We start from the raw sequence: 288,358 nt of genomic DNA on the forward strand, positions 1-288,358 counted from the left end.
TGGCTTTGAGGTTTCAAAAGTCTGTATGCTTGAAGCTTAGAGCTCTGCTTTAGCTATAAACTCGATTGGATTCCACGAAATTTAAAGCATCAATAAAGAGCATGCGTGTATGATCCACATGCCTGCTTGGTTTTCTTTTGCTGCAAACAGTAGGGCACAATTCTGCATGCAGGAATTACTGCAGGTAACCTATATAGGAATGTGCATATCCTAACTTAAAGGCAAACTGAGCCACACTGTAAATCCTAGGTCTCTATAATTCTGGTAGGTGTTTTTGTTGCTTCAAGAAGATTTTCTTTCACGTTTGTTATCACTTATTCATGGATATCTTAGCAAAAGTTGCTCTTTGCTTGGATGCCTCTCATTATGAGGAGGTGGCTTGGTTCTGATCTGGTCACTTGCTATGCAATGAAAACAGATTTCTAATGTGTTTTCTGACTTGCAGGTGGTACAAGATGGGGTCATACAGCAAGCTGGAACTTACATAGATCTTTTAAGAGCAGGTGCTGAGTTTGGAGCGCTAGTGGCAGCTCATAAAAAAGCCATAAGTTCTGTGGGATATGAAGCCAATGCAGAAACTTTGGAGGTGGATGAGTTTGCTGTGGGCACACCTCCCACTCAGTTTAGTGAAACTTATGATGAAAGTGCAAAACTTTTAAGACGTGCAAGCTCAGAATCATTAATAAGCCCAAAAGAAAAGCGCAGGCTTTCTAGTTCTCTCTCAGCGAAAATGGAAGCTTCTGGAAGATTGGTCGAAGAGGAGAAGAGGGAGACTGGTCGGGTTGGATGGAATGTTTATTGGCTGTACTTAACAAAGGCTTTTGGGCCCTTGTTTATGTTGCTAGTGCTGGTGGTGCAAATAATAGCTCAGACCTTCTCCATAAGCAGTGACTTCTGGCTATCTCATGAAACATCTGGAACTTCCTTTGATGCAAGGGTATTCATACGTGTATATGCACTTCTATCTGCTGGGGGTTGGGTCTTTATAATAGCTCGTGCCATTTTAATGGCCTTCTTCAGTTTGAAAACCACTCAGACATTCTACTCAGACATGTTAAAGAGCATCTTTCGAGCCCCTATGAGTTTTTTTGACACTACACCAACTGGCCGCATATTGACACGGGTAAGCTTTACTGAATCACTCTGTGCTTTGGACTGCTGACAATTTAATGAGTTCTCAATCACAAGCTGTTGGGTGTTGTGGTTCTTGTACTGCGATGTTCTGAAACTTAAATGGCTTTAATTTGGGTCGTTACAGTGCATGAATAAGTCAACTTTTACATTTTCCTATCTTTTTGCAGGCATCTACTGATCAGGCTACAGTGGATATCCTGCTGCCATTGTCTTTTGTACTGGCATTAATGCTGTATGCTGCTACAGTTGGGGTTGTGGTTGTCACATGTGTAGTCACATGGCCTGTGATTTTTGTGGTAATACCTCTTGGATGGGTGTATCTTCAGTATCAGGTTAATATTCTTCATCTTCTCACTTTTAAGATAGCTTTTTTGAGTTCTGTTTTGGCTGAGGAATGTGGGAGAGCTGACTATAGATTACAAATGGACTTTGGCAGACTTTTTACATTAACTCATCAAGGGAGATCACTCGTCTAGATTCAGTCACCAAGGCACCAGTGATCCATCATTTTACTGAGACTATTGCTGGATTCATGGTTATTAGAGGATTTGGAAAGGACGATGAATTTATAATCACAAATCTGAATCGTGTCAACACAAACCTGAAAATGGATTTTCATTTCAATGCCTCTAATGAATGGCTCGGGTTTCGGTTGGAGCTGATAGGAGCTGTAGTGCTTTGTGTGGCCGCCTTTCTACTCGTGGTTCTACCGGAGGATACCATTCAACCAGGTAAGATCAAATCTTCTCTCTTTTTACCATACAGGAATCAAACCTTGAGACTTTGAGTTTGCATATCATTGCATATCATTCTGATGTGCCTCAACTAGTTTGGTTAGCGCTTTACTTCCGTGTTTTTGGTATAGGAGTCTATCTTACTTGAGCAAATAACCAATCTGTTCATATTCTGTATTGTGCAAAAAGAACAAGCATTTAGTAGGGGCTTGAAACATCCAACTCAACATTTATAAAAGTAGAAATGAGAATGCAAATGTACACCAAATGTATTTGATGTCTTACCCAAGGTGTGTTTGTTTTTGGGAACATGCTTGTACTCTCGCTAGAAATGTTACAAGAGGTTGTACAAGAGGTTGAGCGTGTGGGATGAAATGAGTTGGTAGTGGCTTCATTGTGATCCACATTGGGTGATGAGACATGGCTTTTGCTGCTTGATGATAGGGTGGATTTCCAATGAGCAAGTAAACCATGGTCCCATATGGTTGCTTTAAGAACCATCTCTATGGATAGAGCATTGAGCATAATGTAAAGCCCTTGCCAAGGAAGTTGAAGCATTGAATTGCCTTTTTGTTGCTTCCTTGCCCCAAGCTTTGTAACACACATAACAAGTAGTTGAGTTTTGTTCAAATTTTCTAGTAATAGCTCTTTTAAGAAGTTTGAATTTGGTATTGCCAATGATGAGGGTTGTCTAGTAGATATAACACAAAGCCAGCTAAGAACTTCAAGTTTTAGAGAGGAAGAAGGAAAGCCAAGCTTGTTTGACTTTGTAACTTTTCAACATTTGGTGTGCACAAAAAAGTTAATAATTTGAGAGGTGAATCTTCCATCCTTTATTGTGGAAGACTAGCTTTGTGTGAGGATCTCTGCTTGAATTAGAGCTTTGCCGTCATGTGAGGAAAAGAACAAACTCCTCCAGTAATGAATGAATGCCCAGATTCTATGTGATAAAGAGAAATGTGAAATGAATATAGAAGTGAATGAATAGGCACCACGAATAGTTGAACCTCTGTAGTGAGGTGTAGAAGATATAATGGAGCACAAGGACCAGTAGTGTAGGTGTCAACTATATGAGCTAGGACATGGGTGAATGCTCAAATCATGAGACAATATGTGGGCCAATAGTGGTCAAAGATGCTTTAAGAGATGGTTTGGATGATGAGCTGTTGAAGATAGAGTTGAATGATGCCATGGACAATGAGGGTTGAGTGTATTGTCCCTCGTATGGATCTTGAATGCAGATAGCTGGTTAGCACTTGATGAAGGGATACTAAATTGTGGGGTAGAATTGCGTTTTAGGGTGTTGCCTTAGGTTGGTAGCAAGAGTTTGGCAACAAATGTGAACATATGCTAGGGTTGGTATATAGAAAACATAGAATGTATGAACATGACTAAAACACATTAACTTGGACAACAACACAGGAGCGCAAAAATGGGAGAAGAGTAGAACTGATGAATGGACAAATGCTGAATATGAATGAGTGAAGAAGATGATATGGATGAATGCTCGAGTGGGGATGTCCAACTGTTAGAGCTGGACATTCCCTAGATAGGTAGGTGCAGCAGGTATAGTAGGTACAACGGGCGGCGACTGATATAGCAGGTGTGCCACATGGCAGCCGCCACGCGTCGGGTAGGCAGATTGCACGGACATCTGGTCGGGCAAATTTGCTGTCCAGTCGGTTGCTTGTTCTTTCTGGCATTTTCTTGCTGGCCTATTTATTGGCCATGGTCTTCATAGTCTTGGTTAGTTGTGCTCCCAGTTTTCAGGCCGCAAACCATGGAGACTGCCCTGGGGGAGACAGATGCAAACATTCTCTTTGCATCCATGTGTATTTCTACATTGCAGGTTTTCTATATTTTACTCTCTCTCTCTCTCTCTCTCTCTCTCCCTTCTCTGTGTTCACTCTTTGTCTTGGTCGTTTGCTTCCGCACTTTCATTTTGACATGGTATTAGAGCATTGAAGGACTGACCTAGGGTGGACCCACCTGAAGAGGAGATTCTAGTGCAACACAAGGCTGTGCGAGCAGGAGGGCTATGTGTCTGATGTGAGCATGGGCATGCGAGAAAGGAGAAGATTTGCTAAAGTTGCTACTGGTTTTTGTCGTTAGAGAAGGAAGGCGGCTGGGTTTTGGGCCTTCAAGTGCAGATTTTACCTTTTCATCGCCTTCGACGGGTGAAGGAGCAAGACAAGCGATGAAGAGCCCTAGCGGGCTGCGTATTGTGTTTTGTGCAAGCATTGTAGTTGAAGATGTCATCTGAGGTCAATATAGAGTTTCAGGCGATCATGGACCGGAAGGTGCCCGTGTTACCCGCTCTTCCATTAGCCAACGTTGTGATGTAAAGCCTCCTTCATGGAGGTGGGCTCCCTATCCTGTATGGTGCAAGACATCAAACAATAGTTAGTACATACAAGCTCAGTGGAGTGTGCTTGGTTTCTTTGAGATCGTTGTGGGCCGTCTCGTGGTTGCCATTTGCAAGAGCTCCCTCAACCTTGCATCGTGGGGAGTGTATCACATGTCCAACAAGGAGAAGGCCGATACTCCCCTTGTTGCTTTGTCTTTGATGAAGTTTTTGGAACATCCATCGGTGCCGTTCAATTAAGGATGTGGATAATTGTGGCGACTATCTCAGTCCACAGACATTGAGGTGTCTACCAATACTTCATCGTAGTGCATGCCATCTCGATCACATTGCAATTCTTCCGCTCCAATATGCCATTCTCCTAAGGTGTGTTCATGTTGGCAAACTCTTTATGAATGCTACGATCTGCACAAAATCTAGCTAGCTTGTTGGAGACAAACTTCCCTCCTTTGTTGAAACGCGAAGTCTTGAGTTTCCTACAAGACCGCTCTCCTCAAAGATCAATGGATCCTTAGAGTATGGGAATGCTTTAGACTTCAACTCCAAGAAGTACGCCCATGTCATCTTGCTAAAGTCATCAACAATTAGCATAAACTCTCGTTAAGAGACTTGCCCTTTGCGAAGCCGTATTGGAAATCGCATCTCTATGCTGCTTGCCACTAATGCAAGACACACATGGCATGGCTCACTCCAATCTCTGGCAATCCACACACAAGCTAACCACAAGTTGGCTTTCTAAGGTATGTGTAGTTGAGGTAGCCTAATTGAGCATGCCATAGCTCAGTTTGAGTTTGTGAAGAAAGAAGTAAAGAAGTAAAGTCTCATGAGGTTCACACCTTGTAGATTCCACTCTCCTCGTGATCAACACAAAGAACTTGTTGAGAATCTCCATCAAGAATTTAGGAGTCCTTATCAAACTCGACTATAAGGCCAAGAGCACAAATCTTGCTTACTAAAAGAAGAAGATACCCTAAATTGGCACATAGAGATTGGGGTGGCTCACCCCAATTTGTAGCAATCACGCCCAAGCTGACCACAACCTACCTTCCTAAGGTACTTGTAGTTGAGGTGGTAGAATCGAGCATGCCGTAGCTCAGTTTGAGTCTGTGAAGAAAGACGTAAAGAGTTAAAGGCCCATGAAGTCCCCATTTTGTAGACTCTATTCTCCTTGTGACATGCACAAAGAACTTGTCAAGAATCTCCATCAAGAACTCAAAAGTTCTTATTAAACTTGACTGTAAGGCCAATAACACAAATCTTGCTCATTGAAAGAAGATGATATCCTAAACTTGGCACATAGAGGACTTCTGATGTCTAAGCACTAGCTAGCCCATCCAGAATCGGTTGCACATCACCTTTGCCTTTGATAGGGATGGGAGAGCTAATCACCAATGAGAATTTGCCCATGCATAGAAAGCATATGGGCAATGCCATGAGTAGAAGTCATGTGGTGGGAAGTGCCATTGTGGTTGTGGGGCTATCATCGCTACATCAGTAGCATTCATGTTGAATCCTCAATCACTTCCAAATGGAGAAAGTAGCTGATGGAGTAGCCATTGTTGGTGAGTCCTCCGTACCTTCTTGGTGTCCCTCTTGTCCTTGTCGGGTAAATTCTTCTTCCAATGATGTGTCTTGCCACAAACGTGACAAGTAGACTCCCTAGCTTTGTTTGGCTTGGTCTTCTCGTGCTTCTTCTTCTTCTTCTTTTTCTTCTTCTTCTTCTTCTCATTCTTTCCCTTTTGTTGAGGAGATTATCCTATCAATGCCTTTGTCTTGGGAGTGTTCTATCCTTTGAGTCATTCTCTTGATACAAGACCATTGGAACCAACTCCTCCCACTTAAGGGTGTTATTCCATCTTAAAGCAATCAAGGGAGAGTAAAATGCAGGAAATCTAGGTGGTAATTGTGAGGGAAGAGTTATTGCCATGTCCTTTGAGGTAATTGCCATCCTTGCATTGTGGACTTATATCTACAATTGCCAAAGCTTATTGACATGTTCTCACACGGAAGCGGATTGGGATGGGTTCGATGTCCACATTTGTACCTCCAGAGACACTTGCTTCATCATGTTCATTGGATTTTACAATTGATCCAATGATAGCCATATCTTCTAGCAATGGTCAAATGCTCAATATGGGCTATCACGGTTAGAGTGCAAGAGAGAAATAAGAACAATTGGATGTGGGCATTCAACTTGTCCCAATGTGCTTGTACCTTTTGTAACCCAGCTTTCTTATCAAGAGAAAGCTTGGATATATCACAGGCTATAGGACAGTCTATGGCCTTAGTCACGAGCTCCATCAAATCATAGGACTCCAAGATGGCAAGCATCATTACCTGCCTGATGCACTAATTCTCCCCATCAGGCTGATGATCTTGAGGAAGTGTCGGTAACATGGGGACCTTATGGTCTATAATAGCTTGAAACTCCATGTCGACCTCAGAAGACATTGTCACTTGGATAACTTGCACAAAAAACTGGGCAGGCCCCTTTGACTCCGAAAATGCTGTCTCCTAAGGCTTTTTTCTCCAGTCGTTCCAAACTTGTTTCAACTATCAAAGGCAATGAAAACACAAAATTTGTTTCAAAACGCTGAAAACACAGCCTTTCCTCTTTCATGAACAGCCAAATCTTGCAAAAAATCAGCAACTTCTCTCCTTTCCTGTGCTTCACAGCTCGTCTCAGCCTTGTGTCAATACGCAGCCCTCCCACTTGCCCTTGAATGCTGAGAACACAAACTTGTCATGCTAAAATCTTCTCTTCAGGTCTGCCCGCTATCAATCAGACCTTCAATGCTGCTCTGATATCGTGTCCAAGTGTAGCAAATGTAGAATTGTATGACCAGAATGAAAGAAATGGAAGACGGAGAGAGAGAGAGAGAGAGAGAGAGAGAGAGAGAGAGAGACATTACAACACAGAAATCTGCAGTGAATGAATGCCGAAACAAAGGAAGCTGATATGTACATGGGTGTTGTATCCATATGTCAGCTGTCTCTCTCTATTTGCACCTGAAAAGTGTGAATAAAGGCGATTGTGAGGGGCTGGGCATAAATAGCCCAAAATAAATACATAAAAATTAACAGGTCGGCCAGTTTTTAGTAAAAACTGGCCGACCAGATTGTATACTGGGCAGCTGTGTCATAAATGCGTCGAAAAAGCTGCACTCTGCCATGTGTCACCTGCCCACTGGCCCGCCCTGTCCTGTGTGATCTGCTCTGCCCAGCAGACTGCTGCGTAAACATCAGGTGACTGCTGCAAACTGTCCGACCTGCACGGGAAATGCATAATCTACCCTATAACTGCTGTAGAACGCCTGTGCTCATCCAGGGGAGGATCAAATCTCTAATAGAGGGTTGGTTGAGCCTGCTGACATGGCAGCAGCAGGAGCTGCATTTGACAGCAGACAGCAGCTGCCAGCATTGACAGGTAGCAGCAGTAGTAGATGATGTGTAGCAGTCCTAGAGGGCAGCACACCTGTGCTATGATTCTAGAGTGGTCACGGTGGCAGGTAATGATGTTGCTTGTATCAGATGAGGTGGTGCTAGCAGCTGGAGCAGTCACTGAGGCTGGTGGAGCAATCATAGCTGCAGTAGGAGCAGGCATGATGCATGATGAGGTAGAGCCGTGATAAGCTCCTTGATTTGTCCAAATTGGCCCAAAAGGCTTGAGAAGCTCTGTAATTTCCTCCAAACTCTCTTGTAACACATGCTCAACCATATTGAATAGGAGCAGCAACAAAGGAAATTGCGTTCTATATTATCCACCACATCTTCTATATAAACGATTCCCTTCTTTGTGATGAAATAATCACTTTGTGGCTCTTGAATAGCCAAGGGGGTTTCAAACAATGCATTCTAGTGCATACTCAACTTTCAAGGTGCATAAGATTTTCTTGTTGAGTCTACTCACTTGTCTAGACTCTCTTTGATCCCCCAAACCTTTTTCCAGTTATAATCAGCTTAAGGGGGAAGGGACATTTATGTATTTTGCCTTCAAAGTGAGACACATGTCACACAGATCCTCTTAATGCTTATTTGTTGAAACCCCAAACCCCTCTCTCCTTTCCCCCTTCTTTGGGGGGACTTCAAACCTCAGTGAAAAAGTAACACTGAAGGTTGAGGTTATAGATGGTACCCCAAATGAGATGTCCTGAAAAGCCTTTCCCTCTCTAGAATTGCAGGTCATGTAAAATTATACAGTAAAATGTCTGATTTAGTGTTGTTTTGGCTAGAAATACTCTTATATTATGCAAGATCATTGAGAATACTTTAGGATGCTTTGATGGCTAGTATTGATCAAAACTGTCTGATTTTACAGCACTGGCAGCCCTTTCACTTTCATATGGCTTATCTCTAAATACAACATTAGCAGCTTCAGTCTTTTTTAGCTGCATGATTGAGAACAAGATGGTGGCAGTTGAACGGATTGGGCAATACACACGGCTTCCGACTGAAGCTCCTTTAGTAATAGAGGGTAGTGTGCCATATCCAGAATGGCCTGAAAGAGGACATATTAGCATAAAAGATTTGAAGGTAAGGGCAAGTTTTTCATTCTCCAATTACTGGTAAATGTGAAGCTAATGCCTGGAGTTTATGGTTATTTTTGTTCATGTGACTTTGGTGCAGGTCCGTTATCAGCCAACCATGCCATTGGTTATCAAAGGGATCAGTCTGGAAATAGCCAGTGGGCATAAGATAGGTGTTGTAGGAAGAACCGGGAGTGGAAAATCAACATTGATCCAAGTTCTCTTTAGAATTGTCGAACCTGCTGGTGGGACAATCACTTTTGATGAAATCAACATTACTTCTGTGGGACTCCATGATTTAAGATCAAGGTTAGGGATAATTCCTCAAGATCCTGTGCTGTTTGAAGGTACTATAAGAACAAATATGGATCCCTTAGGTGTCCATACAGAAGAGGAAATTTGGGAGGTAAGCTCACAGGATATCCTGAAAACACATGCAGAGACACTTTCTTGCTCAGCATTGGTCCAAACCTTCACTTAGTTCACTATTTCTCATAATTGACATTGTGGGCTTTGATTCTCAGGGCTTAAGAAAATGTCAACTGGCTGATATTGTTGAGTTGAGAAATGACAAGTTAGATGCAGTAGGTAAGCATTCATAGTATTGGTTCTTTGATCATCGGTATGCATTTCACTTTGTCATTTTGGGGTGAATGTGCACATCCAATGACTGCCAGGAGTACTCTGATTTTGTGCTGCAGTGGTCGACAATGGAGAGAATTGGAGTGTGGGGCAGAGGCAGCTCTTGTGTCTTGGACGGGCTTTGTTAAAAAAGAGTCGCATTTTGTTTCTAGATGAGGCCACTGCATCCGTGGATGCGCAAACAGATGAAGTGCTGCAGAGAATAATAAGGGAGGAGTTTCAGAATAGTACAGTAATAAGCATTGCACACAGGATCCCAACTGTGATGGACAGTGACAAGGTTATGGTTCTGGAGGCAGGTAAAATAGCTTCTCAGTCTCATCTCAGTGTGCAAAAGGATGCATGAAATTGGATGTATGATGTCATAGATGTGTTTGTGATGATATTAAACTGATAAATGCTGTTCTGGACTGCTATATGTATCTCGACTGCACATGCAGGTTTGCTAAAGGAATACGACAGCCCAGAAAAGCTGCTAGAGCAGCCCTCAACACTTTTTGCAGCTTTAGTTCGGGAATATACTACAAGATCCGAAGATTGACTACTAGACTGTTTGATTCTTCTTTCATGCGGTGGTGATGACTAACAAACAATCTGTGAGTGACAAAGTGAAAGCTTGAGGGTCCCCTTTCTTGCGGCGGATAATCATTGAGTGGTAAAAAGAAAACATCGGAACTGATATGCTAGTCGGTCTATAGTAACTTTGACACAAAGGGGCAGTTTGTATTAACCCGTAAAGGCAAATCAGGATACACAAGTATCATGATGGGGATCAGTTTTATTTAGAGAATTGATGAGGGTTCAAATCTTGTACATGGACCACAGGTAGCACCTAACAGTTTCTCTGGACCTGCCTTTGAGTCTTTCTGTGTGTACTTCTGTGAACACGCAATATATTATTGGCACCATTTTTCCTGTGTCTCTCCGTCTCTTTGTCTGTGAAGTAGATAGGTATTATCCTATCATGGTTTGTCTTTTGACTTATCGGATGACAACATTACAGATCCATGACATTGTCTGAGCACATAAAACAACCATGAGGCTTCCACGCAGTAACCTCGATGCAATACCTGCCCTCAACATGCCCTATTCAACAGTAATCTGTTGCTTTTTGGTTTTAAAGGGGGGTTCCAATGCATGCATGCTCCTAGTACGATACATTCGTTGAGGAAAGAAATGGAGTAATGAAGGATCACGCCCAAGTGTTGGATGTTTTGTATGGACGTGCGCTGTGTGAGAAGTACGGCTAAGCGTCTTGATTAATTACAGCCAGGCGTTCCATGCCTAGGCTGCACAAAGTGCCGCACCAAGTTGGTGCTTCACACCCATGTTATTAACATATATTTTAATTGTTATAATAAATCACCAATTTTGTTCGTCTCTATGTGTGTGTATGTGTGTAAAATAAACTAATTTTTTTATATGTAATTACCCATTTCAATTTTCTTAAAATAAATATCTTATTACATTGAGAAATATGCATTTTATGAACAATATATTCATACAATTCAACATGTAATGTAGTAACCTTTTACTTATATTAATAACATCTTGTTAGTAGTACATATTTGTCAATACAAATAATGTTTATACTTTTATGTGTTGTAAATATTATAAATAATATTTTATTAGTTAATGTTATAATCTTTTAAAATTTGGAACCAATGTTGAAGTTTCCAAGTCTATGTGGCATAAGGTGGAGAGGTTTGATATTTAAAAAATAATGGGGTTTTTTTGAAGGGTGATATAATAATGAGAGGAGGAAATGCTGGTCTTTGAAAAGTTGGAAATGACTGTGCACGCACGTGCACGTGCAATAAATAAAGAGGGGTTTCTTTGAAAAGTTGGAAATGACTCTGTGTGTGTGTGTGTGTGTGTGTGTGTGTGTGTGAAATAAAGAGGGGTTTCTTTCGAATGATGATATGATGAAGAAAAGGGAAAAGAAAGTCTTTGAAAAGTTTGTGGCTCTCTCTCTCTCTCTCTCACACACACACAGATTTTTCTTTCCTAATTGGATACATGAGATGAGGTGTTATTTCATCTCTTTTCTAATTGAACCTATGAGATGTAATGATATTTTAATAGTTGAACATGTACCCACAAATGCGCTTACACTATAGAAAGAGATGATTTTTTTCAAAGATTGAATATATGAGATGAGATGATATTTTAATGATTGAACATATGTATATATTTAAAAAATACTCACAAATGTACATATAAAAACACACAACATACATGTACACCAATACACATGTACGAATGCACACGTGCAAATGCATACATCTATATAAGTGAAATATGGAAAGGGAGGGAGGGAGAAAAATTGATGAGAAAGAACTATAAAAGAAAGAGGCGAGCAAACAAAGGAGAGAAAAGAGAATGGATACAAGCGCATAAAACATGCACATACATGTATACACACACACATGTAGACACATACATCCACACAAACACATACTTGCACATATAAAGGCACACATACACATGCACATATATACATGCACAACATGCATACATATGAGGTGAAAAATGATGCGAGAGAAGGGAATCAAGAGGAAAAAGAAAGGAGATAAGAAAAAATAATGATAGGGAGTGAAGAAACTCAAGACCAGATAAATGAAAACATGGCCAAAGTATTGCAAAATCAAGTGTTGGGCATATTTCCCTAGGTCTATGTACTTAGTTGTCCCATTCACATAATACCCTAGTACCAAAATGGTACATTCGATTTGTCATGTGGTGAGTTAGATAAGCCAAAGAGGTTCGTTTGGTTTTTCTATTGGTCACTTAGATGAGGCAAGAAAGTGGTTAAAAGAAAAGTAAGGGATGGCTATGGTTTAAGAGTTTATGGAAGAGAAAGAAAGAAAGATAGAAAGAAAGAAAGAAAGAAAAAAAGAGTATACTAACATCTCTGAGAGGCCAATGAGGTCTATAAGACCAGACAATACATTCAATGAAGTGTCATCTCTCATCTAAAAAGGTTAAAGATAGGTCTACAAAACTAGATGTTAGTAGGCAATATTCTATGTAAGGATATACATGTGATTTAAAAGGTAAATTATATTACTAAAAAGGAAAAGGAAAAGAAAAGATAGAAATGCTCTTTTCCTAAGTGAAGTATCTCCCTTAGGTAAAAATAATGCTTTGTTTGGCTAAGGTGCCTTGGTATTTGTCTCTTATGGTGTTCACTGTTAATCTATGATAAGGGTATTTGGGTCTCCTCTTGAGTGGATGTGGGAATCTTGCTCAATCGAGTACTACTTCTCTATCCAAGCAGATATCCCTTGATGATGAAGTTCCTCTACAATGTATCCTTGTTAGTTGATCAATAGTGGTGGTTGATCATATACTCAGTTTTGTCTGTTTTGAGAAGATTTTGGCCTTTTTCGACTTGCGATATACCTTGAGGACCAAAGGTGTTTGGAATTCTTGCTTCAAAGGCTTCAAAGGCATAGAGTAACTATTTTGTGAGATAGGGATGTCCACAACTAGATCCACCTAAGTACTTAGTGAGGCGATGAAATCATCCTCAGAGAGTTGAAGAAAATGACTCAGGTGGTATGTCATCCTTGTGCCATGTGGGAAAAGGGGTCTAATCCAAGTTCCCTATGTATCTTGATTCAATATGTCTGCTCCGATCACATACTTTAGCTTCAACTAACTAAGCTTGAGTGTAGGACAATCCAAATTGTAATCATAGGGGGCTAATTTGTCAATTTGCAAACCATGCAAACTCATCCATGTACCCATTTGAGCTAGATGAAGCCAATGTTAGCCATGTTTATCTATCCTAAGGGAGTTCCCATAATCTATGTGTATGAAAGTCATTGCTTGGAGGCAAGGTTCATTTTTTGAAGGGCTGGTTCGTACTTTCTCTAGAAGGTTTGTCCACAATCTTGCCCTTCGACTTGAAGGTCACTTTTTAAAATATGGCATTCGAATGATGTGTACATTAAATATTACCTTTCAAGATCTAAACTTCAAGCAAGCAAGCATTTTAACCAAAATCACTTAACAACTATAGAATTCTAATTTATTTGTAAAGCAACTTTTCCTTTCAATTTTTACTATACATATTGGATTTAATGAACTCTATTGTAATATTTTTCGCATAGATTTATACTTAATGTCTTGGTGATTATTGATGTGAAAGAGAGAGGCTAATACCTTTTTATTTGAATTGAATGCTAAAATCACAACTTTTAAGTCTCAAGTCAACAAAGAAAAGAAATTACAATAGTCCATACAAGTGATAGCATAGCGAGAACACAATTGTCTAACTTGTTTTATGGATCTCAACATCTCGATGAGGCTTCAGGTTATCCCAAGTAGAGTAGATCACATCCCAATCTACCTCTCTTGGATCTCGTATGCCATTGTAAGAAAGAAACACGAGCTTGTTAACATTCTCTAAGCTCAATCGATTACGGTCTTGATTCTTGATACGATTCATCTTGGAGAATCCCCTTTCACAATTGATAGTGCTTGCAACAATTACCAAGCAAGCATGTCAAAGTTTCTTCATCTCACCAAAGGACTGATCCCATTCAACATCATGTGCACAAAAGTGCCATGCCATATGCATACTCTTTCCAGGACATGCTCTCTTCAATTTTGCCATGAACTCTTCATATTGCAATTTACACGTGTTCAGATTTACTACATCAGCAAATTTTCTAATAATGGCCTAATCCATATAGCACCCATGTTGAAAATACCACGTACATCCTTTGGATAGTCTCTAGGATTGAATATTTTGGTAGCCTAAAAAAGATCCAAGTCATGAAATTGAGCATGCAATGAAGTTATAACTCTACGAACAAATTTCCTTCCAACATCAAAACAAGCATCCCATGTGATAAGATCCTTGGTTGTATCTTTATTTCCCAACACATCAATATGCAAAGTATGCTTATCCAAACCACCTGTACCATTTTGAAACACCATGTAACCATCTTTCACTCCAAAAAATTGAGTGACATGCTCAGCATCTCTACCAAACTCACCTCCAAGAAAACGAGCTTGAAGGAGATCCATAGTGGTCACAAGCTCCGTGCCTATTGTGGTGATATCCACATGATGATCTTGGAATTTTTTATTCAATACATTTAGATGATGAAGCACATCTGCCAACAAATGAAGAAAAAACTGAACTTTGAAAGAGGTAAATGAAACATATAAGTCACATTTCTCTTGCATCCAAATGCGCAAGAGAATCGACATCAAAGTTACCATCCTCTTTGTCACTTGCCCACGTGACAACCAACGAATATCATGAATTCTTAAAATCTCATGTGCTGGAAGATGAAACTTTGAAGCAAGACCCTTTACATCCTCATGTCTCTTATAGGAGTTATTTACCCATTTGTAAGCCTTATTGAGTGGCTTTTCCACAACATCAAAAATAGAAAATGCACACAATGCATCTTTTAATGCCAAAGCATCTCTATGTGCAATGCAATGCACCCCAACCAAATGAGGCACATCTCTAGCAAAGCGTGCAACCAATCCATTCTCACTGCCTCTCATAACACTACATCCATCAGTAGAAAAACCCACTAACTTTGATTTTGATAAACCATAAGTGCATAGGAACTCTGAAAGTGCATCATATAAAGCAGTTGCAGTTCCATTGCTTGTATGAAGCAATCTTATAAAATGATTGCATACATCACCATTCTTTGTCAAATATGTTAAACACACAATCATATGATGGTCATTAGAGATATCTGTACTTTCATCTACCATCAAGGAGAAGTCCTTAGGACTCTCAATAATTTCACATCTAACCATCTCATAAAAGTGTGTATAACATGCCTCCAAAATACCAATGCCTCTATATCCTTTTGAAAGTCACTCAAAGGCTTATCCCTAATGGTAATGAAATACAAAACTTTCAAAATAACTTTCATATGAGAAACTTTTTATCTATTGCAGTAGAGTCCATCTTCTCAAGATGCAAGTTCATTGGCATCATAGACTTTCTTTCTTTTGCAACCCATAAAAATGCAGCCTTCTTGTGCTCTTTAGATTTTTCATGAGTTTGTAATGATGGCCTTTGAAGTACTGTACTCCCAACTGCGGCAAAAGCATTGCTCATCTGAAATTGTATGCAATAACTACAAAATATCCTTTCCTTACCATCATCATCATGCAATGCATAACTCCATGGGTGATATGTTTTCCAATGCTCTTTGTAAGAGCGTTGCCCTTTAATCTTTTGAGGTACACTACCCTCATAATCTAGAGTAGCATCTGCATGAGCAACATATTGCTCTTGAACCTCATCCAGGCTTCTTATAACATCATCAAAAGAATCCACAGTTTGACATGCATCTTCTATAGGAATGTTAAGATCGAAACTCACATTTGCATGAAGAGATACATTGGGTGTATCAAATGTGGATAGAGGTGCAATCGAGGAGGCATCTGCAATGGTGGAATCCCCTTGAGTCACACGCTTCTTTCTTGCAAGTGCTAGAGATAGAGTCAATTGACTCAAATCTCTCTTAGGACGGCCCATACCTATAATAAATTACAAAAAGTCAAAGTGTGTTACACTGGGATACTCTAAATGGTAGGGATAAATACTCAAAATGTTCAAAACTTGAGCATTTAAAATAGTAGGCTGTTGAGGTCATACCTACTCAAATTTTATGCCAATGAATTGATTTGAATTTGGATGGTAGAATCTATGAGAGATCTACTCCTCCTGCAATACAAAAAAATTCATGCTCTACAACCAAATATCCTCTTTTAATAACTAATAATAACATTACTTTTGATTGCTTTTGAGTGAATGGGAGGTAAATATCCATGATAATGTGGCACTCAAAGCATCAATGCTCTCTTCTCTAAAAAAGCCTCCACTCGGCTACCCTAGTTGACATCATTGCATTACAACTAATGCTATGTAAATTCATACATTTTTCTGTGAAGGAATAGTAAAGTGATGTAGCAAACGAATGGGTTATTATCTTATGCTTTCCAAAAGCTCATAACTACATCATATCAACTTTCAACTATAGAAATTGACATTTTGCTTATAAAAAAATCAAGTATATTTTTGTTAACATTATATTGGTCAACATGTACTCTAAGTTTGACATGCTCAGCAAAGTACAATAAGTGTTTGATGGGTCTCCAATATACATCATACTCTTATAGAGTGCGATAATACGATATATCCAACATTTTAGCACACATTTAACTTATGTGGTTTAATAAATTAAAAGTAACTACCTAAGGTCTAGCCTCTAACATGTACAAGAATGTGGTGTGATCGAACTTGAGCCTTGCAATTTCAGCCTTGATGTTGGACGTGTTTGGTCACGATCATCGATGGCAGTGCTGAGTGGCTGTTGGAGCCTGAGAAAATTTTATTAACATAGGCGGCCACTACAGTTTCAGCCTTCAGGAGATGAACATCGCTTTCGAAAGGATGAGGGTCTAGGGAAAGGCTTGCCGCTTAGGGTTTCCAACTTCTCAGTTGAAAATTAGATGAATAAATTATATATAATAAAATATGTTAATTTTTTTCCTGAAAAAGCTGCCCTTCGAATGCAATTTTAGAAAAATTTTGCCTTTCTACGTGTGTCACTGTGTGATAGCTTGATCAATGATAGGTTACCTATTACCTGATACCAACTTACCAGTGTGACGCGTGTGGCATGGGCCGTGACTTGTGACTCGTAAGTCAGGACTCAAGAGGCATCTAGATTCTAATCTTTAGAACTTAGAGTGGTTAGTAACTTAGTTCGTCACTATTCACGACTCAACTCTCAAGGCATCGATCAGGATTCAACGCCACTACAGTTTCAACCTTCGGGAGACGAACATTGCTTTCGAAAGAATAAGGGTCCAGGGAAAGGCTTGCTACTTAGGGTTTCCAACTTCTCAGTTGAAAATTAGATGAATAAATTATATATAATAAAATATGTTAATTTTTTTCCTGAAAAGGTGCCCTTCAACTGCAATTTTAGAAAAATTTTGCCTTTCTACAAGAAGGGTAAGATTTTTCCTTTGTATTTCAATAGAAAGGCTCATAATATTTTGGGGGTTCTATAGCAAGTCAATAATGGACTTAAAGGGCTCTGCAACCTTCAAAAACGAACCTTGCTTGGAGGAAGGCCTCAACCACCGTAGGTGCCATCCCCATTAATGCTATGATAATCTCATGTGGGGTTGAGCTCTTTGCTTGTATCATATGTGATATTATGATGATATATGGTCACTCCATATGCTACCATCCATAATAAAACTCTCTCTTTGGTCAAGCTTTGGTACCAATGCTCTATCTATGGTTGTCTCCTTGTTTGATAGAGGTTTTGGCAGAATGTGGGTGTAATTGGTGTATTATAGAGCCACAATTTGATGCATGACTCATTTTCTATCCAATGTACCTAATGGTGCATAGACTCATGCTAGTTGAGCCTTTGATGTATCTCTCTAAGAAAATTGTGGCCCTTTGAAAGTGACTCCCAAGTATACATACTGTTTGATAGTCTCCTCTCACTCTCTATTAAAAGTGAACTAATATTAGGATCTTGTCAGCCAAGCGATTAAGGTGTTGAATACTATAACCTTGGTTTTCTCAAGGTTCACTATAAGGTCTATATCTTAGTAGAAAGTGGATAGTGAATCCAAATGTCTCTATAGTTCCTTACGTGAGTCAAATATAATCACAATCTTATTGGCATAAAGCAATATCAATATCAACACCCTAGCTAAATTAGTTCCAACCCCTCCTTCTCTACCAACACCCTTTCTAAACTAGCTCCAACCCCTCCCTCTCTATCAATTAATTTGAAATCTAATCTATATAGATCCCAAACAAAGTGCATGAGAGTAGGCATCCTTGTTTCACTCCATTAGTTTTATTTACTAAATTTGAGATATCCTTAGGGGCACCATACTCTACTTGTTATTGTCTTGTATAGAGCCTATATACTCCATGGTGTCCCCTTAGGACACTGATATCCTATAGCCTTTTAATGGTTTAGCATGTGGCACCATATCAAATGCCTTATGAAAATCCACCAAATAATAGTATATATTTTTCTTGCATGTTCGATCTTCCTCAATTTTCACCCTCAGTGTGAAAGTATGGTCCACTATGGTGTATCCTTGTGTTAAACCAACTTGATGTATCCTTGTGTCAAACCAACTTGACTTGTTGATCTCATGCCACATATCTTAGCCTAGTCTCTCAAGGATTGCTCCACAATAGATCCATATATCTTAGCCATCATTTGGCCAATCATGATGTCCTATAATCACACCTTAGGATCTTTGTTGTCAAAGAGTGGTGTGACTAGCTAATTGGATATCCCTCACAAATTACTCTAATTAATATATGAGCCAACAATCGTCTAGAGTATCATAAGCATGTGCAAAGTGCTCTATCACTAAGCCATCATGATCATGAGCTATCCCATTCTTTAACCTCCATATGGCATGTTTCACTCTCTTTTTTATGGAAAAAATGTAGTGTGTTAAGTCTCAAGATTGAGAGGAGAGGCATAAGTTCCTGATGTATGTGTGCATACATCAACTACTACCCCTCATTGGATGCATGCTTGTGTCTTTATTTAGTCAAAATCATACCAACCATTCTATGGGGCTAAAGCATCATGGTGGTGTAGCACATGGCATGATGTGTTGGGAGGCATGGACTGTTGAAATATGTAATACTCCAAGTAGATGTCTATTAAACTCATCCAATTGAATATGTGAATCTATTCTATCAATGAGTTTTAGAACTATAGTATTATATACATGTGAGGTTGCCTCCACAAATTAGTAACATGGGAACCTAGGTACATACGATCAGAGACATCCAAATGATGAGCGCAAATCGGCGAGCAAAGGAGCAACTAACAAGCTAAGATTGTAATTGTAGACATTTTCCACATTTATGAATTTTGAAGTCCATGCAAGTACATGACATGAACCTTGATATAACAACTTTTATGTCTCTCCCCTTCTTTGGCTACCTTTAGAAGATATAATGTACTCCACATGCTCATGTTTGGTAATGACTTTTTTACTATGCACAACACCTTCCATTTGAGCAACAAAGTTCATTCTTGTAGTCATTTTGTTTGTCACAAGCTTTGTCAAAACAATATGTTTATTGCCATGATGTGAGGGTTTTACATCCAAACATGTAGTGTAAGCATCCAAACTCTCAATACTAGCAAGCCATGCTCTTTTGGTATCCCCTTGTTTAAAATTAAATCCCCCTTGCTCAAAATATTGTATTTATTATGCTGTCAAATTAGTGCCCCTTGCAACAAACCACTCTTTAGGAGACCTCCTAGGATGCTTTTCAACAATATTGGATGAAGTCCATATATGATCTATATTATCACCACAAAACCATGCCATTTTCCTCCTCTAACCATGCATATTAACTTTTTCCTAGAAGCCAAGAGTTGGGACACCAATCAAACCAACCTTGACTTTTTTATCACTTAGCTTATTACATATTTTTCCTTTTTCCTCAAGGTACCCTTGACATCTCACGTCATTGCCAACTTTGGATCTACAAATTGCCCACATTGTTTTGTGAACATCTTTCTCAATGATAAGGGAGGGACTTGCCCTATGGATGCTTCTTTTACAAGCTTTGAATGGTTGAGTTACTCATACTTTGATAGATGGGTGTTATTTGTCTCCTATTGCACATTGCATATTTTCTTTGCACTTTTTTCACACAGCTCTTGTATCCCCACCAATTGAAAAACTCCTTTTTGGAACATGCAGCTCCTCCACAATTTCCAATATGTTTAGCCTTTATGAAGGCAACATTTCTTGCACTTTGAAGGAAGCCCATTGTCAAATTAGATGTGCATGCATTGTAAAGAGTAAATATTTAACACCATCATGGGAGGCCAACCAACTTCCATGCCCTAACCGTGAAAGATCTATACTAGGAACAAGATATTTGTCATTACTGTGGAGTGACTACATTAGGACAGTTAAAAGTGTTTAAAAGATATAAATATAAGAGTGATACTAATGAAATTGGTTTATAGTTCTATATTACCTCAATCATATATTCACACCATTGCCCGACTCTCGCATGCCACCATACAAGCCAAGTTTCTAGCATTGGCAATTGTGAACTATTTGCATGGCCATCTTTCAACCAACTTCTCAAAGCATATAGCTCAAACTCACACTAGCTTGCTTTGAGTGAGCATTTTTTCGAAGTCTAGAATTTAATTTTATCTCGTCTTGATTGTGAGGGGGAATGCACTTTTTGGCATGATGCTAGAGACTCTGCTTCCAATGGAAGGAACATGACCATTCTCTCTCAAGAATAATCTTGCTGGGATCAACATTGAAAACGACCCTCACTGCATGCCATTTAGCTCAAGTCTCATTAGCCATAAATCCTCTAAAGTTTGCTTTCTCATAGCCTTCCTTCTCCATGACCCTATTGAGCAATTCGCAAAACAAAGTATGGGCATCTATGTCCTCAACCTTAAAATCCCTAATGGCTATTGTTTGGAACTCCTATATATGTGCATTGTAAACATGGCAAGCCATAATGTTCCAATTGTTCATTCTTTTCACGAAATCAAAACACACCCAACACTGGGAAAGCTCTCCCCCTCGATGCATTTTGTTTATTAGATCAACATCTCTTCCAAGGCCTCGGGTTGACATCTTGAAGGTATGGAATCTCTCAAAAAATGAGAACTCAAGCTGCCCAATAAATTCCATAATCTAGAAATAGTCATACAAACATATATTCTTTTGTACTATCCACTCTTGAAATACAAATTTTTAGGTTGCTTAAATCCCCTACTCTTTGGTGCTGAATTATCAAGGCTTTTACTTTGTTTTGTCTAGACCTAAAACCAAAATTAATCAATGATGATCTTAATTTACATATTTGTTTCTTTTGCAATTTATTATTCTCTTTCAACTTCTCCAATTCCATCTTCACAGATTTCAATTCTACATTTACCTTAGCCAATGTACTTGCTTGTTGACCATATTTTGTCTCCCATGAATCATGGTTGTGATAAATCATTTTGTGAGATGGAGAAATGATCGAAGCTCAGCACAGAAATAGTAGACAGTGTGAGCGAAGCACGACACCCAATGCAATAGATTGAAAGAGTGTATAGTGAAAGTACAAGGTACAACCCTTAAACCTTAGGGTGGTAGGGGGTGTTCACACCCGAACACGATAAGTGCCTGTAAGTGTGTGACATAAGCACATACGAAATAAGACCATAAGTCTGGGGGAAAAAACCTCTCTTACCAAGACTAAAAAGTGTCCTAGTGTCCTCTTGATCACCAACGCTCCTATGTGAGTGCAGGCGTAAGTGAGACGTAAGTGAAATACCCAACAAACCCCCTTGGAGTGAAGAGTGATCAAGAGTACAAGGATCATCCGCCACCAAAGGAGATCAAATTTAAAGCATTGTGAAATGCTTCAAATTTGTCACGAGGAAGAGCTTTGGTGAAGATGTCTGCCACATTACTGGTGGTAGGACAATAGACAAGGTTGATATCACCTGCATGTAGCCTCTTTTTGACAAAGTGATAATGTATCTCAATGCGTTTCGTGCGTATATGAAACACTGGGTTCTGTGCCATTGCAATGGCACTCTGACTATTAGTGAACAAAGAAGTAGGATTCGTAACAGATACATCTAGATCAACTAGCAAGCGTCTAATCCATACGCATTCAACTGTGGTAGTGAAAGCTGCCTTGTATTCAGCTTCACATGACAATGTGGCAACAATGGACTGTTTCTTGCTAATCCAAGATATGCAAGACGAGCCAAGAAAGAAACAATTGCCACTAGTGGAGTGATGTGAATCATAATCACCAGCCCAATTAGAATCACTATAAGCATGTAACTGCAGTGGTCCCCCCTTGGCATAAAGCAATCCAAGAGATCTAGTACCTTGCAAGTAACGAAAGACATGCTTAATAGCTTGCCAATGTGACATGCGTGGCTGATGCATATATCTGCTTAGGGCTAAAACTGCAAATTGTACATCTGGCCTAGTGCTGCATAAGTAAATAAGACATCCAACTGCTGGAGCATATGTGTGTATATTAAACAAATCACTATCATCATGTAATGATAGCTTTAGTCCAGGTTCCATTGGTGTACATACTGGCTTGCAATCCTGTAAGCCAAACTTCTCAAGAAGTTTACCAATGTATCTTGACTGTGATAAACCAATACCTTTGGCATCATGTATGAACTAAAAGCCCAAGTAATAATGCAAAGACTGTAAGCAAGAGATCATCAACATATAGACAAATGATCAACATGGATCCCCCTTGTTTACATACGTAAAGGGTAGACAGATGAGTTGTTTAGGAACCCTTGCCTAAGAAAGAAAACATCTATCTTTGCATACCAAGCTCTAGGAGCTTGTTTCAAACCATATAAAGCTTTTTTCACCTTGTAAACCAAGTGTTTCGATCCCTCAACTGCAAAACCAATGGGATGTTGTATATATACTTCTTCATGAAGTTCCCTATGTAAAAATGCAATTTTAATATCCAACTGATGCACAGTCCATCCATAATGGGAAGCCAAAGAAACCATAGACCTGATGGTTGTCATGCGGGAAGTAGGAGCAAATGTCTGCTCATAGTCAATGCCTTTCTTTTGTGCATAGCCTTTAGCTAAAAGCCTTGCCTTATATTTGTCAATGGATCCATTTGCATTTTGTTTCAGCTTGTAGACCCATTTTGTTCCAATGGCTTTCTTCCCAAATGGCAAAGACACTAAATCCCATGTTTGATTCTTAGTTATAGAATCCAATTCAGCTTGCATTGCTGCCATCCAATGCACACTTTGTTGTGTATCCTCAAAACATTCAAACTCCTCATCATCAAGTGTGCTTGTTGCCATATTAAACTCCATGGTATGTGCAGTATCATGTATATGAGCTTGCCTTCTAGTATGACCAGCCATGGGTGCATCCAGATGACTATCTTTCATAGTCTGTAAATACCATCTAGGCATTTGTCTTGCCTCCTGACTATGCATAAGCTCTTGCTAAATTTCAGTTTCAACACTTTGCTGAATATTCAGATCAGCCAATGGCTTATTTTTTGCATTTTTCAATGGAGCAGCTGGCTGAACATTGAGTTCACTTGCTAAAACTCCAGTTGAATCACCAAATGTAATGGGTAGCAACCCTTCAAATACATCACGGGTAACCTGATATGTATCTAAACCAGCAAGGGACAATTTCGATTTTTCATCAAATAATACATCCCTACTGACAAACACCTTTTTAAAAATAGTATCATAGGGTCTGTAGCCTTTGCTCTCATTGCTATATCCCACAAAAATGCATTTGACAGCCTTATTATCCAACCTTTTCTGAGTACATGTGGAATGCGTGCATATGCAAGGCACCCAAAGGTATGAAAGTGTACAACAGAAGGTTTCCAGCTATTCCAAGCCTCAAAAGGTGTAATTTTCTTCAATGCTTTGATGGGACATCTGTTCAAAACATGGCAAGCACACATGATGACTTCCATCCAAAAACTGTGTGGCAAGCTCTTTGCTTTCAACATACATCTGGCCATCTCCATGAGTGACTGATTTTTCCTCTCTGCAACCCCATTTTGCTATGGAGTATAATTAGTAGTGTATTGATGGACAATGCCCTTCTGCTTTAAAAAAGAATTCAGCATAGAGGACATGTATTCCCCCCCGGTCTGAACGGAGAGTCTTAATTTTACAACCAAAAGCTAAGAATGCATCATATACCTCTGAATTTTTTACCAAAGAATAAATCCAACAGAATCGTGTAAAGTCATCAATAAAAGTCACAAAATAGTAACATCCTCCCAATGACTTTGTTTGCATAGGCCCACATACATGTGAATGCACTAACTACAACCTGGCTATTGCTCTAAAAGCAACATCACAAGGAAATGAAAACTGATGCATTTTTCCTAAGATACATCCTTTGCATAAGTGCTCAGAGGTCTCTCCAGAAGAGGTAATCCATCTAGCATTTGTGTACGCTATAAGAGCATCAAGTTGCCAAAGTTCACATGCCCATCCTAGCATGCCATGACTGTGCCTGTATCAAAGTAGGAGTAAGAGTGGATGCCAAGTACGGTGACTGATCAACTGAAAGAGCATCCAACTCGTATAACCCATGACATAAAGTGCATGTCAAGACCAAAGTCATGTGTTCTTTGTCTCTCACCATGCATATACCATCATCAAATGTGACATGCAATCCAGAACGTGCCAAAGAAGAAATAGAGAGCAGATTCTTCTTTATACATGGCACAAACAAAGCATCCTGTAGACAGAGAATAGAGCCATCAATGGTGGCTGTGAGCACAATCTCCCCAATACCTCTAACAGGGTATGATGCATTGTTGGCACACTATACAGACTTGCTAATTGGAGTTGCACCAACAAAAACAAATGGATCTCTGAGAGATGTGTTGAAAAACACGGACCTAGAACTAGATCGGCTATGGTGGACACAAGTCAAACACATGATACATTATCGGATGAGGAATTGTAACTCAAGTGAATTAGGTTCCAAGATAGATTAGCTTGGACTCATAAACACAATCTTGGGTGACTCAAACTAAAAAAGTACCATTACCTTGTTATGAGTGTCAACCAAGTACATGCCTTTATAGCTTTTTGGATAGTACAATTCTCATTGTGCATATGAGATTCTGAACGTCTCTTCCTAGAGCAAACATTTTTTGTCTATCTTCTAGCCTCTTTAGGGCATACATCTAGCCTCTATAGGTAAGCATCATTTGCTATTCTCAACAAGATGTAATATGCTTAGAAGCACCACTGTAAAAAAACCAAGTGCCTGCATCCTCAGTAGAGCTAAATGCTCGATCAACCCAAGGAGTGTCATAACTGCATGTGTAAAAGCAATAGTCCCTATCTCTACAACAAAGGACGCGAACTCAATAGTAGTGGAAGGAGTATCAAAAACATACATTCATGACTCCTTCTTCTTCTCCTTGGCGATTCGGTTTTTGCACTCAGTAATGTAGTGGCCTGGCTTCTTGCAATAATGGCATTTTCCCTTTTTGGCTTGCATGTCTCCTTGTTTTTTACTTGCCTGTGATGTGCCAAAAGTCCCAGAGGTCTATGGAGCATTCTTTACTTGGCTGCCTTTGCCCTTCTGTCTAGCCATAAAAGCTTGCTCAGAGGCTATAGCATCCACACCACTATTTCTTCTTGTTTGCTCCTCCTCTAGAAGCAAACTGACTAACTGAAGAAAAGTGATTGGTTGTGCAACAATCGTCATGGTGAGATTTAAGGCCGTATGAAAAGCCAAGTATGAAGGAGGTAATGAGTTCAAAGTAGTAGATATCATATGTGCATTCGAATAGTACTCATCAACATTCATGAGTTGCTCATGCAAGTGCTGAATTTTGTTCAAGTGATCCTGAATAGAATCTCCCTCATCCATTTTCAATGTCTCTAGCTCTTTCTTTAAGAAAGAGATGTGTGTCTCATTCTTTCCTACAAACATCTGCTCCAAAGTTAGCCAGACTTCTCGTGAAGAAGTTGCTAAACACATATGGGTCATGATGGACCGCTGAACTGCCAATGCAGTCAGTGACAAAGCCTGTGCATCCCATGTATCCCATGCTTCTTGAGCTGTTGATCTTTGGGGAAGTTGCTGAAGTGGAGCAGGCCAAGGTGCCCATTGTGCACATCCTCCTGGAGGAGGAGTAGATGGAGCCACAACTCCAGGTCTAGCTTCTTCTCCACTGACATAACCCCAAAGATTTTTCACCACAAGCACATTCTTCATCATGAAGGACCAAAGTGAGTAGTTGTTCCCATCCAATCTGTCCTCCTTGGATACATAGGTAAAGACATCTCCTCCCTCATTTGCCATGATAATCAATTACCAAAAGAAGCAAAAGGGTAATGCCCAGGTGGGACCAAACTGGAAATCTCAAAATTTTCAGAAATTGTAGGAAATAACTTTTTGCAATTAGTACACTAAGGTGCACTTTGTCAAAATTGTCTTTAATGCACACAGTTCAAGGTGCATTTAGTGTTCATCAACATTGTATCAACAAAATCCCCAAAATTTCTTACCCCAAATTTATCCAAAATAGTCTATCAATGACTGAGACTATAATACATGTGCTAATGTCCTAAAAAAACACAAAATCCCTAAAATGTTTGATAAATTTGCCCAAAAATTTGCATCCACTGTGTTCGGGACACATATCCACAATTCTATGTCTGCTTGGGTAGAAACCCCTTCTTCTAGAAATTAATTTTGGAATAAAAAGGTAATAGAAAAAAAAAACCTCATAAATGATAAGTTGGTGGGTGGGATGCAGAGGCATCACTGGCCACATGCGGATGGAGGTTTAGGCATAGGCGGGCGAGTACGCAGCAGTAGGCGGCATTGAAGTTAGGTTGCAAGGCAGCAACGTGGCAGGGTGTGGGCACTAGCACAAACGATAGGTCAGAGGGGTGGCAGGCAGCGTGGTCGCTGGTGGCAGGCAACGTCCCCAGGAAAACAAGCGGGCTCCAAGGTAGACAGGCGGCGGTGCAGAGGCGACGTTCCCAGATGACGGGCGGCACTCTGACAATGGGTGATGCAGAGGGGGTGCTTCTCAGGCAAGTTTGCTGCTGGGGGGGCGAGCATGGCCAGAGACAGTGTGACTTATGGGAGCACAGAGTAGAACACTGGCGCTAGGTGGTGCGATAGGGAACCAAGTGGAGCTGATGGCAGGAGTTGCGGGTTGTCAAGGAGCTGATGTAGTGGACCTGGCGATGTAGGTAGCGGACCTGCTGGCAAGGGCGACAAGGGGCAAGCTGGATTGAGGGAGAAGGTCCCAAAGGCTGAGCGGAGCTGAGCTGAATGGAGCCTTAGCTGAATAGAGCCAATGCTCTAATACCAAATGGGAGACGGAGATAGGATCAAAGCTTAGCACAGAAATTAGTAGATAGTGTGAGAGTGAAGCACGACACCCAATGCAATAGACCGAAATAGTATAGTGAAAGTACAAGGTACAACCCTTAAACCTTAGGGTTGTAGGAGGTGTCCACACCCGAACGTGATAAGTGCCCGTAAGTGTGTGACATAAGCACATACGAAATAAGACCATAAGTATGGGGGAAAAAACCTCTCCTACCAAGAGTAAAAAGTGCCCCAATGTCCTATTGATCATCGACACTCCTATGTGAGCGTAGGCATAAGTGAGGCGTAAGTGAAATACCCAACACATTTGACTCATATTATGAACTCAATTTTGATAGTAAAAATGCAAATGATTGCAATACAATAACCTATTTTTTCAACTCCAACAAACCTAACTGTATCATGGAGTGTTTGAAATTTAGGTGGTTGACTTGTTAATGGGTTCATTGGATATAATCTTCTATTTACCCACAAATCAATGGGATTTTTGCCTTTATCTCTTAACCTTTTTCTTTAGTTAGATCTAAAAAATTTGTGGTGCTTTTCTCTCCATGTGGAATAGGGTTCTTCCATCACTATATAGATACAATTGTGTTCTTTGTTGGAGGTTCATCCATATTTATTGAAATGAAAAGAGAGACACAAAGTAACTTGCAATATTCAAATATATGTTTACAAGTGACTTCTCAAACTAATGTAAGTGTAAACACAATGGAAAATATAGACCTTAGTGTATCAATCAACGTAACAAGTTTCTTGCCTTTAGGAATCCAATTGATGGGCCAAGCTTCTTTCACTTGCAAAGACTGTTACACAAAAGGAGACACTTGATAGTTAGAAAAAAGAAGGAGATAAAGCATTCCAAAGCATGTTCCTAATAAACTAATGCATCTAGGTGCAAACACAATGAAAAGATTTTGTATTAGCATTTTAGTTACCTTGACAAGATTCGTGCTTCCAATTTGATTGAAATCCAAGCTCTTTCCATGTAATAGGATATAAAATACATAAAAACAAGAACAATGGGTGAGAAATGTAAAAGACAAACATAAAGGCCTATATCAAGGAAATAACTTTACATACCATTCAAATATAAAAAATAATGTGTGATCTTGGTATCTCTTACCTTTTACAATAAGAATGGTGCCTCAAGCTTCTTCCAATGGTGCAATTGTAAAACAAAGAATACTTCTTCCAATGCTAATGCATAAATGGAAGACAAAGAAAGAGAAATTTCTAGAAGAAGAGTGAAGGAAGAAGAGAAACAAGTGAACCAAATAATCAAATAATATATGAAAGATAAAAAGAGAGATTTGAGAAAGTTAAGCAAAAACAATAAAAAGTGATAAGAATTTAAGTCGATATCTAGAGGTCATAATCAAAATTTTTGGGAAATGAGATAATTTTTTAGAGGTCCTTAACAAAATCATTGGGAATGGGCTCATTAAACATGAAAATAAAGGGAAGACAAAGAAAAGAGAGAGGTGCCACCATTATTTAATACAAATTTAATCCAAAAGTAGAGGAAAGAGAGTAATTAGTGAGGTGTCCTTCCTCCCATCTTTAGTAATGTGCCATGCATCCATAATGAGCACTTCTATTGTCCCCATTTTGTTGCTACTGACTTTGTATCCTCACATGGGTTGCCTTTTTAGCCTACCTAAAACATACTCGGAGTGCACATATCTTCCTTCATGCCTCTTCTTGAAGTGTATCATTTATCACTTTGACTTTGTTTTTTATGCTACTTTGTGCTTCTTGACCACTTTCATCCATTGGGCATTTTTCATCATCATGTTTTCTACATTTTCCATATTTTTCTTTGCTCCTACTACCACATTTGCCCATGTATGCATGTCCTTTTTATTTTTCACTTGCACATGGTTGGTAACTTCCTTTATACTTATTGTTTCTTATGTGGATTTAGCTCTTCTTTAATTTCAAGATTTTTATCTTGCAAGTGTCTATGGTCTTTTGCATTTCAACCTTCATATTATCCAATTTTGGTGATGCTTGCTTTTGTATTCTCTTTTTGATAGTTGCAACCATTTCTTCGTGCATTTTTTTCATTCCTTCTAGATTTTTAGATTGGATATTTTCTTGTATACCTTTCTCTATTTCTTGTCTCATGATTTGCAATTCTTTGCGAATTATGATTTGCATCTGTATTTACATGGGTCTCATTTATGGTATAAGAGGCTCCCTTGATCGATTCCAAGGAGACTAGGCTTTGTAATCATAAGTTTAATATCTTGTGCTTCCGGTTGGAGTATAGTATAATACTTCCATTGTTGGATACATTATCTCATCATCAAATGTATGTCCCATGTATGCATTTTCCATAATAGGTTTTTTTGCATTGTTTGGGTTGTTTGGCATATTTGAAATGAGGTGGAAAACCTATATGCCTATTATGGGAAACCCATTTGAAATAATTGAGCATTCAACATTGAAAGGTTACATTGACATTTCCCCCCTTTTGTAGTGTCATTTTGTCTAGCTCACATGGATAGAGAGGAACATGATCATTAGGCAGGACCTATGTAGGACTTGGGTGGCACCCCCTTGACCCCTCTTCCAATGAAGATGGAGTACTATAGAGATCTTTTCATGAGCCTCCTTGAGGATGGATTCATCGTCGAACTTGTGTACATGGATTGTTACATGCCACATGCCATGCAAGTTGCGATAGGCCATCTCAAAGTCTCATCACACCATTTGGAGATAGAAACATGTAGAGCCTCATGAGTCCTTAGGAAGGAGAAGATATGCAAAATATTCCACGAGGAGGTAGAGATGGAGGAGCATTTCTTATGCACATATAGTGCATATGCCTAGAACATGTAGAGCCTCATGAGTCCTTCAGAAGGAGAAGATATGCAAACTATGCCACGAGGAGATAGAGATGGAGGAGTATTTCTTATGCAGGTGTAGTGCATATACCTAGACGTGAGAGAGATATTCCAAGGGCAATAGACCATATAGTCTAATGATGAACACACCACATCGAAGATATTTGGGTTGGTATATATTGAAGATCCGAAACTAGAGCATCCCTACTAGTGGTAAGTACATGTGACAAAATACGATAGACAACCCTGATGATAGAGTTTTATCGCGGGGGCAGCATTGGTTCAAGGACATATAGACAAAGGGACTATAAGATCAAGATGGGTATCCCCATAGAGGGCAATTAGAGATTAGAGTTGCATGATGACCTAGTGCCTTCGGTCAGAGGCAATCCTACTCACATTGAAGAGAGGTCATTCAGATTCGATATTAGCATGAGATGTACTTGGCCTACCATGCCAGTTCTTGTACTTGGGAAAGATACTCAGGAGCTTGTTCTAGGAGCCTTTTTTCTAGCGAGAGAGAGAGAGAGAGAGAGAGAGAGAGAGAGAGAGAGAGAGAGAGAGAGAGAGAGAGTGTGTGTGTGTGTCTTTGGTCTAGCATTCTCAAAAAAACCCTAGGTATAGTGTAAGGCTAGTTTCACATCCATCTGACATGCAAGTGGAAATTGTCCACTCGTAAGGATCAATTGCAAGTGCTTTTTAGACACAAATGATGTTGATTGGTGGGTGACACCAAAATTCAAATTGCATTTTGGGAAAGGGTCAAAGGGAGTCGAGTTTCTAGTGGGGCTAGATGCTTTTCCACAGTCCACATTAGCTTTTTTGTGATGAATGTGAAAACCGATAAGGCCGTTTCTTAAATGCAATTGGCTACTTTTTACTTGACAAAAATTTGGCCAGATAGGTGTGTAAACAAGCCTAATCCCACCTTCAAATTTTGAAATTTAAGCCTAATCCCACCTTCAAATTTTGAAATTTACTTTTAAAAATAAAACTTAAAGGTATAAAAATCTCCAAATCTTAGAGAATTTTAGTGTAATTTTGCCTCAATAACTCTAAATTTGGGCATAAAAAAAAAAACTTCCCCACCTTTTTGGAAAAGGATTTATTTTGAGCACTACAATTTTGGGCCAATCGAGAGAGAGTGGCCATAACAAAGCATGCCATTTCTTTGATTTTCAGTATATATTCTACAAACAAAGATATGAAAAGAAAAAAATTTATAATTCATATTGTGCAAATAAGAAAAAATTTAAAATTTTTTGCATTCCTTATATATTAATATTTCATTTTAAAGATGTCCAAATGATGTGTTGTCATTTCATTTAATTGATATATTCCCCTTTGAAATTTCACTCTCATTTAATGAAGAAAGAACTTTTCCTCCAAAGAAGAGCTGTTCTGCTATAGGGCCGAATACCCAATGCATGGGATGACACCCATCCATTTTGAAAGCCCACAACGTATTCTAAATAAGTTGTCACATCGCTATGTATCTAGCCCTAGTCACATCCTTGATGAATAAGTTGCAATATTCCAATAAGGGACTGGTATGATTTAGCCTAGTAGGATTTTAGACCCAAAGACTATACATCTCCATAATTGCATCGCCATTGGGCATATAGTATGAGGAAAAGGCTATGCAGAAGAGGATACTTATATTGGATGGATGAAGCCTCCCTTATCCCTAGTTTTTCTTGAGATGAGGACATCTCAATTTCATTAAGAGGAGGACATAATGCCCTTGTCTAGCTCATAGTAACTACTTACAATGTATACTAAAAGTAGATGAATCAATGCCATTTATCCCAATCTTGAAAAGAAAATAAAATTGATATTCTTTGAAGAGTCACTTATTTACTTACAAAGTATAGAGGCCTTTCTACCCTCTTGCAAAAGTAATATGAGGGATAGATTTTTGCAAGGATATCTAAGATGCAAGTGTTGTTGGATGAGACTCTAGTTGCAAACAAGATGTTCCTATCTTGCGTATTAGAGAATAGCATGGGCATACCTTAATGAATGCCATGAATAGAAATGGGTGTACCTATTTGAAAAATTTGCTCATGGCTTGTTTAGCACACGTCATACAAGAAGGAAATTAAAAATTCAACAATGAATCTTGACTCACTATTCATTTACTTTGAGATTAGATTCAGAAGGCATTCATGGCTACAGATGCATGGCATGTTGTAGCTATCCATAATTCATAATAAAAACATCTATAACATTCATTAAAGCTATTTTAATATTTGATCTAGGTGGGGGTTAGTGACATAGGAACATCTATCAATATAAACTTTTAGGATGTAGGATCCCAAATCATATGAAGAAGAGTGAAGGGACAACTTAGAAGAAGAGTCAAGACCCAAAAGACACCACGTGAAAAATGGTAGGAACAATCACTTGGATTGCCATTCATGGTTAACCAATCTAGCATTTAGACTTTCATATAAGATATCAAGTTCCTCAAATCTTTGCCAATTCCATACCCAAAAAATCAAGCAAGGGTGATAGACTTATAAGTAGCATTGCTATTGTGTCCTTTTTAGGGATTGTGACTTAAATTCCTTCAAGTTGGTTGATTAAGCTTCTTAATTTTGATATATGTTCTGTAAAATACAGGATATAAGAGAGACTACTATTGAGAACAAAGGTGCTACCATGAGCTTCAGATACTCTCTCACCACTAGAGCATCTTTGATTGATGCACCTAAACTTAATATAGAAACTTAGGCCAATAATAAATATGCTTATTACCTTCCTATTTAGTAGCATGGCCCATATAATTTACCCCTTTACTCCAAGAACCTCAAGATCAAGAAAATACGTCCCTCTTCATTTTCATTAATTCTTATCCCATTAGCTCCTTTGTCCTCAAGAAGATTGTTTTTGTTGTTGGTCCTTAGCTCTCTCTTTGAATCGTGGCATGGGAGCCATAAGGCATTGATAATACTAGATATGTTACATAGGTTGATATGTTTAGCTTCTTTATAAGAGTATTATGAATCCCATCCTAGAAGAATACATGTATTTCAAGGATCGATATGCCACTTACTATCCATTGAGATAGAAACCTTAGCTTGTCTACCTATGCATATTTTTGGAAAGTATATAACTCACGGCTAGGTTTTGACTTCATATGAGTCGTTAAATTGCAATTTCTCAACATCAAACAAAATCTTTCATGAAGTACATACAATCATGTAACCATATGTACATGCAAATAAACTCTTGTATTTCATGTTACTAGGATTATGCATTAATAGCTAGTGAGAAGCTATATTCTTATGCCACTAAGAGTTAGAAAGAAATCTCCTTCTTGCCCTTAGTGGATGCCAAGGAAATGGCACCTTGTTAGTGGCATAACTAAGTGTTTGAATGGGCATGACTTATTCCTGCCCTTCAAGTTTTAAACTTAGCATCTAGCATGCCATGCCAAAATGAGAGAAGGTCCAACATGTAGGAATGTGAAGAAAACATAAGTAGAAGCTCAAATACGAGGCCAAAATTTTTCCTTGATCATGTGGGGGAAACTTGCACAAACTAAATCTTTTCCCCCAAGTACACAGTGAAAGCTTGCATTAATGCAAGCTTCCCCCATGCACAATTGGGAAAGATTAAAAGCCAAATATGTGTTGTTAAAGCTTAATAGTCAATGTTTGAGAAAGAGTCAAGTGGTATCACTTGTTTTGAGCATATCTTGTATGGCAAGCCTGGACCCAATTAAACTTAACTCCAATATGAGTCCCTAGTTGTCCCAACTTCCTTCAATCTCAATGTGAAGTTGCCCACCTACTCCTGCTACTCCTAGCTCAACATTAGCAGGTTATCCAAATCCTATATCATGTGCAATACTCCATACATTCTATTCATGTGATGGTTATCCATCCTCATGAAACACGATCATATATATCTCAATTATCTTAATGGACTCATAATGCATTTTTTCCTCATTAAAAATGACATGATTGCTATGTATTACCTTCTTAGATTCAGGATTCCAAAGATGATAACCCATCTTACCTGAATCATCATACTAAGAACGGTGCACTTCTTGGATTTAGGATCAATCTTGTTTGCTTGTCCCTTGAAATATGAATGTATCCCTCACATCCAAACATCCACAAGTGGTCATAGGAAGGTCTCTTGCTAGGCTACATCTCGTCTAGAAGCTTTCCATTCAACAACTTGCTAGATAACCTGTTTATTAAGTGAACCATTGTCTTGATAGCTTTAGCCCAAAAAGCACGTGTGAGACATGCATTAAGTAGCATATTACAAACCCTCTCTTAAACAGTCCAATTCTTTTTCTCAAGCACCCCATTTTGAGTTGGGTTTTTTGGAGCCATTAACTCCCTCTTAATTCCACGCGTATTATAAAAGTTATAAAAAGCTTGAGAGGTATACTCTTTACCATGATCAATCCATAACAATTTCAGGTTCTTTCTCAACTAATTCTCAACATAAGCCAATAACTTTCGGAGGATATCAAATACATTACACACCCGTACCTTTCTAGTGGCATTGTTAAGGAAAGTGACAAATAAGAAGCTCCACCTAAAGATACAATGGGTATAGGGCCACATATATTACAATGTACCAAATCCAAACATTTCAATCTCATAGCACCAACATCTTTATGCAAAATTTTACTTTGTTTACCAAACATGCAATGCTCACAAACTCCAATATCATATAAGTTAAAGGACAATAACTATTATAAAGGAGAAAGATGTTTCATTTTAGTAAAGTGCCATGTGGCCTAAACGACGATGCCAAAGTGATATAATGGTTGTTCTATGATAGCTACAACATTGTATTTTACATTACAAACATGCAAGAGTATAATGTGCCACATTTTGGCCCTTTAGCAACTATAAGAGACACTTTTCTTATCTTCCATATGTTGTCACAAAAAATGACATAGCAGCCATAATCATCTAGTTGTCAAGTGCTAATCAAAATTTTCTTAAGGTCTAGTACATGCAACACATTCTTGAGTATAAACGAAGAACCATTGGCCAAAGATAGGAGTACATTTCCAACACTAGTAATGTTGCAATCAAAGTTATTGCCTGAACAAACATATCCATTTCTACCACCATCATATATGGCGACCACTCTCTATGGGAGTAACATGAAATGATGCACCCATGTCAAGAATCTAATCCTAACACATTCCATCATCTCTAGCAACCAAGATTGCATACCCAAATCAAGAGACATATAGCACATCACCATTATCATTGGTAATTGTATTGACCTCTTGAATCTTGGTCTTCTATTTCTCCTCTTTCTTGCCATCATCATCACTTTTGTGCTTCCCCTTATTCTTGCTTTTTCACTTGAAACAATTCTTCTTTATGTGACCCTTCTTGTTGTAGTAGTAAAAGTCCACATCTTTTTAGTACAAGACTTGCTCTTGGAGCTCCTCCTATCATAGGATATATCCCTTTTATTAGGCCTCCCTCTAACAATGACTATACTACTAGAACTCTTGATACTACATTGTTTTTCGTATTGATTTCTTTTGTGAGAAAACTACATTCAACATTTGCATTTGTCAAACCACTAGCGGGTGGAGAGTTACTTATGGAAATCCTGAAAGTATCCCAATTCTTTGGTAGATTGATAAGTAAAACAATGGATTTTAAACTAGCTAAAAATAGTAATAAATTCATTGAGGTGATTGGACATAGAAGTCCCATCCTCCGTGAGGAGGTCAATGAGTTTCTTCAACTAGTACACCTACAAACTAGCACTTTCTTTCTCATACAAGTCGCATAACTTCTTCCATATCCCAAATACACCACTTTGCATATCCTTAATAATAAAATACATTTTTTAAGAGAGAGTAAGCACGATGATAGAGCATGCAAGCTCATCCACCTCATCCCATATATTTATATCCATATCTTCAAGCTTTATGCCACTCACTTTAATTGGCTTGATTTGCCTATTGTGTACAGATATACATTATAGATTTTCTCTTTTCAATATGACAATTCCATACCATCAAGATTTTCAATGTTAGACAATGCATTTTTAGAAGTTAAAGAAGAAGACATAGTCACTATAATGCATGGCAAGCAACAAGCAACCAAGTTACTGTTAATTGTGAGACCAAGAAGACTAATGAATTGTAAAATTGAGTACTCACTACAATGACCAACCAATAGCCAAAGCAATACCGAAATACCCAAGACTTTCCAATTCATAGCAATGTTACAAAATTTTCTTGTAGTTATGTGGTCTTTTATCTCAAGCAAAACAACCTCCATACATGTATCTTCTCTCTACATTATGAAAACAATCTAGAACCATTTTCATAATGTAGAGAGAAGATACATGTATTTTGGAGGTGGTTTTGCTTGAGATAAAAGACCACAAAACTATATGGTTCTTGAATATTTTGATATTGTCACCTTTGAGAATCATCTTTATGATTGATATATTTTTAATACTTACGTGGATACAATCTTCTTCATATTCAGAGTTTGTTATTAATATTTTTTCCATAATTATGTGGGTAGGGAGGGTGTAATGCACTAGGGAATGTGGATGACTCACGGATGATTATGATGATGTATGGATGAAGATGATGTTGTTGATACTTAGGAAGATGATTTGCATGATGTTGGGACCCTCGTGAGGATTTGGAAAAAACCCGCTACAACACTTCATTGCCATTTGACCCTGAGATGCAGCATAGCAAGGGCCCCCAACATTATTATACAAAGAATATTGATGGTTTGGTCTCTAATATGTCTAAACAATAATGGTTTTTCATTATGGCCCCGCAAAGCACTTGAGTTTTATGATTTGACCATATCTTCCTTGATGCTTTGATGGAACAAGGTGATGCAATCCTATTATAGTGGAGTGCATGTTATCTGGGGTTGAGGCACTTGATCTCTGCTCCTTATAATTGAAAGAATTCCTTGATCTAGGGTTTTTGCTTGCCTCTAGCATTAACATCTAGGGAGGGATAGACATCAATATTAATATCGAGGACAACTTTGTAGTCAACTATGCCATATATTACGAATGCTTCAAAATCACTTGGCCTAATTTCAAATATCATTTAGGTATTACATAATTTCATGAATTTAATCACCATTTAGTTGATAATGTCACGAATTTGAATGTTGCCTACATGATTTAAAGAGAAACAAGATTGAGATATCATCACAGTGCATACAAGTCATGTAGAAAGAAGAAAATACATTACCATTGCAAATGTTTTTATATAAAGTGGCATTGTAGCCAAGTACCACTATAACTTGTAGTGGTACTACAAAATCAATCAATTCCTTTTAAAAGAAAGAAACTTTCTAATGGATTTGACCACTTGTTTGCACAATCTCTTTGCTATAGCCAATTGCCCTTGCACCACATTGGCCACCACTTTGACTTTTGGAGCCTCAAAGGCACTCCTCAAAGTCATTGAGTTGACAATTCTCCCACATAAGCACATGCCAAAAATATATCTCACCTATTCCTTCTCAACAATGATGACCTTGTTGGCATTAGGGGTGATGGTTAAGACACATAGCACCTATGCTATGAGTAGCAAGGTTATACTCAGTGTGGACCACAACAATATACTAAGGGGGAACCCACAATATGTGTTGAGCCAAGGTGGCATCTCTCCCAAATGCCCTCAATCCCCCTATCTACTAGTAGCAAAGTTCGTCTATATTTAATATGGCTTCTAATTAGAAAAAACTATTAGCATTTTTTCATGAAATCAAATAAGAAACACATATAGGCTATTAAATTTACCTCTTGGGCTTCATTTGCTTCAACTTTCGGGCTTCTTCGGTTAGGTATACACTAGATTTAGGCTCATCTACTATGCAAGGATGAGGTACCTAAGGCATCTCATTGCATCCACCCTAGTGTGGAGGGCCTCATTTCAATATCAAAGCTTGGACCCCCATCTTCATTGGACTCTAAAGGGATATATTTGCTTTATTTCTTTATCCATCATTGATAATGGAAGCACATATATTCAAAGGACATGCAAACAAGTAACAAAATGTAATGTTGGTGCTTGATACCCTACATGAGTACACATCACTTCTATATGAAAACCATACATCTTATCCCAACCTTCTCTAAAATAGATGCAAACAACTCTTTGCCTATGCCGTTGCAAATAAACATACAAGGACAATGATGCAAAGTAGTGGCTTTAAAAATATGCATGGACATGAATTTATACAAACCAAGAAAGGCCCACACATCTTGAAGCTTTGGAGAACTTCATGGGGCTATGAATATCATTTGACGTCTTTGTTGACAGTAGCTGCATTGACCATTGATCAAGGATCAACCATTCAATTGAGACGAATGGCAGGCAAGGAAGAAGCTCAAGAGCACCATATGAGCTTAGAGATGTAGGCACAAGATATTTGTACTTGTTTAAGAAAAAAAAGAGAGTTGATAAGTCTAAATTATGAAGACTTCCTAGCAATCAGGGTTTTGCCTACATCAATATGCATTAGTATGCAAAGCTTCATACATTTTAGTCAAGCTTCTCAAGGGTTGTTTCTCTATTAACTTTGATGGAAAAATATTTCTAAAGAGAGAATATATAGGTAGATGAAATCCATGACTACAAATCCACAATAAGCTTATGAATGGTGGAGGTAAAGGCACATATGCCTAGTCCCCTGTGTATTAGTTACATTAATAGTACTTGTGTATTAGTTACATTGATAGTACCCGCACACCTATATAGTGGTGGGCACCCATCACTATCACTTCATTCTTTATTTTTTCAGTGATATTTGAATAAGGAAAGAATGGTCACAAATTGTAACTATTGGAGTTCCCACATCTTGTGTGTGTCTCTCTCTCTTGCTCTTGCTCCTTCCACCATAGCTCTTGCTTCTGCTTGTAGGCTTCTACTTTGGGCTCACTCCCTTCAATTGGTATTAGAGTTGAGATCGAGGAGCTCTTCCCTTTAGTTTGCTTCAGCTTGAGACAAAGCTTTAGCAGGGTCCATGGTAGGTCAACCCTCTTCTTCCTGAGGTATGAAAGCAAATCAACGTGATTTGCACTTGTTTTCAAGACCCTATTCTCAATCAGCCTGACCATCATCTCCACCAGCTCCCGAGCTCTTGGGCACTCTTGGACATTCACTTGGCATTGTACTTTGTTAGGCTACAGTTTTTAGGTATCATTTGAGGCTCCCAAGATCAACCATTGTCTTATAATTTATGATAGTTTGCTATAATACAAATAAGGACATCTATTACCTCATTATTTGAGTTTCATTGATGCTCATACACCTATGCATTTGATGATAGGATGCTTGGTACATGTCTTGAGATGCTTCTTGGATAGGCTTGATCTTTCTTTCTCAATTTGAAGTAGGGTTTTTTTGCTATATACATAGTGGAAAACAAGTATTTCACTTGAAAGCTTTATGCATTGAAGGATTACATGCTTCTTGGATATAACATATGCTAATTTGGCAATAATGTATGGGCTTGGACATGTCTAGGGTGACATTTGAGGCTCCGTTTTGAGCCACAATTGGACTCTTTGGCACCTTGGTTTTATGATTCAATTGCTTCCATCATTGCCATAATGGGCTTGAAAAATATATTGGGTTTTATGCTTTCGGCTTATGCTTCATGTACTTTGGATGCTCGGATGTCATGTACTTAGTGTATTGAACTTGCATTGCTCATTTGACATTCAACTTTTGTTCTAGTGGTGGGAGCTGCTACTTGATACTTGGACATTACATAGAGCACTTGATATTTGCAGTTGAGCTTGAGTGTATTATAGTGAGATAGTGGGACTCATTGTGACATGTACATGCTCTCTTGATATGCACTGGATGCAGTTACCCTATCGTGGGCTGATTTGATCTCTTTGATTGGATTTGGGACCTATATCTATTAGGGTGTTGTTAGTGGTATTTATATGCTTTTGGGTTATGTGTTAAGCTTTGCTCAGTGGATTATGCATTTGGTAGTTGTCTTCATTCTTGAGACCTACCTTATGCATGATGTCTATACCTATTGCAAGTATGGTTACTGACACACTTCAATTGTGATAATCTTTAGTGCGGGTTGTTCTTGGCTTCTTCTTCTTGATTTCTCATAGTGGGTTGTTGACCTATTATTGTAGTTTCTTAGAATAGCATGCCATTTTTGATCTATGCATTCTTTATGAACCCACTTGTACTTGATAGTTTCTTGATTGCAATTTGTGGATAGCTCATTATTTACCTTGGCAGTATTTCTTGTTTAAAGCTTGATTTGGTAGTGGTTTGGGACTGATTTGTAGGAAACCACAACCTGTTTTGCCATTTTGTGCTCTTAGTTGGTCTCATTATCACTGACGGTTAATTGATTGTGCTATCTTCAATATTGAAAAATTGGATGGGACCAACCATAGCTATTGAAAAATAAAAATATGGCAAATTTTATGCAAAAATTGAAGGTTAGACCACGAAAAAATGAGGATGCCAAACCCAAAAACATTGGGGTCAAGGATTGGACTGAAAATTGAATGAGCCCAATCCTCGACCCCAATGTTTTATCACTCTCTAAGTAGGTTCACTACAATGTCGAGAACTGATAATCAAACTACACATGAGCTTTGGATATGGATTAAGAATCTTTATGATAAGCAGAGTCCTACATCTCAAATGTATTTATTGAAACAGTTGATGGACCTTTGCATGAAGGAAGTGACTTCTATGTATACACATTTGAATAAGTTTCACTCTATCACTAGCCATCTAACTTTGCATTAGCTTGAGTTCAAGGATAATTTGCATCCTTTGTTAATGATTGGTGCTCTTCCTGAGTTGTGGGACACTTTTAGTATAGCTCTATGTGCTAATATCTCAAAGGATGGGCTAGAATTGCATGATATTGAGAGAGCCCTCTTGATAGAAGGGGTGAATAGAAAGAATGTAGATACTTTCCATACGTCACATGCATGCTGTGGTAGAGACTCTCAAAGGTCTCAGTCTAAGACATGTGAACAATCTCACAATAAGTTGAAAAGGGTAAAGTGTAGGAAAGGAATGATGATCATAGCATTGTACCTAGCAAGTCTAGCGTCAAGATTGAGGAGATTAATGTGGCATAGCTTGATGTGTCTAATGATCTCATCTTGGTAGACTCTTCCTTGGATGCTTCCTAACTAACTAATGCTTTGCTAGGATGTACTCAGTGTTGGTTGATTTAGGAGCTTCCTTTCATGTGACCCCTAATAGAGAGTGGTTTCACTCCTATTGTAGTATGATTGGATGTGTCCGTTTGGGTAATGACCTAGCATTGGAGATAGTTAACACCATATTAGAGAATTTGGGAATCTCCCAAGTCCCACTTTCGAGTAAGGGGTAAAGATTTGGCCATGTGGCTAAATCTTAACCCATGCTTAAAAGTGAGACTTGGAAAGACAACCTACATAGTAATTAGGGTAGACTCCACATTCAAGTAAGGGGACAAGATTTGATCATGTGGCTAAATTTAAACTATATTGGGAATTTCCAAGCTATATGAGAATTTTTAAATTTTCTAATATAATATTAGTTGATATTGATGATATTCAAAAGCGGTTTGGTTCAAGCAGCATGTTCACTCTTCATGATGTACGTCATGTACCAGTTCTCACAAAGAACCTTATCTTTGTTGGCGCCTTGGATAATGCAAGTTATTTTCTCTCTTTTGGTGATTCCTCATGGAAGATTACTCATGGGAATCTTGTTATTGCACATGGTGCTATCTAGTACCCTCTATCCCTTGCTTATATCTAGATCCATTGACCATGTTTTGGCTGTGGCTACAATTCCACATGTATCGCTTTGGCATCATCGCCTTGGGCAAATATCTTTGAAAGGAATGAAAACTCTTACGAGTTCACCCCTAGACTATAAGTGTTTCGAGTCTTGTGATCATTGTTTATATGACAAGTATATATGTCATACACATAAGAAGTCTGGCATGAAGTGTATGGGTGAGTCTTTGACTCTTATATATTCAAATATATGTAGTCCCATTCCCTATTAGTTACTAGGTGGTGCGAAGTACTTTGTCACCTTGATTGATGATTACTCACATAAGGTATGGGCTTACCCTATTAAGAAAAAATTAGATGTCTTGCCTACCTTTCAGTGTTAGCTTGCTCTTGTTGAGAACCAGTTTGGGTAGGCTGAAATGCCTAAGGTCAGATAATGGGAGTGAGTATGTCTCAAAAGCTTTTAAGAAATTTTGTGATGAGTGGGGTATTAATCGTCTATTGAGTGTCCCTTGTACCCCTCTCTAGAATGGTATTGTCGAATGCATGAATAGGAGAGCTAGGCAAGCTTATCGTAGCACTTTTGGGTTGATGCAGTTACTACTGCCATATACTTGATTATTAGGTCCCCTTGCACCATTATTGATTGCCAGGTTACAAAGGAGGTATGGACTGGGAAACCTTTGACATATGGTCATTTACACGTCTTTGGTTGTAAGGCATTCTACCATTTTTCTAAATAAAAGTTTAATAAGCTAGATCCTAAGTTTGTGAAATGCATTTTTCTTGGTTATGGTGATGCACGTGAGATGGGTTATTGACTATGGGATCTGCATACTTGCCACATTATCTACAACCATGATGTCGTTTTCCATGAAAAAAACGATGCATAAACAATCTAAGCAGGTAGTTAGGGTATGTAGGGTGATCTTTGAGGAGGAGCCTCATGCTCCCATACAACCAGCTAGATAGCTTGCACAGTTAATGCTCTCATGGCCCATGATCCACTTGTTGTGTAGGATCATGAGACACTCCACTAGAGCCAGATATCAGCTGAGTACTTTACACCCTCCATGGATTATGTTATGGTCATAGATGCAGATGAGTCTTTCTCCTATATTGAGGCCATGCACATAGATGATAGTCACTCATGGGATAGGGCTATGCAGTTAGAGTTTGACTCCTTATAGATAAACCATATATGGGATTTGGTTGCTTTGCCTAGTGGCAAGAAGGCATTGCTATGCAAGTGAGTATACAAATTAAAAAGTATCCTTGGACACTTATAAGGCCAGATTGGTAGCTAAGGGTTTCAAGCAGGAACATAGTATTGACTTCGATGAATTCTTTTCTCCTATGGTCAAGATGAGGATGCGTGGTACTAGCATTGGTTGCTCAACTAGATCAGGACCTTTATCAGATGGATGTAAAGAATACTTTTTTACATGGGAACTTGCATGACGAGATTTATATGTAGTAGCCTTAAGGCTTTGAGAAAAAAGGTAGGGAACACCTAGTATGCAAGTTGAGAAAGAGCCTTTTTGGCTTTAAGCAGGGACTTAGTGAATGGTACCAAAAGTTTGATGTTTTTATGGATTCACACGGATGTATCTGTAGTGCTATGGATCCGTATTTATACATGAAGAAGACTCATGATGGTAGCCTTATGGTTTTGGTACTCTATATGGATGATATGATTATTGCTGGGAGTGCTTATGATGAGCTAGATGGCTTGAAAACTCACCTCAAGGAAGAGCTTTGAGATGAATTTGCATACCCTTGGGATGCGCATCATGCGGGATTGCTCTTAGTGGCTCCTTTATCTATCACAGAAGGAGTATATCTAGAAAATCCTTGAGTAGTTCCATATGCAAGATGGTAAGCTTATTGGCTGTCCTCTATCTTCTCACGTGAAGGTTAGTCAAGCCGATTTTTCACAGTAAAATGAATAGAAGACTAAGATGGCCAAGTTCCCTTACGCATCCACAATAGCAAGTAGTTTGATATATGCCATGATAGCCACTCATCTTAACATTGGATTTGCAATGGGAGTTATGGAATGCTATATGGCTACATCTAGTAGATGGCATTGGGATGTGGTGAAGGGTATCATGAGGTACCTAAAGGGCACAATAGATATGTGCATATGTTATGGTGGCCAGTATATATAGGAGTTGTGGGGTACACTGACTCTGATTATGTAGGACATACAGACAATAGGAAGTCCATCTTTGACTATGTCTTCACCTTTGTTGGAGGTGTTATTTTTTAGATGTCCAGGGTGTAGAAGTGCACGACTCTCTTTACTACCAAGGTCAAGTATGTTGTTGCCACTTAGGCTTGCAAGGAGGCTCTTTGGTTAGTTCGTCTAGTGGGGTAGACCTTGCTATTACTGATGTGGTCCCTACACTACATTCGGATTCTATGAGTGCTATTCAACTAGCCAATGATTTGGTCTTCCAACATGTGAAGACAAAGCACATTGAGATGCTTTACCACTTTATCCCCTGTGAGGTCATTGAGGATAAATCCATTGAGCTTGTTAAGATCTCAACAGACCAAAATCATGCAAATTTGCTCAACAAAAGTCTCTCAACAACAAAGCTTTTTGCCTTCCTTAGGAAGTTGATTAGCATTGGATGAGATAACATATTTTCTCATCCTGGTTTACTTATATACATTTGTACATGCCATTTTTTTCTCCTTCTCTTCTCACTAGGGACACATTCGCCTTTAAGTGGGAGGTTATTGGGGGTAAAGGCACGTGTGCCTAGTTGCCCATCTATTAGTTACATTAATAGTACCTGTACACCTGTGCATTGTAGGTGGTAGGCGCCCATCACTGTCACTTCATTCTTTATTCTTTCAGTGACATTTGAATAAGGGAAGGCTAGTCACACATTGTGACTGTTGGAGTTTCCACATCTTGTGTCTCTCTTCTCTCTCTTGCTCTTCCCACCATAGCTCTTGCTTTCGCTTGCAGGCTTCCACTCTAGGCTCACTCCCTTCAATGAGCTTAAGCCAAAGGAAAATGAGGCCATTAGTGATTATGTGACTAGCTTCCAAAGTATTTATAAGAAAATACCCCTTAGTAGAATGCCAAAGCCCAAATCTATTACCATTGTGTGATCAAGGAAGAGCTTTACAAAGCTCTAGCTCATAAGTCAAATCTAGACAATCAAAGTAGATGACCTATTAAGAGAGGAAAATAAGGAAAAAATGCAAATGACAAGCGTCATAATTTTGAGAAATGTTAAGAGAGAGGAGATGAAGTTGAGTTAATGCAAGATTTTGAGCTAATGAGGGTGGCTTATATAGGAACTTAATGCAAGATAAGTAGAATTGAAATAAGAGTTAATGAGGATAGTTGAAAGCCTCAAATCTAGGACTAATAGAAATAAAATATATTATATCCATTATGGCTATAACCATTTGCCATTCAGATGCTAGGAGCCTAGATGAAGAGTTTACTCCAATTGTGGGAGATGTAATCACAATGGAACATTGTATCACACTCCTAGAAGACTTCCATAATCAAAATTGTGTTTAAAAAAACCTTGTCAAGCTAATAGAAGTTACCATATGCCAAAGGTGCACCACAAGCTCTACCTATAACAAATTAGTAGGCATGTGGTACCAATAGAAGATATCACTTCCATAGGGAATCTAAGACCACCTTAGTCCCATAGCCACTCACCCATCAAATGATGTTCCCACCCACTATGAAGACGAACCACTAGAAGATGACTTGGCAAGGGCCCTTACATCTCTTGAAACAAAGAGGGTACTATCTTGTGATCATCCTTGGGTGCAAAAGAGGTTGTGGAATGATGTAACCAAGGGGAAAAATATTTCATTAGAGTTATGGTCAACCCAAACATGTATCATCTTGATACATTGATCAATGCCTTAAGTGTGGCATTACTCACCTTTCTTGGATTTCCCAAAGCATTAATCCTCAACTAGTAAGGCAATTGTGCCCTCTATGACGATAAGCCTTATATGACATTTAGTGATTGGATGTGGATTATGGGTCCATACCATTGAATATCATGACCAAGCTTGGAACCTCAATGCTAGATAGTTCATCCATTGGGAGGAATAAACATAAGAAAATGTAAAAAATGCAGGCTTACAAGGTGGTTCCTAAAGGCAAAGAGATGACAATCATAGCTCCTAGCAAGCTAAATTCCAAAGTAGGTATTGCTCACAAAAACCCTAAGATAGAAAAGATTGAAAGTGCGAAGATGAGAGAGTATTTGGATTGAACAAACCAAAAATTCATTTAAAAAAGTGAAAGACTTGGGTCATGGAGGCTCAAAAGAATTTTTAAGACAATGAAGCAGAGTTGCATATCAGTGCTCAAGGAATGGCAAGCACCATGCGTAGATCATGGTGCCTTTGGGAGATTTGAGTCCAACCCAAAAATGATATCCTTGTAAGGACAAAGTTGCATAAATCAAAAGGCAAGTACAAATAGATTTGAAGATGTGTATCTTGGAATGATTGCAACACTAGCCTCCACCCATGTCATTGCATATGGGATTTTTGGTGAAGCAAAATCCACTAATTTGTAGAGCCTTTAAATCTTGGCTTAAAGGGTCGAGTGAACCTATTCCTATTGATATAGCTTTTTAAGAGCTCAACCCAATAATGTATATTCTGAGCATTATGCCTAGTAAATTCTTAGGTGCTCTAGCAATGACCATCTTCTATGAAGGAGTTGAAAGGTACATTGTACTTCCAATAATTGCCCTAAGTGACATAATCAGGAAAGGGTTAATTAATACTAGTTCGATATGAGTATCTTCCAACTCTTGAGTGCTCCAATAATAGGGTATCACATCAATTGAGAATGTGCACTTCAATTTGATAGTGGGTTGATAGTTCAAAAGTCAAACATATTGGAGTCTCGAGGGGAGTGGGCAGTTAGAATTAGAGGAGTGCAATTCTTGGTCAAAGGAGTGGACTATGATCTCTTGCTAAGAAGACCTTGAATTAGGACAATCATTGAGGATTGGGAAATTGACATGTATTCTTTAAGAGTTGCACACATGTAGCTCATGTAGAAATATAGACTTGGAATATCTCCAAACTCAATGTTGAGGCCATTTGAGTCACGTTCAAGGTTGACACACAATGTTTCATAAGCCATAGACCACTAAAAAAAACACATCTCACACCTTGAGTATGAGAGGAATTCGATGCATGTACTTGTAGCCTTGATTTTCCTTTCTCGGAGATAGAAAAATACAAGATTGCTAACAATAGACCAAGTCTGCAAAATAAACTTGCAATAGCTAATCACATTGAGCTTGATGACCTACCCTTTATGCTAGTCTACATGATGCTCAGTTCACTATAGAATGATAGACTATTAGGAATGACATATGAGACTCCACTAAAACAAGTTTAAGATAATTAGAGCATTAGAGTTCCTAAGGGAAGGGCTTAATCACAACCTTTTATGTAACCTCAAGCCTTTGGAAGAGTTCGTAGAAGCTTTGACATTCAATTGTACTAAAGCACATGAATTGAAATTCATGTACTATTGTGCACTCTTAGACTAGAAATATTAGAAAGGCTATCATGTAAATATGGTCTTTTAGAACATGAATTTCAATTCATGTACTAAAGCACATGAATTGAAATTCATGTACTATTGTGTACTCTTAGACTATAAATATTAGAAAGGCTATCATGTAAATATGGTACTTGAGAACATGCATTGGAAGGAGAGGAATTACATAACGGATTCAAGGATGAGGCATGAGACAATAATAAATAAACGATCAATCAAGATAATATTGGACAAATCATATAATAGATCCTTGCCAAAACTTATCATAAAAGTACAATTGATTGGGAGTGGCTCAAACTCTTAGGGGTTTTAGAATGAGAGAGTTGGACTCAAACTACTTAATCTAACCACCCTATATTAAGTGTTGGGGTAAAGGCCAATGGCCAAAGGTTGGGCAGGCACCCCTTGTATATCTACACACTATACACTCATATATAAGTCAAGATAATGAAGAACCCATAAAAACTTTTTGTGCACACACACACACACACACACACACACACACACACACACACACACACACACACACACACACACACACACACACACACACACACACACACACACACACACACACACACACACACACACACACACACACACACACACACACACACACACACACACACACACACACACACACACACACACACACACACACACACACACACACACACACACACAAGCTTGTGATTCCACATCCTATGACTTTCTCTCAATTGCTATCATAGCATCATCATTGGGACTTTGTGGTTGGAGTAAGGAATGCAAGGAGCCAATGCCTTTTGCAAGATAGAGGAGGCAATGCTTATGCTATCATAGCATCATCATTGGGACTTTGTGATTGGAGTAAGGAATGCAAGGAGTCAATGCCTCTTGCAAGATAGAGGAGGCAATGCTTATGCTACCCAAATCTAAAAGAGGTACAAATTCTATCAGCGAGCTCTTTGATTTAAACAAGTGCTTTGATTAAGGATAAATCAAGGCTTAGTTTTAGGGATTTCATAGGCCAAGTTTAACGTATTTGGAAAGAAACTTAAAGATTGTTATCAAGGTCAATCAGTTGGTTTTTCAAATTGCTAAAGAAGGGATTGGATTCATGTATTGATGTATGTAAGTACGAGGGTTGCTTAAGCACATGGACAACTTGTTTTTTGAGAAGTAGGGGTCATTGAGCTATTTGAAGAAGCAAGGGCTCAACTTGTGGGATAAGAACAAGACTTGCTTTGGCCTATTCAGAGAGAGAACAAATAGGAAATTTGGTCTTTCATGGCTCATTGAGGTGAACTAGTTTGACAAAGCTCTTTTCATATTGGCACTTCTAGAGTTGGATATTTTGGAAGTTGTTAAGCTATGAACTAGATTATTGCTAGTTGGTTTCACATTGCAATCATTTGGAACTAGTTCAAATTATATCTCTTTGGCAAAATAGTTGTGTTCACATTACAAGCAATTGAACTTGTCATTTCTAATCCACATGTAGAGAACTATTTTCACACTAGAAAGCATTTGAACTAGTTGTTTTAGTGCATTGGTTTAGTTGGTTTATATTCACACTATAGAAAGAAAAACTAGTTGTTTTGAAAGTGTAAAAGGTGGTTTTTAATGAATGCTCAAACAAGTTTTTAGCATTTGATGAATGATACTCAATGACATGTGCAGTTTTCTAATGAATGGACAATATTTGATAAACAATTTTTAGTGAATTTTGGATTTTCTTGAAAGATCAATGTGAGCACAAGTATTATGTATGGATAGTCCTCAATACATTGCGAGATACATGATTACATGCAAAATCACAGAAGTGCTCTTTATTTCAAGAAAATGTGGATTTTTTGGGATATTCCATTTTCGTTTAAAAAAATCGCCATTGTGGTGAGCACTTTGCTGGTAGATATTTTGGTATTCTTGGTGGTGTGATTAAAATTATTTTGGTTGCTTATTAGTTTGCATCTATTGTAGTGGTTATGGCTTCATCATTTGCTTTGAAAAATGTATTATTTAACATTGAAAAGTTGAACGGCACTAACTTCTCCTCTTGGATGGAAAAATAAAGTTTTCATGCAAAAAAGAAATAGGTTAAGCCCATTAGATGAGAGGTGTAAAGCTCAAAGACATGGACAAATATGCTTGGGATGACTTCAATGAGTTTGCATGCTCTAATGTCATGTTGATGCTATCAAAATCAATGTACTTTAATGTGGGAAACAAGTTGTGCATATGGCATATGGAAAAAGCTTTGTAATATCTATGAAAGACAAAGTGATGCATCCCATGATTACTAGTTAAAAAGCTCATTGATCTTCATATGGAAGAGAGGACATCTATATCTAACCACGTGAATGAGTTCAACATTATTTTCAATTAGTTAGTAGCTCAAAAGATTGCTTTTGAGGATTTTGGCAAAGCCATGCTAAATTTACTTGTGACCTTTTTTGAAAGCTAGGATGCCTTTGGGACTTCTATTAGCAATTCAGTCCCTATTGGGAACTTAACTAGTGCAAATATTGAGAGCAACTTGCTTACTGAAGAGGTAACTAGAAAGAATAATATAAGCACTAAAAGATTCCAATGCATTTACAATGAGAGGGAGGTCTAATGGAAGGATGTAGAATGTTTCTACTACAACAAGAAGAGTCGTATAAAAAAGAATGCTTTAAATGGAAGAAGACATGGAAAGGCAAACAAAAGACCAATGACAAAGGAAAAAAGGAAGAGAAACCCAAGGCAAAGATTGAGGAAGTAAACACTATTTGCAACAATAGTGGTGATGGTCATGCCTTGTATGTATCTACTCTACATGATGCATTTCTTGTTGATATTGATGATAATATGTCAAATTATTGGATCATTGACTCAGAAGCATACTTTTATGTTACTCCACATTAGACATGGTTTGTTTCTTATGATGAGGTAGAAAAGGATGTGTCCATTTGTGTAATGACTATGTATGGAAATTGTTGGAGTGGGAGATGTACATCTATATCATACTAATGGTTTTTCCCTTTGTGCTCAAGGATGCATGACATGTACTAGTTATAGCTTATTAGATGACTATAAATACTTGTTATCTTTGGTAGTCATTAGTGGAAGGTTTGCAAAGGGTCTCTTGTTGTTTCACAAGGGACAAAGTTTGCTGGCACTTTCTACTCTTTGCATATGTCTATTATAAAGGATTGTATTGTAGTTGTGACTAAGTATCCATCTATATCTCTTAGGCATTACCATTTGGATCACATGTTTGTGAACAAGGATGAGATTCTTTTTGTTTGTAGTACCTTTTTCCTTTTAAGTTTTGAAACTTTGATATGTGTAAGTATTGTATGTATGGGAGCAAACTAAAAAGTTGCACAAGAAGAATCTTGGTACAAAGAAATCTAAACCATTGGAATTAGTTCATAGTAATGTGTATGGGCCTATGTCTGTAATGTTGTTGGAAGGAACACCATACTTTGTCAAAGTTATTGAAGATGCTATATAGGTAGCATAGGTATATCCTATTTGAAAAAAGAGAGATTCAAATGCTTGTGTAGTATTGATAATGGTGGGGAGTATACTTCTCATGTCTTTTTGTGAAATGTGAGGTATCATGAGAGAGTTGACTGCACCTAAAAACCCACCTCAAAACGGGGTTGCAGAAAAGATTAATAGGACCATACAAGAAATGATTCAAAGCATGATATCTAATGCAGGTCTTATATATAACTTTTGTGTTGAAGCTATTAACACATGTGAAAGTTAGACGCGACACACAGTATAAGATTTGATATAGAAGTAGAGAGTACACATAAAATAGAAATTTCTTTAATTCCAAACATAATTGATACAAAGATGGCTTGGAAAAACATAGATGGTGATCTAAATAGATGACATGTGAAGAGCTTAAGACTAGCTAGAAGAACTCTAGTTGGGCGAACGATAGATGATCGAGGCTCTAGGGGATGAGTTACCCTTTATAACTAGGTTAGGCTAGCTGAACTACCAACATAGCATAGTATGAAGGTGCTCAAACTTAGCTACTCTATCTAACCCAAATTGAATAGGTGCTCAATAAACCTTCATGCACATTTATGCCTTGCGAGATTTGGCATGCAAAAATCCTTCTATTCACATTGTGTGTTCTTGGATGCTTTACTTATGCTCATATAGCAAGAAAAACAACCCATGAAGTTGGATGATGATAAGACCATGAAATGCATTTTTTGGGGGGTACAAGAATGTAACTAAACACTTTATGAACCTATTAAAGAAGAAAGTCATTACTAGTAAGCATATGATATTTGTCAAAACGACATTTTGACCCTTTCTCACATGTAAATTGTAACAAAATGTAGCAATAGAATATATTTTCATACTTTCTCTTTTTGGTTTGGACAAATCAATGGAGATCATGGCTCTTTGCCATCTACATAATCTCATGTACATCTAAAGATATTGTCCATTAATAAACTATTTGGATGAGGTAGTGCTTAAGGAGATTAGCCATTGCTAAGTCCAAATAGTTTCTAAAACAGGTTTACAAACTATCAAACATGGTAAATTGGTCACTTCTTCACCCAGGAGAACAAATGTTGGTGGGACTCGTTTTCATGCTTCATGTATTGATGACCATGCTCTTGTTGCTCCTATTTATGCTACAGAGGAGGGAATCTCATTAGAAAAAGAGGTGTTCATTGGATGTAGGCCATGAATGATGCATTAATGAGTATGATTTGATCCTTAGAAATGATGCATGGGATTTGATTGACCTTCTTGAGGGAAAAAAGACCATTCATACTAGGTGGGTCTACGAGTTGAATAGGAAACTAGATGCTAGCATTGATCCCTACAAGTCTTAGCTTGTTGCAAAGGGTTTGCTCAATGGAAGGGGATTGATTATGATAAGACTTTTGCACTTTCTTCACATGTGACTACCACTCACTTATTGTAATGGCTTCTCACTATGGATGGAATGTACATAAGCTACAGAAGTAAATGCTAGCATTGATCACTATAAGGCTCAACTTCTAGTAAAGGATTATGTCAAAAGAAGGGAGTCAATTATGATGAGACTTTATCACCTACTTTACATATGACCACCATTTGATCTCTTCTTGCAAATGTTGCACATTATGGATGGAATGGACATGAGCTCGATATTAAGACTATTTTCTTTAATGGAAACTTCTATTAGGAGATATATGTTTTGTAGCCTCTTTGTTTAGCTGGTTAAGGACATGAGGCAAAAGTACGTAGGTTGAGAAAGGCCGTTATGGTCTTAAACAAGCACCTCAAGCTTGGTATGAGAAGGTAAATGGATCCTTGCTGGCTTGTGGATTTTGCAATAGTTTGGTTAAGAGTACACTCTATGTATGAAAAGATGAAGGATCTCTTTGGGTTATTAATTTCTTTGTGGATGATTTGCTCCTCAATCACTGATCTAAATGAGGTTGCAATTTTATCCATCAAGACTGATTTTACACCATATTTGAGATGCCATACTTGGGATTATGGCACTAGTACTTAGAGTATTCACCTGACACAACAACAAGATGGCATTGGTATGTAGTAGAATAAGTACATTCAAGTTCTAAGTGATCTAGTTGATCATCCTTATATCATCACAAATTTGGTTGCCTTCTTTATGTTTGCCACACTTTATTGAATGTGTTATTTACGATATTAAATGTGAGAAAGTTTTGCCACATTCAAAGCATTGGAAAGGTATGGAGAGGATATTTTTCTACTCTAAAAGTACAAATAATTATGCTTTATTCTACTCATATATAATGATCCACAATTTTATGCTTTTTGTGACTTTGAGTGGGAATCATATTATAACCTTAGAGTCTCCACGAGTGGATTTTGCCTTTATCTTGGTACTTATGACAAAGAAAAAAGAAATGTATAATGGCTACTTCCACCCATGAAGATCAGGATAGGACAACAGTCTCACAAAAAAAAACCTATGATGGGCACTTTTGCCTATAGACTTGAGTATATGTAGATTTTATAGCTATAGTGGGTAGTACAATTTGTTGCCAAATTGGACGTTTATGAGTCATCCCTTACCACTATCTACATTGATAGTCACATGGCTTTGATACTTGCAAATAATCTAGTCTTTAGTGCTAGCATATAGCATGTTGAAGTGCATTAGCATTGTGTGGAAGTGACACTTCGCAAATAGCAAGATGAGCTTGGTTTATGTGCCTCCTTCAGTTAGCTTGGCAAGTCTATTCACAAAGACTCTCATTGTGAGAAGTTTGAAGATTTTCAAAATGATTTAAAAATTGCTACTCTTGTTGTATGATCCTCCATATCCATGCAATTGTTGAAAAACACTTCACAAAATGAGAATGCAACAATAAGGATGCACCTGACAAATTTTTTGTTTGTTGCAATCAATACCTTGTATGTAGCTTGTACAGGATAGAAAGAGCATCATAGAACCATGCTAGGCTACTACAACTAACTTGTTTCACGATTTAAGACAAAAGGAGAAAATTCAAGCTATAGATATTTTGGTCACATGCAATACCAAATTGAAGAAAGAAGGAAATGAATTTTAGAGGAAGGGTTTAATGATTTCTAGTCACCACCTCCAATGCATTAGTGGACCATGTGGTAGGCACAACTAAAAGTGCAGTGATGAAAAGAACAAATCTAAAAAGTAAGGCAAATAAGCATGGTAAAGGCTACTAGGACCTTATTCACTTTTAGAGGGTTGCTACCACACTAAGTGAGTTCTAGCTTTACAACAACTATACCACATGTAATAACAAACATCTTTAGCTTGAGTCTTATCTTGGATCATTGTACTAGTTTTGCAAGATTAGAGATTCCTAGAGTTGGAAGTAGGCCTATCATCCAATACACTATGTTGTGCTTTCTGACATTCATATCATCAACTTGAATGGCCCTAGCTTGTGTATCTTCCGTTGATAGTATAATTTGAGACTAAGTTTGCCCTTTGTTATTGCAATTGTTCATTTCAATCGTTAAGTAATTTAGCTTTTAGAACCATTTTCTATTTCACTTTGAATTATTCACCTCACCCCCACATATCAAGAGACAACAATAGCCCTTCATCTAGCACCTTGGCTTAATGTGAATAAAATTAGTATCATGCGGCTAGAAATAGGTCAATAGGGGTGAAAGTCAATAGAGGTTGACAAAAGAAGTTAATCCTTATATGAGTGTGGAAGGGTGAGATAACTTAAGGATAGCATTTTCAATTTATATGGATATAATGCGTTGCTTCCTCTTTATCTCCCCGAGCTCCCTCTCTCTATTCTTTTGTATCTTTCATCTCTCACCTTTTCACTTACATTTTTGTCTTTTCTCTCCCATTCGTCTCACACAACTCTCACTCACTCACTCTCTCTCTATCTCTCTCCGCTTTCTCTCTCTTTTTTTTCTCTTTCCTCCTTTTTCGCCTTTTTTTTGTCTTCTATGTATGTGTGTGTTCGTTTTTCTCTATTCTCTCTCATCATCATCTCCTCTCTCTATCTCATGTCCATATACAATACCAAAGAAGAGAATCTTCAACAATGAGCTTGTAGAGGTTGATAGAATAAGAAAATCCTTAAAAAGTGTGGAAGGGTGAGATCATTTAAGGATAGCCTTTTAAATTTTTGTGGATATAATACCCATAAAAGAGATAATCTTAAACAATGATTGTCATTCTACTTTCAGCTCGATCATGTGGATGATAATTCTAGTTAACCATCACTCTCCATAATTTCTACATTTAATCTCATAATTACATTTACGATTACAATAGCTTAAATCCACTCATTCACTAACTCTAACAAGTGCACACTTGCACACACTCTAATCAATTTTAGCTTGAAATTATTTCATACTCTGACCATAATAAGGTTTGCTAATTGAAAGGATGTTCAAGATCTTTCAAATTAGGTGGACATAGAGAAGATAATTATTAGTACACCTTCAATGAAAATCATCTCCATCAATGTGCTTTGGATTGATCTTTGATGGCCTACCATAATTAACATCACATATTAGTAAACATTTGCTCCCTTTTGTCACATCTTTGTGGATCAAGATTTTGTTTGTCACATACATGAGTAATCATAAACTTGCCTACGTTGTATTGTAATCATACATTAACTCAAGTAGACGAACTCTCTCCTTACAGTACCAACAATGGATTAATCAAAAGCTCAATCAAGAGTAAAGACATGGCATAGCAAATGACTGAGGAAGGCACCCACTTTGTTGGAGTGTAATTTTCAGCTAGGAAGTTCCCCATGCCCCCAAAGACTATTGACCCCATGCTAAAGACGCCACTGAATCACTTGAATTCTTCGAGCTATGTATCGGTCGATGTAAAGAAATCCTCCTCCATGATGTCAAAAAGTTCTTCAGCCTGCAAGAGGCTTCAGCATCGGCAAATGTTGCTTTGACGGTTTTGGCTCAAGATTGGTAACTCAGATGCTTGAACGCCTTTTAAAACATCTAATTCTACAGCTATCTCAACTACTAACAGTTCTCCAAATATAAACCAAGGGCTCAATCTTTGCAAACATTGGGGATGAAGGATTGAAGGCTTCCTTAGTAATCATCCCCAACATCGAGTCCAACATTCCCCCTCGTTTCCTTCCACAAGACTTAGAAGAATATGGACGTTACATTCATGAGGAGAAAGTGGGCAATATATGCAGTGGTTTCGACACATTCAATAAAAAAGCCCCAAAATTTCCTAGGTGTAGTCATTACTAGCAAGAGACATAAATCTTTCCTCAACAGTGGCCTAGTTTTTTAAACAATACCGAATATGCTGTACTCTAAAGAGATTAGTTAGTCCAAGGAAATTAAGACAAACTATTAAGTCATATTAAGACCATTGCTCCTCCACTTTGTGGTGAAGGTGCACCATACCCACGATTTCAAAACCCAAGTATTCTCTCTTTTCATCGCTAGACATCCAAGCCAGTAACATCCTAGGAATCACATCGATTCCAGTCAACCACCAGATGAGGAACACCCGAGTCCTCTGTGCAACCTATAAGATTAAACTAGGATATTGCTTGAGCCAAGTTCTTGGTACAAGTTCTGAGAACGGTTTAGAATATTTGTAGACTTGAGACATCGTTAATTACGTGTCTAAAAGGCTGCTGCAAACATGCGAAATCCATATGCTCGACTAAAATGACACGACCAAAACAGCCACATAGCTACTAGCAGAAAGATGAAACCTATTGAAACCCTTGAACACACTGAGTCTTGCACTGGGATGCATAAATAGTAATCAACGTCATATGAAAACCTCCATTCATATGTTGGACAAATCACAAATAACCACTCTTGCTGATATCGTAGAAGCCACATACCTACCTCCAATGCAATCAAACACTGAGAATCCAAACAAGATTGGACAACATGAACTTTTCGAGGGAGGCAAAGACCTTGTTCTCAACCTATATAAAATGTTTCATACTGACAATGGATACTTATAGGTGGCATCAACCATCCGACTTTGACATTCCAAACTTCCCAAGTTATGCGACTCCAAAACACAAAGGGTATCTTCTTTACTTATTTTGACCCAATCCCACATATGGTTTCCTTCCAAAAAGCTGGCTACATCCGATCATATTCTGGACCACAGCATGTTAGTTTAGAATCTAGGAGATATACAACACCACTAATATTTTCCCATACTGGACATATGACAAGGACAACTCCTTGGGATAGGCAGCATTTGTACTTATGGTGAGTGATAGCCTTGGGACTTGCCTAGAGATTTCAAAGAGCACTTTGAAATGTGCCACATAAGGGCCAATGAATGATGACTTGGACCAGATTGTACGGGGCCAATCGATTGTGCTTGATCTTCACATTATGGGCTGGTGGCTTGTAAATCTCAAAAGAGTTAGACATTGGAGTACATGATATTGTTGGCCTCCTAAGCACAAGGTCATCCATATTGTTGGACTCCATAGTTTAATGTTATTTCATATAGTCAGGTATTTGGGATTCAGGTAAAGAGAAATAAGATCAAGAAATGGAAAAGTATGAACGCTTGTTGCATGACTGGTGTATGTACATATTGCAGTGCACATTGTTGGAGCTGGTGACTCCACATTTTGATGATCTCTCATAAGTAATATACCAAGCAGCAGGATTGGGAAGAAGTGCTTCTGAACTGAATAAAAGCACTAGAAAGGAACTGGATAAAAGAAGACCTGAAAATTTTTACGAACTGCAATAGCCATAAATTACAGGAGTAAAGGTGATCCTCCATATTGTCAAATTTATCTTCTTCATATACATGAACCAGAACATCCAGGGTAAATTGATACAGCTTGGTTGTATGTTGAGCGTGAAAAGGTAACCTCCATAACAATATTTCCACATGCCCTGTCATAAAACTGGATAACTCATGTGAAATTCTTACAAATGTGGGATTTTTATGGTTCCCAAATGCCGGTTTCTTGTGCATCATCAATGGCAGCAGAAGTTTCCAATACCTTCTTAGGGAAATGGAGAGCTCGTTTTCACTCCTAGGAAAGTATTTACCTGGGATAGGATTGGAGAAGGCCATCATATAATGGCAAAAGCTCTTGATAAAATTATTTTGTATATGTATGAAGCAAAACTTCTGCTATTGCATGATAATGTCTGGTTTTATGTATAGATGAAAAGGTCCCGTATACAATGACATTTCCACATGCCCTCTCAGGAAAATGGACATGCTAATTGCAAGATAGGACAAAACTGGCTGTATTTAGAACAATGCAGGCCTGTCGACGTCATGCAAAAACTGGACTTTGTAGTGGGTATAACTACACTAATCCTTTTAACTTTGTACATACTTGTCTGCCTACAAAACTTCCATTTGAAAGATTTGAGGATTTGAGGTTTGAAAGATCTGAGCTAAAAACTTTTTAGAAACATGAATCCACTTATTCAAGGACAGTGCAGATGAAAGAGCACTTGCTTGGAGCTTCTAATAGTTGACTGGATCCTTTCATCTGCATCTCACAACATGTTACATGGATGGATTGGTGTGCGTAGCTCGATGAAAGATCATCTTCAGATAAAGTTACTTCAGTAGAACTTCCTCCTAATCATGGGATGGTGGTCAGCCTGCTTCAGTTCAAACAGAAAATGTGCCAGAGACAAGATCTCGTGTTGAGGCCAAAAAGCAGATCACTTGAAAAACTAATGTTGTTACTTCCTAAAAGTTGTGCAGCTTACCTGAATACAGGTGCTACGACTGTCATACAGTCCACTGTAACTTGTACACAAGATGAGCATTCTTCATAATTAAGCAGTTGCAGAAATCACCCTTGTACTGGTTCCATTTGTAGAAGCTTGCACAATCTAATTTAATGGTGAATATTTAGTGAATTTCAGAGGAGAATCACCATAATAAGCCCAAGAAAACAAGAAATATACCAAGTCATCTTTAAGAGGAACAAGTGTAAAAGGTTCCTGCTCCAGTATGCCTCCATGCTCCTGGAACATTTTTGCTATGTCCTGGATATGTGCAAAAACTTGTCTTTAGCAAGAAAAAACATTGCGGTGAAAACTAGAGCTTTATATTCATACTTCAACTATCTTAAAATCAAACACACCATAACAGGTAAGGTGGCTTCAGAAATTCATGTTAGATCCAAACCTGGCCCGACATGGCATCAAATTGAAGAAGATGCTCTAGCATTGCCTCCAACACCTTCCGATTCTTTCTTAGCAGATCAGTCGCTTTCATTGATGCAGCATTATACAACTGCAGAAAAGACGAACATCATTCATAGCATAATGAGCAGTTTATACTTACATGAACTTGTAGGCACATGGATTCCTGTCCTCTGGGCATGCCCATTTTCACATCACAATTTATAGTAAGACAAGCAAACAAAGAAAATGGCATTGCTGATCCCTCTCACACATAAGAAGCTGCAATGATTAGCTCTAGTGGACACCTGGAAGTGACTCGTTTACCAGTTATTCTCCTAAGGATGAGCTTGATGACAAGGTGGTTAGCTAGGTTAGGTACCATTCAATTGATACATGTTCCAAAACGAGTACACAGTATACAGCAGGCTTGAATGAAAAGACCTTGCATAGCAAGCTTGCATAGCAAAATAAAAGACCTTGCATAGCAAGCTTGAATGAAAATCATAAGCATCTAAAGTGTTGGCTAATATATGAATCTGCAAGTACAAGACACTGATAAGATGCATAATGAAATCCTATCCCGTACAACTCATGAAGTAGAAGGCAGTGTAATTTTATGACAGGTGTTTACATAAAAAAGTCTAGGTCAACTTTTCTATTAAAAACACCTTGGAGAAAATCCCCTTGCAGTGGAATACAAAGTACAAAGAGCCCTTTAGAGAGTACCTAAGTACATTACAGATACAATGGTTGTGCGAACAATTAATCTAGTGGGCTATAATGCTAGATCATCTAAGAGGCAGTGTGAAAAAAGGTGCAGGAGTCTGAGCTCCACAAGAAGGCATTGTACTCCTCATCTAAGTGCCACCCTATAGACTCTCCCATTGGATCTCTGGGCAAATCCTTGAGAAAGTCTCTACAGTAGAGACATCCTGGAGGTATGTAGTATGGCTGCACCTTGCAGTCCAAATGTGCCAAGAAATAATGCTAGCAATCAGCTCCCATATGTGACAATGGCCTTGGGTCCATTGTGCTTGTGAATAATCAAGAGTGGTGATCCTACTCATATGCTTTTACCAATATGAGAAAGACATCGCTCCCCTGAAAAATCTCATATCCACATGTTGTTGGGCCTCTGTTTGTTACTCAAGAACGGTCCCCCCCAAGCCTCCAGGTCACAACCATGGCCTTTGTTGTGCCTGCCATGTCCAAGACATGTACCAATCAAAGTAACATGGGATGACCATTTTCTAGCTTCGTCTCCCCATCCCATCCCGTCCCCATATCATCCCAATCCCGTCCCCATGTTAGAGCCCTCTCTAGTGGTGACAGGGAATGGCATGTCCTATTTGACAAGGAATTATGTAAGATACCTTCTATGCCATTCAGTTTCACTTGCAGGTCATCTATAGACTTTCAGGAAATCTATATTCTTTTCAACCCATATAACATGGACGTTTTCTGTTGGGGAATCTACTTCTAACTGTGCTGCTGAAAAGTAGATCATGAGCCAAAAAAGGATATGCCATGGACCTCCTTTACATGAAACTTGGTCTGGACCGAGCTATGGAACATACCTGACGTGCTTTGTTTTCCAAGTCAGCTTCCAAATCATCACCCATGCTCAATGTTCTATCCTGCATCCAAAAACCCATTAACGGACTTCCTTTTGTGACATAGTAAAAGAATGAAAGCAGTATGCATAACCATAAATTACTGGGCATTCTAGGAAGACAGAGAAAAGAGAGGAGGTGATATCTCCCCTCCAAAGGACATCTGAATACAACACGTGCATATGTCTTCAAGCATGTGACATAATGCACCCAGCACATGTGCAAAGAGCGATTGTACTATGTACACTTAACTGTAAACTACTAAATATTCTTGAAACCAATCTTAAACAAGAAAAGAGCTTCAAAGACGATTTCCCCCCCTCATAGTGGGACACCTAAACGGGAAAACATAGTAGTGCAATGTAAAAAATAGACGAGCATTTAGTTTTGTGCAGTACACACAGAGCCAGAGATGTATCATGCATATCCATACACCATTGGATATTCTATGAACCAATCTTAAACAAGAAACGACCTTTTAAAGATAGAATCCCCTCCCACAAGAATGTCTAAACACAACAACATAAAATGAAGCTCAAGAGTAAGGAAAGGCCACTCCAACATCATATAAACTGATGCCCAGTGACTAGGAATCCAAGGGCATAACCACGTGCCTGCTTGTCCAGTTCCTAGCTACAAGGCTAAAGGGACATATGAAGAGGTAGTGTCACATATACAAACGTAGAAGCATATAACTGAAAAGATGGGTGCAAACCCATGCATATAAAGGTATGAACGCATATCTACATGTCCAAAGATTTCTTCACATAGCCTTAGGGCTTAAGTCATAAGCACATGAGCTGAGTCACAAAGATACAAGGACATGTCACACATGCGAAGAAAGGAGCTTCTAGCGATTAGCAAACAGGACCAAAAACAACCAAAATTTTAACACACACTGACAAGACAAATCACAACCACAATTTCCAAAGTAGAGTCACATAATCAAATGCATAGCCACATAGAGACAAGACTAACTCCATAACCATAATTCCATGATCCCAAGGTCTTAGCAAACATCCAAACCATAGCACATTTCCAATGCATATACACATAACCACACTTTTCAAAGCAAAGTCTTAGAAACAAATAAAGGGTCAGATTTTCAAAAGTGTACTTATATATGCATTGCACCAGGTGACCAAATACATAACCTTCTGAAACAAGCCTGCACAAACTGAGATCCCTTCTCAGGCATCCCAAACTTGTGACATTATCTGTAGCAGTACACATGAAACATGATATGCTTGGACCAGATGGTAGAGCTGATTGCAATGTGATCTTGATTGTATTGTTTCTACAGCAAGATGAGATACTGGCAAACCCTCCAGAATCTTTGGAATGGAAGTGCAATGATTTGAAATAGGTGGATTTGACTGCACAAGTACCATGATAGCATTACACAAAATAATGAACATATTACTGAATGTAAATGGGTTCCAAAGCAGTTCTTCTGAAGCATAAGAAGCTACATCACATAGATATAAGGCTCCTCAGGGCAGTCCAGGGGGATAGCGGAGAAGAAGCCAAAGAAGCAGAGAGTAGGTCCACCACAGAGTGCAAGCTATGGTTTCTCTAGGTGTGAAGGAGTAACTACCTGAGTTCGTACGTCTCCCTTGAGTTGCTCCCAACATCCAAGAATAACCAAACCAAGAGTTTGTCTGACAAGGATTATGTACATTGAGGGGCACTTACATTTATCAGCAGGCCTACGAGATATCCCATCCAACACTGCTCCCAACAGGCTCCAAAATCTTGGACCATGACACCAAAGGCTCCAAAACTTTCAGGTTGGGGAAGGCCTCCAAGCTGACAAGTTATAACTAATCAAGTGCTGGCCTTAATGATGAAGATTCTGTCATGCTCCACCTTTGGCTAAGTAACAGCCAACAAAATGCCTCCAAGTAGTGCACTACATGCTTGAATCTAGACAGCAAAGAATCTTGCAAGTTCTTCTCCAAGAAAATTGAACCACCTCACATGCCCAAAGTAGAGCTTCGGTGTATCCATGCAGTACCATGGACAACACTGTTCCTATCTTGCTGCATTTGTGCCAATAAATGCCCAACTGCAAGCCCACAATGGGAAACCGTCCACTGTCACAAGCTGTCATACACACTTTTTGCTGTGCTGTGACCAAACTCTAATGCCGGCAACAGGTGGGAGGCATTCATCACCATCTTGCATAAAATATGTATATCTACTTGTATTGCATAGGTGAATAAACTTGTCCAAACATCCTCAAGACAGACAAAGCTGGGCACCAACATTAGTCTCCTGGATCTCAATCCAGCTCACCTGATGTAATAATCGGATCACTCCTACACAGGCAGTCTACAAAGGCAGTTCCCTGCTACCTGTATCCAACAGCAATCTACCTACCACTTGGACTATTAAAAGGTATCAGTGGATCTCAAAAAACATACAAGCCACCCATACAACTCCAACACGGAGAGATGTGAGCCACTCAACTGATGCCAATCTCATTAGGAGGGGATGGTTTGGGGCAAGCACTTCCACTAGGGAAATCCCCTTCTCTAGTATCATGGTGTCCATTTACAGTAGATCGCAGATGTATTTCTTCACTCTCTTCCTCACACATCTTCTTGCTGAATGCATGAAGCAATGGATCTACTTGCATGTGATGTTACAACACTTCTGGGAGCAACTGCAACTACTAGTTACTGTTTTTCTGCTACAAAAGTAGAGTTTGGTCATGCATGCAAGGTTTTCAAGGCATACAATCACTTGAAGGGCTGCAAGCTAAGTCGTGATGCTTGTAGACACTTGTAGCTGTACATTTGTAACAGTTTTGTTACGAGAAGCGCCTTTGTTGGAAGAGCACCTATAAGCAAACACCTCTGGGGCAAAGCTGGACAGGTTTGGAGAGCATGCACTATGGAATCAGTGACTTATTTGGGACTGATTTGCCACATCAGGAATTAGGGTTTGCAAAAGGGATTTCGTTTTCCTTTTTCCCTTTTGCATCGGTTAACAAGATCGGAACTTCTATGGCATCTTGTTTTCCTGTTTCCCTTTTGTATTAGTAAACAAGATCAGATATTGAGAAGTACAATATTCCCTATAAGGTCTTACAACATTGTGAGAGTGCCAATGTTGCCTATTATCTGTCCCTCCATTTGTCCCTACTAGATGCATGACCATGCACTCACAGCTATAAACTATCAATACTTGGATGACCACATAGACTTGCTGTCCTTCATATAGCTTTTCTTCCTTCTTTCTAAGCCTTAACTCCTCCCAAATCCCCCGAGACCCCATAGAAAACCTTCCAACACAAATCATCACAGCAAAACTAACCATGCTTTGAGCCATGTTCAAGGACCCTTAGTCTGGCAAGTTAGTTCCATAGTTTTAGAAGGTGTGATCCTCAGAGAAGTGGTGGCCTATCATTCTAGCCCTATGTTTTTGAGGACCCCTATGTTTTCTGTGTATCTTTGAGGCTTGTTGGTTGGCTAGAAGGTCCTTTGTAAATATTTCATTCATTAATTCAGAAAACTCTCTCTCTCTCTCACACACACACACACACACACACACACACACACACACACACACACACACACAGAGACACAGACAGAGAGAGAGAGAGAGAGAGAGAGAGAGAGAGAGAGAGAGAGAGAGAGAGAGAGAGAGACCGCATTTGCAGAAGCATAAACCGCTTGGCTATCGTCGGGTCCCCAACCAAACTCCATGACCATTGAAGACACAATCTACAAAAGTTTTTATGCAGCTACACCTTCAATACATCATCTTGGAAAAATTCATGAAAGTAAAAATCACCAAAGAATGCGTGTTTGAATTGTCATAGTCATCTATATGCATGTTGTGATGTGTCTATGCCTACATGTATGTGTCTATATAACACACACACACACACAGTCTCTCTCTCTCTCTCTCTCTCTCTCTCTCTCTCTCATACATACATACATACATTTCCATGTACATATACATATATCAATGCTCAATGTACAAAGTGGCCAATACCATAAACATTGTAGCTGACAAGGATTAGAAACACTCATGCACTACTTTTTTGTGAAACCATTTTTTCACCAATGTTATATATCAACATTCAATGTACAAAGTGGCCAACACCATAAAAGGGTGCAGCCAACAAGATGAGAAACACTCTTAAAAACTATCTAATGGAGATGGCTCTAATCCTTTAGTAGTTAGATTGTTAGAGAGATTGCTGCAAAGATCTCTCAAAGTACACATATTCATGCACATGATATGCCCAAATTTCACTGAGTTGCAGAGTTTCCAAGTAGTCCAGGAAAGCAAAAAGCAAACCCAAAAGAGAACAGTGGCATAGGATTGTAACCTGGACAGAAAGGCATCAAAAGCGAAAAAGCTGCCAAAATCGAAAGGTGAGAAGCAAAGCTTGAGTAATTTGAACACTGTCTTAATAAGATCGTGAAAGTGAGGACACAACTCGAAACCATGCTCAAAGGGCTCATGAGAAGCTCAACATCTATGACAAATAGGTAGAGCAGTCTTACAAGCTGCAAGCAATGAGCTCAAATGAATAACTCCAAGTATACATCTCCACAGAAAAATCAAGATCTACATACCCTTGGTGCATATCTTCCTTTGCTTCCACACAAGTGTCCTGACAACAGTGGGCAGTGTTTGCCTTGGCAAACCTAGCTTAGTCTATAGTGAATATCTTATTAAGCTTGCTGCATTTGAACCTATAATACCTAACTTTGCTATAGTTCGAAACTTATGTAGTTTTTTGTATTTGAACCTAAGGTTTGAGCAATGAGGCCGTGCAAGCATGTGCTTCCTAAGTGCTACGATTTAGAGCTATGGGTAGATCTGGAGACTTGCAAGTTTGAAGGAAAATTACAGATTGATGTGGATATCATGGAAAGCACTTCCATAATAGTTCTCAATTCGGCTGATCTTACTATTGGCAAAGAATCAGTTTTCTTGAAGCGGGACTCAGGAGAGGTATAATTTTAACTGCTTAGACTTTCCAAAAATCATATTTTCTACTTCCTTACAGATTTAGAAGGTAATAGAGATACCAAAACCTGCACTGTAGCAACCTTATCATTTATCAGACATAAATCAATATAATGGTAGTTATTTGCACACTTATTGTAACTTAGGACTACATTTTGTATACTTTTAACTTAGGACTACATTTTGTTTAAAATGGTTTCTTCTACAGCACTTACGAAATTGAAGGTGTAAAAAAACAAATGGCAGTGACTGTTTTTGAGCCAGCTGATGCTCGTGGGTGTTTCCCTTGTTGGGATGAGCCTGACTTTAAGGTATTTAATCTAAATAGGAGATAATTTTTTGCCTTCTTATAGCCCATAAACAGTATCAATACATTATCAACATACTTGGATACAAACCACAATAAAGGCTAGTTTTTGATGGAGCCTCATTATGCTGTTGATTCTTTTGGAGGTCAAATAGTTGCACAAATTTTCTCAAACCATTTTGCTGTTTAAGTGTATCAAAAGATAGTAAAATTCTTGTATTTCTGCCCAATCTGACGCTTTTGAAGGGCAAGGTAGCATGTGGAATGTTAGCCCCTGATCTAACCATTTGTAGATAGTAGGCTTCCTTCAAGTTCAAGGCACATGCGCCATCAGATCGCATGGTGTTGTCGAATATGCCTGCTGTCCAGGAGTTTACTACGGGAAACACAAAGATTGTGGAATTCCAAAAGTCTCCTCTGATGTCAACTATGTAGTTGCCATTGTGATTGGAGAATTTGAATACATGGAGGCTTTATCAGAAGATTGTCAGTGTCTTCTACAGGGTCTCACAATAATAACACTTATAATTTTTCTATAATGATATCATAAATTAATTTTTGCAGGTGTTATTTTGCGGGTTTACACACAACCTCGTGAGCTACACAGGCAAATTCGGATTTGATGTGATGTTGAAATCGCTTCCTTTCTATGCTGAGTGAGTAGCACCGGTTTGTTTATGTTGTAAGTCATAGAACAAGAGAACTGTGTACACTAATTGTACTGAATCACCATATTCTCTTTTGTTGTATCTACAAAATAGTGTAATGAAATGCTAAGTATCTAATCAGTTGAAAATATACATTTTATCTTAGGTACTTTCAATCTCACTATCCTCTTCCAAAGCTGGATATTGTGTCAGTCCCGATGTTTAAAGCTGGCGCACTAGAGGAATTTGGTCTGATAGTCTTCAGAGATGTAGCATTGTTTGTAGATGATAGTTCTTCAGCTTCGCAAAAGCAAGAGGTAATTTTTTTTCCCCAGAAATATTATGATATTCATATCAGAAGATTTACTATTTTGCAGGTAGCAATAAATGTGGCACATGTGGTTTGGTAACATTGTCACACTAGAATGGTGGACACATATCTGGCTTAATGAGGGCATGGATTATACAGACAGAATTAGCATAAACATACTGCCTGACCATCTCCATTGGCTCTCCATCAAAAGTAAACTCTTGTCACCCAAGCAGCTGAAGTGTTAAATACCATAACTGTAGTTTTCCCAAGGTTCACCTTAAGGTCTCTTTCTCTCTGTGAAAAGCTGATAATGCATCCAAGTGTCTATTTAGTCCCTTAGGTGAGTTAGATATAAGTACAATATCATCTGCATAAAAAAGCAGTAATGGTACAGCACTCCAGCTACGCTGGCTCCGGCCCCACCAGTTGTGTCCACATATTCTGAAATTTCATCTATGAACAGTCCAAATAGTGTTGGTGAAAGTGGGCAGCCTTATTTCACCCCAATGGTGCAATGCCAATGTAATATTCTATCATCTTTATTCTTAAGTACCCAAAATGAAATTTTTTTGGTACTACTATCGTACTGTATCTTAAAAAATCTTAAGGTACCATTTGGTACTGTATTTTATTGTACCATATGGTATCTTACCTTTCGTACCTAACAACTATGGCCTAGAGTTAGTTTATTTAACTCTAGTTAGTTTGGTGGAGGGCTGGTTATGTCAACCCTTAGAGCCATAACTTAGGTTGTACCTTCACTCTATCTTTTTAGTTTGGCAAGTACACTCAATTCTCTTGCTTCAGCTCACTCACTGCCAATGTCTTGTTTCTCTCTCTTCCATAGCTGGCACATTTTCTCATATTTGATAGCAAAGCAGCTCCCGTGCTGGTTCCATTCAGACACCAACAACTGGTGCTCCTCTGCCTAAGGTCCTACTGCCATTAGCCTTTTTTGGTGAGAGGAAGAGTTAAGTGACCCAAAGACGAGCTCCTGCCCAGTAGTGCTCAATCTGCCATCATCCAGCCCACTGCCCGCCAAAATCCACTAGCATCGCCACCAAACCACCAGCTTCTCCTCCTACCTGGTGCACTGCCCGAGCACCAATGCCCTCTCCAGCCTGCGCTGCCTGGTTTCCCTGCCTGCGCCGCCACTTGGATCTACAACGACGGCCTGCCACCTCCTCAAGCCAGCATTGTATCTGTCTGCAACACCTACGCTGTCTGCGCTGTGGTTGCCACCCAATGCCACCAGCTAACAATAGCAGCTCCTCCCAGCTGTAATGCTGCACCACCTTGTGGCTGTTTGTGCCTGTTGCACCCGCTGTATCACCTCTTGTGCAGCTGTCTGCACTAGGCAGCAAGTGTTGCCACCACCTGCGCTGGACACCAGGGCTGCCTCTAGCTCTTGTTGTCCATGATCTGTCTGCCATTGCTACAGTCTCCAACATTGCGCCTACTCAGCATACCTTTGCTACATCAGCTCGTCATGCACCTATCATACGCAAAGAAGCAGCCACCAAGACATCCTGAGTGTCCCAGGCATTGTGCACAATTCCCAAGGTGCTCAAAATTTGGGGCTTTTGTTAGATTCCGCTTCCACGTACGAATCAACAACTAGCAACCCGACATTGCACAAATTTTTCCTGATTTGCACAAGAAATTTAGGGCTTTTCGGTCTAGAGGCTTTGGCACACATCATGAGGCAAATTCCAGCTGCTGTTCACTGCTGGCATGCATCCTAAGGCAACATTTCTGCAGAAATTCGGACTGTAAGGTATAAATTTCTTCAATTTCCTTGAAATTTTGTGGAGACATTTGGGGCTTTTTCCCAACATGCATTCCAAGGCAGAGAACAAGTGGTAAAGCAGTACTAATTGCTGTAATAGTCAGATTGGATAGTAAATTTTGGGGAAATTCAGTAATTTTTGGTGAGACTCAACATGAAATTGTTGTACACTATACTTTTGTGGGCATGCATTTTGAGGCAAGTGAGGTACAGCAGTGCATTGCTGTCATTTGCAGGCTGACTGCTGATTTGTGTGTCATTGGGCACTTTTGCAAAGATTTATGGAAGTTTGGTACTTGCATTCTAATCCTGTGGGGATTTTTGGTACTCGGAAGAGTAAACTCTATACTTCAACATTGAAGTATTTGATTGTTGATTTTTGTGCATCATTAACAGCGTGGCATGTCAAGGCCACGATGACCAGAGCAACATCCTTGGTATCCTCACTTAGGAGGACAAACTTGATGGCACAAGCTACCCATTGTGGAGTTTTATGGTTCGCAACCTTCTTGTGGTGAAGGACTTGTGGGACTATGTCACAGGTGATGTGCAACAAACAGCTAGGAGGTCTTGCATCTGAAACACCTCAGCGTAATGCTTAAGGATAGGTTGCTAGTGCTGCTGCCCCTCCTCCCCCTCCTACTGAGAGGATCATAGGAAGTGGGACTCAAAGGATACACAAGCACTTCTTTGATTGCCTTATCAATGGAAAGGACAATTATTCTGCACATTCAATCTTGTAGGATCTTAAAATCTGCTTGAGATGTACTCCAGCACATGTTTGTAACATGCAATGATGCCAGGATATCCTATCTCCGTAGAGAGATGGCCAATGTGAACATGGATGAGAGTGATAGCATGACACATACATGTATTAATGAGGTCATTTAGGATGCTAAATTGGTAGAGATCACATTGAACTCTCTTCCCGAGTCATATCTTGGTTTCCATACCTCTTTGATGTTGTCTTTGAGAGGTTTTTTTGGGGGGGGGGGGGAGGCGGGGGGTTTGGGGTAACAATCCCTTAGATTTGTGGAGTTGAAAGATTGCTTGCTGCAAGAGGAATAGACTCGAAAGAATGCTACGTTGCATTTGGGTGATGTGGCTAAGCTTTCCAAGTACAAAGGCAAAAAAAAAAAAGGCAAAATGTAAAAAATCAGCAAAAGGCTGATGTTGGACAACCATCAAATAAGGCTACCCAAGACAAAGAAAAGTCAAAGAAGAAGGAGAAATGTCACTGTCCCAAGAAGCTTGGTCACTATATTGATGAATGCAAAAAGAGACTGGACAAAGAAGACTCCGGTTTGGCTGTTTCGGAGACATTAGCCAACAAATCTATTGATGGTGATGCTTTAGCCAACTTTGTGGAGGACTATGCATTTCTCACATGTAATTTTGATTCTTTGCCAGCATTTAATGCTGTTGAAACACAACACACATGGTATATTGACAGTGGTTGTCAAAGCATATCACTTCCAGGAAGTGTTTGTTTACCTCTTTGCATTCAACCCCTGCAGAGAAGTGTGTTACATGTGTGAGCAAGAGCAGTTGTGATATATGTGGCATTGGTTCAGTCATAATTACTATTGCAGATGGTTCTGATTTTATGATTCTGGATGTCTTGTTTGTGCTTGGCACTACAAAGAACTTGTTGTCTATCTTTGCTTTTAATAAGCATGGCTTTCAAGTCATGCTTGAGGATGGCAAATGCATTGTCACAAAGAGAGAGAGATGCACTATACACTCAAGCTATCCGACACCCTATATGAGGGTCTTTTTTTGTTGGATACCTACGATAAACAGTCTCACGTTGCTCTAGCAATTACTACTCTTTCACCCACAATGCAGAATGTGAAGCTGTGGCATGCCTGGTATTGACACATTAGTGTTGGGAGTCTAATGACCCTTCAATAGTGTCAAACGGTAGATGAATACCTCTAGTGGAGACCCTAGGGCCCACCTCCTTATGTATGAGAGGGATGTATTTTAGGCAAAATGCATAGATTTGCCTTCAAGAAGGATGGTGCAATGCATGCTCTCCAAAAAATATCGGGCCATCTTTATTTTGTCACATTAATTGATGACTACTCAGTATACATGGTGCATGGGTTGAAAGTAAAATTTGATGTATTTATGCATTTTAAACATCTTGTTGCAGAGCTTGAAGCTGAAACTGGCTTGAAAGCGCAAACTCTTCGCATAGATAGAGGGGGGGAGTACATGTCTCGTGCTTTTGAGACATATTTGCTTGACCATGGCATTACGCATCAAGCTAGTGTCGAGTCGTATGCTAAAAAGCAAGGGATTGCTTCTTAAGTTTTGACTAGAAGGCCTTCAATATGCAAATCATGTGTTGAATCTCGCACCCACTAAGGCATTGAAGATAATCACACCATTTGAAGCTTCGCATGGCAAGAAACCCAAAGTTGACTATTTTCAAGTGCTTGGATGCATAGCCTATGTTCCAAAAGAGCTTTGTGGGAAGCTCAATGACAAGGCTATTTTTTGCCATGTTGAGGGTCATTTCTCACTTTCCTAGACGTCTTTGAGGGTTTTTTGTCACTTTCCTTGGAATCTGTGCCTACTGTAAATGGCTGGACAAGCATAGTACAACAAGCTATTGCTATGCCATATGCTCCTAAATAACAAGGTTTTGATGATGGTTTGCCACATGTAGTGGAAAATGCAATACAACATGAAAGGGCTGCTATAAATGTAGCCAAAACAATCCAAGATGGCTGTTATGCACTCTTTGGGAGACTAAAATGGATGCTTTCTTATCTCAACACACTAGAAGGGTTGCTAGATATGCAACACATGATCCAAGGGGGCAGATTTGGCTGATTTTTTGGAAGTGGATGATTGTGATGAGCATGTGATTATGAGCTCACTATTGGATGACGATGAGCCTACTTCCTTGAACGAGGCTCAGCAAGATGTCCATTGGATGCAAGCCATGTAAGAAGAGTCTGACTCTATTGCCACTAACTCTGTGGAAAATGGAGGATCGAAGCTCAATTAAGAGTACATAGTTGACAGTGGAGAGTGGGAGAAAGAAGACACAACACGACTCCCAATGCAATTATCAAGAGTGTACTGCAAGTAAAAAGTACAACCCTTAAACCTTAGGGTTGTTAATATGCGTTCACACCCAAAAGGTGTAAAATACGATAAGTGATTGAACCCAATAAACCCCCTTGGAGTGAAAAGTGATCAGCATACAAGGATCATCTGCCAAAGGAGATCAAATTTAAAGCATTGTGAAATGCTTCAAATTTGTCGTGAGAAAGAGCTTTGGTGAAGATGTCTGTCACATTACCGGTGGTAGGATAGTAGACAAGGCTGATATCTCTTGCATATAGCCTCTCTTTGACAAAGTGATAGTGAATCTTTGTGTTTCGTGTGTGCATGAAATACTAAGTTCCGTGCCACTACAATGGCACTCTTGATTATCAGTAAACAAAGGAGTGGGCTTCGTGACAAATACATCAAGATCAGCCAACAAACGACTTAGCCATACACATTCAACTATGGCAGTGAAAGCTGCCTTATATTCAGCTTCACAAGACGATGTGGCAACAATGGATTGTTTCTTGCTAAGCCAAGAGATGCAAGATTAGCCAAGAAAGAAACAATTTCCACTCGTAGAGTGACGTGGATCAAAATCACCAGCCCAATTCGAATCATTGTAAGTGTGTAGTTGTAGTGATTCCCCCTTGGCATATAGCAGTCAAAGAGTCCTAGTACCCTGTAAGTAACGAAAAACACACTTCACAGCTTGCCAATGTGACATACGTTGGTTGTACATATATTTGCTTAGGGTTGATACTGCAAACCGAATATCTGGCCTTGTGTTGCATAAAGAAATGAGACATCCAACTACTGGAGCATATGTATGAATATTAAACAGATCACTGTCATCATACAAAGATAGTTTGAGTCCAATCTCCATCAGTGAACTAACTGGTTTGCAATGTTGGGAGCCAAATCTCTCAAGGAGTCTACCAATATATCTAGATTGTGACAATCCAATGCCTCTAGCATCATTAATGAATTGAATGCCCAAATAGTAATGCAAAGGCCCCAAATCTGACATTTCAAAAGTTTGTTGCAAAATTTTCTTGAATGCTGAAATTTGATCAGCATGTGTACCTATGAGCAAAAGATTATCTACATAAAGACATATGACTAAGAAGGATCCCCCCTCTTTGCACATAAAGAGTAGACTGATGGGTTGTTAATGAACCCTTGGCTAAGTAAAAATGCATCAATTTTCACATACCAAGCTCATGGAGCATGCTTCAAACCATACAAAGCCTTTTTCAGCTTTGCATACCGAGTGTTCAGATCTCTCAATTGCAAAACCAATGGGCTGCTGTACATACATTTCTTCTTGAAGTTCCCCATGCAAAAGTATAGTCTTAATATCAAGTTGCTGCACAATCTAACCATGATAAGCAGCCAAAGCAACCATAGACCGAATGGTAATCATACAAGATGTAGGAGCAAATGTCTCCTCATAGTCAATGCCCTTCTTTTGCGTGTAGCCTTTGGCCACAAGCTTGGCTTTATACTTATCAATGGATCCATCCGTTTTTCTTTTCAGCTTATAGACCCACTTTGTGCCAATGGCTTTCTTTCCAACAAGCAATGTAATTAAATCCCATGTTCGATTCTTTATGATAGAATCAAATTCAGCTTGCATTGTTGCCATCCAATGCATACTTTGTTGTGCATCCTCAAAACATTAAGGCTCCTCATTATCAAGTGTGTCTGTTGTCATAACAAACTCCATTGTATTAGTATGATCATGCAGACGAGCTTGTCTTCTAGTACGACTGGCAATAGGCACATCCAAATGACTATCTTTCATAGTCTTCAATTACCATCTAGGTATCTGTCTAACTTCCTGATTATGTACAAGTTCCTATTGACCCTCAAATTCAGCATCTTGCTGAATATTCAAATCAGCCATAGGCTGAATTTCTACATTGCTCAATGGAGCAGTTGGCTGAACATTGTGTTCATGTGTTTATTTACTGAAACTCCAGCTGTATTACCAAAAGAAATGGGCAGGAACTCTTTAAACGCATCATTTGCAGCCTGATATGTATCAAAACCAGCAAAGGATAATTCTGATTTTTCATAAAAAATCACATTCCTACTAACAAAGACTTTCTTTGAAACAACAACACATAGTCTATATCCTTAGCTCTCACTGCTATACCCTACAAAAATGCATTTGACAACCTTGTTGTCCAACTTCTTTCTTAGTACTTTGGGAATATGAGCATACGTAGGATACCCAAAAGTATGAAAATGGCCAACTAAAGGTTTTCGGTTGTTCCAAGCCTCAAAAGACGTAATATTTTTTAATGCCTTGGTAGGACACTTGTTCAAAACATGACAGGCACACGTAACTGCTTTCATCCAAAAGCCATGTGGCAAGCTCTTAGCTTTCAACATACATTTGGCCATCTCCATGAGTGACCAATTCTTCCTTTTTGCAACCTCATTTTGCTGTGGAGTATATGCAATAGTATACCCATGGACAATGCCTTTTTGCTTTAACAAATTATTCAACAAGAAAGACAAGTATTTCCTCTCTTGGTCCGAATGGAGAGTCTTAATCTTGTAGCCAGATTGATTTTCAGCAAGTGCAACAAAAGCCAACAACGCATCATACACCTCTGACTTTTTCACTAATGAGTAGATCCAATAAAAATGAGTAAAGTCATCAATGAAGGTGAGGAAATAATAACGTCCACCCAATGACTTTGTCTGCATAGGTCTACATACATCTGAATGTACGATTTGTAATCTGGTTGTTGCCTTAAAAGCAATATCACGAGGAAATGAGAATTAATGCATTTTTCCCAAAATGCATCCCTCACAAATATGCTTAGGAGGTCTCTCCAAGAGAGGGAAGCCATCTAGTATCTAAGGACGATGCATAAGCATCAAACTGCCATAGTTGGCATGCCCTATGCAAGCATGCCATAACTCTATCTGTGACATAGCAAGCATAAGAGTAGATGCTAAATAGATTGATCGATCAATCAAATAGGCATCTAACTCAGAGTCCATGACATAATGTGCCAGTCAAAACCAAAGTCAAGAATTCTTTATCCCTGACCATACATTTGTCATCATTAAATGTGACTTGCATACCACACTTTGCACAAGAAGAAATGGATAGCAAATTCTTCTTTATTCTTGACACATACAATGCATCCTGTAAATGGAGAGTAGAGCCATCAATGGCTTTCAAGACAATCTCCCAACACCTCTAATAGGGTATGATGAATCGTTGACACATTGCATAGACTTGCCAATAGGAGCTACAATAATAGAGGAAACAAATCCCTACACAATGTAATGTGCTTAGAAGCACCACTATCAAAGAAAAAAGTGCTAGGATCCTCAACAGAGCTAAATGCTCTATCAACCCAAGAAGAGTTATAACTGGAAGTATAAAAACACTAGTCATGGTCTATAACAAAAGATGCGGACTATGTAGCAGTAGAAGCCTGAAGGTGCATAAAAAATAGTTGACTCCTTTTTCTTCTCCTTGGCAATGCACTTTTTATATTCAATGATGTAGTGACCTGGCTTCTTACAATAGTGGCACTTAATTTTCTTGTATTGTGTGCCCCCTGTTTCTTGTTGCTTTGTGAAGTATTAGAACTTCCAAAACTTTGTGGAGCATTTTTAGATTGGCTGTCCTTGCCCTTTTGCCTCGCCATAAAAGCATGCTTAGGGACTATAACATCCATCTCACTGTTCTTTCTTGTTTGCTCTTTTTCTAGGAGTAACTAACCAAGTGTGAGCCATGCTTCTCATGAAGAAGCTATAGACTATATATGTAGGATTATAGACCACTAAACTGCCAATGCTTAAGCATCCTATGTGTCCCAAGCCTTTTGTATTGCTGGTTTTTGGGGAAGTAGCTGAGCTGGAGTTGGCCTTTGACCACGTACTCTTGGAGGAGGTGTTGTAGTAGCCAGAACTCTAAGACGGACTTCTTCACCACTAACATAATCCCAAAGATTTTTTGCAATTAGCACATTCTTTATCATGAAAGACCATAGAGAATAATTATTGCCGTCCAATCTATTCTCCTTGGATACATATCTGAATACATCACTCTGTTCACTAATTGGCCATGATAAATATCACTACTTCAAAGAACACAAAAGCAAGAACTAAAGCTGAAACAACCTGGAAAATCTGGAAAATTCCACAAATTACAGCATGCGCCATGCTATAATTGACAAATCTGTGTCACACTTTGTCAAAACTGTCCAATGCACAAATTCAGTCTATTTCAAACTGAACCTGTAGTACATATGCCAATGTCTACTCAAAACCAAAAAAGCCCCAAAATTTCGAGCCTGCTTTCCAAGAAATCTCTTGGAAAGTGGGCAAAAAGTCCCCCTGCTAAAATTTTGATTTTTTCCTTTTTAAAATTTTAAAAAATGTGTCTTTGTTACCTCTAATGCTAAGTTGGCACAAGGAGCGGCAAGTGGCGTAGACTGAACCAAGGCAGAGCTGAAAAGTGGTAGATTGCAGGAGAAGCAGCTACATGGGTGGCGAGGAGGACTGACACAAGCGATGTGGGGCATGATGTTGGCCAGAAGATGGGCGGTCATGGAGGATCAAGCTGTGTTGCACAAATAAGGGCGGTGTGGGATAACAGGCGCTGGGGCAAGTGGCACCCAAGCTATGTAGGGCGCAGGACACAAAGTGTTGGCGCAGGCCTAGCGTTGGAAGATGTTGGTGCTGCTACCAGATCGCTCATGCCACAAGAGGAGCTGGGGGCGTTGTGAGCTGATGCTGGTAGCATGAGCTACGTCAGCTGGTGGTAAGATTGTAGTTGGAGCAAGAATTGCAAGTGGGCGAGAGCTCAAAACAAAGGTCAACGAGCTTGAAGAGCTAGGCCGAATTGAGCTCTGATACGAAATGTGAAAAATGCAGGATCGAAGCTCAACTAAGAGTATACAGTTCACAGTGGAGAGTGAAGACACAACATGACTCTCAATGCAATTACAAAGAGTGTAACGTAAGTACAAAGTGTAACCCTTAAACCTTAGGGATATTAATGTGCATTCACACTTGAAAGGTGTAAAACACAATAAGTGACTGAACTGCGTAACATAAGCACATAAAATAGAATATAGTATAATTGGGAAAAAAAACCTCTCAAGGAGAGTAAAAAGTATCCTAGTGTCCTACTGCAAATCATTGTTACCTTTGTGAGTATAGATGTGAGTCAAACCCAATAAACTCTACATGGGATCTTATGGATTTACCACTTGGTAAGAAGGCCATTGATACAAAATGGATTTTTAAACTCAAATGCAAGGCTTTGTGAGTATAGATGTGAGTCAAACCCAATAAACTCTACATGGGATCTTATGGATTTACCACTTGGTAAGAAGGCCATTGATACAAAATGGATTTTTAAACTCAAATGCAAGGCTGATAGTACTATTGACAGGTACAAAGCATAGTTGAGAGCAAAAGGCTATGTGTAGAAGAAAGGCATACACTATGAGAAAACTTTTGCTCCTACATCCCATATGAGTATATTGAGATGCATGATTACTATGGCTGCAAATTATGGATGGAAAGTACATCCGTTGGACATTGAGGCAACATTTTTAAATGCGGATTTGCATGAGTATTTTTATGTGTCACAACGTCTAGGGATTGTGGTGGTTAAGGGAAAAGAGCACATGGCATGCGAGTTGCATTAAAGCTCCGTGGTCTCAAACACATTCCTCGTGCATGGCACTCTAAAATTGATGCTTATTTAGCAAGCAAAGGGTTAGATATGGACTATCTACACTATTATATGGGGATTCAGTTTGCCCAAAAATATCATGGTATCAACATGATAATCATAATATGTGGATAATCTGTTACATAGGTTTAACATACAAGATTGCAAATCTATGTGCACTCCTATGGAGCTAAGCTTAAAGCTCTCTATGCATGATGGTGAAGAGATGTCTAATGTTGCAATTTACAACCGGCTGCTAGCTGTCTTAATTACCTTTGCAACACACGCCCTAACATTCAATATCCAGTATCTCAAGTGAGCAGGTATATGCACAATTCATGGACCATACATTGGCAAGTTGTTAAGCGGATCTTTACATATTTCCTAAGTACTCAATCACATACACTATTATTTCTTAGGGTGGAGACTTACACTTACAAGCTTACAGTGATTCTGATTGGATTGGTGATGTAAACACTAGGCAATCTACTGGTGGACATTGTTTCTTTCTAGGCCACTCATGCATTTTATGGCTAAGCAAGAAGCAGTCTATAGTGGCTACCTCGTCTTGTGAGGCTAAATACAAGGCAATCTTCACGACAACAATGGAATGTGCATGGTTGAGAAGATTGTTGGCTGATCTGCATTTATCATTGAGGGGTCTTAAACCCATTCTTTTTTACAATCAAAGTGCCATTGCAGTAGCACAAAATCTTGTATTTCATGCTCACACAAAATACATTGAGATTCATTACCATTATGTTAGAGAGAGATGCTTTGTAGGACAGATCAACTTGATGTACGTACCCACATATAAAAATGTTGTAGACATTTTTACCAAGGCACTATCATGCGAGAAGTTTAAGGCTTTTCGAAAGTGCTTAAACTTACTATCCTTTGGTGATTGATCATCCTTGTACTTAATTACATTGGCATTGTAGGGGGATGTTAGAATTTGTCAATTGTGGGCAATGCCTATATAATTCATGCGGTGTAGACACTTTAATGAGTATTACTTGAGTGTGCTTGTGTACCTAGTATCTTGACATTAAAATAGTAACACTAGGGACTAGAGTTAGTTAACTTAACTTTAGTTAGTTGATGGAGGGCTGATTTTGACCTAACTATGATTGTTCCTTCACTCGATCTCTTCAGTTCATCAAGTACAATCAACTCTCTTGCTTCAGCTCACTCATTGTGACTGTCTCGTTTCTCTCTCCTCCATAGCTGATACATTTTTTACAATAGAAGGTTTAGAAGTTTCTTTCTCTAGAAAAGTGGCATGTAGCATCTAGAATAGGATGTGCCATTTAAAGAGATAAGTGTCCCTATACTTGTCAAGTATCCCTACACTTATCATTTTCAACAAACACTTGTTATTTGTAACCTCTACTTTTCACTCTTGAGTACTGAAGCCCCATACCTATATATTGAAGGTCACTCTCTTAATTTTCAACAAGCTTTCATGGTAAAATTTCAGCCATATGCTTTGTACTCATAATTTCCAAGGGTTTCTAAAACTAGTTTTATAGATTTCATACGAGTTTCATAAAATGTTAGAAACAAGTTTCATTCTAGATATAAAAGAGTGAAAAAAAACTATATACATATACTATAAGACTCATGTGATATAGAAATACCGATTAACACTATTCATTATTTTGTACAATGCAAATGAACATTCAACATAGGATTAATATTTTCAAGCATCATGGTTTACTATCCATACCCAGCATCAACTTCAGCCATAAAAGAAGCCATCAACATATGCAATCATCATGGATAACAACTCAAAACAAAACTTTGGCAATCAATGTTAATATCCATGTCAACGTGTTAAGTAAATCCATGATAAATGATGATTACAAAAGTCCCACAACATTTAGGGTATGATATTTATAAAAGTTGAAAACACATGTTTCACATGTTTATGAAATACCTAGGTATGGAACGAGTTTTCTAAACTTATGAAATGGGTTTCTGGGCAACTATGTTTGCACTCTTCTATCTATCTCTCATTCAAGGAGCACTTTCTACTCAACTCAATCTAATCCAAGAACTAAAGAAAAAAATCAACTTGTTGCTTGGATTTTGCAAAAGTTAGGGTTTCAAAACCCTAACTTTCAGAATTGTAGCAAATCAACTCTTTTCTATATGATTTAGGCACTTAATACCCGTGGTTTATTTCAATGAATTTGTATGAAGGGAGGGACTAGTTTCCCTCTTAACGTGGTGTTGACTCTCTTCTTTTTTTCTCTCTCTCTTCCTCTAACTTCTAATTTTTCATGATGATGATTAATTGAGTTGGTTAAGTTCAAAGTAGTCATTCTCATATTCTTCCTTGTGTTTACATTTGGAGAAGGAGATCAATGTGATGGATGCTTAGAGCTTTGTCTTATTTTGTTGAATGCATAATCAAGAAAGTGACAGAAGATTAGGGATCAATTTTAGATAGAAATGACCTTTGTGGCTTTTATGGTCTCAAGGATACTCCAGGAGATTGATATAAAATTCAAGCAACTTTGTGGTGGGAGTACTATGCTTTTGATGGGCCTGAGTTGCAAAAGTTGGCCATTCATATCCTGAGCTAGATAGTCAACTCCTTATTTTGAGCAATTATGGAGTACTTATTCTTAAATTGCTTCAACAATGAGGATGAGAGTAGGATGAAAAGGGCACACAATCTCGTTTTTTGGTAGTGCAAATTTACATATCTTGTGCAATGGTATGACTTCAAAGGTTGATCCTTTCATATAGTGGAATGTAGCAAGAAGAGAAGAATTGGAATGATGCTCAAAGGAATGAAGCTACTTGTGATCATGAGGCTAGCACTTTAGGAGTGCAAGGGAGGCACTTTTTGACCACGATGATTTTTAGTGATTCAGCTTGTTATCATGGTATTATATTATAATAGTCAAGCCATTGAGCCTTGCTACCATTGATGATTATAGTTGCCGTTTGAGCCTTTACGCTTGTAGCTGTGTAGTCTTCTTAGCATGTTTTGTATTCATGCGTTCTTCTAGCTTGAATTTGGGCATATATCACTTTAATATTGACCTCTTTGAGTCTTTTGCTATAGTTGCCAATGCCATATTTAAACTAATGTCATGGAAACTCATTCAACTTCATGCATTCCATAATCTATTGGAGTTCATCGAATGTGTGATAGTTTGACTATGGCTGCATCTTTCAAGTTAAAGTGCTCTATCCTTGCATATTTTGTCTTGTCTCTAGTGATATACATGAATTGTGAAAAATATAATTTAAATTTAAATTTTATAGGGTTTTGAAAATGTTGTCTGCATCCCTCATCCCCATCCTTAGGTTTGGAATTTGCGCCACAATTTTCATCCTCGTTCCCCATTCTAATTCCTTGTTTATGTTTCTATTGTTTTCAAATCTCCCTTATTGCATACTGATTTGCAAATGCATTGGTTGCATTCTAGAAAGAAATTCTTTCTCACATTAAATGGATTGAAAGATTTGATGCAATGGGAAGTTCTCTTTCTCAATCCTCAATTTGCATAGCATTAAGAAGTTAAGGTGAAACTTGTGTCACAACATTGAAAAAGCACTCTCCATGATCTTTGAGAGAACTCATAGCAAAGGAATTGGTGAATCAAGACAAAGGACACCATTTGAGCTCCTTGCTCGATGATCACTGCAATCCATAACAAGCTCCCAAAATCCCTTAGCAAGTTATTCAAGCAATGGGCTATGCAAAATCAAAGTGTGATATGTCAATAATACCCCTAAACATTAGAACATGCTGACTTAATTGCAGCCTCACCATCTACAACAAAGTCCACAATAAGATTTGGGCTAATAAGCTCAATGTCAATGTTTCACTTTGATGTGAGTACATTTGTGCACCATCCCACATGCATCACATGAAGATATAAAATGCATCTCCCCACGGGAATACGAAACCATGAATGGATCACTCCTACGTGCCACTCCAACCATCAACACTCAAAGTGACCCAAGTTTTGGCTCATTTGCTCTTTCTAGTCAATGCTGATTGCTCAAAAAGGTGCATAACATCTGCAATGATGGAGGTACATACGAAGGATCATACTTACCAATCTTCTTCCACATCAGTTTAGAATACTCTGACCTAGCAGTCAAAAATAGATATTTTCATGAAAGTGTTAGCATTGTACATATCATGGGTTTGTATGGCATTTGAGGGGCATTTTTGGATGCATTTCTTCATTTATTGGCCATGCCAGCTCTTGATTGGCTGACCTATATATTAAGCCTTTATTGTGACTGGCCAACCTGCTTATAGCACAGCTCATTTTCAGTCCATTTATAGGCTCTATCTCCTCCATTTTATCATCTCAGCACACTACATCCTGCTAGAGAGAGGGAGACTAGGAGCACTTTACTGGTTGCCTAGAGCCTGTGTGGATTTTACAGTCATGCTTTGGTATATGGATTTCACTTCCCATGTTCATTGTCTCTGAGTTCATTCGTTCTTGTGCTTCCATTTAGTTCCGTGTGTACACAGCAGGTTCACTATTTAGCTTCCGTTGTTCTATATCTGTCTCATATGGTATCAATAGTCCATGTCTGTCAGTTCATGCGCTTCTACTATGACTAATTGCTTTTGCAGTCTTCTCCACCTTGTCCGACTGATTATGAAGCCATAACGGTGCATTTTAGTTTCCTACTTCATGCGCTGCTGGCAACTCATTTTCTGGCCCTTACAACACCCTGCAGCTGGTGGTCAACCTGCACGGACCCTGTTGTGTGCTGTTGTACCCTGCATTTTAACAGCCCTGCCTTTGACTTGACCAGCTTAGCCTTTGTCTTCAGCCATCTGCAGTCATTTTGATATTTTATAAAGTTGTTTTTCTTTCGCAAGCAGTCATCCACCTGCTTTGACCTTCAATTATCATATATTTCATGTTATGGTGGTTTTTGACCTGATCTACACTCAAAAGGGAAGGCTTATGTGTTGGTTGTGCCTAGCCTCAGTATATTTCCTTCAATAAAAACCTGTTAAGCTTGTGTCTTTGGGATTATTGACCATAAGTAACCTACGTATTCTCTCTAAAACCCTTACTTATCTTATCTTTATATCCTCTATCAATGGCTCCTGCATGCTGTAACACAAGCTTAAAGGCCTTGACTATCTCACTTGAAGATTTGTGATGAAATCTTGATTTGTGCAGAAGCCCCTCTAGTACATCGTCTTAGACTCTACTTCTCCTCCCTGATGACCATCTCCTCTTCCATTTGGTTTGGGACAAAGATGACTTTTGAGGAAGCAGTCCTAGACTTGACATAGATGTTGCTTTTGAGTTTTATGGAGTACTTGGAAAACCCGCAGCTTGGAAACATTTGAGCATGTCATTGTGAGCACTGCCCATACTTTCGAAAGGTTTAGCACCAAGTTCTCTCTAAAAGTATTGCGACTAAAGGATTCAATCAATCTCAACTATGAGAGTTTATGAAACTTGTTGGTCGCACTATTTCATTGTGTTCATCCCTTTGTATATTGTGCATTGATATATAAACTAGCTGTTTTACCAAAGAAGCGTGTGTGTGTGTGTGCGTGCGTGTGCGCACTTGAGTGGGCTTGTGTGCATTCATACATACATCATATCTGTCTGTGGGTGAGGGGGGAAGAGAGAGATTGTGTGTTTGTGTGCGCGCGCGTGCATGTGTCTGCATGCATGTTTTAAGAGAGGAGTAAATGCACATGCACTGATGCCACACACATGCCTACACAAAATTGTATACATAAACATGCATGACCCTATGTATATATGCATGCATGTGTGCACTTTAGGCCTCCATTTGTTGATCATTTACCTCTCGTGCTTCTTTGAGCTCAAACTTTGATAGATTGTTTTTATGTCCAAATGGGAGCAACAATTCTGCTGCTGCACTTGAGCCAAAGCACAAAACCAGTTTTTTTTCGTAGTATGACCTTGTGAGTGTTCCAGTCTCTTCATAGCCACCTTCCCTTCTTTTTCTGAACCGAGTGAAGCCAATGGCCTGCATAGTCCAAATGTTAGCACAGGAAACTCGTAGCCTTCAGCACCAATCAGCATGACAAGCTTTTACACTTTACATCCTTGAAAATTTGTTATATAAGCAAATCTTAGAAGAACAAATACAGCAAAACGAAAGCATTTACTGTACATGGCGAAGAATCTCACCTCCCATGACCCTGGGTCTAGCCAGATTTGTATTAGAGCATCAAAGTTTGGTAAGAGAAACCCCATTAATCCACGTCCAGCAGCCCAAACTGCATGGGGATACTTGAATTCTCGTGTCCACTGCTCCACATCATCAGATAAGTTCCAAACTTTAGAAGAAAGCACAAGAATTCACTTGAAAAGAAAGAATTCACTTGAAAAGAAAGACGTGATATCCCATGAATTATGTATTTGAGATTCAAACAAGTTCTCTACCTTTTTTTTTTTGTTTTTAAGAAAAATACATATCAGGTAGCTTTCAAGAGAGAAAATCATATTTTTGTCATATCAGACCTTACAAATCTCAAGGTACCATTAAGTAATGTTAAAATTTTGGAGAGAGAGAGAGAGTATATGTGGGTGTGTTCACACCCGTGCACATATAAAAGGCACGATGGCCCTTTATTCCCAACACTTTCCATGCCATATCCAACAAAATTACATTTTACCACTTGGTCATCAAGCTTTCCACAAAGCTCTTTGGGTACATTCGCATATGCGACACAACCAATTCACTGAAAACACGAAAGCACTACACACTAGGCTTCTTGCTATACCATGCCTCATATGGTGTAATTGTCTTGAATGTTTTTCTAGGAGCACAATTCAAAATATGAATTGCACACATAAGGCCTTTGAGCCAAAATCTATGAGGGAGCCCTTTGCTCTTCAACATTGCATCTAGTCATTTCCATAAGAATCCAGTTCTTGCATTCTGCTATCCATTCTGTTAAGGAGTCATCCTCACTATGGACTGATGTGCAATGCTCACAACTGCTCCTGATGCCCTCACAACAATGACATGATGTTGCTCATGATATCACCCAGGTAAAATGCAATAAGAAACAGCCACAACACAGGCTGGACTGGTGAAGCTGGACAGTAAGAATTTCAACGGGCACATGGGTCATCACTGAGGATGAGGGTTGGTGGAGTGAATTTAGACAAAAACACCAACATTGGAGGATGAACCACAGCAAAGTGCAGCAGCAAATGCAAAATTTCAGCAAACAGGACACGATTCTAGGAATCATACCACGTCAGAATGAATGCACTTGAAATCAAAGAAAGAGTAAAGCGATGCTGAAACACTACAGAGATGATATAAACGGTGAAATATCAGTGATAACCAATAAAGGTGTAAAATTCAAGTGGATGGTCCAAAAATAGGAACAATAATCAAAATTGCGATCAAAACTAGACCGAACCACCATACCTCTTGATGCCCCTCACAAACAGAAGATCACCATGACCACTAACACTAATTAAGGCAACTTGCTAATTAAGGCAACTTGCTAGCCACAATCAGCACATTCGAAAAACAAATCATATTTCTATAACAGAATCACCACATGCATTATCCTCATCTGCAAAAAACTTGTTGAAGCCTCCACAAATAAAAGAATTCCTGACCAGGGATGGTGACATAAGGGCTGCCATAAGGAAGATCTACAAGTCACAATTTTATTGGCGCATTTGAGTATCATCCATGAACATCAGTATCCATCCCCTTATCATCATGCAGTATGCAAATGAAAGGGTCCGAAATTTCTAACTCCATATAATGGTTGCATCCACTGGTTGCCAGATGGAGGCTACTATTTGACACTTCAAGATCAACTGAAGTTTTCATTTTAAGTTCTGCAAGCATTGATGTGACTTATAAGTTATTTCCTATTAGTCATTACTCTCCATTTTTTCTGAATTGCCTCTCCTTTATTCAGGTCCATTTTTGCATTAACAGAGGTCTTGTTCACATTATTCGTTGTCCGTGCCCTGGCCTGGGAACCATTAACAGTTTGCTGATTCTAAGTTTGCAACTGTTTCCTATTCATAGTCTTAACTAAATCCAGAGATACAGAGGCTAGAGAAGAGGAAGTATTCAATTGAGCATTGGGATATTTAGAAGACAAATTCCCAAACTTGCCACACCTTCAAGCATGCACCTGCAACTGATCTGTAAGATCTTGCTCACCATTTCTGGGCATTGAAAAATAATCATCAGCAAGGGCTTGTGCCATTACATGTGAATCATCAAGTGACACCAGCCCATGCAAATCATATCTGGTTGTCAAATGATCTCAGTATTTGAGGAACGGATGTGTGCCACTACATATAACAAGCCACTCTAAGGACAGCCCTCATGCACCAATTGTCCAATAGATCAAGGCTCAAAAAATCCTGTCCTAGAGCAGTAGAGGCTTTGTTGTCGTCAAGGCTCATACAGCCAAAAGTCAGCATATTGCAAAATTTCTATGGTTTGTACAATGTAATCCTGACTCACATAAAACAATGTTTTCTGAGCAGAACCTACATGATCAGGAGATCCTGGTTCACACATTTGCCACATTATGGTTTCCATCCTGGCACACATCTCCGTCCAAATGTGGATGCTTGAAAGTACGAGAGCTCAACAGCACAGAATGTCACTAGGAAAATTTGCATGCAACCCTGCCTTCTAAACAGTCATCAGTTACTTAAGTTGAACACCAATGTAACCTCAGCCCACTGATACTGTAGAAAATCAGATCTAAATCTAAATATACTGAATCTATACAGATATTGTACCCAGAAAGGGAAACACAATTTGTAACAAAAGAGGATGGTTCCCAGAAAACAAAAGATACGCACAGGGTAGCCAGGCCCACGTAACTCAAGACCTGGGCGAGTCTCATTGAAAACATCAATGGAATAAACAGCTGCTTCAATGTCTTCTTTTGTAACTCGCAAGCCTAGCCAATCTCTCAGTCCAGATTTCCACCTGTTCATCCACTTCGTCTTAGCAAGCCACTCAGGAGTGAGCTTGTTCAGGGTCTGCAATCAAACAAGAACCATGTGATTACAACTTCTTTCGCAGATTCATACTATCTTGCAGCCTCCAGGCAATTCTGGCTACAAACTGCAAGAAACTGAAGGACAGAAGCAAAGAAATTGGATGAAAGAAGCTACACATGATCAAAATAAAGAAAAAATATGTAAAGAAGCTGAAAGAATTACGAACTGCGAGCCACTTGAATATAGTGAATAACTCCTCGTCATCTGTATACTTCCATGAAACAAAACTTGATTCCAGCCCACGGGGTACCTCTTTCAGCTGCTGAGGTGTCATGCCATTAGTCTTTCTTGCCATCTGTAATCCCAGTATTCCAACACTCAGGTACACCCACATAGACACAGATGCGTATCTCCAACACAAACATGTTTTTTGATGTAGTATCTCTTCAAGATCACACTTTTGGAAAAATGCATTAACAACAAAGTAGCATTGTTCTTGAGAGAGTAATTTTAAAGAGGAAAGTCATTTAACATTGAAACTTATGCTGGATATAGTAGACTAAACAGTGAGATCGGTGCAATAAGAGAAAGCTTCAAGGACTGTTACCCTAGGCTCAAACATAGACAGTTTGCTTTATTGTGTGTGTGCACCACATGCAGCCTTGGCAGTCAAGGGCCGCAGCAAACACAGTCTTCAAAATAAGCTACTTTGCACTTTGAAGACCCCAAAATAAGTTTAGCATGAGTGCTTGTACAGAAGCCCACATCTTCAGACATTAATATCGTTCATTCCCAGCCATAGCACAAGAATTTTGTTGGAATAAATGTTAAGACCAAAAAGTTCCAAGCTGGTAGACAAGCCTAAGTCCCATGAAAGGGTCAAAAATATAGAAAATATAGAAAATAAGGGTCAAAGGTGATTCCCAATAGGTAAATAGTACTCAAGCTTGTCATGGTGTATGATTTTATCACCTTTTGGCACCAACCTTCAGCCTGTAATACAAACTGAAGATCGATTGTGCTCCACTTACTTGGAGTCTAGACATTACAATGCCGAGGCCGTTTGAGACCATGGCACTGGGGAGGCATCTGAAACAGATGCATTCTCCATATTGTAAGCCTTAGAGGCAGAGACACATTGTTGTGCCTATGACTAGAAGCATAAGTGTCATATCTGTATGCAGCATTTGCATGAATTGAAGTGTGCCTCACCTATGAACACCCTATACTCATCTACAAAAGTGGTAGCCAGGAAAACAGGCCAACTTTATTATAAGAGAGTTTCGATCAACCAATATTTTGTCACTATCATCAGCTACCATCTAATACTGCACCCTCTCAGCGTTGAGTTGCTAGTGGATATACTTCTAGCAGTTTCTTGCTTGTTGGATCATTGGTGAAAAGCAACCACTCAGTTCGTGAAGCTTCATCACAACCCAGATGAGTGTAAGGCTGCACAGTCAAGTTTGCAACAACTCAATACAAAACCATCTTATGTTGATCCTTAACAACAGTACCTCTTTCCAGTCAACCAGATCTATCAACTCATGATCCATTACAACTTTGGCTGCATTTTTTAGAATCAGCTCTCGTTCTGTCTTATTTGGTAAGGGCAGCACAATTGTTCGATCCATTCGTCCAGGCCTTCGCAAAGCTTCATCAATGTTCCATGGACGACTACTTGTCGCTAGAAGCACCACCCCTTCCTGTGTTTCAAACCTTGAAAAAGCAGAAAACAAGTATCATGATGCTTACAAAGCAAGTCTATATCACAAACAACATGAAAAATCCTGATATGAATATTCTAAAACAAACAGGACATTTGAATACAATAATGCTAAGCTCTATAAGATACAAACAAAATGACGATGTTGTTACCCATCAAGCTCCACAAGCAGTTGATTGATAAGGGATTCATGGTCTTGTTTCCTTGTGTCTCCTGAATCACCTCGGACACCGGCAAAATAGTCAAAGTCATCCATGAAAATAATTACAGGTGCCTGCTTACAAGTTAAATAAAAGCAATCAGAAAAAGGATTCCCATCTTAGCAGTAAAGTACAAGAAAACCAATCATGCATCATGATCTTGCATGTACTTGATACTGACTTAATGTGCACTGGATGCCTACATCAGCTAGACTGCTAGACAGTAGGCATTAAAGGTGGGCTCTAGAGGATACATCCACACAAAAACTTTTCATATTGTGAAATCACTGTTCATTAACTCATAGTCAAAAATATAGGTGAATAGGCTTCATTATCATAGTAACAGGGGACAGAGGGGATGGTAGTGTGGGAAGGGGGGACGCAGTCCCAGGGACGGGACCGGGCGGGGACGTTCCGGAACGGACGGACGTCCCGTCTCTGAGTGGGGACGCCGGTGAGCCAAGCCGGGATGCGTTCCCGGAACGCCTGCGTATCAAGGACACCAACTAGGGACGGCCCAGGGAGCCGTTGGGCAATTTTTGAAAAAAAATTAATTGACTGTTTGGCTGCCAACGGCCATTTCCGCCATGCTCTTGCCAATGTTTCCTATATAATGCTCCACTCTCAAGCTACACTCACACTCCAAGGCCAAGAGTCTCAACTTCTCAAGGCTCTTTTTCTCCCTCTCAAGTCTCAAGTCTCAAGGTTGAAGGCCGGCGTGCTCAAGGCTCTTTCTCTCCCTCTCAAGTCTCAAGTCTCCACTCTCTCCTCCCTTGGGCCTCCAGCCTCAAGGCTCAAGGCTACCCTCTACATTGTACAAGATTTCTCTCTCTCTCTCTCTCTCTCCCTCTCTCTCTCCCTCTCAAGTCTCTAGAGTCTAGACTCTACTCTCCCTCCCTTGGGCCTCATAATTCATTGCTCAAGCCTCAAGGGCAAACTTCAAAGGCTACTTCTCATCAAACTTTCAAAGTTTCTATCATCTATGGCATCTTCATCGGCTTCCCCATCTACAAACCAACCCACATCTACCGCGGCATCCACCTCTTCACAAAGTGATAATCATGAAGGAACCACCAGCCCCACTCGAAGGAGAAGACCCGCGATACATTGATAGTCATGTGGGATGAGGTCGATTGCCCTATGTATGGTTCGGGAGGCGGTGCTAGAGCATGGACATGCAACTTTGTGGATACAAATGCAGTGGTGGTGCCAACAAGGTGTGAGCTCATCTCTTGAGCGAACCCGAGAATGAGATGAGATATTGCACAAAGGTGACCCCGGAGAAAAGACAAGAGCTTCTTGATATTCTATGAGGTGGCCGAAGCGGAAAGGCGATCTCCACAAGTGGCCATTGATCCCAATCTCATGGTGGGGTCACAAGGACGTCCTGTGGAGGCTAGCAGTAACTTGGGTAGAGGTGTGCCATCACATACCTTCCCATCGACACCTTTTGCATGTGGCCCATCCGCATCGACCACCCCATCTTCTCATCCTCGCCAAAGTACCCTCCAGGAAAATTGGAATCCTCGCTTGAAAGAAGAGACGGACATGGCTGTGCCTCGTTTCTTCTATCATGATCACATTGCTTTCCGTGCGGCTCGGTGAGTTTCTAGTGTCAAGTGATAAATAATAAATTATTATGTTCATTTAACATTATTATTTATCATCATATTGATTCTTAACATGCTCTCTTTGATTTATGAACATTGAATAGGTCTGCATACTTTAGAGCCATGGTTACGAAGATTGGGGAATATGGTTCTTCCTATGTTCCCCCCTCTTCGGAAACCCTTCACACCACCCTTCTCGAAAAGGAGAATAGGAGTGTTGAGGCTGCTGCGGCAAATATGAAAAAGCTATGGGCCAATTATGGTGTCACACTTGTGATGGATGGATGGAGTGACACCCGCAAGTGGTCTATTCATGGAGTGGTGGCCTACTCTCGTGGAGAGATGTATTTTGTCAACTCACATGACGCCTCCGGCTCCGGGAAGTCTACTGATGTACTTGTTGCGAAGTGGGCAACAACTTTAGAAACCATGGGAGCAGAGAATGTGGTGACCATTTGTACAGATGGCGAACCGGCAAATCGAGCAACAAGAAACATACTTCAAGCCACATATCCTCACATCACCGTCTCTTTTTGCATGGCCCATTGTCTTAACAATCTCATCAAAGACATTGGGGCCCTACCATGGATAGCTCTTGTCATGGATGAAGCCAACAAAATTGTCACCTTTGTCCTCAATCATGGGAGGATTCACCATGAGTTCACCAAGAGGTCAAACCTCTCTCTGCTCAAATATTCAGAGACACGGTTTGCTTTCAACTTTCTCATGTTAGGCCGCTTGTCCACATGTAGCAGGGCATTACGAGGACTCTTCCTTAGTGATGAGTTTTCTAGCATGCCAGAGGCTTCCACAGCAAGGGGACAAGAGTGCAAAGCACGAGCAAATGACACGGCAGGGTGGGAAAGTATGAAGCGCACTGACACCATGATCAAACCAGTCATGGACCTCTTGAGGGTTGTGGATGGCATGTTGCCATGCATCGGCAAGGTATATAAGGCCATGGATCGGATGATAGAGCGCCTCAAGGTTTATGTTCCTGATAAGGACTACGATGAGATCAAATCCATGTGTGTGACAAGGTGGGATGCCTACTACTCCCCTCTCCATGCAACAGCCTACATGGTGGATCCCGAATTTCAAGGTTGCAAGCAGGAAAAGGACAGAGAGGTTAGCAATGGCTTCAGGATTATCTTGGATCATCTAGTGCCACACGCAGGTATCAGGCGCAAAATCAGAGATCAATTGCAATTATATCGTGAGAAGAGGGGTAGTTATGGATTGCCAGATGCACAGATGGATCGCTTCAAGATCGGCTCAACACTTTGGTGGGAGGATTATGGTGCAGATGGTCTAGAGTTAAAGCGATTTGCCATCCGCATTCTCTCACAGTGTTGTAGCTCCAGTTGCTTGGAGCAACTTTGGTCAGTATATAGCCACATCGCCTCTAAGAAGAGAAACCGCCTTGGAGTGCATCGTGCCAATGATTTGGTCTTTGTGAGTTCCAACTTGCGAATGCTTTGCAAAGGCATGGTGAAGAAAGTAGATTCATTCACCGAATGGAAGCAGGCACAACAGGATCTAGAGGTTGACCCACTTCACACAGCTCAGATTTTGGAGGACCTTGAGGGCATAGGTGAGGAGGAGCCATAGGTTGTCGAGGGCTTCACAGAGTCCGTGGAGATTCCGCTTCATCCCACTGTCCAACCCACTACTTAGTCTCGACTCTCGACTCTCTAGAGCACTCTAGACTCTTGAGTCTTACAATTTACCCTCATACTTAGCATTTGCCATTATGTCATGTGGCATTTTGACATTTTGTATTTATTTTTGGCTTTAGTATTTACACTCTCCTCCCATCTTCTATGTACATTTGTCATTGTAGTTTGAGCCTTGGCTCTTGACTCTTGAGTAACGAGTGGTTACAAGTCTTTTGGATTTCCTAATATAATGCTCTATTTTCTTCTATGTGGTGCAAATGTGTCCTTCAAATGTTCCTCTCTTAGAGTAGATTAAGTGTGATTTTAAAATACTAAAAAAAACTACTTTTTAATTGCCGTTTTTCCCCCGTCCCCGGGACGGTCCTTTACCCACCCTGTTCCTGTTCCCCGTCCCTGTTCCCGTTCCCGTTTCCCATCCCATGTTACTATGTTCATTATAAAGTCTATCAAAAAATTTAGAAACAGTGGTAAAACACATCCATACCTGATGCATCCAAATCACCAACACAGCAACAATCATACAATGAGTGCCACCATGAAAGTCTAAAGTAGACATAAGGCTGAAATGACCAACCACCCATACAAGCATGGTTCCCATGAATCCAAGGAATCCATGCAACGTTCGGTTCTAGGGTTTCCAAACTCAACCCGAGTTTTAACATTAGGTCGGTCGATCCTTAGGGTAGAAACCCTAGTTCGTTGTTTGCATGGGCGTTCAATTGACCCAAACATTCCGTGAATGTGGGTAGGACCTTTGGGTTTGAGGGTTTCGACTTGGCGTCCAAGTGCGATACTAGGCTGCATTTCTGACGTGCCAAGCCCTAGCTAGTACTTGAGGTTTTTATCGTATCGACTAGCTATGCCTATACGAATCCCTTGAGGTTTAGGTGATTTAGATAAATTGGGCTACTTGTCTTGTGACAAGGAACGATCCTTTCCCAGAGATGCTAAACTTGTTCTAAAGGTGTAAATAGTTGCAAGATGTCACAATACATGTAAACATCCCATTCATTGCTTCTACGTACCACAAGAATCGCAATAACCCTATCTTTTCTTGCTAAAGTCAAAACGCATGATAATTTGAAGAATAACTTACATAGGACCTACTAGCATTTACATCAAAGAATCATGCCTACAACCCTTTTGTCTAAGCTTTAGAATTTCATGCTTTGATAAGCCATGCAACCTTTCCTAAATGTAACTCTTGATGAATGAATTTTTCGCATGACGAATATGTAACATGCAACCCTTTTCTAACTACAACGTAGTTAATGAAGTTCATGCAAAGCGAATATTATAGGCCTTGTGTTGACTTATTCCATTTTACAAGCATATACAACATGCAAGTCCATAGATTCATTTTCGTGCTTTGCAATTTCTTTCCGCAGTGGCTGCCTTCCCTCTATGCCTTGCATAAGGGGGTTCATGACTTTCTTTAAGCACCTTTTGTCGAACAGGAAGAGTGACACAAAGGCGATTGTTCATGAGAAGGTAACCGTCTTTGATGGAATAATCTGGATGAGAACCTCCTTGCTGTAAATTTGACCAAATTGCTGCAAAATCAGTATCTTCATCATAAGTATTCTTCATCGTTTGAAAATCTTCATGATGAGCCACTGTAATAGTTGCAATGCGAGGCACTCTAGAAAGTGCATCAGTAACTACATTTTGTTTCCCTAGAGTGTACATAATTTGAAAATGAAACATAGACAAGAAATTTTCCCATCTTGCATGTTTCTCCTGCAAATGCTTTTGAGTCTTGAAATACTTCAAGCTCTCATGATCACTTTTAATAAGGAATTCATTGCCTAAAAGATAATGTTTCCATATCTTCAAAGCATGAACCACTGCTAAGAGCTCCTTTTCATAAATGTCATACCTTTTCTCCACATCATTTAGACGGCGGCTTTCAAAGGCTACGGCATGGCCTTCTTGATTTAGCACTGCACCAATATAATCACCGCAAGCATCTGCTTCCACCACAAATGGTTTTACCAAATCTGGAATGATAAAAACAGGTCCAGAAGTAAGAGCTGTTTTCAGCCTTGTGAAGGCTGCCTTCTCTTTTTCCTTCCATTGGAAAGAGGTCTTCTTCTTTGTAAGGTCATAAAGTGGAGAAGCCATATGTGCAAAATACTTGATGAAGCGGCGGTAATAAGAGCATAAGCCAAGAGATGATCGCACCTCATGTACATCATGAAGATGAGGCCATTCTTGGATTATCTTGATCTTTTCAGGATCCATCTGAATCTCTTCAGAAGAGACGACATGCCCAATGTAATTTATTTTATGCATGAAAAATTCACTCTTTTTACTATTTACCAAGAGTTGATTTTGTTGAAGTAATTGTAGAACAATCTCCAAGTGCTGATGATGCTCCTCTTCATTCTTGCTAAAGACAAGAATATCATCAAAGAAAGTACTGACATATTGTCGATGCTCTCTAAAGATGCACTCCATCATTCGATTAAAGGTGGCTGGTGCATTGGTTAATCCGAAAGGAACCATCAAGAATTCATAAAGACCGTATGAAGTTCGGAAAGCAGTTTTGTATACATCTTGTGGTATTACCCTAATTTGATGATAACCACTCTTTAGATCAATGCGGCTGAAAACCCTTGAGCCTCCTAGATGATCCAAAATGTCGTCAATTCTGGGAATAGGAAACCGATTCTTCACAGTGATTTTGTTGAGGGCTCGATAATCAATGCACATCCTGAATGTGCCATCTTTCTTTTGAACAAGAAGAACCGATGAACAAAATGGTGAGCTACTTGGCCTAATTAGCCCACAGTTGAGTATGATGGTGTTCTGGCCTTTTTGGGGGAAGTTGATAAGGAAGATCTTCCGAAAAACAATTTTTATACTTTTCCAAGAGCTGAAGTCGCTCTTAGGTATGATATCTCCAGAAACTCCAGCTTGGATCTCGTACTTCTTGCCTTTATTGGTGAGTTCTACCTTCGTTTTTTGAGAGAAGATGGTTGAATCTACTCTATGATTCCAGGGCATGCCAAGAATCATATCGCAACCATCAAGGTCTCCGATACAGAAGGTATCTTCGTCACTGTAGCCTTGAATTTGAAACTTGAGCTTGCCAATGTAGGGTGTCACAGTCATCACTGTGTCACCTTCATCGGCATTTAAAGCTTCGCGAACTTCTGACGGGGTGTCCATCTCTTCATTATTTAATCCAAGCTCTTTAGCTAATTGCAAGGAAATGACATTTTCATTCGTCCCAAGATCTATCAAGAATAGTGCTTGCTTACCTTGCAATTGTCCCCAAGCTTTTAATAATTTGCGGATCTCTGGAGTGTGTGTTGTGTTTGCAACTACATCACTAATAGCATTGATTTTCACTGGCGACTTAGGCTTGTTGTCAGAAACCTTGCTTTGTCCTTTGTTTGGACATTGCTTCGCTATGTGGCCTGTTTGTCCACATTTAAAGCACTGTCCTTCTTTCATGAAGCGCTCCTTTTCTTCTTCGGAAAGTTGCTTTGCTTGTGGATATAGATTGGAGTGAAATTGAGGAGCATTAGGAGGTGCATAGGGCTTCATCTCCTTTTGATTTGATGGTTGCTTTTGCTGCTGTTTTTGTCCTTCATTTGCTGCTTTTGATGGATAGGGCTTGCTTCTTGTTGCTAAAATGAAAGAAAGAGCTCGAGAAGGAGGTGCTTTAATGAATTTACAGGCTTACTGTCCTGTAAAACAGCAGTGATAGAAGAGGGAATATGGAGGAATTTGATAATGGAGAAGTGGGGGATGATGATGGGGCTGAACGGGGCCAGTTTCTAGCTATCTATGGGTGCTGTACATGAGTTTACAACAAAGAAAAATGATGCTGAATGAAGGAAAACGAGCTCTTATTTATAGGAGAGGGAAGAGCTAGTACAAAAGGGGAAAGTGGAGTAACACAAGACAAGTGTCCAGGCACATGTCATGAGATGTGACAAGTGGTGGGACACTTGGAAACTTGTGTGATAAGTGTCTTGACACTTGTCTCTTCTCTATGGCCTCCCTTTTTGGGCTGAATACTGTCAAGAATAGAAACAACCAAATTTAGTAAGCACAGTCAAAGTACAGAATTTACTATTTTTAGAATGATATCTCTATTTTTTAGGACTAGCATTTTTAGGCTAATTCGAGGCTCCTAAAATTTAGGGACCCCCCAATATGGGTGTCATATGAAAGCTTTTTCCATATACATCGCAAAAACAATATCACAATCTTCATGTGACTTTCCTATGCAAAGAAATGTGCATTTCAAGCTTTTAGCCCACACATACACATTGTACAAGCATTTCATGATCATGCCATCTTGTTGATTGTAACTGTCTGTTCTGGCGGATCTAGCCCACACTTCAAGGCATCAATCCTTTCTGTGTGCGAGTCCTGATATGCGTGAGTTCTGGTCACAGGCGCCTAATCGGGCCATATAGGTGAAAGTGTGAACTATCTTTTCTCTAACCCACCGTGTGGGTCCACCATAACCTGTGACCACTCATCAGTGGCCAGCTCCAATGCACTTTTCTTTATATCTAATTAGTGCAAAGGAAACAAATTTAATAAATCATTATATAGACAAATTAATGAAAAAGGATACAAATTTTGTTTCTATAGAGTTGTGACAGAGGAGGTGATTTTTGCAGAGCTCTATAGAGAGCTTATAGCAACAGATACTCGTGATACTTGCAGTCAGCATGCTCGTGGGTGAGGAGTTCGAGTAGGTGGTAGCAGGGGCATGGTCATTCGACGCCCTCCATCATCAAGGAGGGGTGGTTCGAGTGGCTTGTAGACATATATGCGGCAAGGCTCTAGTAGCTCATATCCTGTGCCTCATGATGACATCCCCCCCTTACCTACACAGCCACCACCTAGGAAGCCATCATTTAATAATGATGGTAACCTCATCAGTGAGGATGAGTATGAGTGTGTCTCATCATCGGATGCCGAGGAGTCATCTTCAAACACTCTTGATGAGCACTCAGATCGTTCTAATGATGATGATGATGGTTATGATGATGATAGTGATGCCTCATTATAGATTCATATAATATGTCACATAGGTCTCTCTTTTTTTTGTATCATATATACTAGACTGTAATTGTATCGCATGTTTTGCGTAGCCCATGCGACCGCGATGGTCACCCTCATGTATTCATCTTATTCTGTAATGAAATGGCTATTTCCACTTTAAACATGTATTCTATAATCTATCAATTTAATGATTTATGGTTTTTGTAATTTAAAAAATCATCTTAATTTTTTTCGTACTAATATCGTACCTCACCTTATAAAATCATAAGGTATCAATTAGTACTGTATTTTATCGTACCTACCTTTCGTACCTGACAACTATGACTGAATCACCACTTTCCATTTAACATCCGTAGCTTTAGCTAGCTGAAACCTGTCCATCTCACTACGAATAGCATCCACAAGATCCGCCCTCTGCAAACTAGCAATCAAAGCTCGAGAAGGGAAATGCTATTCATAGTTGTGAGGTACAAAAGGTACGATACGGTACAGTACAATAAAATACGGTACTAAATGGTACCTTAAGATTTTATAAGGTACGGTACGATATTAGTACGACAAAAAAAATAACTTGATTATTTTGGATAAAAGATAATAAAATAGATATTTTAAGTCTAAATAGCAATGCTATTAGAATATATAAGATGAGTCCTTGAGGGTAACATGCCAAAACCTAATGCGAAATGCGCAACATGTGCTATTGCTACCTACAACTTATAACTACATAGATGGGAGTGGATACATCATACATGCATGATCATACAAATAAGAGAAGTGTGGGCTTGAGAGAGAAAAGGTTGAGCGAAATTGTTTGAATCTCAACTAACCTAATCTCGTGAGACAATCATATTTGAATGGGAAAGATACATCCATTAAGTTGATACCTTATGGTACTAATACGTAAGGTACGGTACCTAAAGTATGGTATGGTATCAAACCTTTCGTATGTGATACTAGTGCAACTAGAGAGAGGAAGAGGCTAGAGAGAGAGAGAGAAGGTTGTGAGAGAGAGAGAGAGAGAGAGAGAGAGAGAGGCTTGAGAGAGAGGGTGTGAGAAGCTTGAGAGAGAGAGAGAGAGAGAGAAGGTTAAGAGAGAGAGAGAGAGGAGAGGCTTGAGAGAAAGAGGGTGTGAGAAGCTTGAGAGAGAGAGAGAGAGAGAGAAGGTTAAGAGAGAGAGAGAGAGAGGAGAGGCTTGAGAGAAAGAGGGTGTGAGAAGCTTGACAGAGAGAGAGAGAGAGGCTTGGAGAGAGAGAGAAGAGAGACATGCGTCGCCTGCGCCCCGTCGCCATCGCCTGTTGCCCTGTCGCCTGCGCCACGTCGTCGTCGTCCGCAACCACACTCTTGCTGTCACCCGCAGGCCTGTCGCCTGCATATGGAGGCCCATCGGCTGCATCCCCCGCCCTGCTGTCGCCCGCCTGAGCTGCGGGCTTTGCGCCTGATTGTCGCCCGTCCGCCCTATGCGTCAGGGTTCGTGCCGTCGCCTGATCCCTGCCCTGCGCTGTTGACTGTCTAGCCCTGCCGTCGGACCTAGGCCATGTCGACCATCGTCTCATCCCTGCCCGGCTCCATCGACTGTTCAGCCCTGCCGTCGTCTGCCAGCCCTGTGTTTCGCCCTCCTGCACCTGCGCTGTTAGGATTGTGCTCTGCCACACGCGTTATTGGGACAAGCCAGGACTGAGGCCGACAGATAACACACAGGTGCCATCGGCTGTGCTTGCATAATACGCCCCTGGACAACGCCTCTATACAGAAAAGAGAGAGAGAGAAAGAGCGAGCGCGTATGCGAGAGAGAGAGGGAGGGCGGCCTGTGTTCGTTTTCTACCACCCGTGAGATCCTGGCTCTGCATCTGACCTGCACAAGCGGTGATTCAACATGGCTGGTCTGGATATGGCTTTTATCAACCAAACGGTGGCAGCCCTTGGTCCGGATTTTGATACAAAGGAACCGGAGGATATGATTCCTTGCACAAAGGAGATGCCCCCTGGTCCTGATTTCCAGCCTGCGGGCAAACGCACCAAGCATACTTCGGAAGCGACAATGGATCATCAAGAACGTTCTTATGCTCAGGTTGCCTCGAATACTGTGGATTCTCAGGATGTTGACTGGGAGCATTTGCTGGAACTTACCAACACACTGCTTGGCGATTATGTCCAACATAATCATGAAGCTTTTTCTGACTCTGGCACTGAAGATGTGCTGGAAGCCATGGTGGACCCGAAAAATGTCTTGCGCTCATTTTCGGTGTTTTACAACCGTGCTGTTACACTCTTCTTCACTGGCAGAATCCCAATGCTTTCCCATATTCGCCAATGGCTGCACGGGGGTGTGTGTTGAGGAGATTTTTGTTGGGCCTCGAGGCTTCTATGAGGTGTTGTTGAAATTTAAAAAGCACCCTGCTGATCTCCTATCTAAACTGCCATTGTTCTTTGATCGCCGTTTGGTCCATGTTGTGCCATGGCGCCCAATGGCAGATTTTCAACGCCTGCTTCAACGGGAATGCCCTGTGTGGGTTGAAGTGGGCTGTCTATTGGCCGCTGTTAAAGGATGCTATGGCCGTTGTGGGCACTGTTCTGGTCCCCCCGAGCTTGCGGGCCATGAATCGTAACCGTTTGTGTATGTTATGGGACACTGCTAGGTAAAGGCCTACTTGCTTACGTCTTAATTGCTCTGGCATGCATCCTTTGCACTTTCGTTTGAAATGGGGCAACTTTGCAGGACATTGCTTTTCATGTGGGAAATTGGGGCATTTTATGGCCGAATGCCCAGAGAAGCAACAGACTTCAGATGTTGAGCATGTTGCGCTGCCCATGGAAGATATGGTGTGCGATACTCCATTGTAGGATGCCACCCAGCCACCTAAAGTTTTGGATAAAGGTAAACAACCTGTGTCGGGTTCGGGTTTGGATTCCCGCGGCAATGACTGGGTGGATGTACGTGCAAAGGAAGGTAAAAGGTTTGATGCTGGCCTGGCGGATTCTAGGCCTAATGCTTCACAAGATTCCATGCACACTTATATGCGGCGGAAAGAGATGTTATCTTCAGAGCATCCTGCTCATCCTATGGTTTCTTCTGCACCTCGTAATCAATCTACTAGGAAAGTATATTCGGACGGTCCAAAGGGCCCACCTGCTAAGTTGGCTTTTGATACTAGAGATAATGTGATTACCCCATGGGATCGTCGTTATCCCCGCTCCACCCCCAAGACAATGGAGATTCTGTCTACCTCTAAAGCCGGGCGTCAGAACTCTTTTGCCGTGTTAGCTGATTTTTTGGATGAGGGAGTCCTTGACATTCTAGCAGAAAAGGATAAATCGAGGCAAGCACTGCCACGGTCCTGATCTTTCTTTTGAATACACATGAAGATAGCCACGTGGAATGTGCGAGGCATTTGTTCTCGCCATAAGCAACATGCCATGTGAAGTGTATTGCACGAGAATTAGTGGAATGTCTTGTGTGCTGTTGAGCACAAGAGTCACGGTGAAGCAGGAAAAGTTGTGGATTGCCATGGGTTTCGCTTGTTTTATGCAGGGACACATGGCATGCATTATTCTGGCATGCTTATGATTGTACATGAGAAATTTCAGCCTGTTCTTATTAAAAATGATGTACATGGCCGTTTTGTGGTGATTGAAGTTTTATTTTAAGGAGAGATCTTATGGTTGCTGGGCCTCTATGCTCCGAATGACCCTTTATCCCGCCGGGATCTTTGGAATACTTTGTAGACCTCCTTATCACTTGACAGACGGGGTTTTTTGATGGGGGATTTTAATATGTATGTTGATTCTTCACAGTCCACATCAGAACATTCGGTGATGGACGCTTCGGAAAGTCCTGTGTGGAATACGTTTGCTCTTGCTGTGCTTAAGCAAGATCTCTCGTCTTGGCTACACCCTTCTACAGGGTTTACTTTCCATTCTACGCAGTATGCAACTACACGGTCGCGGTTGGACCGCATGTACATCATGCAGGATGACGATTTTCTTCTTGAGATGCTGGAAATGAAAGTGTTGCAACAATTCCTGGATAGACTCGCTTTGCTCTTTTACTCTTCTTTTTTGAAGCATTCAATCTTGCAGGGCTATATGCAGCAATTGATTGATAGATTTTTATTGGACTTCGCCGCAGAGGGCAATGCTTCTTTTGAACGATTGCTCTCTAATGTGCAGTGGGTTGCTCGGTAGTATGGGATCCATCATGCCTCTCTTTGTCGGCGGCGTCGGCATGCAGCGGAGGACTTACTGGCTTTGGTTCGTTCTCTGCTGGGAGACACTCCAGATGATGTATTCCTGCTGTCATTGGCAAGGTGTTTGGCTGATCTTATTCAAGAGTTTCAGTTGAAATCTTATCAGCAGGCCAAATTGCAAAATTTGACTGAGAATTTGCAGGACAGTGCTTGTCAGACTCATAAGTTCTTTCCCGATCTACATGCATCTCCTGCTCGAGAAAATATGACTAGACTACAGGATCCAGAAGGTCGAATGGTCATTGATCCTCATACTATTGTGAATATGTGCATGCAATATTTTATAGACCTTCTTGGTTCGTCTCCTTCACCTTCTGACCAAGTTACTAATGCACGTTCAGTTTTCTATGATTTGGTCCGCAATCAGGTTCCACTTGATATGCAAACCACTTTGGAGACAGATATATGTGAGGCGGAGGTTATGGATGTTCTGTTACACCTACCCAAGGATAAAAGTCCTGGTTGGGATGGTCTCACCAATGAATTCTTTGAGATTTGTGCTACCCAACTGGTGAAACCCTTAACGACTATGTTTCAGCAGGTTTGGGAAACTGGGTTCATGCCTTCCTCATGGAAAGAAGGTCTTATCAAACTGCTTCCAAAAGTCCCTTCGCCGTCAATGTTGAAACATTGGCGACCAACTTCTTTGATGGGTTCGATGTATAAAATCTTTTCCAAAGTGATGGCGAATCGGCTCCACAAGCATCTTCCGGCCATTGTGCATCCTCTTCAATATGGTTTTATTAAGGGCCGAAACATTCTGCACAATATCTTAAATGTGCAAATGGCCATTGACAATGCAAGGCACTCTAATCAGTAAGTGGTGTTGATTCAATTGGATCTGGAAAAGGCTTTTGATTATTTAGACTGGTCTTTCATTGCAGAACTTATGTCTACTATGGGCTTTGGTACTCGGATGTCCCGCTTGATCTACACCATTAGTACTGCGGCTTCTTCGCGATTTATACTAAATGGTGGTGTTACCGAGCCATTTGTCCTTGCACGCTCTGTGAGACAAGGTTGCCCTTTGAGTCCTCTCTTCTTTGCCCTTGAGACTCATCCGGTTCTTTCAATGTTATCTTCCATGGCAGCTTCTACTGAGTTGGTTGGATTGTCCCTTCCCTTTGGACAGCACTTCATTACTCAATCTTTGGCAGATGACAGCTTTATGATTTTGCGTGCAGACAAGGACAATCTTCACAAAGCATTAGATATTTGGACGCTCTTTGGTCATGCTTCTGGTCTTCATATCAATGCTTTCAAATCAGCCATTCTCAGTTGCACGGAGTCCGATTTACAATCCTTGGGCAGACAGGGACAGGTTGTTCCCCGTGGTTCCATTGTCAAGCATCTTGGGTACCCCTTGGGTGTTGATGTTCGGCCAAAGCAACTTCTTGAGTGGATTTCAAAGAAACTGGCAGCTAAGTTTCTGTATTGGAAGTCGCAGGCTTGGCCCTTCCATATTCGTCTCAAAGTGGCTTAGACAATTATGTTGCCAATGCTCACATATTTCTTGCCATTGCTGCCTTGGACTACTACTACTTTGAATGCTCTCACTCAGCATATTCGTTTCATGTTATGGAAGAAGGATTCCTTGCAGGCAAGCATTTCATGGATTTCTTGGTCACATACATGTACCCCCAAACGCATGGGTGGTGGGGCTATTTTGGATGGCGAAACTCATATGCTGGCACTTCGTTGGTCTCTTTTTCGTGCCATGTGTGTGGATCATCACCCGTGGGTCGTTATAGCCCGTTATTTTCTTGAGGATCACGGGCTTCTGCATGGTAATACACAAATTTGGGGCTCTTGGTGGCATGTTCTTAATGCAGACTCACCGTTTTCTAATCCTTTCTCATCCCTGCTTGTTCATTTGGTCTGCTCCTGGAAATTGGTTCTCCGGAAGGCGTGTTGGCATCCAGCGAAGGACAGCTTACATAGTAACTCTTTTCAAATGGAGTTGTTGGCAGCCTCGTGATTACTTTCTTGGGAAGGCAAAGATGAGCTCCGACCAAAATTTAACCGCATGGCACGTTTGGGCTTGACTTCAGTTGTAGATGCCACCCTTGCCAGTCGTAAGGTCTTGATATCCTTTCGTACAGCCAAGAGGCTTTTCAGAATCCCTCGTGGATACCATGATTTATGGGATCAGCTTTTGTCAGTGCTCCAGAGTAGGCAACCCTTTCCTGCCCTTGCTTTGGATTGTCCTTGGCAGGGCTGGGACCTTGCGGATCGGTTGAATTTGGAAAAGGCCTCAGTTAACCAGGTGTATCATCTTCTGATTAAAGATCATCAATGGCTGGTTACTAAAGCTAATACTGTATGGCGACTGCGGAAATCTTAGTCATGGTGGAAGACAACTGTGATGGAGGGCTAGTTGAACAAGACACCTTTCAAATGCAAGGTCTTTCTTTGGAGGGTGATGATTGGTGGTCTTCCGCTTGCTTCAGCCCTCTCCAAGCGTCGAATCTCTAACGGCCATTGTTTCTTTTGCACCCCTACTGTGGAATCGGCCCGTCATCGATTTATTTCGTGCCCTCTCGCGAAGAATATCTGGTCGCTCTTGTCAGCGGTCTAGCGCGCAGTGGTTGGCTTCTCGCTAAGCCCTTTTGATTGGGTTTTTGTTCGACCAAAATACCCCACACCGGCACAGCCACATATGAAGATCTTGTTTCATTTTCTTAGATACTGAGGATGCTGGCACAATTGGACCACTCGGAATGCCTTTCTTTTTTATTCGGCCTTTAATGTCCCGGCACATATTGTGAGGCTTAAAGGTCTCTTGCATTGGCAGATAGATCTCCTTCGGCACTCTGGCTTACTCCCTCGGGAGGACTTACTTCCCTGGCACATGGCAATTTCCTCTGCGTCTTTGCCATGAATTTTGTAACTCTTTTGTAGTTTAGTACTGGGGTCTTTTACACATGATGGCTTAGTATCATCCTATATCTTGTAATCGAGTAAACTTGTACCTTTTTTTTGTAATTAATACAATTACCTTTTATGAAAAAAAAAAACCGCTGCTCGCCAAAAAAAAAAACTGCTCGCCAAACCGCTGACAAGAGCGACCAGATATTCTTAGTGAGGGGGCACGAAATAAATCGACGACAGGCCGATTCCACAGTAGTGGTGCAAAAGAAACAATGGCCGTTAGAGATTCGAGGCTTGGAAAGGGCTGAAGCAAGCGGAAGACCACCAATCATCACCCTCCAAAGAAAGACCTTGCATTTGAAAGATATCTTGTTCAACCAGCCCTCTATCAGAGTTCTCTTCCACCATGATTGAGATCTCCGCAATCCCCATACAAAATTAGCTTTAGTAACCAGCCATTGATGATCTTTAATCAGAAGATGATACACTTGGTTAGCTGAGGCCTTTTCCAAATTCAACCCACCCGCAAGGTCCCAGTCCTACCAAGGACCATCCAAAGCAAGGGCAGAAAAGGGTTGCCTACTCTTCTGGAGCACTGACAAAATCTGTTCCCATAAATCACGGTATCCACGAGGGATTCTGAAAAGCCTCCTGACTGTACGAAACGATATCAAGACGTTACAACTGGCAAGGGTGGCATCTGCTAACTGAAGTCAAGCCCAAACGTGCCATGCGGATAAATTTTGGTCTGAGCTCATGTTTGCCTTCCCAAGAAAGTAATCACAAGGCTGCCAACAATTCCAGTTGAAAAAAGTTAGTATGTAAGCGGTCCTCCATTGGATGCCAACGCGCCTTCTGGAGAACGAATTTCCAGGAGCAGACCAAATGAACAAGCAGAAATGAGGAAGGACTAGAAAACCGAGAGTCTGCATTAAGAACATGCCACCAGGAGCTCCAAATTTGTGTATTACCATGTAGAAGCCCGTGATCCTAAACAAAATAACGGGCTATAACAACCCAAATAACCGGCTATAACAACCCACGGGAGATGATCCACACACATGGCACGAAAAAGAGACCAACGAAGTGCCAGCATATGAGTTTCGCCATCCAAAATAGCCCCACCACACATGCGTTTGGGGGTACATATATGCGACCGAGAAATCCATGAAATGCCTGCCTGCAAGGAATCCTTTTTCCGTAACATGAAACGAATGTGTTGAGTGAGAGCATTCAAAGCAGTAGTACTCCAAGGTAGCAATGGCAAGAAATATGTGAGCATTGGCAACATGAATATCTGAGCCACTTTGAGACAAACATGGAAGGGCCAAGCCTGCGACTTCCAATACAGAAACTTAGCTGCCAGTTTCTGTGAAATCCACTCGAGTAGTTGCTTTGGCCGAACATCAACACCCAAAGGGTACCCAAGATGCCTGACAATGGAACCACGGGGAACAACCTGTCCCTGCCAGCCCAATGACAGTACATCTGACTCCGTGCAACTGAGAATGGCTGATCTGAAAGCATTGATATGAAGACCAGAAGCATGACCAAAGAGTGTCCAAACATCTAATGCTTTGTGAAGATTATCCTTGTCTGCACGCAAAATCATAAAGCTGTCATCAGCCAAGGATTGACTAATGAAGTGCTGTCCAAAAGGAAGACACAATCCAGCTAACTGAGTAGAAGCTGCCATATGAGATAACATCGAAAGAACCGGATGAGTCGCAAGGGCAAAAAAGAGAGGACTCAAAGGGCAACCCTGCCTCACAGAGTGTGCAAGGACAAATGGCTCGGTAACACCACCAATCAGCATAACTCACAAAGAAGCCGCAGCACTAATGGTGTAGATCAAACGAGACATCCGAGGACCAAAGCCCATAATAGACATAAGTTCTGCAATGAAAGACCAGTCTAAATAATCAAAAGCCTTTTCCAAGTCCAATTGAATCAATACCACCTCCTGATTAGAGTGCCCTGCATAGTCAATAGCCATTTGCACATTTAAGATATTGTGCAAAATGTTTCGGCCCTTAATGAAATCATATTGAAGAGGATGCACAATGGCCAGAAGATGCTTGTGGAGCCGATTCGCCATCACTTTGGAAAAGATTTTATACATCGAACCCATCAAAGAAATTGGTCTCCAATGTTTCAACATTGACGGCGAAGGAACTTTTGTAAGTAGTTTGATAAGACCTTCTTTCCATGAGGAAGGCATGAACCCCATTTCCCAAACCTGCTAAAACATAGCCGTTAATGGTTTCACCAGTTGGGTAGCACAAATCTCAAAGAATTCATTAGTGAGACCATCCCAACCGGGACTTTTATCCTTGGGCAGGTGTAACAGAACATCCATAACCTCCACCTCACAAATATTTGTCTCCAAAGTGGTTTGCATATCAAGTGGAACCTGATTGCGGACCAAATCATAGAAAACTGAACGTGCATTAGTAACTTCGTCAGAAGGTGAAGGAGACAAACCAAGAAGGCCTATAAAATAATTCCTGCACATATTCACAATAGTCTGAGGATCAATGACCATTCGACTTTCTGGATCCTGTAGTCTGGTCATATTTTCTCGAGCAGGAGATGCATGTAGAGCGCGAGAGAACTTATGAGTCTGACAAGCACTGTCTTCCAAATTCTTAGTCAAATTTTGCAATTTGGCCTGCTGATAAGATTTCAATTGAAACTCTCTAATAAGATCAGCCAAACGCCTCGCCAATGACAGCAAGAATACATCATCTAGAGTGTCCCCCAGCAGAGAACGAACCAAAGCCACTAAGTCCTCCACTGCATGCCGACGCCGCCGACAAAGAGAGGCATGATGGATCCCATACTGCCCAGCAACCCGCTGCACATTAGAGAGCAATCGTTCAAAAGAAGCATTGCCCTCAGGGGCAAAGCCCAATAAAAATCTATCAATCAATTGCTGCATATAGCCGTGAAAGATTGAATGTTTTAAATAAGAGGAGTTGAAGCGCAAAGGGAGTCTATCCAAGAATTGCTTAAAAGGTGCAATGGGTTGTGCAAGTATCTCAAGCTCTAAGGGAAATGGTTGGACAAGGCATATTGCTGCAACACTTTCATTTCCAGCATCTCAAGAAGAAAATCATCGTCCTGCATGATGTACATGCGGTCCAACCGCGACCATGTAGTTGCATACTATGTAGAATGGAAAGTAAACCCTGTAGAAGAAGGGTGTAGCCAAGACGAGAGATCTTGCTTAAGTACAGCAAGAGCAAACGTATTCCACACACGACTTTCCGGAGCGTCCATCACCGAATGTTCTGATGTGGACCCTGAAGAATCAACACACATATTAAAATCCCCCATCAAAAAACCCCGTCTGCCAAGTGACAAGGAGATCTACAAAAGTATTCCAAAGATCCCTGCGGGATAAAGGGTCATTCGGAGCATAAAGGCCCAGCAACCATAAGATCTCTCCTTCAAATAAAACTTCAATCACCACAAAACGGCCATGTACATCATTTTTAATAAGAACAGGCTGAAATTTCTCATGTATAATCATAAGCACACTAGAATAATGCATGGCATGTGTCCCTGCATAAAACAAGCGAAACCGATGGCAATCCACAACTTTTCCTGCTTCATTGTGACTCTTCTGCTCAATAGCACACAAGACATCCCACTAATTCTCATGCAATACAGTCCAGATGGCATGTTGCTTATGGCGAGAACAAATGCCTCGCACATTCCATGTGACTATCTTCATGTGTATTCAAAAAAAAATTAGGAACGAGGCACAGCTTGCCTCGATTTAACCTTTTCTGCTAGAATGTCAAGAACTCCCTCATCCAAAAAATCAGCTAACACAGCAAAAGAGTTTTCACGGCCGGCTTTAGAGGTAGACGGAATATCCACTGTCTTCGGGATGGAGCAAGGATAACGACGATCCCATGGGGTAATCACATTACCTCTAGTATCAAAAGCCAACTTGGCAGATGGGCCCTTTGGACCGTCCGAATATACTTTCCTAGTAGACTGATTACGAGGTGCAGAAGAAACCATGAGATGAGCAGGATGGTCTGAAGACAACATCTCTTTCCGGCGCACATAAGTGCGCATGGAATCTTGTGAAGGATTAGGCCCAAGATCCACCAAGCCAGCATCAAACCTTCTTTTGCACGTACATCCACCCAGTCATTGCCACGGGAATCCAAACCCGAAACATGTTGTTTACCTTTATCCAAAACTTTAGGTGGTTGGGTCGCATCCTGTGACGGAGCACCACACACCATATCTTCCATGGGCAGCGCAACATGCTCAGCATCTGAAGTCTGTTGCTTCTCTGGGCATTCGGCCATAAAATACCCCAATTTTCCACACGAAAAGCAATGTCCTGCAAAGTTGCCCCATTTCAAACGAAAGTGTAAAGGATGCATGCCAGAGCAATTAAGACGTACCCAAGCAGGCCTTTTCCTATCAGTGTCCCATAACATACACAAACGATTACGATTCATGGCCCTTAGGCTTGGGGGGACCAAAACAGTGCCCACAACGGCCATGGCATCCTTTAACAGTGGCCAAAAGACTGCCGGATGATTTTCCACTTCAACCCACACAAGGCATTCATGTTGAAGCAGGCACGGAAAATCTGCCATTGGGCGCCATGGCACAACATGGACCAAACGGCGATCAAATAACAATGGCAGTTTAGACAGGAGATCAGCACGGTGCTTCTCAGATTTCAACAACACCTCATAGAAGCCTCGGGGCCCAACAAAAATCTCCTCAACACACTCCCCTTGTAGTGGATTGTGCATTCACTGGCGAATATGGGAAAGCACTGGGATCTTGCCAGTGAAGAAAAGTATAACAACACGGTCATAAAACACCGAAAATGAGCGCAAGACATTTTTCGGGTCCACCATGGCTTCTAGCACATCTTTAGTTCCAGAGTCAGAAAAAGCTTCATGACTATGTTGGACATAATCACAAAGCAAAGTGTTGGCAAACTCCAACAAATGCTCCCAATCAACATCCTGAGAATCCACAGAATCAGAGGCAATCTGAGCATAAGAACGTTCCTAATGATCCATTGTCGCTTCCGAAGTATGCTTGGTGCATTTGCTCGCTGGCTGGAAATCAGGACCAGGGGGTGTCTCCTCTGTGCAAGGAACCATATCCTCTTGTTCCTCTGTATCAGAATCCGGACCAAGGACTGCCACCGTTTGGTCGATAAAAGCCATATCCAGACCAGCCATGTTGAATCACCACTTGTGCAGGTCAGATGCAGAGCCAGAAGCTCACGGGTGGTAGAAACAAACGCAGGCCGCTCTCCCTCTCTCACATGCTCTCTCTCTCTCTCTCTCTCTCTCTCTCTCTCTCTCTCTTTTTCGTAAAAGGTAATTGTATTAATTACAAAAAAAATACAAGATTACTTGATTACAAGATACATGACGACAATCTAAGTCATCATGTGAAGAGGTTCTAAGTACTACAAGTTACAACGTCATGGCAAAGACACAGAGGAAATTGCCATATGCCAAGGATGTAAGTCCTCCCTAGAGAGCAAATCAGAATGCTAGAGAAGATCTAACTGCCAATACAAGAGACCCTTAAGCCTCGCAATATACCGCTGAACATTATAGGCGGAGTCAAAAAGAAAAGCATTCCGAATGGTCCAGTTATGCCAACAGCCCCAATATCGAAGAAAGTGATACATGAGCTTCATATGTGGCTGTGCCGGAGTGGGGTAATTGGGCTGCCCAAAAACCCAATCAAAGGGGCGCAGGGTGAAACCAACCACCCCTTGCCAAACAGCCGACAAAAATAACCAGACTTTCTTAGCGATGGGGCAAGAAATAAATCGGTGGCGGGCGGATTCCACAGTAGTGGTGCAAAAGAAACAGTTGCCATTGGAGATTCGTCGCTTGGAAAGAGCTGAAGCAAGCGGAAGACCACCAATCATCACTCTCCAAAGAAAGACTTTATATTTGAAGGGTGTCTTGTTCAACCAGCCCTCCATCACAGTTGCCCTCCACCATGACCGGGATTTACGCAATCCCCATAAAGCATTCGCTTTAGTAACTAGCCATTGATGATCTTTAATCAGAAGATGATACACTTGGTTAGCAGAAGCTTAAATTCAGCCGGCCTTGTAGGTCCAATCCTGCCAGGGATGATCCGAAGCAAGGACAGGAAAGGGTTGTCTGCACTGGAGCACCCTCAAAAGCTGTTCCCATAAAGGCCTATATCCACGAGGGACCCTGAAAAGCCTCCTAGCTGTACGAAACGATATAAGCACATTGCGACTGGCAAGGGTGGCATCCGCAACTGAAGACAAGCCCAAACGTGCCATCCGGTTGAATTGTGGTCTAAGCCCATGTTTACCTTCCCATGAAAGTAAACGCGAGACTGCCAGCAATTCCAATTGAAAAGAGTTAGTAGCTAAGCGATCCTCCGCTGGATGCCACTGCGCCTTCTAGAGGACCTGTTTCCAGGAACATACCAAATGAGTAAGCAGCGATGAAGAAGAACTGGAGAACCGCGAATCAGCATTAAGAACATGCCACCAAGAACTCCGGATTTGGGTATTGCCATGCAGAAGCCCATGACCCTCAAGGAAATAACGGGCTACATCGACCCATGGATGATGATCTGAGTACATGGCGCGGAAAAGAGACCAACGGAGTGCCTGCATGTGAGTTTGGGCATCTAAAATAGCTCCGCCACCCATGCGTTTGGGGGTGCACGCATGCGACCAAGAGATCCAGGAAATACCTGCATGCAATGAGTCCTTCCATAGCATGAAACGAATAGACTGAGTAAGAGCATTCAGAGTCGTAGTAGTCCAGGGCAACAATGGCAAGAAATATGTGAGCATTGGTAACATAATTGTTTGGGCTACTTTGAGACGCATGGAAGGGCCAGGCCTGAGACTTCCAATACATAAACTTAGCCACCATTTTCTGAGAGATCCACTGCACAAGCTGCTTTGGGGGAACATCAAACCCAAAGGGTACCCAAGATGCCTGACAATGGAGCCAGGAGGAACAACTAGACCCTGCCAGTCCAAGGACTGCAAATCCGACTCCGTGCAGCTGAGAATGGCTGATTTGAGCGCATTGATACGAAGGCCGGATGCCTGACCAAAGAGACCCCAAACATCCAATGCTTTTCGAAGGTTATCCTTGTCCGCACGCAAAATCATAAAGCTATCATCCGCCAAGGATTGGCTAATGAAGTGCTGTCCTGTAGGAAGCGACAGTCCGGCCAACTGAGAAGAGGCTGCATATGAGATAACATCAAAAGAACTGGATGTGTCGCAAGGGCAAAGAATAGAGGGCTCAAAGGGCACCCCTGTCTGACAAAGTGGGCAAGGACAAATGGCTCAGTAACACCTCCGTTCAGCATGACTCGCGAAGACGCCGCAGCGCTAATGGTGTAGATTAGACGAGACATCCGAGCACCAAAGCCCATAGCAGACATAAGTTCAGCAATGAAAGACCAGTCCAGATAGTCAAAAGCCTTTTCGAGGTCCAGTTGAATCAGTACTACCTCCTGATTAGAATGCCTTGCATAATCAATTGCCAGTTGAGCATTCAATACATTGTGCAAAATATTTCGGCCCTTAATGAAACCATACTGGAGAGGGTGCACAATGGCAGGGAGATGCTTATGGAGCCGATTCGCCATTACTTTGGGAAAGATTTTGTACATTGAACCCATCAAAGAAATTGGGCGCCACTGTGTCAACTTAGATGGAGAAGGAACTTTTGGAAGCAGTTTAATAAGTCCTTCTTTCCATGAGGAAGGCATGATCCCCGTTTCCCACACCTGCTGAAACAAAGCCTGCAATGGCTTCGCCAGTTGGGTAGCAAAAGCTTCAAAGAACTCATTGGTGAGAGACCATCCCAACCCGGACTTTTATCCATGGGCAAGTGTAACAAGACGTCCATAACCTCTGCCTCACAAATATCTGACTCCATAGTAGCTTGCATGTCCTGCGGAAGCTGATTGTGGACCAGGTCATAAAAAACCGAACGGGCCTAAGTAATTTGGGCTGAAGGTGGAGAAGTGGAACCGAGAAGGTCGCGGAAATAATTCCTGCACATATGCACAATAGTCTGCAGATCCAGGATAAGGTGGCCTTCTGCATCCTCGAGTCTGGTCATATTCTCTCGAGCAGGAGAGGCGTGGAGAGCTCGAAAGAACTTATGGGTCTGACATGCACTATCTTGCAAAGTCTCCGTCAGATGTTGCAATTTGGCTTGCTTATATGATTTCAACTGGAACTCTTTAATAAGATCAGCCACCCGCATGGCCAGTGCGAGCAGAAATGCATCATCCGGAGTGTCCACCAGCAGAGAACGAACCAAAACCAGCAGGTCCTCCGCTGCCTATCGACGCCGCCGACAAAGAGAGGCATGATAGATCCCATACTGCCGAGCAACCCGCTGCACATTAGAGAGCAATCTTTCAAATGACGCAGTGCCCTGAGAGGAGAAGTCCAAGAAGAATCTGTCAATCAATTGCTGCATATAGCCCTGAAAGATTGCTTGAAATTGCTTGAAAGGTGCAATGGGTTGCGCAAGCAGCTCGAGCTGCAGAGGGAAATGGTCCGACAAGGCATATTGCTGCAACACTTTTATTTCGAGCATCTCGGGAAGAAAATCATCATTCTGCATGATATATATACGGTCCAACCACGACCATGTTGTTGCATACTGGGCAGAATGGAAAGTAAACCCTGTAGAAGACGCGTGTAGCCAGGACCAGAGATCTTGTTTAAGAACAGCAAGAGCCAACTCATGCCACATACGACTTTCCGACGCATCCATTACCGAATGCTCCGATGTGGACTGGGAAGAATCAACACACATATTGAAATCCCCCATGAAGAAGCCCCGTCTGCCAAGTGACAAAGAGGTCTGCAAAGTCTGCCAAAGCTCCCGATGAGATAACAAATCATTCGGAGCATAGAGGCCAAGTAACCATAAGATTTCCCCTTCGAATAAAATTTCAATCACCAAAAAGCGGCCATGAACATCATTTTTAATAAGAACAGGCTGATATTTGTCATGTACAATCATGAGCACACCCAAATAATGCATGGCCTGTGTCCCTGCATAGAACAAACGAAAGCCATGGCAATCCATAACTTTTCCGGCTTCACCGTGACTCTTGTGCTCAATAGCGCACAGGACATCCCACTGATTCTCATACAATACAGTCCACATGGCATGTTGCTTATGTCGAGAACAAATTCCTCGCACATTCCACGTGGCTATTTTCATGTGTATTCAAAACAAAATCAGGTACGAGGCACAACTTGCCTCGATTTGACTTTGTCGGCGAGAATGTCCAGGACTCCCTCGACCAAGAAATCCGCCAACACCGCAAAAGAGTTCTGAGGACCAGATTTGGAGGTAGACGGCATATCTGCTGGCTTGGGGTTGGAACGGGGATAACGACGGTCCCACGGGGTAATGACGTTGCCTCTGGTATCAAAAGCCAGCTTAGCAGGTGGACCCTTTGGACGATCCGAATACATTCTCCTGGCGGGCTGAGGACGGGGGGCAGAGGAAACCATAGCAGGAGCAGAGCGCTCGGAAGACAACATTTCCTTCCTACGCATATATGTACGCATGGAATCTTGTGAGGTAGTAGGCACAGTATTCTCCATGCTAGCAACAACCTTGTTGCCTTTTTTTGCACGTACTTCAACCCAATCAGTGGCACGGGAATCCAGACCCAAAACCTGTTGTTTACCTTTGGCCAAAACTTGGGGTGGGTGGATAGTATCCAGCGACGGAGCATCACACACCATGTCTTCCATGGGCGGCGCAACATGGCCAACATCTAAGTGTGTTGCTATTCCGGGCATTCGGCATAAAATGCCCCAACTGTCCACAGGAAAAGCAATGTCCTGCAAAATTGCCCCATTTCAAACGAAAGTGTAACGGATGCATGCCAGAGCAATTGAGGCGTAACCAAGCAGGCCTTTTTCTTGCAGTGTCCCATAACATACACAAGCGGTTGCGATTCATAGCCCTGAGACTGGGAGGGACCAGAACAGTGCCCACAGCAGCCATAGCATCCTTCAATAGTGGCCAATAAACAGTCGGACAATTTTCCACTTCTACCCACACAGGGCATTCACGTTGCAGCAGACGCTGAAAATCTGCCATTGGGCGCCATGGAACCACATGAACCAACCGGTGATCAAAAAACAAAGGCAGTTTAGACAGGAGAGCAGCATGGTGCGTCTCAGATTTCAACAGGACCTCAAAAAAACCTCGGGACCCAACAAAAATCTCTTCAACACATTCCCCTTGTAGCAGACTGTGCAGCCACTGGCGAATACGGGAAAGCAGCGGATTCGACCAGTGAAGAAGAGTATCACAGCGCGATCATAAAACACCGAAAAGGAGCGTAGGACAGTTTTTGGGTCCACGGTGGCTTCCAAAACATCGTCAGGTGCAGAGTCAGAAAAGACTTCCTGATTATGTTGAACATAATCGCCAAGCAGAGTGTTGGCAAATTCCAGCAAATGCTCCCAGTCAACATCCTGAGAGTCCACAGAATCCGAAGCAACCTGAGCATAGGAACGACCCTGATGAACACCTATCTCTTCCGAAGTATGCTTGGTACGTTTACCCGCAAGCTGGATGTCAGGACCAGGGGGCATCTCTTCGGTGCACGGAACCATATCCTCAGGTTCCTCAGCATCAGAATCCGGGCCAAGTGCTGCCACCGTTTGGTCTATGAAATCCAGATCCAAACCAGCCATCGTGTATCACGATTTGATCTCGAAGGAGGACTGACCCTCTCTCTCTCCCTCTCTCTCTCTTTCCCTCTTTTCTGTACAGAGGCGCTGTCCAGGGGTGTACTCTGCAAGGGCAGCTGATGAAAGCGGAGCTTTACCTGTCAGCCTCAATCGCGGCCTGTCCCAAGAACCCTTATGGCAAGGCACAACCCTAACAGTGCAGGGGCCGAAGGGCAAAACAAAGGCCTGGCAATCTCAACGGCAGAGCGGGACAGTCTGGGACACAGGGCAGGGATCCGTCGTCAGCGAAACCCTAACTGACAGGGCGAAGGGGCGAGAAGCAGGCGCAGAGGTCGCACCTCAGGCGGGTGAGGGGCACAGGCGATGGGCCATCCGAACGCAGGGCGGGGGACTCAGCAGCCGTGGACAGGGCGTTAGGGGCAGGCGACGGGCCTACACAGCCCTGAGGGAAGACCTCAAGCTGCACACACGGCAGGGAAGCGTGCCCGCAAACGAGCGCGAACCAGGGCGGACGGGCGCAAAGCCCGCAGACGACAGCGGGACTGGCGTCAACCAAGGCAGACGGGCACGAACCAAGGCGCACGGGCGCAGAGCAGGGCGGACAGTCTCTCTCTCTCTCTCTCTCTCTCTCTCTCTCTCTCTCTCTCTCTCTCTCTCTCTCTCTCTCTCTCTCCCCCCTCTGTACAAAGGCGGGCGCTGTCCAGGGGCGTATTCTGCAAGCACAACTGATTGAACCTGTTTGTTACCTGTCAGCCTCACCCGTGGCCTGTCCCAAGGGAGTGTAGATAACGCATGGGGCAGAGCGCAACCCTAACGGTGCAGGTTCAAGAGGGCGAAATGCAGGGCCGACGAGCAGTTACAAGGGCCAGAACGCTGAGGAGGATGGCTGACAGGGGACGGCAGGGCTAAACAGTCAGCGGCAGAAACGCTGTGGAGCGAGAATCAGGTGACGGCCCACAAGGCGCAGGTTCGACGGCGACAGCAGGAGCCCTGACACACAGGGCGGACGGGCGATGACCAGGCGCAAAGCACGCAGGGTCAGACGAGCGACGGCAGGGCGGAGCACACATCCGGCGACAACCAGGTGCAGAGTCCGCAGGTCGGACGGGCGACGACCAGCAGGCGCAGAGCCCGCAAGTCAAACGGGCGACGACAGGGGGGGCACGCAGCCGGCGACGACATCTCTCTCTCTCTCTCTCTCTTTTCGTAAAAGGTAATTGTATTAATTACGAAAAAAATACAAGATTACTGAATTACAAGATACATGATGACACAAAGCCATCATGTGAAGAGGTTTTCTCTTTCTCTCTCTCTCTCTTTTTTATCTGATTACAAGATACACGAGGGCCCTAGGCCAACGTGTGGGGAAGCCCCGTAGTGATGCACTGAAAAGATTACACCAATCATGGCAACGACCCAGAGGCAATTGCCATATGCCACGGATGCAAATCCTCCCGAGGGAGCAAGTCGGAGTGTCGGATGATATCTAGCTGCCAATGCAAGAGGCCTTTAAGCCTAGCATCTCTCTCTCTCTCTCTCTCTCTCTCTCTCTCTCTCTCTCTCTCTCTCTCTCTCTCTTTCGTAAAAGGTAATTGTATTAATTACGAAAAAAAGGTACAAGTTTACATGATTACAAGATACACGAGGGCTCTAGGCCAACATGTGTGAAATCCCAGTACAAAGCCACGAAAGAGTTACACAAGTCATGGCAAAGATGCACAGGAAATTGCCATATGCCAGGGAAGTAAGTCCTCCCGAGGGAGCAAGTCCGAGTGCCGAATGAGATCTATCTGCCAATGCAAGAGACCTTTAAGCCTGGCAATGTGTCCCAGTACATTAGAGGCCGAATCAAAAAGAAAGGCATTCCAAGTGGTCCAATTGTGCCATCATCCCCAGTATCTAAAAAAGTGGAATAAGATCTTCATATGCAACTGTGGCGGGGTGGGGAATTTTGGGAGCACAAAAACCCAATCGAAAGGGGTTGCTGAGAACCCCACCACAGCGTGCCAAACCTGTGACAAGAGCGACCAGATATTCTTAGCGAGCAGGCAAGAAATAAATCAATGTCGGGCCGATTCCACAATAGTGGTGCAGAAGAAACAATTGCCGTTCGAGATTCGACGCTTGGAAAGGGCCGAGGCAAGCAGAAGACCACCAATCATCACCTGCCAAAGAAAGACCTTGCATTTGAAAGGTGTCTTATTCAACCAGCCCTCCATCACAGTTGCCTTCCACCATGACTGAGATTTTCGCAATCCCCATGCCGTATTAGCTTTAACAACCAGCCATTGATGATCTTTAATCAGAAGATGATACACCTGATTAGCAGCGGCCTTTTCCAAACTCAACCGACCTGCAATGTCCCAAACCTGCCAAGGATGATCCACAGCAAGGGCAGGAAAGGGTTGCCTACTCTGAAGCACTAACAAAAGCTATTTCCATAAATCACGGTATCCACGCTGGATTCTGAAAAGTCTCCTGGCAGTACGAAATGATTCTAAGACATTACGACTGGCAAGGGTGGCATCCGCAACTAAAGTCACACCCAAACGAGCCATGCGGTTGGATTTTGGTCTGAGCTCATGTTTGTCTTCCCATGAAAGTAATCTCGAGACTACTAACAATTCCAGTTGAAAAGAGTTAGTATGCAAGCGCTCCCCCGCTGGATGCCAACGCGCCTTTTGGAGCACCACTTTCCAGGAGCCGACCAAATGAAGTAACAGAGAGGAGGACGGACTGGAAAACCGAGCGTCTGCATTCAGGACATGCCACCAAGAGCTCCGAAGTTGTGTATTACTATGCCGAAGCCCGTTGTCCTCAAGAAAATGACGGGCTATAATGGCCCACGGGTGATGATCCACACACATGGTGCGAAAAAGAGACCAACGAAGTGCCAGCATATGAGTTTCGGCATCCAAAATAGCTCCACCACCCAGGCGTTAGGCGGTACACGTATGTGACCATGAAATCTACGAAATACCTGCATGCAATGAATCCTTCTTCCATAACATGAAACGAATGGGGCAAGTGAGAGCCTTCAAAGTAGTAGGAGTCCACGGCAGCAATGGCAAGAAATAAGTGAGCATTGGCAACATAGTTGTCTGAGCCACTTTGAGGCGAACATGGAAGGGCCACCCTTGCGACTTCCAATACATAAACTTAGCTGCCAGTTTCTGTGAAATCCACTCTAGTAGTTGCCTTGGCCGAACATCAACACCCAAAGGGTACCCAAGATGCCTGACAATGGAACCACGAGGAACAACCTGACCCTACCAGCCCAATGACTCTAAATCAGACTCCGTGCAACTGAGAATGGCTGATTTGAAGGCATTGATGCGAAGACCAGAAGCATGACCAAAGAGCGACCAAACATCTAATGCCTTGTGAATGTTGTCCTTGTCCGCACGCAAAATCATGAAGCTATCATCAGCCAAAGATTGGCTAATGAAGTGCTGTCCCGAAGGAAGAGACAATCCGGCTAGATGAGTAGAAGCTGCCATAGAAGATAACATCGAGAGAACCGGATGAGTCACCAGGGCAAAGTAGAGAGGGCTCAAAGGGCAACCCTGTCTCACCGAGCGTGCAAGGACAAATGGCTCTGTAACACCACCATTGAGCATAACTCGCGAAGAAGCCGCAGCACTAATGGTGTAGATCAATTGGGACATCCGAGTACCAAAACCCAGAGCAAACATAAGTTCTGCAATGAAAGACCAGTCTAAATGGTCAAAAGCCTTTTCCAGATCCAATTGAATCAATACCACTTCCTGACTAGAGTGCCTTGCATAGTTAATAGCCATTTGCACATTTAAGACATTATGCAGAATGTTGCGGCCCCTAATGAAACCATATTGAAGAGGATGCACAATAGCTGGAAGGTGCTTGTGGAGCCGATTCGCCAACACTTTGGAAAAGATTTTATACATCGAACCCATCAAAGAAGTTGGTCTCCAATGTTGCAACATTGACGGTGAAGGAACCTTTAGAAGCAGTTTGATAAGGCCTTCTTTCTATGAGGAAGGCATGACCCCTGTTTCCCAAACCTGCTGAAACATAGTCACCAATGGTTTCACCAGTTGGGTAGCCGAGCTCTCAAAGAATTCATTGGTAAGACCATCCCAACCCGGACTTTTATCCTTAGGCAAGTGTAACAAAACATCCATAACCTCCTCCTCACAAATATATGCCTCCAAAGTAGTTTGCATATGAAGTGGAACCTGATGGCGGACCAGATCATAGAAGGCTAAGCGTGCATGCGTAACCTGGTCAGAAGGCGACGGAGAAGAACCAAGAAGATCTAGAAAATAATTTCTGCACATATTGACAATGGTCTGCGGATCAATGAGACCATTCGACCTTCTGAATCCTGGAGTCTAGCCATATTTTCCGGAGTAGGAGAAACATGCAGCACGCGAAAGAACTTATGAGTCTGACAAGCACTATCTTGCAAATTGTCAGTCAAATTGTGCAGTTTGGCCTGCTTATAAGATTTCAAGTGAAATTCTTTAATAACATCAGCCAAACGCATCCCCAGTGACAGCAAAAATTCATCATCTCAGGTGTCCACCAGCAGCGAACGAACCAAAGCCAGTACGTCCTCCGCTGCGTGTCGACGCCGCCGACAAAGAGAGGCATTATGAATCCCATACTGCCGAGCAACCCGCTGCACATTAGAGAGCAATCGTTCATTGGAAGGCGTGCCCTCAGAGGCGAAGTCCAATAAAAATCTCTCAATCAATTGCTGCATATAGCCCTGAAAGATTGGATGCTTCAAATAAAACGAGTTGAAACGTAAAGGGAGTCTATCCAGCAATTGCATAAAAGGTGCAATGGGTTGTGCAAGTATCTCAACCTAGAGAGCGAAATGGTCCGACAAGGCATATTGCTGCAAGACTTTCATTTCCAAAATCTCAGGAAGAAAAACATCATCCTGCATGATGTACATTCGGTCCAACCGCGACCATGTAGTTCCATACTGTGCGGAATGAAAAGTAAACCCTGTAGAAGAAGGATGGAGCCAAGACCATAGATCTTGCTTAAGTACCGCGAGAGCAAAGGCATTCCACACCCGTCTTTCCGGAGCATCCATCACGAAATGCCCTGAAGTGGACTGTGAAGAGTCAACACACATATTGAAGTCCCCCATCAAAAAACCCCTTCTGCCAAGTGACATGGAGCTCTGCAAAGTCTTCCAAAGATCCCGTCTCGGGATGAAGGGTCATTCAGAGCATAGAGGCCCAACAACCATAAGATCTCTCCTTCAAATAAAACTTCAATTACCACAAAGCGGCCCTGTACATCATTTTTAATAAGAACATGCTGATATTTATCATCGACAATCATAAGCACACCAGAATAATGCATAGCATGTGTCCCTGCATAAAACAAGCGAAACCCATGGCAATCCACAACTTTTCCTACTTCACCGTGACTCTGATCAACTGCACACAAGACATCCCACTGCTTCTCATGCAAGACAGTCCACATGGCATGTTGCTTATGGCGAGAACAAATGCCTCGCACATTCCACGTGGCTACCTTCATATATCTTCAAAAAGAAAATCAGGAACGAGGCACCGCTTGCCTCGATTTAACCTTTTCCGCTAGAATGTCAAGGATACCTTCATCCACAAAATCAGCTAACACTGCAAAAGAATTCTGACGGCCAGCTTTAGAGGTAGATGGAATATCCACGGCCTTGGAGGTGGACGGGGATAACAACGATCCCAGGGTGTAATCACATTACCTCTAATATCAAACGCCAACTTAGCAGGTGGGCCCTTTGGACCGTCTGTATAGGCTTTCCTCGTAGACCGATTACAGGGAGCAGAAGGAACCATAGTACGCGCAGCTTGCTGTGAAGAGAACATTTCTTTCCTGTGCATATACGTGCGCACGGAATCCTGTGAAACATTAGGCCCAAAATCCGACAAGCCAGCATCCAACTTTTTACCTTTTTTTGGGATGTGCCTCTAGCCAGTCATTGCCACGGGAATCCAAACCCAAGACCTACTGTTTACCTTTATCCAAAACATTAGGTGGCTGGGTGTGGCCTCCTATAACGAAGCATCAAGCACCATGTCATCCATAGGCAGCACAATATGCGCATCATCTGAAGACGGTTGCCTCTCTGGGCATTCGGCCATAAAATGCCCCAATTTTCCACACGAAAAGCAGTGTCCTGCAAAGTTGCCCCATTTCAAGCGAAAGTGCAAAGGATGCATGCCAGAGCAATTAGGGCGAAGCCACGCAGGCCTTTTCCTGGCAGTGTCCCATAACATACACAAACGGTTTCGATTCATTGCCCTTAGGCTTGGGAGGACCAGCATCGTTCCCACAACGGCCATGGCATCCTTTAACAATGGCCAATAGACAGCCGGACAATTTTCCACTTCAACCCACACCGGGCATTCACGCTGAAGCAGGCGCTGAAAGTCTGCCATAGGGCACCATGGCACAACATGGACAAAACGGCGATCAAAGAACAATGGCAGTTTGGACAGGAGCTCAGCCCGATGCTTCTACGATTTCAACAGCACCTTATAGAAGCCTCGGGGCCCAACAAAGATCTCCTCAACACACTCCCCTCGTAGTAAATGGTGCAGCCACTGGCGAATATGAGAAAGCACTGGAATCCTACCAGTGAAGAAGAGTATAACCGCACAGTCATAAAACACCGAAAATGAGCACAAGACAGTTTTCGGGTCCACCGTGGCTTCCAGAACTTCTTCACTTCCCGAGTCAAAAAAAGCCTCATGATTATGCTAGACATAATTGCCCAGCAGAGTATTCGCAAACTCCAGCAAATGCTCCCAGTCAATCTCTTGTGAATCCACAGAATCAGAGGCAACCTTAGCATAAGAACATTCTTGATGACCCATTGTCTCTTCGGAAGTATGCTTGGAGTGTTTGCCCGCAGGCGGAAAGTCAGAACTAGGAGGCATCTCCTCTGTACAAGGAACCATATCCTCCAGTTCCTCTGTATCAGAATCCGGACCAAGGGCTACCACCGTTTGGTCGATAAAAGCCATATCTAGCCCATCCATGCTTCTGTCCTCTCTCTCTGTCTCTCACTCTCTTGCTCTCTCACTCTCGCTCACTCTCTCACTTGCTCGCTGTACAGGGACAGGTCAGTTCTGTACTCTGTGTCGAGACTCCGTCGCGTGCTCCCCGATTATGTGTCTCTCTCCCTCGCGCGTCACCACAAGATGGTCTTTGCAGGCACCCACCGGCAGCAGACCGAGAACTGAGGGCAGACGTGACAACAGCGAGAGTGTACCGGGTTTCAGGATAGGTGGCGCAGCCTGACGAGGCGACCTGGTGTGCAGCAGGCGACCAGAGGCGACACGACTGCCTGACGGGCTCAGTCATGGCCAGAGGGAGCCGCCGACAGCGCGCAACAAACGGACGATGAAGCGGGCGGGGTGCAACAAGCGACGGCGCAGGTCCAGGCGACCTGGTGTGCAGCAGTCGACGGCGCAGGTCCAAGCGTCAGCGGAGAGGGGGGTGCAGGCAAGGAGTCAACGGGGCGTTGGTTAGCGAACAGGCGACGGCAAGATTCAATGACAGGGGTCGACGGCAGGTCCGGCTAGGTCACGGGGGTGCCAGGTCCGCCATCGCGACTCTCTCTCTCTCTCTCTCGCCATCGCGTTCTCTCTCCACTCCACGCTGAAGATCTCTCTCTCTCTCTCTGTGTTGGTTACAAGATATGTTCTCAACCCTAACTGGCTGTCTCAAAGTCTGTACAGAACTTGTCTTTGTCTTCAAACCCTACATGTAGACTGCACCTATTATGTAGTCATGCTATGCCGATCTGCTATTGTGCAAAGAGACTTCACGATGTGCCTTCAAACCCTTTGTGCAGGTTGTCAGTCTGCAATTCATCTGTCAAGCAGGTTGTCACTGGTGATCTCGTCAGTCAAATAGTAACAAAACAGGAACAAGGGCGATATAAGAACTTTGGGTGTTAGGATCTCCCACCCAGTTAGAAATAGTGTACCTCTGCAAGCATTGGAACATACACTCGATGCATGTTCGTGACTCTCTGAATACAGAAGCCTGCTTAACCTTTTTGTTTGAACTTGACAAAACACTTGCATGAAACGCAAACACATAGATTGAGTTTTTATAGATCAACCAGTTCTCTTGCAGTCTTGAACAATTCTCTAACATTGGATGCGCCCTGACCAACCCAGGCACCACCTTCAAGTTCCAGCCCATCCACCTCCACCATAGGCACTTTAGCCTCAGCTGCAATAGCCATTGCAAGTGAAGTCTTCCCCGTTCCAGGTTGACCTACAATAAGAACACCCTTTGGAAAACATTGACAGTATTAGAATACGGCAAGTGCATAGAGAAGAAAGCACCAGACATTAGATAGTTGCAAGTACAAGAAACAAACGTGGAGAACTCAAGAGTCAAGACTGCTATTGATCACAACACACATGTTCAAATACATCATACAACTCCATAATATTGCTCAGGACCTAACATATTAGAAGTATTAAGCTGTAGCACCATACCCTGGGTGGCCTTGCTCCCATCTCCTTGAACAGAGAGGGGTTTTTAAGAAACGTCACTATCTCTCTAATTTCATCTTTAACCATGTCGAGACCAGCAAAGTCTTGCAATTTAATCCCTGGGTCTTTGATTCTCTGCTACGTCAAAAACACAAGCCACAAAATGAAAGTATTGACATGATAAATATCCAACAAGAAATGAGATTGCAATATACGCCAATAGGTCCCCTTGTCGGGTCCTTTGGTTGACACATCCCCACAGGTAATGGGCTTGCACATGCCAACAAATAAAAACTACCTAATAAGCAAAGCAGACTGCATATCCTATTTTTATGAAGTAGGCGAAGACAAAGTAAAAAACACTTGTCTAGTGGGAAAAAAGAAGAAGTAAAGAGGCAAACATTGATCCTTCAAAGTTACTGAAGCCAAAAAAAAAAGTCATTGAGAAGCATCATGTAAGAAGTAAGATTGGCCAATTGATTTGATTCATCAAACTGACTGCTGTCCTGAGTATGAGTTCTTTTGCAAGAATTTTGCACCTTACCAAACATGGTGCAACCTCAAAACAGAATTTCAAAATGGTCATGAAGGTGACTTCTGTCACCACCTTAACTCTTAGTATCTATGGTTCATTGAGAGGTCCGATACACAGGAGCGGTTCCAGCGAATGACTCACAGCTGATCAGATCATCCAGGCATTCCCTTCTTCCAGCACACCATGTCTGGATAGGCACATTCTATCCTCTATCCACTCTGCCTCCAGTAGCTTGTGTAACTAGCATCCTCACAACTCTTGATTTAACTTCTAGCAATTCTAACAGCAAATATTCCACAGCTTCCAACCATGCAAAGTATCCTTCTTCTTTTGCTTGTTATTGGGCTCATCACAACTTTCCAATTGGTACTTCACTAGTCCATACAGGCATTCTTCTGCTCTTCATTTGTATGGTGATCCCTCAAAGATTGTAATGTACCTTCTGAAGAACCTTCAATAGCACCATTTTGGTAGTCCATCAAGGGATGTATCAAAGTGACTCTATCCAAAACTCCCAAGGAATATCCAAACTTTGTGGCCTAGGATCTCTTGAGTCTACCCTTGCAAGGGAAGTTCTGCCTCATCCCTATAAGGATCAACCTGAAAAAGGGTCCTAAAAGACTTCTAAGGCCTCCTAACAAAAGTTCTAGCATCAATTTTGGGTGGTTGCCTATGCATGACATCCCGAACCAAAGCATAGTGTCACACTTGGTTCGAGGAGAGAGAAAAACAAGGGGGAGCTAGGCACATCAACCACTATACCTGTAGGGTGAAGTCTCACTCAAGTCCCCTAAAACAATACTAAGTCAAGTTTTAGGACGATGCTTTAAGACACTCAAACGCTCAATTTCACCCATCCACTTCTCTCAAAGGCGTAGCTTTTGTTTTCTAATTAATCCTACCACAATTTTGTTTGACACATACAAACAACTTCCTAAATTAGCCATTACCATGCATTCCTTCATGTAAATTAAGCACAAATTCAAAGATAACAATTCTAAAATTCAGTTGCAAACAATGTACTTATCCACACCTTCTCCAAGGTACAATGTCAAATCGACATTCCATCCCTTGCACCAAGAATCATATCCAAAGCACTTGGATACCCGTGTCTGGGTCTTCCAACATATACAAACATTAGGATACTGAGGTTTTTTATTTGCATCCTAGACCTAGCATGGGGTGTCCAAAGCCTCATTGACCCACATGTTGCCTAGGAGCAAACCTTGCCTTCAATGATGGCCTTCTCATCACTCAACCTTCGGCCACTGCCTCAAGAAGTTACCTTTCGGGTCTCTTGCCTTTACCGACATCTTTTCATGGTGCAATCATGGAGATGATCCACCCGTGCATCAAACCCTTATCCGACAATCCCTCAAAACAAGCATAGCTCTGTGAGAAAGCGCTGCGGAAGAGGGAATACGAACACAGAGGGAGAGAGAGAGAGAAAGCAGAAAATAGGGAAGAGAAATCTGCACTGACTGAAATGAATGCTGAATACAAATGGGAAGGTGGAAGGAGACTGATCAGTCCCTGCACGCAGCCTACAGCGTCAATGAGGGCACCAAATCAGGCTGATGATGATGGCAGCACCACTACAGGGGAGGAGTGTCGGAATCTGCAAGAAGACAAGTGACCAAGTGGGGAGGGGGGCTGCCTATAAATAGGCAAAAGGACAAACCCTAACCCTAACCCTAAAATGGGCGCAAACACTAAAAATGCCCTAAAATGGGCACCCCACAACAGTGACCAACAAGTGGCCGAGCAGCCAGTGGCTGTCCACTAAAAGAGGCCAAAAAGAAATACACATCCTAAGACAACCAGTCAAGAGTGACTAGCCTCCCCCATCATAACATATGACAGACATGTCAGAGCTCCTAATGTCCTCGTCTGACTCAAACTGAGGCTCACAGGCAGGAGATGGCAAGGCATGACAAACATGACTGCTAACACCCCCTCTCAGATCCTGGATGTGACTGAAGGCCAAAGAGGAAATAGATCCTGGGGTGGCAAGAGGAATGCCAATGTCGATGAAGTTCGTCGATGTAGACTGCTGCTGAAGGAGCTCCTCACAACCCTAGGAATCCCCCTCTAAAACACTAGGGGTGAGGGAATCCACAGCCGCATCACCGAGATCATCCCCCGCTGAAAGGGATGGGGGGTACGAGGGAACCACCGGAGGAGAAGGTGGGGGATGGGAAGGAACCTGTGGAATAGAAGGTGCACAAGCAAGAACGGGTGTAGCAATAGATTGCCACAGAGGACCCTGCATCAAAGAAGCGGAATGGAGCCTGTAAAGCCCACTCTCCTGCCAACCTGTAGATAAGACAGCTCCTGTAAAAGAATCCTCAATAACAACGGCATGCTCGGTGAAGATCACTCGTGTGCCAAGCCTCGTAAGGCCATAAACTGAGAGGAGGGGAAGGCCCAAATCCGGAACATGTAGGGCTTGTGAAAAGGAGCTCGAAGATCGGTCGGTAAACAAAGGCAATGTGCCAACACCACTAATAGGCATCGATAAAATGTCACCAACAGTGATTGAACCCTCTGATGGACGGAGATCCTGTAACAAATCACCTCGGGGAGTCATATGACTCGAAGCACCACTGTCCACTAACCAAGGCTGCGCAAAAGACACTGCAGCCACGGAAGAAGGATCCTCCTCCAAAGCATGGATATGAAGGAACACTGACTCACGGGTAACAGCTGGTGTAGAGGTAGAAGAAAGCTCCGATGTAGATTCACCCTTCGCTCGCGGACAAAGGTGAGGGTACTTCTTCGAGCATTTCTCCTCGGGATGTATCCCTTTCCCACAGTGTGGGCACTTCGGTCTCTCTGAATCTAAGTCAGAGCCTAAAGAACTGTCCTTCTTCTTAGCCTTTGACTTCTTCTTCTTCTTCTGTCCTCCCGAACCTGCAACAAAGGCTCTAGTGGAGTCGGATCCACTAGCACTAACCTCTCTAAGTCGCTCGTCATGCTCCAAGACAAGCGGGGCAAGCTCCTCCCATAGAAGCTTCTCACGGGTCCTCGATGCAAGAAGGCTGGTGTAGAAGACATCAAACCGAGGCAATGGCAGGTGAGTCAAGAGAATCATAGCCATATCTTCAGAAGATATTGTCCGACCGAGGGATGCAAGCTCATCCCTCATATCCTGTAATCTGTTGATGTGGTCCTTCAGAGAAGGAACTATCATGAATAGCGAGCATCCGCAACTTCTTTTCGAGAGATATCCGGTGGGCAAACGTCTTCTGTTGATAGAGAGACGCGAGCTTTCTCCACACGTCTGCTGCAGTCTTCAACCTGTGAACATGAACAAGGACAGAATCCTGCAAACTCAGAAAGAGGAAAGATCTGGCTCTAGAATTGAGCCGATCCCATAAGGCTGCACGATCCATAGATGTCCCATCTGCAGGATCCACCTTAGGCCGGGGAATAGGAACAAAAACAAGCTCCCAAAGATCGAAGGAGTCCAAGATACACTCCACCTTGCAGGACCATAGAGAAAAGTTGGAGCCATCCAACCGGTCCTCTTTGGGCAGCTGAGGAAGTACGGGTACCTGTACAGGGGGTACCAAAGACTGCATCTTCGGCTCACTGGAAGGGGCTCGCCGAGATACATGAATAGAAGGGGGACGGGAAAGAGGAATAGACTCCAGACGACGATCCTCGTGATAGAAATCACGCCTCCGTTCAGATGAGTGTCGAGACAAAAGCTCGTCATCTGAGTCATCAAAGTCCGTAAACTGATGAAAAGACATCTTCCAATCTGCAAAACACCAAACACCAAAGAAAACTTTGCCGATACCGAATAACGACCAGCAGTATGGTCACCAATCACCAAAACGCAGGCAAGGGAGGCCTACAGACACCTAGAGCTGCAAAACGCAAGGTTGTCTGATGAATAGCACCAAGATAGAAGCCGCCAACACCAAAACACAGCCTGGGAATAGGTCGCCAGTAGGAAAAGAGCCGCCTGGAGATGGAACAACAGCCTAAACAGCAAGACGCAGGCTGGAGGAGTATCGCCCAGCTATAGGAGTGGCCGCCCTGACCGAAAACGCAAGCAGGAAGTGGTGGTTGATGACGTGGCAGCCTGTGGAGGGGGCGCCTGCAGCAAACGCAAGGATTTGTGACCTCCTAGAAGGGCCGCCTTGGCTGTTGGGGATGAGGCCAGCAACAAACGCAAAGATTTGGGTGTTCTCCCGCGTAAATCTCAGCTCTATGCACTCTCCTTCAGCTCTGATACTATGTGAGAGTGCGCTGCGGAAGAGAGAATACGAACACGGAGAGAGAGAGAGAGAGAGAGAGAGAGAGAGAGAGAGAGAGCAGAAAATAGGGAAGAGAAATCTGCACTGACTGAAATGAATGTTGAATACAAACGGGAAGGCGGAAGGAGACTGATCAGTCCCTACACGCAGCCCACAGCGTCAGTGAGGGCACCAGATCAGGCTGATGATGATGGCAACACCACTACGGGGGAGAAGGAGTGTCGGAATCTGCAAGAAGACAAGTGACCAAGTGGGGAGGGGGGCTGCCTATAAATAGGCAAAAGGACAAACCCTAACCCTAACCCTAAAATGGGCGCCCCACAACAGTGACCAAAAAGTGGTCGGGCAGCCAGTGGCTGCCCACTAAAAGAGGCCAAAAAGAAATACACATCCTAAGACAGCCAGTCAAGAGTGACTAGCCTCCTCCATCATAACACATGGAGGACATGTCAGAGCTCCTAATATCCTCGTCTGACTCAGACTGAGGCTCACAGGCAGGAGATGACAAGGCATGACAAACATGACTGCTAACAAGCTCTCCCTTAGGGGATTCTCACAATTCAATCAAAAGCAACATAAACAACCTATCTCAACTAGAAAATCATTTATTTCCCAAGACAAGTTTAATATCCTGTAAAACATTTCAACAATCAAAATCATTTCTTTGAGTATTCCACAAGAAACAACCATTTTATCGCCATATTCCTTCGAAGACTGAAACTAAATAAAAGGCGACACATGACAATCCAATTAAAACTTTATGGGTCCTTATAGTGTTAGAATTTGCCAATTCTATGGGCAATGCCCAATGTTTTAGTTAGTTGGTTTGTAGTGTGAACACAACTACATTAATAAGTTGTGTCACCACTTCTAGAGTTAGTTCTAAAGTTAAATTAACTCTAGTTGACTTAGAGATAGGTCCAAATTACTTAAGATCTATTGTACTTTCATTCTATCATACTAGTACTTGCATCTTTTGAATATGGGACTACTTCCCACTCTTGCTCATTGTCTTATGTTCACTCTCTCCCTCCATTTTCCAACATTTGGTATTAGAACAGCTTCTATGTACAGATTTCAAACAGCCAGTGCCACTCCGCCAAGGTCTTGCTGCAGCGAGCCAGCTTTCAGCCCAAGGAAGAAAAGTTGTTTTGGAGTAGGTGTTGCTGCTTTCAGCCTACACACAGTCCCATATGCAGTCTTGCATGCAACTATGCACACATAGCCTCTCTTAGCCTTGAGCACCATTTTCTCGGCCTTGCTCGCCATTTTCTCAGCCTTGCGCGCCATTTTCTACATATCTGAGAAAAACACAAAAACCCTAATTTTCCAAAGTTGGGGGTTTTCAAAATTCTTTGCAATTTCTCATTTATCTTGCTTGTCTCATACCTAATTTTGAAGGAATATTCAATTTCTCACACTCCATGCTAAGAAATTTAGGGATTTTTGGCCAACTTTCCCGATTTCTAAAATTTCTTGAAATTTCTTCAAGGAAAGTTGGGTTTTGCCCGATTCGAGTTCTTGGGAGTGAATCTCCACCGAAATTGCCAACGTTACACAATTTCTTTGACATTGGTGCAGAAATTTTGGAACATTTCACTTTTCACTTTTTTTTCTCCACTAAGAGACAACGACTATTGCCCAGCTCTTGCTCATTCTGAGCCCCACCCTTCCCCACCCTCGACTACTCAACTTCGAGAGGCTACCTCCGGGAGATCTTCGGCACCTTCTTCGGCACGACCGGCGGCACTTTCTTCGTCATCAAACATTTCGAAGCCCGTGATCCATGAGTTTTTGGATTCCCTATCTTCTTCAAAGGGGCATGTTATTTCTTTGCCCTCGAAGGAGGCATCTACTTCTTTGACTTCAGCGGGGGGCCCTCCTGTTAGCGATCAGAACCTGGCTGTCGGCAGCCAGTCGGACTGTACACTCTGACTGTACAGTGACACTGCCACGTGGCAGTCTGACCTAATTCTGCACCAATTGGCAGCCGACCTGTCTATTTTTGGCGCCCAGTTTCTGGCTATTTATTGCCGAGATTTCAGCAGTCTTTAGTCACTTCTGTACGCAGGTTCCAAGCTCGAGATACGTGCAGATTCCGTCTCTGTTCACAGATTTCAGACAAGAGATCGTGCAGACTGCAGTGGACTACGAGGTGAACAGCAGGTTGCATCGTCGAGGTGGAAACACGCAGTCCAGCGCACTGCGCCCGTGTATATATCTGCATATCTTTGTATACAGCACACTTTATACAGCAGATCTTCAGCTTCCACTGTCTCTTTGTCTCTCCTCTCTCTGCATTCTCTCTCTTTCAGTCTTACGCTTCCGCACTGCTGCACTCTAACATGGTATCAAAGCAGTGTAGAATGGCTGGCTGAGTGAAGAACCAACCTGAAGAGGAGTTTCCATCGCGACACAAGGCTGCGTTTCCAGCGTTTGAGGGCGAGCGGGAGGGCTGCGCCTCGGAACAAGGCTGAAGCGAGCGTGGGCGCGCAGGAAAGGAGTCCAATTGGTGGATTTGCTGCTGTTTACTGCTGTCTGAAGAGGAGGAAGGCTGAGTTTTCAGTTTTCAAGTGCAGGTTTTGCTTTTTCATCGCCTCCGGCGGGTGAAGAAGGTTCGGGACGCGGAAGAAAGAGCCCTAGCAGGCTGTGTTTTCACAGTCAGAGGGGGCTGCTTTTGCATTTGTTAAGGCATTACAGGTGAAGATGTCTACAGAGATTGACTTGGAGTTCCAGACGATCATGGACCGGAAGGTGCCAATCTTACCGGCTCTTCCCGTAGATCAAAAGCTCGATGGCGACAACTACCGCATCTGGCGCGTGATAATGTTGGCCATCCTTGAGTCCTACGATTTGGCGGAGCTTGTACAGGAGGAGATCGACCGGCCCTCGATGAGAGATGAGTCCAAACTCTCTTCCGATGCTCGTGCGGAGTTGGCCAAGGCACAGTCTCACTGGGACAAACTGAATGCCCGGATTCGTTCTTTTATTTTTCTGTCTTGTACTACCGCCGTCACAGCCCACATTGAGCACATGACAGTGGCTTGGGAGATATGGCTAAAGCTTGATCAGATGTATAACCGGATGACCCTTATGAAGCGGGTTTCTTTGGAGGTGCAGATGCGGACCTTGTCCGTGAACAAGTCTTCTTCCTTGCGGGAGCACATCAACAAGCTTAGACAGCTTCAGATGCAGGTTCAGAATGCGGGGAAGCCGATTTCCTCCGAAGACATGGAGATCACACTTTTGTCCCAGTTGCCGCCACGATTCGGTGCTTTCTACTCCGCCCTTATTGCTTCAGGGCGTGAGTCTACTCTTCGGTGGCAAGAGCTCGTTCCTATGGTCTTGGACCAAGAGGAACAATTGAAGGGACAGCATCCTTCCAAGTCGGAAGCCTTGACAGGTCAAGCCTCTCAGAAGAAGGGAAAGGACCAAAAGAAGAAGAAGGAGCACAACAAGTCAAAGAAGAACAAGGACAAAGACTCCACATGCCATATTTGTGGAAAGACTGGCCATTGGAAGAAGGATTGCCCTGACAAAGACAAGAAGGACACCAACAAGAAGGATACGAAGGATTCTGGAGTGGTGGCTGCACCCTCATCAGCTGCGTTTCTTCATCTAGCTGTCATTGAGGACTCTACACCGAATGCTTCTGATGCTGCGATGACAGCTCCCCAAGCTCGAGAGTGGATCGTTGACAGTGGTGCCTCCTGGCACATGACTCCTTCATCAGATGGTGTTGCCCAGTTGCGACCTTCGTGTGGGCAGATTCTCATTGGAGATAGCTCTTCGGTGTCTATTGCAAGACGGAGTGAGATGCAGCTTATTCCAGATGGACGTGGTGATACCCATACCTCAGAGGTCTTGCATGTGCCAAGTTTGGGGTATCATCTACTTTCGGTTCATAAGACTTGTTCCCTTGGACTTTTGGTGGAGTTTGACAGTGATTCGGTGCGAGTCCTTGATCGTGGGTCAAGGAAGGTTCTCTCATCAGGATATGAGGAGAATGGCATCTATAAATTGATGTCTTCTACTGCCCTCCCTATTCTTCTTTCCTCTCAGACACAGTCAGAGCTATGGCATGCTCGGTTTGGTCACCTCAACTACGATTATCTTCGGAGGGCGTCACGTGGACAGCTTGTTTGAGGATTGCCGGACATAGTGGTGAGCCAGCAGCCATGCGTCTCCTGCATTCGTGGAAAACAGCATAGGGATGCTATTCCCAACAAAGCTTCGCGGCGGTCTACTTCACCGATGGAGCTTGTATCTACGGATCTTTGTGGCCCTGAGCAACGAGTCCTTGAGAGGAAGCTCGTACTTCATGTTGATCGTAGATGACTACAGCAGGATGACTTGGGCCTATTTCTTGGCATTGAAGTCGGAGGCTGCCTCCCACTTCAAGGATTGGCTTCTCTTTGAGGAGAACCGATCAAGCCAACGATTGAAGACCTTGTGATCCAACAAGGATGGTGAATTTGTTTCTAATGAGTTTACTCGTTTTTGTGCAGATAAAGCTATTCACCAAGAGTTTGCTAATACCAACACTCCTCAAGAAAATGGCATTCTTGAACAGAAGAACCGAAGTGTAATCGAGATGGCGCGCACCATGATGGAGCACCAACAGACACCTCAGTTTCTGTGGGCTGAGGCTGTGGCTACTGCAGTCCACATCCTTAACCGATCCCCCACTTAGGCCGTTGATGGGATTACACCTTTTGAGGCTTACTTTGGGACTAAGCCCGATGTTTCTTATTTTAGGGTTTTTGGGTGTGATGCCTATATTCACATTCCCAAGACTCATCGTGATAAATTTGAAGCAGCTTCCCGAAGACAGGTGTTTGTTGGCTACAGCTCTCAGTCTCAAGGCTATCGTTTGTATGATCCCGTCAAGCGGGATGTGTACACCAGTCGAGATGTGCGATTCGTGGAGATTCTGGGCATAGCAGCGGGTGAGGAGCATCCCGTTCTTGGAGATCCAGGGGAGAGTTGGGCTGCCGAGACAGTTCCTTTGGAGCCTGCGCTTTTTGATTCCGATCCTGTTTCCGATACAGAGTCTACTGTTCCACTCGTCACCCCCGAGGAGTTACCACCGGTGGATATTCCAGAGTCTTCAACTGATGGAGAGAGACGAGGAGAGGTCCGGCCTACTCCTCGTTGGGCCCGTGACACACTCCGTGATTCAGGGATCGAGGGGGTCCCTGAGGAGTGGGGACCGTAGGATGGTCCGCGGTGGTCACGGCGGCACCAGGCACATTCTACGGAGCTTGTTTGCTCTAACTATTGTTTGATGACCCGTGTTATGCAGGATCAAGAGCCCACCTCCGTGAAGAAAGCTTTACAGTCCGCACCATGGAAGAAAGCTATGGAAGCCGAGTTGGAGGCTATTGAGAGGAATGGCACTTGGTATCTCCTGCCTCGCCCCCCGAATAAGAAGGTGATTGGCGTCAAATGGGTCTTCAAGACCAAGTACCTTAGCGATGGTTCTTTGGACAAGCACAAGGCTCGCCTTGTTGCTAAAGGTTTTGCACAGAGCCCAGGGATTGATTGTCATGATACTTTTGCCCCCACTGCTCGTATGGCGACTATTCGAGTTGTTCTTGCCTTGACTGGCCATAGGAGATGGCCTGTCTACCAGTTGGATGTGAAGTCGGCCTTCCTCAATGGTGATTTGAAGGAAGAGATCTATCTCGAGCAGCCTCCTGGCTTTGGATCTTCAGATGGGCAAGTCTACAGGTTGAAGAAGGCCTTGTATGGCCTCAAGCAGGCTCCGCGTGCATGGAAGGAGAAGATTGATTCGTTCCTTCAGTCACAGTTGGAATATCGGCATTTCAAGGCCGATCCGCAGCTTTATGTACACACTTCCGAGGCTGGTTGTGTGCTTTTTGTGTTGTATGTTGATGATTTGATTGTCACAGATGATCATGCAAAGAAGGTCAAAGAGACGAAGGCAGCTTTACATCAGACATTCGAGATGACGGATTTGGGTCTACTCCATTTCTTCTTGGGCCATGAGATTTATCAGTCTCAGAGGGGGATTTTCATCTCTCAGCAGAGATATATACAGGAGCTCTTGGTTTCTTTTGCGATGGAGGATTGTCGGACCATTTCTACTCCTATGGATCTAAACTAGAAGGCCACTTCACATTCAGCTTCTCCGTTGGCGGATGCTTCCCACTATCGTCAGTTGATTGAATCATTGATTTGGCTTCTCAACACTCGTGTTGATCTTTGTTTTGTTGTTGGTCTCTTGGCGAGGTTCATGAGTGAACCTCAGACAGTGCATTGGTAGATTGCCCAGAGGATACTTCGGTATTTGAGGGGGACATCTGATTTAGGGATTCATTATCCAGCAGGCACAGGTGGTTCAGATCTTGTACTTGCAGGTTGGAGCGACTCGTATTGGGCTGGTGATGTGGACCACAAGCAGTCTACAACAGGTTACTGTTTTACCTTGGGTGTAGGTGTTCTCTCATGGAGTAGCAAGAAGCAGCCCACGGTAGCTCTTTCATCTACTGAGGCGGAGTATCGGGCCGCGACTTCCACCACATGTGAGGCTGTGTGGCTTCGGAGATTGTTGGAGGAGCTTGGCTGCCCCCAGACTCGTCCTACTTTGCTACAATGCGACAATGAGAGTTGCATTGCCTTGGCACGGAATCCTGTTTTCCATGCCCGGACAAAGCACATAGAGATCCAATACCACTTCATCAGAGAGAAGCTTTTGGATGAGACCATCGCTGTGGAGTACTGCAAGACGGAGGACAATCTTGCAGATTTGTTTACGAAGGCACTTCCCCAGGCTCTACTTCGGAGACATGCCACATCCCTCAGGCTTCTGCCCCGCCCAGACTCTAAGAGGGGGTGTTAGCGATCAGATCCTGGCTGTCGGCTGCAGTCGGACTGCCACGTGGCAGTCTGACCTGATTCTGCACCAGTCGGAGCACCTGTCTATTTCTGGCACCCAGTTTCTAGCTATTTATAGCCGAGATTTCAGCAGTCTTTAATCACTTCTGTACGCAGGTTCCAGGCTGGAGATACGTGCAGATTCCGTCTCTGTTCGCAGATTTCAGACAGGAGATCGTGCAGACTGCAGCAGACTTCGAGGTGAACAGCAGGTTGCATCGTCGAGGTGGAGACACGCAGTCCAGCGCACTGCGCCTGTGTATATATCTGCATATCTTTGTATACGGCACACTTTATACAGCAGATCTTCATCTTCCACTGTCTCTTTCTCTCTCCTCTCTCTACGTTCTCTCTCTTTCAGTCTTACGCTTCCGCACCGCTGCACTCTGACACCTCCACCTCCCACCTCAGAGGGGGAACCTACTGCACATGAAGTTCTTCACCCATTCTCTGCTTTCTTAGGGTGGCTGTCTTCGACTAGTCATCTGTTCTATTGATATCCAAGATCTTCAGGTACCACCTAGATCGGGACCTCGGCGGTTCAACCGCGACTTGGTAGCGAGGCCTTTGTATTCCTTCCAGCATGGATACACGGAGCTAGTGGCTTCTCTCCTGAGGTTGTGTTTTGGGTTCTCCAGTTCACTCTGTCTACTGGTCTTTCCTGCAGATTCCCTTTCCAGTGGAAATCTTGGATCTTAGGGATCCTCCATATCTTCTTCCTCCTCTTCTTCTTACCTTCGTCCCTTGGTCAACATGGAGCCACCTCTCGAGATCGAGTACGGGCATATCCTTATGGTTCTCGACACCACATAAAGTCCGACATTCCTCCTATGCATTGCATGATTTCATCATCTATGTACTAGGGCGTTTGGGCAAGTGAACAATTTCTCCACAAGGGACATTGTCCAAGTGGCACCTGCTGCATGAGCATTCTTCAGCATGTAGCATTGCATCTCCACCTCAATCTTTTCTTGTTCCCCTTTTTGGACCTGAGAGGGGGTGTTGAGAAACCCTTCACTCGTAGTTTGTGTTTTTGCGTTTAGGGTTTGCGCTTAGGGTTTGCAACTCCAAAAAGGGGCGCCATCCTACACTGACTATGCCTGTTTATAGGCCACTCTCTCATTCATTCCTTACGGCTGATTCATTCAGTCCATCACCTCTTCTCACCAGCCTCTCCACTACCCTCACACCCCTTCAGGAGGACATTGCGGTTCGTAGTTCGTAGCTATCTTCATCATCTTCCTTGTGCTACGGCACCCTTGTTCCCTCGTATCACATTCACTCCATGATTCAGAACTTCATCATTCCATTCATCAAAGTTTCTTCTCTCTTCTCTTCTCTTCTCCATGTTTACCGAGTTCACTCCGTGTTCCTCCCCGCCAACCCTACTATCTCACTGGTACATCATCTTTTGACAAGGAGCTCATTGGAATTTGTCATATAACATAGTCCATGGAGGGCTCAAACCGATCAAGCTAACATCTATCTTTAGTAGACTGTCTCAAAATAGACTATACCGCCTATACATCTTGTCCAACATCATGATCTTGGGTCACTTTAACATGAGTTGTTGCACACTACCTAGCTAGCTATATGGTAATATAAGGCTCCTCCTACAAGATCACCCTATGTATCACAACTACCTACTCAAACTACTTATGCATCTTCTTCTCATGGAAAACAACATCATGGTTGTGGATAACCTTCCAAGCTTGTAGATCTCATAGGCGATAGTCCATCTCACTTGCATTCCCATAACCAAGAGAGATATGTTTCACTCACTTAGGATCTAGCTTATTGTATTTGTCCATGGATATATAGCAAAAAGCCTCGCATCCAGACTCTTAAGATGTGTATATAAGGGAGGTTTTCCAAAACATATCTCCCCTGCAATCTAACAACCAATAGCAGTGCATAGGAATTTGTTTATCAAATGTATGGCAGTAGTAATTGCCTCAACCCAAAAATGTTGCAATAAGCCTGCTTGACTAAAAGTTAAAGTTTGCAGCAAAGATTTTCAAATATCTCTACCTTTGATGACTCAAATGGCAAGATTTTCTTGAGATAACTTCAGAGGCGGATGGGGGATGAGAGAGAATGCTGTAAAGAGAGAAATTTCAAGCTGTCCTCGCGAGAAATGCTGAAAAATTGTTGCTACCCTACCCAAACAACCATGTAAGTTGTCACCTACAGCTTAGGAACACTAGAATGATTGCTACCTCCTCCTATATGCTGTCATCTACAACAGATGCTGTCATCCAAAAAATTGCTGCTCAAATAGCCATGGAAGCTGACATCTATAGCTTAGGACCACTAAAAAGATTGTTATCCCCTCTAGTATGCTATCACCTACACCATAGGAACCTTAGGCTGTTGTCACCTACTCCTAGAGAACTCTAAAATACTGTCACCTGCCTTAAGAATAGTCCCAATCTCTTGCTCTCTAACAGCCTTCTCCTCTCTCACAATGGCTCGAATAGACTTCCACCAACCCCTCAAAAACGTTTTCTCCACTTATATTAATTCTAAAACTTAATTTAATAATTATTCTAGTGCTTAGAAAACTAATTTCACTAAGCAATAATTAAATTCACTAGGTGAGTTTGTCTTTCAAGTATCCATAAGCAGTTATTGACCCTTAGACTAGCATTAATCAACTAATGAATGCCTAGTCTCTAATGTCACCACTAACAATAGTGGCCAATATATTAGTCTAGGCCAAAATTTGACACCAAACATCACCTACTACCTGTCAAATATAACTTATCACAACTTTTACCTTTGGTACCAACTAATACTTCAAGGTCATGGATCCCACACTATGAAATAATTAGCTTACATCTCACATGTGTTAGTCACATTAACACAATTGATTAACTTTTAATTAAATGCTCAGCAAAGCAATAAAATTTCACGTCCTCATGACACAAAGATAAGATCCCACTGATAATCTTCCATACAAAACTACCAAAGGATACATAATAGCTTGCATCATCCAACTATCCACGAAATAGAAGGCTTTTGGTCAAAGTCAGTACATAACGTACATTATACAAAGAATTGTCTGAAGAAAACTGCAATCTTATATCCCCAATGCCAATAGTACCAAATGCCAAGTCATTTTTGAGTTGCACAAAACCTGTCATGATGTAATAGGACTAAACCAATCCCAATGTGGGGTAATATGAAAGGAAGCCTTGGAATCAAGCAACCAACACTGAGAATATATAGACAAAGTATCGATCAACTGAGAAGTATCGAGAGAGAAAGCTGCAAGATGTACTCATCATTTGACTTAGACTACAGTATATTTATCTCTTCAATCTTCACACTAGACTTACTAGGAACAATGTTGTGATCATCAAACTTTTCCTGCACTTTTTCGTTGCCTTTCTCTTTGCACTTATCATCGTGCATCTTATGGCACTGCCATCAAATATAACCCTACTTTCCACATTAATGATATGTAAGAAAGACCTTACATTCCTAGAACTTACCACGAGACTACCTGCGAGACTGAGATCTCAGTGAGTCTCTTCCACAGCTATCATTACCACTCTTACCATCATGTCTATCCCTAACAATCAATGCATAAGAAGTAGAGGTTGCATCCATATTCTTTTTGTTTATCTCCTTTGTAATTAAAGCAATATCCTGGAGTTTCAAACCATTCTTAGGCATACTAGTACACATGGTTGTATAGAAAGTATCCCATAACTCAAGGTGTGTCAAAAGCAAGAATAACGAAGATAGCTTATCCTTAAACTCAATGCCCTACAAAGTCAACTTTCTGAAAATCGAATAAAATTCAATCAAATGTAAGGACACACTAATCCCTTCCTTCATGTAAAGGCCCATAGCTTAATTCAACTAATACATCTGTGATCCAAGACTTTACTTGTCACAAAGATTGCATATCTTTCCCCATAACTCCTAGGCATTATCCCCATGTGCAACAACATTGAAGTGAACATGTTTAGACAAAGACAACATAAGTTTAGATTACATAGCTCATCCAACTCATCCAAATCATCTTAATCCATACCTTTGGGCTTTATACTCTTGATTTTCAATGGTCTAACTTCCTTCTTTTGAATCGGTACCTACCATATCTCCATCTTCCAATAGGTGAAATTTGTGTTGTAAAACTTTTCAATATTGAAAATAGCGCCATCATTGGAAAAACCAGCCATAATGGCAATATACAAATGCAAAATCCAAGAGAATGGGTTGCTGTAAATGATTGCAAATTAGCACTGGAAACTCAACCAAAACAAGGGAATAAACAGGAGGAAATACCAAAGTATAGAGTTATCCACCAACTATAAGCAATAGACTTTTAAAGTATAATGTCTATTCTCCAAGACAAAGCAAGTAGTATCCCAAAGTATAACCATACCATCCACGTACCAAAATAGCATCCCCGAATCATCAAACATGGATTATGAAATTTACTATTTGCTATCCAAACCAAAACTATTCTATTGCATGTAAAACAAAGAAGTGAAAACTGCACAAAATCAACTCTATGAATGCTCAAATTTGTACTTCTCATCGCGCTCTTCATTTCTAGCTATAAAACACTTGAATTCGATATCATAAGCAAAAGTTACAGCCAAAATACGAAAGCAGGATTGTCACGTCCGATTAGTACAGCTCCAAAGCAAGGTTGTCACCTCTGATGGCGTCTGATTAGTATAGTCCGATGCTAGTACGGTACTAATCGAACTAATAAATCTTGGATCTATGTCCGATGAAAGAAAAAATACATATAATTTTAAGTCTATGCTTAATGTTTGGACTTAAAAGTTAAAACATAAACTTAGAGATTCAAGTCAACAAAAAGCGCAAAAGAGAGTTGAAACAAGACTCAAGAGTATACATAGTTGCCTTCGTATATGGTACGGACTGGTTCATACTGTACGAACCGTACCGTACCATACCATACCATACGTATCCGTACGAATTCATACGTGTTTTTTCGCTTGTTTTGGCCACATCGCCTACGCCACCTGATCCCGCATTTTTTGCACCTCCTGGATCTGCTTTCTCTATGCGTGCATGCGTGGCACTTTTTGGGCGGTGGGAAGCCTTGGATACCTCACCCCACCTCTTTTCCAGCCATGCACTCCCCTCCCCAGCCCTCTTTGGATTTGGATTCCTTCTAGCTGGCAGCCCTCTTTTTGACCGTTGATCCCTCTTTGACTGTTTGAACTTTGACCCTTCTCTCATCTACAAAAGGTGCTCCTCTCCTCCATGCTTCCACACCAATTCAGCAAGCACTTGTGACTTACCATTCTCATCTTCCTCTCTTGGATCTTGTCGCTCGATTCTTGAATGGACGTGTAATTTGTCATTCTTGAATTTCACGAATCACCTCCCATGTCCTCTTTCCCGCACCCTATCGAAGCATTTGCCATTCTCAAATCTCATCTCCCATCCCCTCTATCCCGCACAGTGCACCAAATCAAAGCATTTGCCATTCTCATCTCCCATCCCCTCCCTCTCACTCTTGCTCTTTCAACTTTACCCCAACCCTCGGGCCTCTCAAGTCTCCCTCAACTTTCAAGAGTCGAGACTCAAGCATCTCTCTCTTTTTTTTTTCGTAAAAGGTAATTGTATTAATTACGAAAAAAAAGGTACAAGTTTACATGAATACAAGATACACAACGGCTCTAAGCCATCACGTGCAATCTCTCTGGCTCTCTAAAGCCCTAAAACTCCAAAAGAGTTACAAAAAGTCATGGCAACGACACAGAGGAAATTGTCATATGCCAGGGAAGCAAGTCCTCCTGAGGAAGTAAGTCAGAGTGCCGAATGAGATCTATCTGCCAATGCAAAAGGCCTTTAAGCCTAGCAATATGTCCCTGAACATTGTAGGCTGACGAAGCCGGTGTGGGGTATTTGGGCCGCGCAAAAGCCCAATCAAAAGGGCTTAGCGAGAAACCAACCACTGCTCTCCAGACTGCCGACAAGAGTGACCAGATTTTCTTAGTAAGAGGGCAAGAAATAAATCGATGACGGGCCGATTCCACACTGGTGGTGCAAAAGAAGCAATTGCCATTGGAGATTCGACGCTTGGAAAGGGCTAAAGCAAGAGGAAGACCACCAATCATCACCCTCCAAAGAAAGACCTTGCATTTGAAAGGTGTCTTGTTCAGCCAGCCCTCCATCACAGTTGCCTTCCACCAAGATCGAGATTTACGCAATCCCCATACAGTATTGTCTTTAGTAACCAGCCATTGATGATCTATAATCAGCAGATGATACACCTCGTTAGCTGAGGCCTTTTCCAAATTTAGGCGACCTGCAAGGTTCCAGTCCTGCCAAGGACGATCTGAAGCAAGGGCAGGAAAGGGTTGTCTGCTCTAAAGCACCATCAGAAGCTGTCCCCATAAATCACGGTATCCACGAGGGATCCTGAAACGCCTTCTGGCTGTACGAAATGATATCAAGACATTGCGACTAGCAAGGGTGGCATCTGAAACTGAAGTCAAGCCCAAACGTGCCATACGATTAAATTTTGGTCTAAGCTCATGTTTGCCTTCCCAAGAAAGTAATGGCGAGGCTGCCAACAGTTCCTGTTGAAAAGAGTTAGCAGCTAACCAATCCTCGGCTCGATGCCATTGAGCCTTCTGGAGAACCACTTTCCAGGAACATACCAAGTGAGCAAGCAGGGATGATGAAGGACTAGAAAACCGACAGTCTGCATTAAGCACATGCCACCAAGAGCTCCGAATTTGAGTATTACCATGCACAAGCCCGTGATTCTCAAGAAAATAACGGGCTATCAAGACCCACGGGTGATGATCCAGGCACATGGCACGAAAAAGAGACCAACGGAGTGCCAGCATATGAGTTTCGGCATCCAAAGCATCTCTCTCTCTCTCTCTCTCTCTCTCTCTCTCTCTCTCTCTCTCTCTCTCTCTCTCTCGGGCCTCTTTATCCATCATCGGCACCGTGACTCGTGAGAAGCACGAGGCCTTCAATTTACATGCAATCCATGTGGAGAGGAACACAAAGAAGTCCAACTCCCACCATTGGACATGTAAGTATTGCGGGAAGCGCTATACAAATGGTGCAACTCGACTTCTCCAACATCTTTCCAAGACGAGCGGGCAAGTTGCTCCATGCAAGGAGATCCCTCAAAACATTGCAGAGGAGATTCTCGCCAAGATGAGAGGGGGATCCACAAGAGGAGGAGGAAGTGCCTTATCGGCACCAACTCCTATGCCTACTAACGAGGAAGCATCCAATGTGGGCGTATCTTCAACGGATGCGGGAGAGGCCTCTACCATTGGTGGTGGGGGCTCCACATGTGCATTCGGCTCTCGTAAAAGACAAAGAGTGGAGACTCATGCGATGCCGGAGAGACAATCGTCTCTCTCTCAAGCTACCGGTCATGTGCGTGGATTCGTTGCCTTTCTTAGAGAAAGGCAACGACTTGCGGACATTGAAATTGCACGTACGGTGATTGAGTGCAATCTTGCATTCAATGTCCTAAAGCAAGAGCAATGAAAGAAGATGGTAAAAGCCATTGCCAATGTGGGTCCATGTGAAGGATGGACCGGTGTCACATACAACGACATGAGGACGAGAAAGATTGATGAAGAGAAGGAGAGGATTGATAGAGCCCTTAATCCTATTCAAATCTCATGGATAAAATATGGTTGCTCCATTCTCACCGATGGATGGAGTGATCGTAAGAAATGGGGCATTATCAACATACTCATCTCATGTCCACTTGGCACTTACTTTTTGCGGGTCGTAGATACCGGCAAGAGGGGGAGAAAAACTACGGGCGCATTCATCTACCACCACATTCGACAAGCTATCATTGAGGTATACATTACAATTTGCGTTTTAAATTTGTTTCACTTTCTTTCATTATGATAATATCATGATTCATGATTGAAATTTGATTTATACGTAACTTGTAATTTGTAAAGTGTGAACCGTGGTTGCAGATGGGCCCCTCAAATGTGGTGCTGGTTGTTACCGACAATGCATCGAATTGTCGGCGCATCGACCATTTGCTTTGAGGCCGAGTTCCCTACGATTGTGTAGACTCCATGTGCAAGTCATTGTTTGGACTTGCTCATGGAGGACATTGGGAAGCTCAAGTGGGTGAAGAGGGTGGTCCGCAAAGCTACATCAATTGTCACATTCTTCACAATTAAGGTAAAGGTGCTTGCGATGTATCCTGAGCATAGCACACTGGAGTTGAAGAAGCCTTCTTCAACTCGCTTTGCTTGCATGTGGTTGTTGCTGGAGCGTCTTTATGAGGTGCAGTCCGCCTTGCGCCTAACAGTGGTGTCCACTCTATGGAATGAGTGGGATAAGCATGAGACAGAGGAGGCCAAAGCCATGCAATGCTTGTGCCTTAATGAGCAGTTTTGGCAAAAAGTCCGTGCCGTTGTCATTGTTATGACTCCCTTTTATAGGGTGTTACGTATGAGTGATTGCAAGGGGTCCACCATGGGCCTTCTCGTTCACTTCTTTAGAACGGCATTGGCGCAGGCACGTGCTTGTACAGTGATCACAAAGGCACAGCGTGCACATGTTTTAGAGATAGCAGAGAGGAGATGGGCGTGGATGCATAAGCCCATCCATGGTTTTGCCGCATTGGTACATCCGGCCTACAAGTCACTGGCGGTCATGGATGATAGAGAGTTGCGTTCAGACCAGCTTGCTTATTTAACTCGTGTGGTCCCTGTGGATGACCACAATGCAGTACTTGAGGAGTTGGGATGCTATGCAGATCAAAGAGGGCATGTGGCTTTTACTTCTCCCACTTCTTGGAGGAGAGAGTCACTTGTGAAGCCTTTATTTTGGTGGCAAAACTTTGGATATGCACTAGAGACCCTTTAGCCCTTAGCCATGAGGGTCCTTGCCCAGGATTGCTCTTTGAGTGCATGTGAGAGAAACTGGAGTGCCTATTCTCTCATTCACACAAAGATTCGTAATCGGCTTAGCACACGGTAGTTAGAGCGGCTAGTCTATTGCTGCACTAACTTACGCATGATGAGGGCTATGATGAGCATGGGTAGTCCAAAGCAAGTAAAGTTTAAACACTTAACCATAACATTTAAAATTTGTTGTTTTAACCTTTAAACTTTGAACTTTGAAGTTTAAACTTTATTCTTTACAATTTCGACTACAGCATTTACAATGATCAATGATCAATCTTACATGCATCACCCCATTGTGTAGATGAATGTTGATACATTTAAGTTGACGGGCGACACTCTTCCGAGTATACATAAGGAGGTGGACGAGGAGGAGGAGATTTTTGCAGAGCTCTATAGAGAGCTTATAGCAGCAGATACTCGTGACACTCGTAGTCAACGTGCTCGTAGGCGAGGAGTTTGAGTACGTGGTAGCAGGGGCATGGTCATTCGACGCCCTCCATCATCGAGAAGGGGTGGATCGAGTGGCTTGCAAACATATGTAAGGCAGGGCTCTAGTAGCTCACATCCTGTGCCTCATGATGACATCCTCCCCTTGCCTACACAGCCGCCACCTAGGAAGCCATCATTTGATGATGATGGTAACCTCATCAATAAGGATGAGTATGAGTGTGTCTCATCATCGGATGCCGCGAAGCCATCTTCAAACTCTCTTGATGAGCACTCAGATGGTTCTGATGATGATAGTGATGCCTCATCATACATTCATATGACATAGGTCTCTCTTTTTTTTATATCAAATATACTAGACTGTAGACTGTTGTTGTATCACATGTTTTGCATAGCCCATGCAACCGCAATGGTCACCCTCATGTATTCATCTTATTTTGTAATGAAATGGCTAGTTTCACTTTAAACATGTATTCTATGATCTATCATTTAATGTTTTATGATTTTTGTTATTTGAAAAATCATCTTAAATTTTTTTTCGTACTAATATCGTACCATACCTTATAAAATCATAAGGTACCAATTAGTATCGTATTTTATCGTACCGTACTTTATCATACATTTCGTACCTGACAACTATAAGAGTATAGCATAAATAATGAAACCAAGAACTTTATTATGAGTCAAATGTGCACTCTCACACAAAAAGTATATAAAAATAGATTGAGATAAAAGCCATCATCCATGGCTCAATCCAAATCAAGATACATAATTACTCTAGGTGCTCATATCACTCTCAACATCAAAGGTGGAAGCATCTTTGTTTGCCACTTCAGGAGCCATCACCCTCCTCAACAAAATCACCCTCACTAATAACATTACCCTCGTCATCATACTCGGGCTTTCTAAGCTCTATGTGAGAGGTAATAATAGGTATGTTCTCCTGGGCCAAACTAGGAGTACTTGAGTCACTCCCATGCCCCCTGTAGCATCTAAGGGCCCCACAAGCATCACGGGAAGTCGATGTGGATGCCGAAGTGAAATCTCCATCGCTATCGGCACGACGGCAAATAACAACACAGGTATGGCATGCACGAGTGCGAGAGACCTGCTGGTCTATCTCCGCAAGCTCTAAGTAAAGCTCCCTACATATTTACTCATTCTCCAAGTCTCTCTAATGAGTCACACTTTTAAGTATACTAGCAAAGAGCTTGAGTGAATCCACATTTATCTATACATTTAAAAAATGAAAAACTTAGATTAAACAAATGAAACTTCTCTAAATATATTTCATAATCTATTAATAAAGTTATAAACTAAAAAATATAAAAAGTGGATATACGTTACCTATCTTGCCATAGACATCTTATGCATATTTCGTAACGTGTGTAAATTGGAGCGACAATAAATTAGACGCTCCAATTGCCATGTGCTAAGCTTATTACGAATTTTGGTGTACATGAGGGAATAGACGGAGCAATTCCTCTCATATACACCCGACGAACAATCCTAAACCATGTGAAGAGAAAGTAAGTTTAAACTTTAAACTTACAAGTTGTAACTAAAATTAAATGAAAAAATAGAAGAGATTTTCAAACCTTTGCAAAAATATATATGGAGCAATTGGTAGCTAAATGACTCCCACTAAAAAAGGGGCTTTACCAAACAACAATTCTCGCTTCCAATAAATGATAGATGCGAAAGTAATGTCCCTTTGATCACTATAATTGATAAGCTCTTGGAGAAAGGCACCATGGTACTCTTTCGCTAAAGCCTTTGAAAGAAAGGCATCGCAATCCGCAAGGACATTGGCATCCATGAAAAGAGAGGGTTTTTTTAAGGCGGAATACAAAAGTGCCACAAACCCATATATGGGTCGCTTCATCCACTCCCATCTCTTCTACATTAAAAAGATAATATCATCTCTTTTAAGGGTGGTATCCAAGATATCACTACAATAGGTGTAAGAGGATAGAGATTTAAAGAGAGATTTAGAGGCGAAATTTGAAAAAAAAAGGGAGTGAGACAATATGAATTATAAATTTTAAAACCAAAATTAAGTATGAATCTTTTTTTTTTTAAGAATACCATGAAAAAGAGACCTCCCCATCCAAGATGATCGATGATTGTATCTCCTCTGTCGCATCCGTCATAAGATGATAGAGAAGGCCAATAGAAACCCCCTCCATGTTTGTCATGAGACGCACCTTGTAGATGGAAGTGGCAACAATGACAATGCCTCTCACATCCATCCAAAATTCCTTCTTTGAGCAAAGCCTTTGAACGGTCTTTGCTTCTACTTGGCTTGATATGGACTCCCCTTTAAGCCACTCCTTGAACTCATCTGACACAACTGTTTTTTGTAGCTTATTATCAACATCATAGAGACGCTCGAGAAGAAGCCACATCACCACAAAGCGAGTCTTCGAGGGCTTCTTCAACTCCAAGTCCAAGTATGAGTGATAAGTCGCAAAAACTCAAACCTTAGTGTTGAAAGTGATAGGGATGCAGCTAGTGAATGAGTGAGTGTAACGGCTTAAGAGAGTATGAGCAAAGTGAAAGTACAAGATGATAAGAGTGTACCAACAATGTGTTGGTACACAAAGAATAAAATGTATTTATACTTAAGCCACGTAAATGTACAATGTGCGTGTACTATATACGGAGGTTACCGGGCCTTTATATCCCAACAACCTCCCACTTAAAGGTCCGATATGAACCTCTAGCTAACCAACTCCCACTAGTCGAATGCAATGCTCGTGCTAAGCTTTGCTTAGACTTTTAGTGAGAACATCTACAAGGTTCTCTTGTGTTTTAATTTTGGTCAATGTGATTTGACCATCTTCGAGAATCTGTCTGATGAAGTGATATCGCATAACTATATGCTTTGTGTGTAAATGATACATAGCATTCTTAGCCAGATACACAGCACTCTAGCTATCACATCCCAAAACTGCAGTACCCATAGACATACCGAGATCATCTACAAGTCTACTCAACCATATAGCTTCCTTAGAAGCTTCAGTAGTTGATATGTATTCAGCTTCAGTGGTACTCAATTCAACAATATTATGCAACTTCGAACACCAAGAAACAGCCCCACCAGCAATTGTAAAGACATACCCGCTGGTAGATCTACGTGTCCAAGCCACCTACCATATCTGCATCACAATAACCCTACAAACTAAGTGCACCCTGCCCATAGCAAATACTTTTTCTTTGTGTACCCTTAAGGTATCGAAGAATACACTTGACAGCCTTCCAATGTGCTTTGCCAGGATTTGACATAAACCTGCTAACAACTCCCACTACATGAGCAATGTCTAGACAAGTAGCAATCATAGCATACATAAGAGAGCCACAAGCTTATGCATAAGGAACTCTCTTCATAGCATTTGCTTCCACGTCATCTTTCAAGCTGTTGGCTTTGCTAAGCTTGAGATAAGGAGGTAAGGGTACCCCAAAAGGCTTAGCTTCAACCATGTTAAATCTGTCAAGTACCTTTCCAATGTACTTTTCTTGAGATAAAAATAGCAATTTCTGCATTCTCTCTCTACGAATCCTCATGCCCAAAATATACTCCACATTACCCAAATCTTTCATGGAGAAAGCTGATTGCGGATTTTTTAGAGCATCCAAGCTAGTCTTTCTTTTCCCAACTAGTAACATATCATCCACATACAAAACAAGTATAATGGGGTTGCCATCTGTATCCTTTTTCATGTACAAGCAATGATCTGCATGGCTGCATGTAAACTCATGAGATAGCATAAAAGTATCTAACTTTTTGTACCACTACCGTGGTGCTTACTTCAGCCCATACAGGCTGAGTTTTAGCTTACACACCATCTGCTCTTTTCCAAGAACTACAAAGCCCTCAGGTTGTTTCATGTAGATTTCCTCATCAATGTCACCATGCAAGAAAGCTGTTTTTACATCCATTTGATACAACTCTAAATCCAAAACAACAGTAAGAGCAAAAAGCACAAGTAAAGTGATCATCTTCACAACATGTGAGAAGACCTCTTCGAAGTCAATCCCTTCCTTTTGTGCATAACCTTTATCTCTTCCATAGTAGCAATTCACACACAACCAATCCCGAACCGGTTTTCGACCTTCCTGCAAGCCTCTGCTCACACCCGTACTGTGACAGAGATAATTTCCAGCGAGTAGATTGCTATAGCAATCTTCACAGACAAAGAATTCGTCAAAGAAGGATTTCAACAACTTCTACATCCGCAAAGAAGAAAGATTGCTAAAAAGCCTTTTTTTTTTTTTTTTTAACAAGCCTTGTAAACTTGACCTTGAGCTATGCTCATCCCACTAACAAGATTTCGAGTGTGTGAGGTTGTTTGAAATCTTGCAGGATGGCCGATCAAAATATGGATGATTTTATGGCCAAAGGTGATTTAACGGAACCAACGATGGAGCAAAAATCGGACCTAATTATGATGCAACTTCAAGAGGAACGAAAAGCACGTCAAACTTTGCAAGCTCAACTAGCCACTCTTCAATGATCTACTGTCGATAAAGATGGACCACAACCTGAAGATGTTATACGATGCTTCCCTTTGGCAAAGACACAAGACCCCAAGTATCATTTGCATATAGAGATTTAATCTGTTCCTGCATAGCTAGCTCCCACTTACTACTGAACTCACATGACTTGGCCTCTTTGTATGAGAGGCTCACCCTCATCTGTAAGCATCACATAATGCAAGGAGGGGTCAAACCTATGTGGTTGCCTTCTTACGCGTGTAGACATGCGTAGCCAATGATCAACATTTTCAGGAATTGGGTCTACATCTGGAGGTATATTATTTTCAGCATTTATTGGCTGTTGTAAACCATTTTCAGCATGTTGTTCATGCTGTACAGCACCTTCATTTTCATTTCCAGCACCTGCATTTTCATAATCAGCAAGCCTATCTTGCTGTCCATGACTCCTTGTGCTTCTATTTGCTGTCCATCATCATCTGGCTCCAAAATAACGGCTGATCATCAGTTTCAACCTATGGTACAGCACCTTGAGGCTCATTTTCTGAAGTAATGGGTGGCTGCAAACTCTGAAATTTCACCTTTTTCATATCTTCATTAGAGGCTAAAGAGCCTTTCAGAAATTTTGCCTCATTAAACACAACATTATGGCTGCGAATAATTTTCTTGGACTGACGTAACCACACTTTGTAGCCAAATTCACCCTCATCACCATAGCCCATGAAAATGCCTTTGGTGGATTTTGGGTCAAGTTTGTTCCTCAGCTCATCCCTAACATGCACAAAAGCATCACAGCCAAATATGCGTAAATGGTCATATGAGGCCGATTTGCCAGACCAAACCTCCTCAGGGATGCCATTATTTAAGGACTTGTTTGGAGAGCGGTTGCAAATGTAAACCGTGGTTTTAAGTGCCTCTCCCCAAAATGCATGAGGGGGATTAGCAATGGACAGTATGCACCGCACTCTTTCACATAAAGTCCTGTTATATCTTTCGGCCACCCCACTTGAAGAAGGGTTGTAAGGGGCTGTAAACTTCCTCTTAATACCATGTAAGTCACAAAATGACTTGAATTCAGTCGATGTGAACTCACCCCCATTATCAGTTCTCAAGCATTTCAGCTTTCTACCTATCTGAGTGGTCACAAATGCATGAAAAGTTTTAAAAACAGCAAACACTTCACTTTTCTTTTTCAGCAAGTATACCCAAATCTTCTTGGAACAATCATCAATAAAGGAGACAAAATATGCAGCACCACCCAATGATTTCACGGACATACTACATATTGAGCTAAAATATGCATTACTTGCTGATTAGCCTCTTAAACAACCCCAAAATACACTAAAAATACTCTTTTAGAGTAAAACCCTAAAACGGGGAGCGGTTCGAGAGAGTTCAGTGGAAACCCTAAAACGGGGAGTGGTTCAAGAGAGTTCAGTGGAAGCCCTAAAACGGGGAGCGGTTCGAGAGAGTTCAGTGGAAACCCTAAAACGAGCGGTTCAAGAGAGTTCAGTGGAAGCCCTAAAACGGGGAGCCCTAATTTTTGGGGCGCCCTTCCACTTCTATAAATAGAAACGCTGCCCCCATTCTGAGATCATCCTTGTTTTGCAGGTTACACCAGCCCAAACACCCTCTACTGCTGTTGGCGCCTAGTTTCCAGCCTGCAGCCCGCCTCCATCTGCTGTCTAGCCATCATCGACTGCAGCCACATCATCTTCAACCTGTCCATTGCTGTAGGCGATAGCTCTCAGCTGCTGGCGACTGCTCCAAACTGTCCCAGACTGCTGTTCAGCCTGCTGTCCACCATCTCCAGGGTCAACCAGCCTGCGTTTTCAGCATTGCAGGCCCTGAAACTCTCAGACACTATTTCAGCCTGCTGTTTACAGCAGACTGTGCACAATTTCCAGCCCCCAATAGATAGTACACTGCTGCATTTACCAGTTTCCAGCCTCCAAACTACTGCATTTTGGTGACCAGCCTGTTGCCATTCACTATTCAGCACTCCTACACTCCGACTGGTGGTCAAAGGCTTGGGATCCGTCTTCAGTGGACGTCACACTCCGACATTGCTCTGCCCTTGAGCACACTGTACACTCTTACATTCATTTACAGCATTCATTCACTTCAGAGTTGTGTTCTCTCTCTCCCTTCTTCTGTTTGTGTTTGAGTTTTTGTGTTTGAGTTTTGAGTTTTGCGTTTAGGGTTTGAGTTTTGCCCTATGTGTCTATGTCTGTGTCTTTGTGTTTCTGTCGTGGTCGTACACTCTGTGTGTCCTCAGTGCAAACCCTAGCAGTCTTCTTAACACTACATACATTAGAATGCACTAAGTCCAAGACATTGGACTTACGAGAGACACCAGCGTAAAATGAATTTTTCATTTGCTTTCCAAACTGACACTCATTACAAAAAATCAAGTTTAGAGCATTTTCCATCAACCATCTTCAGAGAGGTAAGGACATCAAGTCCTTTTTGGCTCATATGGCCTAATCTCTTATGCCATAACTCCAAGTGGCTGCAAATTTCAGCAACTGCAAGAAACTTGCCATTCAAGGCTTTACAGTGCAAACAATACAATGTGCCCTTCTTGGTTCCTTTTGCAATCAGCATGGAACCTTTTTTACTTTCCACAAACCACCACCAAACAGTGTGGTCTAGCCATGCAAGTCAAGCTGACCAACAGATAGTAAACTCTTTTTAATGCCAGGCACATATCTAACATCTTTAAACACAAGCTCTTGACCATTGTCTAAAGACAAGTGTACGGTGCCAATCCCATCAATGCTGCAAGCATGGTTATTTCCAAGGTACACCTTTCCATAACTGCCTGCATTGAACATAGCGAGTTACATGGAAAGAGGCACCAGAGTCTACAATCCAAGTTTGAGTGACACCATCATCAACTAACAAGAGTGCATCAATCACATCAGCCTTGCTAATCTACATATCCTACATGTGACATACAAGGGCATCATAATCAACTGCACATAATACATCAGCCTTTGTATCTGAAAGCTTTTCTATGACCACGCTAGAGGCCACATTGGCCTTCTCTTTGCCTTTGGTTGTCTCCGATGCATTTATCTTTTCTTCCTTCTTCTTCTTATCTCCTACATTCTTCTTTCTCTCTTGTTCCTTCTTATAATACCTGCAATCAGGTTTCTTGTGGCCCTTCCAACCACAGTGATAGCAAGTAATGTCACTCTTATCCTTTCCTTTGCTCTTGCTCCTGTATCTCTGCCCTACATTTGCATTTTTCTTTTCAGCCCTGCCTCTTATATTATAAGCTGAGTTGCTGCCTTCTCCACTAGACATACATCTAATTTCTTCATTCAAGAACCCTCACCCCATCATATGAGAGGTTGGGGTTATTGCTGAGTGAAACCACCAAGGTTTCCCAAGAGTCAGGCAATGTCATGATCAAAAAGATCTCCCTCAACTTATCATCAAAGTCCAAGTTTACATCTTTGAGCTGATTTAGAATCCCTGTAAATGCACTCAAGTGCTCAGCTGCAGGCTTTGACTCATCCAGTTGCATATTCACCAACTTGTGCATTAAATACACCTGATTAACAGGTGTGGTGATCTCATAAGTAGTTTTCAGCTTCTCCCATATTGAATAACCTGTGTCTAAACCCTTAATGTTTGTCAGAATCTCATCAGTGACACCTATCTTTATGTAAGTCACAGCCTTTTTATTCACTTTGGCCCAATTTGCATCAGACATTAGTGCGGGTTTATCTTCCTACAAAGCATCCTCACAATCCTTCAAGAACAAAATCCCCTACATATGGTCTTTCCAAAGGTCAAAGCCATGACCATCAAACCGTTTGATCTCCATCAAACTCTTGATGTCTGAACTGGAAGATGTTGCAGTCATCTTATCACAAACACAAGAGTAAATGTACTAATCTGCGGAAGCACAAGCTGAACTAGCAAAATACCCTGCTATTTTTCCTCAACCAGAAATAAATCTTTGTTGTTTGTACATTAACCAACCACTGCACGGGCAAAAGGTGCAGAAATTTACCAAATTCTACGCAAAACCCCAAAATTTCAAGTCCAAAATTGCATTAATGTCTGTCAATCTGACCCACCTGAGTAAAGCTTTGCCAATACATGAAAAGCCCCACATTTATGGAATCCAATGTCAGGAAATTTCACCCAAAAAATGCAAATTTTTGACAAAATGGCAAAATCCCCAATTTAATTGAGGTCACCGCTCGCGATGTCTGCAATTTCTGACCCAAAAGTCACTGATAGGCATGAATGATGCCAAATTTGGAAAAAGCCCCAAATTTTAAGCTCAATTTTGCACAGAATTGAGACCGCCTCCAGTGTGTGAACTGCCTCTAAGAAGTAAATGGTGATTGAAAAAAATTTTATTTTTAACCCAAAAAAAAAAAAAAAAAAATTTGACGTGGATCGACAAGGGGTTAGGCGGGTCGCGCGGCTGTCGCATGGCGTCGGTTCTTGCCTGGTCCACGCGTGCGTGTCGTGCCCGTTGCTGCCGGTGACTAGCATCAACTCTTGCCTACTCCTGCTGGTCGCCGCCGCTGGACACAGTGCCTATCGCCCAGTCACCTACCTGCTGAATCGCCGTGCCCGCAAGCTCTGCCTACTCCACGCTGCACCTACTGCCTGCTAGTTGCCACACGCTCAGCACCTCGCCTAATCCTCCTCCCGCCTGGTCCTTCACTTGGACCTGCAGTCGCCCAGCTGTCAAGTCTTCTGCCTACCGTTAGCTACTGCACGCCAGCTACTGCAAGCCTTGTAGTCATCACCTGAATCTTGGGAAGCGTGCAGAGTCTTGGCTCTGATACCAGTTGTTGGAGGCCATAGGGACGCAACTCGAGCAGGAGTGAACGAGTGAGTGTGACGGCTTGAGAGAGTGTGAGTAGAGTGAAAGTACGAGACAATAAGAGTGTACCAACAATGTGTTGGTACACAAAGAATAAAATGTATTTATATTTAGGGAATGTAAAGGATGCGTTCACATGTACAATGTGCATGTACTATACACGGAGGTTACCGTGCCTTTATATCCCAATACTTAGAGTTGACAAAGCCAACAATTGTGCAAGCATCGTTGACAATCCTTGCCACCCACTCCAAGTTACCTATATCTTCCAAAAGACGTGTAGCGCATGGTATCCATACTATGGACGGAAACTTGGCCTCAAGTTTTTGCCCCATAGATGCACGATTCAAGGCGTTGTCCGTGAAACCTTGCACCACATTTTGTGATCCAACCTACAAGATTATACATAATGAAGTTAGAATAAATTTGGGAGGTTAAAAGAAAAAAGAGATTGCAAAATCATGGATTTATAAGCATTACCTCAATGATGGCTTGCCGTATGTGCCAATATATGAACAAGCACGTGATTCTCCTTCCCCTTGTGCCCCATCTACCACTCATAGGAAGTATATGCCAAGTGGGTAAGAGACTGTCAGAGTGCAGCAGTGCGGAAGCGTAGGACTGAGAGAGAGAGAACGCAGAGAGAGAAGGGAGAGAAAGAGACAGTGGACGATGAAGATCTGCTGTACATAGAATGCAGAATACAAAGATATACACGGGCGCAGTGTGCTGGACTGTGTGTCTCCACCTCGACGATGCGACCTGCTGTCCACCTCGAAGTCTGCTGCAGTCTGCACTGTCTGCTGTCTGAAATCTGTGAACAGAGACAGAAATCTGCACGGCACCGGTTTGTGATCTGCGACAAAGAAGAGTCGGGAGATTTATGAGACTGCTGGAGACGTCAGGTATAAATAGCCGACATCTGCCCAAAAAAATAGGACAGGTCGGCTGCATTAAATGCAGCCGACTGGGCTGCAGGCAGTCGGACTGCCACATGGCAGTCCGACTGCCTGCAGCCCGACTATGCAGCCCAGATCCTGCCTGCCTGGCAATGATCTCTAACACCCCCTCTCAGAGCCTGGGCAGGGCAAAAGCCTGAGGGATCTGGAATGTCTCCGAAGTAGAGCCTGAGGAAGCGCCTTCGTAAACAAATCCGCAAGATTATCCTCCGTCTTGCAATACTCCACAGTGATGGTCTCATCCAAAAGCTTTTCTCGGATGAAGTGGTACTGGATCTCAATGTGCTTCGTCCGGGCATGAAAAACAGGATTCCTCGCCAAGGCAATGCAACTTTCATTGTCACATCGCAGCAACGTAGAATGAGTTTGGGGACACCCAAGCTCCTCCAACAATCTCCGAAGCCACACAACCTCGCATGTGGTGGAAGACGCGGCCCGATACTCCGCCTCAGTAGACGAAAGGGCTACCGTGGGCTGCTTCTTGCTACTCCATGAAATAACACCTGCACCCAAAGTAAAGCAGTAACCTGTTGTAGACCGCCTGTGGTCCACGTCACCGGCCCAATCCGAGTCGCTCCAACCTGCAAGTACAAGATCTGACCCATCTGTCCCTGCGGGGTAATGAATCCCCAAATCAGACGTCCCCCTCAGATACCGAAGTATCCTCTGAGCAGCCTGCCACCAATGCACCGTCTTAGGTTCGCTCATGAACCCTGCCAAGAGCCCAACAGCAAAACATAGATCAACCCTGGTGTTGAGAAGCCAAATCAAGGACCCGATCAACTGTCGATAGCGGGACGCATCCGCCAAAGGAGAAGCTGAATGGGAAGTGGCCTTCCAGTTCGGATCCATAGGAGTAGAGAGGGCCTGACAATCTTCCATCTCAAAAGACACCAAGAGCTCCTGTACATATCTCTGTTGGGAGAGAAAGATCCCCCTCTGAGACTGATAAATCTCATGGCCTAAAAAGAAATGGAGTAGCCCCAAATCCGTCATCTCGAACGTCCGATGTAAAGCTGACTTTGTCTCCTGGACCTGCTGTGCATCATCACCTGTGACAATCAAATCATCAACATATAATACAAACAGCACACAACCATCCTCGGAAGTGTGAACATACAGCTGCGGATCGGCCTTGGACCGCCGATATCCCAACTGAGACTGGAGGAACGAATCAATCTTCTCGTTCCAAGCTCGCGGGGCCTGCTTGAGGCCATACAGGGCCTTCTTCAACCTGTAGACTTTCCCATCTGAAGAACCAAAGCCAGGAGGCTGCTCAACGTAGATCTCCTCCTTCAAATCACCATTTAGGAAGGCCAACTTCACATCCAACTGATAAACAGGCCATCTCCTATGGCCAGCCAAAGCAAGAACAGCTCTAATGGTTGCCATACGAGCTGTGGGGGCAAAGGTGTCATGACAGTCAATCCCTGGGCGCTGGGCAAAACCCTTAGCAACAAGGCGAGCCTTGTGCTTATCCAAAGTACCATCACTGAGATATTTGGTCTTGAAGACCCACTTGACTCCAATCACCTTCTTCTTCGGGGGGCGTGGCACAAGTGACCAAGTGCCATTCCTCTGAATAGCCTCCAACTCAGCTTCCATAGCTTTCTTCCATGGGGCGGACTGTAAAGCCTCCTTTACGGAGGTGGGCTCTCGATCCTGCATAACACGGGACATCAAACAATAATTGGAGCAAACAAGCTCCGAAGAATGCGCCTGGTGCCTCCGTGACCGCCGCGGACCATCCTACGGTCCCCACTCCTCAGGAACCCCCTCGATCCCTGAATCACGGAGTGTGTCACAGGCCCAGCGAGGAGGAGGCCGAACCTCCCCTCGTCGTTCTCCATCAGCAGAAGACTCTGGAATATCCACCGGTGGTAACTCCGCAGAGGTGTCCGGTGGAACAGTAGACTCTGTGTCAGAAACAGAATCATAATCAAAAGGCACGGGCTCCAGTGGAACTGTAGAAGAAGCCCAACTCTCCCCTGGATCTCCAAGAACGGGGTGCTCCTCACCCATTGAAGAAGCCGGAACCTCCACAAACCGCACATCACGGCTAGTGTACACATCCCGCTTGACGGGATCATACAGTCGGTAGCCTTGGGACTGGGAGCTGTAGCCAACAAATACCTGTTTTCGGGAAGCCGCTTCAAATTTATCACGGTGAGCCTTGGGAATGTGAACATAGGCATCACACCCAAAGACTCGAAAGTAAGAAACATCTGGCTTCGTCCCAAAATAAGCCTCAAATGGAGTCATTCCTTCCACGACCGAAGTAGGGGATTGATTAAGAATGTGGACTGCAGTAGCCACAGCCTCGGCCCACAGAACCTGAGGGGTCTGTCGGTGCTCCATCATGGTGCACGCCATCTCGATCACACTGCGGTTCTTCCATTCTAGAATACCATTTTCTTGAGGAGTATTGGTATTGGCAAACTCTTGGTGAATTCCTCTATCTGCACAAAACCGAGCAAATTCATTAGACACAAATTCACCTCCCTTGTCGGATCGCAAGGTCTTCAACTTCCGGCCTGATCGGTTCTCCTCAAAGAGAAGCCAATCCTTGAAGTGCGAGAAAGCTTCTGACTTTAGTGCGAAAAAATAGGCCCATGTCATCCTGCTATAATCATCCACGATCAGCATGAAGTACGAGCTCCCACGCAGGGACTCATTCCTCATAGGGCCACATAGATCCGTAGATACTAACTCCATCGGTGAAGTAGACCGCCGCGAAGCGGTGTGGGGAATGGCATCTCTATGCTGCTTCCCCCGTATGCAGGAGACACATGGCTGCTGGCTCACCACTATATCCGGCAACCCTCGAACAAGCTGTCCACGTGACGCCCTCCGAAGATAGTCATAGTTCAGGTGACCAAACCGAGCATGCCATAACTCAGACTGTGACTGTGAGGTAAGAAGAAGAGTAGAGAGAGCAGTGAAAGACTTCAGTTTGTAAATGCCGTTCTCCTCATATCCAGATGATAGAACCTTCCTCGATTCACGATCAAGGACTCGCACTGTAGAACTATCAAACTCCACCAAAAGACCAAGGGAGCAAATCTTATGGACTGAAAGGAGATGGTACCCTAATCCTGGTACATGCAGAACCTCTGAGGTATGGGTGCCACCTCGTCCATCCGGAATAAGCTGCATCTTACCCCGACCTGCAACAGAAACTGAAGAGCTGTCTCTAATGAGAACCTGCCCACGCGAAGGTTGTAGCTGGGCAACACCATCTGATGAAGGAGTCATGTGCCGTGAGACACCACTATCAACAATCCACTCTCGAGCTTGGGGAGCCGTCATCGCAGCATCAGAAGCATTCGGTGAAGCGTCCTCAATGACAACTAGATGTAGAAATGCAGCTGATGAGGGTGCAGCCACTGCTCCAGAATCCTTGGTTTCCTTCTTCTTGGTGTTCTTCGAGTCTTTGTCAGGGCAATCCTTCTTCCAATGGCCAGTCTTTCCACAAATATGACATGTGGAGTCTTTGTCCTTGTCCTTCTCCTTGTCCTTCTTGGACTTGTTATCCCCCTTCTTCTTCTTTTGGTCCTTCCCCTTCTTCTGAGAGGCTTGACCTGTCAACGCCTCCGACTTGGAAGTATTCTGTCCCTTTAACTGTTCCTCTTGGTCCAAGACCATAGGAACCAACTCTTCCCAGCGAAGAGTAGACTCTCGCCCCGAAGCAATAAGGGCAGAGTAAAATGTACCGAATCGTGGCGGCAACTCGGACAATAGTGTGATCGCCATGTCTTCGGAGGAAATCGGCTTCCCCGCATTCTGAACCTGCATCTGTAGCTGCCTTAGCTTGTTAATGTGTTCCCTTAGCGAAGAAGACTTATTGACGGACAAGGTCCGCATCTGTACCTCCAAAGAAACCCTCTTCATCAAGGTCATCCGATTGTACATTTGATCAAGCTCCAGCCATATCTCACGAGCCACCGTCAAGTGCTCGATGTGAGCGATCACGGCTGTAGTGCATGATAGAAAGAGAAAGGATCGAATCCTGGCATTCAGTTTGTCCCAATGAGACTGGGCCCTGGCCAACTCCGCACGAGCATCGGAAGAGAGTTTGGACTCATCTCTTACCGAAGGCCGGTCAATATCCTCCTGTACCAACTCCGCCAAATCATAGGACTCAAGGATGGCCACCATCATAACGCGCCAAATGCGGTAGTTGTCGCCGTCGAGCTTCTGATCTGTAGAAAGAGCCGGTAAGACAGGCACCTTCCGGTCCATAATCGCCTGGAACTCCAAGTCCATCTCTGTAAACATCTTCACCTGCAATGCCTTCTCAAACGCAAAAGCAGCTCCCTCTGACTGGGTAAACTCAGCCTGCTAAGGCTCTTCCGCGTCCCGAAGCTTCTTCACCCGCCGGAGGCGATGAAAAAGCAAAACCTGCACTTTTAGGTTGAAAACTCAAACTTCCTCCGCGTCAAACAGCAGTAAACAGCAGCAAATCCACCACCTGTACTCCTTTCCTGTGCGCCCACACTCGTTTCAGCCTTGTTCCAAGGCGCAGCCCTCCTGTCTCCCCTTAAACGCAAAAAACGCAAATTTGTGTCGCGATGGAAACTCCCCTTCAGGTTGATTCTGCGCTCAGTCAGCCCTCAAACACTGTTCTGATACCATGTCAGAGTGCAGCGGTGCGGAAGCGTAGGACTGAGAGAGAGAGAACGCAGAGAGAGAAGGGAGAGAAAGAGACAGTGGACGATGAAGATCTGCTGTATATAGAATGCTGAATACAAAGATATACACAGGCGCAGTGTGCTGGACTGCGTGTCTCCACCTCGACGATGCGACCTGCTGTCCACCTCGAAGTCTGCTGCAGTCTGCACTGTCTGCTGTCTGAAATCTGTGAACAGAGACAGAAATCTGCACGGCACCGGTCTGTAATCTGCGACAGAGAAGAGTCGGGAGATTTATGAGACTACTGGAGACGTCAGGTATAAATAGCCGACATCTGCCCAAAAAAATAGGACAGGTCGGCTGCATTAAATGCAGCCGACTGGGCTGCAGGCAGTCGGACTGCCACGTGGCAGTCCGACTGCACAGTCCGACTGTGCAGCCCAGATCCTGCCTGCATGGCAATGATCTCTAACAGAGACAAGGATGTTAATGACCCCTCTTTTGTTATGGTCACTCCATCCATCAGATACGATAGAGCATCCATACTTCGCTCAACTGGCACGCACGGGCTCAAGGGACTTGTCAATCCTCTCTCTCTCTCCTCATCGAGTTTCATTATACGCATGTCATTGTATGTGACACCGTGCCATCCCTTGCATGGACCAACGGTGGCAATGGCTTTACCATCCGCTTCCATCGATCAACTTTGAGAATATGAAAAGAAAGATTGCACTCAATTATGGTGCATGCAATCTCTATTTCCGCTTGGGTTTGCCTTTCCTTGAGAAAGGAGAGAGGATTGGAAACTTGCCCCATTGCTTGGGGTGGCTTGTCTCTTGGGCATAGCTACACCACTCGAATGGCTTTTTCTAGATGGAATAAAAGAGGCCCCTCTAACGGAGGAAACCGAGATAGTTGGAGAGGGATCTTCTTTCATATTCAAGATCTCATGATCGAGAGAGATCACCTCCTCACTTGCCCTTGAAAGGCCTTTGCATCACTTCGATGGCAAGTATTTCCGACAACAATCTTCATAGACATCTTCACGAATACCAGGGTATGGTGTGGCCTCTCCTCCTAATTTGCAAGAGTGGATGAGAAGGCGAGTGATGGATGAGATTTGAAGTTTTCGGTAATACTTGCATTGCCACTTAACAAGTATTGGATTTCTCCTTCACTCATTCGAAGTAGCCACAATGCAAGTGAAAGGCCTCAAGGAGAGGGGATGCCATTGATGATGTATAGAGAGAGCCTAGAGAGTCATGGGTGGCGGGTGGGATGATTAAAGAAATGAGTGGAAAGGGTAGAGAGCTTGAGGGAGTAGAGAGAAGCTAGAGCTTGATAGAGAAGGTTAGAAGGGTTGAAAGGTTAAGGGAGGAGAGAGCTTGAGAAAGTAGGAAGAATGGAGAGCTTGAAAGGAGTAGGAGGGGTAGAGAACTTGAAAGAATGAATAAGATGGGGGGGGGAAGAGAGAGAGAGAGATTTCAAATTCTGAAATTTGAACGGTGGCCCATAATCCATAGGAGAGGATGGTTGCATTGGGCCATTGTGTGTATATGAGAAAGAGAGAGAGAGATTGACGAATCATGAGAGAGGGAGAGGGAAGGAGAGACAGTTTTTAAACTTGTTAGTTTAAACTTTAAACTTTTCTCTTGAGTCTTTGTGTAAGAGAAAGAAAAGAATAGAAAAGATTCAAGGGAGAAAGAAAAGAAGAAAAGAAAAAGCAAAAAAAAGAGACAAAACGGTCAAAAAAAGTGATTGTTTGGCTGTTGGTGTACGGGAGGAGGCAGGGATCAAACTAGATAGGTCCGAACAGGACCAAACGTGGCGAATGTGGACAACTCTGCACAAAAGTAATGTCAACTTGCCATAGCTGTCCACGACTTTTGTAGCATGCTCAATGTACGCTCAAAATAGATAGAATGGTTGCTTCTCAGCTCAATAAGCACTCAACAAGGCTTGGCTAAGCCCTGGAAAGCTCGAAGCAAGCTAAAACAAGCTGACAAGAGAAGGGAAAACTCAATGCATATCTTGAGAGAAAAAAACAATGGCTGCTATGAAACCTTGAGTTGAAGCTTTGAATCTGGGCTAATGCAAAGGATGAAGAAGCTCCTCGAATGCCCGTTCTCATACCAGTTGAAAGATAGAGCCCGAGTAAAAGCACACAAAAACAAAAGCAACAGCAAAGAAAGAGCTATGATAGATGGAGTAAGAGAGCAAGAGAGAGAGACACCATATATACTAAATGTGGAAACTCCAACAATCACAATGTGTGACCGGCCTTTCCTTATTCAATAGTCACTGAAAGAATAAAGAATAAAGAATAAAGTGACAATGATGGATACCCTCCACCTACAGTGTACAGGTGTGCAATCACGATGTGTGTAGTAAATACAAGTGCTATAGGCACAATCACATTTACCCCCAACAAGGCTAAATGGGAGGAGTTCATATTCCAAAATAGAGGATAAGATCCTTGTGAAGGGGTGAGTACGCAATGGCATGCGAGATCAAGACATTAGCTCAAGGGCAAAGCTGAGTTGAGAGTTAGAGAGAGTGGACGCAAAGATAGGTGTACCTTTTGTTATGGTACACAAAGAATAAAAGAATGTATTAATATGTTAGGGTACATTCAGGGTGTGTTCACACCCATAAGTCTATTTACACGGAGACAAAGGGAGATGAAGGGATTTTACACCCAACAACCTCCCACTTAAAGGCCTGAAGTGGTACCTTTAAGCTATAGCCAACTCCCACTAAACGAATGCAATGACCATGCTGAGCCTTTGAAAGAGACTTAGTGAGAACATCTACAGGGTTATCTTGGGTTTTGACCTTAGTCAGTGTGACAAGACCATCATCCAAGACCTATCGAATAAAGTGATACCGAACATCTATATGTTTGGTACGTGCATCAATGTCAGGGCGAGTTGCAACCATGGCATACATCAAAGATCCACAAGCTGATGCATAAGGTATACCCTCCATGGCACTAGCAGTTGCATTATCTCTAGGGCAATCAACTTTGCTAAGCTTTGTATGTGGCGGTAAAGGCACACCAAGAGGCTTAGCATCAGTCATATTAAACCTGTCAAGTACTTGCTGATGTACTTGTCCTGTGAGAAAAACAACAAACGCTGCCCTTTGTTTCTTTTAATGCGCATGCCCAAAATGTGTTCAACTGCCCCCAAATCTTTCATAGAGAAGGCTGAACTCAGCTAGCTTTTAAGAGCATTCAAAGTACTCTTATGTTGTCCTGCAATCAACATGTCATCCACATATAAAACCAGCACAATAAGGCTGCCATCATCAGCCTTTTTAGTGTATAAGCAGTGATCTACATGACTGCGCTTAAATCCATGGCTGAGCATAAAGGTATCAAATTTTTTGTACCATTGTCTAGGGGCTTGTTTCAGTCCATATAAGCTGCATTTCAGCTTACAAACCAAATGCACTTTTCCTAGAATAGCAAATCCTTCTGGCTACTTCATGTACAGCTCTTCATCCAAGTCACCATGAAGAAAAGTAGTCTTCACATCCATCTGATCCAACTCTAAATCCAAGGATGCAATGAGAGCAAACAAAACACGGAGCATAATCATCTTCACCACTAGTGAAAAGACCTCCTGGAAGTCTATGCCTTCCTTCTATATATAGCCCTTAGCAACCAGCTGTGCCTTGTACTTGGTCTTCCCATCAATACATTTCACGTTGTAAACCAATTTATTAGGAATAGCTTTCCTATCCTTGGGCAAAGGTACAAGCTCTCATGTGTTATTTGCATATAGAGACTTCATCTCTTCTTGCATAGCAAGCTCCCACTTTCTCTTGTTTTCACATGACTCTGCCTCTTTAAATGTCAAAGGCTCGTCCTCATCAGTCAACAAAATGCAATCCAAAGATGGTTGAAACCTCCATGGCTGCCTTCTGACACGTGTAGACCATCTTACCCAATGATTTGTATTATCAGGCAGTGGGCCTACATCCTGAGGAATGTGCACACCATCACCAGGCGGCTGATTTTCAGCATTTTCTTGCTGCTGTAATCTATTTTCAGCATGTTCTTCTTGCTGCCCTGGTTCATCCTGTCCATCTATTTGTTGTCCATGATCTTCTCACTATAGCACAATAGGTTGCTTCTCATTTTCAGTATCAAAAGGGGCAGAATTTTCAGCTAATGGCTGCTGAATGGTTGGCTGTTCATGCTGAAATTTGACCTTCTTTTTGTCAAGATCACCATGTGTAACATTTTTCAGCAACTTTGCCTCATTAAACACTACATCTCGGCTGCATACTATCTTCCTGCCCTGAGGAAGCCAAACTCTATAACCGATCTCTCCCTCATCTCTATATCCCATGAAGATGCCCTTGATGGATTTCATGTCTAGTTTGGTCCTCTGTTCTACAGGTACATGCACAAAGGCATCATAGCCAAAGGCATGCAAATGGTCATATGAAGCAGGTTTGCCAGACCAAACCTCCTCACGAATGTCATTTTCCAATGCACGACTGGGAGAGCAATTGCATACATAAACTGCAGTTTTAAGAGCCTCTCCCCAAACTATTGCGAGAGATTAGCTATGGACAGCATGCATCTGACTCTCTCACAAAGTGTGTGGTTAAATATTTCAGCCACGCCATTTGATGCAGGATTATAAGGGGCTGTCAACTCCCTCCTAATGCCATGCATCTCACAAAACTTGTGAAATTCTTTTGAGGCATGCTCACCCCCATTATCTATTCTTATGGCTTTCAACTTAAGCACTTTTTGTGTGGTAATAAAAGCATGAAACTTTTTAAAAGAATCCAACACTTCCTTTTTGATCTTAAGTACATACATCCATGACTTTCTACTGAAATCATCAATGAAAGTAACAAAGTACCATGCACCCCCATACGAATTAACAAGCATAGTGCACACATCAAAGTGTACTAGGTCAAGAGCAGTAGGTGATTTAACGACACCAGAGTAATAAGGAGACTTCACTTGTTTTCCATATAAGCAATCATTACAAAATTCGAGACCAGAGCCTTTTACATCAAATCTCCCTAAAGAGGAGAGAACCTGAAAGCCTTTCTGGCTCATGCGACCAAGTCTTTTGTGCCAAAGCTCCATCTGTGAATGGACTTCAGCCACAGCCAAGACTTGCCAGGTAATGCTTTACAATGCAAATAATATAAAGTCCCCCTTTTGCTACCTTTAACAATCGGCATAGAGCCCTTATGGACCTTCCAAGATCCACCACCAAATATAGTAAAATACCCTTTAGCATCAAGATGCCCAACTGATAGTAGACTATTCTTTATGCCAGGTACAAATCTTGCATCCTCTATCTCACATGCATAGTTATTACCCAAGTAAACCTTGCCTAGGCAACCTGCAGTGTATTCAAAAAATGACTCCAAAGAGGGAGTAACATGAAAAGACGCACCATTGTCCACTATCCATGATTATGACAGTCCATCATGAGCTGAAAGTAAGGCATCAATTACCTCCTTTTTTATGATGTGCATATCACCTGTTTGCTGCCATAATATCTACATCATTACATGAGGCTACAACAAGTATCTCTTTAGTGTCAGAAAGCCCTTCAATGACCACACTAGATGCAACATTTGCCTTTGCAACTTCTTTTAAGAAAGAGCTGTCATCGTCTTTCTTATCATCCTTCTTTTTCTTACCCTGTTGTTTCTTTGTTTCTTGCTCTTTCTTGAAGTACCGGCAATCGGGCTTTTTATGCCCTTTACGCCCACGATGATAGCATGTGACATGTTATTTGCCCTTGCTTTTGCTTGTGCTTTTTTCTTTACTGGCTACATTACCTCTCTTTTCTAACTTGCCTCTCACATGGTAAGCTGAGCCACTGCTTTCACCACTAGACTTTATTCTGATTTCTTCATTAAGGATTGAACCTCTTACACCATCAAAAGTCAAAGCAGGATTGTTACTAAGTGACACAACCAAAGATTCCCAGCTATCACGCAAAGTCATCAATAAGAAAATAGCTTTCAATTTATCATCGACAGCTGCCAAACCAGAGTCCTGCACCAATTGACTCAAAACCCCTGTGAAAGCACTCAAATGCTCAGATGTTGGCTTAGACTCATCCAACTCCATGTTCACGAGTTTACACATAAGAAACACTTGATTCACAGGAGTTCTATTTTCATAAGTGTCCTTAAGTTTTTTCCATATAGCATAACCTGTGTCAAGACGCTTGATGTCTGTAAGTACATCATCAGACACGGCCATCTTAATGTATGCAATGGCCTCCTTTTTAAGTCTAGCCCAATCCACATATGTCATAGCTGCAAGCTTAGTCTCCAAGAGAGCATCTTCACAGTCCTTGAGAAACAAAATGCCTTGCATCCTATCCTTCCACAAGTCAAAGCCAGTGCCATCAAACCTCTTGATTTCGAAGAGGGATTTAGTGTCACTGTTGCTAGAAGCATTTGCAGCCATTTTTCAGCAATAAACCAGAAATTCAATGCTGCAATTTATGACAGCAAAAAATGAGCTGAATATTCAACTGATTTCAGCCCAATTTTTCAGCAAATAATAGCAAGATTCAGTCCAACTACATGTACAGCAGTAGAAAGAATGACTTTCAGCAGTATGACTGCAATTTCAACATACATTTAATGCATACACTACTGCCAGGTAACTCCCACTTCAGCAATATCACCAAAAATACATCTGCACCAATCCCAATCTGCAAATGATCACTAAGACTGCTGCAACATGAATAATCAGCAATACATAAACTCAATGGGAGCTGTCCAGCAACTGTACTGCATACGTATGTGCTCGTATCATCTTCTGATACCCAAAACACCAAGAAATCTCTGCAATTTCTCCAAAATCGCACAAGTGAGCGATAAAAATGCTCAAATCACTTTCCTTATAACCACAAGATTGCTTCAGCAATATTCCCAAAGTGCATTTCATCCATTAACTTTGCCAAAATCCACAGATTTCAGCAAAAGCCCCAAAAATTTCACTATGAAATCTGCCCCAATTGCATAATACATGTTCCTGAGAGCATAAAACAAGCAAATTTAGCAAAATTTCACAAAATTTTGCAAAAGCCCCAAAATTTCCGGGTCCAAGTGTGCACGAATGTGCATTAACTTTGCCAAAATCCACAGATTTCAGCAAAAGCCCCAAAAATTTCACTATGAAATCTGCCCCAATTGCATTAATACATGTTCCCGAGAGCATAAAATGAGCAAATTTAGCAAAATTTCACAAAATTTTGCAAAAGCCCCAAAATTTCCAGGTCCAAGTGTGCATGAATGTCAGTCAATCTGACTTAGTTGAACAAAATTTCACCAATACAACAAAAGCCCCAAATTTTATGAGTCTAATGTTGAGAAATTTCACTCCGATGAGTAAAATTTCAGTAAATTTGGCGAAATCACCAATTCAAATGCGCACAATGTCTGCAATTTCTGACACAGATGCCTCAATTTTGCATGACCAGCACTCAACCTGAAAAGCCCCAAATTTTTGGGCATAGATATGTACAAATTTGAACTCTATGCTTGCACCACGAACCCCCGTCGAGCCAAGGGGAAATTCCAAGAGAATTTTTAAGGAAAAAAAACGAATTTGTGGCCCAAAAAGAATAACGTGACGAGGTCCGTTGACCTGCCAGTCATGTCACGTCGCGTGATCTGGAACCCCGCCGGCTGCCGGCTGCCGTCTGACGTGCGTCGCCTGTCCATCACACGCTGGTCGCGGCTCCATCACGCCTGTCACGCCTCGACTCCCTGCATACATCACTTGCCGCTAGTCGTTCCTGGTGCTGCCTACTGGTCCTGCCCGACTGTCGCTGTGATCCACAATGGACCTGGTGCAGTCGACGCTAGACTTGCCGTGATCCTGCCTTCCACTTGTGAGCTGTCGCCCGTCACCCAGAAGTCTTGTCAACTGCCTACGTCAGCCTGTCGCCCGACGGCCACACACTCAACAGCTGCAAGTCACACTGACTAGTGCTCAACTGACTTTCTTCTGCCTCGAGCTATTCGTGAGCTGCCTTTGATCTCGGTAAGCGTGCACTCTAGGCTCTGATACCAATTTGAAGGGGTGAATGTGCAATGGTGTGCAAGATCAAGGTGTTAGCTGAAGAGCAGAGCTGAGTTGAGAGTTAGAGAGAGTGGACGCAAAGATAGGTGTACCGTTTGTTATGATACACAAAGAATAAAAGAATGTATTTATATGTTAGGGTATATTAAGGGTGTGTTCACACCCGTAAGTTTATTTACATGGAGACGAAGGGAGACAATTCAGTCTCATTTCAGTTATGTAGCAAAGTTTCATGGCAGCCATCATTTCTCCAAGATTGACAGGTCTCATGTGGATGATTGAGCTTGTGAAAGAGAAGGCATAGTTGATATCATTCCTGGCATCACTTATGCAACATGAATTTTCTAGATTGCCAAAACGAACATGCTACTGTACTGGTTGATGTGCACTTTTGAGTAGAGCAATTGAATTACATCAAATGTGCTCAAGTTCAATAATAGAAGTGGTAGTTCTCTGTTCCCATCTCTCTCTCCTCTTGTATTTTTTCCATGTTCACTTTTGTACACTTTGAAATGGCTGAAATGAATGGATATATCATGCCTGCCTTTGTTGTTCACTTGCAAGAGTCCAATCACATTGACTTGTTCCAGAAAAAGCTTGTGTGCACCTGCCAACTTTGTTTTATGTAACTTCTTATACAGTGTATTGCAGCAAAAGATCATTTGAAGGAAAAGACCTGACCTTGGAAACTATCAAAGCTGGTCTGACTAAAAGATATTACGTTGTTCCAAAAAGCACCCTTGCTTTATGCAACTTCTTATATGAGTTCTTGTTAACATAAGATCAATTGAAAGAAAAAACCTAACCTCGGAATCTATCAAAGCTGGTCTAAGTAAAAGATATCACCTTCATCTGGTCAAATGCTTGCCTCACTGGGTCTTCAACTCCTTTTGGATCTTTCGCATTCAGCTTCTTCATTACTTCTTTCTGCAAATTTTTGAAAACACAAAATCAGTGTGGACAGTCTGGTTTAGATGCATTCAAAAGTCTCAGTTAACACACAGCAGCAAAGTAGCTGAGTTGAGCTAAGTATGACACACCTGAAGAGAGAACTAAATCTCCATACAGCTAGTTAAAAGGGGCCAAACTAAGGAAGTGCAAAAAGCAAAATTTTACCAGGCAGTTGGGCTGAAACAAGTAACTATGTGATTGACTATATTGTAAGTCAATACTCTCTTTGACAGTTCCCTGTTTCATGACTTGAAGCACACTTATTTTTTATACAGCAGCAACAGCAAGAAATGATAATAATGTGGTGACAGTAGGAGCAACAGCTACAAAATGATGCAAGAGTAAAGCCAAGCCAGCAAAGTGAACCTCATGACATCCTTGTTTTGAAAACTACAACACACAAACAAGTTTCTCAAAAATATGAACTCAGCCACCATGGATAAGCTTACCCCTTTTTTCTCTTTCCATTCGACAACATTCATTGGTTCTCCAGGCCCAAGGAACTGTTCTGATACCTTGTGCATGAACCTTGAAATATAGACAAGAGGAATCCATAGAATAAAACACTTAAGAGGTAAGGCTAGCCACCACGCCAGAGAGCCTTCACCTTGACCAAACCGTTCTTCCATTCTCTTTGTCACATTTTTCTTCAGCTCCATGAGAAAAGGTGACTTTTTGCGTGAATCATCTGGAAGTTGAAGCCCAATGAGGATCTGGATCTGAAACATATGGCCTTATGAGCATGTCTGAGTTTAAACCAGTCAAAGAAAAAATGTATGTAGAATAAAAGTAAAACAGTCATGGGCGGCGGATCAATAGTACCAATTTTGGGAGCTTGTCTAGGACAGGAAAGACAAGACGTCCCAGCACTTCTTCAGCTGCACTACTTAAACCTTTTAAGTACATCACTACCACTGGGCTAATTGCACCAGACTCCAAGATGCCAGAGATGACACGAAAACACAACTTGAAAGGTATTGAAAATACTTTCAGTGGATCCCATTGACTGAGTGGTATCCACATAACCTCCACTGAGGTAGGCACTCCAGATAAAAGCATCTTCAAGTAAAGGGCTTCAAATCCTCCATCATCTTTGAAATTGAGATCATAAAGCTACAGGGCAAAACATGAGTCAATGTTTACACACAACATCAATTTCTACGACAGATCTAGAGAAACTCAAGTCCATATTTACTACTAGCCTGAGTGAATCACTAACATATATTTTTCGGTATGAAGATTTGGGACTGCCTTGGAAACCCATCCTAATTACCTTTATCATCTACCAGACTTTATTACAGATTTCTATAAAAATTAAACTCCTCATCCTTGAGGGTGTAAACAAGATTGCTTTGTGAAAGCTTCCAAACTTGTAGTTGGATTGAAGAAACTAGCATTTACAAACAGGATGCCAACACTTCCAAAAGGAAAATAACAAATTCAATCAATATCAGAAGCACAGCACATTGTGATGGTGTATCGCCACTGGCATGCTTCATGTGAATGCCATGAGAAGAACAATAGTGTCAGTACCAAGGGAAGGTGAACACTCCATCCCGATCTGCTCTCACAGTCCAAACTCTATGAGTGGACTGCCTCTCTACCAGGATCCTCCAATCACAAAAGTGCTAGATTCCCTCTGACTTGGCCTTACAAAATAGAGCCCATACAAATTGGATAAGTCATTAACAATCAACATGAGATAAACAGCCTTGCCAAATGAAGGAGTGCACATGGGGCCACACAAATCCAAGTAGACAAGCTCAAGAAGAGTAGTATTTTGACAAGATGCCTTATGTGGGAGAGGCTCTCTGTGCTGTTTAACCCATTTGCAACAAAGACAAGGTGACAGTAGAGGTGCCCCAAAATGTGGTAAACCCTCAAAACTGAACAGACAGACACAGTTGGCCTTTCACAACGCTTCATGGTAGAAGTGATCCTATCAGGCATGCATAGAAGGCTCACAACTCAGAGGATAGCCTCATTGCAAGGGTCTTGAGGTTATACAGCCCACCCTTTTGTAACCAGTCTAGAGAGAAGACAATCCCAGTGCCTAATTGTGCAATAGCATAGACATAAAGAAGGTGAAACCCCAATTCTAGATCATAAAAGGCATTGAAAAGTGACTTATGGCCTTGTTGGTCCGACAATAGAGTTATGGTGACTACACCATGAGCTGGCATTGTTCACCGATTGCCCTCTCCCCTAAACATTTTGTAATCACTCTGTGTGTGGAATCATATGGCTAGTGGCTCCACTATCCACCAACCAAGGCTTCGACTCTAATGATGCCAAAGCCATTTCCTCCTCTGGAGTCTGAATCACAAAGAGTAACAACACATACTTTGTAGTTGGTGCCCCAAAGGTAGTGTAGTGTACCCTCCTTGGCACCTTACATGTTATGTGATTTTAGTGATAAAAGTAATTGAGGAATCTTTCGAAACGAGGTACACTAAATTTAGCTTTCTTCGAGCTTAAGGAAAACCCTCCCTCCTTGTCTATATAAACGGCCCATGGGTGGCCTCAACGATACACAACTCTCTTGGACCAATAAATTTCAGCTTGTTAAATTAATTTTTCAACGATACATTTTTCAGCTTGTCACTCTAAGAGCAAATAACTACCAAACATACTTGGAAGACAAATTAGCCAGAACAATTATTAAACTAATTTTCAAAATCAATATTCTAAAATTAATTTAACAAGCTGAAAAATGCTGAAAAATAGAATTAGAAGGCTGTTACTTGGCAAAGCTTGCTCATGCAAGTGAAATAAATGTTTTTGGGGCCTGGTGGAAGTCTATTCCAACCTTTGATATGCCTATTAGAGAGCATGGAGATGTTCTAAATATGATTTACAGCCAATAGGGACCAGTCATACAGCAAGTGATAGTAGTTTGGAGCCCTCCACATGCAAGTGATAGCAGCCCAAGGTCCTTTAGTGTAGGTGACAACATCTAGGAAGGGGCAACAGCCTTTCTGGTGGTCCTAAGTTGTAGATGACAACTTCCATGGCTATTTGAGCAAGGCAGCAATTTTTCAATCTTTCTTACAATGAAACTCAAAAATTTCTCTCTCTATAGCATTCTCTCTCATCCTACAACCATCTCTCAAGGTATCTTAGCAAAATCCAGCCATTTGAGTCATCAAAGGGAGAGAGATTGAAAAATCTCAGCTATAAATCCTAATTTATAGCACAAAGTAGAGTTTGACAACCACCTTAGGATGCATGCTCAGAATTGAGAACTTAGGACTTGAAACCAACAACTAAAATTTAAGAATTTCAAGGAGGTTCAAGAAGCCAGCCCACCCATTTCAAGTTTGGGGCTTAATTTATCTTGCAAAGAGTAGGGTGAAGGCGAATCCCTAAGCAAACCAAACAGGTAAATTGGTTTAAAGGCTTGCTAGTCAATTGACAACAATAGGCAATTGGATTAGCAGAAGACATTAGAGAATCTCAGTTGTAATCCATCCATTTGCAATAAGAGCTAAGGAAATTCCCCAAGGGGCACCAATTTTGGGGCCAATAGGCTATCCATTGTCCAAGATTAAAGTAATAAAGTGTGTATTTCAATTTATGTGAATTTTATGCTTGATGTAATTAGTTCTTAATCAGGTTATCTGCCATCCTATCCGAAAAGGAAGTTGCATTCAAGGTTCTATTGTCGGGATACCATCAAATCCCTTGACTTAATGGGCTCAAGGCGCTTAATTGAAGATCAAAAGCTTTGCTCTAGTGCTGAAATTGTGTTCAGCTTAGCATTTACAGCAAAATGTCTTCAAATAGTGAGATGGGATCAAGCAAGGATGATGCCTCTCAATTTTAAAACTCACAAAGTGTTGGGAAAAATGCAATGTCTAATCTTGGAACAAGTTTACAGTACGGACAGCAAGCTGATAATGTTGGTTAAGACCAAAATATGGGTCCTTCTAGATCTCTTGAAGATAATGACCAAAACAGAACAAGAGAAATTTGATCACTAGTTTTAAAAATCAGCAATGTGTCATATCGGCTAAAATTAACAAATACGTAATGCCTTTCATGCCAGTTTATTAAGACCTTTTTGTGGTGATGTGCTAGATGATGTATCTACTAAAATTCAACTTGAGGTTAAGGAGCTAGATGAGATCTTGGTATCTTAGAAGATTTGGCACATAAGGAAAGAAAAGTCAAAGGTAAAGTTTCCAAGAGATAGTTGGTGAAGTTTCAAAACTATTTGCGAATGGATGCAAAGTCGATGGACAAGGATAACTTGGTAGACCATCCTCAATTTTTACAACTTTACCTAGATGCCTTTTAGTTAGAACTGGCATTGGTTCGAGCTCAATCAGGCTCAACAGAGCAAGGGTTCAGAGCAGTGCCTAATGCTCAAGGGGGAGGTAGCACTTCCACTCCTCCAGTTTTTGATAACTCTTCAACATGCATCCAAGATACTATGCTAACAATATGCCATGAGGCCACTGTTTAGTGTGCTAGCCACTATGAGATACATGCAGAAGAGTATGGGTTTCACCACAGCACTGAAACTATACATTTCCATCAATTTGGCATGAGTTTTTGCCTCAATTTTGAGATCAATTTCTGATTAGTTTCAGCTTAGTTTTTGACTAGTGTAAGAAAAATTTATGATCACTTTGGGATCAATTTTGCATCAATTACAGATCAGATTTTGCACTTAGTTTGTGATCCATTTTGGATCACATTTGCAACAGGTTGTGATCAATTCTCAGATCAACAAATAATCAGTTTATGATCAGGTTTTCAATGGTTTACAGTCGGTTTCTAGTACACTACAATTTTGCTTTGGCACAATGCAATGTAATCAAGGACCATTGTAGTGATTTTAAGGGGGAGGTTTGTCACGACAAAATGAAATTTTTGAGATGCTTTAATCTTGCTAGTAACATTTAATTAAGTTAATAATCAAATGTGCAAGGTTCTTAAGCACGTGTTGCACATGGCAGTTATTTCATGTTGACAGGCCAAGGACCGGAGAATGCAGTGGGTGACAAAGGCAAAAGTTGTAACAAGTTATGTCTGACAGATATAAGGTGGCACCTAGTGTCAAATTTTGGCCTAGACCAATTTATTGGCCACTAATGTTAGTGATGACATTAGAAACTATGCATTAATTAATCAATTAATGTCGCTCTAAGGGCAAATAACTACTCGAGGATACTTGAAAGACAAATTGGCCTAGCTGATTTAATTATTGATCACTAAAATTAATTTCTGAGCACTAGAATAATTATCAAATTAATTTTCAGAATTAATAATAAGCTAGATAATGCTAAAAAATGGGACTAGAAAGCTACTACTTTTGGGAAAACTTGCCCATGTAAGTGGGAAAAACGTTTTTGGGGGCTAGTGGAAGTCTATTCCAACCATTGTCAGAGAGATGAAGCTGTTAGAGAGCAAGGAGATGCTACTGATGTAATTTGCAGCCAACATGAACCAATCCTACAACGGCTGTCAAGGAGAATGAGGCTATTAGAGAGCAAGATGCTACTGATGTAATTTGTAGCAAAGGGGACCAATCCTACAACAGCTGACAGCAATTTGGAGCCCTTCAAGTACAGATGATAGCAGCCCAAGGTCCTAGTAGAGGTGACAACATATAGGAAGGGGTAGTAGCCTTTATGGTGGTCCTAACTATAGATGAGAGCTTCCATGGCTGTTTGAGCAGAGCAACAACAGTTTTTCAACCTTTCTTGAAACGAGACTCTGGAATCTCTCTCTCTATAGCATTCTCTCTCATCCTATAACCATCTATCAAGTTATCTCAACAAAATACAGTCATCAGAGTAGAAGATATTAGGAAATCTCAGTTGTAAACCCTAATTTACAATAGGAATTAGGGTTTGATAGCCACTTCAAGATGTGTGCTCAAAATTGAGAGCCTAGGACTTGAATTTCAGCAACTGAAATTAAAGAATTTCAAGGAGATTCGAGAGGTCGGCCAACCCATATCAGATTCAGGGCTTAATTTCTATTCCAAGGAGCAGGGTGAAGGCCAATCGCCAAGCAAACCAAGAGGCAAATTGGTTTGAAGGCTTACTGCTTAGTTTTGACAACAAGAGACACTCGGATTAGCACAGGAAATTAGAGAATCTAAGTTGTACTCCATGGATTTGCAATAAAAGCTAAAGAAATACCGCAAGGGTACCAATTTTGGGACCAATAGGTTATAGTCCAAGATTAAAGTGATAAAATGTACATTTCAATTTATGTGAATTTTATGCTTGCTATAATTAATGCTTAGTCAAGTTATTTACCACCCTAACCAAGGAAAAAGACTCACTTCAAAAGGTATACAGCATTGGGAGGGTTAGAGAGGACAAGCTCACACATACAGTTCCAAGAGCCCCACACTAAGCTATGGCTATTTGATACTTAGTTACATCCACATTGTTGCATGGAGTACAAATCTTGGGCCCAAAGTCTTAACACCACAATAGATCAAGCTGCACATATGATGGATGGAGATCGATGAAGAGGCCATTGGTGTACATGATTTCTAGAATGAACATGTACTGCTTCGATCCCACATGAGATTGTTAGAGCTAATTTGGGAGCTCCCATGATTGTGGTAGAGACTCTTACCAAATCAATATCATTCATATATATCTTATGGGAGCTCCCTTGACATAGATATATGTGGCTAGCCCTTGAGTCCTCATAATAGCTTGTTGTAGAGGGTGATACCTCATGTTGGTATGCCCAAATGACATCATGGTTTAGTATGCTATAGAGGATGATACCTGATGTTGGTATGCCTAGATGACATCATGGTTTGAGCTACATGGTTTTAGCATGTATAGGCTACCGCCCTTTTAATACTCCCTTCAAGCACAATCCCTCACTCTAAGTCACACAAAGATTGGCTAGATCAATAAACAATATCTTATTTAGCTAGAGACCATGGCTGCGGTGTCGGCATACAACTAGGGATAGGGAGAGGAATGCCAATATCCTTACTTCCCTTGGAGGAACGATTCTATCTTCTCATTCCAAGCACATGGAACCTATTTCATGCCGTAAAGGGCCTTCTTCAACTTATTCACCTTGCCATTTGATGAGTAAAGGCTAGGAGACTACTCAACATAGATCTCCTCCTTCAAGCAAGGTAGACTTCACATTAAGCTCATAAACCATCCATCTCGTATGGCTGCCTAAGGCAAGAATGGACCTAATGGTAGGTATCTAAGCTCTAGATGCAAAGGCATCATGGAAATCCACCTCTGGCCATTGTGAAAAACCCTTTGCAACGAGTCATACCTTGTGCTTATCCAAATTGCCATCACTATGGTACTTGGTCTTAAAGACCCATTTGACTCTAATCACCTTCTTATGACCGGACCGAGGCACAAGATTCCAAGTGCCATTTCGCTCGGCCGCATCCAACTCTTGCTCCATAGCCTTCTTCCAATGTTGTGACTATAAAGCCGCCTTCATGGAGATGGGCTCTCTATCATGCATGGCACAGACATCAAACAATAGTTAGTACAAACAAGATCGGTGGAGTGTACCTTATTCCTCCGAGATCGTCACTGGCTATCTTGCGATTATCACTCCTCATGAACTCCCTCAATCCCTACATCGCAGAGCATATCACGTGTCCAACGAGAAGAAGAATCATACTCCCCTCGCCACTCTACCTCTGCTAAAGTCTTTGGAATGTCAACCAAGCCCAGCTCAATGGGCGAATTTGGTGGTGAAGCAATCTCCTCCTCCACCAGTGGTGGAGCCTCAGGAGGCAAAGGCTCCATAGACACTAGATCATGTGCCCAACTGTCACCTAGACCTCCAAGTACAAGATGCTCAACACCCCCATCTACAATTGGAAACTCCATGAACCAAAACCTCGACTCATATATACCTCCTATGAAACAAGATCATAAAGCATGTATGTTTCAGACTACAAGGTATAATCCATGAATACCTATCATTTGGAAGCCGGCTCAAACTTATCCCTTTATTTCTTCAAGATGCAAACATAAGAATCACAGCCAAACACCCTGAAATAAGACCCATCCGGCTTTTAACCACAATAAACCTCAAACCGGATCATACCAACCACGGCTAATGTAGGGGATCGATTAAGAATGTGGACAATGGTGGCCACTGCTTCAGCCCATAGACACTAAGGTGTTTGTCAATGCTCCATCATAGTCCCGCCACCTAGATCACAATACAATTCTTCCCCTCCAATATTGCTTCTCCTAAGGTATACTCATGTTAGCAAACTCCTGGTGAATGCCATGATTTGCACAAAACCTGCCTAGCTCCTTGGAGACAGTCTCCCCTTCTTTGTTACAACGCAGGGACTTGAGCTTCCTACCAAACCTATTCTTCTCAAAGATCTATACTGTGGTCTGATTTGCAGCCATTGGAGGACCTTCTGAGGCAGCCAGGTGGTGGAGAAGGCCAATCAACAGCAGGTGACAGCATCTACAGGCTATTGAAACAAGGCAGCAACAGTCAATGACTGATTTTCTTCAGTTCTTTCCATCTACAAGCTCTTGTGGCAGGGCAGTAGCTGCATTTGACTGATTTTCAGTCATTCTCCGCGACAAAACTCTAAATTTTCTCTCTCTACAGCTTTCTCTCTCATCTCCCAACCATTTCACAGCCTTGCTCCGAAGATCTCAGCAATTTGACCCTTGGCGATTGAGAAATTGTAGATTTCTCTCTTGAAAACCCTAATTTTCAGTAGAAATTAGGATTTAGCAGTAGCCTCGGAAGCATGCTACAAATTGGAAGCTCCAAGACTTCGATTTTTCAGGGCTAAAAGTAAATTCCAACTAAAGTCCGGTGGAGGACTAGCCAACCATTCAATTTGGGTCATTTCCATCGTCTATGAAGTGGGTGAAGGCCAATTAAGTGCCTGAATCAAGGGGCAAATCAGATTGAAGACTTGCTAGTTACTTTGGATAGCAAGGGAAGTTTGGATTGCGAAGGGAATCGGGAGAATCCCATTCTAAATCAACTTTTTCTTCAATAAGGCTAAAGAAATACCGAAAAGTGTGCCAATTTTGGGGCCAATCGGGTGTGCATTGTCCAAGATCAATAGGTAAATTTGTATTTTCAGATTTGCATTTATTGTTTGGTGCTGTAATTAAGTTGTAATCAGGGATTTATTACCCATCCACGGAAGGAAGGCTCATTACATGGTTCCATTACCGGGATTTGAACAGTAAGGGTTCCAAAAGGTACTTGGTAAAGTTTCAGAATTATTCACCAATGGATGCCAAATGGATGGAGGAGGATGACTTGGCAGACCATCCTCAGTTATTGCAACTTTACCTTAATGCTTTCCAATTAGAGCCGACTTTAGTTCGGGCTCAATTAGGTTCAATAGAGTAGAGGTCTAGAGTATTACTTGATACTTGTGAGGGAGCTAGCACCTCCGCTTCTAAGTAATGGACAACTCTAGAAGTAGTGGATCTCGAATGTATTCAGCATACATCCAAGGTACTGTAGCTGAACAGTATGTTTGCCAGGGGATCACTATTCAGTGTACTAGTCACTATGTTTTGTATGCACATCCGTATGGTTTTCATTGCACCTCTGAAATTGTACATTTGCAGCCATTATGCTCAATGTGTAATCAGTTATGCTTGGCATAGCATTGGTTATGCTTGGTGTAGCATCAATTAATGATCATCATGGGCTGATTATCAAATGTTGGTTTTCAGCGTATGATCATTAATATTCAGTGGTATTCAGCTCAAATTTTGATCAACTTGAGAACCGTTTATGGTCACTTTTTGGATCAGTTTTTGCATTGATTGCTGGTCTGTTTTTGTAATGAGTTTGTGATTAGTTTGGGGTCACATTTGCAGCAGTTTGTAATCACTTCTCAGATCAGCAAGTGATCAGTTTATGATCAAATTATGCTCAATTCTCAATGGTTTACATCTAGTTCCATGGACAACAACATATGTTATGATGCCATTGATGTTTTAGCCATGGTTATGCTCGGTTATGCTATGCTATGGTTTAGTTTTGCTAGATGAGTTGAGCTCATGAGAAATGGACATGTCACATGATAATCCAGCAATGTTTTTGAGATTCTTTGTGAGTCTTATGTTATGTTATGTTGGCTGGCAATTTTCAGCATATGTTGGGCATATGAAATGGTTGAACAACAGTACGCAATGTTTTGTTGACTATGATGCCCTATGGAAATTCCAATGTAGTACTTTGCTTTTAATACATTTGGCAGTACAATCGAGGACGATTGCAAGTATTTCAAGGGGGAGCGCTGTCAACTGGGGTTAGAGTAAATTTACGAGCCCGGGACACAAGAAAATCACGGGATGTCAAAGGCAAAAGTTGCTATAAGTTATGCCACACAGATACTTGGTGGCATCTGGTGCGAGTTGTTGGCCTAGATCATTCATTTCTCCATAAGTGTCAGTCGGTGACACTAGAGATGTGGCATTTAATGCTACATAACGCCAATCTGATGGTCAAAGATGGGGCAGAGATACTTGGCAATGGAAGTTGCTTGGCCCATTTAATTGGCTAGTTAGATTATTTTTCAAGGCACCAAAAATTTATTAGATTAATTTTCAGTATTTAAAGATTAAAAATTAATATTTAATTATGGATAATGCTGGAAAAACCATTTCAAAAGGCTGCCACTTGTCAAAAATGCCTATACACGGCTGAAAAACTTCTTTAGACACTAGAGACAAGCATTTTTAGTGGATTTAGCCTACAAGAGAGAGGGAGGAGATTTTGCTAGTTTGATTTGCAGCCATTGGAGGACCTTCTGAGGCAGCCACGGACTGGAGAAGACCAACCAACAAATTGTGATAACATCTACAGGTTGTTGAGATAGGGCACTAGCAGTAAATGACTGATTTTCTTCAGTTCTTTGCATCTACAAGCTATTGTGGCATGGCAGCAGTTGCATTTGACTGATTTTCAGTCATTCTTTGCGACAAAACTTTGAATTTTCTCTCTCTACACCTTTCTCTGTCATCTCCCAACAATATAATCAACCTTCCTTTCGTGCATGGGTGGTAAATCCCTGATTACAACTTAATTACAACAGCAAACAATAAATGCAAATCTGAAAATACAAATTTACCTACTGATCTTGGACAATACACACCCAATTGGCCCCAAGATTGGTGTCCCTTTCGGTATTTCTTTAGCTTTATTGAAGAAAAAGTTGATTACAATGGGATTCTCCCGATCCCCTTCGCAACCCAAACTCCCCTTGCTGTCCAAAGTGCCAAGCAAGTCTTTAATTTGATTTTCCCCTTGATTCAGGTACTTGATTGGCCTTCAACCACTTCATAAACGATGGAAATTCCTTAAATTCAATGACTAACTAGTCCTCTACCTGAATTTAGCTGAAATTCACCTTCAGCCCTGTTGAATCCAAGTCTTGGAGCTTTCAATTTCTAGGACACTTCCCGAGGCTGCTGCTAAACCCTAATTTACAGCAAAGAAATTTGCAATTTCTCAACCTCCAAGGGCCCAAATACTAGGATCTTCAGAGCAAGATGAAACCAACCTTCCCTCTGTGGATGTGTGGTAAATCCCTAATTACAACTTAATTACAACAGCAAACAATTAATGTAATTCTGAAAATACAAATGTACCTACTGATCTTGGACAATGCATACCCGATTGGCCCCAAAATTGGTGCCCCTTTCCATATTTCTTTAGCTTTATTGAAGATAAAGTTGATTTACAATGGGATTCTCTCGATCCTCTTCGCAATCCAAACTCCCCTTGCTATCCAAAGTGACTAGCAAGTCTTCAATCTGATTTGCCCCTTGATTCAAGCACTTAATTCGCCTTCACCCACTTCATAGACGATGAAAATGCCCCAACTTGAATGGCTGGCTAGTCCTCCACCTAACTTTAGCTAGAATTCACCTTTAGCCCTGAAAAATCCAAGTCTTGGAGCTTCCAATTTGTGGCATGCTTCCCGAGGCTACTACTAAACCCTAATATTTGCTGAAAATTAGGGTTTTCAAGAGAGAAATCTGCAATTTCTCAGTCTCCAAGGGTCAAAATGCTGAGATCTTCAAAGCAAGGCTTTGAAATGGCTGGGAGATGAGAGAGAAAGCTGTAGAGAGAAAATTCAGAGTTCTGTCGCGGAGAATGACTGAAAATCAGTCAAATGCAGCTACTGCCCTGCCACAAAAACTTGTAGATGGAAAGAACTGAAGAAAATCAATCATTTACTACTACTGCCCTATCTCGACAGCTTGTAGATGCTGTCACCTGCTGTTGATTGGTCTTCTCCAATCCCTGGCTGCCTCAAAGGTCCTTCAATGGCTGCAAATCGGACTCACAGCATCTCCTCCCTCGCTCTTGCAAGTTGAATACACTAAAAATGCCTCTCTCCAACCTCTAAAGACATTTTTCAATCTTGCATGGGCATTTTTGACAAGTGGCAACCTTCCCAAATGGGTTTTTCAACATTAGCCATAATTAAATATTAATTTTCAATCTTTAAATACTGAAAATTAATCTAATAATTATTTCGATGCGCTGAAAAGTAATTTGATTAGCCAATAATTAAATTGGCTAGGCATCTTCCACTCCCAAGTGTCTCTCTGCCATCCTTGACCATCAGATTGGCGTTAGGTGCCATTAAACGCCACTTCTCTAATGTCACCAACAACTAACACTTATGGCCAAATAAATTACCTAGGCCAACAAGTGACACCTGATAGCACCAAGTACCTGTGGGGCATAACTTATATCAACTTTTGTCTTTGACATCTTGTGATTTTCTCATCCCGGGCTCATAAATTTACTCTAGTCCCAGTTGCACTTCACATATGCAACATTAACTTAATCATGTGATTAAAAATTAATCCACATGTTAAGTGAGGTTTCAAAAATACATGTCCTCATCACAACCCTCCCCCTTGCACCCATGCCTTTTCAAATCGCAACAATACATAATCGCCCTCTGCAAAGTGCAAAGAGTGCCTATGACGATCAACTGCTTTTTTTAGTAAGCTGAAAGATGATTTTTCATTACTTTGAAAATAGCACAAGTAGATACAACAAGGACAGATTTTGGCACACAAAGAGAAGAAGATCAAGGATAAGGGTTGCAAAAGATACTTGGTGAAGTTTCAGAATTATTCACCAATAGATGCCAAATGGATGGAGGAGAATGACTTGGTAGACCATCCTCAGTTGTTGAAGTTTTACCTTGATGCTTTCCAGTTAGAGCCGATTTAGTTCGGCCTCAGTCAGGTTTAGCAAAGCAGAGGTCCAAAGTAATACCTGATGCTTGTGAGGGAGCTAGCATCTCCGCTCCTCCAGTTATGGACACCTCTCGTATGTAGTGGATCTCGAATGTATTCAGCATGCATCCAAGGTAATACGCTGACAGTATATTTTCCATGAGGTCACTACTTAGTGTACTAGTCACTGTGAGATGTATGCAAATGAGTATGAGTTTCACCCGGGCACTAGAATTATACTTTTGCATCAGCTTATGATCAATTTAGCATGAATTTTATCTCAATTTTGAGAGAAATTCTGATCAAATTCAACTTAGTTTTTTGTCAGCTTGAGAACCATTTATGGTCACTTTTTGGATCAGTTTTGCATTGATTGCTGGTCAATTTTTGCAATGATTTTGTGATCAATTTCGGGTCACATTTGCAACAATTTGTGATCAGTTCTCAAATCAGCAAGTGATCAGTTTGTGATCAGATTATGCTCAATTTTAAATGGTTTACACCTCATTCCATAGACAACAGTATATGTTATGATACCATTCATGTTTTAGCCATCGTTCATGCTTGGTTATGCTATGCTATGGTTTGGTTTTGCCAGATGAGTTGAGCTCATGAGAAATGGACATGTCACATGATAATCCAGCAATGTTTTTGAGATTCTTTGTGAGTCTTATGTTATGTTATGTTGGCTGGTAATTTTCAGCATATGTTGGGCATATGGAATGGTTGAACAGTAGTGTGTAATGTTGTGTTGACTATGATGCCCTATCCAAAATTCTAGTGTAGTACTTTGCTTTTCATGCATTTGGCAGTGCAATCAAGGACGATCACAAGGATTTCAAGGGGGAGCGCTGTCATTAGGACATGTATTTTTGAAACCTCACTTAACATGTGGATTAATTTTTAATCACAAGATTAAGTAAATGTTGCACATGTGAGCTGTAATTCCGGTTAGAGTAAATTTTACGAGCCTGGGACCCAAGAAAATCATGGGATGTCAAAGGCAAAAGTTGCTATAAGTTATGCCGTACAGGTACTTGGTGGTATCTGGTGCCAATTGTTAGCCTAAATCATTCATCTGGCCATAAGTGTCAGTTGGTGACACTAGAGAAGCGGCGTTTAATGGTACCTAACGCCAATTTGATAGTCAAAGATGGCACAAAGACACTCAAGAATGGAAGTTGCTTAGCCAATTTAATTTAGCTTATCATATTTTTTTCAAAGCACTGAAATAATTATTAGATTAATTTTCAGTATTTAAATATTGAAAATTAATATTTAATTATGGCTAATGCTAGAAAAACCATTTGAGAAGGCTATCACTTGTCAAAAATGCCCATGCAAAACTGAAAAACGTCTTTAAAGGTTGGAGAGAGACATTTTTAGTGTATTCAACCTACAAGAGAAAGGAAGGAGATGTTGCTAGTCTGATTTGCAACCATTGGAGAATCTTTTGAGGCAATCAAGGGCTGTATAAGACCAATCAACAACAAGTGACAGCATCTACAGGCTGTTGAGACAGGGCAGCAACAATAAATGACTAATTTTCTTCAGTTCTTTGCATCTATAAGCTATCGTGGCACGGCAGCAACTGCATTGGATTGATTTTTAGTCATTCTTTGCGACAAAACTCTGAATTTTCTCTCTACGGCTTTCTCTCTCATCTCCTAGCCATTTCATAGCCTTGCTCCGAAGATCTCAGCATTTGGACCCTTGGAGGCTAAGAAATTGCAGATTTTTCTCTTGTAAATCCTAATCTACAACAGAAATTAGGATTTAGCAGCAGCCTCGAGAAGCGTACCAAAAATTAGAAGCTCCAAGACTTGGATTCAATAGGGCTGAATGTGAATTGCAACTAAATTCAGGTGGAGGACTAGCCAGCCATTGAATTTGGGACATTTCTATCGTCTATGAAGTGGGTGAAGGCCAATTAAGTGCCCAAATCAAGGTGCAAATCAAATTGAAAACTTGCTCGTCACTTTGGACAACAAGGGGAGTTTGCATTGCGAAGGGGATTGGGAGAATCCCATTGTAAATCAACTTTTTCTTCAACAAGGCTAAAGAAATACCGAAAGAGGCGCCAATTTTGGGGCCAATCGGATGTGCGTTGTCCAAGATCGGTAGGTAAATTTGTATTTTCAAAATTGCATTTATTGTTTGCTGTTGTAATTAAGTTGTAATCAAGGATTTACCACCCATCCACGGAAGGAAGGCTGGCTACAGAAACTGCCAAGAAAGAAGAGAATGGAAGAAGCAATCTGCACTCTGAATGAAAGCTGAATACAAGGTGGGTCAGTCCCTGCACGCAGCCCAAGGCATCAATGAGAGCACCAGATCAAGCTAATGACAAAAGGAGCACTAGAAGATAGAGGACAATCCCTGAATGTCAAAGTGTGCTGAAACCTGAAAAGCAAACTGCCCAAACAACTAGGGGGACAGCTATAAATAGCCGAAAATGCCAAAAACCAGCCAACCGGCAACATGCCATGCATTAAATGATGTTCCCCTAGTTGACTGGAGGTAAACCTCAGCAAGTGTGAACACACCTAAAACCAACGGAAAAAGAAATCCATGCTCTAAATAGAGCTGCCTCCTCCATCAAAACACATGACAGAGTGTCATTGCTCCTAACGTCCCCGTTTGATTCAGACTAAGACTCACAAGCAGGAGATTGTTGTGCAAGACACGCGTGACTAGTAACACATATAGACAAGAAGTAAGCTGAAATTATAGGTCCAAATAAATACAATTTCACCCAAAGCTGGTGGCAAGCAATAAGATGCTCACGTCAATGATTGGAGGCTGAAATTTCCCCAAAAAGAGTGGACAGCAGCAAGGGTTGGCAAACATCACTCAACAAATATGCCCAAAGATGCAATTTGTCTTCAATGTCAAGGGAATCAGCAAGAACAAGCCTGAAAAGATGTCTTCAATAGTGATACTCAAGTCCTAGGTGACTAGGGGTAATAATTGTCTTTAGTGACAATTTAAACACACTAACAAGCCCAAGACATGGAATAAAGGTCATCAATGAGAAGTCCAAGAAGCCCATGAGATGGCCTACAAGCATCTCGATATTGTTATGAGAAAAATACATCTTTATTCTGTTCACCTCGGTTCCACAAACAGCCCAACAAAAAGTGCCCTCTACGTATGCAAATGCATTGAGGATTCACTGATCTTGATTCTTTAGTGGATGACATGCTTACCATGGACCATATGAGCTCAAAATTGTAGCATTTAATGCTGAATTATGACAAGTCTTTGACATTACAGATCTTAGTCATTTTGCACCATTATTTGAGTATTCTCAATTTGCACAAGTTGAGGGGGGCAATCTGATGCGACAAGCCAAGTAAATTAGAGAAACTTTGTGACATTTTCTGATGGAGGATTGCTAATCAACCTCTACTCCAGTAGAAACAGGTTTCAAGTTCTCTGTTGAGAATGCAGGAGAACCATGTGATGTCACTCTATAACAGCAGGCTGTAAGATGCTTAATATATCTATGCCATACTAGATTAAATCTACAATATGCACTATCCTCGTTGAGCAGATTTACGCATGGCCCTTACAATAAGCATTGGTAAACAGTCAAATATCTTTTTCGATACATCAAAGGCAATCAAGTATTGGGACTTTTTCATCTTCAAGGGCCTTGTCCACACTCGCATGCTTTTACAGATCATAATTGGGTGGTGTCCACTAATGGCAAATGGTTTATGCTTGGAGCTTCATGTATCTCTTGACCTTACCAAGAAACCAACATCGGTGGCCACTGCTAGCTGTAAGGCTGAATATAGGGCAGTAGTTGTAGCTACCTTGGAATGTGTATGGCTCAAACACCTATTAGTCAATCTATGTGTGGAGCAGTTATCACCAATACCCAGTTACAAGAACTGGTGAGATTGACTTTGTCAATGTGCCTACACAAGACAATGTAGCAGATATGTTCGAAAAAGATCTTTCACAAGAAAAGTTTGAAGCCTTATGTAACGCTTTAGTCTTACTCTCTTTTGGGGACTAACCCGTTGACCTCGTATCCTATTCACACTGCTCATTTCAAGGGTGCTACATTTAGGTGTTCCTCTTGTAGTAGTTCCAGTTTGAGTGAGCTCAAACACGCATGCGATTTTGCTTTTCATTCACTCACACTAATCTAATACAAGCTATCATTCCAGCTATCTCTGCTCTGTCTGTCTGTGTTATTGCTTCACAGTGTGCACTGCATGCATGTTCTCACTTTCCACTCAATCAACAACTAGCACTCAACAAGATGAAGTTTTGTTGAATGGAAAGGAGGAGAAACAAACCCAGCACCATAATATTTCTTTAGGTCTGGTCTTGCCTCCATGAAACAAACCTGCAATCCATCTTTTGTATAGAGACAGCCAGAAGTAGGGACTGATTGTGGTAGCACTTTTTTGAAATGATAAAATGATAAACAGGTGTTGTTTCTCGTTTTGTGAATTGTCTAAAGAGCTTTCAACAATTTTTCACTGTAATCAGCCTCTGTCCCTACACTTCCCATCTTAATAGCTTAGAAATCTGTATGTTTGGATCTCTCCCTCTCTCTCTCTCTCACGTCTGAGTAGTCTACAGTTCACAGTTGAACAGCCTGTCTGTACACATCTGAATCCATAAAAGCTACTATCTTCTTCAATATTATGAATCATGATACACCATCCTTAGCTATATAAAATCCCAAATCTATCTGCTGCCTAATGCTGTGAAGAAAAGTTAATGAAGTTTGCTTTGTCTGACTAGCTCATGAATTCTTACACATCATGCTTCTTTATCCTTGGAAAGGGATAGATATATTGGTCTGCCTAATTTGTCTTGTGGGTAAAAGTCATCTCTATCTTGGGCCTCTCCATGGAAATTTTATTGAAGGAAAACCTAACTCTGCACAGCCAATACAAGTTGCACTTTTCCAGTGAGACTGGTCATCCCCACAAAAATCAGGATCAGCAGCTGCATGCTCAAGTCCACTGAAAGAACATGAATTTGTACATTTACTAGCAAATTTGCATCCATTCTTAAATCTCTTCACATGAAAAATACACTGCATTTGTTCAAACATCATGTGAAACCACAGCTTTAACCTACACTCACAAAAGCAGAGACACAAGGGCCTACAGTACATACCTGAAGGTCAACATAAAAGATCCTGTCATCTCCTTTCAACTTGAACAACATAAGCCGCCTATCATGACGTATTCGGGCACTTGCAACAAGCTCCTTTCGCACAGCATATCCAAGAGCTTCAGATGCCATTTCCCACCTTTTTTGTTTTTCATTATACCAAGTCCCAGCCATGACCCTGTCTCTGTATGAAAGTATACGCTCCTGCAGCACAAGTAAGTCATTCTTGTCATTTAGTACTAAGAAACAACTTCCTAACCTCCTCCAACCTGACAGCTCATTTTAGCATGCTGCTTATCACGTTGCAATGCCCCATGCAAGGCATTTCAGAGAGTCCTGCAATCAAGTTCTTAGCCTAATACTTAGAACCTGGCTTTACCTTCCAATATTTATTTCTTTACATACTCCAACAAAAGCACTCTACTTGGTCTCATACACACCCCCCTCCTCCCCCCCCCCCCCCCCCCCACATCTTTCTTTTTTTTTTTTTCGTGAAGATAATTGAATTAAGTAGTAAATATTTACATCAGACCATCAGGTCAGCATTCTCTTTGTGTATCTCTTACTTTCTGTTACATCAGACCATCAGGTCATCCAAGAAACTCTCTCTCACACACACACACACTCTCACTCTCTCAGAACAACCTATTACATGAACAGTACTATCAGATCACATAGAAGGAGTAGTTGGAGTGGAGCGAACAATCGCCATCCAGGGAGCAGTAATATCCAGAAGAACCAGGTCCGCTGACATCATAGAGGAGATTTGCCATAAGACTATTCCTCGCACACGGGCCACATGCCCATGGATGCCCGATGCTGAATCAAAAATAAAGGCATTGCGAGTACGCCATATATGCCACAGGGCTGTCCATCTGAGGAAATGAAATAGGCAGGAACAATCTGAACTTAAAGAGGGCATAGAGGACATATCTCCCATAATCCACGAACGAACTGATAGGCGGTGCTGAGTCACTGAAAACCAGACACAGGAAATGAAATTCCAGATCTGTCGCACAACAGGGCAGGAGACAAAGAGGTGAAGCAATGTCTCATCACACGTAGTGCAGAAAACACAACGCCCAGCAGAGATCTTTAGGGCGAGGAGCACTTCACCCGTTGGAAGTCCCCCCAATGAGCAGCCGCCACATGAACACTTTTCCCTGATACGAGACCTTAGACTTCCAAAGCTGGATAAATCTTTCCTGCCACTTCTTATTACTGTCCTTACGATGCCATAATCTATTCACTTTCCCCATGACCCATTTCTTGGCTTCCACCATCTGATGATATATCTCATCAGCTGACCTTTTCCCAAAATCATCAGAAGCACAAACATCCAGTCACGCCAAGGATCTAGTGGCTGTAATACAGGCAAAGGAAAAAACCTCTGAAGACTGTCATGTATAGATGACCAAATATCCCCGTATCCACACGGCACCCGAAAGTACTGACGAATACACCTAAAGGAATAAAGACGGGCCTACCCAAGAATAACACCATCACTGACTATCTTCAACCCCAACCTAGCCATCCGATTGAACTTGTCACGCTGCAAATCTTTTTGTGGCCAATCAAATAACCTTGAGCAAGCCAGTATTTCTCCTTGTAGCGAATTTTCATCTTTACGAATATCCGGGGGACGCCAAAGTGCAAAACGAAGCATCTCCTGCCAGGAAGCTATCAAATGAGAAAGAAGAAAAGACCGGGAGACCTTTAAAGGCCTCATAGAGTTAAGAACATACCACCAGGAAGCATGAATAACCGTGCTACCATGAGAGATGCCCGTTTTTTAGAATTTAGCAATGTCTAACCAAGGATGACACCGAGTACATAGACTCTATAACAAGGAAAGCCTCAAAGCGGCCATATGCAAATTGGCATCCAAAAAAGCTGCACCCCCCATCCTTTTCGGAGTGGTCACATGTTGCCAGGAGATCCATACCTGTCCCAAAGGATTGCCTTTCTTTTTCCAAAGCATAAATCTAATGGGCTGAACCATATCCAAAATGGACTTCTTTGTCCAAGGAAGAGGTGGCAGAAAGAATGAGATCATACTGATCATTATACATTGAGCCACTTTTAGTCTAACATGTAGTGGCCAACTCTGGGATTTCCAGTACATGAACCTGTCATGAATTCGAGAGGCCATCCAATCCAACAAGGCTCGAGGAGCAACCTCCACACCAATAGGGTATCCTAAGTGTCTGGTTATATTGCCCCTTGTGATCGTAATTACATTCCAGCCCAAGGCCTGCAGATCATTCTCCGTACAGGAGAGAATGATAGATTTTTGAGTATTAATGTGAAGACCCGATGCCAAAGCAAAAAGGTTCCAGGCCACCATTGCCCGATTAACATTAATACCATCCGCCTTAAGGAACATAAAAGAATCATCTGCCAAAGATTGACCCACAAGCTGGTCACCGCCAAGAAGAGTTAAGCCAACTATCTCACCTTGAGCTGCCAACTTATCCAATAATGAGAGCATGGGGTGAGTAACCAAAGCAAGCAGCAAAGGGCTAAGAGGACAACCTTGCCGAAGAGACCAGGATAAGGCAATTTCCTCAGTAATCCCTCCATTAAGAGCAATATGGGCCACAATACCCTGACTGATAGTATCCACTAGAGAAATCATACGGGGCCCAAAACCCATTGTAGACATTAATTGCCGCAAGAAAGACCAGCTAACATGATCAAAAGCCTTCTCAATATCCAGTTGAAGCATAACAACTTGTTGGCTACATGCTTTGGCAAAGTCAATTCCAAGCTAAACATTTAAAATGTTGTGCATAATATTCCGACCTTTAATATAGCCGTATTGCCGTGGATGAATGAGGAGCGGAAAAACTTTTTGCAATCTGTTGGCAATAATTTTAGAGAAGATTTTATATAACGATCCCATAACAAAAATGGGTCTCCATTGTTTCAAAGAGGTCGGAGAGGGAACCTTGGGCAACAATCTGATAACAGCTTTCTTCCAATCCATAGACATCATACCAGAGTTCCACACCTACTGACACAAGCGTGTTAATGGGCCCTTAAGCTGTTGCACATGGGCTGAAAACAGCTCATTAGGAAGCCCATCCCAACCTGGACTTTTCCTTCTAGGCAAGTGAGACAACATCTCTTCCACTTCATCTTCAAAAATATCAGCCTCCATTAGATTCACCCATTTTGGTTTGGCCTGATTACTAATCAGGTCACAAATATATGTTCGAGCCGAGAGAACAGCATCGGAAAGAATCACTTGCGGACCCAACAAGGCCCTGTAAAAGTCAACAGTCATTTGAATAATGGAAGCAAGATCAGTCACCATATCACCCTGACCATCTTTTAAGCGCACAATATTTTCCCGAGCATATTTCTGATGCAGACGAGCAAAAAACTGATGAGTTTGACAGTTGTTGTCATGTAAAGCTTCAGCTCTGGCCAACAGTTTATTTTTTGCATATTCCTCTTCCTAAAGAGATTGGACCCTGCCTTTCAGCCATTCAATGCATGTGAGCAAGTCATTGTTAGAGTCCCCAATTTGACGCAGAGACAAGGATTGAGCATGCTGCAATTCAGCTCGAAACAAGAAAGCATGCTCAATACCATATTGAGCATGCTTAACACTCACACATTATCCTTGAAAACTGCCCATGCTTCCATCCCTATAGAGAGGACCCTGGAGCTAAAAGAGGCTATCAGTTGCTGAACACCTTCCAAAACTGATTGTGCTACAAAAAAGATTGATTAAACCGAAGAGGGAGGTGGGCAAGGAGAGCCTTAAATGCATGAACAGGTCTGTGGCTCATTTCCAAGACCAAAGGGTAATTATCTGACAAAACATGTTGTTTTTCCACGCGCATATCGATGATTGCAGGAAGAAAAGAGTCACTTTGACAGATGTATATCCTATTCTATCAGGCCCAAGTGTTTGGATGCTAACAAGAACGATAAGTGTATCCAACTTGTGATGGATACATCCAGGACCACATGTCCTGTTTAAAAGATGCCGCTGCAAGAGCATCCCAAGCCTGTCGCTTAGGACCATCCATAACCAAATGCGGAGAGGTCGATTGCTCTACAAAAACACATGCATTAAAGTCCCCCATAACAAAGTCTAGACGAGCCATAGCAAGGCAGTGCAGGTCTTCCCAAAGCTGACGACGTTCCCTTACATTAGAAGGAGCATACACGCCTACCATCCACAAAACCTCACCCTCAAAAATTATTTCGAGAATCAAAAATCGGCCATGTGAGTCTTGAGAGACCAACGATGGTTGTAGGGAGGATTTGATAGCCAACATAACTCCCGATCTGTGCGAAGGATGACCACTAAAGAAAACTGCATAATCCTTATATACATATGAAGATCCATCCAAAGCATATTGTTTATGCTCCACAGCACAAAAAACATCCCATTTTCCAGCTAGCACCACTTTCCACAACTGATACTGTTTTCTGCCTGAAGAAATGCCTTTCACATTCCACACAGCAATTTTCATGATGAATCACAATAGAAAAGAACTGCTGAACTGCCGCTTTTCCTTTCCCTTTTACATCAATAGCTTTGGCAGCCTGGAATCTCTCCATTTCACCTCGAATAACATCAACAAGATCTGCCTTCTGCATACCGGCAATGGAAGCACAAGAAGAGAAGTGTTGCTGCTGGGAGCGGAAACCATCCCAAGGAGGCACAAGCCTCCCACGCGCATCGAATCGCAAGGCAAAATCAGAAGGCCTTTTATCTTCTACTACCGAAGTACGCGAAGATTGGGGTTTCATATAAAACCCCTTTATTCTACGTTGAAAGGTTTGAGTAATAGGGGGCGGCGAAAGATGGGCAGGAATGGGGCGAGAATCCTGTCTTGCATTACGACGAACCACAGTAACCCAAGAATCCTCCTGAAGAGGCAAATTCCACCCATCCGCATGCAAAGCACGCTCCCCACCACCCTGGGAAACGACCTTCTGGCCATCATCTCGGCCTTGTTGGGAAAGCTGCTCATGATCAGCAACAAGCTTTTGAAACATCTCCTGAGGGAGATGGTCTTGCATTTCCATATCTAGGTCCATGGGGCATTGCCCTACCTGCATATTTTTGTTGCATTCCGAGATGAAATGGCCTAACTGGACACATCGGAAACAGTGTCCTGCAAAAGTACCCCATTTCAGCTCATACACCAATGTTTGTGACCCTAGAACCTCAAATCGAATCTTCGTCGGGCGGGGTTTCCCTGTATTCCAAAGCATACATGCCCTATTCCGATTGCGGGAAGCTAGCCGAGGTTCTACCAAAACCTCCCTAATGGATCTCAAAACCAGAGGGAGGAGTCTCCAAAGATGGGCAAGGAGATCCACCACCTCGATCCAAATAGGGCATGCTTGTCTCAGCACCTCTTGAAACTCAGCCATAGGTCTCCAAGGGACCACATGAACTAATTGCCCATCCATAAACAAAGGAATGCGTTGCATAATAAAAGCCCGTACTTCTACAGAACGAAAAAGAACCTCAAAGAGCCCCTTCGGGCCATCATATATCTCTTCCACCAAGGGGACCTGCATACACCCCGAAACATCTTCGGAGCACTCTTCAAAACTAGCAAGCATAGACTGTAGCCAAGCACAAATTCGGGTGATCAAAGGAATCCTTCCAATGAAATAAACTATGGCTCCCCTCTCATGGAAAGCAGCTATCTGTTGTAAAACCAGGTCGGTTCCCATGACTGCAACTACTTGTTCCCCATCCGGTAATGCATTAGCTTTATCCTCATTACAATGGACATAATCTGACATAAGATGATTGAGAGAGGCCAGCATAAAGTGTAAAGAACCATCGGGCTATGAACAGGAAACATGAACCTCTGGCTAGGACGAATTCAGGCCCAAGACCGGTTCTTCAACCGACATTCTACGGCGTTTGCCCATCTCTTCGCTTTTCTGCAATGGCCCGAGTTCATCAGCCGAGGAATCACCATTTGGATCGACGAAGTCTTTGTCATTCCCTTGCCCAATCTGCTGATCAAGAAAGGCCATATCGATGCCATTGGATTCCTGCAAATTCGCCATTATAGAAGTAGATGGTGATCACCAGACATGTCACTGTACACTAACAGGCTGTCCCCCACCAGATCTGGGCTGGGAGTGACTTCTGCAAGCCCTGTGTGGAAACACTCTGCGCAAGAATAGTAAGTGCAAAAGGAGTTCTCTCTCCTTCAATCGTTCACGCAAACGCCACAAGAAGAAGGGATGCCAAATCTGCAGGTCGAGCAGAAGAGAGTATGTACAAGGAACGCAAGAGCAGGTCAATTTACAGGGCTTTTAACAGGGCGGGTCGGCGTGACCGACTGCGTATCAGAAAAGGGCGGAGGACCAAGCAGACTACGCGTGACCCTCCTCAGACAGCGACGTTGTTGATCTGAGGCGCAAGCCTACGGAGAAACAGGGGATGCAGAGCTGCAGGATGAATAGGGTTTACCCGTTTAACGACAGGCACAAGACGATGGCACTGGGGCAGATCCGATTAATACCGATGAAGCAGCAGCGCGAAAGGTCGCCAAGCTGAGATGTCGAGGCAGGGCTTGATGTTCACGTCAGGGCGATAGAACAAACCCCACACTCGCCTGAGGGGAGATCTCCCGCAGCGCACAGGGCAGAAGCTCGTCACTAGGTCACGGGGGGCCAGATCTGCCATCACTTCGCATCGCCATCTCTCTCTCTCTCTCTCTCTCTCTCTCTCTCTCTCTCTCTCTCTCTCTCGTAAAAGGTAATTGTATTAATTACGAAAAAAATGTACAAGTTTACATGAATACAAGATACACAATGGCTCTAAGCCATCACGTGCAATCTCTCTGGCTCTCTAAAGCCCTAAAACTCCAAAAGAGTTACAAAAAGTCATGGCAATGACATAGAGAAATTTGCCATATGCCAGGGAAGCAAGTCCTCCCGAGGAAGTAACTCAGAGTGCCGAATGAGATCTATCTGCCAATGCAAAAGGCCTTTAAGCCTAGCAATATGTCCTGAACATTGTAGGCTGAATCAAAAAGAAAAGCATTCCGAATGGTCCAATTCTGCCAACAGCCCCAGTATCTAAGAAAGTGAAACAAGATCTTCATCTGTGACGGAGCCGGTGTGGGGTATTTGGGCCGCGCAAAAGCCAGCCAAAAGGACTTAGCGAGAACCCAACCACTGCTCTCCAAATTGCCGACAAGAGTGACCAGATTTTCTTAGCAAGAGGGCAAGAAATAAATCGATGACGGGCCGATTCCACACTGGTGGTGCAAAAGAAGCAATTGCCATTGGAGATTCGACGCTTGGAAAGGGCTGAAGCAAGAGGAAGACCACCGATCATCACCCTCCAAAGAAAGACCTTGCATTTGAAAGGTGTCTTGTTCAGCCAGCCCTCCATCACAGTTCCCTTCCACCAAGATCGAGATTTACGCAATCCCCATACAGTATTGGCTTTAGTAACCAGCCATTGATGATCTATAATCAACAGATGATACACCTGGTTAGCTGAGGCCTTTTCTAAATTCAGGCGACCTGCAAGGTTCCAGTCCTGCCAGGGACGATCCGAAGCAAGGGCAGGAAAGGGCTGTCTTGCTCTGAAGCACCATTAGAAGTTGTCCCCATAAATCACGATATCCACAAGGGATCCTGAAACGCCTTCTGGCTGTACGAAACGATATCAAGACATTCCGACTAGCAAGGGTGGCATCTGCAACTGAAGTCAAGCCCAAACGTGCCATACGATTAAATTTTGGTCTAAGCTCATGTTTGCCTTCCCAAGAAAGTAATCACGAGGCTGCCAACAGTTCCTCTTGAAAAGAATTAGCAGCTAATCGATCCCTGGCTGGATACCATTGAGCCTTCTGGAGAACCACTTTCTAGGAACATACCAAGTGAGCAAGCAGGGATGATGAAGGACTAGAAAACCGAGAGTCTACATTAAGCATATGCCACCAGGAGCTCTGAATTTGAGTATTACCATGCACAAGCCCGTGATTCTCAAGAAAATAACAGGCTATCAAGACCCAAGGGTGATGATCCAAGCACATGGCATGAAAAAGAGACCAACGGAGTGCCAGCATATGAGTTTCGGCATCCAAAATAGCCCCACCACCCATGCATTTGGGGGTACATGCATGCGACCAAGAGATCCATGAAATACCTGCATGTAAGGAGTCCTTCCATAACATGAATCGAATGCACTGAGTAAGAGCATTCAATGTAGTAGTAGTCCAAGGCAGCAATGGCAAGAAATATGTGAGCATTGGCAATATAATTGTCTGAGCCACTTTGAGGCGAACATGGAAAGGCCAAGCCTGTGACTTCCAATACAGAAACTTAGCTGTCAGTTTCTGCAAAATCCACTCTAGTAGTTGCTTCGGCCGAACATCAACACCCAAAGGGTACCCAAGATGCCTGACAATGGAACCACGGGGAACAACCATTCCCTGCCAATCCAGTGACTGCAAATCTGACTCCGTGCAACTGAGAATGGCTGATTTCAAAGCATTGATACGAAGACCAGAAGCCTGCCCAAAGAGAGTCCAAACATCTAATGCTTTGCGAAGATTATCCTTATCCGCACGCAAAATCATAAAGCTGTCATCAACCAGGGATTGACTAATGAAGTGCTGTCCAAAAGGAAGAGACAATCCAGGCAACTGAGTAGAAGCTGCCATATGAGATAACATTGAAAGCACCGGATGAGTCGCAAGGGCAAAAAAGAGAGGACTCAAAGGGCAACCCTGTCTCACAGAGCGTGCAAGGACAAAAGGCTCGATAAAACCACCATTCAGCATAACTCGGGAAGAAGCCGCAACACTAATGATGTAAATCAAACGAGCCATCCGAGTACCAAAGCCCATAGTAGACATAAGGTCTGCAATGAAGGACCAGTCTAAATAATCAAACGCCTTTTCCAGGTCCAGTTGAATCAATACCACCTCCTGATCAGAGTGCCTCGCATAGTCAATAGCCAGTTGCACATTCAAGACATTATGCAAAATGTTTCGGCCCTTAATAAAACAATATTGAAGAGGATGCACAATGGCAAGAAGATGCTTATGGAGCCGATTCACCATTACTTTGGAAAAGATTTTATACAAAGAACCCATCAAGGAAATTGGTTGCCAATGTGTCAACATCGACGGCGAAGGAAGTTTTGGAAGCAGTTTGATAAGTCCTTTCCATGAGGAAGGCATGAACCCCGTTTCCCAAACCTGCTGAAACATAGCCATCAATGATTTCACCAAACTGGTAGCAAAGACCTCAAAGAATTCATTGGTGAGACCATCCCAACCGAGACTTTTATCCTTGGGCAAATGTAACAAAACATCCATAACCTCTGCCTCAGAGATATTTGTCTCCCAAGTAGTTTGCATGTCGTGTGGAACCTGATTGCAGACCAAATCATAGAAGACTGAGCGAGCATGAGAAGTTTGGTCCGAAGATGGAGTAGTAGAACCAAGAAGGTCTAGAAAATAATTCCTACACATACGATAGTCTGCGGATCAGTGACCAGTAGAGAACGAACCAAAACCAGTAATTCCTCCGCGGCGTGACAACGCCGCCGACAAAGAGAGGCATGATGGATCCCATACTGCCATGCAACCCGCTGCACATTAGAGAGCAATCGTTCAAAAGAAGCATTGCCCTCAGACGGGAAGTCCAATAAAAATCTATCAATCAATTGCTGCATATAACCCTGAAAGACTGAATGCTTCAAATAAGACGAGTTGAAACGCACAGGGAGTCTATCCAGAAATTGCTTAAAAGGTGCAGTGGGTTGTATAAGCATTTCAAGCTATAGAGGAAAATGGTCCGACAGGGCGTATTGCTGCAACACTTTCATTTCCAGGATCTCAGGGAGAAAAGCATCATCCTGCATGATGTACATGCGGTCCAACCGCGACCATGTAGATGTATACTGCACAGAATGAAAAGTAAATCCTATAGAAGAAGGGTGTAGCTATGACCAGAGATCTTGCTGAAGTGCAGGAAGAGCAAATACATTCCACACACGGCTTTCCGGAGTATCCATCACCGAATGCTCTGATGTGGACTGTGAATGATTAACACACATTAAAATCCCCCATCAAGAAACCCCGTCTGCCAAGTGACAAGGAGGTCTTCAAAGTATTCCAAAGATCCCGATGGGATAAAGGGTCATTTGGAGCATAGAGCCCAAGTAACCATAAGATCTCTCCTTCAAATAAAACTTCAATCACCACAAAATGACCATGTACATCATTTTTTATAAGAACAGGTTGATATTTCTCATGGACAATCATAAGCACAACAGAATAATGCATGGCATGAGTCCCTGCATAAAACAAGCGAAAGCCATGGCAATCCACAACTTTTCCTGCTTCGTCGTGACTCTTGTGCTCAACAGCACACAAGACATCCCACTGATTCTTATGCAATAAACTCCACATGGCATGCTGCTTATTGCGAGAACAAATGCCTCTCACATTCCACGTGGCTATCTTCATGTATATTCAAAAAGAAGATCAAGAACGAGGCAACACTTGCCTCGATTTAATCTTCTCTGCAAGAATGTCAAGGACTCCCTCATCCAAGAAATCAGCCAACACGGCAAAAGAGTTCCGACGGGCAAATTTAGAGGTAGACGGTATATCCACTGACTTGAAGATGGAGCGGGGATAACGCCGATCCCATGGGGTAATCACATTACCTCTAGCATCGAAAGCCAACTTAGCAGGTGGCCCCTTCGGACCATCCGAATATACTTTCCTCGTGGGCGGATTGCGAGGAACAGAAGAAACCTTAGCATGAGAAGGGGGCTCTAACGACAACATGTCTTTCCTACGCGTATAAGTACGCAAGGAATCTTGAGAAGCATTAGGCACAGTATCCGCCATGCTAGCGTTAAACCTTTTATCTTTTTTGACACGTACATCCATCCAATCATTACCATGGGAATCCAAGCCTGAAACATGTTGTTTGCCTTTATCCAAAACTTTAGATGCCTGGGTCGCATCCTGCGACGGAGCATCAAGCACCATATCTTCCCTGGGAGGCAAAAACATGCTCCGCATTTGAAGTCTGTTGCTTTTTTGGACATTCAGCCATAAAATGCCCCAATTTACCACACGAAAAACAATGGCCTGCAAAGTTACCCCATTTCAGTCGAAAGTGCAAAGGATGCATGCCAAAGCAGTTAAGACGTAACCAAGCAGGCCTTTTCCGAGCCGTGTCCCATAACATACACAAACGGTTACGATTCGTAGCCCTTAGGCTCGGGGGGACCAAAACAGTGCCCACAATGGCCATGACATCCTTTAACAGTGGCCAATAGACAGCCGGACAGTTTTCCACCTCAACCCACACCGGGCATTCATATTGAAGCAAGCGCTGAAAATCTGCCATTAGGCGCCATGGCACAATATGGACCAAACGGCGATCAAAGAACAGTGGCAGTTTAGACAGCAGATCAGCACGGTGCTTCTCGGATTTCAACAGCACCTCACAAAAGCCTCAAGGCCCTACAAAAATCTCTTCAACACACTCTCCTTGTAGTAGACTATGCAGCCACTGGCGAATATGAGCAAGCACTGGAATCCTGTCAGTGAAGAAGAGTATAACAGCGCGTTCATAAAATACCGAGAAGAAGCGCAGGACATTTTTCGGGTCCACGGTAGCTTCCAGAACATCTTCAATTCCAGAGTCGAAAAACGCTTCATGATTATGTTGAACATAATCACCAAGCAGGGTGTTGGCAAACTCCAACAAATGCTCCCAATCAACATCCCGAGAATCCACAGAATCAAAAGCAGCGTGCGCATAAGAACGTTCTTGATGATCCATTGTCTCTTCCAAAGTATGCTTGGTGTGTTTGCCCGCAGGCTGGAAGTCAGGACCAGGGGGCATCTCCTCCGTACACGGAACCATATCCTCTGGTTCCTTTGTATAAAAATCCGGACCAAGGGCTGCCACCATTTGGTCAAGAAAGGCCATATCCAAACCAACCATATTGTATCACCACTTGTGCAGGATGGATGCTGCACGAAAAGCTCCCAGAAGCCAGAAACAGCACAGGCCTCTCTCTGTCACAACTCTATAGAAACAGAATTTGTATCCTTTTTCATTAATTTGTCTATATAATGATTTATTAAATTTGTTTTCTTTGCACTAATTAGATATAAAGAAAAGTGCATTAGAGCTGGCCACTGATGAGTGGTCACAAGTTATGGTGAACCCACGCGGTGGGTTAGAGAAAAGATAGTTCACACTTCCACCTATATGGCCCGATTGGGCGCTTGTGACTAGAACTCACGCATATCAGGATTAGACTCGCACACAGAAAGGATTGATGCCTTGAAGTGTGGGCTAGATCCGCCAGAACAGACAGTTACAATCAACAAGATGGCATGATCATGAAGTGCTTGTACAATGTGCATGTGTGGGCTGAAAGCTTGAAATGCACATTTCTTTGCATAGGAAAGTCACATGAAAACTCTGATACCACTGTAAACGCCCCAAACAACGTAGTATGCTTAACAATTATGATTTTCGCTTGTTTTCGAGATTTAATATAAAAGAGAATGAACACTTAAGCTGAAAATAAAAATTACTCACAAAATTACAGCCATGAAAATGTAAAAGTAATGGAGACAAGATAAAATGTCATTTCCTTGCAATTAGCTAAAGAGCTTGGATTAAAGAATGAAAAGATGGACACTCCGGCAGAAGTCCGCCAAGCTTTAAATGCCGATGAAGGTGACACAGTGAAGACTGTGACACCCTACATTGGCAAGCTCAAGTTTCAAATTCAAGGCTACAGTGACAAAGATACCTTCTGTATCGGAGACCTTGATGGTTGCGATGTGATTCTTGGCATGCCCTGGAATCATAGAGTAGATTCAACCATCTTCTCTCACAAAAGTAAGGTAGAACTCACCAACAAAGGCAAGAAGTACGAGATCCAAGCTGGAGTTTTTGGAGACACCATACCTACGAGCGACTTCAGCTCTTGGAAAAGTATAAAGATTGTTTTTCGGAACATTCAAGATGTGCATTGATTATCGAGCCCTCAACAAAATCAATGTGAAAAATCGGTTTCCTATTCCCAGAATTGACGACATTTTGGATCGTCTAGGAGGCTCAAAGGTTTTCAGCCGCATTGATCTAAAGAGTGGTTATCATCAAATTAGGGTAATACCACAAGATGTACACAAAACTGCTTTCCGCACTTCATACGGTCTTTACGAATTCTTGGTGGTTCCTTTCGGATTAACCAATGCAACAGCCACCTTTAATCAAATGATGGGTTGAAGATGGGCAACCCCCAATCTTGTCTCCATTACTTTTACATTTTCATGGCTGTAATTTTGTGAGTAATTTTCATTTTCAGCTTAAGTGTTCATCCTCTTTTATATTAAATCTCGAAAACAAGCGAAAATCATAATTGTTAAGCATACTACGTTGTTCGGGGCGTTTACACTCTCGCTCTCTGTTTCTCTCACTGTGTGTCTGCTGTGTCACAGATCTCTGACTGCTGTCATAGAAATCTGCACACCTCTCTCTCTCTCTCTCTCTCTCTCTCTCTCTCTCTCTCTGTGTGTACAGGAGCAGATCAGCTCTCTGATCTGTGCAGGGTTGCAGTCGCGTGCTGCCAGGTGATGCCTCTCTTTCTCTGACTCGACACAGCAAACTTCACAAGGCAGACACCCACGGACAGCAGGCGCAGCAAGCAGTGCTCTCAGCACTGTGCCATCTCCTTCCAGGGCTCGCGAAAGGACAAAGCGCAGCTCCTCTCTGCGCTGTACGTCAAAGGCACCTCATAGGCCCGCAAGTATACAGTGCGCCATGGACAGCATCGCGTTTGACGAAAGGCGACTCTGATCGAAACTCTAAAACGCACAAAGAAGCAAGCAAGAGCAGGCTGCGGCTAACAAAAGGGCTGCTTTTACATGTCTAGAGACTTCAGGGGAGCGCGGGAACGCGTTTGTGTTAATTCGACCGTAAAGACGTGAAAATGGAGGCACGTGCAAAGAGAGGAGGAGAAGCATGGCGAGGGGAGGGAAGGTGATGCTATTCCTGCTGCTGCGGGACCCCAGAGAGACCCTAGTTGCCGGCAAGGGGGAGCAGGGGAGGCCTGGCGATGGCGGACGGCGAGATCGATCTCCCAGCCTCTCTCTCTCTTTTCGTAAAAGATAATTGTATTAATTACGAAAAAAGGTACAAGTTTACATGATTACAAGATACACGATGGCTCTAAGCCATTGTGTGTAAAATCTCAGCACTAAACAACAAAAGAGTTACAAAAGTCATGGCAAAGACGCAGAGGAAATTGCCATATGCCAGGGAAGTAAGTCCTCCCGAGGGAGTAAGTCAGAGTGCCGAATGAGATCTATCTGCCAATGCAAGAGACCTTTAAGCCTCGCAACATGTCCCGGTACATTAGAGGCCGAATCAAAAACAAAGGCATTCCGAGTGGTCCAATTGTGCCAGCATCCCCAGTATCTAGGAAAGTGAAACAAGATCTTCATATGCGATTGTGCCAGTGTGGGGTATTTTGGCCATACAAAAACCCAATCAAAAGGGGGGCTTAGCGAGAAACCAACCACTACTCGCCAAACCACTGACAAGAGTGACTATATATTCTTTGCGAGAGGGCAAGAAATAAATCGATGACGGGCCGATTCCACAGTAGTGGTGCAAAAGAAACAATTGCTGTTAGAGATTCTACACTTGGAAAGGGCTGAAGCAAGAGGAAGACCACCAATCATGACCCTCCAAAGAAAGACCTTGCATTTGAAAGGTGTCTTGTTCAACCAGCCCTCCATCACAGTTGTCTTCCACCATGACCGAGATTTCCGCAATCCCCATACAGTATTAGCTTTAGTAAAGCAAGGGCAGGAAAGGGTTGCCTGCTCTGGAGCACTAACAAAAGCTGTTCCCATAAATCACGGTATCCACGAGGGATTCTGAAAAGCCTCCTGGCTGTACGAAATGATATCAAGACATTACGACTGGCAAGGGTGGCATCTGCAACAACTGAAGTCAAGCCCAAACGTGCCATGCAGTTAAATTTTGGTCTGAGCTCATGTTTGCCTTCCCAAGAAAGTAATCGAGAGGCTGCCAACAATTCCAATTGAAAAGAATTAATATGTAAGCGGTCCTCTGCTGGATGCCAACACGCCTTCTGAAGAACCAATTTCCAGGAGCAGACCTCTCTCTCTCTCTCTCTCTCAAGAAAGACACGTATGTCTCCGCTTGGAGAGTGGGCAAGAAAAGCACATAAAGGGAGAGCTCAAAAGAGCATGCACTCATTCTCCGCTTCCCCACCATGGAGGCTAAGAGAGACTTCCTAGCTCAACACCATACATTGAAGGGGACCGGTGTGTTTTTGGGTGACGATCTCACACCAACCCAACTAGCTCACATGAGGGATTAAGGCAGCCAAGGAGGAGGGCAAACTCGCCTTCTACATAGGAGGGAGAGTGGTAGTCATGGAGAGTGGGCAAGAAAAACACAGAAAGGGAGAGCTCAAAAGAGCATGCACTCATTCTCTGCTTTCCCACCATGGAGGCTAGGAGAGACTTCCTAGCTCAAAGCCATACATTGAAGGGGACCGATGTGTTTTTGGGTGACGATCTCACACCAACCCAACTAGCCCACATGAGGGAGTGCATGCCAAAAATTAAGGCAGCCAAGGAGGGCAAACTCGCCTTCTACAAAGGAGGGAGAGTGGTAGTCATGGAGAGGCACCACAAATGACGGTGTGAGACCTATGGGACCAACCTTGCAGTGGCAATCTCGAATTGTAATGGAGCCCTCCGATTGGATGTGGGAGCTTTTGAGGAGACATTCAGAGGGAGAGATATAGTGTTCTACTCAAAGACACATCAAGGGCCACATACTACACTTCCACGAGTGACAGGCTATAGGTGGGAGTCAGCTTGCAGGAAGAAGACACGCACAGACCACAATAATCGCGGGTCGGGAGGAGTGGCAGTGTTAATCAGGGAGGAGCTACAGCAGATGATCCAAGTAGTCCGCAGAGATGAGCAAGCCAAATACATGTGGATGAGAGTGTGTGGTGAGGAACACACTTTGTATGTTGCTATATGCTATTTCCCCCATATGACGTCCCGATACGCCCCACCCAAGAGGCAATCACCATATGTGGCTTTGGATGAGGATATTTGGGAGTTCTCGAAGGAGGGAGAGGTTATCTTTCTAGGAGACTTTAATGCCAGGATAGCCTCCCATCAAGTGTCTTTCTTTGATGCATCTGAGGAGATGCTACAGGAGCAGGATGTGTCAGAGCTACAGCTAGAGAGGACATCTCAGAATATGGGGGAAGTCACCGAATATGGAAGATACCTTGTGGAGATGGGCACAGCACACATGTTGGCCATTCTCAATGGCCTAGCTAGATATCCCCTATCCGGCGCCTTCACATGTTATCCTCGACACGGTGCCAGCACAGTAGACTATGTTCTTGCCCCACCGACGCTGATATCTCACATCCATGACCTCTCAGTATCCCCACGCCTTCTCGGAGTTGCAATGGATCATGCCTACCTATCATTCACCATCGACCTCCAATTCACTGACATGCAAACCCATCGTGCAGCTCACCGACACCCGAGATACCTCTTTTCCAGAGAGACAAAGGATACCTATGAGGCGGAGATCCTTAGATTGTTACATGATGCAGACCCCGACGTTCCATTACAGGAGCTGACTCAACAGCTCAGTGAGGCCCTACACATCACTGCAAGTGTAGCCTTCCCACACCCACGACCCACACAGAGAGCCTCCACCAGGGGGACACCTCGGAACAAGTGGTATGATGATGAGTGCCGTGAGACCAAAGCACGGCTACAGAGAGAGATAGCACTGGGGTCCACTACCCACAGACAAGCACACATACTATTTAGACGCCTCACACAATGGAAGAAGAGAAGATTCTTGGCCCAACTGGAGCGAGACCTATATCAGTTATCCTTGAGCTAGGACTCTAGAGAGGCTTGGAGGCTTTTCAGAGAACATTGCCCGACCACACCTATTACATCCATCGTTGTATGGGAAGAGTATGCAGCTAGTCTCTATACTATGGAGGGTCAACCACCTCTTCCTGACCCACTTGAGCCTTGTCAAGAGACCACCACTTTCTTCACAGAAAGTAGGGTCCGAGAGGCCATCGACAAACTTAGCAGAGAAAAGGCACAAGATCATGATGGACTAGTAGTTGAGCACTTGATCCATGCCAGAGATTTGGTGGCAGGATTCCTAGCTTACATGTTTAACAGAGCCATGTGTGAAGGCCTACCAGAAAGCTGGAGCACGAACACTATTGTGCCTATCCTCAAGTCAGGGGACCCTACTCTACCCAGTAACTATCAAACTATCATGGTTGGGCATACATTGGCTAAGTTATATGCTTCCATCCTTCAGTATGAGTTAAGCAGGTGGGCATAGATGTGGGGTCTTAGAGCACAGGGATAGGCTCGCTTTAGGAGAGGCTTCTCCACATTGGATCACATCCTCACACTCAGAGCTATTATTAAGGAGGGAAGGGTCCATGGCCGACGGACCTACTACTGCTTTGTGGACTTCCGCAAAGCCTTTGACATAGTACCAAGAGACACGCTGATACATAGATTACATGCCATGGGAGTACCGAAAGAGCTCAGTTGGGGTATTTTGGCACTGTATGAGAGAGTTGTGGGCAAAGTTCGGACACCTAAGGGCCTTTCGGCACCTATTTACTCCACCATTGGGGTGAAGTAGGGATGCCCCCTCTCTCCGACATTATTTGGCACGTACATTGATGGGATTGCTGATTACATTTAACATGAAGGAGATAGAGAAGCTCCACTAGCTGGCACTTGGATACCTCTCCTATTGTATGTAGATGACATTGTATTGATAGCTAACTCTCCAGAGGGTCTACAGAGACACTTGGATGCATTACACTCCTATACTTTGGACAGTGGGTTTTCAGTGAACCTTGGTAAAACCAAGGTGATAGTATTTAATACTACACCACAGTGGGTCAATAGATCAGCACCTAAATTCACATATGGATCTAAGGAGCTAGAGTATGTGGATTCTTATACATACCTAGGAGTCTTATTCACAGGGCCCACCTTTTCTATGCGAGAGGCAATAGACACTAGACTGACTCGCGGATACACAGCACTAGGTGGTTTGGAGAGGATGTGCTCACAGGTGCAATTCCAAGAACCCCACACCGAGTTATGGCTCTTTGATACACTGGTCACATCCACACTACTTTATGGAGTACAGATATGGGGGCCCAATCTTGACCACCATAGCAGATCAAGGCGCACTTATGACGGATGGAGGTCGATGGAGAAACCCCTAGTGTCCATGATATCCAAGATGATCAGATGTAAGGCCTCAATGCCACATGAGATCATCAGAGCCAAGCTAGCAGCTACACCGATTGTGGTAGAGACCCTCCCCCGATCGGTCACATACATACATAGCCTATGGGACTTACCCAGACACAGGTATGCACAGTTGGCCCTAGAGTCCTCCAAGCAGCTTGCCAGAGAGGGTGATACTTCATGTTGGTATGTACAGATGTCGGCCTGGTTTGAGCTGCATGGCTTTAGCATGGAAAAGTTACCCCCTTTCCAGTACTCCCTTGATGCACCATCTCTTGATCTGAGCAGGTTAGAGATTCGCAAGATCATCAGAATGGATCTTACCCAGTTGGATATCAGGCGGACATGGTTGATGCCAGGGCAGGAGCTAGGAACAAAGATGGCTTTCTACTGCGAGCATTTCCTTCATACTACAGATGATGGATTTATCGCTCGCCCAAGATACATGGACACCCACCTTTCCCATGGGATCAGATGTACTATTGGCCAGTTGCGCACCTCCTCACATCAACTAGAGATTGAGACTGGAATATATAGATCCATCCCATCAGAGGAGTGCATATGCCAAATATGCCAATTAGACCCAGAGACAGAGGAGTATTACATCTGCCACTGCCCAGCGTATTATGAGGTCCGTGGTCGTTTCCACTGTCTCTTTAGAGACGGATTAAGAACACTATACAGAATCATGGATTTTACCGATCAGCAATGCCTTGCCCTCTTTCTTCTTGAGATACGACGGCTTCCTCACATGCGCCTCAAGAGTACAGCTGCTCCAAGACATCGAGACCCTCCACAGAGGCAGCTCACAGACTTCTTTGCAAAGGAGACTCAAAAGACTTCAATACAGTTACAACCACAATCCACACAAGAGCCTCTCTCACCACCACAGTCCCCACACAAACAAGGAGTACTAATTGATCAAGCCGTTCAGCTTAGCTGATCCAGACATCCAAGGCCTCAACACAGACACCGATGACACCTTCATATGCGGATACAGGGGATTATTGCTAGGGCTAGAGCTAGGCCCTCCATACTCACATGAGATTGTACCATTTGGAGCTCATTGTTACTAGATAGAGCTCTATGTTTTACAAATAGCCATAGTTAGTTTCCTTTCTTATTTTGCTTTGTGCTACATATTTTGCCCAGACAGTGGTACCATCATACACATGATTATAACTCATAATCTCATAGATCATTTTGGCCTTTTGTAGACGTTAATATATCATTTCATTTCATCTCTCTCTCTCTCTCTCTCTCTCTCTCTCTCTCTCTCTCTCTCTCTCCGTGAAGATAATTGTATCAAGAAGGAAATATTTACAATAGATGATCAGGTCAGCATAGAGCTAATAGACATAAACTCTCTCTCACCGGAAATATTTACACCAGGCCTGCAGGCTCTCAGAACAACCTATTACATGAACAGTACTAATAAATCACACAGAAGGAACGGCTAGAGTAGACTGAACAATCGCCAGTCAGGGAGTAGCAATATCCGAAGGACGAAGTCAGGTGACATCATAGAAGAGATTTGCCATAACACTAATACACGCACACGGGCCACATGCCCATGGATGCCTAATGCTGAATCAAAAATAAAGGCATTGCGAGTACGCCATATATGCCATAGGGCTGTCCATATTAGGAAATGGAATAGGCAGGAACAATTTGAATGCAAAGAAGGCATAGAGGACATATTTCCCATAATCCACGAACGATTTGGTATGCAGTGCTGAGTTACCAATGACCACACTTGGGAAATGAAATTCCAGATTTGTAGCGCAACACTACAAGAGATAAAGTGGTGAAGCAATGTCTCATCACATGTAGTGCAGAAAACACAACCACCTGCAGAGATCTTTTGGGCATGGAGCACTTCTCCCGTTGGAAGACCCCCAATGAGCAACCTCCACATGAACACTTTACCCTAATATGGAATCTTAGACTTCCAAAGCTGGATAAATCTTTCCCGCCACTTCTTTTTGCTATCCCTAAGATGCCATAACTTATTAACTTTCCCCATGACCCATCTCTTCGCGTCCACCATCTGATGATATATCTAATTGGCTGACCTTTTCTCAAAATCATTAGAAAGCACAAACATCCAGTCACCCCATGGATCCAATGGCTGTAACGCAAGCAAAAGAGAGAATCTCCGAAGACTATCCTGTATGGACGACCAAATGTCACTATATCCACAAGGCATCCTAAAGTACTGGCAAATACACCTGAAAGAATAAAGACGGACTGCCCAGGACTCTCTTCAACCCCAACCTAGCCATCTGATTAAACTTGTCTCATTGCAAATCTTTTTGTGGCCAATCCAACCACCTTGAGGAAGCCAGTACTTATCCTTGAGGAAGCCAGTACTTCTCCTTGCAGCGAATTTTCCTCCTTACGAATATCTGGAGGACGCCAAACTGCAAAACAAAGCATCTCCTGCCAGGAAGCAATCAAATGAGAAAGGAGAAAAGACTGGGAGACCTTGATAGGCCTCGTAGAATTAAGCGCATGCCACCAAGAAGCATGAATAACCGTGCTACCATGTGAGATACCAGTCTTTTCAATGAAGAATTTAGCAATATCTGACCAAGGATGACACTGTATACATAGACTCTACAAAAGGGATAGCCTCAAAGCGGCCATATGCAAATTAACATCCAACAAAGTGTTAGAGTGCAGCGGTGCGGAAGCGTAAGACTGAAAGAGAGAGAACGCAGAGAGAGGAGAGAGAAAGAGACAGTGGAAGACGAAGATCTGCTGTATAAAGTGCGTTGTATACAAAGATATGCAGATATATACACGGGCGCAGTGCGCTGGACTGCGTGTCTCCACCTCGACGATGCAACCTGCTGTTCACCTCGAAGTCTGCATCTCTGAAATCTGTGAACAGAGACGGAATCTGCACGTATCTCCAGCCTAGAGCCTGCGTACAGAAGTGGCTAAAAACTGCTGAAATCTCGGCTATAAATAGCCAGAAACTGGGCGCCAAAAATAGACAGGTCAACTGCATTAAATGCAGCCGACTGGTGCAGAATCAAGTCGGACTACCACGTGGCAGTCCGACTAGACAATCCGACCGACTGGCTGCCGACAGCCAGGATCTGATCGCTAACACCCCCTCTCAGAGCCTGGGCGGGGCAGAAGCCTGAGGGATCTGGCATGTCTCCGAAGTAAAGCCTGGGGAACTGCCTTCGTAAACAAATCTGCAAGATTGTCCTCCTTCTCGCAGTACTCCATAGCGATGGTCTCATCCAAAAGCTTCTCTCTGATGAAGTGGTACTGGATCTCTATGTGCTTCGTCCGGGCATGGAAAACAGGATTCCGTGCCAAGGCAATGCAACTCTCATTGTCGCATTGTAGCAAAGTAGGACGAGTCTGGGGGCAGCCAAGCTCCTCCAACAATCTCCGAAGCCACACAGCCTCATATGTGGTGGAAGACGCGGCCCAATACTCCGCCTCAGTAGACGAAAGGGCTACCGTGGGCTACTTCTTGCTACTCCATGAGATAACACTTGTACCCAAGGTAAAACACTAACCTGTTGTAGACCGCATGTGGTCCACATCACCAGCCCGATCCAAGTCGCTCCAACCTGCAAGTACAAGATCTGAACCACCTGTGCCTGCTGGATAATGAATCCCTAAATCAGATGTCCCCCTCAAATACCGAAGTATCCTCTGGGCAACCTGCCAATGCACCGTCTGAGGTTCACTCATGAACCCCGCCAAGAGACCAATAGCAAAACAAAGATCAACACGAGTGTGGAGAAGCCAAATCAATGATCCAATCAACTGACGATAGCGGGAAGCATCCGCCAAGAGAGAAGCTAAATGTGAAGTGGCCTTCTAGTTCGGATCCATAGGAATAGAAATGGTCCGACAATCCTCCATCGCAAAAGAAACCAAGAGCTCCTGTACATATCTCTGCTGAGAGATGAAAATCCCCCTCTGAGACTGATAAATCTCATGGCTCAAGAAGAAATGGAGTAGACCCAAATCCGTCATCTCGAACGTCTAATGTAAAGCTGCCTTCGTCTCTTTGACCTTCTGTGCATGATCACCTGTGACAATCAAATCATCAACATACAACACAAAAAGCACACAACCAGCCTCGGAAGTGTGTACATAAAGCTGCGGATTGGCCTTGGAACGCCGATATCCCAACTGTGACTGAAGAAACGAATCAATCTTCTTGTTCCACGCACGCGGAGCCTGCTTGAGGCTATACAAGGCCTTCTTCAACCTGTAGACTTGCCCATCTGAAGATCCAAAGCCAGGAGGCTGCTCTACATAGATCTTCTCCTTCAAATCACCATTGAGGAAGGCCGACTTCACATCCAACTGGTAGACAGGCCATCTCCTATGGCCAGCCAAGGCAAGAACAGCTCGAATAGTCGCCATACGAGCAGTGGGGGCAAAAGTATCATGACAATCAATCCCTAGGCGCTGTGCAAAACCTTTAGCAACAAAGCGAGCCTTGTGCTTGTCCAAAGAACCATCGCTAAGGCACTTGGTCTTGAAGACCCATTTGACGCCAATCACCTTCTTATTCGGGGGGCGAGGCACGAGATACCAAGTGCCATTCCTCTCAATAGCCTCCAACTCGACTTCCATAGCTTTCTTCCATGGTGCGGACTATAAAGCCTCCATCACGGAGGTGGGCTCTCGATCCTGCATAACACGGGTCATCAAACAATAGTTAGAGCAAACAAGCTCCGTAGAATGTGCCTGGTGCCTCCGTGACCGCCACGGACCATCCTGCGGTCCCCACTCCTCAGGGACCCCCTCGATCCCTGAATCACGGAGTGTGTCACGGGCCCAACAAGGAGGAGACCGAACCTCTCCTCGTCTCTCTCCATCAGTTGAAGACTCTGGGATATCCACCGGTGGTAACTCCTCGGGGGTGACCGGTGGAACAGTAAACTCTGTATCGGAAACAGAATCAGAATCAAAAGGCACGGGCTCCAAAGGAATTGTCTCGAGAGCCCAACTCTCCCTTGGATCTCCAAGAAGTGGGGGATCGGTTAAGGATGTGGACTGCAGTAGCCACAGCCTCGGCCCACAAAAACTGAGGTGTCTGTCGGTGCTCCATCATGGTGCGCGCCATCTCGATCACACTTCGGTTCTTCTAATCAAGAATGCCATTTTCTTGAGAAGTGTTGGTATTAGCAAACTCCTAGTGAATACCTTTATCTGCACAAAAACGAGCAGACTCATTAGAAACAAATTCACCACCCTTGTCGGATTGCAAGGTCTTCAATCGCCGGCCTGATCGATTCTCCTCAAAGAGAAGCCAATCCTTGAAGTGGGAGAAGGCCTTCGACTTCAATGCCAAGAAATAGGCCCAAGTTATCCTGTTGTAGTCATCTACGATCAACATGAAGTACGAGCTTTTTCTCAAGGACTCGTTCCTCATAGAGCCACAAAGAACCATAGATACAAGCTCCATCTGTGAAGTAGACCGCCGCGAAGCTTTGTTGGAAATAGCATTCCTATGTTGTTTCCACGAATGCAGAAGACGCATGGCTGCTAGCTCACCACTATGTCCGGCAACCCTCGAACAAGCTGTCCACATGACGCCCTCCGAAGATAATCATAGTTGAGGTGACCAAACCGAGCATGCCATAGCTCTGATTATGTCTGAGAGGTAAGAAGAAGAGTAGGGAGGGCGGTAGAAGACGTCAATTTGTAGATGCCGTTCTCCTCATATCTTGATGAGAGAACCTTCCTTGACCCAGATCAAGGACTCGCACCGAATCACTGTCAAACTCCACCAAAAGTCCAAGGGAACAAATCTTATGAACCGAAAGTAGATGATACCCCAAACCTAAGGTATAGGTACCACCACGTCCATCTGGAATAAGCTGCATCTCACCCCGTCCTGCAATAGACATCGAAGAGCTATCTCCAATGAGAATCTGCCCATGCGAAGGTCGCAACTGGGCAACACCATCTGATGAAGGAGTCATGTGCCGGGAGGCACCATTGTCGACGATCCACTCTCGAGCCTTGGGAGCTGTCATCGCAGCATCAGAAGCATTCGGTGTAGAGTCCTCAATGACAGCTAGATGAAGAAACGCAGCTGATGAGGGTGCAGCACCGCTCCAGAATCCTTCGTGTCCTTCTTGTTGGTGCCCTTCTTGTCTTTGTCAGGACAATCCTTCTTCCAATGGCCAGTCTTTCCACAAATATGGCATGTGGAGTCTTTGTCCTTGTCCTTCTTTGACTTGTTGTCCTCCTTCTTCTTCTTTTGGTCCTTCCCCTTCTTCTGAGAGGCTTGACCTGTCAAGGCTTCCGACTTGGAAGTATGTTGTCCCTTCAATTGTTCCTCTTGGTCCAAGACCATATGAACCAGCTCTTCCCACCGAAGAGTAGACTCACGCCGCGAAGCAATAAGGGCGGAGTAGAAAGCACCGAATCGTGGCAGTAACTGGGACAAAAGTGTGATCGCCATGTCTTCGGAGGAAATCGGCTTCCCCGCATTCTGAACCTGCATCTGAAGCTATCTAAGCTTGTTGATGTGCTCCCACAATGAAGAAGACTTGTTCACGGACAAGGTTCGCATCTGCACCTCCAAAGAAACCCGCTTCATAAGGGTCATCCGGTTATACATCTGATCAAGCTCCAGCCATATCTCCCGAGCCACCGTCAAGTGCTCAATGTGGGCTATCACGGCAGTAGTACAAGACAGAAAAAGAAAAGAACGATTCCGGGCATTCAGTTTGTCCCAATGAGACTGTGCCTTGGCCAACTCCGCACGAGTATCGGAAGAGAGTTTGGACTCATCTCTCACCGAGGGCCGATCGATCTGTTCCTGTACAAGCTCCGCCAAATCGTAGGACTCAAGGATGGCCAACATCATCACGCGCCAGATGCGGTAGTTGTCACCATCGAGCTTTTGATCTGCGGGAAGAGCCGGTAAGACAGCAGGCACCTTCTGGTCCATGATCGTCTGGAACTCCAAGTCAATCTCTGTAGATATCTTCACCTATAATGCCTTTACAAACGCAAAAGCAGCCCCCTCTGACTGTGAAAACGCAGCCTGCTAGGGCTCTTTCTTCCGCGTCCCGAATCTTCTTCACCCGCCGGAGGCGATGAAAAAGTAAAACCTGCACTTGAAAACTGAAAACTCAGCCTTCCTTCTCTTCAGACAGCAGTAAACAGCAGCAAATCCACCAACTGGACTCCTTTCCTACACGCCCACGCTCGCTTCAGCCTTGTTCTGAGGCGCAGCCCTCCCGCTCACCCTCAAACGCTGGAAACGCAGCCTTGTGTCGCAATGGAAACTCCTCTTCAGGTTGGTTCTGTCAGAGTGCAGCGGTGCGGAAGCGTAGGACTGAGAGAGAGAGAACGCAGAGAGGGAAGAGAGAGAAAAAGACAGTGGAAGATGAAGATCTGCTGTATAAAGTGTGCTGTATACAAAGATATGCAGATATAAACACGGGCGCAGTGCGCTGGACTGCGTGTCTCCACCTCGACAATGCAACTTGCTATTCACCTCGAAGTCAGCTGCAGTTTGCACGATCTCCTGTCTGAAATCTGCGAACAGAGACGGAATCTGCGCGAGCCTCCAGCCTGTAATCTGTGAGCAGAAGAATGTGGGAGACTGCTGGAAAAATAGGCTATAAATAGCCAAAAACTGGGCACAAAAAACAGGCAGGTCAGCTGCATTAAATGCAGCCGACAGGTGCAGTACCATGTCGGACTGCCACGTGGCAGTCCGACGTGTCAGTCCGACTGACCAGGATCTGAATCACTAACACCCCCTCTTAGAGCTTGGGCGGCGCACAAGCCTGAGAGATCTGGCATGTCTCCGAGGTAGAGCCTGGGGAAGTGCCTTCGTAAACAAATCTGCAAGATTATCCTCCGTCTTGCAATACTCCACAGCGAAGGTCTCATCCAGAAGCTTCTCTCTGATAAAATGGTATTGGATTTCTATGTGCTTCCTCTGGGCATGAAAAACAGGATTCCGTGCCAAGGCAATGCAACTCTCATTGTCGCATTGTAGCAAAGTAGGACGAGTCTGGGGGCAGCCAAGCTCCTCCAACAATCTCCGAAGCCACACAGCCTCACATGTGGTGGAAGACGCGGCCCGATACTCCGCCTCAGTAGAGGAAAGGGTTACCGTGGACTACTTCTTGCTACTCCATGAGATAACACCTGCACCCAAGGTAAAACAGTAACCTGTAGTAGACCGCATGTGGTCCACATCACCGGCCCAATCCGAGTCGCTCCAACCTGCAAGAACAAGATCTGAACCACCTGTGCCTGCTGGATAATGAATCCCTAAATCAGACATCCCCCTCAAATACCGAAGTATCCTCTGGGCAGCCTGCCAATGCACTGTCTGAGGTTCACTCATAAACCCTACCAAGAGCCCAACAGCAAAACAAAGATCACCACGAGTGTTGAGGAGCCAAATCAATGATCCAATCAACTGACGATAGCGGGAAGCATCCGCCATGGGAGAAGCTGAATGGGAAGTGGCCTTCCAGTTCGGATCCACAGGAGTAGAAATGGTCCGACAATCCTCCATCGCAAAAGAAACCAAGAGCTCCTGTACATATCTCTGCTGAGAGATGAAAATCCCCCTCTGAGACTGATAAATCTCATGGCCCAAAAAGAAATGGAGTAGACCCAAGTCCGTCATCTCGAACGTCCGATGTAAAGCTGCCTTCATCTCTTTGACCTTCTGTGCATGATCACCTGTGACAATCAAATCATCAACATACAACACAAAAAGCACATAACCATCCTCGGAAGGGTGTACATAAAGCTGCGGATCGGCCTTAGAACGCCGATATCCCAATTGTGACTGAAGGAACGAATCAATCTTCTCGTTCCATGCACGCGGAGCCTGCTTGAGGCCATACAAGGCCTTCTTCAACCTATAGACTTTCCCATTTGAAGATCCAAAGCCAGAAGGCTGCTCTACATAGATCTCCTCCTTCAAATCACCATTGAGGAAGGCCGACTTCACATCCAACTGGTAGACAGGCCATCTCCTATGGCCAACCAAGGCAAGAATAGCTCGAATAGTCGCCATACGAGCAGTGGGGGCAAAAGTATCATGACAATCAATCCCTCGGCGCTGTGCAAAACCTTTAGCAACAAGGCAAGCCTTGTGCTTGTCCAAAGAACCATCGCTAAGGTACTTGGTCTTGAAGACCCATTTGACGCCAATCACCTTCTCATTCGGGGGGCGAGGCACGAGTGACCAAGTGCCATTCCTCTCAATAGCCTCCAACTCGGCTTCCATAGCTTTCTTCCATGGTGCGGACTGTAAAGCCTCCTTCACAGAGGTGGGCTCTCGATCCTGCATAACACGAGTCATCAAACAATAGTTAGAGCAAACAAGCTCCGTAGAATGTGCCTGGTGCCTTCGTGACCGCCGCGGACCATCCTGCAGTCCCCACTCCTCAGGGACCCCCTCGATCCCTGAATCACGGAGTGTGTCACGGGCCCAACGAGGAGGAGGGCGAACCTCTCCTCATCTCTCTCCATCAACTGAAGACTCTGGGATATCCACCGGTGGTAACTCCTCGAGGGTGACCGGTGGAACTATAGACTCTGTGTCAGAAACAAAATCAGAATCAAAAGGCACGGGCTTCAAAGGAACTGTCGCGGGAGCCCAACTCTCCCCTGGATCTCCAAGAACGGGATGTTCCTCACCCGCTGCTATGGCCGGAACCTCCACAAACCGCACATCTCGACTGGTGTACACATCCCGCTTCACAGGATCATACAAACGATAGCCTTGGGACTAAGAGCTGTAGCCAACAAATACCTCTCTTCGGAAAGCTACTTTAAATTTATCACGATGAGCCTTGGGAATGTGAACATAGGCATCACACCCAAAGACCCTAAAATAAGAAACATCGGCCTTAGTCCCAAAGTAAGCCTCAAAAGGTGTCATCCCATCAACGGCAGAAGTGGGGGATCGGTTAAGAATGTGAACTGCAGTAGCCACAGCCTCGGCCCACAGAAACTGAGGTGTCTGTCGGTGCTCCATCATGGTGCGCGCCATCTCAATCACACTTCGGCTCTTCCGTTCAAGAATGCCATTTTCTTGAGGAGTGTTGGTATTAGCAAACTCCTAGTAAATACCTTTATCTGCACAAAAATGAGCAAACTCATTAAAAACAAATTCACCACCCTTATCGGATCGCAAGGTCTTCAATCTCCGGCCCGATCGGTTCTCCTCAAAGAGAAGCCAATCCTTGAAGTGGGAGAAAGCTTCTGACTTCAATGCCAAGAAATAGGCCCATGTCATCCTGCTATAGTCATCTACGATCAACATGAAGTACGAGCTCCCTCGCAAGGACTCGTTCCTCATAGGGCAGCAAAGATCCGTAGATACAAGCTCCATCTGTGAAGTAGACCGCCGCGAAGCTTTGTTGGGAATGGCATCCCTATGTTGCTTCCCACGAATGCAGGAGACGCATGGCTGCTGGCTCACCACTATATCCGGCAACCCTCGAACAAGCTGTCCATGTGACGCCCTCCGAAGATAATCATAATTAAGGTGACCAAACCGAGCATGCCATAGCTCTGACTGTGTCTGAGAGGTAAGAAGAAGAGTAGAGAGAGCGGTAGAAGACTTCAGTTTGTAGATACCGTTCTCCTCATATCCTGACGAGAGAACCTTCCTTGACCCACGATCAAGGACTCGCACCGAATCACTGTCAAACTCCACCAGAAGTCCAAGGGAACAAAGCTTATGAACCAAAAGTAGATGATACCCTAAGCTTGGCACATGCAAGACCTCTGAGGTATGGATACCGCCGTGTCCATCTGGAATAAGCTGCATCTCACCCCGTCCTGCAATAGACACCGAAGAGCTATCTCCAATGAGAATCTGCCCACACGGTCGCAACTGGGCAACACCATTTGATAAAGGAGTCGTGTGCCGGGAGGCACCACTGTCAACGATCCACTCTCGAGCCTGGGGAGCTGTCATCGCAACATCAGAAGCATTCGGTGTAGAGTCCTCAATGACAGCTAGATAAAGAAACGCAGCTGATGAGGGTGCAGCCACCGCTCCAAAATCCTTTGTGTCCTTCTTGTTGGTGTACTTCTTCTCTTTGTCAGGGCAATCCTTCTTCCAATGGCCAGTCTTTCCACAAATATGGCATGTGGATTTTTTGTCCTTGTCCTTGTCCTTCTTTGACTTGTTATCCCCCTTCTTCTTCTTTTGGTCCTTCCCCTTCTTCTGAGAGGCTTGACCTATCAGTGCCTCCGACTTGGAAGCATGCTGTCCCTTCAATTGTTCCTCTTGGTCCAAGACCATAGGAACCAGCTCTTCCCACCGAAGAGTAGACTCACGCCCCGAAGCAATAAGGGCGGAGTAGAAAGCACCGAATCGTGGCAGCAACTGGGACAAAAGTGTGATCGCCATGTCTTCGGAGGAAATCAGCTTTCCCACATTCTGAACCTACATCTGAAGCTGTCTAAGTTTGTTGATGTGCTCCTGCAACGAAGAAGACTTGTTCACGGACAAGGTCCGCATCTGCGCCTCCAAAGAAACCCGCTTCATAAGGGTCATCCGGTTATACATCTGATCAAGCTCTATGCAGATATATACACGGGCGCAGTGCACTGGACTGCGTGTCTCCAGCTCGACGATGCAACTTGCTGTTCACCTCGAAGTCCGCTGCAGTCTGCACGATCTCCTGTCTGAAATCTGCGAACAGAGACGGAATCTGCACGTATCTCCAGCCTGGAACCTGCGTACAGAAGTGAGTAAAGACTGTTGAAATCTCGGCTATAAATAGCCAGAAACTGGGCGCCAGAAATAGACAGGTCGGCTGCATTAAATGCAGCCGACTGGTGCAGAATCAGGTCGGACTGCCACGTGGCAGTCCGACTGTACAGTTCGACTGCAGTCCAACTGGCTGCCGACAGCCAGGATCTGATACTAACACAAAGCTGCACCCCCCATCCTTTTCGGAGTAGTCACATAGTGCCAGGAGATCCATACCTAACCCAAATGATTGCCTTTCTTTTTCCACAGCACAAATTTGATAGGTTGGATCAAATCCAAAAGGGACTTCTTAGTCCAAGGAAGCAATGGCAGAAAGAATGAAATCATACTAATCATAATACATTGAGCCACTTTTAGTCTGACATGTAGAGGCCAACTCTGAGATTTCCAATACATGAACCTGTCATGAATTCGGAAGGCCATCCAATCCAGCAAGGCACGAGGAGCAACCTCCATACCAATAGGATATCCCAAGTGTTTGGTTATATTGCCCCTTGGGGTCACAATTCCATTCCAGCCCAAGGCCTGGAGATCATTCTCCATACAGAAGAGAAGGGTAGATTTCTGAGTATTAATGTGAAGACCCGATGCCAAAGCAAAAAGATTCCAAGCCACCATTGCCCGATTAACATTAGTGCAATCCGCCTTAAGGAACATAAAAGAATTATTTGCCAAAGATTGACCCACAAGCTGGTCACCGCAGGGAAGAGTTAAGCCAACTATCTCACCTTGAGCTGCCAACTTATCCAATAATGAGAGCATTAGGTGAGTTACCAAAGCAAACACCAACGGGCTGAGAGGAAATCCTTGCCGAAGTGACCGAGATAAGGCAATTTCCTCTGTAATCCCTCCATTAAGAGCAATACGAGCCACAGCACCGTGACTAATGGTATCAACTAGAGAAATCATACGGGGCCCCAAACCCACTGTAGACATTAATTGCCGCAAAAATGACCAGCTAATATGATCAAATGCCTTCTCAATATCCAGCTCAAGCATAACAACCTGCTGGCTAGAAGCTTTGGCATAATCAATTCCCAATCGGACATTCAATGTTGTGCATTATATTCTGACCTTTAATGAAACCGTATTGACATGGATGAATGAGGTGCGGAAATACTTTTTACAATCTATTGGCAATAATTTTGGAGAAGATTTTATATAACCCCCATAACTGAAATGTGTCTCCATTGTTTCAAAGAGGTTGAAGAGGGAACCTTGGGCAACAACCTGATGACAGCAATCTTCCAATCTGAAGGCATCATACCAGAGTCCCACACCTACTGACACAGGCGAATTAATGGGTCCTTAAGCAGTTGCACATGGGCTGAAAACAGCTCATTAGGAAGCCCATCCCAGCGTGGACTTTTCCTTTGGACAAGTGAGATAGCACTTCTTCCACTTCATTTTCTAAAATATCAGCCTCCATTAAATTCACCTGTTTTGGTTTGACCTAATTACTAACCAGGTCGCAAATATATATTTGAGCAGAGAGAACAACATCAGAAAGAATCTCTTGAGGACCGAACAAGGACCTATAAAAATCAAGAGTCATCCGAATAATGAAGGCAAGATCAATCATCATATCACCTTGGCCATCCTTTAAGCGCACAATATTTTCCTGAGCATATTTCTGCAGAGAGCAAAAAATTGATGAGTTTGACAGTTCTTATCATGTAAAGCTTCAGCTCTGGCCAACAATTTGTATTTTGCATATTCCTCTTCCTGAAGAGATTGGACCCTGCCTTTCAACCATTCAATGCATGTGAGCAAGTCATCATCGGAATCCCCAATCTGACTAAGAGACAAGGAATGAGCTAATAAAGATTGAGCATGCTGCGATTCAGCTCGAAACGAGGAAGCATGCTGAATACCATATTGTTGGGATAACGCTCATGCATTATCCCTAAAAACAGCCCATGCTTTCATCCCACTAGATAGGACCTTCGAGCTAAAAGAAGCTATCAGTTCTTGAACACCTTCCAAAAACTAGTTTTGCTGCAAAAAAGATTGATTAACCCGAAGAGGCGAATGGGCAAGGAGAGCCTTAAATGCACGAACAGGTTTATGGCTCATTTCCAGGACCAAAGGGTAATGATCTAACAAAACATGTTGTCATTCCACCCACATATCAATGATTGTAGGAAAAAAAGAGCCGTTTTGGTAGATGTAGATCCTATCCAGTCTAGCCCAAGTATTTGGATGCTGAAAAGAAGGATAAATATATCGAGCTTGTCGTGGATACATCCATGACCACATGTCCTATTTCAAAGATGCCACTGCAATAGCATTCCAAGCATGTCACTCAGTACCATCCATAACCGAATGCGGAAAGGTCGCCTAATTTGCAAAAACACAGGTATTAAAATCACCCATAACAAAGCCTTGACGAGCCATGGCAAGGTAGTGCAGGTCATCCCAAAGCTGACGACGTTCCCTTGCATTAGAAGGAGCATACACGCCTATAATCCACAAAACCTCTCCCTCATAAATTATTTCGAGAATCAAAAATCAGCCACGAGGGTCCTGAGAGACCAACGATGGCTATAGAGAGGATTTGACAGCCAACATAAATCCTGATCTGTGCAGAGGTCGACCACTAAAAAAACTGCATTATCCTTATATACATAAGAAGATCCAACCAAAGCATGTTGTTTATGCTCCACAGCACAGAAAACGTCCCATTTTCCAGCTAGCACAACATTCCACAACCGACACTACTTGTTGCCCGAAGAAATACCTTTCACATTCCACAAAGCAATTTTCATGATCAATCACAAATGAGAAAAACTACTGAACCGCCGGTTGTTGGGATAAAGGCCCGGTTTAATCTCCATGTATAGTACACACACATTGTACATGTGAATGCACCCTTCGTGCCCTAAGTATAAATACATTTTATTATTTGTGTACCAACACATTGTTGGTACACTCTTATCGAATCGTACTTGACTTTGCTCTCTCTCTCTCTCTCTCTCTCTCTCTCTCTCTCTCCAGCCATCACACTCACACTCACTCCTTGAACTTCTGTCACTCTCAGCTAAGCTCACCAACAACTGGTAACAACGCATTAGGTTCCGCACGCTTCCCGAGATTTGATGGGATCGGTTGACAGTGCTGACAACCAACAGACAGTTGGAGTTCTTGGTGACCTGTGTGTCGGGCAGTTGTAGGTGAATAGTTCACGCAACTGGTGGTGTGTCGGACTGACGACAAGCAAAAGACCACGCATGCAGAAAGGGACCGAGCGTGTTGGTCACGGGCAGGCAATGGGCTGCAAGCGACAACTGGCAAACGGCGTCTGCAACACATGTGACGAGACGGTCTAGTGCGTGGCAAAGAGACGCCAGCTGCACAACTGCAACCCAAGCTGGCGGGTCAACGAACCCCCCTCCCCGTCTTTTCTTTAAAATTCTCTTTTATCCCCTTTCTTCTAACGGGGTTTCATGCATGGGAGCACAGTTTTCAAATCTGTGCAAATCTAGCCCGAAAAAATTAGGACTTCTCTCAAAGAACTTGATGAATTTCTGCATTTGTGCTCGTGTTGTGGCTAGTTCATGTACAAACAGCAAAGATTTATTCCTGGTTGAGAAAGAACAGTAGTGTATTTTGCTGATTCAGGTTGTGCTTCTGCAGTTTAGTGCATTTACTCTTGTGCTCGTGATAAAATGGCTGCAACTTCTTCCAATTCAGACATCAAGAGTTTGATGGAAATCAAACGGTTTGATAGTAATGGCTTTGACCTTTGGAAAGACCGTATACAGGGCATTTTGTTTCTAAAGGATTGTGAGGATGCTTTGCAGAAAGATAAACCCGCATTAATGTCTGATGCAGATTGGGCCAAAGTAAATAAAAAGGCTGTGGCCTACATAAAGATGAGTGTCACTGATGACATTTTGACAGACATTAAGGGTTTAGATACATGTTATGCAATATGGGAGAAGCTGAAAACTACCTATGAGATCACCACACCTGTTAATCAGGTGCATTTAATGCGCAAGTTGATAAATATGCAACTTGAAGAGTCAAAGCCTGCAGTTGAGCACTTGAGTGCATTTACAAGGATTCTAAATCAGCTCAAAGATGCAAATTTGAACTTTGATAATAAGTTGAGGGCGATCTTTTTTATCATGACACTACTTGACTCTTGGGAGACCTTGGTGGTTTTACTCAGCAATGACCCCAATCTCTCATATGATGGGGTGAGGGGTTCTATCTTGAATGAAGAAATTAGACGTATGTCTAGTGGAGAAGGTAGCAACTCAGCTTATAATGTAAGAGGCAGGACTAAAAAGAAAATTGCAAATGCAGGGTAAAGAAACAAGAGCAAGAGCAAAGGAAAGGAAAAGAGTGACATTACTTGCTATCACTCTGGTCAGAAGGGCCACACGAAACCCGATTGCAAGTATTACAAGACAGAACAAGAGAGAACTATCCACAATAGATATCAAGTATAAGGTTTTATTTGATACTACCATCTAGTTTGTCTTTGCAGGTCCTTGGCACAAATGCATTTCCTATGGATTCCCCTACTGTCCAATCATATCAATTATCAACAACCAAAGCTGCTAGTGCAACGCTACTCCTCTCATTAGCCAAATTGTCCTGCAATTGTTTGAGCAAAAGCTTGAACAAGGTGAGATCTGCTTTGAGAGCTCTCTCCCTATTGGCATTCCCTCCAAGTCCTATTCTTCTTGCAAGATCTAGGATCCGTTGGACCTGATCTAGTTCATCAGCCTCTCTCCTTTGTCTATCTACTCATTGTGCTTCTGTGAATCTAGCAACCTGCTTTAGTAAGTCTTTCGCTAGTGTTCTCTTTTCTTCTAAGTCCGTTAGTATCTCATGTGCTATCCTTCCTACATGCACTATTTTTCACAAGATCAGCACTACTTTAGAAAAGTTAGAGCATTTGGCCAAGATGAGATGGAGTGTGTTAAATTATGTCCAATCTATCAAAATGTTAAAAGTTCCTTGCGAGAAGCAAGCAAGATATGCATGTAAAAGTAGGTGATCAGAAACATGCTTGGGAAATGGAGGATTCGCACTAATAATTCTTCCCAAATGCAAGTTTTGACTTAGAACTGAGAGTACATGAACTTTCTAGGTCACAAGTTCCCTAAGATCAGCTCTGTCACCAATAAGCAATCATCCTGAAACAAATGAGTGGGATGATGTTAGCATTTACCTTTTTCTGAGCAGCAAATTGACGTGCAATGTCAGGATTTGCTTGCAACAGCTGTTTAAACTCTGCTTTCTTTTCTTCCTTCCACTTTTTAAAGCTTGGAGCAAAAACACCATCGCTGTTCTTCTCTGCCTCGGCATCTTCCTTGATCATCTTATCTACAGACTCTATAATTCTTTTGGAAGGCTCCCATTCCATTCTCAATTTCTTCAAAAGTTGTTCTGTTTCTGCCTCCATAGCCGGTTTGTCTACTTCCAAGTCAACAGCCTCTGGTAAAAACTTGTGCTCCATAATTGACACAAGTGTTTCCTTCAAATCAGAAACAACCTTTGCTCGTTCTCTCTCTTGTAGCCCTGTTGGCATGCTGCATAGACAAACAAACAAAATATTGGTGAAATGCTCCGTCAAAAAGGGCTGTTTTAATGATAAGAAATAAATATTTTCCTTGTCCATCGCTGAGCAAGCTTGCGAGAAATCAATAGCACCTTGACATTTCATCATGAGCAGAAACGTCGTTCTCTTTCACAGAATCAGCCTGTGTCCTTTGTTCGCAAGATTTCTGTACAGCAACCTTCTCTTCAGAATCAGCTTCTTCCTCAAACTCACTAGCTTGGAATCTAGAAAGCTCTTCATAAGTGGCCCTCGCTTCCTGATACCTGTTCCTTCGTTCCTTTAATTTCTTGTGAAGCTTGTATATTTGTTCCTTCAACACTTTTTCGAGGCCACTCTCGCTGCCAACTCTCCCCATTTCCTCATCCTTTTGCTTTAGCTTCTCAAACAATATATCATAAGGGTCCTTTGACTGATCTGTTGATGTGTCCACATCAGCAGAGGCGGTAGGACATGCAGAAGCAGGTAGACAGAAACGTGGTTGCCCAAATACACTCGCAAAGAGTAATGCAGACAATAAAAGCCTCCCCAAAACCTTTGATATACTCGTGCTAGCCATTGCCTTGCGTGCATTTGCAGTATTCATAGCTCCAACAAAGTGCAATAGAGGCTTCAAGGCAGCTACTGCACGCAAGACGCCGCATGAGAGGCTTCCGGAATCAGAAACCTTATTGAACTTCCAAGACACAATCATGCCACTGCGCTGGGTAGAAATTGGCTGATGAGTTTGAGAATTGCACGCGATGGTAAGGCATGGCCTGTGGCGCGGCCAATCTGGAACGTATTGTACTCTACCGTGACGGAAAGGCCGACTGGCAAAACTGTAGGCAGTCCTTCCTTTCCTTGTGCACAGGAGAGGGATACCTCGCAGCCTGCCATCGAGGATGCGCGGCTGGTTCGTGCATTGTGCAGCCGGAAGTGTAAAGTAGCACTTGGCGGGCCGTGCATAGCGGGGAGAATCGAGATTGGATGGGGTGACCAATGACAGCAACCTCGCCATCGCCGCTCAGCTACCGGCGCATCAATAAGATGGAACTGTAAAGGATGAGTAATACTCTCTCTTCGGAAAATCCTGTAAGCTTCATACAAACTCAAAACATGCTGCACAAACCAGTCCCCGCCTATCGTCTATCTCTCTCTCACCATCCCCGGCTTATCGTCTTCAAAACTCTCTCTCTCTCTCTCTCTCTCTCTCTCACCACCCGCCAGTCTCTTCTCTCACATGTGCAGTCCAGACTCCAGCCGTCCCTTGCCCAGCCGCTAAGCGATGGAGGGTGACATGAGGCATCCTGTTTCTTACTCAGGGATGCCTTAATAGGAGTGTATCCATCTACAGCACTTGCCACGGATTCTGTAGGGGCCAAAGTTTTCAGGCGTCCCCTCTCCGAGTAAAGGATCCCTTAATAGTATTGTATCTATCCACGATATATGACACAAATTGTGGAAACTTTACCATCGGGGTTAGTAATGTCATGCCTACATTTGATACAAAGAGTAGTAGTTAATGGAGATGATTTCTCATGATGCAAATAGATTTCAAAAGTCCATTTTCCACGTAAAGGAACCTTGATTCTACAATATTGTTGTAGAGCAAATCAAGAGTGTTTCTCATATTAGTGCAGCAAGTGCATATCAAGATTTTGTCTTCCTCCTTAAGAAGCCACAAAACGATTGTCTATCATTAGTATCATTGATGAAAGACTTGCATGATACACCTCTAATGAACATGGTGCGGTTGAACATAATAGTCTAGCTTTTAGAGCAATTTTTGTAATTTCTCAACAAGTGCAATAGCAAATTTGTCATTGTTTCAAGCATGATAAGAGTCTGAGTGGTGTCGTCACTTCCAATTTCCTAAGGCTAGTACATGAAGCCTAATGTAGGAGTTAAAGTCAAAGCTCCACAAGGTTGAATCCAAGGCTAAGGAAAAGGTAAGGGAGAAAAAGGCAAACATTTTGACTAAGGTTATTGTGCCTTAAGCCTCTCAATAAAAATCTTAAGGGGGGCGCGGGGGGAATGGTGGTGGGGGGGCGTGTTTCAAAAATAGTGTCATCTCTTGGCCCCACTCCCCCTCCCATAAGAGAGAGAGAGAGAGAGAAAGAGAGAGAGAGAGAGAGAGAGTGTGTGTGTGTGTGTGTGTGTGTGTGTGTCAATCATCTTCATGGTGACCCTAATCATCACCTTCATTATGATGAGGAATCCATTCTCTATTGTATCTTGGTTCAATCCCAACAAGAAGTCCCCCCTACTTGAGGAAGCAATCCCCTACTTGCCCTTAAGTGGCTCTTGTCTATCATAGATCTCATGGACTAAAAACCAATTGCTTTTCAAAAATCAATTATATTTGCTCATTGTTTGTCTTTTTCGTTGTCATTTCATCATTCCAACCTTCTTCGCACATTGTAAACTCATAATGAAAAGTACATAAAGAAATGATATGTAGTATAAAACAAACTTACATCATTCATGCAATCAATGTAGGCATGCGTATCCAAGCAATGAGTGCAAGATGTGGGATGGATGTCAGCATGAGAATGGCTTCGATGTCCACATTATGTATGTACATCGTCCCATTAGGAGAAATCTTTCTAATGGATATTACACAATGAGCCATGCCTGATGAAAGAACAAAATGTTCATGCACCTTGCACACTTAATTTTCTAAAAGAGCTAAATTTGTACACATGGGCATTTGTTATCCTTCATCTTATGCATCAACATAGACTTGGCACTAATGCATCCACCTTGTCTTTGTTCTAAATGAGTGTGGTGAGGTTACCAACTAGTAGGTTCATCAAAGATTTAAGCAAGGATGCATGGAGCATGTATCATGGATGGACTAAGTTGTGTGGTATGGCATAGAGCCTAGTTATGAGGCTAGGTTTGGTATCTTTGAGTTAGATAAGGGAGCCACCCTTGGGGGATTTCATATATGGTGTGTTTGGGTTTAGGACATGGATAGTTATCATTGCCTATAAAGCACATAAAGGTAGTTCAATGAGATTATATTATTGAGAAGCCCATGCTTGTGAGGCCATAGGGATTTTTGGCTAGAGCCATAGTAGACATACACACACACACACATAGAGAGAGAGAGAGAACTCATCAATGAGGGAAACTCTGTGCGTGTGTGCGTGTGTGCGTGTGTGCGTGTGTTGCCAAGTAGTCTAACATGTAGCTTTATGATCACACTCTACATACTCTTTAGTTCTAGGTAATCATTAGATTGGGATTCACAAACATATGCACGCACACGCACGCACACACACACACACATACCAAAATAAAAATTGGGATTCATAAACATGTGCTCATGTGTGCACATGCACGCACAAACACTTTTTTATATTCCCATAGATAAATATATCTTAAGTATCATACAAAAAGAGCTCTTCTAACACACACACACACACAGAAGGGGTAAAGGTTGGAAGTAGGATAAGGAAGAAAAAGTGGAGAATAGAATAATGTGGTGGTGGTGGTGGTGCTAGTAGTTATTAGGGGTAAAGGCACTTCTGCCTAGCCACTCGTGTATTACTACATCGATAGTACTTGCGCATGCACATTGCAAGTGGTGGGCACCCATCACTCACTTCATTTTTTATTCTTTTAGTGACATTTGAATCAGGGGAATGCCAATTACATATTGTGACTGTTGGAGTTCCCACATTGTGTGTCTCTCTTTCTCCTTCCACCATAGCTCTTTGCTCTCACTCGTGCTTTCACTTTAGGGCTCATCTCCCTTCAACTGATATTAGAGCCTTCTTCTTCACAAGCTCAAGCTTGGTCTGACACTCTCTCAACTTCCATTCGAATACCTATAGCAGTCATCTCTTTGTTGGCAACCATAGCCACTCCGTTCGAGCTTCCTATCCGTTGCATTCTTCTTGGGTACTCTTTGACCCTTCTCAAGTAAGTTGGAGCAGTCCCCCATAGCCCTCACCTTGCTAGTGCAGCATCACATTGTGTGGAACAGGCTCTTTTTTAGCAACAGCTCATGTTTTTCATCTCTTGTAGCATATCTTCTTCATTATTGGGCAGCTATACAAGCACTTATACACTTGGTTTTGATGCTTTTTTCGCATTGATCCTTCCACTCTGGGCATTCCATTTGAACGTTGTAAAGAAGGTCTATTCTACCATGAAAATTAACTGAAAACTAATGAACCGGACTAAGAAAATAACATGAAATGCTTCGATCATGGCCATGCCATAGACTGTCAAGATTGTGGGAGAGAAGGAAGGAGTCTCACTTGTAGCTTTCTTGCTTGCACAATGGGGGAATACATACAAAGGTGGAGGCTGAAAACAGTTTTCCTCTTCTTAGTTGTGTAAGCCAAAAAGAAGTCTCATACAAAGAAATAGAAGAACCCTATATATGGGTCTCAAATCAAAGACAACTAACTAAGGTGGCATACTAACTGAGCCACGAACTAGAGTAGATAAGGATAGCAGTCATCTAGCTATTATTCATGGGCGGTGTACTAACCGCATCTACAACTGACAAGTCAGTGACATAAATGCACAACGGTCACCCTGGCATATCACGAGTGGAGCTCGATATCTCAACACTCCCCCTCGAGCTCAATCCCAATTCCTGCACACCAAGCAGGTCTCTGAACTTGCGCAGCTTCTCTGCGCCCAATGCCTTCGTAAATATGTCAACTACCTGATTCTCTGTGCTGACATAAACTAGATCAATAAGACCTAGTAAAACCCTCTCCCGCACATAGTGATAATGCACCTCAATGTGCTTTGTTCTAGCATGATAGATTGGGTTATTTGCCAAGTATATACTACTCATGTTGTCACAATAAATGACAACTGGCCCATCTGTAGACTGATGCATATCATAAAGTAACTTATGCAACCAAGCTACCTCACATGCAGCCATTGCTGCGCCCCTGTACTCAGCCTCTGTTCTCGACAATGCAACTGTAGATTGTTTCTTGCTGCTCCAAGTGACTGCAGCACTCCCAAAAGAGAACACATATCCACTGGTAGATCATCTATCAGAAATACTACCAGCCCAATCAGCATCAGTGTATCCATGCAACTGTATATGAATCCCAGTCTCATAAAATAGTCCATACTGCAATGTGGACTTCACATACCTGAGTATGCGTATAGCCGCATCCAAATGCAATTTCCTTGGAGCCTGCATAAACTGACTTACCAATCCAACAGCATAGCTCAAATATGGCCTGGTAATAGTCATATAAATCAAACTTCCTACTATGTGTATGTACATAGTAGGGTCTTCGAGAAGCTCACATGCATCTGCGCTCAACTTCACATTCTGCTCCAAAGGAACTGAAATAGGCTTACAGCCTGTCATCCCATATTTGGACAGCATGTCCAATCCATACTGCCTCTGCAAGAGTTGTATCCCACTTGGTGATCTAATCACCTCAATGCCCAAGAAATAACACAGCTCTTCCAAATCCTTCATCTCAAACTTCTGCTTCAATAGCATTTTCACATGAAGGATATCTTCATCACTGTCACCTGTCATAATCAAATCATCAATATAAATGACAAGTAGCATAATACATTTCTCTGTTTTTCTCACATAAAGTGAAAAATCTGCCTTGGAAATCTGAAAACCAATAGTGACAAGATACTGTCCTATCTTGTCAGACCATGCTCTAGGTGCTTGCTTCAAGCCATACAATGCTTTCTTCAACCTGCAAACAAACTCAGGATGAACAGCATGCACATAACCTGGTGGTTGCTCCATATATACCTCTTCTTGCAAATCACCATGCAAGAAGGCATTCTTTACATCCATCTGATGTAAAGACCATTCCTTTGATACAGCCATAGCAATGATTGCTCTTATGGTTGCCATCCTTGCAACTAGACTGAATGTTTCTTCATAATCGATGCCATATGTTTGTGCATACCCCTTGACTACTAATCTTACCTTGTATCTATTCACAGAACCATCTGCATTTTGTTTCACTTTATAAACCCACTTACAACCAATTGCATGCTTATCTTTAGGCAAAGGTACCAACTCCCATGTAGCATTTGTTTCCAAGGCATCCATTTCTTCATCCATGGCTTTCTCCCATTTTTCTTTTCCCATGGCTTGCTCAAAAGAAGTGGGTTCTGGTTCCTGTATCACTTTGACCATATATGCATAGTGAATGGCTATAAATCCATCATATTTCAGCCTATCCACAGGATACCTAGCTCTGGTAGACCTACGCAAAGTAGGCTCACTTCCAGGTGCTCTTAAAACATCCCTGGTCTTCCTTACTCCAGGTGTAACAATAGAAGGAATACCCAACTCATCATCAATGCTCTGTTCTGAGCCACTGGATTCACCATCCACATAAGAGTGACCTGCATTCATATCAAACATGGGTTGATCTACCTTCTCTTTTCCTTTTCGTGATACCTGCATACCACTATCTACATTGCTTTGAGAAGATTCTCCTGATCTCAATTTGCATGTCCATGGCGAAGAATGTGAACCACTGCTAGAGGATGCTCCAGGTCCACTAATATTTTGTGACTGCTGCTGTGAATTCTGCGCAGCATTACCACTTTGTGCATCTACATCATCAATCACAATTACTGGTTTATACCAGCTACTCATCTCATCAAAAACAACATCTCTGCTCACTGTAAACTTACGAGTAGAAGGGTTATAGCATCTATACCCTTTCTGCTGTAGAGAGTAACCAATAAAGATGCACTTCTCAGCTTTTGGATCCAACTTGGATCTCAACTCATCTGGCACTTGAACATAGGCAATGCAACCAAAAATTTTCAAATGAGAAATATCTGGTTTCCTACCAGTATACCTCTCCTCTGGAGTCATCCCATGTATTGCTGCAGTGGGAGTCCTGTTCATTATGTAGACTGCTGTAGCAACTGCCTCAGCCCAATAAAAATCTGGCAGGTCTTTTTCATTGAGCATGGCACGAGATACCTCTCCAATATGCGTGTTTTTCCTTTCTGCAATTCCATTTTGTTGTGGGTTATGACTGCATGAATATTGCTGCTTTATGCCATGCTCCTACAGGAACCTTGCAAACTCATTTGAGAGGTACTCTCCCCCTTCATCTGACCTTAGGCATTTTATTTGCAGGCATGTTTCTTTTTCAACCATAGCTTTAAGAGTTTTGAAATGCCCAAAAACTTCACTTTTCTTTTTCCTAAAATACACCCAAACTTTTCTGCTATAGTCATCAATAAAAGTGACAAAATAATGACAACCTCCAAGAGATGCAGCTTTAGTAGTCCACACATCAGAGTGGATTAATTCCAATGGCTTCTTACTCTCTTGAACATGTCTAGGAAATGGTTTCCTTGCTTGTTTTCCAAACTGACAAGCTTCACATACCTTATGCATTTCTGCAACCTTGAATTTTGGCAATCCTGCAACAATATTTTGGGCTTGCATTGATTTAAGTCGTACATTAACATGACCAATGCGTTTATGCCAGATATCAATATCTGCAACTACACCGGTCCCATGTGCAAACATTGCTGCACTCTATTCAGGCATGTCTGCATCCAATGTAAACATTCTGTCATTCTTCTTTCCTTTTGCTATCAAGAGACCTTTATTTTTCATATCCTCAACAAAGCATCCATAAGGATTAAATCTGACCTGCAAGCCCTGCTCAACCATTTGACCAACAGAAACCAGATTCTTGGTGATATTCGGGACATGAAATACATCGGACATGTATTTCTTTTTCCCATTCTGCATAGACAAATGAATTTTTCCAATCTGCACAATAGGATGTGCAGTATCATCACCAGTCTCCACAAATCCTGTTTTTCCATTTTCCTTGCATCCTCCATCCATTCTGCATGACCTGTCATGTGGTTTGATGCACTTGAGTCAACATACCACACATCGTTGCTTTCTTCTGCACTTGTCACAGAATTGTTCATGTGCTGCACCATAAACAAATGCTCATTTCTGTCATCACCCTGTCTACTAGAAGATGCATAATTCCCTTGTTGCAATTTCCCATTCATGATGTCATTCTGCTTTTTATAGCAATCTTTAGCCATATGACCCATTTTACCACAGTAGTAGCATTCAACATTGTTGTTTGCATTTTGGCCTCTTTGCCATCCACCACGACCTCTTTGGCTCCCCCTGCCTCTAGAGTTACCACGTCCTCCTCCATAGGACTGGTTTTCTTGAGTTTGCTGCATACTTTGATTTCTACCACGGCCTCCAAATCGACCTCCTCTACCTCTGCCTCTACCTCTTCCAGCATTTGAGTAGAAGACAGTTTCTTTTGAAGTTCCTCCTGAAGAAGATGCACCACCATTTCTCTGCTCCTCAGAAATTAGAAGAGCAATCAACTCCTCAAAATCAGGAAATCTTTCACGAACTGAAATGGATGTCCGAAACTGTGCATAATCCTTTCCTAGACCTTTCAAGGTCACAGAAACTAAATCATCATCTTCCACTGGCGATCCAATGGAAGCAAGTGCATCTGCAATCTTCTTCACCTTCATGTGGTAGTCATTGATGCTCATACTTTCTCTTTGCACATTATGCAACTCTTGCTTGAGCTGCATTTTCCTAGCTTGCGTATTTGTGCTATATATTTTTGATAAAGTATCCCATGCCTCCTTTGGCGTACTTGCATCCTGAATATGCACAATCATAGAGTTTGAAATACTGATAGACAGCCAGTATATAACTTTCCTGGCTCTCTCATGCCATGCTTTGAATACCTGCATTTGTTGTTGATTGGGAACATCAGGAAGAACTGGTTATTCTTCATTTCCTGCAACAAATTCCCAATATCCTTTTCCCATAAGGAAATTCGTTATTCTAAACTTCCATGCTTGGAAGTTGTTTTTGTCAAGCTTTTCAGTTACAATCTGTGAAAGAGAATCAGACGCCATTACAAAATACTGCAAAAAATTCTGTCACTGCAGAGAACACAGCTTCAGCCTCACAAGGGCAAATCTGCAAAACTGACGAAAGTGGTATTTAACCACACAGTCACTTCCTAGTGACGATTTTGCATCAACAGGCAACAAGGATGATTCTGTAACTCCCAATGTCTTTGTGCACAGGCATACGATGCAATTTCTACAGTAACTTTTCACCGACCTGTAGAACATTGGCTGCACAGCATAAAATTGGGCCTTTTTTTGAGTGCGTGCAGAAAACTTCCGCCTCCAAAACAGGCCCCGAAATGGCCTCAAATAAAAAAAACAGGGTCGCCGACGGCTAAAGCTTCTTCCCGCAGCATATACTGCCCTCTTGCTTCACCGCGAGGGGCGTCTCAACCTGAGACAATGCACTCTTGCAATTTCCGGCTGTGCTACCTGCAGAGATCTACTCCCAAAACAGAAAATGAATGCAATACTGCTCCTCTTACCAGAACACCGTGAGCTTGGCTTGCTTTCTTGAGCTCCTTACCACGAACAAGGCTCTGATACCATGTCAAGATTGTGGGAGAGAAGGAAGGAGTCTCACTTGTAGCTTTCTTGCTTGCACAATGGGGGAATACACACAAAGGTGGAGGCTGAAAACAGTTTTCCTCTTCTTAGTTGTGTAAGCCAAAAAGAAGTCTCATACAAAGAAATAGAAGAACCCTATATATGGATCTCAAATCAAAGACAACTAACTAAGGTGGCATACTAACTGAGCCACGAACTAGAGCAGATAAGGATAGTTGTCATCTAGCTATTATTCATGGGCGGTGTACTAACCGCATTTGCAACTGACAAGTCGGTGACATAAATGCACAACGGTCACCTTGGCATATCACGAGTGGAGCTCGATATCTCAACATAGACATCTTCCATTATACTACAGCACAATGTAGCCATGGAAGCTGAAATCAAGATACAAGAAACAAGGCTTGGTACTCACCCCGAGATGGTGATGAACAAGAAATCTCTAAGAAAAGTAGTGTAAGTGTCAAAAAGCCCCCCTACATTAGCACTTCTTGCCTTTTGATAGTCACCCTAGTACTATCATGGCAAAGGTATTTACATGGTTTATTTTGCTTCATTACAAACCATCCCTTCCCAAAGATGGTTTTGTCCTCAAAACTAAAGATAATGGGACAATAGACAAGTCATTAATGAAGCAAATCATGTCAATGAAGATCCAAAAGAATGTGGAAGCACTTTCCATGAAGAAATCTCCTAATGAACCTGAAATAGTGAAACGGCTACTCATTGTCCAAACAAGGCTGAATTCGTAAACTACCGTAACTTTTGACTAGAGTGTCCAAATTGAGTGCTTGAGGTATAAAAATGAAGTACACAACCTAGGCATCAGATCATGCCATCAAAACCACTTTTTGATGTCGTTAAGGCAATTTAATTCCTGACAGAAAATTCACACAGCAAGCTGTCCACTATCCTGTAACTGCAATGAAAGTTGTTGAAGCCTAATATGCCTCTAGGGTCAATGGGACAACCATCAAAATAGTCATCACAACCATAAGTTCCTTCTACATAAAAATATATCCCATCATTGCCTCCCCGGTCAAATGGAAACATGGAAGCATCCTCATGATCCCCTGAATCAAATGGGAAGATAAGGTCATCAATTGAGAACATGTCATTTGAAAACATAGATTGGTGTATGGATTCATAAAGCTCCTTTACATGTCATTCTTCAATTACGGCATTCACTTGGTCTTTAACATTATGTAGGTTAGAAAGCTGATAGGCATCATGAACAACTTCAAAGGATTTGTAAGACTGTCCATCTTTGACTTTACAATCCACTTCCTCTTTGGCCTCTTTAGCTTCCTCCTCATTATCCGAAAACTCTATAATCATCATCACTTTAACATTCCTTTTCATGCATATATCTTTATGGTTAGAAGATATTGGTTTTACACATCTATAACATAAGCCTTGTGCATGTAATCCTCTAATATCATCACTAGTTAAGTGTTTTCCTCGAATAACATCTTGTTGGACACTATGGCTATCATACTTCTCATGATAAAATGGTTTTCCATAGTCATCACCACATTCATTTCTACTAGCATAATGCTGATTTCTAGGAAATGGTTGATCATCATCATAATATTGACTATGGGATGGCTGATCCTCATAGAAGTATTGATCAACATGCTGCCCATGTTCACTAGCATAATGCTGCTCATATCCAAGATCATGATCATATGATGTTGCTGCCCATTCATGTATGGCTGTCCATTTAAATGCATATAAAAAAAATTGAAACCTTTCTCAAATCCTTCTAGTCTTCCCACATGATTCTCAGTCATGGAAGAGTGTCCAAAATGGCTGCAAGGGTGTCCTCACTTTTGGGCCTGACCATAAACATAATGATTGACATTGTCATATGCATGATGTTGGTCATGCCAATGCTCATTGTACTTGTTGGGGGTAAAGGCGCCTCCGCCTAGCCGCCCATGTATTACTACACTGACAGTATCCACCACTGCACAACTGCAAGTGGCAGGCGCCCGTCACAGTCACTTATTCTTTATTCTTCTAGAATAAAGAAAGGCCCGGCCACCATTCTAGTTGTTGGAGTTCCCACTTTGAGTTTCACTCTCTCTCTTGCTCTTGCTCTCCATCCGCCATAGCTCTCACTGCCAAGCTCCTTCCTCCTGGGTTCCACTTTCCTTTCAACTGGTATCAGAGTAAAGGCATTGGAGCTTGCCCGACATTCTCTTCAGCCCAAATTTGAAGAGCTTCAACCTTCAATGGCAGCCATGGCACCTTCATTTGCAAGTATGTTTTGATCTCTCGCCTCCTCCTCGAGCTTTCGGATCTTCATTGGCATCTTCCAGGGCAGCATCGGAGCCCCCTCGATATTGCGAAGTGCTCCCAAGCACTGTTGAAGACCCCCTAGCCCCCAAGAATCGCTAGCGCAAAATGCGATGCATTTTTAGGGGGCTGGGTTGACCTGCTCCTCGCATTTCCCGTCTCTTCCCCGGCTTCCCAGCACTCTTGGCAACCTTCCCGATCATTGTCGGACTCCCCGGCATTAGTGCTTGGCTCCCGATGATTGATTCGAGTGCTTTTACAGATGCAGGAGAACCTCTCACTTATGATGAGGCTATGCACATGGGTGATTGTTACTCTTGGGAGAGGGCTATGTAGTTTGAGCTTGACTCATTGCATAAGAACTAAACTTGGGATTTGGTTTCCTTGCCTCAAGGTAAGAAGGCTTTGCATTGCAAGTGGGTGTATAAGCTGAAAAGTACCCCTAGACACCCCAAGCCGGCATACAAGGCTCGATTGGTTGCTAAGGGTTTTAAGTAGGAGCATGGTGTTGACTTTGATGAAGTCTTTTCTCCTTTGGTCAAGATGACCACCCTACGCTTAGTCTTGGCCTTGGTTGCATAGCTTGACTTGGACTTGTACCAGATGGATGTCAACACGATTTTTTTACATGGGGACTTGCATGATGAGATTTACATGGAGCAACCTAAGGGCTTTACAGACCCTCGTAGGGAACACCTAGTGTGCAAGCTAAAGAAGAGTCTATATGGCTTGAAGCAGGCACCTACGGAATGGTACCATAAGTTTGATACATTCATGCAATCACAGGGCTATAGCCGCAATGCTATGGATCCATGCTTGTACACGAAGAAAGCCCATGATGGTTCTTTACTGATTTTGGTACTCTATGTGGATGACATGCTTTTAGCAAGGACAGCTCATGAGGAGCTAGATGCTCTTAAGGCTCAGCTTAAGACGAGCTTTGAGATGAAAGATCTGGGACATGCCTCTTATATGCTCGGTATGCGCATTACACGTGATAGATCTCAGGGACTCCTCTATCTGTCACAGAGGGAGTACATTCATAAAGTCCTTGAGCGCTTCCGCATGTAGGATGTTAAGCCTATTGGCTATCCATTACCTTCTCATGTGAAGGTTTCACAGATCGATTGTCCGCAGACAGATGAGTAGAGGGTCGAGATGGCCAAGATTCCCTATGCCATGATAGCCACCCGTCCAGACATAGCTTTTGCAGTTGGGGTTGTGGCACATTATATGGCTACACCTGGAAATAAACATTGGGATGCTGTGAAGGGTATCATGAGGTACTTGAAAGGCACAGCAGATATGTGCCTTTGCTATGGCAACCAAGATACAGGAGTCATGGGGTACACTGACTTTGATTACGCAAGACATGCAGATAGTAGGAAGTCCACTTTAAGCTATGTATTCACTTATGCTGGAGGGGCTATCTCTTGGATGTCTAGGGCGCAGAAGTGTATGGCTCTTTCTACTACAGAGGTCGAGTATATTGTAGCCATAGGGGCTTGCAAGGAGGCTATTTGGTTAGGTCATTTGATTGCAGACCTTGGTATGACAAATGCTACGCCTACACTGCATTCGGATTCTATGAGTGCCATTTAGTTGGCCAAGAATCCGGTCTTCCATGCGAAGATGAAACATATTGAGGTGATGTATCACTTCATTTGCGAGGTCATCGAGGACAGGTCTGTTGACCTTGTCAAGTTTCTGACTGAGCAGAATCCTGCAGAGTTGCTCACAAAGAGCCTCACTACCGAGCGCTTTGCATTCCTCAAGAGATTGATGGGCATTGGATGAGATGATGTCTTTTTCCTCATCCTGTTGTACATGTGTACATGTTGTATTGTCTTTTCTTTTCTTTCTCTCTCACTGGGACAGATTCACCTTTAAGTGGGAGATTGTTGGGGGTAAAGGTGCCTCCACCTAGCCGCCCGTGTATTACTACATTGACAATACTCGCCACTGCACACTACAAGTGGGCGAGCGCCCGTCACAGTCACTTATTCTTTATTCTTTTAGTGACAATTTGAATAAAGGAAGGCCCAGCCACACATTGTGGTTGTTGGAGTTCCCACTTTGAGTTTCACTTTCTCTCTTGCTCTTGCTCTCCATCCGCCATAGCTCTCACCGCCAAGCTTCTTCCTCCTGGGTTCCACTTTCCTTTCAGTACTCATGAAACATTGCATATTATTCATAATCTTCTTGATAAGCAGGCTGTTTGTTTACATAGTACACTTGTTGTTCCTACATAACTGCTCCAAATGCATAGAAAAATGATTGCTCATGTTATATCATTGCTTGAGTTGAAATAGAAGCATTGTTCCTAGTTAATATGAATTATTACTAGGTCCCTATTCTAATCATGTACAAGTTGAAGCCTTATTGAACTCCAATATATTAACATGTATGAAAACTTATTGAAATAATGTAATTTAGAAACTTGCATATGTGGTATGGAAAAGTAATCATCACATCAGTTACATTCAAGTTGACATGTTGAACCATTCAACAATGGGTTTGATTGCCTCCTTTGGACTTTATAACCTTTATGATATGTGCTGATCCAAAATATCACGAATATGTTGAATATCATCTAGTAACTTTGACTTATATTCTATAAAAAGAAATAAATTGTGAATCATAATATTCAATAAACATGATAAATATAAAAAATGTGAGAAAGGTTGCAATATTAGAAAATTTAGTAAATTAAAGAATTTGTTACATCTTCATGTTTGTGCATAAGAGCCTATTGATATGGATGGCTTATGCCATACTCTTTATAGATTTCTAATTGTCAAACCTAAACTCTACATTTTGCCTAAGGGTAATAATCTACACAGGTTACACCTATCTAGTGCTAAGGCTTCATGGGAAATGGCTGAGCTGATTGGCCTATCCTTCCAAAGGGACTCCTCATATGTTGCCTTGGCTTTGGTCTCCCTTGCGTAAAATACTTTCTAGACCTCTATGCCCACATCCTTGGACTTCTTTTGTTAGAGAAACAATAAAAATTTCCCTTGTCAACAAATTCAACTAGCCATTAGGATGCGTTAGCTTATCATACCTCTAATATACCTTGAGATTTGTACATGAGAGTCACTCCATGACCATCGGCAACAATCAACATTGCGTAAATGAAGCGCTCAATTAGGAAACTTTATGTTGCTTCTTAGAGGGTTAGGATTGGTATTCTTTGCAACCTCGTATTGATGGACCAATTTTTCAACACCTCCTTGATAACCCTTTGAAAAGAGGCCTTGATTATTTGCAAATGTGAAAGCATATCTAGCCTTCTTGATCTCCCTAAGCAATGTCACCTTATACTTTGCACAAAAGGCTTTGCCTTTGGATTTAACATTTGAGGATTGTGTAATGGTCACTCATCCCTTCTTTGAGGATAAGAGGGAAAGATAAGGATAATCAACTCAATATACTTGGAATGTGTTTTGGTCATTATCCTCCCCTTCTCCCCCTTCCCCCTTTTAGCAATTGTGGGAGAAAGGAATGAGAGGATATGTATGAGACAAAAATAAAGAAGGTAAGATAAAAGAGAGGAAAAGGGATGGAAGTAGCATCCCCTCCCTCTTATTTAAAAACACATTTTCCTAAATCATATTTCATTATCCTCCTCTCTAAGGAGATTTGGCCACCTAGGCCATACTTTTCATTTTCTTTATATACATTGTCTTGAAAATCTAAAAAAGTAAATATGCTATCCAACAAAATATCATGGAAATATTTGCAATTATTGCAAAATATGATTTAGAAGGAGAGTAATGGAATCCTAATGTAATGAAGAGAAGAACTAGCCACATTTCCATTGAATTGTCTTTTATTCCGCATTCAAGCCACGAGCTCAAAAAGGTCCATGTATCTCATGAAAAGTTTCCCGGTTACAATTTTTTACAAAGTTTATCATCAATATGTTTGGCCTAAGCATAAGATTAAGATAAAAAGGTGGTAATGATGATGGATGACATTTTCATGATCTTTTACATAGCCATGGCCACATGTGACTAAGCTTTGAGAATTATTTTCTACCATCACATACTTGGGCTATGGCAAGCTAGAATGCAATAATGGAAATAAAATAGTTAATAAAAAAAGGAAACAATATCTCTATGTAGACTTGGAGGAAGGATACGTTCATGTTCAAAAATGAAAGAAGATATTGCCACTCAAATGGAGAACTTGGGGACTTTTATATTGCCACTCAAATGGGGAACTTGAGAGCAAAAGTCCTCAAATAAATTGACCTATGGTGTGATGGATCAATTTATCCCTAATGTCCACTCACAAATTCTACTCCTTTCTCTAATCTAGCACAACAATCGACGCTTGTAGATAATGGCAAGAAATATCTTCCTGCCCACCCATGCATGCACATGACTTGTATCATCATGACTCCACCATGCAGTCAGACCAGTGTGGTCCCATTTATTGCGAATGAACATTGAAGCTTACCAAAAATATCAAATTCATTGTTCATAAAATTTTATGCGAAATACTACCACTCCACCCCCTTTCATTCAATAACATATTATCTACAAATTATAATGTTGGAAAAAGGAGAAATAAGCATAAATCATCTCAAGGAGACACACCTATATAAACTAAGGCCAAGCTCAATAATACTGCCTCCATACTCACCACCTCATATAGCCCCTATCTCCTTCACTCATATCTTTCCTTGGTTTTGCACAAGATGCATCCCCCAAAAGAGAAACCATTGTCTATCATAACACTTCTCTATGATTTATCCTCCTACCTAAAAATCTTATCATAATTTATTCCTTCCATACGTCATGGTGTTTGGTCTATTTTCTCCAATTACAATGGTAATTGGTAAGAGATATAAGCTATCACTCATTGCAACATTTCTCCTATCACAGTGAAAATCTGATTGAGTCACATATAATTCTTGAGAGAAGAAGGCTACTATGACTACTCACAACAAACTATGTTTTCCATGTCTCATCAACTCACGTACCACCCACATGGTGTGAAGGGGATAGCAACCAAGGTGGTCCCCTGACACCTACAACCCATTAATACTTTCTAGTTCTTACTACCTAGTGCTTTTGGTTGATTTTGTAGGTAATATGACAACCTCTTCACCATGTATTTGGTATTCTTTTGTTTTTATGAATATTACATTTGCAAAACCTTGTATAATCTGACCTTTATCTTGCTAAATGGCTCTAATTTATTATCCACCATTAATGCATGATGGTTCATACTTCTCTACACGTAACTTCTATCAAATTGTGCTCTCCTAATTATTTACGACACAATGCAAAGCAATAATGACTCTCGCATACACTTAATCTGAGAAGGCAAGGTGACTTACTTACTCTAGGCCATGGAGATACTTTCCCCGCACCTCCTATTTTCATTCAAGGTTTGCTCACATGCATTAGTAATGTGAATTTTCACCATACACTCATCAATCTAGATTCCTCCACCCTAGATTGTGACTAGAATCCAAACCGCTATTACTCTTGCAACTTGATTGTCAAAGGAGGTGGCAATCAGCAACATTTCAAGCCAGAGTCATCAATAGTGCATTAAGGAGCCGATGAATGCAGATATAGTAAAGGCTACTGAGCATAGCACATGGACAAAGAGAATGTCCAGTTGTAGGTAGAAACCTATATAAAGGAAGGGAGTGAATCACAATCGTTTGAGCATATGCATGGCCATAGAGGTTTAAGCAACAAAGGATCCTCTTGCTCCATGACATAGTCTTTCGGAGTCTTTTGCCAAGTTTTCTTTGTTTGGCATCTCGAGTGCTCTCATAGTAGAGCTTATATTGTACTGCCCTAGTCCTTGTGTTTGGCAATAGTGCTCACTGGGTCATTGTATCTTATAGTAATCTAGTTCCCTTCTCTTTCCAGAGAACTGTGTTGAGACCATTTGGTCCCTGATTGATGTGTTAATTCTAACTTTAGTAATATACATATTAGATTGAGTCTTGAGTACATCTGCTATTTGATCTCTATGCTATGAATATGTATCGCTCTACAACCCAAGTGCTATATGTCGAAAGTGATGCCATTATCTTTCTCTTTTAGCTTTGAATATGCCTATCATCATTTCTATGGTGGCTATGCTTAGACATTAATTACATATAGTGACCACAATTACCGTTACTCCACGCACTGACCTGAATGCATATGCATTTGCACGGTCCACTTGAGATAGTTCCAGCATTATGCCATACACGATGGTTTCAGTCTAGACAATGCCAAACAATATCACCTTTTGAGGCTGTTCCGTTCCTCAGTGAGGACGTACTCAAAGCACAAAAAGCTTCTCCAGAATTTTGGAAGCGTCATTCTCATTCCACTCCTACGATTGGGAGTGAACCTCACATTTCTAACTTTTCACCCACTACACCATTAACCTTAACAAATTGTTTCCTAGATTCACTCAAACTGGTAGGTGTTCCATCAATAATCACATTTTTATGTGTCCTTTCGATCCCAAAAACATACCAACCCAGCATATCCTTCCCAAAGTTCTGTAGATCTTCGAATGAAGATCTAGATACTTTTATTAGATAGTTTGATGTGGCATATGTAGTTAAGTACCTTCATCAGGTCAATTAAGCCTACAAAGTTGCCATATTTGAATCCTTGATGCGAAAGAAGGCTGCAACTTGGATAGTGGCAAAACACAACTAGCCATCATAGAATGAGGCCCTAAATGCCTTCATATCTAATTCCAACCAAACCGAATGTATGCATGAAAACTTGAAAGACTCTGCCATCTAAAGCAAGATGCCCGACTAGTGTAGGCATACACTGCCAAGTTCATAATGCTAAACGATCACATTGATCCAAATGCATAGCCAAAAAATGAAATGTTGAATGCCCTATATGTTCAAGGTTTCAATAAACCTATTGTGATGATCTATCTCGTAACAACATTGACCCGTTTTATAAGAAAGCTCTTAGGTTAGAGCAATTCCTATCAAAAGAAAAGTTAGAAAAAGGAAAGAAGTCCGATAAGTTTGCTATGCAAAACATCAAAATGATGATAGCAATGAGTTGACTTCTGGTTTTGACCTAGAAGCAGAATCCAACAATACGTACATAGTCTGATTCTAAGAAGGAGGAAGAAAGAAACCAACATAAGAGTAAGAAGAAAGACAAAGAAAAGAAAACGATAGAAAACACAAAGAAGAATGAGGTCAAAAATCTCTGGTGCACACACTGCAACAATCTTGGACATGTCTAGGTTGAATGCAGCCTGAACCAAAGATGGCACAACATTTGCAACATAGCCATGCACAACACTCAGTATTGTCAGTACAATGGTATGTACTTGATGGCCCATCCCAAAGGATGGTAGGGAACTAGAGAAAACAATTCCGGTCATTGGATAACCCTCCAAGACAATCTGATTCCTACCCTAGCCATGGCATTTACCAATCAGGACCACCCACAACCTAGCAATGGCCATGGTGGGTGTAAGAGAGGTGAAAGAGATTGATGAAATTTCTGGACCTTTGCTAAACATTGCTTCTTTTGCATGCAGGACCACAGACATTGGCAAGTTGAGTGTCCAAATGCCCAAGCATATGATGCTTAGAAAAGACAAGCACAAGACCCATCACATATACCCAGTCTAACAAGACCTACAAGGATGCCACGCTGCATCCCACAAGCCCTTTCTGGGCCAAGCATGAGAAGGTTTGCCATAAGGTTGCAGGATGGACTACCTAGCCATGAAACATTTGGCCTTGAGGTTAAGTCCAGAGGTTAAACATGATAATTGGCCTAGCAGCTCGAAGCAGCCATAGTCTACTCAGCATATCCCACCCACTCAGAGATTATAGCAATATGTAAAGACTCGCTCCCATCTAGCATAGAAAAACCAAGCCCCAACTTGATCATCAATTTGGTCTGCAAAGTTGATTCGGCACTAAGAACCAGAAATCCACCATAGGAGAAAAACAAACAAGTTGCATGGGAAGACCCACACCAAGTGGAGAGAAGAATCTAGGCAATAACCCTAGAGGTCAACAAGGGAAGCTATTAGAAGCTCATCCTTGCAAGCAAAAAAGTCAAATTATAGATATCCACTCTGGCAAAGCTCACAAGAAGATTACGAGGATTAGCCCAAATAGAGGCAGAGTAAAACCTGAGATGCTAACCTTGGAGATAGTGGAAGTTAGAAGAAGGAGGTTAAACCTATAGTAGTGGAAGGTTACATGGCAAGCACCGCAGCTATTCTAGACTCATTCGAAGCATCAATTGGATGGGGACCTATCAATATCACTATTCCACTAAGTGATTTACTAAACCTAGTCCCAACTTTCAGAGATCATCTCTTGAAGATGATTCAACCATGGCACTCGGTACTTCTAGAATCACAAGTGCCATGACAGCCCATTGCTTTGAAGGAAACAATCCGCAAGAACTAGTTCCAATAGGCCCCCTATCTAATCTGACCACTCTAGTGACTCTTGTTCATTACAAGGACCAAATCATCCAAAATGTCTTGCTCGATAACTGATCACGGGTAAATATCATCACATTGGCAACTTGCCAATAACTAGGATTGATGGAATAGGAACCATCTTCCTTCCTAGTAAGAATGACCAATTAGTAGCAAGTATGACCTTTGGGCATTATCATGTGAGTACTTCTAGAAATAACAAGAGTCCAGTTTCTAGTTTCCTTAGTAGTCTTAAATATGGAGCATGTTGGTGAAGATTATCACCTATTATTAGGATGGCCTTGGCTATGCCAACCAGTCATAATTGGGAAACCGACTGAAATATGGAGCATGATGGTGAAGATTATCACCTACTATTAGGATGGCCTTGGCTATGCCAACCAGTCATAATTGGAATAAGGATAAACTGACTATTCGAAGAAATCAGTATAAGGTAACAATCTTCTTGACCAATGTTGCCCCACTTTCCCCACACTTTTGAGGTGACTAGAGGTAGCTCAAACAGTCAACATAGTCGAGCGCCTAAGTGATGAAGAAGAAAAGGAGTTCCTAAAAGGCTAATGCTAACGTGCAACCCTTGTATCTCATCAATGTTCTTCAAATAAGTGAACAATATGTGCAAGCATAGAGTTTGCAACCTCAAGCCCAAGAAGAGCATAAACATGACAACAATCTAGACAGCTCCGAAACTCAAAGCCCAGACTATACAGAAAGCAACATCAATACTGACCACATTATTGATGTTGACATCAATGAAATCTTGAATCAAGAGTATGAGTTTGAAGCACAAATATAGAAAGTAACAAGAAAAGAAGATAAGTTGAGCATAGTTTATCTGGGTACGAAACCAATCAAGATCAGTGCTAAATTGAAACCACCCTTTTCTCGACAGTAACTCATTAGTTTACTAATTGAATTCAAGGATATGTTTGTATGGGAATATTGAGATACAAAAGGTCTGGATCCTTGTTTCTATTAGCATTGGATTCCTTTGAAATCGGATGTTGTTCCAATCCAGATGCAACACTACAGAATGAACCCTCACATGGCTAAGTAAGTCAAAGAGGAGTTGGATCAACTACATTGAGGGTAGGATTCATCACTCCTCTACATCATGTGGATTGGATATCCCTAATTGTCATTGTTCTGAAGAAAACTAAGAAGCTTAAGATATGTGTGGATTACAAAAAGCTTAACATAGTCACCATCCCAAATCCCTTTCCCATACCTTACATGGATACCATACTCGTTGAAGTCGCTGGCCACAAGATGTACTCCTTTCTTGATGGTTTTAGCAGATACAATCAAGTGTGCCTTGCTCGAGAAGGCTCAAATAAAACCACTTTCATAACTACATGGGGAGTATATAGATACACAATGATGTGGTTTGGTCTCCAGAATGCCCTGGTCTCCTTTCAGAGAGACATGCAAGAGATCTTTGGGCCCTATCTCATTAATTTCATAAGGGACTTCTAGGATGATTTTTGTACCTTTGGAAAGGTCATGCTTCACCTAACAAACCTATGGCTTTGCCTCACTATATACTAAGAGATAAGTTTAACTTTGAATCTTCTCAAATGTGTATTTGCTATTTAAGGTGGTATTTTACTAGGCCACATCATTAAAAGGTGAGAAGGATCGAAGCTTGCACCCGAGAGCTATGGTGGGAGAGCAAGATCAAGAAAGAGAGAGACAAGAAATGGGAACTCCAATAGTCACAATGTGTGATCGGGCCTTCCTTTATTCAAACTGTCACTAAAAGAATAAAGAATAAAGTGACGGTGACGGGCGCCCGCCACCCTGCAGTGTGTAGTGGCGGTGACTGTCAGTGTAGTAATACACGGGCAGCTAGGCAGAGGCACCTTTACCCCCAACAACCTCCCACTTAAAGGCGAATCTGCCCTAGTGAGGAGTGAAAAGAAAAAGAAAAAAGACAATACAACATGTACACATGTACAACAAGATGAGGAAAGACGTCATCTCATTCCACGCCCATCAACCTCCTGAGGAAGGCAAAGCGCTCTTTAGAGAGGCTTTTCGTGAGCAGATCTGCAGGATTTTGGTCAGTCGAGATCTTGACAAGATCAACAGACTTGTCCTCAATGACCCCACGTATGAATTGATACCTCACCTCAATGTGTTTCATCTTCGCATGGAAGACTGGATTCTTGGCTAATTGAATAGCACTCATAGAATCCGAATGCAGTGTAGGGGTAGCATCAATACCAAGGTCAGTAACCAAACGACCCAACCAAATGGCCTCCTTGCAAGCCTCAGTGGCTGCAACATACTTGACCTTTGTAGTAGAAAGGGCCGTGCATTTTTGCACCCTGGACATCCAAGAAATAGCACCTCCAGCATAGGTGAATACATAGCCGGAAGTGGACTTCCTAGTATCTGCATGTCCTGCATAATCAAAGTCAATGTACCCCACAATTCCTGTATCCTGGCTGCCATAGCATATGCATATATTTGCAGTGACCTTCAGGTACCTCATGATATCCTTCATGGCATCCCAATGCTTCTTGCCAGGTGTAGCCATATAGCGTGCCACAACACCAATTGCAAAGGCAATATCTGGACGAGTGGCGATCATGGCATACATAAGACTGCCCACTGCGGATGCATAGGGAATCTTGGCCATCTCGGTCCTCTGCTCATCTGTCTGTAGACAATCAGCCTATGATACCTTCACATAAGAAGGCAATGGACAACCAATAGACTTTACGTCCTGCATGCGGAAGCGCTCAAGGACTTTATGAATGTACTCCCTTTATGACAAGTAGAGAAGTCTCTGATGCCTGTCGCGTCTAATGCACATACCAAGTATGTGAGCGGCATGTCCCAAATCTTTCATCTCAAAGCTCTTCTTGAGCTTAGCCTTAAGAGCATCTAGCTCATCATGAGCTTTCCCTGCTATCAGCATATCATCCACATAGAGTACCAAAATCAATAAAGAACCATCACGGGCTTTCTTCATGTAAAGACACGGATCCATAGCACTCTTGCTATAGCCCTGTGACTGCATAAAGGCATCAAACTTATGATACCACTCCCTAGGTGCCTACTTCAAGCCATAAAGACTTTTCTTCAATTTGCACACTAGGTGCTCCCTACCAGGTTCTGCAAAGCCCTTAGGCTGCTCTATATAAATCTCATCATGCAAGTCCCCATGTAAGCAAGCCATTGTGGGAGCTTTCACTCAATCGCTAAGACCCATGGACCGCTTATTGTTCAAGCGTTCCAAGCCAAGCACTAATGGCTACCTCTCACATAGCCAATGCACAATGCTTACCTTACGGGTGTAGTGAGCTTACCTCCATGCCGATCGAGTTACCTCCTCTCCCGCGCACTCCGGTAGCTTCATGTTCCAAGTACAAGCTTCAAGCAAGCTCCATCCTCAAGCTCCATAGCTGCAAGCAAGACAAGAGATGAGAAGATCAGAGAAGAAGAGAGGGGAAGATGGAGAGCTTCTCCTCCCCGATCCCTCACCCTCATACACTCACTCTCTCACACTCTCACACTCCCTCTCTCAAGCACAAGCTCAAGCAAGCAAGAAGAAAAAGAAGAAGAAGAAAAGGAGAGCCACTTTTGGCCACACACAAGAATGAGCTTCTCATTCACTTTTCAACTTTATATACAAAACCCTAAATCCCTTTTGGGTGGTCATCCCCTTATCCCCTTTTTTACATGGCCGGCTGTGACCTAGGCCCTTTTTTCCATTGTCCTTCTATCTTCCTAGCTTCCTTTCCACCGCCCGTCTACATTTACAAATTGCACGGGTGAGAGCCCGACACTCCTTAAATCAAATCATGATGCGCTTGTGCTCTTTTACAAAATATTGACTTGCACTTTTCCTTGTGTGCCTTTTTCCTTTATTTAGGACTTTTTTGCACTTATTGCGTTTCCATATTTTTCTTGGCGCGCCTTTGTCTTCCATTTCACATTTGCCTTGGCCTTATCTTTTGCTTCAGCTTTTCCGGATTTTCCACCTTTATTCGTTTGAGGGTTAACAGCCATCTTGACATCCATCTGGTATAAATCCAAGTCAAGTTGAGAAACCAAAGCCAAGACTCAGCGCAGGGTGGTCATCTTTACCACAGAAGAAAAGACCTCATCAAAGTCCACACCATGCTCCTGCTTAAAACCCTTTGCTACCAGTCTAGCCTTGTACGCCGGCTTGGGGTGTCCAGGGGTACTTTTCAGCTTGTACACCCACTTGCATGGCAAAGCCTGCTTGCCGTTAGGCAAGGAAACCAAATCCCAAGTCTCATTCTTATGCAAGGAGTCTATCTCATACTGCATAGCCCTCTCCCAGGAGTGACTATCACCCCTGCGCATAGCCTCATCATAGGTGAAAGGCTCTCCTGCGTCTGTAACCAAGACATAATGCATCGAGGGCTAAAATCTATCAGGTGGACGTTTGTCTCTAGTAGACCATCTCACGGCAGGCTCTGCTGCCTGCCCAGCTGCCTGTCCAACACCCTGACCATGAGCATCTGTTGCAGCTGTAGGTTGTCCAACTGGCTATGCGGGAGCTTTCGGCTCCTCTTGAAATATGACCCTACGGATCTCAACAACTCTCTCAGGCTGCCGATGCATCTTGTCTTCATGGAAGACTACATCATGACTGCGGATGACTTTTCGTGCGTGCGGATCCCAAAGACGGTAACCCATCTCACCTGCATCCCCATAACCAAGGAAAGTGTATTTGACACTCTTAGGATCCAGCTTACTTCTCTTGTCCCTGGGCACGTGGCAAAATGCCTCATATCCAAAGACACGGAGATGCGCATAAGAGGGAGGTTTTCCAGTCCATACCTCCTCTGCAACCTGGAAATCCAAAGTACTAGAAGGTGATCTGTTTATGATATGCACAGCTGTACTAACTGCCTCAGCCCAAAAGCTTTGTGGTGGGCCTGCGTGGCTAAGCATACTATGTACACGCTCCTGGATGGTTTTGTTCATCCGCTCAGCCAAACCATTTGGGGGGGTGTAGGGGGCGGTCAACTGATGCTTAATACCCCTCTCATCACATAACTGCTCAAAAGCACGTGAGACATACTCACCCCCATTATCTGTCCTTAGGCATTTTAGCCGATACCCAGGCTGGTTCTCAACCAATGTAAGCCATCTCTGAAACACAGCCAAGACATTAGATTTCAGCTTAATGGGATAAGCCCAAACTTTTCGTGAAAAATCATCTATGAAAGTAACAAAATACTTTGCACCACCCATAGATTGACAAGGCATGGGCCCAGAGACATCCGAATGTACCAATGCCAAGGGCTCACTCATGCGTGGCCTACCAGACTTCTTATGTGTGGATCTAGTTTGCCTGCCATAAAGACAATGCTCACATGAATCAAAACATGCATAATCAAGGGGCGGTAAGTACTGCAAATTAGAAAGCATTTTCATTCCCTTCAAAGACATATGGCCCAAACGGGCATGCCAAAGAGATACATGTGGGATAGAACCCACAAACAAAACATGATCAAGGGAAGAAGCGGAGATAATCAAGGGATAGAGGCTGCCAGACTTGGCACCTCTTGCAATCACAAGTCTGCCATGAGTGATCTTCCATGTAAAGTCTCCAAAAGATACATAATAACTTGCGTCATCAAGCTGTCCAGCTGACATGAGACTGTGTGTCAAAGCAGGTACATGACGTACATCCTGCATAACAAAACTGCTGCCAGAAGGAAACTTCAACCTAACATCACCAATGCCCACAATATCAAGAGAGCTGTCATCACCAATGCCCACAATGCCATGAACTGCGCAATGCCCACAATATCAAGAGAGTTCATGACATTGTGCATACATAGAGTGTATCTCTGTCATCTACGAAGCAAGAAGAAGCTGCAAGGATATAATCATCATCAACATCCTCAGGTTGCATAACATTGATCTCTTCAATTTTAACACTGGACTTTGCAGGCACTATGCTGTGATCAGAAGACTTATCCTGCACTTTGTCTTTCCCCTTATCTTTGCGCCTTTCATTGCGCAGTTCATGGCATTGTGGCCTAATATGGCCCTTTTTTCCTCAATGGTGACAAGTAACATCTGCATTCCTGCCATGGGATTTGCTACGTGACTTTCCACGAGACTTGGACCGAGATTTCTGAGAATCCCATCCACGGCCACTGCCACTGCCATGCTTTCGATATCCATCATTTCTGCCTCTAACTGTCATAGCATACGACACATGAGAGGTATCCAAATTCTTATGGTTAACCTCTTCCTGCAAAAGAGCACTCTCAACATTAGATAATTTCAAGGTAGTAGTAGAGGCACATAATGCAGTGCGAAATACATCCCATGACTCATTAAGAGTACCAAGCAAGAAAAGAGGAGTGACATCCTTTGCAAAAGTGATGTCCTGCGAAGTCAAGTTCTTGAGTATAGCATGGAACTGACTCAAGTGAGCAGACATAGTCACATTCTCCTTCATGTGCAGATCCATAAGCTGCTTCAGCCAATACATCTGACTCGTTGGACTTTTCTTGTCATAGAGATTCTTGATTTTATCCCACAACTGCCATGCACTCTGTTCTTCCTCAAATACGTTGTAATGAACCTGTTCTGTGAGAGATAATACAATAGTGGACTTGGATAACTCATCAAGCTCAAACCATTCCTCATTTGGCATAGTTGCAGGCGGATGCTCGCTCAACCTTAATGATTTGATCTACGATTTTTGCACCAACACTTGCCAAATCTAGCTCTTCCAATAAGAGTAATTCATACCATCGAGCTTAGTGATGTTGAAAATAGCATGATCAGTGGACGAACTTGCCATAATGCAGGCTGAAAGATTGTAGCCAGTTTAAAACTACTTACTGTTTACTGCAGAAAATGACCAAAGAATCACCAAAATTGAGAGAAAATGGCGAGAAAAGTGTATTCAAAGCTGCTGTCCACCAAGTACTAATGAAAGTACATCATTTCAAAATATTTCAGCATGAAAAATCCATGTCAGTCTAGAGTTATATGCTTGTTGTAATAAATGACAGCAAGGTACTGTAAGAGGCAATTGCGGACCAAATCACTGCACCAAGTCAAGAAATGATAGCCAAGACATGACCAGCCATAAATGGGCATAGTCATCAAGACCCTGAGTAAACACCCAAACATGTCACTAAAGTATCCGTCAGTGAGTAGGCATACCCTTTGGACAATAGGGCAAAGTATACATAACATTGGCAAGACCTGATGCCAGTAGGTGTATGCTCACAAGAGTGCAAAGCCCAAGCTCAAGTCAAAAGCAACTCCAAGATATCAGTGCATGAACCATGCAACATTTAAGTGTAAGAGATCCCAAAGTCTCAAGTATCTGCAAAATGCTCAAAATAGCATAAACCTCCTACTCAATGTCAGTCAAGCATACAAGATGCTCCCACTGGCACAAAAGGCAAATAAACGAGCTCAACAACTCAATCAAACCAAGTCAAGGTACCAAAGACAGGTAACCAAGACAATGCCTCGATAGCATCCCAAGAGCATGACGGCTACAAAGCAGCTGTAGGTAGCATCCATGAGCAAGACATACATCACAATAAAGATCTCTGACAACCAAAGTGACATCCAATACAAAATTCTGAAATAGCAAATGAGAATCCAAGCCAAGTCTTCAGAGAGCACTGAAGCTCAACAAGTATATGGTACACTGTGCCAATACAAATGCATCAAGCCGTAGGCATCGGGTAAGCATGTACCCAAAGAGCATATAACTGTCAAAGCATTGACCACTGTCAAGCATAGACCGATGTCAATAAGTGTGGGCTGAAATAAGCTCAAGCTTCCAAAAGCATCTGGATCCAATGACAAGCTCGAAGTCGTCCGTCGATAATCAATACATCATAGCATAACCCAAGACATACATCCGAAACCAATAGGCATATGTCAAAGCATGAAAGATAGCCTCAGCCCAAGAGTATTCAGCATGCATTTATATTATAAACTGAGTATTTTTAGCCCTACAATTAGGCCAAAATCATAGCATTACATGTAGCTTCAATCCCCCAATCAATCGACGTCAGTAGAAGCATCACATAAGCCATAGGCATACAAATACATGCTGTCTCAAACCTGAAATCTGTTGCAGAATATTCTATCATTAGAATTTGGTAAATTCGACATCACCATCATGTCCGGAGCATGCCAAAACCCCAACTTAGACTCTTACCTTGCCTGAATTGGGTTCCGAATGCCCGAGATATGACAAAAAGAGTGATTTTTGGGCCAGATTTTGAAACAGGCGCAAAAAAAACATGAGTTGGCTGGGGGGGTTTGCTGTCCCACGTGTCAAAAATGGGGTCCAAAGGGAGCACAAATGGGGGCCAAAGAAGGCCTACACCAAGCCTCAGCAAGCCTTGATAGGCTGGAAGCAAGATCCAGGTGAAGGAAGCTCCAAGGGGTGTGAGCTATGGCTACCCACAACCTGTGAAAACCCCGTTTACCTAGACCTAGACATGTGGACTGAGATAAATCTCTGAAATAATGAAGCAATACCTCAATGTCAATGCCCTGGTGGTGCCTCAATAGGCCGAAAAGAAGCTCAGGAAGCTGGGGAGTGATAGAAGCTCAAGAGAATGAGCTATGGTTGCCGGGAAGGAGACCCAATGCGAGTGAGGAGTCGATGGGAAGTTGAGAATGCCACGAGCCAAGCTCAAGAGTTGGAAGCCGTGCTCTGATACCAGTTGAAAGGTGAGAAGGATCGAAGCTTGCACCCGAGAGCTATGGCGGGAGAGCAAGAGCAAGAAAGAGAGAGACAAGAAATGGGAACTCCAATAGTCACAATGTGTGACCGGGCCTTCCTTTATTCAAACTGTCACTAAAAGAATAAAGAATAAAGTGACGGTGACGGGCGCCTGCTACCCTGCAGTGTGCAGTGGCGGTGACTGTCAGTGTAGTAATACACGGGCGGTTAGGCGGAGGCGCCTTTACCCCCAACAATCATTTAGCAAAATGGCATTAGTGTCGACCCCACCAAAGTGGTAGTAATTATGCAAGCTTTAGTATATCAAAACTTCCATTCATGTTACTCCATTTTTAAAGGCCAAATTTGGTGACATGGCCGTCACTTGCATCTTTTGGCACATCTGGCTGTTTCACTTAACAGATAGGTGCATGTGGCCAAATCAACATATTAATGAAATGAAGAAGCCAACTTGGCTTTTTGATGCCTCCGACTCTTCTCTCAAAAGCTTCTATTGTGATTCTGCTAGATTGGGCAAAGACCTTCCATGTATTTGTAAATGCATATGACATTGCTATTGGAAGCATGCTTATGTAGCATGATACTAATGGTTGGTTCAATCCTGTGTTCTATGTTGGTAGAAGATTATCTAATGCTAAGAAAAATTATTCAACTAAAAGAGAGTGTCTTGGCATGATCTACTCCATCAAGAAATTCTAGCATTATTTGTTAGGACATGCCTTTATTTTTCATGTGGATCATTCAAGGCTAGTTTACTCGGTCAAGCAACAAAATGTCACTAGGCAATGATGGATTCTCATGTTGCAAGAATTTGAATACACAATCATTCATCATCCCGAAACCCAGCACACATTGCGATTTTGCTATCCTACCTTGATTCTAGAGAACCCCTCACTAGTGTAGAATATGACTTTCTGGATGCCCAGTTGTTTACCGCAAAAGTGAATGTGCATGACCCAGAGCCACCCAACACTCCGTGGTCATGGTATGGAGAAATGACGATTTTCTTGGAAACCGAAGTACCTCTATCTCATCTCCAAAAGGACCAATGAAAATGACTGGCTCTTTGGAGCTAGCATTCTGAAATCATCATGGGATGGTTATACCATTGTATGCTCTTTGGAGTGCTACAAAGAGTGGTTCTCCCTATGGAATAGCTAGCTGCCTTGGAGGAAGCCCATTAAGGAATTGATGGTGGCCACTTTGCTTTACAACTTGCAAAGTTGGATTATGGTGGCCGACCGTGCATGGCAATGTCCGCAACTGGGTTTAGCACTATGATTCTTGTCAAAGACTAGGCTAGCCTAGAGCCAGAGACTACTTGCTACTTCGTCCAATACTATCTTTGGAACCTTTCCAAGAATGGAGATTGGGCTTCATCGGTCCCATCTTTTTGGTTGTGACATACACAAGAAATAAGTATATCGTGACGGCAATGAATTATTATACCAAATGAATGGAAGCATGGGCCATACTACACAACATGGTGAAGTTAGTCACCAAATGTCTCTTTAAGGATATATTCACAAGATATGGCACTCCAATCAAACTTATAAACAACAATAGAGGTACACATTTCGTAAATAAGGTAATCAAGAAGGTCACATCATTCTTTTTTATTGTATATAAGAAATCCTCTCCTTACTATCCACAAGCTAATGGCTTAGCTGAGTCCACCAACAAAGTCTTGTGTGAAATCTTAGCGAAGTTGATAGACTAGAATAGAAAAGATTAGGACACTAAGATTTCCACAATACTATGGGCTTTTTGGACATCCTTCAAATTTGCCATTGGCATGACTTTGTACAAACTTTCATTCTGCTTGGAAGAAGTTACTCACTTGGAATTTGTAGTACCGAGTTTCTAACTCGTGGTGAAAGACTAGCTCATTCTAGAAGAGTCACTTCCATTTCAGATAGAAGCCATAGCCAATTAGAAGAAGATCACATTAGTAGCACATACATTGTCTAAGGTCTAAGCCCTTACAAAAACATCAAGTCGACCGGCTATCCAAGAAACCACTATTCCAAATTTGGCTAGGGAAACTTCATGGCAAGCTCAAATTCAGGTGGAGCGGTGCTCTCTGGGTCTTTCATGATTTCTGCACTAATTTATTCTATTTGATATATTTATATGGCAAGCTGCTCTGCTGAAGCATGTCAACAGATTCTAACTATGCCACTATCATACTAACGGCCCCTAGTGCCTATTTTTTATTGCACCGAATTCGCTTTCCGCTTCACCATCGGATTTTGGCATTCTGTGCTCACTAGTCACTTGCCTCTGAATTGAATGGCTCTCAAAAGTCCCCACTTGTGTTGATGGCACTCATTTATGATACCCACTCATTAACAAATGTGACCGATGGTGCCTTGGTATCTCGAAATATCCATCCTCATTGTGTGGTTTGTTTCGTTGACATAGTGCACATGCATTGGCCATCATCCTTTCACCTTAATAACACCATCACTTAAGAAATAATATCTTTCTCAATGCCTCATTTTGTGCCCAACATTTGTGTACATCTCTCCTTTGCCTCTTTTTGCCCTCTTTGTCTCTTGCACCCTTTTCTTCTCTCTTCCATAGTATCCTTCTAGCTTACCACTGAGGAGATTACACCAATCGACCCTATAACACTAGTTGATGCCCAAGTGCATGGATCAAGTTTCTACAACTCTCCCAATTTGCCAATCTCCCATGGAGTTGTTCACCCCGAAACACAATCTATCTTAGAGCAGTTGATTAATTGCTACCATGCAAATCTAAAGCAACACCTACAAGCTCCCTATCAAGAGAGTACAATAGATGCTTTGCTTGCCCTCCCGTGGTGTACAAGACCCCCCATCCCTCCCCATTGCCCCCATGGAAGACCTCTTTGGGCCTATCGCCAACAAGGCGTACCGACTGATAAACTTGGTCAATGACTACAAGAGCAAGTTCAATGCCCTTAGATTCCTGCTCAAGGCCCTCTATCTATTGGCCAAGGCATCTAGCATCTCAAGAAAGATAGCTACTCTTTTCTTCGATACTCTTACTACTTGGGCGATGTTCTCTTGGACCGCATTGCTATGGAGGCCAAACGCATCACTTGCATGCACTCCACTGTCAAAGCCATCAAGGCGATGTGTGGTCAACACATCACCCTTCTCTTTCCCCCACCCCCCTTGTCAACCTTTCACACCCACTTTCCTCCAAGAGGCGACCGAAGCTTCCCACTATCATTTGGAGTCAAAGATTGCGATAGATCTCATCCCCAACACCACCAAGGACACAAGGGAGGGGATTGAGGTGTTCAAAGAAAAGGAGCAACCCGCCTTACAGAGTGGTGAACACCAAGTCCTTAAAAAGAACAATCACTAGCCCAGCCACCAAGCACCCCACTGAGCAGGACCTGCAAACATCGAAAGGGCAAAGATGCCTAAGGGAGGAGGAGAGCACCGATGATACCAAGCTACCTATTTCTACTTCTACCTTCACTTGTCTAGATGACACCTCCTTGAAAGCAACCCTCCCACAAACAGAAATAAACACGAAACCGGGGTAGAAGCATGTAAAATCTAGGCACATGGCTAAGCCATTAATCTCAAAACAAGAAAGAATCACAAATCTCACACTTAACAATGAACATAATCATCATCTTCATCTTCATCCTCCATAACTTTAGTTGTACAATAGAAAAGAGGAAAGGGAAAAGAGAAAGAGAGGAGTACTTTTGCATAGAGGAGAGAGGAGAGAGATTTTTTTTCACCACACAAACGAAGAATGTGTGTCTTGGAAGAAAGGGAGAGAAAGAGTCACATAATTAGCTATGCACTCCACCCACCTTTTTCCCAACAGATACACAAACCTTCATATTTTTAATATTTTTTAAATTTGTATTGATACATTTGCATTCATAAAGCTTTAGCCTTTACATTTCAATTCTTTCTAGCTCCTTAGAAGTGCATGCACATACACTTTTGTGCATACTATTTATTTATGATGGATGTAGCTGTGGCTCCCTCATGTGTAAGGGTGTATTTAGTGCTTTTGCAATGATGTGATTATTAGTTTCTTTACAAAAAATAGATATTTCATATATGCATGGATATATTTGTGCCTTGTTTTTATGCTACTTTTGGTGTCAACACTCCCCTATAGCTACATCCCTCCCTACCAACTTATCCTATCATCTTGTCTCATCATCCCCCCGAGTTCACTTGGGAGATGGCTCACCATTTCTTTGAACTTCATCAATGGGTTCTTGACTAAGCAGCAACATCAGCACAACAGACCAATAAGACCTAGTGACACAGGTGAAGCATCGCAAGTAGGCCAATATGCCCTCTCTGAGCAATTTCAATAAAAGGACATCACCCTTGGGGAGCATCACTTAAGGTTGGAGGCATGCCAACATGTGTAGATAGTCTTTGCTAATGACATAAGATCCAGAGCGCAGTAGCAACTTGAGGGGGACATTGTTTTTTTTTTGTCCCATGTGATCGAAACAATAAACTTGAATGGCACGAACCCGCTTGCCCCTAGAGATAATTGAGAAACTCCAGTGCAACTATGAAGGAGAATGGCTAGAGTGATGGGAAAAGATCCATCGAGAACTCCTGGCTACCATGCATGACTCTTGCTCCCAGTTATTGCCTCTATTCGACAAATCGGATGAGTTAGACTCTGATGTCCAATTTTCTCCCCTTGCTCACTCACTAACTTTGGCCCCTCCACCTCCTCCATCACAGCAAGTTGACAGTGCCCATGTTGGTTTTACTCCCTGTCACTCCTACAAACTCGATGACCAGGTTTGAACTTGTCACCCTTGTCTCAAACTAGACTATCCATACTCTGGATCCTTTCCAACATCCACCTAGCCCTGAGAAAGGTAAACATATTGCCATGGAGGAGCCCTAAGCCATGAAGATGCACTACCACTAGCCCAAATTTGAACTTCTTTCTTCGACTTCTAAGGTAGACAATAGTTCCACCAACCCTTAGTGGTAGCTCATGGTAGAATATTGCAAGGAGTTGGAGCACCAAAATGCAAAAGCAAAGGAGCAAATCCAGGTGCTTCAACAGGTAGTGCTAGACCGAGGACTGGAAGGTGAAATTTGAATTTCTCTCACAACACATCCTAGAGGAAGAACATGCTCAGGTGGCTTGAAAGATGAAGGCGGCCGACATTCCTCACCTTGGCCAGGATTCAACAAACCCACACCTTGCCCCAAGTAGTGATGACAAAGTGCTTGCCTCCTCGAGCCTAAGGTGAAAGCTGAATCATGCTAGAACATGATGTCCAAATCCCCCAACCCCAATGACGCATGCTAAGATTAAGAAGATCACAATCCCCATTCGGATGATCGACTCTTTAAAAATATATTGGCCTCATGCACCTCTAACATCATGAAGTTGGCTAGCATTGCCCAACTTTGGGCTCTCTTGACTCAATTCAAGGCCCTCTCCCTCAAATGTTGGCATCAAATCCATACCCTCCTAAGTGCTAAGTCCTAATACAAACTCAAACTAGGAGTCTAAGCCCGCCTTGTCGAGATCACTTTCAAATGAGACTAGTTGTAACAACAAATCTAGCTTAGCACTATTTGAAGGGAGGTGAGTCCTGAAGTGGAAGCACAAGTGGAAGCAAGAGCTATGGGGGAAGGAGCAAGAGCAAGAGAGAGAAAGAGACTCCAAATGTGAGATTTCCAATAGTCACAATGTGTGACCGGCCTTCCCTTTATTCAAATGTCACTAAAAGAATAAAGAATGAAGTGAAATGATGGGTACTCATCGCCTGCAGTGTGCAAGCGTGGGTATTGTCAGTATAATAATACACGGGTGGCTAGGGAGAGGTGCCTTTACCCCCAACAACCTCCCACTTACAGGTGAATCTAGCTCAATGAGGAGTGAAAAGATAAAAGAAAAGAAAAAAAGATAGTACAACATATACATAAATACATCAGGATGAGGAAAGATGTCATCTCATCCAATGCCCATCCACCTTCTAAGGAAGGCAAAGCACTCTATAGATAGGCTTTTTGTCAAGAGACCTGTCCTCAATGACCTCACAAATGAAGTGATACCTCACTTCAATGTGTTTTGTCTTCACACGGAAGATCAGATTCTTGGCTAACTGGATAGTACTCCTAGAATCCAAATGCAGTGCAGGGATAGCATTTGCAATACCAAGGTCAGTAAACCAAATGGTCTCCTTGCAAGCCTTAGTGTGGTGGCAACATACTCAACCTCTGTAGTAGAAAGGGTCATGCATTTCTACACTTTGAACATCCATGAAACAACACCTTGAGCAAAAGTGAACACATAGCCAAAAGTGGACTTCCTACTATTTGCATGTCTTGCATAGTCAAAGTTAGTGTATCCCATGACTCATGTATCCTATTTGCCATAACATATGCACATATCAGCAGTGCCTTTCAGATACCTCATGATACCCTTCACGGCATCCCAATGCCTCTTGCCCCCATGTAGCTATATAACGTGCCACAACACCAACTGCAAATGCAATATTTGGAGGACAAGTGGCTAACAGTCTTAGACATGTGTATCAAGAAATGTGAAGAACTTCATTCAAGAATGGCTTCCATGGGAGCCATGTGCAACTCTAGTTGAGTACATGGCAATAAAAAAAATGATTTGACCTTAATATCCAACTGAATGTAATTTGGGAATATTGGAAAGAATTGTGAATGTATAACACGTGGCTTGTGATCCGACAATCACATGAAGGTTTGGATAGAATTTGATAACTTAGTAAAAATATTGGGACAAACTAGTAATTCTTCAGACTTTAAGAAGGCAGTAATAATTCTAGTAGAAATAATGGTTAGAGCTTGGAAAACAAAGACACCACATTTTATTTACTATGTATTTTATATTTTCAGTTGAGCTCGTAAGTCTTACATTTTCTTATAGTCCTCTCAATTTTTTTCTTGTATAACACATTTTATTAAAAAATGGAGCATATTGACAATGATGGATCATTGTCAATATGGAACGATAAATGCATGGAGCAATCCCATTATCATAATGATCATTTTATTTTAGAACCACAAGAAGTGGTGGTAAGCTAACAAATGCAGAATCCATCTACAAGATGTTTAATACTTTCAGCATAAATTTTGCATAAGATGACTTCAATGTATAGGACCATTAAACAATCCACAACAAATTGAAATAACTACAAAAGAAGATTCACATGTTGTTTGATATGAAGGTTCTTAATAGTATGAAGCGATTTTATACAACACGTGATTTTAATCACATTACTTTTCATAAAAGTCATCAAATGACCTTTTTTATTTGAGTCTAATGTTTTTGTACATTATGGTGATTTTCTATACATGATTTTGCATATAGGTCAATCAATAACCTTCTCCTTTTGTTGCTTTCTACTTTCTCTCTCCAGTCTTCCCTTTTTCCTTCAAGCAAGAGAGCGTTCCCTTTTTTGTGCATAAGATATCCTTGCATCTTGGCTCAATTGATTGCTTTTGAGGACTTTGATAAAGCTAGGATACTTGTAGGATTGCTACTATTAAATTCAACACCTACTTGTTGGGGGCTTGAATAGTTCAAATGTTGAGAGTAAATTTCTTATTGAAGAGGTTAGTAGAAATAATAATGCATGTACTAAACATTCCTTTATGTTTAGTATGACAGGGAGGTCTAATACAAGGGAGATATCCCTTGAAAGAGGAAACTCTAGAAGTAAGTCTCGCATCAAGAAGCATGTAGAATATTTCTACCATGGAAAAAAGGGTTGCATAAAGAAAGACTACTTTAAATGGAAGAATAAAGATAAAGGCAAATGAATAACTCATGAGGATGGAAAAAAGAAAGTGAGACTTGAGGTAAAGATTAAGAAAGTAATGATGGTGATGTATTGTATATCTATACTTTTGGTGACGCATTGCTATTGCTACTAAGGATGATATATCACAGGATTTGATGATGATGTATCATGGTGATGTCTTGTATATCTGTACTTTTGGTGACATGTTGTTATTGCTATTCATGATCATATATCATAGAATTCGATCCTTGACTTAGGAGCATTTTTCAATGTTACTCAAAACACGAGTGGTTTCCTTATTATGATGTAGATAGAAAAGGATGTATCTATGTAGAAAATGATTGTGCTTACAACGTTATTGGAGTGGGAGATGTAGAATTATACATTACTAATGGTTCTTCCTTTGTGCTCAAGAATGTATGATAAGCTTGGTTAGCATGAACAGTTAGATGATTATGGATACTATATTGTATTTGGCACTCATTCATGGAAGATTTACAAAGGGTCTCTTGTTGGGGCCAAGTCTAGCACTTTGTACTCTTTGCATGTGTCTAGTCTAAAGGGTCATTTTGAAGTTGTGACTAAGAACTATGTATCCCTTTAGCATCATCATTTGGGTACACTTTTTTGTGACAATAACGAAAATTTTGTCTTGTTTGAAGTATTTTCCTTCTTTAAACTTTCCAAACTTTGAGATGTGTGAGCACTATATGTATGTGAAGCAAACTAAATTACAACACAACAAAACTCTTAGTCGTAAGAAGTCCAAACCATTGGAATCGATTCAAGTGATGTGCATGGGCCTTTGTATATAGTGTCATTGGGAGCAACATCATACTTTGCCACATTTGTTGATAATGCTATACAAAAAGTATGAGCATATCCTATTACAAAAAGAGTGATACCTTTGAGGTATTTCAAAATTTTTTGTCTAATGTAAAGAATCAATCATGCAAGAAACTTCAATGCTTATGCTTATTGTTGGGAAATTTATCATGAACGTGCATGCATTGAAGAAATGAAAACTTTAACCTGAAGGATTTGGGGAATGCAGGCCATATTATTGGCAAAAAGATCATGAGGGACAGACATAACTATGATATATCTATCTCAAAAGGAATATATTGGGAAAATACTTTCAATATGGAGAGGGGAAAGGCTATAAATACTCTATTGCTTCCATGTTTGAAGCTTGGGTAAGAGGATATCCCTAAATCAAATGGATAGAATTTTGAAATGGGACAGATACCTTATTTATTTGTGGTTGGTATATCTTGATGTATGCTATGGTAGCTACACATCTAGACATTGCTTATGTAGTGGGACGACGTATGGCAAACCCTGACAATAAGTAAATATTATCATGAGATACTTGAATGGCACAAGAGCTATGTATACTTGCTTTAGAAGGAGGATGCATCTATGCTTGGCTATACAGATGCATATTTTGCAAGGAATGTAGGCTCTAAGAAGTCTAAGATAGGATTTTTATTTACATTCATATGTACATGGGTCTCTCAATTGCATCCAAGTACAACCTTATCTATCACTCTAGTCAAATATATTATTATCACCGAGGCATGTAAGGAAGCTATGTGGTTTATTCATCTAGTGAGAGATCTAGAAATTGCAAGAGTAGTGTCCACTTTGCATTGTGATAGTCAGAGTGCCATCTAGCTAGTGCAGAATCATGTTTTTAAAGTAAATATAAAGTATTCTAAGGCAAAGTATCACTTCCAAAGAAAGTGCTTGAGGACAAGCAAACTAAGCTTATAAATATTTGCACCAATAATAATCATGTAGATCTTCCTATACAAAGTTTATATTTCGAGAACTTTGTTGATTTGAAAGTGCTAATGGCCAGTAGAGAGAGAGCATCTTCATTGTATATTCTCCCTTAGTACCCTAGCCTTCAAATGGAAGATTATTGGGGTAAAGGCCAGTGCCCAAAGGCCAAGCAAACACCCCTTGTATATGTGCACATTGTACATTCACATGTAAGTGTAAATAATGAAGAATGAGTATAACCAAGTACCTATAGAACTTCTTGTGTGATCTTGCCCCCCCCCCTCTCTCTCTCTCTCTCTCTCTCTCTCTCTCTCTCTCTCTCTATCTCTCTCTCAAGCTTGTGGCTCCAGAGCCTATCACTTTCTCTCAAGTTGTCTATATGTGTGTCTATCTATGTGTGTGTGTGTGTGTGTTATTAGGAAGCTATAGATAGTTAACTTCTTAGATTACATGACATGTAAGAGTTGTCGCATTGTGTAGCAAATAATTTGCAGAGTACAATTTCATAGGAATCACATGTACAAAAGTATGAACCATCATATGCATCGATGGTTGAGAAAGAATTGGAGGCATGTGGTAAGATCAATATCGTATTATACAAGATTTTGCAAAGATAGTATTCTTCAAAATAAAAAATACCAAATACATGGTGAAGAGGTGGCCCTCTTATCTCCAAAACCAACTAAAAACATGGACCACCTCAATTGTTATCCCCATTGGACAATGTGGGTGGTATGTGAGTTGACAAAGACATAGAAAAAAAAGTTTGTTGTGAGTAGCCATAGTAGCCTGCTTCTCTCAATAACTGTATGTGACTTAATTAAATTGCCACCATGATAGGAGAAATGTTGTGAGGACTAATAACTTATTTCACTTAGGAATTGCCACCACACATGGAAGAAGATAGGCCAAACACAAAGATGTATGGAAGGAATAAATTATGATAAGATTGTCGTGTGGGAGGATAAATCACAAAGAAGTATGTTGATAGACAATGGTTTTCCTTTTGGGGGAGGAAGTATCCTATGCAAAAGCAAGGAAAGATATGAATGGAGGAGACGAGGGCTATATGAGGTGGTGAGTATAGAGGGAACATTATTTAGCATGACCCTTAGTTTATATAGGTGTGTCTCCTCAAGATGATGCTAGACTTGTTTCTCTTTTCATAATAAGAGTTACAATTTGCAGGTAATGGGGGATTGAATAAAAGGGGATAGAGGGATAATATTGCGTAAAAATATTTTATAAACAACTTGTCAATGCCAATTGAACAATCTAGCTTTGAGCAAGTAAAGCATAGTTTGGTAACTACTCCTATTTTAAGGCTACCTGACTTAAGCATTGTATATTTGTATGTAACTTACAAATATGTACTCTTTCTAATGGAATTTAAAGGATGACTGCCCACTTTGAATCTTGTAATCTTTGGAGTGCACTTCATTGTATTTCCTTTCCTCCATGAGTTAGGCCCATGACCCCGCTTTCCAATTAGGGCTAAAACTAGGCATCTTATGTGAGACCAACCAAAGGAGGTCATTCCATCCATACAACACAAACATGGATTTTCCCTTGTTGCTCCCCCTAACATTCAAAATCTAGATTTTAAGGTCTTCAAGTCAACACTTAAACACCATTCCCCTTTGAATGACCCAATATCTTCTATGTCAAGTTACCTTTTTTCTCTTATGATTCAACAATGCATGGGATGTTTATGTGATGGAAAAGCACTTTTAGAGTCTTATGGACCCATGGGACAATGTTGCACCTAATTGCCATACGTCATTCTCATATTTGTGTCTCATACTCTTCAAATACAAAGATAAGTCTTCCCTCCATATTCTATAGAGTCATGTTATAAGCATGTACCATTGAGCTTCCACTCTCCTAATATCCACCCAAACATTGTTAAATTTAATGTATTGAAAAGTGAACCAAACCTTGCTAATAGGAATAGGGAACCCACCTGAAAATACAGACCATGCCGAAATTCCCCTTGTTTCCAAACAAATAGACAAATAGACAATCCTTCCAACTTCATAGAGCAGTTTGAGTAATTGTGTGAGATAACCTCACCAGTGACTTAAGGCAAGCACAAGCCTTCAAGCTTCACATGGGCAAGAAGAGAAGAATGTGGTTTAAAGACCTTGATGCCATTGAGAAGTACTCATTTGTTGAATATCTTCAAATAAGTGTTTTGCAAAAGCTAGGTATAGGAAGAACCTCATTGTTTGATTGATGAGCATAGAGCAATTGGAAGAGAAAAGCATGTGGAACTATGTCTTTAAGGTGAGGAGATTTTATACAAGAACTCCAGTTATAGAAAAACTAATTGCAATGGTGTTACCAATGACACATATCTACTGTGCCCTTCAGGTATCTCATGATACCCTTCATTGCATCCCAATGCTTCTTGTCATGTGTAGTCATATAGCATGCCACAACACCAACTACAAAGGCAATATCTGGACGAGTGGCTATCATGGCATACATCAAACTGCCCACGGTTGATGCATAAGGGATCTTGGTCATCTCGGCCCTGTGCTCATCTATCTGCAAACAATCAGCCTGTGAAACCTTCACATAAGAAGACAATGGACAGCCAATAGGCTTCATGTCTTGCATGTGGAAACACTTAAGGACTTTATGAATGTACTTCCTCTATGAGAGGTAGAGTAGTCCCTGATGCCTTTCACGCTTAATGCGCATACCAAGAATATGAGAGGCTTGTCCCAAATCCTTCATCTCAAAGCTCTTCTTCAACTGAGATTTAAGAGCATCCAACTCATCATGAGCTTTCCTTGCTATCAACATATCATCCACATAAAGTACCAAAATAAGCAATGAGCCATCACGGGCTTTCTTTGTGTAAAGACATGGATCCATAGCACTCCTACTGTAGCCTTGTGACTACATAAAGGCGTCAAACTTATGATACCACTCCCTAGGTGCCTACTTCAAGCCATAAAGACTTTTCTTCAACTTGTACACTAGGTACTTCTAGGTTCTGCAAAGCCTTTAGGTTACTCCATGTAAGTCTCATCATGCAAATCCTCATGCAAGAATGTAGTCTTGACATCCACCTTATACATGTCCAAGTCAAGCTACGTGACTAAGGGCAAAACCAAGCGTAAGGTGGTCATTTTGACCACAACAGAAAAGACTTCATCAAAGTCAATTCCATGCTCTTGTTTAAAACCCTTAGCAACAAGTCTTGCCTTATAAGTCAGCTTGGGTATTCCATGGGATACTTTTTAGCTTATACACCCATTTGCAATGCAAAGCCTTCTTGCCCTTAGGCAATGCAACCAAATCCCAAGTCATATTCTTATGCATGGGGTCTATCTCAAATTGCATAGCCCTCTCCCAGGAGTGACTGTCACCCTTATGCATAGCCTCATCATAGGTGAGAGGCTCTCCTACATCTATAACCAAGACATAATGCATCGAGAATCTATCAAGCGGACGTCTATCTCTAGTAGATCGTCTCACTGCAGGCTTACATGTCCAAATCAAGCTGCGTGACTAAGGCCAAAATCAATCATAGGGTGGTCATTTTGACCACAGGAGAAAAGACTTCATCAAAGTCAACTCCATGCTCCTGTTTAAAACTCTTAGCAACAAGTCTTGCATTATAAGTTGGCTTGGGGATTCCAAGGGGTACTTTTTAGCTTATATACCCATTTGTACGGCAAAGCCTTCTTGCCCTTAGGTAATGCAACCAAATCCCCAAGTCATATTCTTATGTAGGGAGTCCATCTCACATTGCATAGCCCTGTCCCAGGAATGATTGTCACCCTTGTGCATAGCCTCATCATAGGTGAGAGGCTCTCCTACATCTATAACCAAGACATAATGCATCGAGGGCGCAAATATATCAAGCGGACATCTATCTCTAGTAGACCATCTCACTACAGGCTCTGTTGCATGTCCAACATCATGTCCAACACCTTGGCCGTGTGTACCAACTGCTACTGCAGGCAGTCCAACTAGTTGTGCAGGAGCACGTGGCTTCTCCTAGAATATAACCATGCGTATCTCTACGACCTTCTCAGGCTAGCGATGCATCTTGTCTTCATGGAAGACTACATCATGGCTACGGATGACTTTCTACTCCTGTAGATCCCAGAGAAGATAACCCATCTCGCTTGCACCTCCATATCCAAGGAAAATGCATTTGACACTCTTAGGATCCAGCTTACTATGCTTGTTCTTGTGCACATGGCAGTATGCCTCACATCCAAAGACACGTAGATGAGCATAAGACGATTTCTTCCTAGTCCATACCTCCTCTGCAACCTGGAAATCCAAACCACTGGAAGGTGATCTATTTATGATATGCACAGTTGTATTGATTGCCTTAGCCCAAAAGCTCTGTGGTAGGCCTGCATGGCTAAGCATACTGTGTACACGCTCCTAGATGGTTCTATTCATTCGCTCAACCAAACCATTATAGGGTGGGGTATAAGGGGGCAATCAACTTATGCTTAATACCTCTCTCATCACATAGCTGCTCAAAGGCAAGTGACACATATTCTCCCCCATTGTTAGTCCTAAGGCATTTCAGCCTATGCCCAGTCTGGTTCTCAACTAATGCAAGCCATCTTTGAAACACAACCAAGGCATTTGACTTAAGCTTAATGGGATAAGCCCGTACTTTACACAAAAAATCGTCAATAAACGTTACAAAATACTTTACACCACCCATAGATTGACAGGGCATGGGCCCACATACATCCGAACATACCAATGGCAAGGGCTCACTCATGCATGTCCTACCAGACTTCTTATGCGTATTCCTAGTCTATCTGCCATAAAGACAATGTTTACATGAATCAAAACATGCATAGTCAAGGGGCTGTAAGTACTGCAAACCAGAAAGCATTTTCATTCCCTTCAAGGACATATGGCCCAAATGGCATGCCAGAGAGATACATATGGGATGGAAACCACTAACAAAACATGGTCAATAGAGGATCCATCAACTACAAGAGGAGAGAGGCTGCCAGCCTTGGCACCTCTAGCAATCACAAGTCTGCCACGTGTGATCTTCTAGGCAGAATCCCCAAAAGAGACATGAAACCCAGCATCATCAAGCTACCCTGCAAACATAAGACTGCATGTAAGTGGAGGTATGTGACATACATCTGTAACAGAAAAGTATTACCAACAGAGAACTGTAGGTGTTCATTCCTAATGCTAACAATAGCAAGTGACCTGTCATCACCCAAGCAAACTGAACTAGAGATAGTGCGGTAGGAGTGAAACCACTCATGACATGGTGTAACATGAAATGAAGCATCGAAATCCAAAAGCCAACACTATGCATACATAGAGTGAACCTCAGTCAATAGCGTAGCATCACAAGAACTAGTTGCAAGTATGTACTCCCCATGGAGTCATAAGTTTGCATGACATTTATCTCCTCAATTTTGCTGTGATCAGAGAACTTTTCCTGTACTTTGTCTTTCCCCTTCTCTTTGTGCTTATCATTGCACAACTCATGACATTGTGGGCGTATATGACCCTTCTTGTTGTAATGGTGACATGTCACATTAGCATTTCTCCCACGAGACTTGCTGCGTGACTTACCATGCGACTTAGACCTAGACTTCTACGAGTCTCTACCACGGCCATTTCCACGATCATTCTTTCCATTACCATCTCTGCGTCTAACAGTTAAAGTATGCAATACTGCAGTCCAAAACAATGCAAACAGTTCAACACTGCTTGTTGTTTTCTACTGTAAACATCCAAGCCAAAATACCACCAAAACCAAGGCAAAATGACCACGAACTAATAGCTAATGATGCCGCCCACCAAGTACCATCAAAAGTACATAAAAATAGGATGATCCAGCATGAAAAATACATCACAGTCCATGCATAACTGCTTATTGTAATAAATTACAGCCATGTACAATAAGAGCAAATTGTAGGCAAAATGAATGCACCAAGTCAACCACTGACTGTCAAAGCATAACCAGCATCAAGCCGGCATAAATCAGCTTGTGACAATCATATGAACATCTAGCAACACCCAGCATGTCAAATGAATTCTTTAGTAAGTCGGCACACCCCTTGTGTAATAGGGCAAAGTGTACACAACACTGGCAAGACCTGACATAAATAGGTGTATGCTTAGGGAGTGCAAGCCCAAATCAGCCCAAGTAAATCTGTGAGGAGCACGGCATATCAACCATGCAACATCCAAGTGAAGATCCCACTCTCAAGTATCTGAATGCTCACCTAGCATAAACCCACCTGATCTATGTCTATCAAGAGTATCAAGATGCTGCCACTGGCACAAAAGTCATAAATGTTAAGCAAGAAAGCTCAAATAAAGCATGTAAGAGTGCACTAGTGACATGTGTCCAATATCAAGCATCAATGAGACATCACAAGCATATAGGCTCTCTTGCATCCATATACATCAAGTACATCCAAACTATAACTTTGGCAAGCCAAGAAATAGCCAAAGTAAGCTTTGAGCAATCAAATGTCAAGCCCAAGTAAGCCGCAGTAGCAATCAACTCCAAGACAATGTAACTAGCATGTATAAGTGGCATAAGCCAAGCATGTCAAGACTGGCCAGACATAAGTGAGGTACATGGCAAAGTACATCCAAAGATGAAGATTCAAGTGCTACAAAAGTAGAGCTCAAACTCAATCAATGATCTAAAGCAATATCAAGCTCAAAGTAGATCCCTAATGATCAATACATCAAAGTACATCTCCAAAGCATGTCCTGATTTCAAGAGGCATAGGCAAACATGGAGTAATAGGCTTTAGCCCATTATTGCACATTAGTGATTTACTGTTAAAACTATGATTTTTCAGCCCAAAAAATAAGTCCAAGATCATGGCAAAACATACGCACAACATCTACCAAGTATAGGCAACAATGGCATAGCATACGGGCATGAAGTAGTGTATGTAGAGAGCTCCAATGTAGATGCAAATGTCAATTACAGACATAGACATCACGTCTATTGTTCATACAATCAAATTGGAGCTGAATATCAATGCCCCAATGCCTCTACAAGGCTCAAAGCATGCCAATGATCAATCTAAGTAGTGCCACAATGCCTAAGAGTCCAAGCATCAGGTGTGCAATCACAAAGACTCATTCCATTGTATACATTAGTCACAAAAATCAAGGATCAATTGGGGATTGTGAGCCACTGGACCTCTGGTCACACAACATCCACCCCCTCTAAACATGCACATCCTTTGACATGTGCTACATCTCTTACTCTTTAACAAGTTCAAGATTATATTCATCATCATCCTCTTCCTCCTCTTATACACTATCATGAGTAGTCTTAATGTCATGCTCATCCTCTTCGTAGGTAGTAGAATCTCTTCTTTTGAATAACTTGATCCTCTTCCCAACTATAAGAGTCTTCAAGTCCATCCCCTCAAGCTTGCAAAGAGAATATGTAGCATTATCATATGCATGACTCATAATGTAAGGACCAAACCACCTCTTTGAAACGTTTCTAATGGTGTTATGTTAATTATCTAGGCTACTATCATATACAAGCACCCAATCTTCTTCTTCCATGGCTTATGGATGAAGTTTATCTTTCTATTAAGCTTGTCTTTATTATTTAACTCAGCTTCCTTCAATCTCAGCATTGCAAGCTCTATATCCTTAGTTCTTCTCTCCAAATATCAAATCTATAGGGCAAGAAGCTCTCCCTCACTCATTCCATCTTCCCAAGGTAGTACATTCCATGTAGCAACCACGTCCTCTATCAGCATAATCAAGTTTTGTCCATATGTCAACTTTGTGGGCATATAACTTGTAGTAACGCTATGAATAATACAATCAGCCCACAAAGTAGATGGAAGAAGACTTGGCCACTCCTATATTTTCCTCTACATGCTCTCTTTCACTGTTCTCATTCACTTCAAGGTTTTATGTCAATGTGAGTGCAAGCTTAATCCCCATTCTAAAGAAGTAAACTCAAGCTTCATTAGTATCCAACTCTCCTCTATCAGTTGTGATCTTTTCCACATATCCATATCAACATATCACATCTTCCAATAAGCACTTGCATAAAACACTAACAACCTTTGTCCTCAAGGCTCGACCTTCAATTTGATTTGTGACATGCTCTCATGCAAGTGCAATGTACGTCATCTACCACAAACCTAGAGGTATAGTCACTTAGTCCACAATCCACTTATAATGTATAGACAGTGGGTAAGTTGAATATAGACTATCATAGTGTCTTATAGAAGGATACAGATGACAAGTAGTGCAAGTCTCCACAAATTGCAAGAGATCCATATACATGCCTTTCCATTAGTATCTCTCTATTTTATCTTCCCAAATGTGACCCAAAATCCTCATCGACCAGCGAATAAACTCTGTTGAAGCTCCTTCATAGCCTATAGAGTTGAGTATTTGTATCACATACTACTCGCAATGGAGTACCTTTTTTATGCTTACAATGTTTCCATTGAAATTTGGTCTTTAAGAAATATCCATGTGCTTTCCTTTAAATCCTCCTAAACTCTAAATCTATCCAATTTTTAGCCATTCATTCTCATATAACTCCTCTTAAAAAGTCTCAATTGAAGAGACATAATAGACATGGCCAAGTGATGTCCCTACATTTTTAGCTTCTTCATCATTTGCAACCATATCTTCTTCCTCATATCTTACCCTTCAGACCATTTCAAGCACTATATTATCTTTACCTATCATATGTCGAAACTCTAGATTCAAGGACTTAATGTAGGCAATCAACCAAGCATAGAAATGTTAGGAATAGAATAACTAGTGATCGTACACCAAGAAGTAGTAAGAAAATTGTCTCTACAATAATTTAAGCCCTAATAAAATACTCATTATAGTACTTCAAAGATGTAACCACTCCCCACAACTCTCTTTTAATATGTGGATACCTTGTTTGCCAATTACTCAACACTTTAGCCCCAAACCTTACAACATACCTATTTCCCTCTTCATCATCCTGTCCAATGGGCCAACCAATCTCTATAGACCTTATATCAATGGTGATAAAAATGATAATAATGATGGGTCTTCCACTTATATAATCAATATTTCTTGATGTAAGTGATGTTTGCAATAACCTTTTTAGCTTTCTCATTGCCTTTTTAAGCATTTTATCTCACTTAAAAATTTCCCTCTTTCTTAACAACTAAAAAAGGCATTTGCAATATGTCCAAAGTGTGGAATCCATATGAGATAAATATATTTTTTTTCTTTTTCATTGCCTTTTTGTGCATTTTATCCCTTGAAAAATTTTCCCCTTTCTTAATAACTGATAAAGGACATTTGCAATATGTGCAAAATGTGGAATCCATATGAGATAAAACACACAAGCTCCCCAAAAATTTCATACTTTTAAAACTGATATGCAAGTCTAATCCATTCTCTCAATAGTATCTACCTTAGCCAGAGATGGTGATCTTCCATATGTACCACATGTAACCCACAATCAAGACCTCATTCACTCCAAACACTAAGGCCGGTTACACATCGGGCTATGGAATAGGAGGTGCAAGTTGTCCATTACTTTGTTTAGACACTAAACTACGCCCAAGAATATCACGAAAAGGAGGTTGGCCCATTGGTAATGAATGAGAGGTGTGAGGGGATTGGTGGGGGTTCAATTCCTGTCAGTCTTGCAGGTCACTTTTTGGAGAAAGGTGTTGTCGTCTTGTACATTGTACGCGCCCGAATTTTGGGACAGGAAGAGCCCCCGCCCAAAAGTGTCCACCACCCGCAAAAATCGGGCCCAATGGCCTTTTGACACATAGGGCAACAGACACCTCTTTTTCCACCCTGCATCCATCCATAGCCCGGTGTGTATCTGGCCTAACTTCCATCCTCAAGGAGTGAGATTCATCTCTTCCAATCTATTCAATACTCTTTCACAATCAACTATCTGCTTTGCAACAAATCTCCTATTTCCCTTTTCATCAAATTCTTCAGCTTTGTCCTCTTCCATGTACCCTTTCATCAATACATTTTCCAGAAAAGGCATAGTAAGCTACAGCATATATAGTCTCACAAAACCTTATTGATGGCATTCATCATATGAGCAATAGAATTTGTTGCTCCTTGGAGCAAAGTGCACATCAACACCAAACCCAATGGTGTTTTCATAGTAGTAAGATCTATGCTTTCTGTAGGCAACTAAAACTCATCATAACACGAATACAAATTATCCAAAGAGTAAACAACTCTCTTTAAAAAAGCTTTTGCAATTTCATCCAACAAATGGTTCTACCTCTACATTTCTGATAGTCACTTTTTTTACAAGTAGTTGTATATGTTGAATAGACCCCAATCTTTCATTTTTCTTCGGCATTGTAAACCATATGCTTGAATATGGAGTTGAAGAAGGCTCCAGAATTCTCATTTAGTAAGTCAATCACCCTAAATAGATGAGCTTTAGGCACTAGAATCAACTGCAAATTCCAAGGTACATGACGAATAGTAAATAACCATAGGTGCTACAATACCTGGATCAACATAGCCAATTTCATGAGGCTAAAATGTGAATGATCTACCATGTCTAGACAAGAAGGTTGCTTGTAACTCTTTCTTGAGATGAAATTTTTTTCGCAAGTCTCCTCCATCATTTCTTTGAGGGGACTAGTGAATTTTTTTTTCCACCGAATAGGGGATTGCTTGAAATTCCTTCTCAGTGATTTTTTTTTCACAAGTCCTCTCTATAAAAAAAAATCACTACACATAGAGCTATCAACAACCCCTTCCTAACCAATTTTTTTTTCCATAAGTCTCCTTAGAGAGATAGAGGCAACTTGTGAATTTTTTCCATTGAGAAGGGGTTGCCGGCAACCCTTGTCTAGTGACAAAATTTTTTACGTCCCCTTAGAAAGATGATGGAGAGGAGTTGTGATTCAAAGCTCTCTCTCTCTCTCTCTCTCTCTCTCGTTTTTAATGTGAAAACTACTACAACATTCAACTAGACAAAGATTTGTTCTTCTTGCTCACATAGGAGATAAAGAGAATTTCAAACCACATGATGATATTGAGTCTCAAAAGTCATTAAAGTTAGTAGCATGGAGACTTCTCTACAAACATAACTTGGTATCCTTCTATAGAAGTATATTTGCAATGGTATCTTGTCAATGTGTTCTCTATATGTAATAGAAGTATGAATGGTAGGTTGTGTGGGTAATTAGAGAAGGGGATATTGCAAACTTTGCCAAGAAAATGTACAGATTAGGTGCATTTGAAGGCGTAGCTCATATATGAGGATCACTAGATTGAGCAACAACAGTGGAATGAGGAGGTGTATCAGAGATGCCCTATCTTCCTCAACTACCTAAAGGTGAATTCCCCTCCAATGAGAAGGCATTATACCAAACATACTCGAAGGAAAAAATGTGCAAGAGACATAAGGATCCAGATTCTAATAAGCAATTCCACATGTATTCTTTAGAATATGTCATGCTTTTATGGATTCTTCTAAAGAGAATATGGCTAATCGTAGGAAAGTGATATGTCTAGTGCATTTCTTTTCATAACTCATTCTTCGGCAAGGAGTCAGGGTGAAGCCAAAATTTCTAAAATGTTTTGATGATATTGATTGGCCACACTTTAGCCCTACAATGATACTATTTGTGGATGATATCATAAAGAAGATACATCGTAACCCACCTAACTCCTTTACATATCCATTTACATTTCAAGAAAATCCCATGGATACCATCCTCTTCAAACACATGCTTCCCTATACTTGATTGAGAAAAATCAATTCAATACTATTATCTTGGAATACATGCTTTCATGTTTGATTGAGCTAGCACATTTTCACGAGCGGGTCTAGGAGTTTGTTAGAGAACAATCGTTATACCCTCCATCAATGGACATTTAGATTGAAATTTAATGTTTACAATAAATATGTTCATTTTCTTTGCGCATAGTAGTTCACTAACTTGCAAATACATTTGTGGATTTAGTATTTTTTTGTAGTTCTTATAGTAAGTTCAAGTAACATAATGTGAAATATATCAATATATTAAAATATTTGATTGTTAAATTTCGAAGTTTAAAATGAAAAATTATTGAAAGGAATAACAACTACAAGTAATGGAGCTATATTTTATGGAGATTGTGAAGCAATTACTTGTTGCAAGGATCTATTGTAAACGAATGCATAACTTCAGTACATATGTAAGCCTATTCAAATGAGGAAGAGAGAGAGCAATGTGCAAGTATAAGTGGACATGTCTACATCAAGTTGTAATTATAAAATATGTGTAAAGAAGGCAGAGAGGAAATATGTGAATGTATATGTAGTGTGATATCTCATATATATGCATAATTGAATCATTAACATTGTGATAATATTATCAAAGATAGAGCATGTCAACTTAATCTAGTGATGTAAATAAGTCAAGGAGAGAGAACTACTAATGCATTGTTAGAGAGAGAGATAATATATGACAGAATTGGGGGTGAACAAGACACACAGAGAGAGAGAGAGAGAGAGGAGGAGGAGAAGATTGTTATTTAGAAGGAGGAGAGGGAGATGCTTGTCATGGATCCCCAACATATGAGAGAGAGAGAGAGAGAGAGAGAGAGAGAGAGAGAGAGAGAGAGAGAGAGAGAGAGAGAGAGAGAGAGAGAGAGAGAGAGAGAGAGAGAGAGAGAGAGAGAGAGAGGATTGTTATTTAGAAGGAGGAGAGGGAGATGCATGTCGTGGATCCCCAACATATGAGAGAGAGAGAGAGAGAGAGAGAGAGAGAGAGAGAGAGAGAGAGAGAGAGAGAGAGAGAGAGAGAGAGAGAGAGAGAGAGAGGAATGTGTAAGTGTATATGGTTTTACTCATGTGCGCACAATTGAAGTACTAATACATCATGATGTAATTATAACATGTATGCAAATAATTGAGAGAGGGAGGATGTGAATGTATATGGAGTGTGATATCGCTTGTGTATGTGTAATTCAACCACTAACACTGTGATAATATTATAAAAAATAATCATGTAAGCTTAATGTAGTGATGTAACGCAATTAAGGAGAGAGAGAACTGCTACCGTTGAGAGAGAGAGAGAGAGAGAGAGAGAGAGAGAGAGAGGGCATTATTGAGGGGGAGCAGGAGAGGGAGATGCATGTTGTGGGTCTTCAAGAAATGAGAGAGAGAGAGAGAGAGAGAGAGAGAGAGAGAGAGAGAGAGAGAGAGAGAGAGAGAGAGAGAGAGAGAGCGGTTGTGGTTCTGATGAGGAGAGTAAGATGTGGTGGTGTAGTGGAAGTGCTAGTGGTAGTAATGTTATTGAGGGGAGTGAGACGTCGGTGGTTGGTCCCCAACATAAGAGGAGAGAGAGGAGAATTGGTTGAGGTTCTAATGAGGAGAGGGAGAGTAAGATGTAGTGGTGCTGGTGGTGGTGGTGGCAATGGAGGAGCAACATTGGTGCTTGAATATGGCCAAAAGAAAAAGAGGACCAAGTGGACTATGTAGAATAAAACTTGAGGTTGCCAAAAAAAGCCCACTCCAAAAGCTCGCTTCTCGCATGCACTCCATATTAGGACATGCTACATATGAGTCCCTAAAAGCATTATTAACAACCAACATTTTCCATCTATACTCCATATCCACTCACCATCTGTCATTTCATTAATACTCCTAACTATAATACTAAATAGAGATTAGTGATCAATCAAAGTAATACAAGGTACCTCAAGATCACCCGCTTTTACAAGTGTCTCATTGGGTACTTTAGCATGTATAATGGCTTCTAGGTATAATATATGTTACCTCATCTTCATTGAAATGAGCTTGACGTACTCCTCTTGAGGTATAGCTACAAACCATTGCATTTTTAGCATCAGCAATTGTGTTTTTAGCATCAACAATTGAAATTTCAACCTTTTTTGCATTAACATTTGTATTTTCATCATCAGCAATTATATTTTTAGCATCCTTATCATCTTCTTGCATTATTTGTATACCTTGCAAACATGGCTCTTTTTCTCCCTAAACAATAGCATATGTTGGATCCCCAACAAACTAATTCTTTCTCTTTGTAATATCAATAATCTCCTCATGAAATTCCCTCTTTGCAATGCCAAAAATTTCACCCAATGTGAATTCCACTTTACTATTTAAAATATGCTCTTCTAGAATTTTCTCATATCAATAGCTACGTCTCAATATCATATTATAATTTGTAACATACCTATTTGCCTTTGTTTTATCTTCCAACTTATTTCCTTTTGATACATCTTCCATAGACATATCAACTAAAAGCTTTATAAGAGGTGAAGGTTGATTAGACTCAAGCCTATCACTCTCTTTTGTGCCCTCTTTGATATCCTTAGATCCTAATCATCCCACTTTCTCTTTTCCTTTACAATAATCTTAGTATTCTAGGTTTTTGGCAAGATATACATAGGTAGAGAAAGCATTGATTGGAGCATCCCATCCTAATATTTCCTTAATATAGTTCCTTGCCCTTTTCAACTCATCTCTAAGAATCTTCCCTTTCTCCACACTATGCATTTCATATGACCATGGTTTTGTTTTCTTATTAAAAGTTGGAGCAAGAGTGAGAGCACAAGTGAAAGCAAGAGGTATAGAGCTTCAAGCAAGAGAGAGAATGAGATGATATATGGAAACTCTAATAGTCACAATGTGTGACATGTCTTCCCTTATTCTATTCACATATAAAGAATAAAGAATAAAGTGATTTTGATGAGCAGCTGCTACTTGTAATGTACAGGTGTGCATGCACTATGTACAAAGTTAATGTAGGCGACTAGGCACATGTGGCCTTTAATCCCCAACAACATTTCACTTAAAGGTGAGTGTGCTTGAGAATGGAGAAAACAAGAAAAAGTGACAAAATATGAAGTGTATATATAAGTATAACTAGATGAGGAATAAATGTCATCTCATCCTACGCTCATCATCTTTTTGAGAAAGGCATACCTTCCACTTAGAGGTTTTTAGTGATGAGCAGATCTATAGGATTCTCATTCGTAGAGATCTTGACAAGCTCTATATACTTGTACTCAACCACCTCTCTCATAAAGCGGTAACAAATCTCAATATGCATGGTCTTTGTATGAAAGTTTGGACTAGATGGCACTCATAGAATCCAAATGTAATCTATAAGTCATACGTATGATACCAAGGTTTGCAACCAAGTGGCCTAAACATAGGGCCTCCTTACAAGGCACAATGCTTGCAGTGTACTTAGCCTTGGTAGTAAACAAGGCAATGAATCTTTGTACCCTAGACATCCAAGAAACAACACCTCCAACAAAGGCGAAGGCATAGCCAAAGGTGGACTTCCTACTATTTGCATATCCTACATAGTCGGAGTATATGTAACCCATGACTCCAATGTCCTGGCTGCCATAGCAAAGGCATGAGTCTACTATGCCCTTAAGGTATCTCATGGTACCCTTCATGGCCTTCCAATATTGCATGCTAGGTGTCACCATATAACGAGCCACAACTCCCACCACAAATGCTATGGTAGATCTAGTGGCTATAAATTTAATTCTATAATCTCATTTTGAATGGTTCACACTATTACTACGAGCTATTGTATCTCATTATGAGTAGTCAATGAAGGAGATTCCTCTACCACCTTTTCATTGCCCTTACTAGAAATCTCTCCTTGTATTGCTCTAGCTAACTCCATCTATACCTACTATATTAAGAGCTTTTTTTATCACCTCACGTCTTCCTCAAATGATAGCTACATAATTGTGAGGATCTCTTTATACTCCTCAAGAGTATGAGTAGCTTATCTTGTCTCTATTTATATTCTAGACTCCTCTAGTGTCGCATGAAACTTTGAATCCTTATCTTCACTCTTAGTGGAAGTCTTCTTATTGATTCTTTTCTTCCATTCTTGATCCTTGCTCTTGTCCTCTCTAGATTGTGTTGTCTCTTCTCTTTTCCTTTTCTCGTTAGATTGTCTCTCTCTATTTTCCTCCTCTTCCTTGAGTTGTCCTTCTTTTCTTTCCCATTGCTCACCTTTTTTGTCTGTGGTTGCTCTCATGTTGTTCTGCTTCATGGTCACCCTCATGCTATTCTCTATATATCTTCACAAAGGTCCAAAGTAGAGTCCACTTTGTTCAATGTTGATTTAGGTGGAACTCCTCTCTTGATGGGCAATGGGGTGATTGGTCTATTTTGTAAGCTTTGTTAATGAGCCCAGTGAAAGCACTCCAAAAAGTGATTGTTCTACCTCTGACTTTGGTTGATATTAGTACTTTGTTTTTGCATTTGAGCATTATCCTTTGTGCTTGGATTATTGTGACATGAACTAACTCTATCCAAAGCTCACTGAGTTTTTGTTTTGTTATACATTTGATTAGGATATCTTCCATCAACCTCCTTGGGATCATATTGGCATATACTTTTAGCTTGATCCCATGATATTTCTTGCCTTTTTGCATGATTCCCAATGCCTCTTCTACTAGTTCTAGTAAACAACGAGATGTCACGAGACATATCTTTACTATTTGTCCAAACTGTGCCAAATTTGAAAGTTGTTTTTTATGAATGCCTAACAAGGAATATCCACAAATGTCCCACACAGTACTTGCACATGCAGCTTCAAACCATACTATTCCTATAGACTTTGTCAAGGCATTACTGTTAATTACTCTATCAAAGTTGTTCATGAGTTCAACTCTTAAAACATTGAGGCACCAAAGTTGATGGTTGAGTTTGAATTGTTTTTCTTGCTCCACGATGAAGACAATGCTACTTTTCAAACTTAGTTTCTCCGACCAGTTTGAAGAGTGATCCTTTTTTACCCGCCAACAAGAAAGAGGTAAAATTTTTCTCATTTTAAGATTGTTTAGAATAATACTATGTTTGGTATTGTTTAGGATAAGACCAAAAATTAAATAAAATTTTGAGTGTCAATACAATTGTTTCTTTTTCCTCAAACCAATACTAGTTATCTCCTCTTGACTAAGAAGATTTGCAATGCTTCTTAGCATTGTAAGGGGTTGGTAAAGGTGATTGAGTTGAATATGTTTTTATTTATATATAGGTTGTCAGTATGCCCAAGTCTTAGGTATCCACCAATCACATAAAGTTTAGGTCTATAACTAAGTGCTCCAAAGTGATTAGCTACATGAATTCTTATGCATGTAGAACCTTATTGAGTAGTGGATGATATTGCTAGGAGAGAGTCTAAGTCTCATGCAAGAACTATTGACAATAGAGAAGTGGTCTCACAATACGTGAAGTCATATTGAAGTGTTTTAATTATGCAACACTGCTCAACGTTTGACATGAGATGATTATTGGCACGTGCTATGTATCCTTTTTTGTTAGGGTTTCTTAGAGTTCATATTGGACTGAGATGCTCTTTAGAAAAATGTATTTATGGACTTCCCGCATGGTATTCGATGTTTCTTGTGAAGTCGATACCCCTTTTTTCAAAGGATTGATGCACAATCATCGGGGTGAGTTCAAGATCATTCTTTTGATTTGATACCTTGGTGCATTGGCACTCATTTCAATGCTTAACAAGATGTGCCACATCTTTAACAAAATGGATCATTAAAGCTATGATTATAGCACCTTTTAAGCCATGGTGTTACTATCAAAATGATCACTTGCTATCCCTCCATGTGCTCACATCCTCTATGTCATGCTCACAAATACATATTCTCAAGGGACTATCATGGCCTAATAGATAAGTTATCCTAATGACAAGACATGCGAGTCTTTCCTTGTTGAAGAATTTGCACAATGTTGCCCACCCAATAGGGTGTTAACTTAATCTTGAATATTTGAGGCTCTTGCTACATTCTAGATAAGTGGGAGTCAGGAAGATTATCATCAATTCTCCTTGCTTTGATCTCACCACTTGTCACTTGAAACATGTGATTGGCCATGCAATGTTGTTTGCCCTTTTGCATGATCACCATAAAATTGAACTATAGAAGTGAGAGCCATCATGTTATTAGGCCTATGGCACATAGTGTGTGAATAGTGAAGTAGCTAGTTGTAAAGATGGAGTCTCATTTTTGAAAAGAATAAGACGATACTATGCTAGCCTCCACCACAAAAAGACCTACTAACATGGAGATGAACATTGGCCTCCTAATCAAAGTACCTAGAGTGTATGCACCACTCAATTCTTGAAGAACTTTGTCAAGAGTTTCAAGAAGATAAGGACATAGCCATTAGGGAATGACGAGTGGCACAAAGGTTTCTTTATGAGAAGAAAACATTTCATCAAGTAAACTTGAAGAACATGGCCAAAGAGATCCTTGAGACTACTAAAGTGATCCATGCAATCAAGAACTTTGGAGGAGCAAGAATAGATAACTAAGAGTAAGCAAGAAGAGCGAGATAGCTTAAAGGATGCCCTAGAGAGTCAAATGGCCTCACAAAAATAAGCTATAGATCTATAGATACAACTAGCTTGAGAAAAAGCCAAGCTTGCAATGCTTACTATTGAGTTATAAAACATGAGGGAGTCTCGTGAACAACAAGTGCAAGCCTTCCAGGGACTCTAAGCACTATCAAAGAATCTCTCTTGCACAATACAAGGACCTTGAAGGCAAAAACTACCTAGACACATGAAAAAAGAAAAGAACTAGTCCAAAAGCTAGTCTTTAGACTTAAGTGATAGTGAAAAGAGACTTGCTAAAGGAGAAAGAGGTAGTTAGGAATCACCTCATGCTCATTCAATAAGACATGTGCTTAAAAGCAATCTAGATTTCCATCAAGCTAGTTGAGGAGGAGGACATGGAGAGTATGAAGAAGAAGCTACCCACTACAAAAGCAACACTTAGCTCTTTGGCATGGTGTTACTAAAGCTCAATGTTGATTGTACAAAAGAGAATCTATTACGAATTTACAAAGACATTGGCTACACCAAGTGCGAGATTAAAGACATAGGCTTGACCATAACAACCACATAATGAATCATCCACTTCTAATGTTAGACCACAAGCACCAAAATGAGAACTAAATGTGACAAAAAACCACCATGAAGGGCCTCTTCATCCTAAGGTGTGGGAGCTCTCGCTCAACCGCCAAGACCCACGGACCACTTATTGCTTCAAGCGTTCCAAGCCGAGCACTAATGGCTACCCCTCACATAGTTGACGCGCCATCCACATCTATGGGTGTAGTGAGCTTACCTCCATGCCGTTTGAGTTACCTCCTCTCCTGCACACTCTGGTAGCTCCATGATCCAAGTGCAAGCTTCAAGCAAGCTCCATCCTCAAGCTCCACGCTCCAAGCTCCATCACCACGAGCAAGAGAAGAGAAGAGAAGAGAAGAGAAGAGAAGAAGAGAGGAGAAGATGGAGAGCTTCTCCATCCCATGGTCCCTCACCCTTACACACTCACTTCCTCACACTCTCACACTCCCTCTCTTAAGCACAAGCTCAAGCAAGTAAGAACAAGAAGAAGAAGAGGAAGAGGAGAGCTACTTTTGGCCACACACAAGAATGAGCTTCTCATTCACTTTTCAACTTTATATACAAAACCCTAAATCCCTTTTGGGCGGTCATTCCCTTTTCCCTTTTTTACATGGCCGGCCGTAGCCTAGGCCCTTTTTCCCATTGTCCTTCTATCTTCCTAGCTTTCTTTCCACCGCCCATCTACATTTACAATTTGCACGGGTGAGAGCCCGGTGCTCCTTGAATTAAACCACGGTGCGCTTGCGCTCTTTTACACAAGTTTTGTCTTGCGCTTTTCCTTGTGCGCCTTTGTCTTCTGTTTCTCTTTGCCTTGGTCTTTGTCTTTGTCTTTAGTTTTAGCTTTTTGGATTTTCCACCGCCTGGCCCTCTTTTACAAGATTCCAAGGTGCGCCTTTGTATTTTAAAATGCACCTTTCCCCTTTTGCATTTGCCTTGGACTTTTTAGGTTGCCCTTGCACTTTTGGCCTTTTCTCCTCTTCTTTCTTCAATCGAGCTACCTTTTTTCCACCTTTGCCCTACATCTTTTTTATTTCCTTTTGTTTTCTTCGTATTGGGGTTAACATTACCCCCCTCCTAGACGAGTACCAGTCCCATGGCACTCACCGTCGTAGGTAGCATGCGGAGCTTGCCCGAAGACGTGGGTGGAAGGGACTGTTGTAGCTTGCCTTGGAGGAGTTTGATGTTGGTGCAGATGAAGGTCGTTGGTGGCACTTTGCTGTTTTGATTAGCTGGTGATATGATTGTTGTAGGTGGCGATAGGGCTACTCTTTGTTGGGAATGGCCACTCATAGCTAGCACAGGTGTTGGTGTTCTTGGGATGCTCATGGTGGATTCTTCTTGTGATGATTCTCTAGTGGTCTTGCATGATGAAGTAAAGGACAAGAGTTCAGAGTTGAGTGTTGATGTAAAGGCGACGGCACTTTCGTTGGAGTCTTTAATACCTGCAATTGGAAAACCTCTCATGTGGTTTCTTCCTAAGGGGTAGTGCTAGTCTTCTTTATCGTGCACAAGACATATTTTGATTAGTTTGGGAGACAGGTAGAACTCTAAGCAAGCCTGGAGTATTGTCCTGCACTTGAGGACCCAAACTGTGTATAGATTATAGTGTGACTATTAAGTGAGTACACTTGTGTATTTAGGTATTACTTAGTTAGAAGACTGTCGGCCTAGTTCCTTGTATAGCAATGGGTCAGTGAAGCAAGGGGCTAAGTTGCTGGAAAAATTTGTCAATGAAGATGGGGAGTACACTTAAAGATTGCTTGAGACATCATTATGGTCTTGTCAAGGCAATGTAGCATAATTGAGCTCCTTTATGTCTTAGCTTTTGGTAGCTAGTGGCTACTTGTAGTGCTTAAAAAGTATGGTGTACTTTTCCATTGTCTTTCATGCCTTGCTTACCACTGTTGATTGTAATGGCATTGAGATGGAATGCAAAAGAATTGTGCCAGTGGTTCAGGGTGACAGGTCTAACCATAGGCGAGGAGAGCTCCCTAGGTATGTCCTGCCCTTAATGTGCCCTGTTGTGGGGGATGTACAAAGGGCTAGGGGATTAGGGACAGAGCCAGCCGACCAAGGTCACTAGACGTACCTAATTTGAGGACCCTTAGGTGCGGTGCTATGATCGTGTGTGCTTTTTTTTTTTCCTTTCCTTTTCTTTTCTTTTCTTTTCTTTCTTTCTTTCTTTTTTTTTGGTGGAAAAAAATGAATACAATCAATGCCATACATTGAGGCTATTAGCCTTTCATTTGGATTGAGAAATGTTGGGATCCAAAGGCTATGAAGAATGGATATTATAGAGATGATTGTGTCACTAGCCTTGATGCTAGAGGAACTGTTGTCGAGATGAAGAGATACATTAGAGATTTGCAAACCTCTTTGTAACATGTGAGACTTCGAACAATTGAGGTAGCACTTGGAGTAAGCTGCGCATGGACAAAAGCAGAGCATCTTGTGAATTGAATCCTGGATGATGAAGAGACGTTCGCCCTTGTTGAGAGCGTGGCTCCTGCTCGAACATAGAGTTTGGCCAAGAAGGAGGAGGTAATCGATGATTATGCTTTGGCCATGCTCAGTTGCAATATGTGCTTTCTGTAGAGGTGTCCTTGGGTTCTCATCCAGTGGCATTTCCGTCATGGCTTTTGTTTTTTTGGTATTCCTGTCACTTCCTCCATAATGGTTCTTTATGGGGTTGGTGGTCTTGTGGTAACTTGGATATTAAATGCTTCTAGACATTGACCTGTGTCATTCTGCATTCACTTGGAAAGGCATGAGAGTACATGTAAGTCACATGCTTCAACCATAATGAAAATGTCCAGCTAAACAAGACATCACCAACTTGAATCCCTTAGTTTTGACTTGATGCGTATCGCCTGCACTTGGTCATCATTGCTCATGGGGTGTGTTGGCCTTTGCTTCTTTTGGTATTATTTACACAGTCACAAAACACGTTGTTTATTTTATGTACATGTTCATGAAACCATGTCACTCCGTGAGGATAAAAACCAATTGTAGAACTCAGGATTGTACTCAAGTGTGGCACACATATCTAGCTTCTGTGGTAGCCTACTCAGCAATAATAAATATTTGGCAACATCAAGTAGCATGGTGCCTTGTCCGAGTCTACTGGAAACATGTAGCTCCTCCTCAGTGAGAACTTTATCAATCAAAGGGCTCTCTAGGCTAGTTCCAGCTAGGTCCATACCTCGAACTGTAGCTAGAACTCGAAATGACGTTGGTGCCACATAGGTCGGGTCTCGTTGGGACCGCCATTTGGCCAGTCACTCCTCTGAGACTATCATAAATTTGGGCTCCAAGTTCGGTCATTGTAGCACAGTTTTCAAACCAACGTTTTCCAAATTGGCTTCCACTCTCTGATTGTCGCTTTAGTTGCTCTATCTCTAAGAGATTTGGCCGGCAGAGCATTTCATTAAATGTCACGGTTAAGCGTAGTTCGTTAGCCTCCTCGTCGGAGATGAGTCTCATGCATTCATGTAAGATCTTGTCATAATGTCTGTCAAGATATTCTTGCTCTTCCCACGATAGCGGATAAGGTAAATATTCCTCAAGCTGCTCCCTAGGGAATGTGTCCATGTCCACATGAACATAGGCACGTGCGAATAATTTCAGTTTAGTGTCCCACTCTGTCAAGCACTCTGCGACCTCTCTATGTTCTATGAGGGCTTGCTCGGTTGCTATCTCATGCAAAGTTCTAAGGGTTTCCTTAGGCTTTACTATAGATGGGGGCTCAGACCTAGATGAGAAAGATTGGTCAATGCTAGGATTGCTCATGCTCTCGGGGATTGTGCATTTTTCCTGAGGTTTTGCTACTATTTTGTCATGGTTCTCCTTGGATGTGACTGGTATAGATTTGTCACCCTGTTGTGACACTGTTGTATCCACTCTTGATTGTCAATGCAAGTTGTGTTGTCGGTGGATTGAGTGTTGCAAGCAACTGTTGATGGTAACAACTGCTTTGATTTTTCAGAACACATGGATGTGTCTGAAGTTTCACCACTATTAGGAGAGGCATCAATGGGTTCATTGGTGGATGGACTCGATGCTTTATTCATCAGCTCTCCAGCACTCTTCGTCTCAATGTCCTTGGGGTCCACAACCACCTATAGCTACTGTTGTTTTCACTGTTTTCTCCTCTTTTTCTTGGTCAGTGAAGGAGCATCTCTCAACGACTCAGGACCCTGGACTAGGTCAACCGTTGATGTGCTTGGTTGGGCCTCAGCATTCTCTTTCTCTAGTGTGTCCTTATGGGACATAGCCGTGGCCTGCTGAATAGCCTCGCTAGGTTGTGAGGACACAACTGCCTCCCTTTTTGGAGAGTCTAGCTCTTCCCTTCTATTTAACTCCTCTAGCCTAGGCTTTAGGTGCTTTGGAAGTGTTGGAGTTGTCAATGAAGTTGGTTGTGACACCTCCTCCACAGGTAAACTTCTAAGGACACGTTCTGCAAGGGGCATTGTCACGGGCAAGGGCTGTGACTGTTGTGAACCCTGATTGGAAGTAGTAGCAGCGAGTTTAGTGGGCTGGCTACCCTTGGCGGATTGCGGTGTCAAGTCCCTGGGGCGATCGGAAGCGGTCGTGTCTTTTGTTGTCCTTTGAGCACTCATTTGTGTAGATCGAGCATGAGTTGATGGATTCCCAAGAGGAACACCAAAGAAAAGGGAATTCTCTTGCAAGAAAATCTATCTTGTAACATCAACAAGCTTTTTTATTAGGTTTTATATGATCACAATGAAGAAAAGAACACCAGGCACAACAAATCTTCATGCAGTATCATGTATATCTTCCACGGATTTGATAGAATCAACCATATTCTCCAATATCTTCACAAAATCCATCAATAGAACAAAGAAAGAAAAGGAATAAACCATCTTTGAATGGAAATACATCACATATTATTCATCTTCAATGTCTTCATAGTCTTCTCTCTCAATCTCTCATATACAATTACACTGTTTTTATAGAATTGACTATCTCTGACTCTCTCTCTCTCTCTCTCTCTCTCCATCAATAGTACATCATATCCTTACTACAATCACTCAATAATAACCCTCAATAATCCTTCTTAGGTCGTGGATGCACCTCCCAAGAGGTATGTCTGATATGAAGAGGCACTAGAGCCACTACAGTGTCTTTTCATAGCTCACCACTGTCACTTCACTCCAGTCTTTACTTGAGTCTTCAGCAGCTACTTCTTTGACTTCTTTTAGCTCTTCTGCACTTGTATTCACCTCTTTCCAAGGCTAGAAAACTTTCCCAAGCTACACTCTCATCCAACAGAACACCTATAGAAGCATACAGAAGGTCTACAGAGCTCACAGAAGCTCAACAGAGAGTTACAGAAGGTCAACAAAAAGCATCAGAACCACATAACTCATACCAAAACCATTCCAAACCATCAAAAATCACTCAATAAGCTTTCAAAAAATCTCAAACCCTATCAATCAATACTCCATCCTTCCATACAGAGAGAAAACAGAACAAAACAGAAGCTCAACAGAAGCTATCAGGACCAAACAGAACATATCAGATCATCAATAGAACTTCGCATCTCTACTAATAAACATCATGAGCTTAATAAAACTATTCCAACCTATCAAAACACTCTCAAACCACTTCCAAACCAATCAATCATCTCATAAAATCAACCATTCAGCTCTCAAAAACAACAAAAAATCAGCCAAAAAATAGGTCATTTCAACACTCAACATATCCCCACACTTAATAAGGAAGCGTCCTCGTGACCCAGGAAAAAGGGAATACAAGTTCATTCAAAAGCTCAACTTTAATCTTCAATAAATCTTCAAAAACAGTCCATCCAACCACGACCCTAACTTATAACCTGTATCTGATATAAAGAATACAATGAAAGGAAAACCCTTTATACATTAACACTTCTTATCAAACTGGAAATCACAACAAACTTGTAAAGGATATAAGAGGTTTCTTCTTCTTCTGCATCAGCATCTTCAACTATCCAACCAGCAATACCATCACCGCAATTCTCCAAAAATGTAGCTCGCATGAAAGCAAATCGCATAGGCAACCACCACGATCTTATCACATAAATTAATCCATAACACAAACACTACACACAACACAACCATCCGAATGGCTCCTCCAAAAACAGAGATTTATCATTAAAAATCATCCATCATACATGGCAAAGGTATCAATGAAGATGATCCCTCTTGAAGGCTTGGTGATTTCGAAAACGATCCATGGACAAAGATTCATCTACAAATGTCTTGGGAGGATTCTGAAAAAATTGAAGGCAGCAGATCCTTTCCAACAGGACAAGGTATCTGCTAGGCAAACAGAGGGCATGAAAGTACAAGACATCCAATTGCTGGGAATCAATGCTCACATTGACATTCATGCACAACTTTGGAATAGGTTTTGAATCATTATGAGAATGTCTATGCATATACACCAAGTACCAAGTAAAATGAGTAGTTAAGCGCACAGAAGAATCTGCAGACTGAAAATATTGCTGAGCAAAATGCAGATAATTTTGATAAGCCTGACTAGCACTTATCCATTCTCTTGGGATCAATGGCCAATTGATTTGAGGTCCAGTGAGGGAATCATTTGAACTCCAGCCTCTTCTTCGAAGAATCTTCTGATCAAAACCTGGATACCCACTAACCAACTGATGAGGATTATGAATAGAAGTATTAGGAGACGGAAGAGGGACTAATGAAAGAGGATGAAGCAATGGATAGACAAAATCATAAATGAAGAATGGATTAAAGATGGATTTGCTAAAAATTGAGGAGATTCTGTTAAGAAAGGCGTTAAAAGATAAGCAGAAAAAGTTGATAGAATGTCAGGGGATGGGGAAGCACAAGGATCAGGAGGTAGAAAAACTCGATCTTCAATAAAAGAACAATGAGTAAATATAGGAATTTGAGGAGATCCTTGAGGTTGGAAAAGAAGGGGTAAAATGGCATTTGGGTTAGATTGAAAAAGGGCAATATAAGCATCATACCTATGAGCCATTTGTTGATAATGAGTTAGGCATGGTAAGGACGGACCTAAAGCTGATCTATGATGATGGGCTTCAAAGAAAGAAGTATCAAATGGAGGTTGGTTGGAGAGATAGGCTAAAAGATCCACCCTCAGTTGGTTAATGTTCTGGGCATGAGCTGAAGCTTTGACCTGACGGTGATTCAAAATGATAGCATCAACCATAGTGTGCCATGAAAACTCAGGACACTCAGCCACCTTTGAAGAATATCCCTGGAACGTCTCATCAATCCTCAACTCCAAATGTCGAACATACAAAGAAGCTTGCAATACCACATCTCCGACATACCAAGCCAGATCTTCATCATCTGGAATCAGTAAATCACCCCTCAAATACATATAGGATAGAAGCATCGTATTTGGAGTGACAGAGTCTTCAAAAACCATCCTCACTACTTCTATCAACAAATCAGATGACTAGGCCCCACTCCATCCATCCTCTGGAATAGGTAAATCCATCGTGGAAAGTTTTATATAGAAGGCCAACTTCTGTTGTTGATAATGGACAAAAAAGGAATGATCTGGTGGAACATATTCTTGATACTGCTCAAAAGAAGACCATAACAAATCCATGCGAGATTGTAATCTTTCCACCTTGGCCTGAAATAAGGGACATAATGTAGCCTGTCTCTGAAGAGCTGTCAAGTCTGTAGGGGATAAAAGAGAAACTGGTTGCACAGGACTCTGTGTATTAGACCGAGACTGAGCCAACTGATCTTTGAGTTGCTGGATTTGAGCATTGCTCTAGTCTAAGATAGCTGTGGTGGATTTAAACTTCTATGCTTGGGCAGCTATCACCTCCTTCATCTCTTGACTCTCATTCTGTAACTTATCCCTCTTCTCTGTTACAGCAACCACTTGAGACCTAGCTTCTGCCAACTCAACTTTCAACTTAGAGATTTCAGCTTTCTGAGTATCCATGAGCTTAGTCTGCTGCTCCATTTGAGTACAAAGGTCAGAGAATTTCTTCTGAGCAGAGGCTAACTCAGTATTGGTCTTATTCAGGTCCTCCTTAGACAGCTGAACTTCATCATAAAATGAAGAATATAATTGCTAGATACAAGCAATCATCGAAGGTTCAATAGAACTCTGGATATCCTTGCACAGGAATGGAATAGCATCTCCTGTTACCAGGCGGTGAACAGAAGGAATAGTAAGTTCTAGCATCCCGTCTCTATGGGATCTGAAAAGATTTGGCATCTGAAGGAATGCAGGTAAGGTGCTGCAAGATTGGGCAGGAATTGTCACTGGAACTGGAGGAGGAATAGGCACTGAATCAGCCACCCTCTTGAGGCGTTTTCTCTGAATGACCAGGGGAGGAGGAGAATCATCATCCTCAATTATCACATCATCATCTTCATTATGAGGCGGAGGAGGAACTTTTGGAGGATCAATTGGAGGTAAAGGAACTTCCTTTGCAGGGGCAGTATGTAGCAAGAAGACATAGAG

At 42.1% G+C, this 288,358-nt stretch overlaps 3 protein-coding genes and 3 pseudogenes across 5 annotated transcripts in view; 5 read left to right on the top strand and 1 right to left on the bottom strand.

Annotated features, from left to right (window-relative positions):
• Positions 1-10,597, top strand: part of LOC148027145 (ABC transporter C family member 14-like) — a 14,263-nt gene extending 3,666 nt beyond the window's left edge. The window contains exons 4-11 of the mRNA XM_087691684.1: positions 446-1,123; positions 1,302-1,466; positions 1,571-1,865; positions 8,552-8,766; positions 8,860-9,165; positions 9,284-9,347; positions 9,461-9,700; positions 9,842-10,597. Coding sequence (XP_087547810.1) covers positions 446-1,123; positions 1,302-1,466; positions 1,571-1,865; positions 8,552-8,766; positions 8,860-9,165; positions 9,284-9,347; positions 9,461-9,700; positions 9,842-9,942 — 2,064 coding nt within the window. The 3' untranslated portion in view covers positions 9,943-10,597. The remainder of the gene's footprint in view (positions 1-445; positions 1,124-1,301; positions 1,467-1,570; positions 1,866-8,551; positions 8,767-8,859; positions 9,166-9,283; positions 9,348-9,460; positions 9,701-9,841) is intronic.
• Positions 10,598-57,558: 46,961 nt separating this feature from the next.
• Positions 57,559-223,793, bottom strand: EMB2458 (FtsH extracellular protease family). 3 transcript variants are annotated; one of them, XM_087691686.1, is made up of 20 exons: positions 222,507-223,793; positions 222,025-222,385; positions 186,690-186,890; positions 169,132-169,422; positions 168,759-169,028; positions 168,205-168,285; positions 123,265-123,396; positions 122,880-123,053; positions 88,498-88,619; positions 88,137-88,338; positions 86,846-86,974; positions 86,476-86,658; positions 83,806-83,925; positions 83,456-83,641; positions 64,456-64,530; positions 60,764-60,823; positions 59,188-59,295; positions 58,965-59,045; positions 58,764-58,889; positions 57,559-58,655 (listed from the first exon to the last, which is right to left on the bottom strand). In XM_087691686.1, exons 1-19 carry the CDS (start codon positions 223,409-223,411, stop codon positions 58,833-58,835), a joined length of 3,738 nt encoding a protein of 1,245 aa, XP_087547812.1. In that variant the 5' UTR covers positions 223,412-223,793; the 3' UTR covers positions 57,559-58,655; positions 58,764-58,832. The 3 variants fall into 3 exon arrangements, with proteins under 3 accessions (XP_087547812.1, XP_087547813.1, XP_087547811.1); XM_087691685.1 differs by having other exon boundaries at positions 57,562-58,652; XM_087691687.1 differs by lacking the exon at positions 64,456-64,530 and having other exon boundaries at positions 57,559-58,652.
• Positions 90,094-91,766, top strand: LOC148027147 (uncharacterized). The gene is made up of 2 exons (XM_087690652.1): positions 90,094-90,146; positions 90,260-91,766. The coding sequence occupies exons 1-2, from the start codon at positions 90,094-90,096 to the stop codon at positions 91,764-91,766; spliced, it is 1,560 nt and encodes a 519-aa protein (XP_087546778.1).
• Positions 141,524-142,857, top strand: LOC148027148 (uncharacterized; annotated as a pseudogene).
• Positions 142,969-146,811, top strand: LOC148027149 (uncharacterized; annotated as a pseudogene).
• LOC148027150 (uncharacterized) lies at positions 202,491-206,051 on the top strand (annotated as a pseudogene).
• Positions 223,794-288,358: the final 64,565 nt, after the last annotated feature.

Source organism: Lygodium microphyllum, chromosome 13 (genome assembly GCF_053477565.2).
Source record: "Lygodium microphyllum isolate KBCC chromosome 13, Lygodium_microphyllum_v1.1.10, whole genome shotgun sequence".
Classification (NCBI taxonomy): Eukaryota; Viridiplantae; Streptophyta; class Polypodiopsida; order Schizaeales; family Lygodiaceae; genus Lygodium; species Lygodium microphyllum.

Coding starts and splice junctions, on each gene's coding strand:
- LOC148027147 (XM_087690652.1), top strand. CDS start 90,094: ATGGCTGTGCCTCGTTTCTTCTATCATGATCACATTGCTTTCCGTGCG. Junction 90,147..90,259: donor ATTGCTTTCCGTGCGGCTCG/GTGAGTTTCTAG, acceptor AACATTGAATAG/GTCTGCATACTTTAGAGCCA.
- EMB2458 (XM_087691686.1), bottom strand. CDS start 223,411: ATGGCGAGGTTGCTGTCATTGGTCACCCCATCCAATCTCGATTCTCCC. Junction 186,891..222,024: donor AATTTGCTGCTCAGAAAAAG/GTAAATGCTAAC, acceptor CTTGTGCTGCAG/GAGCGTATACTTTCATACAG. Junction 169,423..186,689: donor TCTTTTATGTTGACCTTCAG/GTATGTACTGTA, acceptor TTTGCCCTGTAG/CTTTATGATCTCAATTTCAA.